Source organism: Mobula birostris, chromosome 4, assembly GCF_030028105.1.
Source record: "Mobula birostris isolate sMobBir1 chromosome 4, sMobBir1.hap1, whole genome shotgun sequence".
Classification (NCBI taxonomy): domain Eukaryota; kingdom Metazoa; phylum Chordata; class Chondrichthyes; order Myliobatiformes; family Myliobatidae; genus Mobula; species Mobula birostris.
The window spans coordinates 65017079-65305436 of NC_092373.1; the positions used below are offsets into that span (position 1 = coordinate 65017079).

General features: G+C 41.3%; 3 protein-coding genes across 9 annotated transcripts; 2 read left to right on the forward strand and 1 right to left on the reverse strand.

The window, feature by feature from the left end:
• Positions 1–7141: 7141 nt before the first annotated feature.
• wdfy1 (WD repeat and FYVE domain containing 1) lies at positions 7142–62153 on the forward strand. Of its 4 annotated transcripts, XM_072255480.1 has the most exons (13): positions 7231–7315; positions 13690–13856; positions 17538–17605; positions 26157–26230; positions 30930–30984; positions 40940–41090; positions 42808–42920; positions 50263–50389; positions 51521–51626; positions 53507–53608; positions 56992–57122; positions 58596–58704; positions 59889–62153. In XM_072255480.1, exons 2-13 carry the CDS (start codon positions 13729–13731, stop codon positions 59946–59948), a joined length of 1224 nt encoding a protein of 407 aa, XP_072111581.1. In that variant the 5' UTR covers positions 7231–7315; positions 13690–13728; the 3' UTR covers positions 59949–62153. The 4 variants fall into 4 exon arrangements, with proteins under 4 accessions (XP_072111580.1, XP_072111581.1, XP_072111583.1 ...); XM_072255479.1 differs by lacking the exon at positions 13690–13856 and having other exon boundaries at positions 7142–7315; XM_072255482.1 differs by lacking the exons at positions 13690–13856; positions 17538–17605 and adding an exon at positions 26604–26718 and having other exon boundaries at positions 7232–7315.
• A 21787-nt stretch (positions 62154–83940) lies between these two features.
• Positions 83941–134467, forward strand: ap1s3a (adaptor related protein complex 1 subunit sigma 3a). 3 transcript variants are annotated; one of them, XM_072254608.1, is made up of 5 exons: positions 83941–84034; positions 103647–103825; positions 119096–119204; positions 123942–124079; positions 132830–134467. In XM_072254608.1, the coding sequence occupies exons 1-5, from the start codon at positions 84032–84034 to the stop codon at positions 132863–132865; spliced, it is 465 nt and encodes a 154-aa protein (XP_072110709.1). In that variant the 5' UTR covers positions 83941–84031; the 3' UTR covers positions 132866–134467. The 3 variants fall into 3 exon arrangements, with proteins under 3 accessions (XP_072110709.1, XP_072110708.1, XP_072110707.1); XM_072254607.1 differs by lacking the exon at positions 132830–134467 and adding an exon at positions 101860–101966 and having other exon boundaries at positions 123942–124133; XM_072254606.1 differs by lacking the exon at positions 132830–134467 and having other exon boundaries at positions 123942–124133.
• Positions 134468–137503: 3036 nt separating this feature from the next.
• On the reverse strand, positions 137504–210057 carry scg2a (secretogranin II a). Of its 2 annotated transcripts, XM_072254609.1 has the most exons (3): positions 140742–140823; positions 140465–140533; positions 137504–139853 (listed from the first exon to the last, which is right to left on the reverse strand). In XM_072254609.1, exon 3 carries the CDS (start codon positions 139833–139835, stop codon positions 137889–137891), a length of 1947 nt encoding a protein of 648 aa, XP_072110710.1. In that variant the 5' UTR covers positions 139836–139853; positions 140465–140533; positions 140742–140823; the 3' UTR covers positions 137504–137888. The 2 variants fall into 2 exon arrangements, with proteins under 2 accessions (XP_072110710.1, XP_072110711.1); XM_072254610.1 differs by lacking the exons at positions 140465–140533; positions 140742–140823 and adding an exon at positions 209994–210057.
• Between the last annotated feature and the right edge of the window lie 78301 nt (positions 210058–288358).

The window sequence follows — 288358 nt, forward strand, 5'->3', positions numbered from 1 at the left end:
GCTGAACATCTACGCTCTGTCCGCCAGAGAAAGCAGGATCTCCCAGTGGCCACACATTTTAATTCCACATCCCATTCCCATTCTGACATGTCTATCCATGGCCTCCTCTACTGTAAAGATGAAGCCACACTCAGGTTGGAGGAACAACACCTTATATTCCGTCTGGGTAGCCTCCAACCTGATGGCATGAACATCGACTTCTCTAACTTCCGCTAAGGCCCCACCTCCCCCTCGTACCCCATCTGTTACTTATTTTTATGCACACATTCTTTCTCTCACTCTCCTTTTTCTCCCTCTGTCCCTCTGAATATACCTCTTGCCCATCCTCTGGGTCCACCCCCCCCTTGTCTTTCTTCCCGGACCTCCTGTCCCATGAGCCTCTCGTATCCCCTTTTGCCAATCACCTGTCCAGCTCTTGGCTCTATCCCTCCCCCTCCTGTCTTCTCTTATCATTTTGGATCTCCCCCTCCCCCTCCAACTTTCAAATCCCTTACTCACTCTTCCTTCAGTTAGTCCTGACGAAGGGTCTCGGCCTGAAACATTGACTGCAGCTCTTCCTACAGATGCTGCCTGGCCTGCTGCGTTCACCAGCAACTTTGATGTGTGTTGCTTGAATTTCCAGCATCTGCAGAATTCCTGTTGTGTGCAGGTTAACTGTGTGGTTAAGAAAGCATACAGTGCATTGGCCTTCATCAACCATTGGATTGAGTTGAAGAGCTAAGAGGTAATGTTACAGCAGTGTAGGACCCTGGTCAGACACCACCTGGAGTACTGTGCTCAGTTCTGGTCACCTCACTACAAGGAGGATGTGGAAACTATAGAAAGGGTGCAAAGGAGATTTCCAAGGATGTTGCCCGGATTGGGGAGCATGCCTTGTGAGAATAGGTTGAGTGAGCTTGGCCTTTTCTCCTTGGAGCGCCCGAGGATGAGAGGTGACCTGATAGAGGTGTATAAGATGATGAGAGACATTGATTGTGTGGATAGTCAGAGGCTTTTTCCTAGGGCTGAAATGGCTTACACTCGAGGGCACAGTTTTAAGGTGCATGGAAATAGGTACAGAGGAAATGTCAGGGGTAAGTTTTTTACACAGAGAGTGGTGAGTGTGTGGAATGGGCTGCCGGCGACGGTAGTGGAGGTAGATACCACAGAGTCTTTTAAGAGACTCCTGAATAGGTACATGGAGTTTAGAAAGAGAGAGGGCTAGGGGTAACCCAGGGTAATTTCTAAAGTAAGTACATGTTCAGCACAGCATTGTGGGCTGAAGGGGCTGTACTGTGCTGTAGGTTTTCCATGTTTCTAAATGGTAGAGCAGACTCAATGACCTGAATGGCCTAATTCTGCTCTGTATCTTATGGTCTTATAAAATGACAATTTAAATTCTAAGTTAAATTGTACTACTGACTGGAGATCAATTGTTCATTTTTCTTCTTTCCTCTATGCAGCCCTTGAGATTGATGATGATTGCTTCCATTCCAGTTCTATGAGTTCTCGTCACTGATGAGGTTAATGGGGTACCTGAAATTTCTACCATCATGAGGGGTAGAGTTATGCAATGATAATCATAGAGTGGTTGAGGTGCTGCTGTAGGTGATTTATGTTTGGGTGTGGGGTGATTTTTGTGAAATGGTGGATTCCCACTAATTTCTTTTGGCTTACTGAGTGTCTTTAGCTCAAGGTTCTCAATACAATGCCAAATGCTCCTTCATTGCCCATAGATTAACGTGAGTTAATCTTTAAAGGAGGTTTTGAATACTTCTCTGAATCTTTGCCTTTGCCCATTTCACAATTTCATGTCATGATGTAGCTCATAATGGAGTGTTTATTTCAGGAGTTTGGTTTTGCGTATCTGAACAACATATCTAGCACAAAGGAGCTTATCGAAGCTCAAGACAAGGGCTATTGATTTGGGATGTTTGTCAGCATTAATTCATTGAATCTGGTAATGGACTCAGAGAATTTTGCAGAGACTGCATTGGTGATATCTCTCCAACATTTTCAGGTGCTGCTGTAGGTAGTCCATGTCTTGTTAGCACACAGTAGGGCAAAGATCAAAACTGACCAAAACGTTTCCATGGAGGGCTTCCAGACCGTTTGGGCTGACCGGAAGTGCCCTGAGAGCAGTAAGCGTAAAGGAAGGGAGCTTGCTGTTCTGGTTAACAACAGATGGTGCAATCTTGGTCATATTACGATCAAGGAATGTGTTTGCAGCCCGGATATTGAAGTTTTTGCTGTTGGACTCCGGCCATTTTCCACCGAGATGCAACTATGGCCATCGAACTTTGCAGCTCCTCCCGTGGAGGGTCAGACACTCTGAGTCAATAGGCTGGTCCTAGACTTACCTCCATCTGGCATAGTTTGCATTTTGTTGTTTGATTGTTGGGGGTTTTGTATTGCTATATTTATGCTCTATTCTTGGTTGGTGCAGCTGTAAAAAACACAATTTCCCTCGGGATCAATAAAGTATGTCTATCTATCTATCTATCCATCTATCTATCTATCTATCTATCACTGATGCCTGGCATAGAATGAGGTTTGTGTCTGTTTTTAGGACTTGATCTTCAAATATTTCTTTGGCATCCAGAAGCTGGATTGATACACTTAAGGTGATGGTCATCATCAATATCTGTCTTCAATCAGTGGTGGCTCCCAAGAAATAGGAGACGATCCACATTTTCCAGGATTTCACTGTGAGCCTTTATTTTTGGAGGTGGTGTTGTACACCAAAGGTAGAAGACCTTCGCTTTGTGGCTCTTGAATATAAAGGCCCATTCTCTTGAATTTGGTGAATGAGCTGGCAAAGACTTAGAACTTGGACCTTAGAACATCAATTGTCAAATTGATAATGTAAACACACAGACAATATGATCTGATGTATTCCAGGCTGGTTGCTGGATGTGAATCACAAGATTCTTGCCATATATATAGATTCTGTAAACATTTAGTAATTGTTCTGAAACTATTCCCATTAGATGCTTTATAATAAATAATACACTGAAGCAAATAAAATGCATTTTTTTACAATGGTTAATTATTTTCCAAGAGAGAAAGTGAGGATCATGGTGAACTGAGCTCCTTGGAAATTTTGACCTTTTGCTACACTTTGGAAGTATATTAAAGCATATTGTCATTTTGAATTTGAAGCTAAAAATAACTGAGTGTTTCTTTTTATTATTGAGGGATGACTTTAATTTTAGTTTGACTCACATTTAAAGATCAGCGAAGACATAATAAAATGATATATATGTACTGATCAAGAGGACATATTAATTACTTTACTTTATACTTTATTGTCGCCAAACAATTGGTACTTGAACATACAATCATCACAGTGATATTTGATTCTGCGCTTCCTGCTCCCTGGAGTACAAATCGATAGTAAATATTAAAAATTTAAATTATAAATCATAAATAGAAAATAGAAAATGGAAAGTAAGGTAGTGCAAAAAAAACAAGAGGCAGGTCCAGATATTTGGAGGGTATGGCCCAGATCCGGGGCAGGATCCATTCAGCAGTCTTATCACAGTTGGAAAGAAGCTGTTCCCAAATCTGGCCGTAGAAGTCTTCAAGCTCCTGAGCCTTCTCCCAGAGGGAAGAGGGATGAAAAGTGTGTTGGCTGGATGGGTCGTGTCCTTGATTATCCTGGCAGCACTGCTCCGACAGCGTGCGGTGTAAAGTGAGTCCAAGGACAGAAGATTGGTTTGTGCGATGTGCTGCGCTGTGTTCACGATCTTCTGCAGCTCCTTCTGGTCTTGGACAGGACAACTTCCATACCAGGTTGTGATGCACCCAAGAAGAATGCTTTCTATGGTGCATCTATAAAAATTAGTGAGGGTTTTAGGGTTTTAGGGGACAGGCCAAATTTCTTTAGCTTTCTCAGGAAGTAAAGGTGCTGGTATTGCATACTCTAAATTGAGAAAGATGTCTTATCTGTCCTTGAGAGTAATGGTAGCAATCATGCATATGCATTGATGAAGGGGTTTGAGAGGCTGGTGTTGAAGCATTTCAGCTCCTGACTGAATGGTGACTTGGATCCGCTCCAATTCACCTACTGAAGCAACAAGTCTACAGCAGATACCATCCCATTGTCTCTTCACACAACCCTGGAACATCTGGACAGCAAAGATACATATATCAGGATGTTCTTTATCGATTACAGCTCATCATTTAACACCATCTTCCCCTAAAAACTAATCATTAAACTCCAAGACCTGGGCCTCAATACCCCTTTGTGCGATTGGATCCTGGATTTCCTCACTTATAGGCCCCAGTCAGTTTGGATTGGCAAAAACATATCCTCCACAATCTCCATCAGGACAGGAACACCACAGGGATGTGTACTTAGCCCCCTGCTCTACTCCTTTTACATCTATCACTGTGGCTAAGTACAGCTCCAACACCATATACAAGTTTGCCGATGACACCACTGTTGTATCAAAGGGGATGATGAATCAGCATACAGGAAGGAAATTGAATACTTGGCTGAATGGTGAAATAACAACAACCTCTCACTCAATGTCAATAAGACCAAGGAATTGATAGTAGAATTCAGGAGAGGGAAACCCAAGGTCCATGAGCCAGTAATCATCAGAGCACCAGAATGGAGAGGGTCAGTAACTTTAAATTCCTGGGTGTCACTATCTCAGAGGACCTGTCCTTGACCCATCATATAAACGTTATTGCGAAGAAGGCACAACAGTGTCTCTACTTCCTCAGGAGTCAGTGGAGGTTCACTTGCCATCGAAAACCTTGGCAAACTTCAAGAGATGTGTGGTGGAAAGCATGCTGACTGGCCGCATTACGGTCTGGCATGGGAACACCAGTGCCTTTGAGTGGAAAATCCCACAAAAAGTAATGGATACTGGCTCCCGACCATTGAAACACATCTACATGAAACATTGCTATAGAAAAGCAGTGTCCATCATCAGAGATCGTCACCACACAGGCCATGCTCTTTGCTTGCTGCTGCCATCAGGTAGAAGGTACAGGTGCCTCAGGACTTGTAGCACTGGTTTCAAGAACAGTTACTACTACTACTACGTCGACTCAGCCCTAGGGGTCTGGCGTCGGGCACGATGATGGACTCTCCACTTCTCCCTCTCCCTCATCAGTGTGTTCAGTTCATCTACATTAGCCGCGCCACTGTCTTCTAGGAGCGTGTTAACCATAGTCTTGGGAGGGTGCCCAGGGTTCATCCTCCCATGCTTGGGCTCCCATATGATGACTAGGCTGGCAGGTAGCCCGGGGTGGCGTAGACAGTGTCCCACTAGTTGCAGTCTTCTCGCCTGAACAAGAACAGTTACTACCCCTCAGCCATCAGGCTCTTGAACAAAAGAGGACAGCTACACTCATTTAAGGACTGTTACATTGTTAGCTCACGCTTGTTATTGATTGCTATTTATTTATATCTGCATTTGCACAGTTTGTTTACAGTTTCTGTGCTATAGATGTGCTAAATATGCCAGCAGGAACAGAAACTCTGGGTTGAATGTGGCAACGTGCATGTACTCAGATAATAAATTTTACTTTGAACATCCAGCCATCAATGATGCATGGAGTGTTTCCCTTTTATACGTGTAATAATTCTTACTTCTTTCCTTACTTTCCATGTGTTTCCTTGAAAAGTTTTTAAAATCAAACACCATTGATCTGTAACATCCATTGGACAGTCTTCTGATTTGTCCAAAGGCACTGGCTGGAACAGTTTTCACAATATTTCCTGTTGGGGAATGTTACCAAATACCAAAGTTCATTTATTGTGAACTGGGGATATGTCTTTATAGGGTATTTATGAGTATGTTTCCTTTTGCTGTCAGAATAACATGATGACGTAACTGTAAAGTGTCACAACTTGATAAGAAAACACAATTACTGTATATGTCAGTCCAACAGTTAATCATTCATGACTCTGATGAAACAGCCAGTTGGGAGAAAAATAGTTAAGCAATATATGACCATAAGACATAAAAGTATAATTAGTCCATTTGGCCCATCGAGTCTGCTCTGCCGTTCAAACACGGCAGATCCTTTTTTTTGTAGTTACATATTACAATATATGTAATATGCTACATTATATTCCGTGGCAGTTTCTGAATTTTATTAGCATTTTTAATATTTTAGTTCTTTCATATATTGAAATTGTGCAAGGCATTGGTAAGGACAAATTTGGAGAATTGTGTACAGTTCTGGTCACCAAATTATGGGAAAGATGTCAACAAAATATAGAGAGTACAGAGAAGATTTACTGTAATGTCACCTGGTTTCATCTCCCAAGTTACAGAGAAAGGTTGAACAAGTTAGGTCTTTATTCTTTGGAGCGTAGGAGGTTGAGGGGGGACTTGATAGAGGTATTTAAAATTATGAGGGGGATAGATATAGTTGACGTGGATAGGCTTTTTCCATTGAGAGTGGGGGAGATTCAAACAATAGGACATGAGTTGAAAGTTTAAGGGCAAAAGTTTAGGGGTAACACGAGGGGGAACTTCTTTACTCAGAGAATGTTAGCTGTGTGGAACCAGCTTCCAGCAGAAGTGGTTGAGGCAGGTTCAATGTTGTCGTTTAAAGTTAAACTGGACAGCTATATGGACAGGAAAGGAATAGAGGATATGGGCTGAGTGCAGGTCGGTGGGACTTGGTGAGAGTAAGAGCTTGGCATGGACTAGAAGGGCCGAGATGGCTTGTTTCCGTGCTGTAATTGTTATATGGTTATATACACAGTACGTCATTATTTCCTCCAAATCATGTGTAAAACATAAATATTTATTGTTCAATTTCAAGCAATGGGATTGACAGGTAGATTTATAAAGTGGGGAGAAAATGGTATATTAACAAATGTTGGAAACTTTTTCATAATAGTTGAAGTATGATTATGAGAAGCTTGAAGACACGAGAGACTGCAGGCACTGAAACTGGGGCACAAAAATAAACTGCTGGAGGAACTCAGCGGGTCGAGTAGCGTCTGTGGAGGAAAAAGAAAGTGTCAAACACCTGCATCAGGACTGGTGAATTTATAACACGCTTTTTATGCCCCGGTATCTCGATCAAACCAATTGCATTTGTAACCCGAAGCTGGATGCCAATCATTTGCTAATGACAGCTTGTTTCGGCCTCCTCTATTGGAGTGAATACGGTAAACAGAAAGAAAAAGCCTGTCAGCTGATCACTGTCTAAAAGGCAGTAAGATGGCGGCAGAAATCCATTCCAGGATGCAAAGTAGTCGGCCGGTGCTGCTGAACAAAATCGAGGGGCACCAGGACACGGTAAATGGGGCGATCCTTATCCCGAAGGAGGACGGGGTGATCACAGTGAGCGAGGACAGGTATGGAGAAGCCTCTGGGTATCAACATCTGGGGCTGTAGATTTGGGGTCGGGAACTCTTCCGTAAAAAAAAACGGTAAATGTTGGAAAGACAAGAAATTCTGCAGATGCTGGAAATCCAACACACACAAAATGCTGGAGGAACTCAGCAGGTCAGGCAGTATCTATGGAAATGAATAAACAGTCGACTTTTAGGGCCGAGACCCTAGTCAGACTCAGAAGCCTTATAGAAGGACTGTGTGCGGATTTTGTGTGTGTCCGTGCGCATCACTGTCGTCCCGAGCAGACGTCGGTTTCTTTGTGAAACTAACGAGTTCGCGGGTGGTTTCTCCACCGGTACATTTGTTTACATCTTGTTCGATCTCTGGTTCGGTGGCACAGCAGTCACTCAACTCACCGCCTCTCCCGGCTTCTGGTGTGTGTAAGCAACGATGCAGTTTCTCCCACCCTCGGTATTTTTGGAAGAAGTCGGTTTCGGTTGTAAAAGAAATCGTCATTTTTCTGGCTTCGCCTGTTTCTTTTTCAACTGGAAAAATTTTTACGACCTGAGGGATGTTTTACGAGGTTTGAACATGTACATTAAACAATTCAAGATGGGAGGTAGACTGAGCTAACTTTATTAAAGTCTTAAAAAGAAAGCACTGTCTATCAAGCTCCTCGTTTTTATGTAAGAAAGAATTGTCATTCTGAAACGTTAATTGGCGCTGCAGATATTGACAGCTGCAACTATTGTATCTCTTTTGAAATTTTCATGACTTGCGCAAGGAAAGTAAATTTGTTTTTCAACAAAAACTTTTTTTCAGGTTGTATTGTGGGCGCAATCTCTTTATAATTGATAAAGTTAACATTACATTGAAAATTTTATGGATGAATGGAATGAGATTTTATATAGATGGCTCAAGTTTATTTTTTTCTCTGGTACGTTAAAGGTTTCTGCCTTCATTGAAAATATTCTGACAATTTAACCTAATCCCTACAACAAAATTTGTGTAAAAACGTGTTAATAGCTGTTCATTGTTACCTTATATGGCTTCAATGATAAATTCAGTTTTGATTTAAACAAAATATTTAGTTTTGCATGTTGAATGAGCTATTACCTTTACCTGTATCCTTATATGTTACGTACCCCATAACTAGGTTGCCAAACCAGCAGAAATGGATCACTCAGTTGGAGTCTGGATTACTAGAACTAAGAAAGTTTTATTAAAGAAACAAGCAACACAGTACTCTAATCAAAAAAGGATAATAAATGCAACAGTTCAGCAATGATAAACACACATGTACACAGAATTAAGATAACAAGATTAATCAAGCTCTATCGTTGTCTAGGGGTAAATGACCAATTTCAAAGTGATGCAAAGTTCAGTCCAATTTAGTTCAGTTCGCAGTAATCGTTGCCGTGGTGATGGACAATGTGGGGGGAAGGAGAGAGAGAACAAGAACGAATGATCATCCAAAACGGCTTCCACACACAGACCTGCAATATTGCTCACAAGCAGCTTTCAGGCGAGTCCTTTGTGATGTCACCTGAGGTCACCGACTGTGACCCCTCCTCCAGATGCGGTCGATCCTCTGCAGTGAACCTGGCACCCAAGCAAGGGTGAACACACACCGGGTTCCCGCTGATTGTACCTTTCCACCCTGTGCGTCTATGGCTTGGTTCCGCAACCAGCCTGCCAAATGACTCCCGCCGACTTGCGGGGGGGGGCCCCGCTTCCAGGGTCTGGTTACCTCGCGGTGTCGTGTGTGTCTTGCCTTAGCGAACCTGTCCCTTTTTATCCCCCTGCTGGGGTATCGCCTGTCCATCACACTTCAAACAGTTCAGAGTTCAAAGGGGGAGCCGATCTTGACAATACCCAGACTGATGGCTCCTTCATTAACATCTGCAAATGCTGCTTCATTGTGTTCCTTATCTCTCCCTCCCCTGAGGACAGGTGGCAGACCAACTGCTGATGCCACTGGTGCTAGCCCAGGCCAGCAAACATCTTAATTTATGTGTATTCTCGTCACACTTCCCCCCTTTAAGGATTTTTACTGGGGTAAAAATTACAAACATGAGTACATTATTTGATACACACAAATATACATCTTTATCAGCTATTTGGCTAATACAGAGAATTTGAAGTTGTCAACACCTGACAGACAGTCAGCCATCACATTTTCTGTTCCTTTTATATGTGCTATTAATAATCCCTTAGACCAAGCTCCAATTTAGCAAACTTCATAGTGACCAAAAACACTGATGAATTGCGATCAATGTAACCTCTCATTTGGTTTTGTCCCGGACCACAATAACAAGGGTCGTCCCATTCCGACTAAGTTTTCTCTCGCAAGGGCTTAGTAGGAGGGGGAGGGGTAGTGACTGCAGAGTTATTGCAAAACTTCCTACAGTACCCCACCATCTCCAAGAGCCTTCTGAGGGCCCTCTTGTCTGTTGGGGTTGGGAGGTCAGCGATAGCCTGCACTGTAGCTTGCATCGCTGCCAGCTGCCCCTGTGTCACCACAATTCCCAGGTAAGTGACCTTAGTGTGGCCGAACTCATTTTTTTCAAGGTTCACTATCAAGCTGGCTTCAGACAGCCATATTAAATTGCCAATACACACCTCTGTGTTCGTCAGCCCTTTAGTCACTGAATTACTCATTCTATATGGATGTTGCTTACTAGGCTGACCTATTATAACAGACACCACCCAACGTCCCAGTTCTTTGCATCGCCTCGGGACAATCAAACACACGGGTGCGAGTCGTTTAATTACTTCTCCTAAAGAGTCGCTTTGTTCGGGGATTAAGGGAGAGACCTTATCAGCAGACCTGGCCAAAACAATAGCCTTCTCCCATCTGATCGATACCATACTAATCTTTTCAAAATGTTTTTTTTCTCTTATCAGGGGGCTCCTAGCTTCATTGATTTCCGCGCTAACCCCAACTAGGTTTGTTAGCATATCAAAAGCCTGTGACCGTCCCAGTTCGCGTCGGCCATAATCAATAACATCCTTCCCCCTGTGCAGCCGGTAAATCTCTTTCATGATTCCACCAACTGTTTCCTCCAGCACCGCAAAATGTCCACCGGGGGGTACCTTGTGGGCCAGGTTAAAAACCTCATCCCCATAACTCTTTTGCACCACCCCCCATTCCTCATCTGTTAGCACGGCACTTGGTCTCCCTTGCTTCCTTAGCACTTCCTCCTCCACACAATAGCCTACTAGTTCCCTTGTCAAGTCTGTGTCAGAGAGAGCTGTCTCTGCCAAAACCATCAGCCCCTCGTCTCGCTCCCGCGCCTGCACAAATTCTTTCCTGGCTAATGCTACGTCTATCCCAGCTCCCTCACTACCTCTTGTCTCACTACACTCCTTCTTTTCATTTTCTACCCCCATCTCGTACAAGACTGGCAAAAACGTTTCAGCTAAATTCACTACCGCAGCCCCATGATGAACCTGTGAGTCCATGGGCGGGGCCTCACTGCTGGCAGGCTGACCTGTCAATCTCACTGCTGGGAACACGATTCCCCCGGCGAGGTCATTACCGAGCAAGAATTCCACGCCTTTCATCGGTAATTCGGACCTCACCCCGATCGTGACTAGTCCAGAGACCAGGTTGCTTTGTAAGTGTATCTGGTGCAAAGGGACTGACTGTATCCCTTCCCCAACACCTTTGACCTTTACCTCCCCAGTCTGGGTCTCTGAGCTAAACTCTAATACAGTCTTCAGTATTAGTGACTGACGTGCTCCCGTGTCTCTCCAGATCCGCACTGGAACTGGTTTTAACCCCTCCTTCACTGACACCAATCCGGCCGAGATAAACCTCTGGCGCCCTTCCTGAACTTTGGCAGATCTGTCCTTCCCTAGCGGTTCGTTTACCAGCTCGATACAGCCAGTCAAAATAGCTGTCTTCCCTTTTCCCGTCTCCTTCTTTGGGGCAAAGCACCTGGACGCAAAGTGTCCGACTTTCCTGCAATTATAACAGACGACCCCAGGAGACTTCCTACCAGACTGCTCCCGGTCTACCTTATCCTTCTCACTAGTCCCTGGCTTACTTTCTGACTTTTCCAGCGGACTCTCCCCGCCGTCCTGACTACCCTTCTGGTCGCCTTTACTCGGGGCAAACTTCATTTTATGCATCAACGCATACTCATCCGCTAACTTAGCAGTTGCGGCTAACGTGGCTGCCTCTTTCTCATCTAGGTAGGGTCTCATACCCTCAGGGACACAACCTTTAAACTGCTCACTCAGGATCAGCTGCAGCAGTCAGTCATAATCCCCCTCTACCCTCTTCGAGGTGCACCAACGCTCACAATATGTCTGCATCTCACGGGCAAACTCCAAATACGTGCGGTCCCACTGCTTCCTCGCATTCCGGAACCTCTGCCGGTATGCCTCCGGGACCAACTCATAAATCCTGAGGATGGCCTCTTTCACCACCTCATACCTCTGGGCATCTTCCGCGGACAAAGCAGAGTAAGCTTGTTGGGCTTTCCCTTTCAGTACAATCTGAAGCAAAACAGCCCACTTATCCCTCGGCCAGTCCTGACTTGTAGCCACTTTTTCAAAATGGAGAAAGTACCGATCCACGTCGGTATCATCAAATGGGGGAACCAGCCTAACCTCCTGGGTCGCCCGGAACCCTCCACCTTGGTTCGGCACGAGCCCCTGCTCTGCCCTTATCTTTAACTTCTCCAGCTGGAATTCCCTTTCCCTCTGTTTCTCCTCTCGCTCCAGCTGTCTCTCTCTCTCTCTCCTGCCTTTCTAACTCTCTCTCCTTCTCCCGCCTTTCTAACTCTTTCTCTTTCTCCCGCCTTTCTAACTGCTTCTCTTCATGTTCTAACTGCCGTACCTGGAACTCGTGCTCGAGTCTCAGTTTTTCAAGCTGTACCTGTACCACGTCTCCAGCAGGTTTTTCAATAGACACCACCCCCAGCTCGCCTTGGGGAAACACACCTTTAGATGCATAGTGCTCTACGATAGCTCTGTCTATCTCCTCTCTCCTCATTGTCAACTTCCCCTTAGCAAGATTCAACAGTTTGGCCACAGCTACCAATTCCGATTTCCGGGCATCCTCTAATGCCTCCAAGGTCGGCGCCTTTATAAATTCCTCAGCCTCCATTTCTGCTGTTTGTCTTTTCTTTCTTTCAGGAATTTTGACCCAATCAATTAACTCCGTCCCAAATTTAGCGTTCAAAATCGCGGGCGAGAACCCCACTTATGTTACGTACCCCGTAACTGGGTTGCCAAACCAGCAGAAATGGATCACTCAGTTGGAGTCTGGATTACTAGAACTAAGAAAGTTTTATTAAAGAAACAAGCAACACAGTACTCTAATCAAAAAAGGATAATAAATGCAACAGTTCAGCAATGATAAACACACATGTACACAGAATTAAGATAACAAGATTAATCAAACTCTATCGTTGTCTAGGGGTAAATGACCAATTTCAAAGTGATGCAAAGTTCAGTCCAATTTAGTTCAGTTCGCAGTAATCGTTGCCGTGGTGATGGACAATGTGGGGGAAGGAGAGAGAGAACAAGAACGACTGATCATTCAGAACGGCTTCCACTCACAGACCTGCGATATTGCTCACAAGCAGCTTTCGGGCGAGTCCTTTGTGATGTCACCTGAGGTCACCGACTGTGACCCCTCCTCCAGATGCGGTCGATCCTCTGCAGTGAACCTGGCACCCAAGCAAGTGTGGACACACACCGGGTTCCCGCTGATTGTACCTTTCCACCCTGTGCGTCTATGGCTTGGTTCCGCAACCAGCCTTCCGAACGACTCCCGCCGACTTGTGGGGCAGCCCCGCTTCCAGGGTCTCGTTACCTCGCGGTGTGTGTGTCTTGCCTTAGCGAACCTGTCCCTTTTTATCCCCCTGCTGGGGTATCGCCTGTCCATCACTTCAAACAGTTCAGGGTTCAAAGGGGGAGCCGATCTTGACAATACCCAGACTGATGGCTCCTTCATTAACATCTCCAATTACTGCTTCATTGTGTTCCTTATCTCTCCCTCCCCTGAGGACAGGTGGCAGACCAACTGCTGATGCCACTGGTGCTAGCCCAGGCCAGCAAACATCTTAATTTATGTGTATTCTCGTCACATACGAAAGTCAAAAGCATGTAACGTTTATAAATCCTGCTGTATTATTTATTTCAAGATCAAAGATTTATTTCAACCGGATATCCTGATTATAAATATTAGACTAGTTTCATATTTTTGAGAAAAAAGTCGGTGAGCTACCATTACTCAATTATTTTGAATTAGAAAATATACTAAAGTTTCCATATTGGTTCTTAATCATTGCCTATACTACTTACTTCTTCATTAAAACAGCGAGAATAATCAAAGACCGCACCCATCCTGGACATTCTCTCTTCGCTCTCCCAACAGGTAAAGAAGACTGAAAACAGGTACCACCAGGTCGAATGAATGACAGCTTCTGTCCCACTATTTTCAGACACTTCAATGGGTCTCTTGTATGATAAGATGGACTCTTGGCCTCACAATCTACCTCCTTGTGATCTTGCACTTTATCTTTACCTGCACTCACTTTTTAGGTATCTATTACACATTTAATTGCATTGTTATTGTTTTACCTTTTTCTAGCTCAATGCACTGTGTCACTGTATAATAGCTAGATAGTTACTTTATTGATAGAACCATAGAACACTACAGCACAGAAAACAGGCCATTCGGCCCTTCTAGTCTGTGCCGAAACATTCCGCTAGTCCCATTGACCTGCATCCAGTCCATAACCCTCGAGACCTCTCCCATCCATGTACCTATCCAATTTATTCTTAAAACTTAAGAGTGAGTCCGCATTTACCATGTCAGATGGCAGCTGTCCCACCACTCCCTGAGTGAAGAAGCTCCCCCTAATGTTCCCCCTAAACCTTTCCCCTTTCACCCTAAAGCTGTGTCCTCTGGTATTTATCTTTCCTAATCTAAGTGGAAAGAGCCTATTCAGATTTACTCTGTCCATACCCCTCATAATTTTGTAAACCTCTATCAAATCTCCCTTCATTCTTCTATGCTGCAAGGAATAAAGTCCTAACCTGTTCAATCTTTCCCTGTAACTCAACTCCTGAAGACCCAGCAACATCTTAGTAAATCTTCTCTGCACTCTTTTAATCTTACTGATATCCTTCCTATAATTAGGGACCAGAACTGTACACAATACTCCAAATTTGGCCTCACCAATGTCTTATACAACCTCCCCATAACATCCCAACTCCTATACCCAACACTTTGATTTATGAATGCCAGGATGCCAAAAGCCCTGTGACGCCACTTTCAGGGAATTATGTATCTGAACTCCCAGATCTCTTTGTTCCTCTGCACTCCTCAGTGCCCTACCATTTACTGTGTATGCCCTACCTTGATTTGTCCTTCCAAAATGTAACACCTCACACTTGTCTGCATTAAATTCCATCTGCCACTTTCTGGCCCATTCTTCCAGTTGGTCCAGATCCCTCTGCAAGCTTTGAAAGCCTTCCTCGCTGTCCACAATGCCTCCTATCTTAGTGTCATCAGCAAACTTGCTGATCTAATTTACCACATTATTATCTAGATCATTGATATAGACAACAAACAACAATGGTCCCAGCACCAAAGAAAATCACAGTGTCACAGTAGCATAACAAATGCACAGTTATATAAATATTAGAAGAGAACAGAAAGAATAAGAAATAAGGTACCTCAAACAGTCTTAACGGAAGGGCGGGGGGGGGGTGTGGGGGGGAGGATGGTCATCACGTTCCTGGCTATAGGTTGACTCATTTTTGAGCCTGATGGCCGAGAGTAAGAATGGCCTCATATAGCACTCTTTGGAGCAGCGCTGTTGTCTTAGTCTATTACTAAAAGTGCTCCTCTGTTCAGCCGAGGTGGCATGCAGAGGGTGGGAAACATTATCTAGAATTGCCAGGATTATCTGTAGGGTCCTTTATTCTACCACATCCTCCAGTGTGTCCAGTCGGACTCCAATAACAGAGCCACTATTTCTAATCAGCTTATTGTGCCTGTTGGCATCACCCATGTTGATGCCTTTGCCCCAGCACACCACCGCAAAGAAGGTTATACTGGTGACAACAGACTGGTAGAGCATGTGGTGGAGAGGCTTGCATCCTGCGTCTCCTCACGAGGTAGAGGCAACTCTGGTCCTTCTGGTTCACAGTCTCTGTGTTGGTGGTCCACTCAAGTCCGTCATGCAGGTACACCCCCTGGTACTTGTAGGTTCGATTTGGTCTGTGGAGACAGTATGTATGACAAGTTTTTCATGTACCCTTGGTACATGTGACAATAATAAACCAATTACCATACAATGAATTAATATACCTATCAGGTAATAACTGAATGATTTTCACGCACGCACACACACGCAAAGCATCACTTATCTTGTGGCTGGAAGTGTTTGGGATTTTGGATTTTGGAATATTTGCATCTATATGAAGAGATAGCCTGGGGACGGAACCCAAGTCTAAACACAGAATCTATTTACATCACCTGTGCAGCTTCTGTACAGTCTGATGTGATGGACCCAGGTCCTCCGCACACTGTCGGCGTTGAATGACCACTCCTGACCGTGTCGTTCCAGCGCTGTGATTGGCTTCACATTTACATCAGCTTCAAACAGCTGCCTGTTCCACAGCAACTACAATGGGAGGGGGGGTTAGTTTGCTAGAATATTTTAAATGATTTTGTGCATAAAACTATAACCATCAGAAGGGTATGGTATTGCAACTTTGGCATCAAGGTGGAGTCGGTGGTTGTTTGCTGTCACCGTCATTTCCGACTGAGTTTATGTGCTCACCAGTAAGCAGTCTTTGTCTTACACTTGTTCATCACACACACTGTTGCAGCCATTCAGCATGTTCGATTTTTATCCGCAATGATCTTGGCAAACTCATCAATGAATTTCTCTGCAGGCCCTTTATCATGACAAATCTTTAGAAATTTAATACTGTGCATTTTAAACTTCTGCAACCAGTCTGCTGAATATTCACAAATGCCTTCAATTTTCAGTTCATCGTGACAGATCTTTGTTTATTTCATGATGAGCATACTGCTGAGCGGCATATGTTTACTCCAGCACTGATGAATCCACTCTTTCAATACACAGTCAAGATCTTCATTTTTCACTTTCTGCACTAACTTCTGTTCATTACATATGTGCTGTCACATCTCAAAACTGTCTGTGGGGCACAGAGACCTGCGCATCGCCTGGGAACCTTCCCAGCACCTTGTAGAATTTCCTATTTGTGACGTAATGTCAGTGCCCAAACCACTCCCAGATTTTGGAGGTTTTTGAATTTTTGAATTTTGGATAATGGTGCTTGACCTGTGTGTGTGTGTATTATACATACATACATATATACACACATATGTCAAACACCCTTATCCATATAAATTTTCTGTCCTACAATAGACATTTTCCATTTTAAAATATTTTAAGAAAATTAAAACAAATATTTCGGTAGTCAAATTGACTTTGCTCGCTATTTACTTTGAAAACTAGACTTTTAATGATGAGAATTGCTTTTGCCAACAAAATAGATGTGTTTTTTTGATTTGAATATTTTACTGTTCATGTGGTCATTACATAGTCATGCCGGTCATGATATGACTATTGAATTAAACAACAGTAAAGTTAGTTTGTCTCATGACTATTTTATCTCATAATTAACCATCAAAGTTATTCTGGAGAAAAATTTTAATCTTAACTAGTAGCAGCAACTGGGAGATTTCATTAATGCTTCCTTCATTCTGCTTGGGATGCTGTATTTATGAAATCTTAACTCATATTTCTGAATCATTTTGTTTATGTTCTCTTACACTCACTATGCTCGTATGAGACTTCTGAAATATTTGTACTGTCTTGAACTGTTTTTTAACGAAAATGTATTTGTTTTAATTAAGTTTGATGCAGAAAGTTAGTCTCCTTTTGCAATTATACTAGCACTCCTATATCCTGCACAGCAAGTAATACAGTTCCCTTCTTAAAGGGAGTTCAGTATTGCCCTTGTTCAAGATCCTAAATATATGAATTTGAAATTAAGGAAAACTATATTGCTAAATAGATATAAATGTGTAGGTTTCATTTTCCGTATGAGAGAGAGGAAGTATATGCAATTTGCTGTGACTGAAGCAATTATTTTGGGGCAAAGACATCCATTCCAATCGGAATATTTGCAAGAATTTTTCATGCACTATTTATAAGTATTTTCATGTACTTTCTGCAGAACAATGCGTGTGTGGTTGAAACGAGACAGTGGTCAGTACTGGCCAAGCATCTTTCACACATTATCAGGTGAGAAGAGTGTTTAAAAGTGTATTTTCTAATTGCCTTCAATAGAGCTTTTTACCAGGTGTGACCCTTTTCCCTTCCTTGGTTGATCGGAGGAGCTTGTTTTGCAGCAAAATACTGCAATGCCAGATCAGCTTCTGTTGTGGCTTTAAGGATTCTCCTTCATTAATCTGATGTGCAAGAAGGAAGCATCAACCGTGTCTATGATTCATTGATAAACTTTTCCTCCACATTGTGGTGATTGAGAAGTATGAATGATGCAGGTGGATTTTTACAGAATACACTGCATTCTGATGCACAATGTTGGCGTAAAAGTTCAACATCATTTGATGAAGCAGGTTTTTATGTGTATTGATGACAACTGACCAGAGTTACAAAGTAAAACCTACAGGGTACAACGAGTAATGAGGAAGGTGATAAATCTGATTGTAATATCAATTATTTGAAATTGTGGATTCAGGAGATGCCTCATTACAACCCTTGATCTATGGTCAAGTAAGGAGAACAACTGATAAAGTATAAATGTGAACTTGAAACATTTAGTTATTAGGCGCGTTGACTTCCGTTTTTCCCAACCAATCCCTCGACAATGACCCAACTCCACCCCGCCCCCCTCCCAAGCAATCTATGCAGTTGATTTGGAGCTCCCTATTCTTTTGTTGCCTGCCTGCCCATCCCAACATTTGGAGATTTTTATATCATTGCAATAAAATCAGAACTAGTAGGCGTAATCCAAAGCGGACCTGTAGAGGGAGAAACCAAATGAGAATCAGGTTTAATATCACTGACGTATGACGTGAAAATTGCTGTTTTGTGGCAACCGTACATTGAAATACATAATGATTTAAAAATAACTATAAATTACAATAAGGAATATACATAAAATTTTAAATTAACATGTGCAAGAAGAGAGCAAAACAAAATAGTGAGGTTGTTTTCATGGGCTCATTGTCCATTCAGAAATCTGATGAGGGGAAGAAGCTGTTCTTAAAATGTTGAATGTATGTTTTCAGGCTCCTGCACCTGCTCCCTGATGGTAGCAATGAGAAGAAGACATGTCCCGGGTGATGGGAGTCCTTAATGATGGATGCTGCTTCTTGAGGCTTTGCCTTTAGAAGGTGGCCTCAGTGCTGGCGAGGCTAGTGTCCATGATGAAACGGGCTTAGGTTTAAACTTTCTGCATCTTTTTCCAATCCTGAGGGGTGGCTGCTCCATACCAGGTGTTGATGTAACCAGTTAGAATGCTCTCCATGGTACAACTGTAGAAATTTGCGAGACTTTGGTGACATACCAAGTCTCCTTAAACTCCTAATGAAATAATGCCACTGTCGTGTCTTCTTTGTAATTGCATCAGTACGTTGGACCCAGGATAGATCTTCAGAGATGTTGATACCCAGGGACTTTTTCCACTGCTGATCTCTGGATGAGAACTGGTGTGTGTTCTCATGAGTTCCCCTTCCTGAAGTCCGCAATCATTTCCTTGGTTGTATTGATACTAAGTGCGAGGTTGTTTCTGCGACACCACTCTTTCTTTTCTGATCTTTTTATTATTATATTATTCAAAAAAATAACATGAGTACGTTGAAGTAACAACACTTGCAATGTCTCAAGGAAAAAAAGCATTATCTTAAAGATGGAAAAATTTTTTGATAACAAAAAAACCCTACTAAGCAGAAAAAGTGGGGGGAAAACCCCATTAGGTGTACAACCCCAGAGCCATGCGTCATACAAAAAGCTTCTAAAAATAAACATCAAACCACCAGCAAGAAAGAAAAATATACCAAAAAATTTACAATTAGATCGTTGAGAAAATCTTATCAATTATCTCAAATGATAATAACGAGCAATTGAGCCCCATCTTTTCTCAAAATCAAATAAAGGTTCAAAGGTTCGACTTCTAATTTTCTCCGAACTAAGACATAGTATCACTTGAGAGAACTATTGTGACAAAGTAGGAGCTGATGTATCTTTCCACTTCAACAAAATGGCCCTCCCAGCTATCAATGTAACAAATGCAATAACATGTTGGTCAGACACAGAAATGCCATGGATATTTTGAGGAATTATTCCAAAAAGCACAGTTAATTTGTTAGGTTGTAGATTAATTTTCAGTGCTTTAGAAATTGTGGAAAAAACTGACTTCCAAAACTGTTCCAGTATAGAACAAGAGCAAAACATGTGTCAGTGTAGCTATCTCAGTTTTACATCTATCATAATAACTATCAACATTAGGAAATATTTTAGAGAGTCTCTCCTTCGTCAAATGGTAACAATGTACAATTTTAAATTGAATCAGTGAATAACCAGCACAGGTTGAAGAAGAGTTAATCAGCTTCAGAATCTGCGTCCAATTCTCCATCATAAAAGTCAAATTGAGTTCCTTTCCCCAATCCTGTTTAATCTTAAATAAGGGACACTTATCCCATTGTAATAATAAATTATAAATTCTTCCAATAGAACCCTTCGTCGAAGGGTTTATACTCATAATAGTATCTAACAGGTCAGCCTCCAATATGTAAGGAAAATTACTGAACTATTTTTGTAAGAAATGTCTAACTTGAAGGTAATGCATTCAACCAGCTAATCTGTCTCACTCCTGTACGTTTGCTTGTCACCATCAGAAATTCTGCCAACAATGGTTGTGTCATTCTCAAATTCGTAGGTGGCATTTGAGCTGTGCCTAGCCACACAGTCATGGGTGTTGAGAAATTAGAGCAGTGGGCTGAGTTTGCATCCTTCAATTGCGACAGTATTGATTGTTATTTCTGATCCACACTGACTGTGGTCTCCTGGTGAGGTAATCAAGGATCCAGTTGCAGTGGGAGGTATAGCCACCCAGATTCTGAGCTTATTGATTAGAACTGAGGGTATGATTGTGTTGAACGTTTAGCTATTATCAATAAATAGCAGCCTGACATAGATATTACAATTGTCCAGGTGATCCAAAACCTAGTGGACAGCCAGTGTGAGCGTATCTGCTGTAGACCTATTGTGGCGATTGGCAAATTGTAGTACGTTCAGGTCCTTTCTTAGGCAGGAGTTGATTTATGGCCATGACCAGCCTCTCAAAGCATTTCATCACCGTAGATGTGAGCACAGTTGGGGGATAGTTGTTGAGGTAGCTCGCCTTGCTTTTTTTGGGCACTGGTATGATTGTCACCCCTTTGAAGCAAGTTGGAGCCTCTAACTGCAACAGTCAGAGATTGAAGATGTCATTAAACATTCCCAACAGTTGGTAGGCACAGATTTTCAATGTCCTACCAGGTGCACCATCAGTGCTTGACACCTTGCTAGGATTCACACTCCTGAAAGATGTTCTGGCGTCAGCCTCTGAGACAACGATCACAGGATCGCTAGATGCTGCAGGAATTCTCAAAATGTAGGTTTATTCTCCCTTTCAAAGCATGCAGGAAAGCATTAAGCCCGTCTGGGAGTGCAGCATCACAGCTATTCTTGATGTTAGGTCTCGCCTTGTAGGAAGTAATGGCCTGCAAACCTTGACAGAGCAGGCGAGCATCCAATTCTGTTTCCACCTTCAATAGGGATTATATTTTTGCCCTTAAAATAGTCTTCTGTAGGTCATACCAGGACTCCTTGAGTAGTTCTGGATCAACCAGTCTACTGATACCCTTGTCTGTGTCTCTGGATTTCAGCTGTAAAAGTCCTAGATGGGAATATTTGATTATTACCATCAGAGATGCATGCAAAGAGTTGTGACTTATCAGCACAGTCTTGTAAGTGTTCTGGATGAATGATGTTTCTGATTAACCTAAAACAAATTCTTTCTCCATGGTGTTTGTTGTCCATTTATTTCCATAATATTTTTATATTCTTGTACTCATTGAGCTTGGCTTTCTGATAGCTTCCATTTAGACTGCCTGATTTGTCTGGCACTGATCCCTTCACTTTTTAGAAAATGACAATCGAGAAACTGCAGATGCTGGAAACCTGAAACAGAAACAGGAAAGGTTGGGCAGCATCTCTAGAAAGAGAGGTAGAGTTAACGTTTCAGGTTGTAAATCTTCCCCGTCACAGGCCCAGCACAGAATTTGTAGGTTGTTCTTGAAACGTGTTGCTGTCCCAGTCACTTATCAGTCATGTGTCCCCTATCCCCACACAATCGATGGCTTTATTCTTTCGTTGTTGCTCTATTTAGATCAGCTTGATGGCAATTTTCTGCCCCGCTGAGCTGCTGAGTTTGTTTATATCATTGTGCTGCACTTCTGTCCCATTTTCTTTTGACATTATTCCTGTCCCTTCCTGCACCCAGGTATTCTTATTACTGGAAAGCTTGGAGTCTGAGACTGGCATGCTACTCCTCTAACAGAGCCTCACAAGAAGCCCTGGAACTTTTCCTATCTGCACCTCCTCCTGTTTTCCTCCTTTCTATTGTGTTAAGTGTTAAAAAGAGCATGTTGTAAATATATTGCAGGCTTCTACCTCAACCATGCTTTTAGACCGTGACTTTAGGCCTTTGCTATTCTCTGGGGTGAGATAATTTTCCTCAACTGTTCTGTAACCATTCTGCCAATTGCATTAAATCTATGCTTCCTAATCATTTACCTCACAGTGGGGGGGAGGTTGGGGGGAGGTATTTTAGGCCTCTCAGCTTTATGCATACTTTTTTTGCTCTTCTGTCTTTTGGAAAGAATTGAGGAATTTCATTAATTTCTTCTGTTACTGTAGCATCTTTCCTGTAATGAGGCAATTCCATGTTGTACTGTAGCTGTGCTTGATCCTCTGGTTCCTGAATATATACAGGTTACAGAAGTCATGATGTTGCACAAATTCTCTGAATTTTTTTTCAAGATAGTTATGATATTAATAAAATGTTTCATGGTATTTTTAACAACTGGATATAGTACCTATTCCATGGACGCCTTCAAAGCGATTGCGCAACCACCAACTGCGACTCCAGCCTTGAACTCCAGGCCGGGTCTTTATGTGCTGTTATTGTGACTCCCGTCTCCCCTTCCCCCACCACCAGTCTGCAACCCCGTCTCCCTCAGATCCCACTGTCAGCTCCTGGGCCCTCAGAGGCTCCATCTTCCTCTCACCCCAACCTTCCTCTCTCCACTGACTCCCCCAGCCTCCCCACTCCCCCCTCTGATCCTAGCTCTCATCCATGCCGGGTCTTTACCATCCCCTCTGACCTTCAGCTGTCTGAGGCCTAACGCTCTGTCCTCAGTAAGGGCCTCACCTTTGTCCCCCTTCGCCCACACCTCAGCGAGTTCCGCGTTCGCCATGGTGCGGAACTCTTCTTCTGCTGTCTCTGTCCTCGAGCCTACTTCTTCGGCAACGACTCTTCCACCCCCACCGATGACCCCTTCTCCCGTCTTCAACCCTCCTCCTCTTCATGGACACCCCGCTCTTGTCTTCTGCTTGCTCTGGATCTCTTTATCGCTAACTGCCGACGGGACATCAACGGTCTTGACTTCACCGCACCTTGTCCCCATTCCAACCTCACTCCTTCGGAACGCTCTGCTCTCCACTCCATCCGCACTAATCCTAACCTTATTATTAAACCCGCCGATAAGGGGGGTGCTGTTGTAGTCTGGCGTACTGACCTCTACCTTGCCGAGGCACAGCGACAACTCGTGGATACCTCCTCTTATTTACCCCTCGATTGTGACCCCACTAAGGAGCACCAGGCCATTGTCTCCCACACCATCACTGACTTTATCCGCTCAGGGAATCTCCCATCCACTGCTACCAACCTTATAGTTCCCACACCCCACACTTCCCATTTCTACCTCCTACCCAAGATCCACAAGCCTGCCTGTCCCGGTAGACCTATTGTCTCAGCTTGCTCCTGCCCCACCGAACTCGTTTCTGCATACCTCAACACGGTTTTATCTCCCCTTGTTCAATCCCTTCCTGCCTATGTTCGTGACACTTCTCACGCTCTTAAACTTTTCGATGATTTTAAGTTCCCTGGCCCCCACTGCTTTATTTTCACCATGGATGTCCAGTCCCTATATACTTCCATCCCGCATCAGGAAGGTCTCAAAGCTATCCGCTTCTTTTTAGATTCCAGACCTAATCAGTTCCCCTCTATCACCACTCTGCTCCATCTAGCGGAATTAGTCCTTACTCTTAATAATTCCTCCTTTGGCTCCTCCCACTTCCTCCAAACTAAAGGTGTAGCTATGGGCACCTGTATGGGTCCTAGCTATGCCTGTCGTTTTGTTGGCTTTGTGGAACAATCTATGTTCCAAACCTGTTCTGGTATCCGTCCCCCACTTTTCCTTCGCTACATCGACGACTGCATTGGCGCTGCTTCCTGCACGCATGCTGAGCTCGTTGACTTCATTAACTTTGCCTCCAACTTTCATCCTGCCCTCAAGTTTACCTGGTCCATTTCCGACACCTCCCTCACCTTTCTAGATCTTTCTGTCTCTATCTCTGGAGACAGCTTATGTACTGATGTCTACTATAAGCCTACTGACTCTCACAGCTATCTGGACTATTCTTCTTCTCACCCTGTCTCTTGCAAAAATGCCATCCCCTTCTCGCAATTCCTTCGTCTCCGCCGCATCTGCTCTCAGGATGAGGCTTTTCATTCCAGGATGAGGAAGATGTCCTTTTTTAAAGAAAGGGGCTTCCCTTCCTCCACCATCAACTCTGCTGTCAAACGTGTCTCCCCCATTTCACGCACATCTGCTCTCACTCCATCCTCCCGTCACTCCACTAGGAATAGGGTTCCCCTGGTCCTCACCTACCACCCCACCAGCCTCCGGGTCCAACATATTATTCTCCGTAACTTCCGCCACATCCAATGGGATCCCACCACTAAGCACATCTTTCCCTCCCCCACCCTGCTTTCCGCAGGGATCACTCCCTACGCGACTCCCTTGTCCATTCGTCCACCCCATCTCTCCCCACTGATCTCCCTCCTGGCACTTATCCTTGTAAGCGGAACAAGTGCTACACATGCCCTTACACTCCCTCCCTTACCACCATTCAGGGCCCCAGACAGTCCTTCCAGGTGAGGCAACACTTCACCTGTGAGTTGGCTGGGGTGATATACTGCATCCGGTGCTCTCGATGTGGCCTTCTATATATTGGCGAGACCCAACGCAGACTGGGAGATCATTTTGCTGAGCACCTACGCTCTGTCTGCAGAGAAAGCAAGATCTCCCAGTGGCCACACATTTTAATTCCACATCCCATTCCCATTCTGATATGTCTATCCACGGCCTCCTCTACTGTAAAGATGAAGCCACACTCAGGTTGGAGGAACAATACCTTATATTCCGTCTGGGTAGCCTCCAACCTGATGGCATGAACATCGACTTCTCAAACTTCCGCTAAGGCCCCACCTCCCCCTCGTACCCCATCGTTATTTATTTTTATACACACATTCTTTCTCTCTCTCTCCTTTTTCTCCCTCTGTCCCTCTCACTATACCCTTTGCCCATCCTCTGGGTTTTCCCCCTCCCCCTTTTCCTTCTCCCTGGGCCTCCTGTCCCATGATCCTCTCATATCCCTTTTGCCAATCACCTGTCCAGCTCTTGGCTCCATCCCTCCCCCTCCTGTCTTCTCCTATCATTTTGGATCTCCCCCTCCCCCTCCCACTTTCAAATCTCTTATTAGCTCTTCCTTCGGTTAGTCCTGACGAAGGGTCTCGGCCGGAAACGTGGACTGTACCTCTTCCTAGAGATGCTGCCTGGCCTGCTGCGTTCACCAGCATCTTTGATGATAATATCTGTTCCATTAGTTTACTTATGGGTAGCATTGTGATGAATGTTCAATGTAAGTAAAAGAATCAAAGTGTATGCAGAGTGATATAAAGTGGATTAACTATGGAAAACAGACATTCCTGACTTACAGAAAATGCAGATTCTTTGGAAGGGAACCTGCGAACTGCTTGTATTTTAGATTTTCATTACCACAAACTATCAAGGGAGTGTTGTAGTATCACAGGTTGTGGCTTTCAGAGTACATGTAATAGTTCATCACAAACTATGTGAACAACACCAAAGCTAGTCTTGTTCCTCTTTCTAACAAACAAAAAGAAAAGTGGGAACTTGTGTATAAATTGCTGAACTTGTTTCTGCAGTTTGAATGGAAGTAACTTCTGTACAATGAAGAATTTGGGATGTCCTAGGGCCATGACAGATCCCACTCAAGTACTCTTTTGTTCTTTTTATATAAACAGGGATATTTTTTTGTTTACAATGTTCTTTGATTTAAGGGATATTACATGAGCTAAGGCTGCTGCTAATCCTTCTGCACTAACAGCATAATCAATGTAAGGAGCTCTCGCATCTTCAGTTCAGAATAAGAGTGTCATTAGCCTGTTATTGAAAGGTTTGAGTTAGGATTATTACTGGAAATTATTCAAGTGCCACGGATTATCTTTGTGGATAGATCAAAAAAAGGAAAATCTAAAATATTGAAGTAACCCTGTTTGAAGGGGAGAAACCAATCTAACAGGTATGAATTTCACAGTTACAGAAGTTTGTGAATCTCCTGTGTATTTTTCTTCAAAGAGTAATATCTTGTGATGTGATCAGATGACATTAATAACTCAATTTCATTTTTTTTAAAGCACCCTGTTCTGCCATTGCCTACAATCCCGATCACAAACGGATTTTTATCGGACAAGATAATGGAGCAATTGTGGTATGTTTGCCTGTCTGCATTATGTTCTATTTCTCTTCTGGACATACTGGTTAAGATTAAAATAGATTAAGTTTTTTTTTATTGCCAGAGCAGGAATAAAACTGATCTAAGTTCAGTGTTAGATGTAAAGTCTGTTTACTTTCATTCTTTTGTATCTTTGCTAAGTCCTAAATGCATACATTCAAATGTTGTTTCACTTGGGTATTTACATATTTAGACCTTTACGGCTTCCTGCTCCCTACACACCCCCTCCTCATTCTACAATTATTTTGCTGTTGTTGGTGATTAACTGTTTTGGAAGATTTTATTAATGCTCCACTTAAAATAACTGTTAGCCTTAAAGAATGTGACCTGAAGTCATTTTCTCCCGAAGGAGGAACTGCTTCGAATTCCAATTATTATTTACAACTTCCAGAATCCATCAGGGCATGGCAGATTTGGCATTTGCCCCAAGATCTTCGTGTGCCAAGCTGTTGCTGCTGCACCTGGTACAGTATAACGTTCAGCTTCTATCCTAAACCACTAGGACTTCCAAATGAATGGGTTGCACAGTGAATTCATGAAGTGGGTTAGTCATGGAAAAGTGACAGCACAGAAAGGGGTAATTCACCCTATTGTGTCCATGCTAGCCAAAACTATAGACTATGTCAGCTGCTTTGGCTTTCCAATTTGGCCTTTTATATTCCAGCATTTCAAGTACTCGCCCAGGATTTTGTTTGCTTTTGGCTCTGTTGCTCTTTTAAGTGGCAAGTTCAAGAACCCCACTTCTCTCTGGGGCAAAGATTTTGGATGATTTTATATTTCTTCCCTCAATTCATTCTGCTTTTTTAAAAATCTGTATTTCAATGAATCAGAGTCATACTCTGTGGAAATAGGCCCTGAAGCCCAGCAAGTCCATGCCTACCATCATGTATCCATTTACAGCGTTCACCTTTTATTGTTCCCACAATGCCATCCACTCTCCACAGATACTGCAATTTACTTGTACACTAGTTTACAGTGGTCACTTAAATAATCAACCTGCATATCGTTATGAAACGGGAAGAGACCCGTGTTATTACAGGAAGAACATGCAAACCCCACATAGGCAGCAGCCGAGTTCAGGATTGAACCAGGGATGCTGAGGCTGTGAGGTAGCAGAGCTATTAAAAGCATCACTTCATTCCCTGGTTATTGACCTATTTTCTAAAAAAAATGATTAGTCCTTCTTAATTATTCTTTCTAGACCTTCTAGTTTCAGACTCTTGATTAAAGCTCATTCTGGAAAATGGGATTAAGCTGCTACAGTCCTGGCAACATTCTCCTAAAAATCTTTCTGGTGCTGTTGTGCCTTTCCTGTGGTGTGGTGAACTGAATTGTAGCCAGTCTTTCAGCTGTGGCCTAACTTGAGTAAAATATTCAGTTCTGACATGATCTGCCTATTCTTGTTTTCTGTGCTGAACAATGAGGACTTGAGTACCTGGTTAGCGCTCAGAATGCATACCCCGGAAAGAGCACCAATGGTACCAGAGCCTAAAGGAGTTTGTGTATTTGTATACGGACTGGTCTTTGGCTATTCATTACCTCTGGCTGGGAAAAGAAATGCAGCCAAACAAGGAGGGATGGGTGGAGATTGCATCCTGTAGGAGATCCCAGGTAAATTGTCAATATGTGAGAGGCTGCTGTTGGTTCTCAGCAATCACCCACACTAAACAGGATGCAGCCTTGGGCAAAGCTGAGGAGCAAGCCACTTCCTCTAGCCAGCCCAACAACAGCCCTCCCTTCTCGGAGCACGCCATGGATCATTCATTCTGTGGGAAAACCATTGGAGGGAGGGAGGGCGGGCAGGCATTCACAGCAGGGAGTTGAACAGAGGTTCACAAGTTTCCAGCGCAGCCTTGCTGCCCCAGTCATCTTGGTTCACTCCTGACCTTTGGTGCTGTGTGTGTGGATTTTGCATATTCTTCCTGTGACTGCCGGCATTTTCGTTCAGTCCCCCAGATTCCCCCCAAATCTTAAGGTTTTAAAATGTAATTAAGGCTGTTGCCATTTGACCCTAGCATGCAGCTGAATGGTTACATCTCGGAGGAGTTGAGAGGAGTGTGGGGAAAATGAAGTGGAATTAGTGTAAATAGGTATTTAATAGTAGGTGTGGTCTCAGTAGGTGGGCTGAAGGTCCTGTTTTTGTACTCTGATTCCATGATAGATGTTGTTTTGTTTAAGTTCATTGAGGTATGATATTGTGAATACTCAGACTCTCAGAGTAATTGCCTGGTAACTAATCAGCATTCTCTGGGATGGTACATTTTGTACTAATTATTCATAAAATGCGCTCTGATCTTCATCTAAGTCACAATGATAGACAAACACATTCTGCTTAAACTAATAACACACAAACAATTGTACTTTTTCTCTAATCAACACTGAGTACACCATTAAAACAATCACAGTCCAGGTTCAAAAGAAGTGTGTGAACCTCTGGGGTAATGCCTTTTACAAAAGTTATTTGGAGTCAAGTGTTCCAATCAATGAGATGAGATTGGAGGTGGGGGTTGCAGAGGTGCCCTCCCTATGCAAAAAAGACACACAGTTAGGTTCCTGACAGAGCCTGCTCTTCTCAAGAAAGATTTGTTTATGTGCACCATGCCTCAATTAAAACAATTTTTAGAGGTTCTTAGAAGAAGAATTGTAGAGGTGCATGAACCTGGAAAAGACAACAAAAGCATTTCTAAAGACCTGAGAGTTCATCAGTCCACAGTTGGAGAAAGTGTCTACAAATAGAAGAAATTCAGTCCTGTTGCTACTCTTCCTAGGAGTGGGTGTCCTGCGAAGATTGCACCAAGAGCACAACGTGCAGTGCTGAAGGAGGTGAAAAAGAACCCAAGGGTAACAGCAAAAGACCTGCAGAAATCTCTAGAACTTGTTAAAGTCTCTGTTCATGTGTCCACAATTAGAAAAACACTGATCAACAATGGTGTTCATTGCTCTCCAAGAAAAAATTGCTGCACATCTCAAGTTTGCAAAAGACCACTTGGATGTTCCACAACACTTCTGGGACAATGTTCTGTGGACAGATGACACAAAGTTCAACTTTTTGGAAGAAATGTTTTGAGGAACAAGGGTGCTACACACCAACACCAAAATCTCATCCCAGCTGTGAAGAATGGTGGAAGGAGCATCATGGTTTGGGACTGCTTTGCTGCCTCAGGGCCAGGGCAGCTTGCAATCGTGAGCAAACAATGAACTTAAAATGTTGGGGTAGCAGTCCATTCCCTGAAGCTTAATGGAAGTTGGTTGATGCAATAAGACAATGACCCAAAACGCAAGACACACAGAATGGTTTAAAAAGAAGAACATTTGTGTTTTGGAAATGGCCAAGTCACAATCCAGACCTTAACCCAATTGAGATGTTGTGGCATGACCTGAAGAGGGCTGTTCATGCAATTATCCGAGAAATATTGATGAACTGAAACAGTTTTGTATGGAGGAATGGTTTAAAATTTCTCCTTGCCATTATGCAAGGCTGATCAGCAGCTACAGGGAACTGCTTGGTGGAGATTATGTCTACTAAACGAGTTTCTACCAGTTATTAAATATGAGGGTTCACATACTTTTTCCAGCCTGGACTGTGAATGGTTAAACAATGTGTTCAATAAAGACATGAAAAGTACAATTGTTTGTTTGTTACTAGTTTAGGCAGATTCTGTATGTCTATTATTGTGACTTAGATGAAGATCAGACCATATTTTAAGTGTAATTAATGCAGAAAACCAAGTAATTGCAAAGGATTCACAAACTTTTTCTTGCAACTGTAGGTCCAATTCCATAAACAATCAGCCAGCCAAATTGCAATCTCTATCCATACGGCAGTGACAAAGCCGAATTTGGTTGTTTCCTTCTACAATACTTTATTAAAAGAATCCAGCTTCCCCCCCCCCCCCCTTTTGATATTGAAGGGTTTTTAATAAATTGGACCAAAAGGAACCACCTAAATTGTGTAGACTGCTCAGGTTAAATGGCATCTTTACCTGGGTCCCACAGTGCAGTTACTAGTTAAGGGCTGTGACGGTGCATTTGCCAGAAAGGACTTTGGTATACAAAAATTGCCAAGGTTGTGTGTGTTTGTGTGAGTGGAAGAGAGAGACCAACCTAAAAATCTTGATTATGACTTCTTTTTGAAAATACAGTTATGAACTCTTAACTAACTCGAGAGTGTCGAAGAACAATAAACTTCATCTCGCCCACGAAGATGGATTATGACTGTACCGTGTGCAGAGCACTAGTTGACAACTGTACATTATTCATAGAATGCAGTCCAGAATCCATTCTTCTGACAATCAATATTGGCAGTTCCCGACTGAGTCAACTGGAGCAAGGTTCAAGGTCCAGTCACAGTCAGAGCTCTTGCTAGCTATCAGCATGGTGCTTTCCCTGCTGGTTGTGGTTGCTCCTCCCCGTCGTTATTATGGGAACCCATAAATTCACTGGTAGTTTAGAAATGATATCCTGTAAACTGGTATAATATCTTTGCAGATAATTTTACCATTTCACACTAATCTCACAAGGCAGGCCTGGGCATGAAAACAATAAGATGGCATATTGTGCTACCCTTTTTTCACCAACACTACATAGCCTCTAGGCTTTGGTAATTATACTTTTGTAATCATTTTGTCTAAATTATTGAATAAGTGTTGATTACAAATATTTACATATATTTTAGGAGTTCCTCATGGCTGAAGATTTCAATAAAATGACTTACATAAAGACTTACCCAGGTATGTTGCCTTAATTATTTCGTATTGGTCATCACTATTTGACAAACAGCAGTATCAAATGTTATGTCTTCTGAGCTGGCAGTTTATTGGTAAATATGTTAGTGGTTCTTGACTATAGCTGAGGAATATTTGGTGTAAGAAAATCTTGGTACTATTTACTACTGATCTGACCTTTATTATTTGTCAGACTGGTGGCGACTGAGGTCCTAAATGTGTTTTTTTTTAAACTGGCATGATGATGATGTTGGAAGGATATGATTACAAGAAATAATGAACAATTTTGGTTTTGCCTTGGTTGGTCAGACTTCCCATCGTTTTTTCTTTAATCCTGCTGAAGGGTCTGGTCCAAAACGTCGACTATTTACTCTTTTCCATAGATGCTGCCTGGCTTGCTGAGTTCCTCCAGCATTTTGTGTGTGTTGCTCGAATTTCCAGCATCTGCAGATTTTCTCTTGCTTGTGTCTTGAGAAGGATGTTTGGTATTTTGCTTTGATTAATTTTGTTTTGAACCCATTGATTTCTCAGCAGAGGGGTTTGAGATGTGATTGTTTTTTCAGAGGAATGGTTTTAAATTTGAATTGATTTTATGGCAATAATTGAAATTCTAATTTCAGATTTAAAACCTCTGGTTCACTGTTTCACTATAGGCTGACTAAATATGCATTTGAACCTGTTACTTTAGAGCTGGAGTTTATTAGAGAAGCAAACATCTGTTTCTCATTGTAATCTGCATTGTGCTGACTTTAATGACTATTATTAAACTAGTGGTATGTAGAATAATATAGAATAAGTTCATATGTACTTTTTAAACTGTACAATATCTTAACTAGATTGATCTGCATGCATGGTAGAGTTATGAATTCAGTGTATCCTTTTGCTGATTATACTTGGATGTTTTACATGTTGACACACAATATCTTTTTGAGGTAATTGGTGATGTTTTAAATTTGAACCTCCTGGTTATATCTTGGAAATAATAAATCAATAATAAAACAATATCTTGAAATAATAAAGCTTTATTGAAAGGCGACATTCAGTAAGCTTCAGAACAGTGGCTTCTCCAAGGCCACATAAAATTGCAATTAAAAGTTAAAGTATAAACAACCGATATCTGACAACGTGCATTGGCAGTGGGGCGGGGGTGGAAAGGTGAATGATTCAAGCTGAGACTTTTCATTGGAAATGTTAAAAATTGAACCTTTTTAAGAGGAGGAGGGGAGCAGAAAACAAAGGGATCACCAGGATTTCGAGACTAATGAAAACCATTAAGCTGCCCCACCAGCCTCCGGGTCCAACATATAACTCTTCGTAACTTCCGCCACCTCCAACGGGATCCCACCACTAAGCACATCTTTCCCTCCCCCCGCTCTCTCTGCTTTCCGCAGGGATCACTCCCTACATGACTGCCTTGTCCATTCGTTCCCCCCCCCCCCCACATCCTTCCCCACCGATCTCCCTCCTGGCACTTATCCTTGTAAGCGGAACAAGTGCTACACATGCCCTTACACTTCCTCCTTCACTTCCATTCAGGGCCCCAGACAGTCCTTCCAGGTGAGGCGACACTTCACCTGTGAGTCGGCTGGGGTGATATACTGCGTCCGGTGCTCCCGATGTGGCCTTCTATATTTTGACGAGACCCAATGCAGACTGGGAGACCATATCGCTGAATACCTATGCTCTGTCTGCCAGAGAAAGCAAGATCTCCCAGTGGCCACACATTTTAATTCCACGTCCCATTCCCATTCTGATATGTCTATCCACGGCCTCCTCTACTGTAAAGATGAAGCCACACTCAGGTTGGAGGAACAACACCTTATATTCCGTCTGGGTAGCCTCCAACCTGATGGCATGAACATTGACTTCTCAAACTTCCGCTAATGCCCCACCTCCCCCTCGTACCCCATCCATTATTTATTTATATACACACATTCTTTCTCTCTCTCTCTCTCTCCTTTTTTTCTCTCTGTCCCTCTGACTATACCCCTTGCCCATCCTCTGGGTTTTCCCCCTCCCCCTTTTCCTTCTCCCTGGGCCTCCTGTCCCATGATCCTCTCGTATCCCTTTTGCCAATCAACTGTCCAGCTCTTGGCTCCATCCCTCCCCCTCCTGTCTTCTCCTATCATTTTGGATCTCCCCCTCCCCCTCCCTCTTTCAAATCTCTTACTAGCTCTTCTTTCAGTTAGTCCTGACGAAGGGTCTCGCCCCAAAATGTCGACTGTACCTCTTCCTAGAGATGCTGCCTGGCCTGCTGCGTTCACCAGCAACTTTTATGTGAGCTGCGTTAATTCTTCCTCTTTCTCCACAAGGGTTGTCTAACCTGCTGCATATTCCCAACATTAATTTCTTATTTTGAATTTCTAGCATCTGTAATACTTTCCTTTCTCTTGCAATTCAGCAACTTTTTCCTCTATCCATGTTTTTATTTGCCTTCTTTAATCCGCATGCCACCCCCCCCCCGCAAAGATTCGCCTGTTTCCTGGGAAGAGTGTTGGAGAAGACTCAGAATATATTTTCTAGAATTTAGAAGAATGAGAAGCAATTCCTTGAAGTTTGTAAAGGACTAGATGCAGAGAGAATGTTCCCCAGAATGAGACTAGGAGCTGGGTGGTTAGGAGTGAGATGAATTCAGTTGTCAAAGCCATTGCTTCAATACACCCTCTCAGCCAGTACCACCATGACTTGTATTATTCCAACTCTCTCTTGGTTTTCCCAAAAGAAACTCCACAAGAGAAATTTCTCCAACCTGTCCCATTCTCTGCAACTTGAAGCATGCTTGTGTTTTGAATTTTACTGGTACTCAGGAATCAGTAACCTGAAAAGGTAACTTGTGAGTTTTTCTAGCATTTTCACATTTGGGTTTCAAGAGTGTTTTTGTTTACATAGTTTTTAAAGGTTGATGGTTTTGGCAGAGAGAACTTAAACTATGATTACTGATTTATTTGGAAATTAAAATACGGATAAAACATTAATTTCAAGATTGTTTATTGTCATTTGTCAGTACACAAGTGTAATGGAGAACAGAATGATTATTACTTTAGATCCGATGCAGCATAGAAAACACAAGGCATAAAGAATGCAATAAGTATAAATGCACAAAATTAGTGTATATACATGTGCTGATTGCTTGTACATAAAGTGATGCTAGGTACAGGAGTGTGTGTACGTAAGGCGACTCTAACAGGAAATGATAGTGATGGTAGGGGATGTAGTGGGCTGGGTTAATGGATGTTTAACGTTCAAAAGTTCAAAATACACTCACTTATTGTCAAAGTATGTATACATTACACAGCCTTGAGATACATCTCCGTAAAGGCAGCCACAAAACAAAGAAAACTTAAAGAACCTACTAAAAAGGGTGGAGGGGTTTATCAGCATGATGTCTTGGGGGAAGTAACTGGTTTTGCTTCTGGTGGCCCTGATCTATAGAGAATGTGTTCTGGGACCATGAGAGGCTATGCAAGATGTGATCCCAGGAGCTTGAAACTGCTCGCAGTTTCCACTGCTGTACTGTCAATGTTAAGAGTGAGTTTTCTTGAAGTCGATAACCATCTCCTTTGCTTGTTGACATTGAGGAGGAGGTTACTTTCCTGGCACCAAACCTCAAGCTCTTCCAGCTCCTCTCTGTAGGCTGTGTCATCATTGCTGACGATGAGTCCCACCGCTGCCTTGCCTTCAGCAAACTTAACAATGAGATTGCTGGCATGTTTGGCCATGCAGTCATGTGTGAGTAGAGTGCAAGACAATGGGCTCAGCAGACAGCCCTGGGGTGCACCTGTGTTGAGGATGATGGGGAAGGAGGAGCTGTTGTGCATCCTGGTCATCTGAGGTCTGTTGGTTAGAACTTTTGAATAAGTACTTTGCCTGCTATGACTAAAAGATACTTCGAGATTTCTTTTGGAGTGACCAGTCCGATTTTTCTCTTTCTCTTAGCAGTCAATACCTATTTATGTTTGAACTTATTTTAATTGCAGAAGTGAATGTTTTATATATGATGCTGACCAGCATTTCCTAGTCTACTTTGCTTTGGATCGATGAATGAAAATCTCAAATTTCATAATTTGCACTATTGAAGTATTCTTTTTGAAAAGCCTAGGTTGTTTTGGGGAAAGGAAGCAGGAAGCATACAAGATAAATTGCTTTTTGTATCAAATGTCTAGCTATATATTGCTGGAGTAATTAGTTTACAGTGTTTTGTGATAGTTAACTTGCACTCATATTAATGCTTCTGCCTAGTATTCATTTTTTATAGATGAGCACCACAGGCCCTGGCTTAAAGCTTGATAACATGATGGTGTTCAGTTACTCTCTGTAACTTGAGTACATCTGTCTGTGGATGCAGCACGTTTAACTTTAGCATGGTGTCTAACAAAAATGCTCAAAATGAACAACTCACAGCTGACTGTGCAATGATTCCGGGTGTTAGCTTGCATGCCTTTTTTTTTACTTTGCATTGTAGTTGCTACTTTTTGTCCTTTCTTGATTGTTTGGAGTAGAACATCTTGCTGCAAATGTATAGTACCTTGGTGAGACTGCATCTGGAACATTATCTGTGGCGTTGGACTCTTTACTCAAGAAAGGATGCTTTTGCCTCTAGAGGGAGTGCAAAGAATCTACGATGTTTCCAGGGATAATTAGAGAGGTTGGGGAAAAAAAATGGCACTATATTTTCCAGAGATTAGAAGAATGAGAGGCAATTTCACTGAATTTTCTAAAATTCTTAAGGGGCCTGACTGTCTAGAAGCAGGGAGGATATTTTCCCTGATCGAGGGTACAGTTTGAGAATAAAGAACAGGTTGTTTAGAGTCACAGAGCACGGAAACAGACCCCTAGTCCCAACTGGTCCACACCAGCATTCCAAATTTGTCCCTCAGGTTTCAATTAAATTTCTCCCCTTGCACTATAAACCTATGCACTCTAATTCTTGATTTCCCCCAACTCTCAGGTAAAGATTGTTCACCCAATCTATCCCCTTTAAAAATGTATACACTTCTGTAAGATCTCCATGCTTCTTTATACTTACAACTTAAAAATGTATACACTTCTGTAAGACATCCATGCTTTTTTATACTTACAACTTAAAAAAAGACCCAAGCCACTCAACCTCACTCCGTTACTCAGTCCCTCAAGTCCCAGCAATGTCCTCTGCACGCTTTACCAGCTTAATGTCATCTTTGCTATAGCAGAGTGACTGAAATTCAATGCAATATTCCAAATGCAGCCTCACCAACACTTTGTAACGCACTATACCAACTTCTGTACTCTCTGTCCTGACTGAAGAAATCCAGCTTCCAAAATCATCTTCACCACCACGTCTACCTGTAATGCCAATTTCAGGGAACCATGTTCCCCTAGGGATATCTGTTCTACAACACTCACTCGGGCCCTAGAGCTCATGGTGAAACTCCTCATTTGTTTTTCCAAAATACAACACCTTACATTTGTCTGAATTAAACTCATTTGCATTCCTCGACCCACTTATCCAGCTGATTAAGTTCCCTTGTAAAGCTGAAAGCCATCTTGATTGTTAATGACATCACCTATTTCTGTCATTTGTAAATCTGCCTTGAAATTTTTCAACTCAGTCTTACCCCAGATTGCTATGGTGTTGCAATTATTGCCTTTGTTCAAAACTAAGATTGATAGGTTTCTAGATATTAAGGGAATCGAGGGATTGAGTGCTGAGGCAGAAATTCAATCGTGATGAATGTCCAAGCAAGTTTCAAGGACTGGGCAGCCCCTTTTGTTCTAGGCAAGTATGCATCTTCCTTCAAGACTTGTCCGCAATGCATATGGCTTAGCTTGTCATGAAACAAGCAACACACATCAAAGTTGCTGGTGAAAGCAGCAGGCCAGGCAGCATCTCTAGGAAGAGGTACAGTCGACGTTTCGGGCCGAGACCCTTCGCCAGGACTAACTGAAGGAAGAGCTAGTAAGAGATTTGAAAGTGGGAAGGGGTACGAGGGGGAGGTGGGGCCTTAGCGGAAGTTAGAGAAGTCGATGTTCATGCCATCAGGTTGGAGGCTACCCAGACGGAATATAAGGTGTTGTTCCTGCAACCTAAGTGTGGTTTCATCTTTACAGTAGAGGAGGCCATGGATAGACATATCAGAATGGGAATGGGATGTGGGATTAGAATGTGTGGCCACTGGGAGATCCTGCTTTCTCTGGCGGACAGAGCGTAGGTGTTCAGCGAAACGATCTCCCAGTCTGCGACGGGTCTCGCCAATACATTGAATTCTCTCACTTCCGCTAATGCCCCACCTCCCCCTCGTACCCCATCCGTTATTTATTTATATACACACACATTCTTTCTCTCTCTCTCTTTTTTTCTCCCTCTGTCCCTCTGACTATACCCCTTGCCCATCCTCTGGGTTTTTCCCCCCTCCCCCTTTTCCTTCTCCCTGGGCCTCCTGTCCCATGATCCTCTCATATCCCTTTTGCCAATCACCTGTCCAGCTCTTGGCTCCATCCCACCCCCTCCTGTCTTCTCCTATCATTTTGGATCTCCCCTGGTTTATGATCTTAAAACTCCGCTTTGTTGCTTTTTTCGAGGTCTGTGTCCGAAGATCGCAAAGACCTCGGGTCTTCGGGCCCACAGCAAAAGTTTTTTCTGCCTCCCTGACGACATGTGAGTCTCCTGCCCTGACGCCAATCCTCGATCCACCAGTCTCCAGAGACCTGAGATCTTAGGCTTCCAAACACGATTGAGATTCTCAGGCTAAACCCTTGGCATGTCGAATAACGGCCAGTTGTGGAACCCCGAGAACAGATCCCATTCCCGCAAAGAACCGAAGCCTGTGTGTAACTCCAGGTCAGGGTCTTCAAAAGAACCCTGAAAGGGAAAAATAAAGATATTAAAGGTAGAAATAGAGCTGTTTCCGAAGATGCAAGCAAAGGAGTTGCTGTTAGGCGCCATTAACCCTCCTAAGCTCTACCCCTACTTGATCTGGTATTGGGAAATGAACCTGGTCAGGTGTCAGATCTCTCAGTGGGAGAGCATTTTGGAGACAGTGATCACAATTCTATCTCCTTTACCATAGCATTGGAGAGGGATAGGAACAGACAAGTTAGGAAAGCGTTTAATTGGAGTAAGGGGAAATATGAGGCTATTAGGCAGGAATTTGGAAGCATAAATTGCAAACAGATGTCCTCAGGGAAACGTATGGAAGAAATGTGGCAAAAGTTCAAGGGTATTTGCGTGGAATTCTGCACAGGTACGTTCCAGTGAGACAGGGAAACGATGGTAGGGTACAGGAACCATGCTGTACAAAGGCTGTTGTAAATCTAGTCAAGAAGAAAAGAAGAGCTTACGAAAGGTTCAAAAACTAGGTAATGATAGAGATCTTGAAGATTATAAGGCTAGCAGAAAGGAGTTTAAGAATGAAATCAGGAGGGCCAGAAGGGGTCATGGGAAGGTCTTGGTGGACAGGACTAAGGAAAACCCCAAGGCATTCTACAAGTATGTGAAGAGCAAGAGGATAAGGCGTGAGAGAATGGGACCAGTCAAGTGTGACAGTGGAAAAGTGTGTATGGAACCGGCAGAGATAGCAGAGGTACTTAATGAATACTTTGCTTCTATATTCACTATGGAAAAGGATCTTGGTGATTGTAGGGATAACTTACAGTGGACTGAAAAGCTTGAGCCTGTAGATATTAAGGAAAAGCATGTGCTGGAGCTTTTGGAAAGTATCAAGTTGGATAAGTCACCGGGACCAGACCAGATGTACCCCAGGCTACTGTGGGAAGCGAGTGAAGAGATTGCTGAGCCTCTAGCGATGATCTTTACATCATCAGTGGGGACAGGAGAGGTTCTGGAGGATTGGAGGGTTGTGGATGTTGTTCCCTTATTCAAGAAAGGGAGTAGAGATAGTCTAGGGAATTAAAGACCAGTGAGTCTTTCCTCAGTGGTTGGTAAGATGATGGAGAAGATACTGAGAGGCAGGATTTAAGAACACTTGGAGAGGCATAATATGATTAGGAATAGTCAGCATGGCTTTGTCAAAGGTAGGTCGTGCCTTACGAACCTGATTGGATTTTTTGAGGATGTGACTAAACACATTGTTGAAGGTAGAGCAATAGATGTAGTGTACAGTATATGGATTTCAGCAAGGCATTTGATAAGGTACCCCATGCAAGGCTTATTGAAGAAGTAAGGAGGCATGGGATCCTAGGGGAAATTGCTTTGTGGATCTAGAACTGGCTTGCCCACAGAAGGCAAAGAGTGGTTGTAGGCGGGTCATATTCTGCATGGAGGTCAGTGACCAGTGGTGTGCCTCAGTGATCTATTCGAGGACCCCTACTCTTCATAATTTTTATAAATGACCTGGATGAGGAAGTGGAGGGATGGGTTAGTAAATTTGCTGATGACACAAAGGTTGGAGGTGTTGTGGATAGTGTGGAGGGCTGCCAGAGATTACAGCAGGACATTGATAGAATGCAAAACTGGACTGAGAAGTGGCAGATGGAGTTCAACCCAGATAAGTGTGAGGTGGTTCATTTTGGTTGGTCAAATATGATGGCAGGGTATAGTATTAATGGTAAGACTCTTGGCAGTGTGGAGGATCAGAGGGATTTTGAGGTTCGAGTCCATAGGACACTCAAAGCTGCTGCGCAGGTTGACTCTATAGTTAAGAAGGCATACGCTGCATTGGCCTTCATCAATCGTGAGATTAAGTTTAAGAGCCGAGAGGTAATGTTGCAGCTGTTTGGACCCTGGTCAGAACCCACTTGGAGTACTGTGCTCAGTTCTGGTCACCTCACTACAGGAAGGATGTGGAAACCATAGAAACGGTGCAGAGGAGATTTACAAGGATGTTGCCTGGATTGGAGAGCATGCCTTACGAAAACAGGTTGAGTGAACTTGGCCTTTTCTCATTGGAGCAATGGAGGATGAGAGGTGACCTGATAGAGATGTATAAGATGATGAGAGGCATTGATCGTGTGGATAGTCAGAGACCTTTTCCTAGGGCTGAAATTGCTAGCACGAGGTGGCATAGTTTTAAAGTGCTTGGAAGTGGTTACAGGGGAATGTCAGAGGTAGGATTTTTACACAGAGAGTGGTGGGTGTGTGGAATGCACTGCCAGCAACAGTGGTAGGGGCAGACACAATAGGGTCTTTTCAGAGGTTCTTAGACAGGTACATGAAACTTAGAAAAATAGAGGTTTATGCAGTATGGAAATTCTAGGCAGTTTCTAGAGTAGGTCATAGTCGGCACTACCTTGTGGGCCAAAGGGCCTGTAATGTGCTGTAGATTTCTATGTTCTAATATTTTCTATAAGGTAGCTGACAGACCCATTATGCCTTAATTTTTCTGGTTTTAATCTATTCTTTGGTAACTGTAATATTTTACAATAATGCTTTTTTTTTTACAATAATAAGAATCAGGTCAGTTTATCTCCGATTTGCTGAGGCCCCCTGAGCACCACCCCACACCCCCACCGAAGCACTTGAGATCACTATCTAGACTGAAGTTTAATGTAGAGGGGTTGGGTGCATGGTAAGACCAGCAGAACTCTCTCAGTCTCTCTAAGCATCAATTTTCTCCAAAATCAGAAATATAATGTTAGCATATTGTATGATTCCAATGACTAATTATCAAGGTTGTTATGCTGGCACTAAACCACATTGGGAAGGTCTGAATTTTTGAAAGATTAAATGAAATGGAAGCTCTTTAGTTTATAATGTTCAGCGAGCACTATCCCTTTGAGTTGAAGGGGATACTTTGTAATTCTGACAGATTGCTTTCATTGCCGCAGGTGGAGTTCATCCTTGCACTCCACATAATTGCTCACTAAATTTGATTCCATAAGATAAAAATTTGCTCTCGGTTTAACAAAGCTGCATTTGGATATTTGGTTCGAGAGATTTTCAACATGCCCTCAGTGTTTTAATTGGCTTTATAATTAGTAAAATGTTATAATTGTGTTTTTTTTCCCCTCTCCTCTGCCCTTCCAGCACATCAACATCGTGTTTCTGCAATCATATTTTCTCCAGAGAGTGAATGGGTTATAAGCACAGGGCACGACAAATACCTCAGTTGGATGTGTACCAGAAGTGGATGTCTGCAGGGAAGACACTGCTTTAGTGCATGGACTTCATGTTTACAGTATCCTTAACATTTTGTCTGGTTTGAGAATGTAATTACTCAATATCAAGATGGGTTACTGCAGGGGTTGCCAATCCTTCTTTATCCCTTCGAGCCTTACCATTCACTAAGGGGTCCATGGAACACAGGTTGGAACCCCCAGGTAACTGACGGTCCCTTGACGGGTGGGAGTAAAGTAAGAGATGCAACAGTAGTTACACCCCAGGAGCGTGCATTTTTTTATCCCAGCAATGTTTTGTGTATCCCTCTGGTTCATCATTTTAAATTACATGTCATGATTTACAAGCCAGACCATAATAATTGAAGCAGCAGAAATCTAAAGAGCTAATATCTTTTGAGTGACAAGTAATCTGTTTTGATTGTTCACTTTTATGACACTTTGGAAATGATAGTAGAATTTCAGCATATAATTAACATTTAACTGTATATTTTAAAGGCGTCACACAAAATAATAAATATATCTTTTGTTACTTGAATTCCTACTGTGAGCCTTTGAGCTGTAAGGAAAAAGTGACCTTTCAAACCATGCCTCGGCCCAGAGTATGTTAGTTCCTTTCCTTTTTGCCAATCTGATAGGAGATGTTGAAAAGTGTTTTCAGAAGAGTTATCCAGACCACTATTTGAACCACTTCAGAGCTTTGGCCTTTGGCACATCTATTTCTGTTAGACACTGAGAGCCTACCTTTACATGGTAGGTTTTTCTAATTGTGTGTCCATTTGCTGTATTTCCGAGAGTCAATCTAATTTCCCACAGGAGTCTAACCAAAATAACTAATTGTCCTTTTTAAAAAAAATTACCAACTGGTGATTCCAGAAAGGGAGAAGGAATTCATTTCCATGTAAACTGATTAACAGTTAACTGGGTTCAATGGAATAGCGGTTAGACTGCTGGACTAATGTCCCGAAACTTGGGTTCTCATTAGAGATTTAATTCTGGACCTCAACAAGGCAAGTGGGGAGTTCCAATTTGGATATTTAAGGAAAGCTACTTATGAAGCTAGTGACTACAGCTGGCACCTCAAAACCACAGCACAACCAGGGAAACACCTGGTTTAATGATTTCCTCAAATTTTCTTTCACTGCCTCGTACATGACCTCTTAACCACCATGCAGAGGAGGAGCCCTTAACTGCTTTCTGAAATGGCATACAGACCACCTAATTCAGGGAAGGTCAAGAGATGGTCAATAACTGCTGACCAGGCAGCCACTTCCCATCTGATGAGAATTTGCTGTTGCCTCCAGTAATGCTTGTTGGTCCAGTAGGACCTGGTATGGATTTGGGCTCCAAGCCAAATACTTCAGACGAGGACCCACAATATTGTAGAGAAGGGGAGAAACTCTGCTCCCTTCATACTACTTAACAACAATTTTAGTTGGGTGAGAATTTATAGTCGAAGTATTTCTGAAAGTAATTTGATTTTTTTTCGTCTTTTGAAAATGAGAACTGGGCTATGTGTTATCTGCTGGCTGCTATGTTAGTATCAAGGGAAGGCTGCCTGTTTCTGTGCATCATTGCCGTAAGCATTATCAGTATTTTGTTTTTAAAACATACTTTAATGTAAATCCACTTTTTGGCATTGGATTCAGCAGTCACATTACACACTGGCCAGTTTTTAATTGCTCTTTGAAAATCATACTTTAACCGTGTAGCTAGCGATGCCAGCTGGAGGACACTACTTACTTTCATCTGATTTTTTTTGACTACTAATTTATTAAGATACGATACGGAAACCAGCTATGCATTTGTTGGTGATGCCTCTGGACAGATCACATTATTGAAGCTCGAACAGAACTCTTGCAGTACCATTTCAACGTTAAAAGGACATGAAGGTAAAGTGTTTCTCTTTCTCTGCATTTTATATTGGCCCCCCCCCACCCAGAACCTTACACCAAGCAAACACTGGGGGGGGCAGCACTGAGCAAACACGGGGTGGGGGGCAGCAGTGAGCAAACACTAATGGGCAGCAGTGAACAAACACTGGTGGACAGCAGTGAGTGAACACTGGGGGGCAGCAGTGAGCAAACACTGGGAACACTGGAGGACAGCAGTGAGTGAATACTGGGGGGCAGCACTGACAAAAGGGACCAATCCCCAACCCAGTGCAGATTCTAGCAGAGGCCTCTGCTGTCTCCCACACTGCCTCTGGTATCTCCTCGCCTGGGCAGCTGCAACAGGTGGCACCATGGTATGAATGCCTGGTCCATGCAACAACCGAGGCAATGCAGCTCCCCCGCCGTTGGTCTCACCAATAAACCAGTGAACTGGACTTGCAGTATTTTACATTACCAATGTCCAACAGAGTCCTGTGATCACAGTAAAAATGTCCAAGTCAACCATTTGCACCATTTGTTGGACTGCAAGTACAGAAGACAACACAGTGGTATGCAACAAGTCCAGCTCCATCACTGTTAAGCTACTCGCTGATGGGTTAGCTCTGCAGCTCTTGATGTTTTCAATATCCTGCAGTGTACTGCAGTTGAAAAAAAGACATAAAAGATGAGCAATTACACCTTTGGTTGGTCCAGAGAGGCCTCTGTGATTGTGTGTGCTGATATCTTCCTGGGAGGTCCATCTCTGCAGATGCTGCCTGACCTGCTGTCTGACCTGCTGTCTTTCTCCAGCATTCCATGTTGCTTCAGATTCCAGGGTCTGCAGTCTCTTGTGTGTCCACTAGGTGGTACATTGATCAGTGATGCTAACAGAAGCTGAATGCCTTGATCCATTTCAGGGCGGAGAATAATGCTCCCTCTACTTTATAGTGACCAGTGTGCACAAAAATCTTGTGTTGAGCAATTTTTTGACCAGCGACAACAGCCTGTGTGCACTGAATTTCGTAGAAAGAGGTATTCATTTTAACAGCTAGCTGTCATTAAGAACTTTGGTCTCTGAGTTTGACCATTTTCGCTGTCATTCATCTGCACTTTCACAAAACATACGTAGCGGGCAATGAAGGATTTTGGCGCCAGAGCTTTTGCACACTGTCCATACGTGATATGCTTACTAAATGACTCTTGGAAAAGTCAAGTTTCCATATGTCCACCTGCAAATACTCCAGCAACATTTGCATCACAACAATACTCGAAGGTAAGACCAGTTTTTGTATTGTATATAAATATTTCTCAGAGCTGCACATTCCTGACTTCATGAGCTTTCAGTGTGGCAGTTTCTACTGTTTCATTTTGCTTTAAATGAACTTGCAGTTCTATCGCACTTCATGCCCTTTGCTTCTTTGGAATTCAGCATAGTGAATCAATAACTTCTTTAACTAAAGCAGTGTAACGGAGCCAGTTCTAAAATTTGCAGACAAATTATTGCAAACTCCACATGGTCAACACCGTCCTCATCAGAAACGGGAAAAGGGATTGTGATTGTGTACAGTCGTGAAGCATACCTAACATGCCAGGTGTATTACAGGGTGACAACCTTTTGTGCATAGTTTAAATTCCTTTGTCCACGAGTAGCAAAAGATGTGTGCGCGCACATGTGCACACCTTAGATGGGACATTGCTGCAGAAAAAGCTAATACATTTCAAGAAAGGTGATGGAAAAAACCCTGGGAATTATAGACCAGTGAGTCTTAGATCAGTGATGGGCAAACTCTGGGAGAGAATTCTTAGAGACAGGATTTATGAGCATTTAGCGAAGTAAATCTGATTAGGAATAGTAGGCGGGTGGGGAGGGGGTATGAAAAGAAGCTGGAAGGTGATAGACAGAGGAGGTAAGAGGCTGGAGAAGAAGCAATCTGGTAGGAGAGGACCACGGACCATGGGAGAAAAAGGAGGAGGAGGAGCACCAGAGAGAAAGGATCACAGGTAAAGAGAGGAGAAGATCAAACTTCTAAAGAGGAGAGAAGATAAAGAGAGGAGAAGATCAAACTTGAAGGCAGAATCCAGGATTAATGCCAGGATTCTTAACAGTCTGGTGGAAGAGAGAGATCTTCGGGCCATTGTGCAGAGATTCCTCAAAGTTGCAGCACAAGCTGATCAGGTGATTAAGAATGTGTATGCTGTGTTGGCCTTTATTAATCGGGGGATTAAGTTCAGGACCTGCGAGGTAATGTTGTATCTCTATAAAACCCTGTTTAGAGCAGTATGGAAAACTGTTCAATTCTGGTCAGCTCATTATATGAAGGATGTAGCAGGATTAGAGAGGTTATAGAGGAGATTTAGGAGAAGGTAGCCTGGATTAGCAAGCATGTCTTATGAGGAGAGGTTAAGCAAGCTAGGGCTTTTCTCTTTGTTGAGATGAAGGATGAGTGGTGACTTGATAGAAGTGTATGAGATCAGAAGAAGTGTAGATAGAGTGGACAGCCAGAGATCCTCTTCCTAGGGTGGATTTGGCTAGTACAAAGGGGCATAACTTGAAGGTGTTTGAAGGATCGTATGGGGGGGGCAGGATGGCAGAGGTAGTGTTTTTTTAACAGAGTGGTAGATGCATGGAATTTGCTGCTGGGGTGATGGTAGAGGCAGATAGATTAGAGACATTTAAGGGATTTTTTAATAGGCACATAGATGAAAGAAAACTGGAGAGACTATATAGGAGGAAAGGGTTAGATTGATCATGGAGTAGTTAAGGTGTTAGCACAACATCATGGACTGTAGGGCCTGTACTGTGCTGCACTGTTCTGTGTTCTAAACTCCTTAATGTTTCCGCTGGGAACTGGATTTGATTTCGGGTAAGTGATGGAAATGTAGCTTCAGTAAATATTTTTTGTGAATGGTCTTCATTTTGTAATGTTGTCGATCAAATATGAGTTGTTTTGAAGCCAGGGATGCCTTGAATGGGAAACTTATGAAATTTTAGACTGGAAAAGGATAGTACTGCACAGCTGGAGGCCACTCAGTCCATTGTGGCTGTGCCAGCTTGTTTGAAAGCACTGTGGAATTAATCTCATTAAGCTTCCCTTCCTTTAATTCTGAAATAATTTTCACTTCAGGTACTTGTTGAAACTTGTTTGCAAGTTATTACTAAATCTTATTTCCCCACCCTAACAGGCAGAGCATTTCACAACTACCCTACATATTCTATACAGGTTTATCATCTCTTTTTCATCAGCCTATTTATTGCCTTTATATTTGTCCACTGGTTCCTGAGCATTCTGCTGCCAGATGCAGTATCTCTCTGTTTGCTCTATCAACACCCTTTGTGATCTTAAACATTTCAAAGAAATAATTTAACTTTCTCAGCTTTAGTGGGAAGCAGCCTAAATTTGCTGGTTTCTCCACGTAACTGAGACAGCCATCCAGTACCGTTGTAGAAAGTTACACGTTACTGTTGGACTGTGAAATATACTTTCCTAATTTTGGTGCCTAGAATTGGACACACAGTTTCATCTGGGTGTCCATGGGTGGAGATCAGGATTGCAAATGCGTTTAAGGAAACGTGGTTTTAAACTCCCAATACCGATGATCTTGCTAGCGAATGTGCAGTCTCCAGTGAATAAAATCGATGATCTCAGAGCCAGGGTGCTGCATCAGAGGGACATTAGGACCGCGTGTGTCCTTTGTTTCACGGATTCCTGGTTAACCCCTTCCATACAGCGATTCAGATCGATGGGTTTACTATACACCGTCAGGATAGATCGATAGAGTCTCTCAAAAGCAGAGGTGGAGGAGTATGCCTCATGATCAACTCTTCTTGGTGCACGTTGTATCAGTGCTGTCCCAATTCTGCTCACCAGATCTGGAATATTTAGCAGTAAAGTGTCGTCCTTTTTACTTACTGCAGGAATTCTCTGGGGTAATCCTGGTAGCAGTCTACATTCCGCCTCAGGCCAATGTCAGGCATGCTTTAGATGATCTGAGTAATGGGATCAACATGCACGAAACAGCGCACCCTAACACCCTCACCATCTTTTTGGGAGATTTTAACAAGGCTAGTCTGAAAAAATCACCAAGCAATTACCGTCAACAGATTCCTTGCAATACCAGAGGAAACAACACACTGGACCATTGTTACACCACCATCAAGAATGCCTACCGTGCTATCCCACGCCTTCAAGTTTGATCATCTAGCTGGTCTCCTACTCCCTGAGTATAGGCAGAGGCTGAAGACTGCAGCACCAGTAGTGAGGACCGAGAACGTTTGGACAAGGAGCGCCTACAGGACTGCTTTGAATTGGTGGACTGGACTGGACTGGACTGTGTTCAGGGATTCATCTTCGATCCTGGATGCGTATGTTGCAGTAATTTCCGACTCATTAAAACCTGTGTGGATGAGTGTGTGCCCACAAAGACTTACTGTACATTCCCAAACCAAAAGCCGTGGATGAACCAGGAGGTACGTTGTCTGCTGAAGGCTAGATCTGTGGCATTCAAGTCTGGCAACCTAGGCCTGTACCAGAAAACCAGGTATGATTTGTGGAGGGCTAGTTCAAGGGTGAAGGGACAATTTCGAATGAGGTTGGAAGCGATATCAGATGCATGGTAACTCTGGCAGGGTCTGCAAGACATTACGTCCTGCAAAGTGAAACCCAATAGTATGAATGTCAGCGATGCATCTCTACCAGATGAACTCAACACCTTCTATACACGTTTTGAAAGGGAGAACACAGCTACAGCTGTGAAGATCCCTGCTGCACCTGATGAGCCTGTGATCTCTCTCAGAGGTTGATATTAGACTGTCTTCAAAGAGAGTGAACCCTCGCAAGGCAGGAGGTCCCAATGGAGTACCTGGTATGGCTTTGAAAACCTGTGCCAACCAACTAGTGGGAGTATTCAAGGACATTTTCAACCTCTCACTACTATGGGCAGAAGTTCCCACTTGCTTTAAAACAGCGACAATTAGACCACTGCCAAAGAAGAATAATGTGGGCTGTCTTAATGACTATCGCCCGGTAGCACTCACATCGACAGTGATGAAATGCTTTGAGAGGTTGGTCATGACTAGACTGAACTCCTGCCTCAGCAAGGACCTGGACCCATTGCAATTTGCCTATCACCACAATAGGTCAACAGCAGACGCAATCTCCATGGCTCTTCACATGGCTTTAGACCACCTGGACAACACAAACACCTATGTCAGGATGCTGTTCATAGACTATAACTCAACATTTAATACCATCATTCCCACAATCCTTATTGAGAAGTTGCAGAACCTGGGCCTCTGTACCTCCCTCTGCAATTGTATCCTCGATTTCCTAACCGGAAGACCACAATCTGTGCAGATTGGTGATAACATCTCCTCCTCGCTGACGATCAACACTGATGCACCTCAGGGTTGTGTGCTTAGCCCACTGCTCTACTCTCTATATACACATGACTGTGTGGCTAGGCAGGCTCAAACACCATCTACAAATTTGCTGACAATACAACCATTGTTGGTAGAATCTCAGGTGGTGGCGAGAGGGCGTACAGGAGTGAGGTATGCCAACTAGTGGAATGGTGCCACAGCAACAACCTGGCACTCAATTTCAGTAAGACAAAAGAGCTGATTGTGGACTTCAGGAAGGGTAAGACGAGAGAACACATACCAATCCTCATAGAGGGATCAGAAGTGGAGAGAGTGAGCAGCTTCAAGTTCCTGGGTGTCAAGATTTCTAAGGATCTAACCTGGTCCCACCATATTGGTGTAGTCATGAAGAAGGCAAGACAGTGGTTATACTTTATTAGGAGTTTGAAGAGATTTGGCATGTCAACAAATACACTCAAAAACTTCTATAATTGCACTGTGGAGATCATTCTGACAGGCTGCATCACTGTCTGGTATGGGGGGGGGGGTGCTACTGCACAGGACTGAAAGAAGCTGCAGAAGGTTGTAAATCTAGTCAGCTCCATCTTGGGTACTACCCTACAAAGTATCCAGGACATCTTTAGGAAGCGGTGTCTCAGAAAGGCAGCGTCCATTATTAAGGACCTCCAGCACCCAGGGCATGCACTTTTCTCACTGTTACCATCAGGTAGGAGGTACAGAAGTCTGAAGGCCCACACTCAGTGATTCAGGAACAGCTTCTTCCCCTCTGCCATCCGATTCCTAAATGGACTTTGAAGCTTCGGACACTACCTCTCTTTTTTTGATATACAGTATTTCTGTTTTTGCACATTTATTTTAAATAATCTATTCAATATACATAACTGATTTATTTGTTTATTTATTATGTTTTATTTTATTTTTCTCTCTCTCTCTCTCTACTAGATTATGTATTGCATTGAATTGCTAAGCTAATAAATTTCACGTCACATGCCGGTGATAATAAACCTGATTCTGATTCTGATGAAGGCTTGAATTAACTTCTCTGCCTTTGCATTCTTCCTTCATTGATGGTAGCAAAGGATCCGTGTGCTTTAATATCCTTTTCAATTTGTCATGACTCCCTGCCTCAGCTCTCCCTCTGCAAATGTATAGACATACCTTTGTTACTTCTGCACTCAGTGTCCATTCTTTCATCCTCTGTAAATGTAAAGTCGTCCAAGATTGCTGCCTGCTTTTTAATTTGCATATCTCACTTCTGCCCTGTGCATGTTAACTTACAACAACTCTCTGCATCTCACCTACATCATCTGAAGTCTCAGTTTCAGATTTCTCATACTCATTTCCAAATCTCTAAAAAGTTTCATCCCCTTTCTTTCTCTTTAACATCTCCCCACTTCTACAGTTATGTGCTCCACAAATTCTCTCTCTTTTCCAGTCTTTTTATTGATATCAAAATGTTAAACATAATATTAATACAAAGCTATTGGGATTACATTATTAATAATTGGCATATAGAAATATAAATTCAGTTAGCACACAGATATTAAACCTCCCAAGGTCTTGCAAAATACGAATACGAAAATAAGAGGCTCCTCAAATTCTCGTATCTGCTTCTTGTCACACCAGCTTTGCAGCCTTCCATTTGGACAGTACAGATCTTAACATTTCTATGTTAATGTCGTCTTTCTTTCAAGACAAATCCTTTTAAAATCTATTCTTGCAACACAATCTTTGCTATCTGCCCTAATATCAATTTGGGGCTCTATTTAAATTTCTTGTCTTCTGTGAAATTTCTTAATATGTTTAAGTCAAATATCTTTCACTTCCATACACTAATATGCCAGTGCTACCCACAATCACTAATCCCAGGCTGTTCGAAAATTGCAGTTAAGATGTGTATAATGTTATAGTAAAATGTTTTACTGTTTCAAGGAAGATTGGATTTGTGGGTCCAATGATCCTTTGCTTTTGTTGTAACAGGTGGCATTGGTGCCCTTTGGTGGGATCCTCTCCAACGGCTACTGTTCTCTGGGGCATCTGACAACAGTGTTATTATGTGGGACATTGGTGGGAGAAAAGGCAGGACTTTACTACTTCAAGGTCATCAGTAAGTGACGAACTATACCTGAATGTCACAATGGTTATATGCTACTGAAACCCAAGGCACCTTTTGCTAATTAAATATTCAGAAGTCCATCTCACCTAAAAATGTTAGGTTAGCTTTGCTGGTTTGATAAGTTTTTTTTGTTTATTGTAGGCTTCAGTTTGTTTTAAGAAATTCCATTGAAAAATTTGGGGAAATTTTTTGTTTAGTAATGGAATGCTTACGAGGGAAACTAACCAATTTCATCTGATATGTATTATAATGTTGTTTATTTGAATTATTTAAATAGTTCATGTTCACTGCACTGTGTATTGCAAAATCCTCTTTGTACTAAAGGCTATAGAGGATATGTTTAGTGTGAGTTTACACCCATGTAGATAATGTAAACTATAGAGACATATGCTGGAACTTGTATACTATGAAAGAGGTGGAAGTGAAATCATATCACTAAATTCAAACTGAGTTAGATTGACATTTGAGGGAAATGAAATACACAGGACTGCAGCAATAGGATGGTATTGTGACTGTACTGCTCTGTGGAAAACTGGCGAAGGCTTGATGGACCAAATAACCTCTAAGTTATAACACTGATTATACTGTATATTTCTTAAATAAGGGGCCCTAAATTGCTCACAATACTTGAAATGAAGTCTCACCAATGCCTTATAAAGCCTCAGCATTACATCCTTGTTTTTATATTCTAATCCTCTTGAAATGAATGCTAACATTACATTTGCCTTCCTCACCACCTCCTCTACCTGCAAATTAACCTTCAGGGAATCCTGCACAAGGTCTTTCCAAGTCCCTTTGTACTTCAGGTTTTTGAATTTTCTCTCCATTTTGAAAACAGTCTACACTTTTATTTCTACTACCAAAGTGCATGACTGTACATTTCCTGATATTGTATTCCATCTGCCACTTGTTTGCCTGTTATCCTGTTCTGTGTAAGTCCTTCTGTAGCTTCTCTGCTTCCTCAACACTCCCTGCCCCTCCACCTATCTTCGTATCATCCTCAAACTTGGCCACAAAGCCATCAAATGCTTTCTGCAAGTAGATGTTCTGTTAGAATTCAGTGGCCATATATTTTGGTGTCAGAGGCCTCCATTTTTTAACAGACTTCTGATTTATTCACAGTGACAAAGTACAATCTCTATGCTACTTGCAGCTAACACGACAGCTGATCTCCTGTGCAGCTGATGGGGGAATTGTGGTTTGGAACATGGATGTCCACAGAGAAGAGGTAATCAACTTCACTCTTTCTTCAAACATGAACATGCAATTTTATTAAATTTCCTGCTGCAACTCTTCAAGTTCTGTAAGCTAACTTGCAATGCACAGATATTTGATGGTGATTCGCAGATTGATTGAAAGTAACTAGATTGTTCAATTATCCAGTTAAATCGGTGTAGTTGCTAAATGGTCCCAAAAGTATCCCTGCTGCATCTTCTGTATTTGAAATTAACAGCTGTGACTCAAAGGGGGTTATTTATAGTTTGTTATCTGTATCGTCATATTATTTCCATCCTTTCATTAGTATCACCTGCCCTATCTACAAAAATGAGAAGATTAAATGATATCTACTGAAGTATTCAAGGAAGCTTAGTGATGTCAATGATGATGTGATGGTATATTGACAACAAATCTGTTTTCTGAGTTTTAACAGCTTTGGAATGGTAGGCAGTTGCCTGTTTAATTTCAGCTCTTGACAACAAGGAGCAATAAATATCTTGTGCTAACAGTTACCTTTAATCAACCTGTGTGCTTCTGCACTCTATTTAGAAATGAGGAACATCGAGCAAACAAAAGTTAATAAATAAGATAATTGTTGTCACATGTACCAAGATACAGTGAAAGCTTTATTTTGATGTCATCAATGCAGATCATTTCACCACATCAGGACACCAAGGTAGTACGAGGGAAAACAATAATACAATGCATAATAGTGTTCCAGTTAGAGAAAATGCAGTGCAGGCAGGCAGTAAGGTGCAAGACCACAAAACGGTTAATTGTGAGGTGATGGGATCATCTTATTGTGCTAGTACCTGTTGGATAATTCTATAACAGCAGGATAGAAGCTGCTTTGAGCCTGGTGGTGTGTGCTTTCAGGCATTTGAATCTTCTGCCTGGTAAGAGAGAGGCAAAGGGGGAATGTCTGGAATGAGTGGGATCTTTGATTAAGTTGACTGATTTACTGGCAGAACGAGAAGTATATTTGGAGTCCATGGAGAGGAGGCTAGTTTCTGTGATGTGCTGAGCTCTGACCAATGACAATCTATTTTATTCTGCTGAGGGAAACGGTGTAAAAATATATTGGGTGGGTTTCACAACATGGCAGCTAAACTTCCATCCTTCATAGCACAATAAGTCATGTTGAAGGAATCATTAAAAAGCTTCTACCAAATTCAAGGCATCTATTTTAAAGAAAGGCAGTCGGATCTGATCTAGGCCCGATAAAATAAGTTCAGTGTCAGGTTATAAAATAGATGTTTTGTATAATTATTTTACATCCACAGTGCTTACCTATGGAGCAAGATTGTTAATGGAGTGAGAAGGAGAAGATAATGCTTAGCAATCAGCTTTGCCTTTGTTTTGGGTGGTATAGATGAAACTAAGCCATTGAAACATTCAGTCAAGTGCTCATTTTCTGCTTTAGCAAAACCCGATCACCATATATCCTTTCTGATTCCATATCCTTCATATCTTTTCCTTTAGCTACCCACTAAACTTGTTTGTAAGTGATAATTCATTTGTTTTAATCATCAACTCTGACAGAGGGATTTAAAAAGAAAGTGAAAATTAAAATAAGCACAATGTAAAGGATACAAAATAATCCATACTGAATGGATGCACAGACTCAAAGATGAATAAAAAGTCATTGACTGCAGTATTGTCACCATAAATTGGGGAATGTGTATTTGATTGCAATGCACTACAAATTTTGTATTGTAAGATGTTCTCCTTTTTATCTTATCAATGGCTTTATTCCTGTTGACCATGTCATTAATCACAGATTTTTATTGCACTATTGGAAAATTATTCTGGACTGATCATTATTATTATAATGACACTAGCATTCATTTGCGTGGTCTAGTTTTTTTTTAATTCTTTGTTGCTTCATAGGCTCCTCTATGGCAAGAAAGTGATTCTTGCCAAAACTGCAAACAGCCATTCTTCTGGAATTTGAAACAGATGTGGGATACAAAGTGCCTTGGTCTGCGGCAGGTGGGTGCTGTGTAACCCTTCGTAAATCTGAACTACTTAATAGCTTTCTCAGATGACCAATTCCACGCCAAATGCCACGTCAGCCTATTTCAGTTTTCTGTTTTAGGGCTAGATTGCGCAGATCACTTCGCGTTTTTCACTTGGTCTTTTTGTTTAAAGATAATAAGGGCGACTGGGTCTGCAGTTTAGAGTTTGGGAGTCCATCATTTACCGCTGATGACTTTTGCCTGTCTTCTCCAGAGAGTGAGGTAGAGAATTAAGAACTTGGTCTAAGTCAGACAAGGCAACATGAAGTTCAGTACTTTTAGGTGGAAGGCTTCTTTTGGTTCAGCATAACATTAGGGTGTTGTAACAGAATTGGACTGATTCATTTTCAAGATACTTAAACATTATGTAAAAAGTAAAATCTGAGCATCAAGTGTATTTTATATGCTACACTAATCTAAAATACTAGCAAGTTCCATAACCTTGGTTAGCCCAGCACTTCTATTAAACTTGTTCTAATGTAAAAATATTATACATTCTGGGCTGCTTGTGGACTACAAAGGTAATCTCTGTTAAATAAAGGTCTATTGGCTTGCCTCAGTAGCAGGGAAGCAGTAAATAAATTTACTCCCTCCCAAAGATTCTCTTTTACATTTTAAAAACTTAATTATTTTCCATATTTGAACAAACTCAATTTGTGCCATTTTTTCACAAGTTACTGCAGACCCTTTCCTGGATTGGTAGACAGTCCCTAACCTCTCCCACATGAACACATGCTCCACAGCACACAAGCTCTGTTTTCTGCCTGAAGCTCACTTGTAGTGTAACTGTATAGATCATGGAGATTTACGCAAATGGTGTATGAACATTATGACATAGAAGTTGACCTTTCGGCCCATTGATTTTGTGCAATCCCATTAGCTTCATTCCCCTTATGCATATTTCTCTGTAGACCTGCAGTTTGTTCTCCATCACATGCCCTCCAGCTTCTTTGATTCTTTTGCTACCTACCTACACTAATGGGCTATTTTTTTACATTTTTACAGACCTCTTACCTCTTCTCACCTGCCTATCACCTCCCTCTGGTGCCCGTCCTCCTTTCTCCCATGGTCCACTCTCCTCTCCTAATAGATTCCTTCCTCTCCAGCCCTCTACCTTTCCCCCCCATCTGGTTTCACCTATCACCTTCCAGTTATCCTTATTCCCCTCTCCCACCTTTTGATTCTGGCACCCTCCCTCTTTCTGTCCAGTCCTCATGAAGAGTCTTGGCCTGAAACACTGACTATTTATTAATTTCCAGAGATGCTGCATGACCTGCTGAGTTCCTCCAGCATTTTGTGTGCATTGCTTTGGATTTCCAGCATCTTCAGAATTTCTTGTGTTTGTAATGTTTTTAAGGTGGCCAGTTCACCTGCTGGTGTATTTGTGAGATGTAGGAAGAAACCAGAGTTCCTGGTGTAAATCTATGCAGTCATGTGTGGACCATGTAAACTCCAGTGTCTGATGTCAGGGTTTAATTGTTGCCTTTTTCTGGCACTGTGAAATCACCATCTAAATCTTGCACAGAATAATAACTGTGGCTTAATCTTTAACAGCACAGTGTCAGCAGTTACTGATTAGCTGCCTGTTGGGATTCCCTTTGCTTTAATACAACAGATCTGGCAGATTCCCTACCATAGTGCTGGATGGAAAGGCAGAGATTGTACAATGCAAAAGTCATTTTCCTGATGAAACGGTGCCAGAATTAACCAGGTTAAAGGGCTCGGAGCCACCATGAGAGACACCCAAGGTAGAATGAGAAAGGAATGGAATTCCCAGAAACTTTCTCTCAGAAAATTAAATTTGATCTGCAAGCACTTTTTATAACATTGCACAGATGAATTTTAGCAGTTGTCTGAACCAGTTTGTATCTGAATCAAAAATAGAAGGCCAGTGTCAGGATTATCAAGATGATGCTGAAAATCCGATGTATTATTGAAATGTAACTTGTGATACAATGTCTTTTGCATTGATTGAATTCCAAACACTTGCACCAAGTCATCAAAGTCAATCATTATCAGCTGATGACTTTGTTCTTATGGCAAAACACAGGGTAGTTGTCCATTTCAATGTCGAAGTGTCAGATGATGAGCTAGTGTTGACTACAAGGCTTTCGAATATGCTTTCTTCTTCTGTATCTTCCCACCATCATCCCCATAACAAAAACCAGCCTTCCCATCTTGAACATAGCTGGACATCTCAATGTGTATGAGCCAAAGACCTGTAGTCTCAATAAAGATTCAAAGTACATTTATTATGGAAGTATGTATGCAGAATATAATTCTGAGATTTGTCCTCCTGCAGCTGGCCATGAAACAAAGAAACACCATGTAGCCCATTCAAACAAAAACATCAAACACCCAACATATGGAAAAAAAAACAAATTGGGCAAATGACAAAAAGCAAGCGGACAGCATATAGAATATAAAATATCAAACCAGGAGTTCAGGAGTATTCAGTCTAATTCAGTTCAGCACTGCACCAGTAACCAACTGCAGGACAGAGCTAGCCTTCTCTGTAGTACCCCAGTCTGCGTCAATCAAACCGCTCAAAGACAGCAAAAAAAATCAGAATCCAGAATATGCAACATGGAGCTCAAAGTTGCCCCAGAGTGAGTCCTCAGCCACAAGCATCGCTGATCAATCCTTGCAATGTGGATCCCAAGACTCCTGCTCTTTCCTCCGACAACAGCCAGCAAGAGGGAAAGGAAGGCTGGTCAAACGCTGACAGGTGGCGGCGAACACCTGCCTGTCCTCTACTTTTGTCTTTGTCAACATCAACCTTGCAAACCCTCAATCACAGAGAAGCAATGGAGTTGATCATGGGCTCATACCCCACACCCAAGCTTCCAGGTCGCACACTCGCTCCCAACCTCACCGAACTTTCTCAGAGACAGCAAAGTGCCAGATTGTTCAATTGGTCCAAAAAACACACCACCAAAATGTAAATCACAGGTTCCAATCACACACAGCTTTGTAGTAGAATCATATTTCAAAGAAGTAAAAGAAATGAACTGTCTGGAAGATGTCGCTGTTAGTACATAGTTCACTGGTGCTATCTTGAACATCCATCCATCTATCCTACATTTTGTAGCAGAAAGATTTGTTTGAAAAAGCACGTTTGTTTGAAAAGCACAATTGCTACTGTAAGTGTTATATTTCAATAAGGATTGGTATCATATTTTCCTGCATATAATTAAATAGAAATTCATTGAAAAGAATCTGAAGAACTTTCTTAAGTCTGACACAGACTACTTTAGAAATCCATGCCCTATTTGAAGAGTGTTTTTGCTTTGCATAGGGAGTAGAGTGAAATGTTAACATTTTCTACAAATCTCTCCTTTCCATTTTTCTATTTAGCATCATTGTAGAAAATGTGGTAAAGCAATATGTGGGAAATGCAGCACAAAACGTTCCACCTACCCGGTGATGGGCTTTGAGTTTCAGGTACGAGTGTGCGATGACTGCTTCAGCACTGTCAAGGATGAAGAGTGAGTACATTTTAACTTCTGCCTGGTCTTTAGAGTTAAAATTTTCCATTTGGAATAGAGAATACTCTTCAAATCAATCTAGAATTTGGAGAGAACACATTCCCAAATCTAAAGTCCTTTAATTTTTTTTTGGAAGTGGGTTATTTGGAATGAGTCCTCGTGGTTTGTTTTCCATCTTGGTGATTGTGTTTTGATTCAATGCATCTTAAATGGAAGAAGAAAGATGCCATCATATCCATGGTACACATGGCTTTTAAAGGAAAGGCAAAAGTGAGATGAAATACCACATGGCTTTTGCTCTAAATCAGTAAGCCATATTAAAATACTTTTTCCCCTTCTCCCTCTTCTTTATTATTGATTTTGCCAGCAGAATCCTGTTTTGTAAAGAATGGAACGTTTTTGAGAGTTGAGACATGCATTTCTGTTAAAGGTTGTTGCCGAAATGAACAAGTGTAGACTTCAATTCTCTGTACCATTCCTACTCTGATCTCTGTATTTGCCCATTAGCGAAGCCCAAATAAAGCCCAGGAAACAGTTTCTCATCTTTCAGCGTGGCGCATTATAGACCTAAGGATACAGCATTTAATTTAATCCTCTCAGATATCCAGCACTTTTCAGAACTGACCAATCTTGATGACAGATTATCAACCTGAGATTTGCTCTCTCATTCTAAATAGGGCTGCCTGACAAGCTGAGTATTTCCAACATTTTGTGTTTACTGAATTTTGCTGGTTCTTTAAAAGGTGATTTTGGAGTCAAGCCATAAAGAATGCTTTGAATAAAGTTCAAAAGGTAGTGGCTGTGGAGGACTGCTTGCAAATCATTAGCCAGGTTAGCAAAGTTGTACATACTGCAAACTCTCTATATTTGCATTTAAACCCAGAAATGGAGGTAGGACAATATTTTCATTGAAAATTTGACTGGAGGAAAGAATTTGCATGTTGTGACAGGATAAAGACTGGATTTATCCGAAGTGCAGGAACAGGACTAAGCTGTTAGATTGTGTGAGATTCATGTCATGAGACCAGTGACTTAGTTCACCTTCCATTAATAAACTGATATACTCATGTCTATCAATACTAGTTTTGGAATTTGAGTCAACATAGTTTCATGGAGTTAACAGTTTCTTTATTTCTGAAACTTGCATAAAGAAGTACCTCCTGACTTTACATTTGTATGCCAAGTTACAATTATTCTGGACCAAAGAAAATAGTTTATGCCTATCTCTAGAAATATCTGCTATACCTCTGTCACTTAAAATATTGGGCTTGGTGCATGCTTATTCTCAGCAGTTGCTAAGGCAGTCTGCTATTTAAAAGTATGTGGACCAAATGTGTCCCGCAGTTAATTAATCTCAAAGAATGTTAGTGAAATGATGACATTCTAGTAAGAAGATTTCACTGCTAGAATGTTTTGTTGCTGACTTTGAAGACTTCTTATATTATAATCTTCTTCTGATTGTTGTTATTATAGTCGAACTTCCTTGGCAACATTTCATGAAGGCAAACATAATATTGTACATATGAATTTGGACAGTGGAAGAGGATTAATGGTAACCTGTGGAAATGATCGCATTGTGAAGGTAATACGGTTTCTTGGTTGGATGCTTGTTTGATTTTTTTTTTTGAATCTCTTAAGACTTTTAATGCTCACGTTCTGTGCATTACTTGGGAAGTAGGCGAGAGACTAGGATAATGTATTGATATCTCCATGAGAATGTGAGACACGTGAGTGAGTACATAGGTATGATTTTGCTGCACTGTGCCTTCCATCTCCCACAGGTGGGACGTTCATGTGCACCATTACCTCATGAAAGAGAATGAGTATTCCTAGTAGGTTAGTGGAGTTGGTAATTGTGTGTGAGAAATGATACCTGTGGACCCGAGGAGGCAGGCTATCCAACATAATTCTCGCTAACTGAGGAGACACTATGAATTGGGAAGTAAACAGCAAAACTGATAAGCAAAGAGAAATAGAGTGGGTGAATTGAATATCAAAGTAGAAAAGTTTAGAAAAACTCGCTGAACAATTCACAAGACAAAATAGTAAGATTTCACTGCTATAATAAATAACTTTCAGTGCCTAAGAGTTTAACTGGTAATAATTTAAATTGTTATTTATAAAAGGTTGCGTGCAGTGTGCATTGGTTTACAAGTTCGTGCAAGTACACCAAATTTACATTATTTGCTTAATTCCTGTTTTTAGGTTTAGAACCTGGGTGGATAGAGGATTAGCAACATTCAAGTGCGGAGTAGCCCTGGGGAGGAAAAGCATGCAAATTAAGGAAATTGCTTCAGTACAATTGAACAAATTCAGTTTGTTGTTATTACTTTGTATACTAAGCTGTGCCTGGCTGGGGGACTCCCATTACAGATCTCAGTGATCAGTGGAACAACAGTCACAATCCCCAAGTACCAGAAGAGTTAAACTGCTCAGCAAAAATTTACCAGGGCCAAGAAAGCAAGTACATGGATAGGTGGGGTTTAAGAGGACACGGGCCAAATGCAGGCAAGTGGGAATAGCTTGGTGGGTGGTAAGGATAGCAGAGCTGATGGGCCTGTTGCCCTGTTTTATTACCCTGACCTTTTGAAGCATAACCACTAAAAATGCTAACTGTGTCAGAGAATGAACTGGAGATTAATATGTTAGCTGACCACTTTTCTTTCATGAAATATACAGTAACTGTATCTCTGGATGGAACACTGCATCTAAAACGGAAATTGCTCTTTCTCCCTGAAATCTATTATCTTTTCATTTTTCTTATAGATCTGGGATATGACACCTGTTATTGGCTGCAGTCTGGCAACAGGTTTTTCTTCCCATTGACTTCCAACCTCCGTAACAATGCACTTTTCACCTACCCAGCTCAGCTGGCCCTGTCTACTTGTTACAAGGGGATAGTGCTATAACAGCTGACGAGAAGTTCGGCTGACAATCTGCTCTGCGTATGGGACCAGACATCCACTTAGCAAATATTGTATCCAACTCCATAAGCACAGGAAAACTCTACAAATGGAAATTTAAAACTTTTCTGATTAAAGAATTGTAACATAGTACTGATAATACATATAGTATATTCTATATTCTGTGCAAAAGCTAAACAGATTTAATAGATGTCTATAATGAAGCAAAACTGTGGAAGACAATTTTTAGATACAAAATGTGAGATATATCCTGGTCAGAATGCAATTTTGAAATTGATTATTGTAGTGATACTCAGTCTGTTTACAATATAATCATTTTCAATGTTGTCTTATTATTCCGACACAGATTCCTGTCATATGCAATTTATTACCAGGCATGAATAAACAGGAGGCACTTTATAGGGAATTCAGGCTGCAATTTTATATCAAAGGTGGAAATGTGTGGGTATACAGGGAAAAAATGGTCCATCAATCCATTTCTTTCAAATGGTGGCAAGCCAGAAGACCTGGTTTTTCTTCCGTGCTTACAAAGTAGGTACATTTTTTAACAGCAGCTCATAATCTGATAGAAGCATGAAATAATTCTTTTGAATGTGCTGTAGAGACAGGTTCCTAGGCATTTTCATGAACTTTGAGGATTTTTTTTTCATTTTGCAGATGAAATTTTGAAATTAAGTCCTTTCACATGGTTTGTAGTAATTAATTATATCTTTAGCTGGGTTTGACTTGTTAAAGTAGCAGTTGGGCTAATTGTATGCAGATAATAGTTTCAGTAAAAGTACATCCTGTTATTTTTGATGGCACCTGTTCTGTGATTTCACATGTTTGCTTAACAGTCTTAGTTAATGTTCCTGAAGTCGGGCTGCACACCTGCAGTGAGCAGTTTGCAGAAAACTGAAGAATGGTGATTGAAGTACTACCTCCACTTTTAGTTTAAACTAATTGTTCACTTTAAATGATAGGGTATTTTAACTGTGTGGTTCCAACAGTCATTCAACCAAGAAGTTAACTTACACTTCTAGTTTTGTTCTTTTTTTTAAAAAAAATATGCAAACCTCTGCTACAATTTTTCATGAGATTAGTTTCAAGAAACAGGAAATCAAAGGGTGCTCATGACATGAAAATACAATGGCATTGTAATAAATTCACGCCTGGCAAGGGAGAGTACTGCTGCTGTAGCTAAACCACTTTTTAAAAGAAATGACCGACATAATTTTTTCCACTGTAATAAATAACAGCATTTGATGATTTACATGTGCACAATTATCTTATGAGACTTTGCATTATCTTTCTCTCAGTTATTTAACATTCCACTTGTTTGGTTAAGGAGTGTATACATTTTGAAATGTTTTCTTATTTTCACTACTGTTTTACCTTGGGGAGAAATTTGTCCTTGTTAGCTGGCATTAATCACTAGCAAGCATATTGATCACTGGTTGGAATTATTATCTGACTTTTCCAATGAAGTTCAGGGATAAGTACAGTCAGAGGACAATAATCTTGCTGGTGTTTAACATTAACAACCAAGACTTGTTTCTCCCTTTCCCTATGTATTATTTATTTCTCTTCCATTTCAAATGGTGTACTGGGTGAAGAGAGCAAAATGGGTAAGTGGACCCATTTAACTAGTCTTGTTAAAGGACAGACTAGTTCATTCGGCATATTTGTATTTACAATACGTGTGGTGGGTCTGAAGCAGTCAATAACAAAATTTGGTCCAGTTTTCCATCTCCTTACCTTTGCAAAACAAAATACATAGTTTGTCTATCTTGGTGAAGCTTGTTGAAAATAAGTCTGTCTGAAGCTGCAAAATGTATTCTGCTCAGTTTTCAACATAGTACAGAGACAACTAACAGCAGTTCTTTGTGGAAAGGTGGCATCAGTGAATACGTAAGCATCTTTCAAAACGGTTTATTTTGAGGTAGTCCATTTGAATGGACTCAACTCCCTACAAGTATTCCTATATACAAATGGAAAAATGCCAAGCATGTCCTTGGAGTTTCACATAGAATTCACCCTTTGCTTATGCTACTGAATTTCACAAGGTTCATGCTGTCATCAAAATTACAATTGCTGCCATAAAATAAACTAGCTTCCTAAACATCAATTTTGTGCGTCTCTTCCTGTTCTGAATAGCACATATTCACAGCATTCACTCTGGATATCATTTTGTCTCATGATATATTAAATATTTTATAAAGGAGTTTGTTGAAATCTCAGTTTAACAGTGCAACGTGTATTCATATTGTAGCGTAAAGCCATTTTTACCTGCATATTGCTTCCTGCAATTTACCTGCAAATTGGACAAAGATTGTTTATTAATAAGTACAGTTACAGATTAAAATCAAAACCTATTGTATGCTTGGCACTGAGCCACAAATGAAAGCCACAAGCTTCATTGAAAAGGATTTTTAAGGTTTGATTTAGAGGAAGAAAGAGGGAAAATATAGTTAATTTATAAAGGAGAACTTGAGGATTACCTTAATTTCATTACTCCGGAGCGATGTTGAAAGCTATCAAGCAAAAGCTGGAGGTGATGGACCTTTTGTGGTTCGACCAGATGTGACAATGAATAGTCACATACTGGAGCTGCAACACTTTGTCCCTGGGGTCTGTGACAGCAGTGATAATGATTTTACTTGAAGGACAATTTCAGGGTGGATGTTTGAGTGGGACACTGGAAAATGAAGGACCAAGGACCAGACTATTAGTTCTGTACTTCCAAAAACACAAATGAATCGACAGTAATTCTGAGGTGCAAACATGGGGATGTAAGGTAAGATAATCACACTACACAGGAACAACCCCTTGGGCCCACCATGTACATTCCTATCATTCAATCTCATTTACCTGCACCTGATCTGTTGCCTTCTATGTATTAACAATTTAAATACTTGTCTAGATACTTAAATGCTGTGAGAGTTCCTGCCTCCATTACCTCATGACTAATGCATTTCAGAATTCCCCTTTTGATTTCCTATAAATTAACTAACTCCACCTTGCCTTCCACATAGGTAGTTTTGTTTTCAAGACATCTCTCCAAGGGGAAAATGATTCTTGTAGTCTAGACTATATGGACTTAAAGGCCTTTGTTGCAGGCTGATGTTGAAGGTTAGGTCACATGGGAGTCAGGAGGGGATGGTGAGCTGGATTCAGAATTGGCTCAATAAGATCAGAGGATGATGGCTGAAGATCAGTGCCTTGGCTGGAGGCCTGTGATGAGTGGGGTGTCCCAGCGGTCAATATTGTGACTTCTGTAACTCAGTATTTATGTAAGAGATTTGGTTATGAATATACATGGCATGATTAGCAGGTTTGCCAAGATACTAATTGAGGAGTCTTGGTACTGGTGAAGCAAGTTACACTGAATTGCGAAGAGATTATGATCAGTAGAGAAATGAGCTGAAGAATGGTAAATGGATTTCAACTTGGATAAGAGTAAGGTGATGCATTTCGGATGTTCAAACCACAGATCACTGACTAGTGTTGTGGAACAGAGGGTCCTGGGAGTACAAGTCCACATTTTGTTGAAAGCAGCTGCACATTTAGCCAGTGTGGTGAAGAAGATGTTTAGCATGCTGGTCTTCCTCTGGGCTAGAGGGCCTGAGTTATTGGCAGAGGATGGCCATGCTGAATCTTTTTTCCTTGGAGTGCAGGAGAATGAGGTGTGACCCACAACATGAGAAGTTTATACAATCATGAAGGGTATGGATAAGGTTGAATGTCATAATCTTTTCCCCAAGGCTGGGGAGTCCAAAGCTAGCGGGAACAGATGCAAGGGGGGGACATTTAAAAGAGACCTGAGAGATAGCTTTCTACAGAGAGTAGTGAGTACATGGAATGAGGTGGCAGAAGAACTGTTCAAGACAGGTACAATTGCAACACTTAAGATGCATTTGGATCGGTACATGGAGGGAGAGGCTTGGAGGATTATGGGTCAAATACAGTCAATTGGGTCTAGCAGCGAGTATGTTGTGGTCAGGTTGGACTAGTTGGGCTGAAAGGCCAATTTCCATGCTCCAATCTAGGCAACGCCCTCGTGAATCTCTTCTGCAACTTTTCCAGCACAATCCCATCCCTCCTATAGTGAAGTAACCAGACCTGCTCACAACACTCCAGTTGTGGACTAGCTAAGGTTTTATAAATTTATTATATGACGATCTGGCACAGACAGACTGGAAGCCCCTTTCTCAGGTACAGAGGCGAGGGTTGGGCTGATTTTGCTTACTCTTCCACAAATCTTTATTCCTTTCTCCGTGACACTGAGGCTGTCAACTGATCCGGTTGCTGTGCGTTTCTGCCCTGCTGGTGCGATGAACTGGGGACTGAGGCTTGGGCCTACTTCGGCCACTCTGGGAGTAGATCGAGTACTCGGTTGGTTTCGGATGCTGTTGACTTGCTTCTATTGTTTGAGTGATGTGTTTTTTTTCTCTCTCTCTCTACGCAGTGGTTTTTGAATTTGATTTGCATTTATTTAAATCTTACTTCTGACCCACAACATGAGAGAGTAAAAGTCTTTGCGTTATGACTCTGTCACAATGTACAGACTTGTGAATTTATAAGTCTAATGGTTTGTAGAAAGAAGCTGTCCTGTAGCCTGTTAGTCCTGGCTTTGAAGTTGTGGTACCATTTGCCGGACAGAAGCAACTGAATCAGTTTATGGTTGGGGTGACTGGTGTCCCTGATGATCTTCCACGCTTTCTTTCTGTACCTGCTGCTATAAATGTCTTCAGTGGAGGGAAGTTCACTTCCACAGATGCGCTGGCTGTGTCTACCACTCTCTACAGTGCCCAGCGATCAAAGTTGGTGCAGTTACTGTACCAGGTGGTAACGCAGCCAGTCAGTATGCTCTCAATGGTGCTCCTGTAGAAGGTCTTGAAGATCTGGGAGCTCATGCCAAAATTCTTAAGTTACCTGAGGTGGAAGAGACACTATTATGCATTTTTTTTTGCCACAAAGCTGATGTGTACAGTCTGGTGAGATCTTTGGTGTTGTGTATACTGAGGAACTTGAAACTACTCACCCTCTCAACTGCAGTTCCATTGATGTTGACCGGGCCAAGCCTCTCTCCATTCCTCCTGTAATCCACCATCAGGTCTTTTGTTTTTTGGACATTGAGGGGGAGATTGTTATCCTGGCACCAATGTGTCAGGGTGTTAACCTCTCCTCTGTAGGCTGTCTCGTCACCACTAGAAATAAGATGGTCTACCTGGGGGAAGCAACAGTGGCCATGCCTCTGGCATGGAGTCTGGCCCTGTGGCTCAGAAGGGTAGGGAAAGGAAGAGGATGGCAGTAGTGATAGGGGACTCTATAGTCGGGGGGCAGACAGGCGATCCTGTGGACGCAGGAAAGAAACGTGGATGGTAGTTTGCCTCTCAGGTGCCAGGGTCCAGGATGTTTCTGATCGCGTCCGTGATATCTTGAAGTAGGAAGGAGAACAGCCAGGGGTCGTGGTACATATTGGTACCAACGACATAGGTAGGAAAAGGGAGGAGGTTCTGAGAACAGACTACAGGGAGTTTGGAAAGTTGAGAGGCAGGACCTCAAATGTAGTAATCTCGGGATTACTGCCTGTGCCATGTGACAGTGAGTATAGGAAAAGAATGAGGTGGAGGATAAATGCATACCTGAGGGATTGGAGCAGGGAGCAGGAATTCAGATTTCTGGATCATTGGGACCTCTTTTGGGGCAGGTATGACCTGTACATAAAGGACAGGTTGCACTTGAATCCGAGGGGGACCAATATCCTGGCAGGAAGGTTTGCTAAGGCTGTTGGGGAGAGTTTAAACTAGAATTGCTGGGGGGTGTGGGAACTGAACTGAAGTGACGGAAGAAAATGAGGTTGGCTCACAAATAGAGAAAGCTTAGAGACAGTGCAAAAGGGAGGATAGGCAGGTGATAGAGAAAGGACGTGCTCAGACCAATGGTTTGAGATGTGTCTATGTTAATGCGAGGAGTATTATGAATAAAGCAGATGAGCTTAGAGCGTGGATCAGTACTTGGAGCTATGATGTTATGGCCATTACAGACACTTGGATGGTGCAGGGGTAGGAATGGCTACTTCAAGTGCCAGTGTTTGGATGTTTCAGAAAGGACAGGGAGGGAGGCAAAAGAGGTGGGACGTGGCACTGTTGATCAGAGATAGTGTCACGGCTGCAGAAAAGGAGGAAGTCATGGAGGGGTTGTCTACAGAGTCTCTGTGGGTGGAAGTTAGGAATAGGAAGGGGTCAATAACTCTACTCAGTGTTTTTTATAGACCACCCAATAGTAACAGGGACTTTGAGGAGCAGATAGGGAGACAGATTCTAGAAAGGAGTAATAATAACAGGGCTGTTGTGGTGAGAGATCTTATTTTCCCAAATATTGATTGGCATCTTCCTAGAGTGAGGGGTTTAGGTGGGGTGGAATTTGTTAGGTGTGGTCAGGAAGGTTTCTTGACACAATATGTAGATAAACCTACAAGAGGAGAGGTTGTACTTGATCTGGTATTGGGAAATGAACCTGGTCAGGTGTCAGATATCTCAGTGGGAGACCATTTTAGAGATTGTGATCACAATTCTATCTCCTTTACCATAGCATTGGAGAGGGATAGGAACAGACAAGTTAGGGAAATGTTTAATTGGAGTAAGGGGAAATATGCTGCTAGCAGGCAGGAACTTGGAAGCATAAATTGAAAACACGTGTTCTCAGGGAAACGTATGGAAGAAATGTGGCAAATGTTCAGGGGATATTTGCATGGAGTTCTGCACAGGTACGTTCCAATGAGACAGGGAAAGGATGGTAGGGTACAGGAACCGTGGTGTACAAAACCTGTAGTAAATCTAGTCAAGAAGAAAGGAAGAGCTTACGAAAGGTTCAATAAACTAGGTAATGATAGGAATCCAGAAGGTTATAAGACTAGCAGGAAGGAGCTTAAGAATGAAATTAGGAGAGTCAGAAGGGAACATGAGAAGGCCTTGGCGGACAGGATTAAGGAAAACCCCACGGCACTCTACAAGTATGTGAAGAGCAAGAGGATAAGACGTGAGAGAATAGGACCAATCAAGTGTGACAGTGAAAAGTGTGCATGGAACCAGGAAATAGCGGAGGTACTTAATGAATACTTTGCTTCAGTATTCACTATGGAAAAGGATCTTGGCAATTGTAGGGATGACTTGCAGTGGACTGAAAAGCTTGAGCATATAGATCTTAAGGAGGAGGATGTGCTGGAGCTTTTGGAAAGCATCAAGTTGGATAAGTCGCTGTGACCGGATGGGATGTACCCCAGGCTACTGTGGGAAGCAAGGGAGGAGATTGCTGAGCCTCTGGCAATGATCTTTGCATCATCAATGAGGACGGGAGAGATTCCAGAGGATTGGAGGGTTGCAGTTGTTGTTCCCTTATTCAACAAAGGGAGTAGAGATAGCCCAGGAAATTATAGGCCAGTGAGTCTTAATTCAGTAGTTGGTAAATTGATGGAGAAGATCCTGAGAGGAAGGATTTATGAACATTTGGAGAGGCATAATATGATTAGGAATAGTCAGCATAGCTTTGTCAAAGGCAGGTCGTACCTTACAAGCCTGATCGATGTTTTTGAGGATGTGACTAAACACATTGATGAAGTTAGAGCCGTAGATGTAGTCTATATGGATTTTAGCAAGGCATTTGATAAGGTACCCCATGCAAGGCTTATTGAAAAAGTAAGGAGGCGTGGGATCCAAGGGGACATTGCTTTGTGGATCCAGAACTAGCTTGCCCACAGAAGGCAAAGAGTGGTTGTAGACGGGTCATATTCTGCATGGAGGTCGGTGATCAGTGGTGTGCCTCAGTGATCTGTTCTGGGACCCCTACTCTTCATGATTTTTATAAATGACCTGGATGAGGAAATGGAGGGATGGGTTAGTAAATTTGCTAATGACACGAAGGTTGGGGTGTTGTGGATAGTGTGGAGGGCTGTCAGAGGTTACAACAGGACATTGATATGATGCAAAACTGGACTGAGAAGTGGCAGATGGAGTTCAACCCAGATAAGTGTGAGGTGGTTTATTTTAATAGGTCAAATATGATGACAGAATATAGCATTAATGATAAGACTCTTGGCAGTGTGGAGGATCAGAGGGATCTTGGGGTCCAAGTCCATAAGGCACTCAAAGCTGCTGAGCAGGTTGACTCTGTGGTTAAGAAGGCATGCAGTGCATTGGGCTTCATCAATTGTGGGATTGAGTTTAAGAGCTATTTGGACCCTGGTCAGACTTCACTTGGAGTACTGTGCTCAATTCTGGTTGCCTCACTACAGGAAGGACATGGAAACCATAGAAAGGGTGCAGAGGAGATCTACAAGGATGTCACCTGGATTGGGGAGCATGCCTTATGAGAATAGGTTGAGTGAACTCGGGCTTTTCTCCTTGGAGCGACGAAGGATGTGAGGTGACCTGATAGAGGTGTACAAGATAATGAGAGGCATTGATCATGTGGATAGTCAGAGACTTCTCCCCAGGGCTGAAATGGCTAGCACGAGAGGGCATAGTTTAAGGTGCTTGGAAGAAGATACAGAGGAGATGTCAGGGATAAGTTTTTTACGCAGAGAGTGGTGAGTGCGTGGAATGGGCTGCTGGCGGCGGTGGTGGAGGCAGAAACGATAGGGTCTTTTAAGAGACTCCTGGATGGATACATGGAGCTCAGAAAAATAGAGGGCTATGGGTAAAGCCTAGGTAGTTCTAAGGTAGGGACATGTTTGGCACAGCTTTGTAGGCTGAAGGGCCTGTATTGTGCTGTAGGTTTTCTACGTTTCTATGTTTCTATGTCATGTCATATGCAAATATGATCAGTGGATTGGAGCTATGTGAGGCAGTAAAGTCGTGAGTGTAAAGGGAGAAGAGAAGGGGACTCAGAACACAATCTTATCGGTACCTATGTTGAGGGGCAGAGGTGAGGGAGCCCATCCTTACCACCTGTTGGCAGTCTGATAGGAAGTCTAGGATCTAGCTGCACAAGGCGGGGTGCAGTTCATGGTCTCTGAGCTTCCTGTTAAGTGTGGAGGGAATCACAGTATTAAATCCTGCTCTGTAATCCAGGAACAGCATTCTAACATATGCATCCCTCCAGGTGAGTGAGGACGGTGTGTAGTGCTGTGGCTATGGTGTCATCAGTAGACCGGTTCCTTTGGTAGGTGAATTATAGCAGGTCCAGTGTGGGTGGTAGCATGCAGCAGATGTCGTCCGTGACCAGCCTTCAAATCATTTGCTTATAGTTGAGGTGAGTATGACAGTGCACCAACCGTTTAGGCATGCTAACTGGTCTTTTGGTCTTTATAAATTTGGTTGGTTGGGTTTCTTGCTTTGTGGCTTCCTGTAAGCAGACAAATTTCAAGGTGTATAATTTATACATTCCTTGATAGTAAATGTGCTTTAAAGCTTTGAACCCTGCACCTGAATTTTATTCCATTACTGAGGATGCAAGCATACCACATGTTAACTTCACCATTCTATTGCAGAGTGAGTTGGAGACAGTTCCTTGTGGACTTTATGCGCCTGGTTTAAAAAGAGTATGGGGCCTTTTGGAAACTTTCAGTGGGCTGCAATCATAACAATCTCTTAGGCGCTCGGCAGAGGCCAACAAAAAGAAGCAGGGTGTAAGAACTTAACGTATTCTCCACAAGATTCGAACGGAAGAGGAGCGTCCCGCTCCCTCCAGATGAACCGGACCTGGTGGCATCGAGATTCATCGTCACCGAGGAGGACGTTAGAAGGGCCTTCCTGAAGATAAATCCAAGGAAGGCGACGGGCCCAGATGGCATTCCGGGACGGGTTCTCTGGGCCTGTGCAAGCGAGCTAGCTGGAGTGTTTGCTGACATCTTCAACTGCTCCTTGCTTCAGTCTAAGATCCCCTCGTGTTTTAAGAAGGTAACAATAATCCCAGTGCCGAAGAAGAGCAAGGTGGCATGCCTGAATGACTATTGACCTGTGGCTCTGACATCAATTGCTATGAAGTGCTTTGAGAGATTGGTTATGGCACACATCAACCACAGCCTACCGGACAACCTCGACGCTTTGCAATTCACCTACCAGAGCAACAGGTCAAAGGCAGATGCCATCTTTCTGGCCCTGCATTCCTCCTTAGAACACCTGGAGAATAAAGACGCATATATAAGGCTCCTTTTCATTGACTACAGCTCTGCCTTTAATACCATCATTCCAAATAAACTGATTCCTAAGCTCCGGAACCTGGGCCTTAGCACTCAGATCTGCAGCTGGATTTTCAACTTCCTCACAAACAGGAGCCAGGCTGTAAAAGTAGGGGACAAGCTCTCCTCTACAATCACTCTGAGCACCAGTGCCCCACAAGGCTGTGTACTCAGCCCCTGCTGTACTCACTGTACACCCATGATTGTGTAGCCAAGTTGCCATCGAACTCAATATATAAGTTTGCTGATGACACAACAATTGTAGGCCATATCTTGGGTAATGATGAGTTTGGGTACAGAGAAGAAATTAAGAACCTGGTGGCATGGTGCGAAGACAATAACCTATCTCCCCACGTCAGCAAGACGAAGGAATTGGTTGTTGACTTCAGAAGGAGTAGCAGACCGCACGACCCAATTTACATCAGTGGTGCGCAAGTGGAACAGGTCAAAAGCTTTAAGTTCCTCGGGGTCAATACCACAAATGACCTGACTTGGTCCAACCAAGCAGAGTTCACTGCCAAGAAGATGCACCAACGCCTTTACTTCCTGAGAAAACTAAAGAAATTTGGCCTGTCCCCTAAAACCCTCACTAATTTTTATAGATGCACTGTAGAAAGCATTCTTCTAGGGTGCATCACAACCTGGTATGGAAGTTGTCCTGTCCAAGACCAGAAGAAGCTGCAGAAGATCGTGAACACGGAGCAGCACATCACACAAACCAATCTTCCGTCCTTGGACTCAATTTACACTGCACACCGTCGGAGCAGTGCTGCCAGGATAATCAAGGACACGACCCACCCAGCCAACACACTTTTCCTCCCTCTTCCCTCTGGGAGGAGGTTCAGGAGCTTGAAGATTCGTACGGCCAGATTTGGGCACAGCTTCTTTCCAACTGTGATAAGACTGCTGAACGGATCCTGACCCAGATCCGGGCCGTACCCTCCAAATATCCGGACCTGCATCTCAGTTTTTTTGCAATACCTTACTTTCCATTTTTCTATTTTCTATTTATGATTTATAAATTAAATTTTTAATATTTACTATTGATTTGTAATCCAGGGAGCTGGAAGCGCAGAATCAAATGTTGCTATGATGATTGTACATTCTAGTATCAATTGTTTGGCGACAGTAAAGTATAAAGAGGAGCAGCCATTGTTAGTGTGGATGGTGTTAGAGTGGTCGGTCTTTGGTTCAACAGGCTTAGGTGAGAACAGGCAGAGGCTAGAACTTAAGCTTGAGAAATTAGAGATATAGCAAGTGTAGCGGGATGGTAGTTCAGGCAGTGGAATGCTCCTTCCGTGAGATGTGGGATTTCAGGGTACCTAACAATCTCCCCGATGACTACATCTGCAGGGAGTGCATCGGACTGCAGCTCCTGACTAACCAGGTCAAGGAAGGGGAGCTGGAGCTGGATGTACTCAGGACCACCTGGGGGCTGAAAACCTCACAGTTGAGACAGGTAATTGGGACTGGCACTGAGGTGGTCACACCCAGAGTGCAGGCTTCTGGTGACCACTAGGGGGAATCAAGGGAGTAAGCAGTCAGTATAGGGTTCCTCTGTGGCCGTTCCCCTTAGCAACAAGTAGGCCCCTTTGGATACTGCTGGGGAGGGGGGGGACAGCAGCAGAAGCCAGGCCAGTAGCACTGAGGATCAGCAGGGAAGGGAAAGGTCAAGCAGAGCAATTGTGATAGGAGACTCGACAGGAGATCCTGTGTCCACAAAAGAGAAGACGGCTTCCAGGTGCTAGGGTCCAGGCAGTCTTGGAGCAGAGCTGCAGAGGATTCTTAAGAGAGAGGGTTATTTTCATGTAAATGTCTGCAAGAAAATGAATCTCAAGTTAGTTTATGGCAACATTTCCATACTTGGATAATAAACTTACTTTGAACTTGTACTTCAAACCTGTGCTCTAACTTTTAAGGAACTGTGGAAATCTATCTCAAGGTTCCTCTGTTCATCAATCCTCCCCCGGTGCCCTTCCCTTGACTGTAGTTTTAAATAAAGGGAATGTAGTCTGAGAGCAATATTAGAAAGTGACCCTTTCTGGAATTTGAACAAGTAGCAGCTGGCCAATGAGATGGAGTTTATTTGAAGAAGAAGCCAATGCACTAGGTATGATAAATCTTGGAGGATGAGAGGTCACTTGGTGTGGAGATTTGAGGGAAGCAGTGATATACTTACGCTGTTAGGTGCGCAATGTAAAGTGAATGGGATTTAAATGACATTGAATAAGTTAAACTCATATAAGGACAAAGTGTCTGGAATGCCTGACAGATTGAGGTATGATTTGGAGAAAAGAATCTCAGCTAAAGTATGACTGTGTAGCAAAGACAGTTAGGAATATATATCATCATCCCTCAGTCAAATTTCTGCTGTGGGTGTGCAATCGTTTCATAAGCTTACGAATAGCACTGGAGCGATATAATCATACAGACAGAGAACACTGCAACACAGAAAAAGGCCCTTAGTCCAGGCCAAACTATTCCTCTGCTTAGTTGCATCGATCTGCGCCCAGACCGTGGTTCTCTGTGCTCCTCTCACCCACGTACTTATCCAAATTTACCTGAAATGTTCAAATTGAACCGGCATCCACCTCTTCCACTGGCAGCTCGTTTCATACTCTCACCACCCTCTGAGGGAAGAAATTTCCCCTCACGTTCACCTGAAACATTTCTCCTTTCACCCTTAAACCATGACTTCTATTTGTGGTCTCAAGCAGCCTCCCCAATGGAAAAAGCCTGCTACATTTACCCTGTCTATACCGCTCATAATTTTGTGTATTTTCATCAAATCTCCCCTCATTCTTCTGCGCTGTAGGGAATGAAGAGCTAACCAATTCTGCCTTTCCCTATAACTCAGGTCCTATAGTCCTGCCAACATTTTTGTAAATTTTCTCTGCACTTTTTCAGTCTTTTTGACATCTTTCCTGTAGGTAGGTGATTAAAACTGCACACAGTATTCCAAATTAGGTTATAATAACATTGTCGTATACAACTTCAACATAACATCCCATCTCCTGTACTCAATACTTTGATTTATGAAAGCCAATGTGGCAAGATCTTTCTTTATCACCTTAACTTCCTGTGGTGCCACTTTCGAGGAAAGTTGATGAGAGGAAAGATACTTGCTGCGTCACTGAGTGCACTGACAGACAACTGGACTCAGGTGCAGAGGAACGAACACCCATGTTGCGACAGAAACAAGAGTTTATTCATCAGAACTCCAGTGAAGTCCGGTGGCACCACCAGACAAATCATTCTTGAAACACACACAAGAGTCCGCTTTAAATAATCACAGTAGGCTGAAAATCCATGCCAGTCAAAATAAACTCGACAAGATTCAAGCCAGCTGTATTTTCAGTGGCTCGACCAAGCGACACGGCAAGATGAATCATTCTCAAAACATACACAAGGCCCCGTGGTAAGTGCTAATTGAGAGTCTGCTTTAAATAATCACAGTAGTCTGAAAACCCATGCCAGTCAAATAAACTTGACAAGATTAAGCAGAAATCACACAGGATTAATGATTCTACCCAAGACGACAATTAACAAATACAGGTGCAAGGCCGGCAGGGCTCATGCCAGTATTGTATCAGGGCAGCGTGGGAGGATGATAGTAACCCAAAAAAGGTGAAATTTGTCAATAAGCAGCCTCAGATCTATGGCCTTATATTGTTGGACAATACAGCAAGGATTCTCAACAGCAAGAATATGTACTTAAAAAACAAGCAGGAATATTTTATATACTTCATATAATTTAGTACCTGGACCATGGAATGATTGCTCTTTATATGATCCCCCAGCAAAGAGAATTTTCTAACTTGAAGCAACAGTTTTATTTTTAGCAGCGCAGGCAGCATCTATGGAAGTGAAGGAATAATCAATATTTCGGTCTGAGACCCTTCATCGGTAATGAGAAGGAAGGGGGGAAGATGTCAGAACAAAAAGGTGGGGGAGAAGAGGGGAGGGGAGGGGAAGGAGGCTAGCTGGAAGGTGATAGGTGAAGCCAGGTCGGTAGGAAAGATAAAGGGCAGGAGAAGAAGGAATCTGATAGGAGAGGTGAGTGGACCAGAGAAGAAAGGGAAGGAGGAGGCAACCCAGGGTTTATATTTAAAAGTGCAGGCTACTTGAGATAAAAGTACATATTGTCTTCCAGTCTCTCAATCATTAAATGCATTAGCTGGCTTTGTGCTAATTAATTCCATAGGAGCCACAAACAATAGCTAGTTCATCCTCTTATCTGTTGTACATTACAACGTGTTCCCCTTAGGAATGTGCCTACAAATAATTTATGATACTCGCGTCTGTTAAGTGGATGGCATTGGATACACAGGTCTCCAAGAAACCAGTTTTATGCATCATCTCTTGACCTAAGAATAATAAAGTTCAGAGGTTAAAGTACATTTATTAGCAAAGTAAATATACTACATATCATGAGCTTCATGTCCTTACAGGCAGCCACAAAGCAAAGAAAACCTATAAAACCCATTAAAAAGAAGACAGTCAAACATCCAATGTGCAGTAAAACAAACCATGCAAACAGTAAAAGTAAGCAAATAGCATTCAGAACTGAAGTTCACAAAATTGAACAGCCAAAAGCCAGCCACAGGAGTCCATTAGTTGCTGGCCACTGTCTCAGTTCAGCGATAATGTCAATATAACAATTCTAAATTTATTTTGCTTGTAAGAAAATATTCAATCTCACTTCACTATCTTCACTCATATTGCTTGCTTTGTAAAACAATAAATTGCAAATCTTACTGGGGTATTTGACTACTCAACAGAGTTCAAAGTAAATTTATTACAAAGTACATATACGTCACCATTTTCCACCCAGAGGTTCATTTTCTTGTAGCCATTCCCAATGAAGAGAAAGAAACACAAGAGAACCAATGAAAAAATGCACACGACAGACGGACAAACAACCAACGTGCAAAAGACAACAAACTGTGCAAATATAGAAAGAAATAACAATAATAAACATGCAAAAAATATTGAGAACACAAGTTGTAGTCATTAAAAAAGACCATAGGTTGTGGAATCAATTCAGCGTTGGGGGTGATTGAATTTAATCCCCGTCCCACACGCTCTTCAAGAGTCTGATAATTGAGGGGTAATAACTGTTCCTGAACCTGATAGTGTGAAACTTGAGTCTCCTGTACCTCCCTTCTAATGGCAGCAGCAAGAAGAGAGCATGGACTGAATGGTGGGAGTTCCCGATGACGGATGCTGCTTTCTGGCAACCGTGCTCCATGCTCAGTGGTGGAGAGGGCATTACCCATGATGGACTGCGCTATAACCATTACTTTCTGTAGTTTTTCCCATTCAAGGGTGTTGGTTTCCATACCAGGCCATGGAGCAACCAATCAATATACTCTCCATAGTGCATCTATAGAGGTTTGTCAAAGTTTTAGCTGACATGCCAAATCTGCACAAACTTCTAAGAAAGTAGGAGTGCTGCTGTGTCTTCTTTGCAATGACAGCTACATGCTGGACCCAGGACAGATCCTCTGAAATTATAACGCCAAGGAATTTAAAGTTGTTGACTCTCTCCACCTCTGATCCCCTGGTGAGGATTGGCTTATGGAGCTCCAGTTTCCTGTAGTCAATAATCAGCCCTTTGGTTTTGCTGACATTGAGTGAAAGGTTGTTGTTGCACTATTCAGCCAGATTCTCAACCTCCTTTTAATATGCTGATTCATCGCCAACTTTGATTTGGCCCACAACAATGGTGTGATCAGCAAACTTAAATATGGCATTGGTGCTGTGCTTAGCCTTGGTCATAAGTATAAAGCAAGTAGAGCAGGGGGCTAAGTGCGCAGCCTTGTACACCGGTGCTGATGGAGATTGTGGAGGCCTACATCAACGGAGCTGCACTGGAGCGGGTATCAAGCTTCAAGTTCCTTGGTGTCCACATTTCCGAGGATCTCACCTGGTCCTTTATTTCCTGCGGAGCACCAAGAAAGCTCACCTCTGTCCCAGGATACTGACGGACTTTTACCGCTGTACCATTGAGAGCATACTCACCAACTGCATCTCAGTGTGGTATGGTGATTGTCCCATATCGGACCGCAAAGCACTCCAGCGTGTGGTGAAAACTGCCCAGCGGATTATCAGCACCCAATTGTCCACCATTGAGAACATCTACCATAAACGCTGCCTGGGCAGGGCGAAAAGCATTATCAAGGATGCATCTCACCCTAACCATAGACTTTTTACTCTCCTCCCATCTGGTAGGCACTACAGGAGCCTCCACTCCTGTACCAGCAGGCACAGGAAGAGCTTCTTCCCTGAGGCTGTGACCCTGCTGAACCTCATATCACAGCGCTAAGCAGTATTGCACACATATTGTACTGTCTCAGTACTTTTATATTTGTGTGCTGTAGCACTTACTTTTTACTTGCAGTTATTTTGTAAATAACACTCTTCTTTGCAATTCTGGTCAGATGCTAACTGCATTTCATTGGCTTTGTATCTGTACTCAGCACAATGACAATAAAGTTGAATCTAATCTAATCTAATCTAATCTAATATATTGTTGCCAATCTGAAATGATAATGTTCTAATCATCTGATAGGTTATTTATCGCTGCACATGTAAAGAAGGAATCCAGATAAACAACACTAATTGCGTGGGATTTGTATTACTACTTTGTAGTTCAACGAGTTAGAAATTAGTTTGGAATAATCCTGGGACCATATCAGATGCATGAATGCAATAATGATTTTAGTGATCAGCATCTCACGTCAACAAAGCTTGAGAGGTCACTAAACCTTTTGCAGCAATGTTCCATGGTCCTGGGATTGTCAAGCCTGCAAGAGAAAACTCTTAACTACCGACTTCTAATGGTAGTCTCGGCTGCCCTCCCACACACCTCCTTCCTCTCTTCACCTCTCTCTCCTACTGCACACCATCATCATTTTGGCATTTATCTCCTTGACCACTATATCTATATCCTTCTCAGGACCTCTGGGATCTCTTTATCTCCCTTGTCGTCTCTCTCCTTCATGGCAGCTATACCATTCACTGCTGACGTCTCAGAGAGTTCTCCATGAAGGATTGCTCTTCTGAGCTGCCTACAACATTTCCCCACATTGATCTGATCCTGGGGGGAAACTCATAGGTCCCATTTTACTGTAAGATATTTTTGTTTAAAGCGGGATTGTGACTTTTGAGTAGGATACATCATCTTGCCAACATTGAATGCATCAATGTTTTAGCATATCAAAGACAGGTAAAATCCACTTTCAAGGCAAAAATGCTTCAGTAAACTCTGTCCTCAGGGTGAACACTGAAAAAATGATCCAGAGGGTTGGTTGAAATTACCTTTGAGCGAGAGATGAAGAGCTGCAGACTGCACGTGACTCCAGGAGAGCCATTAAACAGAACAAAAATGTAGTAATTGGTGACCTGCAATAAAACCAGAAAGTGCTCAGGATCATGAAGGAGAGAAAATCTGCAGATGCTGGAAATCCAACCAATAAACACAGAATGCTGGAGGAACTCGGCAGGCCAGGCAGCATCTGTGGAAAAGAGTGCAGTCAACATTTCGGGCTGAGACCTCGATTGTACTTTTTTCCACAGATGCTGCCTGTCCTGCTGAGTTCATCCAGCAGTTTGTGTGAAGTGCTCAGCATACTCAGTAATCAGGCAATGTTTGGAGAGAATTAATTGTTTATGACAATGATTGTTAGACACTCATATTACACATCTCTATCTGGTTGTTTCTATTGTTAGTGAGCCCTCAGCAGGCCATTTTCAACTACGGGCCAGAAAGTAAAGAAGACATTAATGGAATTTGATCACAGGATAAAAATCTGTTACATAGTAAATTAAATCCTTCATCATGAGAAATGACCAGTTTAAAATATGAATCAAACCTGTGAAAATATTTAAAATCAGAAACAGAGTAAGGTACATCAGAATCAGAAACTGGAAAAGAGAGCTTAATATTCAAGTGGGAATTAATGGATTGGGAAAATTCAAATTTCTGTCCTAATCACAGAGGAATTTTATTCTACATTTTGTTTTATATTTTTGCTCAAGTTTTCATTAAACCAAGTAGTATATAAAAGTAATAAACATGAGAGTTTCTGCAGATGCTGGAAATCCAGAGTAGCGCACACAAAATACTGGAGGAAATCAGATGGTTAGGCAGCATCTATTGAAATGAATAAATAGTTGGGCTGAGGCACTTCTTCAGGACTAGAAAGGAAATGAGAAGGTGTCAGAATATGAAGGTGGGGAGAGGGGAGCAAGGATAGCTAGCATCTGGTAGATGAAGCCAGGTGGGTGGGACAGGTAAAGAGCTGGAGAGAAAGGAATCTGATAGGAGAGGAGGGTGGACCAGAGGAGAAAGGGAAGGGGGAGGAGACGCACGAGGAGGTGATAGGCAGGACAGAAGAGGTAAGAGGCCAGAGTGGAAATAGAAGAAGAGGGGGAGGGGGAGGGGAAATTATGGGAAGGAGAAATTGATATTCATGCCATCAGGTTGGAGGCACAAGATTTCAAGAGGCTGCAGAGGGATATAGACTCATCTAGAGTCAGAGAGTCAGAGAACACTACAGCACAGAAACAGGCCATTCAGCCTAACTAGCCCGTGCTGAATTATTATGCTGCCTACTCCCATCGACCTGTACCTGGACCATACCCTCCATACCCCTCCCATCTATGTACCTATCCAAATTTCTCTTAAATGTTAGAATCAAGTCTGCAGCCCTCCACTTCCACTGGTTGTTCATTCCATACCCTCACCACTCTCTGATTGAAGAGGTACCCCCTAATGTTCCCCTTAAACATTTCACCCTTCACCCTTAACCCATGACCTCTAGTTTTAGTCTCATCTAACCTCCTCAATGGAAAAAGCCTGCTTGCATTTACCCGATCTATACCCCTCATAATTTTGTATATCTCTTATCAATTCTCCCCTCATTCTCCTATACTCCAAGGAATAAAGTCTGAACCTATTCAATCTTTCCCTCTAACTCAGGTCCTCAAGTCCCCGCAATATCTTTGTAAAATTTCTCTGCATTCTTTCAATCTTATTGTTATCTTTCCTGTAGGTAGGTGACAAGAACTGCGTACAATACTCCAAATTTGTCCTCACCAACATCTCCTATATTCAGTACTTTAATTTATGAAGGCCAACACACCGTAAGCTCTCTTTATGCCCCTTTCAAGGAATTATGGGTCTGTATTCTGTTACGTACCCTGTAACTGGGTTGCCAAACCTGCAGAAATGGACCACTTAGTTGGAGTCTGGTTTAACAGAAACTAATAAAGCTTTATTAAAGAAATAAGTAACACAGTACTCTGATCGTAAGGATATAAATGCAACAGGTTAGCAATGATAAAACACATATGTACACAGAACTAGGGTAATAGGAATCAATCAAGCTCTATCGCAGTCTAAGCGTAAAATGATCAGTCTCAAGTGACGCAGAGTTCAGCTCAGCTTAGTACGGTTCGCAGTAATCACTGTTGTGCCGTTGGAGAGAGAGAGAGAGAGAGAGAATGCAAATTTTGATTCAAACAGACCTTTGATGTTCTTCGCAGTTAGCTTTTGGGCGGACCTTTTTTTATGTCTTCTGTGGTTACCAACTGTGATCCCTCCGTTCCGGATACGACTGTTCTTCCGCGGTGAACCTGGCACTCAGGCAAGGGCGGACACACACACCAGGTTCCCGCCGATCGTACCTTTTCACCCTGTGCGTCTATGGTCAGTTCCCATGACCAGACCTCCAAACTCCCACTAACTTGTAGGGGGCACACCGCTCTTCCAGAGTCTCGTTATCTCGTGATCTCGTGGTGTGTGTCGTGCCTTAGCGAACCTGTTCTTTTTATCCCCCTGCTGGGGTATCGCCTGTCCATCAAACTTCAAACAGTTCAGGTTCAAAGCAATCGGTCTGTTAATATCTGAAATGTGTTTCTTTCTCGTTAAACTCTCTCTTCTCTCTTATTAGCATTTTGAATGTTTCTCCATTGTCTCCCTTATCTCTCTCATCAGCATCAATCTTCTGATAACTTGGTTTGTTGTCACAATTCCTAGATCCCTTCGTTCTATCATACTTCATGGTGCCTTAGCAGACTCTGTGTAATTCCTACCATGGTTTGTCCTCCCAAAGTGCACTCTGCTGATCACAGGCCTCCATCAGGAGAAGCAAATATGCATTACCTCCCTCTGGCTTCTCCTGCAAAGCCAACTTCTAATCCAATTTACTACCTCATCCCGAATGCCAAGTGACTTAACCTTCTTGACCAATCTCCCATGCAGGACCTTGTCAAAGGTTTTGCCAATGTCCATGTAGACAACATCCACTGCCTTTCCTTCATTAACCTTCCTGATAATTTCCTTGAAAAACTCTATAAGATCAGTTAGACATAACCTACCACGCACAAAGTCATGTTGACAATCCCTCACCAGTCCCCGTCTATCCAAATACTTATATATCCAGTCCCTCAGAATACTTTCCAATAACTTACCCACTTCTGATGTCAGACACCCAGGCCTATAGTTTCTGGCTTATTCTTAAAGCCTTCCTTAAACAGTGGAACAACATTAGCTATCCTCTAATCTTCCAGTCCCTCACCTGTTGCTAAAGACATTTTAAATACTTCTGCTAGGGCCCTTGTAATTTCTTCACTCACCTCCTATAAGGTAAGGAACACATTGTCAGGTCTTAGGGACTTTTGCACTCTAATTTCTCTCAAGAGCACCTCCTCCCTTGTAATCATACTATATAACTAGTTCCCTCACAGGCACAAACCCTCTCACCATTAAGGACTTCTTCAAGTGTAGGTGCCTCAAGAAGCTGGCACCCTCACCATCCAGGACCCTCACCATCCAGCACCCTCACCATCCAGGACCCTCACCATCCAGCACCCTCACCATCAAGAACCCTCACCATCCAGGACCATCACCATCCAGGACCAACACCATCAAGGACCCTCACCATCCAGCACCCTCACCATCCAGGACCCTCACCATCCAGCACCCTCACCATCCAGGACCCTCACCATTAAAGACCGTCACCATCCAGCACCCTCACCATTAAGGACCTTCACTATCCAGGACCCTCACCATCCAGGACATGCCGTCTTCTCGTTAACACCATCGGTGAGGTAGTACAGGAGTCTGAACACCCACACTCAACATTTGAATTATAACTTCTTCCACTCTGCCATTAGATTTCTGAATGGTCCATGAACCCATGAACGCCACCTCATTATTCATCCTTTGCACTGTTTATTTTTGTAACTTAGACTAATTTTTATATCTTACCCTCCACTGCTGCTACAAAACAACAAATGTCACCACATTCGTCAGTGATAATAAACCTGATCGTGACTATTTTTCTTCTTATTATTTTCAGCTAATTTCTCCCTGATAAGCACTTGTATTCATTAGCATTCCCTTTCAGGATGACGCTACTAGAATTGTGTGTGTGTACTGTAAACCTCTGATGATTTGCCACCCTCAACACAGCAGTGCAGAATTAGCAAACTGAGTACACTATTAAATATTAGTCCTATCTCCAGAGGGGAAGGCCCCAAATCCTTGGCTTTGCTTGTTGCTCTGCGGCCGGGGCGGGGTAGAAGCACTCGGCAGAGATGGTGCTCGGTGCTCTGTGTCGGAGGGCTGATCAGAGGCTTGAAGTTTTCGGACGGACTCAGAGTCGGCTGTGCTCAGGTGCCTCCAGGGTGCTGCATCAGCAAGTTTGCGGCGCTGGAGGTTCATGGCAGGGAGAGTTTCTTCCTTCTACCGTCTGCGTGAGATGATGGGCTATCGGGACTTTGAGACTTTTTGTTTACCGAGCCCATGGTCTGCTCTTTATCAAATTACGGTGTTGCTTTGCACTGTTGTAACTATATGTTATAATTATGTGGTTTTTGTCAGTTTTAGTCTTGGTCTGTCCTGCGTTTCTGTGATATCATACTGGAGGAACATTGTATCATTTCTTAATGCATGCATTTCTAAATGACAATAAACGAGGACTGAGTGTCCTCATAATCTAATCTAATAGACAATACATCTTCAATTCACATCGTTTAAATATATTACAAGTAGCATAAAAAATAGATATTATACATCTGTATGTTAAGGATTTTGGTGAACCAAATGTATTTAATGGGAGGATGGGAATCAGAGCAGTGCATTTAAAGGAAGACAAGGAAACTGAGCCTTGACAAACGCAATACCAAACCATAGGGAATTCTGAACAATGGGTAGCAGATTATTAGAGAGTGTTACAATAGATCTCAGCTAGTAACACTTGGTGTTGAACATATAAATGTTGGTGAAACTGTGTAAATCCACTCAGGTTTTGAACAAGGTTGACATAATAGAAACTTCTTTTAAAACCGGTATTCTAATAGTGTTATTTATAGGATAATGTTTGTGTGATCACTGAGTAGTTTGGTGTTTTGAGTAAGGGACATACTGAGGATTCAATTTTTTTTTAAATTCAGACTGCAGCACTGTTTAAATGAAACGTTGGACTCTACAGACTTTGACCATAGACTCTATCTTTGGAAATAGTAGCTTCTAGCTGCTGGTGTGATAAAACATGTCTCTAATCTGAGCTAATAAAATTAGGTCATTAAATTGTGTCAAGACGTTGAACTTCTTGTGTGCGAGACAACATGCATACTTCTCATAAGAGGCCATGAGATTAACTTCAGGAAATTCAGTTGGTATGGCATCATCACAGCAAACCAACTGGTGCCTGTCATGATCAAATCATACACAGAGAGTACATTTATTTGGCAGTAACTGAGATATTCCCAGTTATGGAACACTGGAAAATGTATTGGAGCATAGCCAATGTACCTCCGAAATTCCTATTCATGGTGAATCACTAGGTGAGTTGGAAATGTAGCAAAGTGCACTCTGGAATGGACACGTTTGATAACTAAATGAGAAGCACTATTCCCAAAATAAGTTTTGAAGGATTTCTTTTATGTTGCTACTGGATTTTAAAATCCTAAAGCAGCATGCAACTTCCTTGTACTTCCACTTGGAGGTAACACTGTTGCCAAGAGAATAGTTTCTGCTTTAACATGAAGCTGAGCACTTGAATCCCGTTTTGCCATTTTACCGCTTGACATTTCCATTGGTGAAAAATCTTGTCCTGGGGATTCACAATTCACGGCAACACGAGAAGCAAAAACAGTCAGTATTTTTCATTTCCTATGGACACATGTTAACCTGCACAAAAGGTGGTAAGATTTGATAGGTGACTCTGTCCCCACTTTCAGAGAAGGTATCAACATATATTATTGAGATTTAGTTGTGATAATATTCCTGCACTATATGAAAAAATACATAAGCTATCAAATAGAAATTGAGACAGAGAGGCTAAACATTTACAAAAACATTATTCAAAGGAGGTAAAATTAAAATTATTACTCTCATTTATGATGCACTATGAAATAATTTATTTTTCATTTACCAGTCAACAAAAACTAGTAACAAACATAAAATTCAAAACCCTGCCATTCTCACAATTGCAGATTTAGAGTTAGATTAAGTCTTTGCACGTTTTTTAACTTGTTCACAAACATTTCTCATTCCTATCTGTAAAACACCAAAACTGCAAAGCACCAGATTAATGATATCCAAAAGATAAGCAAATGAACCAAAGACAAAGTAGGAAGGGTTTCTCCACCCAGCTGCTTAATAGGTAAACCACAAACTGGGAGGAGCTTTAAACTCAAAGAATTCTGGGATAACTACTATGGGTTTCTGAATAGCAGCTTCACAGGAAATGTTTTGTATTCAGATTTTGATAGAGTTTAAAAAAGTGCATCTTTCACCATAAAACAGAATGGTAAGTTTTTTTTGGGGTATTTCTTTGCTTAGAAATCCCTCAATTCTTCCAAGATCTAAGTAGAATGTTATAACCATTTGAGTTTCTTAGTTGCTTTACCTGCTTGTGCAGGTGAAAAAAATGAGTTCACACCCAGTTTACAGTGGGGGGGAGAGCTCAGCTCACATTTTAAGTCACTGTTTCTGTAACAGTTGTTAATATATTGTAATAAAATAAGTTAGAATGAATAGTAGAGCAAACATTAATGATTTCCAGGTGAATGTACTAAAATCAATTGTACAGGCAGTACTCTAGTATCTTCACCTGATACCTAACTGATCAGGTTTGGTGACATTGTTGAGGTTAAAGGAACATGCATTCCTGAATTTATCTGAACAGGTATAGTTACTTGTAAATATAGGAGTACATATAGGTTTTACAATATCTACTAATTTACTCAAAAGTGCTATTGGAGAAAATAGTTCAAAGCTGAGTTTGCATTTTGTTTTTATGGTAGATAATCCCGTGACTCAGCTGCTTTTGTCTTTTAAATACAGAGCACAACCAAAACTGAAAATCCGAAACAAAAAAAGGAGAAAATGTGCAGCAGGTTCCCTTGCAGCTTTTATTTAGATTTAAAAATTGAAGAGGAATTCCAGAAACAAAGAAGCCAAGAGCAAATATAAGAGTTGGTTCTGCATTAATTATAGAGTAATTCAGAATGTAATTAATTTCAAACTGATCTAACATCAGTTAAAATTGTTAACCCTTTTAGCACCAGACATCCATAGAATTTGAGTTAGTGTTTTTATATTTATTAATTTAGTAGCAACTATACAAACACTATCTCATTGAAGTCATGGGCTCAAAACTGAGGTAGACTTTAAATAACAAGCAACACACACAAAGTACTGGTGAACGCAGCAGGCCAGGCAGCATTCATAGGAAGAGGTACCGTCGACATTTCAGGCCGAGACCCTTCATCAGGACTAACTGAAAGAAGAGATAGTAAGAGATTTGAAAGTGGGAGGTGGAGGGGGAGATACAAAATGATAGGAGAAGACAAGAGGGGGAGGGATGGAGCCAAGAGCTGGGAAGTTAATTGGCAAAAGGGATACAAGGCTGGAGAAGGGAGAGGATCATGGGACGGGAGGCCTGGGGAGAAAGAAAGGGGGAGGAGAGCACCAGAGGAAGATGGAGAGCAGGCAAGGAGTTATTGTGAGAGGGACAGAGAGATAAAAAAGAGAGAGAGAGAAAAAGGAATAAATAAATAAGGGATGGGGTAAGAACGGGAGGAGAGGCATTAACAGAAGTTAGAGAAATCAATGTTCATGCCATCAGATTGGAGGCTACCCAGACGGAATATAAGGTGTTGTTCCTTCAACCTGAGTGTGGCTTCATCTTGACAGTAGAGGAGGCCATGGACAGACATATCAGAATGGGAATGGGACGTGAATTAAAATGTGTGGCCACTGGGAGATCCTGCTTTCTCTGGAGGACAGAGCGTAGGTGTTCAGCGAAACAGTCTCCCAGTCTGCGTCGGGTCTCACCAATATGTAGAAGGCCGCACTGGGAGCACCAGGCGCAGTATATCACACCAGCCGACTCACAGGTGAAGTGTCACCTCACCTGGAAGGACTGTCTGGGGCCCTGAATGGTGGTAAGGGAGGAAGCGTAAGGGCACGTGTAGCACTTGTTCCGCTTACAAGGATAAGTGCCAGGAGGGAGATCAGTGGGAAGGGATGGGGGGACGAATGGACAAGGAAGTCGCGTAGGGAGTGATCCCTGCAGAAAGCAGAAGGTGGGGGGGAGGGAAAGATGTGCTTGGTGGTGGGATCCCATTCTAGGTGGCGGAAGTTACAGAGAATAATATGTTGGACCTGGAGGCTGGTGGGGTGGTAGGTGAGGACCAGGGGAACCCTATCCCTGGTGGGGTGGCGGGAGGATGGGGTGAGAGCAGATGTACGTGAAATGGGAGAGATGTGTTTGAGAGCAGAGTTGATGGTGGAGGAAGGTAAGCCTGAAACGTCGACTGTACTTCTTCCTATAGATTCTGTGTGTGTTGCTTGAGTTTCCAGTATCTGCAGATTTCCTCGTGTTTGCAAACTTTAGATATGTGACTTTGTAGGCTCATGGGTTGAACGTTCAGCACACTTACTACTTTGCTTGCTCCTTCTGCCTCTGTTTACTTTTACCAAGGAGGTGGTTTATTTGTTCTTATGGATAGCATGCTTGCTTTTGATTCACAAGGGTGGAAGGCTCGCGTGTCTGCAGAATGAGAAGTGCAATTGAAGTTGATTCTCAAGTGCGGGACCAAAGGCAGGATACCATTGTCAGAGCAGTTGTCTTTAAACTGAGATATTCGCCTGGATTTTACTAAGTGAACTCCTTTGCCCGTCTTTAATCTGGAAAGATAATTTTGTTGAGAACACTCCAGGAACAGCAGCAACGCTGCCAACAAAACTCTTCTGAAGAAAACAGATAATGGCAAAAACCAGCTTAGTTGCTAAAGTTTCAATTGTTCTTCAGTGCCTTTGCCAGAAACATTTAACAACTATTATAATTAAAATATTAGACAATAAATAAAAGCATAAAAATATGCAATCTTTAGAATCAGACACAGTACAAAACTTAAATCTATAAATTACAAAAATTTTAAAAAGAGCAAAAAAATAGTTAATTTTTACAAGCCATTTAGAAATCTGTTGGCAGAGGCGAAGAAGTTGTTTCTAAATAGTTGAGTATGAGTCTTCAGGCTCCTGTACCACCTCCTTGATGGTAGTAGTGAGAAGAGAGCATGTCTTGGGCGGTGAAGGTCCTTAATGATGGATGTCACCTGAAGACACCGCCTTTGAAGATCTCCTTAATGGTGGGAGATGTTTGCGCCCATGATGGAGCTGGTTGACTCTATAACCCTCTGCAGCCTCTTGTGATTCTGTGTAGTGGAGGCTTTGTACTAGGCTGGGATGCAACCAATCAGAATGTTCTCCACCAAATATCTAGTATTTAAATTTGTAAGACATAGCAAAACTCCTCAAACTCCAATGCAGTCATGGAGAAGGCATGCTAGTGGCTTGACTGGATTCGATGTGTTGGGCCCATTAGAGGCTCTCTGAGAGGTTGATGTCCAGGAACTTGAAGCTGCTCATCTTGTGTGTGTTACTCAACTTCCCCTTCATGAAGTCCATAATCAGTTTCTTGGTCTTGATGTTGAGGACAAGGTTGTCATTGCAACAACTGTCAACCAGTCTATCTCATTCCTGTAAGCCTCTCCTTGCCATCTGAGATTCTACCAACAAGTATAGATGGTGTTTGATCTGTGCTGAGCCATACAGACATGAGTGTTGAGAGAGAATAATATGTTAAGCATGCATCCTTGAGGCCATTGCCTTAGTTTCTTTACACCCATGACTGCATGGCTAAGCACTGAAAGTTCTGAATACAATGTAGTAAAAGTATAACTTGTCTTTTTAATCATTCCATATTGCCCATAGAAATCTCCATCCAGGTGAGTGGGCTCGTGGATCTCACATACTTCAAGGATCGGAGCAAATTCTGTGTATGCAGACCAAAGGTTCAGTGCAGCCAGAAATTCAATGGTGGAGCTTAGCCAGTAAGCTCAGGGCCACTATTAACAAAGGAAAGCTAAACTCGCTGGCATAAATGAAGTAGAGATCAGCAAAACTCGCAGATAGATTCAGCCAATTTTCTCATGTGGAAGTAAAAGGACATGGCAAACATTGCTCCCTCAACTAGTATCACTTCCACAGGTTATGCTGCATTAATGTTTGTAGAAATGAGCCATGGATAAATTCCCACCTGACAGTACTGACTACACTTCATTTGGGGATCTTGAAATTACAAATAAAATTAGAAAATTCTGGAATACCCAGGGACTGGTGGTGATACAGCATTAACTCTGTTGTTCTTTGTTGGAGAGAACAACAGAGTTAATACTGTCACACCACCAATTCAGTCTTTTTGCTGCTCACCAGTCGCAGACAGCAGACATACGAGATTCTGGCTTTCATTAGATGAGCCGTGGAGCAAAAGAGTACTGAGATTATGAAACAATTTTACAGTAACTCTGTTTAAACTACGACTGGAATTTTGTTTGCACTTCAGTCACTGCCGATTAAGAAGAACTTAATTGTATTGGAGCGGTTACAGAGGAGATTTATCAGGGTGTTGCCTAGGTTGGAATGTTTCAGGAGAGCCCGCATGGATCAAGTTTGTTTACCTTGGATTGGAGGTGACAATGATGGGACCAAATAGTGGTGTACAAAACTATGACATAAATGGGGAGGATAGTGAGAAGCCTTTCCCCATAACAGAAATACTTAAGATCAGAGGGCATACATTTAAGGAAAGGATTTAGAGAGTTAAAAGAGATCTGAGGAAAATTGTCTCTACCCAAAGATTCTTGATGCATATGAAGTTGGTGGGGCAGATACTTCCTCAATATTTAGAAAGTGTCTGGGTACAACTTGAATTGCAAGTCATAGGTTGGTTAAAATGGGTAGTGGTGATCTGCATCGATGTTGTAGGCCAAAGGGCCTGTTGTGCTGTATGACTCCAACTCGATGACAGGTTTTTAGTTTCCTTCCCTCCGACTGCCCATCTCCACTCTTCTCTGCAACTTAAAAGACATTTGTTTTCCAACTTTTTCAATCTAATGAAAATTCATTAACCTGAAATATTAACTCCACAGATTACGCTAGGCCTGCTGAGTAACTCTGGCATTTTCTACTTTTATACCAGATGTCCAGTATCAGCAGTTCTTTTTTTTTTGCCTTTTTAAATCCTGAACTTGTGAAACATACATATAAATAGAAGTCTTTTGAACATATTAATTAGTCATCCTTTTCCATTACCTTTGAAATATCATCAGGTTTGTAAAAATAAAAGAAAATTCTCTCTGTGTGTTACATATTCCAATATGTGAAAAGTATATTTCATTAATTGGAACAAGCTCCTCACCAATATATTGGAATTGTCCTATTCATCTACACAAAATAAGCCCTTTTATTTTTAACATTCTCCAAAAGAAACATTTAATCTGATTTTAAAAATTTAAATCTAGTTAGTCATCATGAAATATCACAGTAGATGGGCCAGAAATGGTTGAAGAAAGGTGAGCAAGAGAACTGGGCTAAAATTAATTTATTATATTGATAGCACAGTTGAGTGGAGTAACAGTGATTTATTTTCCCAACGTGGTTATACAATACTGTGCAAAAGTCTTGGGGGGGGGGGAGTGTGTGTGTGTATATATATAATTTTCTTTTTAAAGATAGGATGCCTAAGAATCTTGAACAGTATTGTAGTAATTTTATGCATTGCATTGCACTGTGCTGCTGCAAAAAAACAAATTTTATAATGTATGTGAGTGATGATAAACCTGATTCTAATATGGGTCTCTATTGTGGACTGAGAGTGGGAGGAGGCGAGGGAGTGGGAAGCACCAGAGGGACATTCTGTAATGATCCGTAATCCAAATGATCTTGCCTGGTGTCTCAGTGAGTATGCCCCGGCACTCCTTCTCTGCCACCTGCCCACAGCCCTCCACAGTGTTCCACCCTTGCTGTTCCCAACATTCCTTGTTATTGTCAGATTTCTGAACTCACTCTCCGGTCTATGTTGACAAATACAGTACCTTGCTGAAGTCCTAGGTGCCCTTGCTGTATGTATGTGCTTAAGACTTTTGCACAGTACTGTGTGCTTTGATGTTGGGGATATTATTGTTGTTTCGCTGTTCAGTTCATATGTTAGTCCTGTCTGATTCATTTGTCCCAAATTTTATTTGGGGGTGGGGAAGAGAGAAACAATTTTAAATTAGACATGAGTCTTAAAATACAAACTAATTCTGAATATCTCACAAAATGACATCAATTCATGGAAATGACACCAAAAACTCCAGCATTTAATTCAGAAACTTTAAGACATTTATGCAATCATCTCTGAAGGTTACAAATATTGTAATCTTTAGGAATGTGCATGGAGTCACTGGAGAGGATGTTTTCCCATTTAGTAAAAAAACTAAAGCATAACCTTTTTTCCCTATCTCTTATCCAAGGAGTTAGAATTAGAATTTAGAACTTATTTAAATCGTACATCATTCCCACTACGTGAGGGAGTAAAACTTGATGGTATGACTCCACTGCAATGTACAAACACATGGATTTAGAAGTCTAATGGCTTGTAGAAATAAGCTGTCCCATAGCTCTTGGTCCTGGCTTTAATGCTGCAGTACAGTTTGACAGATGGAAGCAGCTGAAACAGTTTATGGTTGGGATGACTGGTGTCCCCGATGGTCTTCCAGGCCTTCTTTCTGTACCTGCTGCTGTAAATGTCCTCAATGGAGGGAAGTTCACATCCACTGATGTGCTGGGCTGTCCATACCACTCTCTGCAGTGCCCAGCGATCAAGGTTGGTGCAGTTCCCGTACCGGGCAGTGATACAGCCAGTCAGGGTGCTCTCAATGGTGCCCCTGTAGAAGGTCTTGAGGATTTGGGGGCCCATGCCAAACTTTTTCAGTTGCCTGTGGTGGAAGAGATGCTGTTGTGCTTATTTTGCCACAAAGCTGGTGGTACAGTCCAGCTGAGATCATCAGTGATCTGTATACTGAGGAACTTGAAACTACTCACCCTCTCAACTGCAGTCCCATTGATGTTGATCGGGGCAAGCCTGTCTCCGTTCCTCCTGTAATCCACGAGCAGCTCTTTTGTTTTTTTTTTGGACATTGGGGGAGAGGTTGTTATCCTAGCACCGCTGTGTGGGGTGAGCTGTTTTGTCACCACTAGAAATAAGACTAATCAAAGTTGTCATCTGCAAATTTGATTGGCACATTGGAGCTGTGTGTGGCAGTACAGTCGTGGGTGTAAAGGGAGTAAAGAAGGGGACTCAGAACACCACCCTGGGGGGCACCTGTGCTGAGGGGCAGAGGAGAAGGAGCCCATCTTTACCACCTGTCAGCAATCCAATAGGATCCAGCTGCACGAAATGGGGTGCAGGCAGAATTAACAGTACAAATTGTATTTCAGGTACTTTTGCAAATCCAGGAAGATCCAATGTGATCTCTCATCCTGCACATTTCCAAAATACTAGTAAAGGTCTTCTATTTAAGCAATAATCCGGTTGCACTAAGCGTATGTTACAGAGCACATTCTAACAGCAGGGCTGCTGATGAATGCCTGTAAGTTGCATTTTTTTTAAACTTTTGGTTTGTTAAGATGTTTGATTGTTATAGGTTGACAGAATTGTGTGTTTTTAGTGTATATAAAACAGACAAGATGAGGAAAATGTTTCAAGTTTTAAATTCTTTAATAAATTGTAGCTAGTGTTGTAATGATAATATTTGTATATTTGCATCCACACTTTTACTATTCCAAGGTTTTTGCTGATACCCACTGATTAACAACTTGTGATTAGTCAGTAGTTCATGTACAATTTTGAAGAATGCATGCCTAATGCCAATCATGCAAATTGTTTTATAAAGTGTGACAAATGTAGTTTAGACCAGGGGTTTCCAAATTGGGATCCACAGACTCCTTGCTTAATGGTGTTGAAACACCTGGTTTAGAATATAGAAATATTTTTTTCTAAGCAAGTCTTTGTTTTTCTATTATCTGTTAAAAGTAAGATCTTATAAATGTTCCATCAATGAAGTTACATGGTGTAATCAACTCCTGTATATGGTCTCAATGCCTTGTATTTTAACCCATGTTGTTTAATTGTACTGTAGAAACTCGTTTGATCTGTGCAGGCCAGCATACATTTGAAAATACTTTTGTATTCAATTGGTTACATATGGTAACCTGAGATCAAAGATAAAGTTTAACATTCCAAGCAGGCTCTACTTGCTACATTCCAACAGTAACAATCTCACTGGGTTTGAAACACTTTGAAACAATTAGAGATGTCAGCATCCTTGTATTTCCTCTTCACTTTGCATCTCTCCTTGAAAAGATGGGTGGGAGAAGTAGTAAATATTAAAACGCAAACAACTCTACTGTAAAGATGAAGCCACACTCAGGTTGGAGGAACGACACCTTATATTCTGTCTGGGTAGCCTCCAACCTGATGGCATGAACATTGACTTCTCTAACTTCCGCTAATGCCCCACCTCCCCCTCGTACCCCATCTGTTATTTATTTTTACACACACATTCTTTCTCTCACTCATCTTTTTCTTCCTCTGTCCCTCTGACTATACCCCTTGCTCATCCTCTGGGTCCCCCCCCCCGCCCCCCGTCTTTCTCCCGGGACCTCCTGTCCCATGATCCTCTCATATCCCCTTTGCCAATCACCTGTCCAGCTCTTGGCTCCATCCCTCCCCCTCCTGTCTTCTCCTATCATTTTGTATCGCCCTTCCCCCTCCCACTTTTAAATCTCTTACTATCTCTTCCTTCAGTTAGTCCTGACGAAGGGTTTCGGCCTGAAACGTCGACTGTACCTCTTCCTAGAGATGCTGCCTGGCCTGCTGCATTCACCAGCAACTTTGATGTGTGTTGTAGTAAATATTAAATTGTCTCTTGTATGTCCAGTCCTTGTAGAAGACTTTTAAAAAGACTGCTTCTTAAAGAAATTAACCTGGTGAACTTTTGGCCTCCAGGTTTTGGCAAAACCTGCTGTTTTGCCTTGCAGATCTCTGCTTAATATAACACTGCCCTGTGTCCTCTTTTATCTGTGTACGTGAATTCTGTTTTGTGGAGGCAAATAACCGCCGTGCCAGGCACTTTCCCAGATAGTGAATCATTGACTGGACTGTCGAACAACTACCCCTCTCCTTCTGTAAACCATCATTGTGCGCATTGAGTACATGCAAAAGAAAATTAGTTCTCGGTTATTAAAGAGTACAGTACTAGAATATAAAAGCAAGGATGTAATGTTGAGACTTTATAAAACATTGGTGAGGCCTCTCTTTGAATGTTGTGAGCAGTTTTGAGCCTCTTGTTTTAGAAAGGATGTGCTGAAACTAGAGAGTGTTCAAAGGAGGTTCGCAAAAATGATTCCAGGATTGAATGACTTGTCCTATGAAGAGCGTCTCATTGCTCTGGGCATGTATTCACTGGATTTCAGAAGCATGAGGGGTAACCTTATTGAAACCTATCAAATGGTGAAGGGCCTTGATAGAGTGGATGTGGAGAGTATGTTCCCTTTGGTGGGAGAGTCTAAGACCAGAGAACGCAGCCTCAGAAAAGAAAGATGTCCTTTTATAATGGAGATGAGAAAGAATTTCTTTAGCCAGAGTGTGGTGAATCTGTGGAATTCTTAGCCACAGGCAGCTGTGGAGGCCAAGTCTTCATGTATGTTTAAGGCAGAGATTGATAGATTTTAGATTGATCAGGGCCTGTAGGGGTACAGGGAAAAGGCAGGAGATTGGGGCTGAGAGGAAAATTGGACCAGCTGTGATGAAATGGCAGAGTAGACTTGATGGGCCAAGTAGCCTAATTCTGCTCCTATATCTTTTGTACTGAGATACAGTGAAAAGCTTGTCTTGCATACTGTCCTTACAGATCAAATCTAGAGGAAATATTGTATCATTTAATGCATGCATTACTAAATGACAATAAAAGAGGACTGCATGTTCTCATAATCTAAAAAAGATCATTGCACAGTGCATTGAGGTAGAATAAGTTGAAGCAATAACAATGCAGAATAAAGTGTAAAGCTATTGAAGAAGTGCTACGCAGGTAAATGATAAAGTGCAAAATCATAAGAAAGTAGATAGGGAAGCTGAGAGTCCATCATGTTGTACAAGAAGTCTGCTCAAGAGTCTGATAACAGTGGGGTAGAAGCTGCCCTTGAGCCTGGTGTAATGTGTTTTCAGGCTTTGTATCTTCTGCCCAATGACAGAGAGAAGACAATGTCAGAGATGGGTGGAGTCTTTGATAATGATGACTGCTTTACCGAGGCAGCATGAAGTATAGACAGTCCTAGAGGGAAGGCTGGTTCCTGTGACGTACTGGGAGGTGTCCCCAATTCTCTAAAGTTTCTTGCAGTCAGAGGAATTGCCATAGCAAGCCAATATGCATCCAGACAGAATACTTTCAATGGTGCATTAATAAAAATTGATAAGGTCAATGGAGAACATGCTAAGTTTCTTTAACCTCCTGAGGAAGTAGAGGTGTTGGTGAGCTTTCTGAGCTATTACATCAACATGGCTACACAAGCATGGGCTATTGCTACTTTTCATACCTCGGATATTGACACTCAGGAATTTAAAGGTGTTGACTCTTTCCGCTTCTAATCCCTCTATGAGGACTAGTGTGTGTACCCTTTCTTACCCTATGATCAGTTCTTTGGTCTTACTGACGTTGAATGCAAGACTGTTACTATGACACCATTCAGCTAGCTGTAAATCTCACTCCTATATGCCCTCTCATCACCATCTGAAATACTGCCAACAATAGTTGTATTGTTAGCAAATGTAGATGGTACTTGAGCTGTGCCGAGCCACACAGTCATGGGTGTAGAGAGAGTAGAGCTGTAGACTAAGCACACATCCTTGAGGTACGCTGGTGTTGATTGTCAGCAAGCTGGAAATGTTATTTTCTAACCACACACACTGTGGTCTTCTGGTTAGGAAGTCAAGGACACAATTGCAGAGGGAGGTACAGCAGCCCAGGTACTACAATCAGAATTGTAGGAATGATGGTGCTAACTGCTGAGTTGGAATCACTAAGCAGCATGCTGACACAGGTACTCGTATTGTCCAGGTGATCCAAGGCTGTGTGAGGAGCCAATGAGATCGCATCTGTAGTAGACCTATTGTGGCAATAGGCAAATTATGGTGGGTCCAGGTCTTCGCTGAGACAGGAGTTAATTCTAGCCATATCCAACCTCTCAAAGCGCTTCCTCACTGTAGATGGTGAATGCTACTGATGTTAGTCATCAATAGCTACACACAATTTATTACTATTATTTTCCATCAAGGAAAAAATACTGTGCAGGCACATGATTCAATAGCCTGCACATTAATTCATGAATATCTGTTGGACTTCCAGTTTCCTGCATGATAATTAAGTACTCGGCACCATGTTTAAGGTCGAGCGATAATACAATAGAATCTGAAAGGATCTAAGGTTGTGGCCAGAGACACCATATGGGCCTGAAGTTTTCTGTGGATTCACCCTCTGGTAGACTGATCTTGCACCTGTGATGGTAACTGTAAATTTGGGTGCACCAGACACTAGAGTCTTTCGGGGTGAATGGCATAGAATGTTTTAAGCTCATCAGTAATGCTGCCCGATTTTGACCCCTCCACCTTTAACTCTGCCTGAGAACACCATATGGTCCATTGGGTGAATTGAGGAGCCCTCGGGTTGAATGTTGCAGTTAGGTGAGTCAGGCACAAGTCACATTTCAGTGAGACAGAACACACGGCATCCCTCAGTTCTCTTTGGTAGGTTAGTCTTGTCCTTAGTTCATTAACTAATCCTCAATAAAAATGATTTATTTCATCTCCTTGAACAGTCTGGCTTATGAAAATTTATAAATTAATGATTTTAAAATATTTTGTATATGACTTTGTTTTAATTAAAAATCTTTCAAACATAATTACAAAATCTATCTGTGGAAGAAAAACAAACTATAACAAGACAAAGTAGTGCTAGAGATACAAACTGTATTGTATTACATTTGGTGCACTGTCAATTGTACATACTGTATAGTCACTGAATTAGAGGTGTCCTTCAGCAACAAATATCCACTCCATTACTGCTGGACCTTAAACTTGGTGCTGAGTATTTAATTATCATGCAGTAAACTAGAAGTCCAACAGATAATTGTGAAATGACGCGCAGGCTATTGCAATATCTGCCTACACCAGATTTTTTTCTCTCGATGCAGCATAATAACATAATGCAGTAATAGCTTGTGTGTAGCTAGTCAGAATCAGAATCTGAGTCCAGGGGAAGTCATGTGTGTTGTTGAATAGAAGAGTCTTGCACCATCTAGTGAGTTAGGTGGTGAAAACATCCTTCATAAATTTGACTGTGGTTTAGAAGAATTTTGGTTCTTTTTCTTTTTATTGGTCTATGAGATTGAATTGGGCAGGCTCTGAAGCTGGGCATAGATTATTGCAGGGCAACACAGGCAGCGCTGCCTTGTGACACCAGAGACGTGGATTCAATCCTGATCTCGGGTGTTGTCCTTTTGGATTTTGCACACTTTGCTTTTGACTGTGTGGGCCACCCCTGGGTGCTCCAGTTTCTTCCGCATGCCAAAGATGGGTGGCTTGTTACGATAATTGGCACTGGCGTGTATTGGAATGGTGGAATCTGAAGGAGTTGATGAGAATGTGGGAGGAATAAAAAACGGGATTAGTAGGGGCGTGCTAATATCGATGTTCAGTACAGACTCGGTGAACTCAACAGCCAGTTTTCATATGGTATCTCTCTCTGATTCGCTATTATCCATGACAACCCCGGGCCCCATAGTTTTGCCCCATTTTCCACAATATGGATGGGAACTTTATTCTTTTAAAAAAATAGGATGAAATGAAGATACATTGTCCAAATTTAATTAGATTCAAAGCTTGTGTGTGTTTTAAATTACTCCAATACACCTGTAACCTCATTTCTTCTGCCATCAGATCTCTACTTCTTGGATAAAATGACAAGCTGCTGATAGTTTCCCTGTGTCATTTGCTCTCTGGTTGTTGTCCTATACTTTCTGGATAATGAAATCTGACTTTTTGTCATTACAGGTATTGAGGTGTTTGCCAAGACTAAAGTCATTCTTGAATGTATCATGGATGTGTCATAGTAATACCTACCTTGCCGACTCCTTTCTCAACTTGCATAAACCCCCATCAGCAATGTTGGAACCTAACTCATGATAATGCGAACTATTGAAGCTTGTTTAATCTATTTTTTTGTATTGGAAGGCATGTTTTGCTTTGCAATGTGTCATGATATGCTGACTGCCAGAAAACTCCAACCTATCTGATGCTCAACATCCTTTGCAGCATATTATGGAGGATTATGAAATAGTAGTTAAAGACGAACCCTGAACCTTTATTGTTTCTGATATTTATTCTAGAATTCAAATTTTCCAACATTCTTAATGAAAAATAATTGTACGTATCTATGCATTAACTGAAACTAATTTGCATGTCAAACTAATATAAAATTCTCTCTGAAAATGACTAGAAATAATTTTACTAAGAACTATATAAAAATGATTTCTTCCTTGGGGCAAAAAAATTGTAAGAAGTGGTTCCTGAAAGCCGATTTATCTGGTTCAGTCATCCTGATAACCCTTTATGATTACCAAAGGAACACTACAGAATTTTCATAGTGCTATATTTGCCACATAATAATCTGTAATAGTTCGGCTTCCTGAATTTCATTGTTTTAGTAACATTTTCATAACAAAATTAGGCAAATTTTAAAGTAACTGCAGATGCTAGAAATCTGAAATTAAAATTGAAACTGCTAGCAACGTTCACGAGTTCAAGCAACGTCTGTAGAGAGAGAAACTTGCGAAGACTTTTCATCAGAAGTGTTGAACTATTGCAAAGTCATCAATCTTGAGCATTAGCTGTGTTTCTGCCTCAAAAGATGTTGACTGACCTGCTGAGCATTTCCAGAAATTAATTAAAGGTCCCCATTGCAATATTTTTGTGATTAAAACTTGATTTTATAGAGCCTAGTTCATGAATTGTAGTCTGATCTTCTCAATTTTCATTTCACTTTGTGAGAATCATTGAACTCTGCTTGGTTTGCCAGAATCTTTCTAAATAATAAATTAGCGTCTGTACGGGATATGAATTAATTAACTGATCTCAGAATCAAGCTGACAGAAGTGTGCATTTCACCTCAGTTGGGACCATTTAGAAATTGTGCAGAGATGTAACAGATGTGAGGTCTGGTAACTAGACTTGAGATAACAGATTGCAAGGCACAGTCCTAGATGTGCAATGGCCTTTTGACAGCCCATGCTCTCATGTCCACGTAACTGTCTCAAAATATCTCTCAGCGAGACATCTTAAAAGCAGAAGTGAAATGGATATCAAATGTATATTTAAGAATAGATTTAAATGATGCAAGTTTACTAAATGCATCAATATAAATTAGAAACATAGAAAACCTACAGTACAATATAGGCACTTTGGTTCATGATGCTGTGCTGAACATGTACTTGCATCTAAGTTAATAAAAAGACAAATTTTCACATTTGATGATGCTGCCTTATTCAAATGAATAGGGTCTCTGTACATCAACATATGGGGGGAGAGGTAGAGTAGAAAAATAGAGCTGAGGTTGAGATCAGCCTTGATTCTTATTCTTGTATTGAGGCTAAAATATGTGAACAAGTTTATAAGGTGAAAATTAGCATTTTCTAAAACCCCTTGCTGTGCAAGACAGAAAGTAATAAAAGTTGATGTGAAAACATTTGTCAAAAATAACTGCTGTGCCACCACATTAATCACATGTAAGTTTGAAGAGGCACTAGAACACATTACACTAAAACTAACAGTAAGCTTGCCCATTGTGTAGCTGGAAACGACCAATTGAGAGTGGCTTAAAATGAAATTCACTTGAGGTCCATGGGAGATTTCTCAACATTGTGGGAGTGTGTAATTCACTGATTTGAAATTTTAGCTCCTCAATGCGTTCCCTGCCCACTGTGTGACAAAATGACCAACAATATTGCAATGTGTGTCACTCTCAGCTGAGTAAACCACATTAATTACTAGCCCCCAGTGATGTTCAACAACAGGTCAAGTTCTCTCTTTCAGAAGGAAGTCCATTTTGTGCTAAGATCAGCTATGTTGTGAGGTGCTACTCATCAGGAGATGTACATATATTGAAGTAGGGCGTTTAAGTGGCTAGATAAGGAATTCATTGACAGAACTAACATTGAGGAGAGATCTACAAGGCAAGTGTGAGCAGAGTTTAAGTATGTTTTTAATATTTTTCTAGCTGATCATTACAAGTGTCACACAGTTTGCAATGGGGACGATGATGTTGTAGACTCTTTAGAAGGAAGGCTGGTGGTGCTGGTCAGGGATATCAACTTTCTGCTCATTTTGTTCATGCTCGTCTGGCTTTATGGTCCCTCGAGCTCCAGAACCCTCCATAACTCCCAGGGAACAGGCTGTTCGCTTTGCTTTGTATGGCGTGCAAGCATGCAGTTCGCCTCAACGATCGAACTGCATCTAGAGTGATTTTAGTTGATTAACCCACACAAGTAAAGGTACCCCTTGTTCCTCAGATCCATCTCTCAGTGCTGACATCTACAAGTATCCTGCAATTTGGACTCTGGCAACTTGAAGCATTTGTGTGAGCTGCCAGAAAGGAAAGGAAGTCTCTTCACGACCTACAATGTGCTGGATATATGGAGGACTGAAATTCTTCAAGGATTTATGTTATTCAAGGGTGCTTTTAGGGGTACATTCTTGGGAAACCAGTAAAACTGGCAAATCCCAATGCTTGATATGCCACTTTTTCTTTACTGAAACTGAAAATGGATAACATCTTCCCTCTTGAGTCAAGAGCCTCAGTTAACCTCTCAGATATACCAAGGCCAACAAGAATGATTCAGAGACCAACATCAACGGAAGAAGTGGTCCAGGCCAGAACTTGTTCTCTGTGATTACAGAATTTGAAAACATAAAGCAGTGAGTGCAATACACCTCAGGTAGGTTCAGGCTAAACACAGTGTTTCAGAAGACCCTCTAGGAATTGGTTCCATGCAGATGATCATGTTTGCTCCTGCCACAAGATCCCTAAGTGGCCAGGCTTGCCCAACCCTAAGACTCCAGTTGTGGAGTGCTGCTAGTGGCATCAGCACCTAAGAAAGAAATCAGCAGTTAAGTGCTGAACAGAAGTGTTAGATTTGGGAAGCATGTCTCATAGTTAGTTCCAAGGCTTTCCAGTCAGGTCTCTTGTCATCAGCAGAACTTGCCTTTTAAATGTTGCGTAAAATAGAACTTAGCATGCAGTGGTTCTACTGCAGCTGTTGCATGCTGGTCATTAGCTGGAATTTTGAACATGGGTTAATGTCACCACAGGTTAAAACGTATGAAACAGGTACTGATTGTGGATGATCAGCCATGATCACAGTGAATGGTGGTGCTGGCTCGAAGGGCTGAATGGCCTACTCCTGCACCTATTGTCTATTGCATGATAACTGATGCTATGAGGTGCGTGCCTGGTGCCAGAGAAATTTTAGATGCATTAAAATGAATAGTGCAACCCTGATATCACCCTGAAATGATGGGTACCATGTTTTACTCTGGGCAACCTCTACCTTAATACATGTAATCTAATTCCTCAGCAAATGCTCCTTCTGGATTTCTCTACAGCCTTTGACAGAGCTGACCACATCATCTTCTCCAAAGCCTCTCTGCCATTATCCAGCTGTGTGGGATTTGTCAAACTGCCCTAGCTCTTATTCCTCTCCATCCATCCACAAATTCATAATTTCTCACCATCCTCAGCCATATTCTTGGTCCCCTAGTCACTAGCTCTTATCATTTTCACTAGTGTCTGTTTCTGATGTACATGGATGCTTGGTTAAAAACTTCACTACACTCACCCTACATTTCAAATTTCTCCATGGGTTCTCCTCAGGTTCTGTAACCTCATCTAGTTTTACTTTTCTCTGATTGTGTTGTGCTGCATAAGCTCTAGCTTAATTGTTCCCCATTGCAATTGCTCCACCACTGGCAGTAGATCCTTCAGCTGTCAATGTCCTAGAGTTGGGAATTTGTGAATGCCTTTCCTGTTAATTTCTTCTTAAAATACACTACAAAGGCAAGGCCTGGATAAGTTGAACCTTGGCTGTACTCCTTCAGTGGAAAGAAAAACAAAGGATATACTTGCAATGAGGGTATGCAGTGAGGTTTCACCTGATTGATTCCCAAGTTTGTCATGTGAGAATAAATCAAGTCAACTGGTCTAGTGAAATGCAATATGGTAGATACAGAGTAGAGGTTTCCCTGATCGATATGTTTTGAACTAATGGTCACTGTCTCAAAATAAGGAGTAGGCAATTCAGGGTGCAAATGCGAAAAGAAAATTCTTCCCTACTTCACATAAAATGGTGAATTTTTTCAAATCATTACCACAGAGCACTGTAGGGGCTAGGTCATTGAGAACATGGACCAAACAGATCAAAAAAACATGTAGATATTACTGAAATAGAATCAACAGGTTTGTTTACCAGGAGACTCATCTTTTGGTTAGAGCTCCAATCACTGCAGTACTGGGCTTTGAATTATATCAGTGAAAATTCTCATCTTCAACGGATAGATAAAAGAAGAACTTCATTCATTGACAACTTTAGAGTAATTCAATAAAAGTTGTTCTGAAGAGTGCATGTTGTTCTAATTTAGAGATATTAAAGACTGGGACAAAATGAAAATTCCTTATTTATAAATGAAAATTATTTATCTTGGAATTACTGCAAAGTATTGTGCATTCAAAAAGCTTTCTTGCAATTTATATTCTCCTTGGGTTTTGGTATTCTGATGGGTTTACTGGTAAGTTGAATTGAAGGGACTGTAAAATTTAGTTGTTTGTGATTTTATGAAACTCTTGGGTGGTGAGAAAGAATTTCTGCAAAATATTTCTAATTCAATCGTAACTATAACCTGTGTTGTTATTGAGTGGTGAGCAGTAATCAGTCATTATTCTCAATGGAGTTAATTATTTCACTCCAGACATTGAAATTGTCACCAACACCTGCAAAATAAATTGTGCTTCATAAAGAAAGCAATAGAAGGGAAAGGAATGGAATATGAGAAGAGTAAATATGAAAGTAAATAGAATATATTTTTAAAATCCTCAGTACCAGAAATCAAATGACATAATTTGTGCTTCGATTCTGAAGGTGGTGTTGCTGATAGGGAGGAGATTTTACCTTGAAGATTTATGAGAAAGCAGACGCTGTCTCCTGAATTGCAAAGCTGTAGTTATCTCTAATCTACAATAAGAATGGTAGATATACTGCAATTTCATGTTGGTTTTAGAAACATCTCTTTAAAAAAAAAACAAAACTAATTTAGTCTGAACTTATTTACCACACCTGGAGGGGTGACTTTTCAGCTTTCTCTCTTGCCCCCCATTTTACTTGTTGATCCTTTTCTTTCTCCCCTTCTGTGTCTGAGCTATAGAAGTGTGTATTTCCAAATCCCTGGTAAGTAAATTTTATAATCCCATATTGCACAACTTTCTAAAGCAATTAATACAGGGCAGGGCAGCACCTGGGAAGAAACTGAGCATTTTAGCAATAGGTATAAGATACTTAAATGTTTGTGAAATTAATAAATATGTGCATTTGCAGAACTAAATTGCTCAAATGTAGTAAGTATCCAATATAATGTAGTAGAGAAATTTAGTGCAAAATCCCAACTTGTAAAATATTTCAGTAGCCCGAACTGATTTTCTGTACTTCAAATGATCTTTACTATGTAAAAATACTTATTATATCCAGAAACTAATACTATTTATATTCATAAAGAAGTTACAAAATGAGTAGTGTTCATTCAGGTCATCTTATCTGTGCTGGCCCGAAAAAGAACTATACAGTCTAATCTAACTTTCTAGCTCTTGGTCCAGGATGTGGTGACAAAAGGCAATTTAAATGCATATCTAGGTCATTTCTAAATATACAGAGTATTTCTGAATGATATGTCAGAGTGCTTAAGAACTTAATAATGCTCCAAGTGATAAACAAATTGCCTCATCCCCCCTCTAAACCCCCCATCAATTATCTCCCATGATATTTGCCATTTGTTTAAGGGATTTGTTCATTTTATCTATTATATATCAGTGCTCCCCATATTGCTTAAGAATTAACTTATTTTTGAAATTAAGTGTTTTGTTGTACTTATTCTATTAAACCCTGTTGGTTCTTATTATTAGCAGAGCATTGCTGATTTTTGTCCCAAGGCAAGTTACCAACTGAAGAGTTTTGTTCTCTAATTTGAATAGATTCATTTTCTGATTTATTAAAGGCCAACATGCATTTAAGCCCATAACCTTCACCATTACTCCTGAATTAAAAGATGTCTTGATGTTAGGGTATCTATTCTTCCCTATCTCTTCATCCAATTAGCTGGGGGATCTTTTGTACACACCTGTGAAAATAACCACCTGAGGTGTGGCATTTCTGCTGAAAGTCTGCACCTTAAATAGTGTGGACTTTATTGTTCAGGTCTTCAAACTGAAGAGGTGAACTAACAACTTTCTGATTTTGAGGTGAGTATGACACATGGTATTGGCTAATTCCTAACTTAAGCAATGCATGTTTCAGAGGCTTCATTTCAAACTTGATGCCTGTGTAGATATTATCTAAACATCTGGATTCTATTCTTCAATCTCTTGAGGTCAATTAACACATCAGATCACAGGACCAGTTCTAACTTCAATGGTTTTGTGCCTGTTCCTGTTGCTTTCTGTTTTCGTTTTCCAATATTTGCAAAGTATCATTTTTGCTTATTTATTTTAGTGTGTACCCAGTAATCATTTCTAATGTCATACTGGGCTACTCAGCATGCTCTTTTGTAACACATTAATTGTCAGGTGATCCAATGCCACTACTACCAGTAAGAAAGGGTAAGGAAGCATACAGAGAAGCTGCACTGAATTCTTAAAGATGACTCTTTCTCTTCACAGATGCGCTTTATGCTGCTTTTTAGCCGTCAAGGCAAATTGAGACTCCAGAAGTGGTACACTGTAATGGTTGATAAGGAGAAGAAAAAGATTACAAGGGAACTTGTTCAAATTGTGCTAAGTCGACAAGGCAAAATGTGTAGCTTTGTGGAATGGCGGGATCTCAAAGTTATTTATAAAAGGTTTGAATTATCTTCTTTATTAGTGCATACTTTCTGCAACATTTTTACTTCTAAATGGAATTTAAATTATTGATTGAACTTTTATTGTAGGTTTAGATTCTGGAGTATTATAGTCAGCAACAGCCTAACACTTTAAAAGCAGAGGCTTGCTCAATAGCTGACATCTGCTGTCTCTGTCCCCTGAAACTTACCATGTTTGATTTTTTAAAATATTCAGCCATAATCATCATCACCATCAGGTGCCATGCCCAGTTTGAGCTTTGACTGCCATGGCCCACACACTCCTGTTTCGGGTCAAGTGGATCAGTTCATTGGTATTTTTTTCCAGTTCTCTGGCTGCTGTCTCCATCATCATTTGTCTTTGTCTTCCTCTTGTTTTCTTCCCTTCAATCTTTCCCATAATTACCGTGCATTCTAACTGCTCTTTTATAACCACATGTCCAATGAAGTTACGTTGCCTTTTCATGATCTCATACATTATTTCTTTTTTTGTGATTGCTCTGTTCATGACATCCTCGTTAGATATTCGTTTCGTCCATGAAGAGGAATACTTGCATTTTAATTTACTAGCAGTCATTTTTAGTTTAGAACCTCCATTCCACATCAGTTTATATTAATTTAAATTTTCATACAATATACGAAACTCTTATTCTATGTCACTCCTCTATTGCTCTGTGTTACCAGGATTTATGGTTTAATGTCACTCTTTCATCTTCTCTTATTCAGTTAATCCAGAATTAATTGAACCGTAGCTTACTCCAGTTGACTGTTACTTTAATTCCTCACCCCACTTCCTGCCCTACCTATTAAATGGTCCCGGTGGTGTGCCTATCAAATAGCTTCTGGCAACCATGTCCAGCTCTTGGCCTTCACTACCAACCCCGGTGGAACTGTTCCTACTGGCAGGAGAAGGGGCAAAGGTGGGTTACTGACTCCTGAAAACAAGTTGCTTTGGGCAGATGGGGCTCATCAGCTGTGGTTGGCAGCTCATCTAGGAGAAGGAAAAGTCTGATCTCAAACCTCCACTGCCTTGCGGCTGTACCCGCTGATGGGGAAGGCTTTGGGTCATTAAGTCAATGCTGACTGGCCATTCCTGGGACGCAGCTGGTGCCAAACTGTATCGGTCGCAGCCGTTCCTTTGGATTCATCAGCTGCATGGAGAGGGTGAGCCTGCTGCATGGGCGACAGCTTGCTCATCATATTGTATTGCCCTGGCTTGCATATCACGTTTGCAGCTGGGACAAGATGTCCATGATTGACTACGGCCAATGGAGGGAATCAGCTCCTCCTCTGACCTCTTGTGGCCATTTAACCATTTCAGTGAAATCCCCCCTTAAAGCTCAAAGAACAGCTTCTTCTCGTTTTCTGTCTAGCCACTTTACACCAGTGGTCCCCAACCACCGGGCCGTAAAGCATGTGCTACCGGGCCGCGAGGAAACGATACGATTTGTCGATATGAAACGATATGAGTCAACTGCACCTTTCCTCATTCCCTGTCACGCCCACTGTTGAACTTGAAGGCACACGCGGTCATTACGTACACGTCATCCATGTCAGCACGGGAAGAAGATCAACTTCTCGAGCTTGCAAATGATGGTGGGCTGAAGAGTATGTTTGACATAAACACAAGGAATTCTGCAGATGCTTGAAATTCAAGCAACACACATCGAAGTTGCTGGTGAACGCAGCAGGCCAGGCAGCATCTCTAGGAAGAGGTACATAACATCTCTGCCAGCATTCTGGATCAAAGTCAAGGCTAAATATCCTGAGATAGCCACAAAAGCACTGAAAACATTGCTTCCATTTCCAACATATCTCTATGAAGCGGGATTTTCTGCAGTGAATGCAGTGAAAATTAAATTGTGGAATAGACTGGACATAAGGAACCCCCTTTGAGTATCGCTGTCTCCCATCACCCCTTGATGAAGGGAAACAATCCCAGGGTTCCCACTGATTCAGCGATATTGGTGTGTTGCAATGATTTTATATGTTCGTACGAGGAAAATATGCGCTGTGTGTTTAATATCCAAACATTACTTAACATGTTATGATGCTATTGACTTATAAGTGACTTATAATTGACTTATCACTATATTCATGTGAGGAAAATATGCGCCGTGTGTTTAATGTTAAATTCATTAGGTAAACACTTTTAGAAACGATATTGAGTGTATTAGCCACTTATAAGTGACTTATAGTTGACATTACCTATATTCCAGGCATGGTTAACACCCTCCCCCCCCCCCCCCCCCCCCCCCAGGGTTGCCAACTGTCCTGTATTAGTTGGGCCATCCTGTATATTGGGCTAAATTGGTTTGTCCCATACCGGACCACCCTTGTCCCGTATTTCCCCCGCTAAGGTAGAGCGTTCCTATGAAACCTTTCATGCCGAAATGGCGTAAAGTGAAGAAGCAATTACCATTAATTTATATGGGAAAAATGTTTGAGCATTCCCAGACCCAAAAAACTAACCTACCAAATCATATCAAATAACACATAAAACCTGAAATAACACTAGCATATAGTAAAAGCAGGAATGATATGATAAACACACAGCCTATATAAAGTAGAAATAATGAATGTACAGTGTAGTTTCACTGAACAGAATCACCAAAAACAATTTGTAGAAAAAAATTGGCACGTACGTGCATGCACACACAGGTGCCCGCGCAGGGCTTCATGGTCATGGTAGTCTTTCTCGGGGTAAACACAACGTATTTGACTGCTACGCTTGTCCGTTGGCAACCCTACCTCCCCCACCCACCGGGTCGGCCGGTCCGCAAGAATATTCTCAATATTAAACTGGTCTGCGGTGCAGGAAAGGTTGGAGACCCCTGCTTTACACCCTTGGTATCTGATGTATGTAACCATCCTGTAAAATTTAACTTGGCTTTTCTGTCTCCACAAATGCTGCCTGACCAACTGAAATTTTACAGCCAACTTTGTTTTGTTAGAAAAATCTACCCTATCTTCTACAAATGCTGCGTCACACTGAATATCCAACATAAAGAGCAGCTGTTCAGTCCAACCAGGCTGTGTTAGCACCATAGGTCTGTCTCCAGATTTTATGTCTAGAATTCTTTTGTGCTTCTCTGGTAAATCATCAATATAATTTACATTAGAACTGTCAGGAAGTGACTTGGCTGAGTTTTATATAGTCCCCTCCTGCTTTAGCATTGTTTCCAATCTCTTTAGGAAGTGGATCTGGTCTACCTGCTTTCTGCCTTTTTAAAAAGTTCAATTAATATTGTTAGAGTTGTGAGAGTCATGCCCCTTCAGTCCTTGGATATTAATTGCCACACGATATTTATAGTCTCAAAGGAAATGAGGATTAGCAGAGGTGGAAAATGGAAAATGAGCTGTTGATTGCACAAAAGCTCATTGCCATGTTCAAACACTGCCTTTTGCTATTCTGTTTGCCATGTCACCTTTGTCTCCGATGGTAATACAAGCATTGAGAACCAAAAGAGTGTTGCACTCATTTTTGCCTGATAATATTTGAGTAAGTTATCTGTCAATACCTGTTAGAAAAATTCTCCTCTTCAAGTCAAGTTTAATTGTCATTCAACCACACATGAATACCCATGGATTCAGCCAAATGAAAAGGCATTACTCTGGGGCCAAGGTGCAAAGCACAGTACCAGCAATCACACACAGCACAAGGCACATATAAACTAGCAAGCACATATTAGATATCCGTAAAATACAGTCACACAAAAAATTATAATCCAAGATCCTGAGTGCATGGATGTTGTGGGAGTCTGCAGTCGAATGCAATACAGCTTGTGGTTTGCTAAGTGAACACGAGATGGCAGCACTGGCTGCAGCTTGGGTGCCATGCCACGCTGCCTGCAGTGGAGCACAATGATTCCAATGCCTCTGTCCTGGCTGGCTGTGAACAGGCGACACTGCGGCTTGAAGCCTCGTCCTTGCAGCAACTGAGGTCATGCAGCTCCACCGCCGGTCCGCCAATAAATCAGTGACTTGGACTTGCAGCATTCCACATTAACGATATCCAGCAGAGCCTTGCGATCACAAGAAAAGCAACTAAGGTGATCACTTGCTGTTAGAGTGCACGCCACCTTCACGTACTAACTCCTCCGATACCTCTCTGATGTAAACAGCAGCGTGATTCACACCAAGTCCAGCTCCTTCACTTCCTCCGCTAGTCAGCAATTTGCTGATGAGGTAGACCTGCAGTACTTCAGGTTCTTAATGTTTGACAGGGTCTTGTGATTGTAAAAAAAATGTTTAAAAAGGACAATAACATCTTTTGATGGCCCCGTAGAAGCCGCTGTGATCTACCAGAGGTTGTATTACATAGAATATACATCAGAGAGGTAGGAATGCGAAGTCTCTAGTTGTGAAACAATGAAATTCAACATTTATTATTGGAAATCATTATTGGTTTTAGATGGAGCACTTTCTGTCTGGAGGTCAGTGACCAGTCTGTTCTGAGACCCTGCTGTTTGCTATTTTTATAAATGACTTGGATGAGGAAGTAGAAGGCTGCATTACTATGTTTACAGTTGACACATAGGATGGCGATGTTATGGATAGTGCACTGGGTTGTTGTAGTTGCAACAGGATACTGACAATATGCAGAGCAGCACTGAGAAGTGCGATGGAGTTCCATCTGGAAAAGTGTGAAATGATTCATTTTTGAAGGTCGAATTTTAAGGCAAGATATGGGGTTAATGGCAGGACATTTGGAAGTGTGGAGGGACAGAGAAATATTGGGGTCCAAGTCCAGATCCCTCAGAGTTGCTGCTGGTAGTCTTAAGAAGGCATATGATGTGTTGGCCTTGGAATATTGTGTTTAGTTCTGGTCAACTCATTATAAGAAGAATGTGGAAGCTTTAGAGAGGATGCACAGGACATTTATGAGGATGTTGCCTGGATTAAGGAGCATGTCTCATGAGGATAGGTTGAGTGAGCTGGGTTTTTTTTCTCTCTGCAGTGAAGGAGGATATGAGGTAACTTCTTAAAAAATATATTTTATTTAATTTTAAAGAAGAAATATAAGGACTCAATTCACACAACAATTAATACATATTGGAAAAAAATTAATTCAAATACTTTAAGTCTGAGAGAAAAAAAACATAAAAGACAGAGGAAAGAAAGGAGAGAAGAAAAAAGAAAAGAGGAAAAAAAAGAAGAGTAGGCATCCAGCTCTCAGAGTCAGTTTAAAATACAAATTAAAGAAACTAGTTTATAATAAGGGATATAGTAATTTAAAAAAATTAAAATAAATAAATTAAACAATCTGGGTGTTTAGGTAATCCAAATATGGTTGCCAAATCTCAATGAACATAGTGTATCCATTCCTAAGGGTATAACTAATCTTCTCAAGGGGTATACAACTTTGCATTTCTTTATTCCAATGATCACGTAGGTGGATAAAGGTGGATCACACTGATGGCCAGGGTAAACTGTATAAAAATGAAGATAATGCCAAGATTTCAGTACTTTTTTCAGTCTTTACCTATCCCATTATCCAATAATTTTTTTAAGATTCTCAAAGGATATGAGGTAACTTGATAAAGGTGTCCAACATTGATAAGAAGCATAGACAGAATTGCCGGCTAGAAACTTTTTCCAAGGGCAAAAATGGCTAATACCAGGGAGAATAATTTTAAGGTGATTGGAGGAAAATGCAGGGACGATATCAAAGGTAAGTTTATTTACACAGTGTGATGGGTGTGTAGAATACCCTGCCAGTGGTGGTGGTGGTTAGATATATTAAGGACATTTTTAGGAGACTCTTAGATGGGCAAGTGGATGATAGAGAAAATGGAAGGCTACGTAGGAGGAAAGGTTTAGATTAATTTTGAGTAGATCAAATGTATTGTAGATTATTGTGGGCTAAAGACCTGTACTGGGCTGTATGTATGATGAAACACCATTATGGAAAGGTCTAGAAAATATTTCAGTTCTACATTGCTATATCTTTTGTTCATTACTTGTATTTCATTATGTAAATGCATTATCATTTTTACAGAATCCAAGCATATTCCATTTATATTTATTTTTAATTGTATTCAGTGCATAGTTTATTAAACACTTCAGCCATATGGTATCAGAACAGATTTTAATGGCCTGATAAAAATAATGTGCTGCAACTTGAGTCTGATGGAAGACTGTCAGACATCATCTGAGAATACCATAATCAGAAGGGAAGGTTTTGATTGCATGTTAGAAGCACTGTGATTTGAAGAATAAGACTTTTGTCTTTAGTGGGAGTGGAAATATGGAAAGTCCTCTTGTTGATGAATTCTTGACCAAGGCCTTTCTCTTAAGAAGGATATCTGATACCAAACCAGGTTACAGACTTGTTGGACTGCATTTGTGACCACCTTTTCAATGAGAGTGTTATTCTTTGGGAGATGTTAGTGCTGACTTCCTGCCAGGATGTTAGTTTGCTGAAGGTCCATAAAGAGAAGCCAGTTTATAATATGCAGAGTGGAGCCTGATGCTGGTCAGGATGTAACACAGGTTAATCATAGTGCAGGATCCCAGCACAGTTCTGACATGGGACACGCGCTGCAAATGTACCTGGTTTCTGAGTGATCAGATTTTTGCTCAGCTGTCTCACTCTCTTGCTCTCTTTCTGCACTGTACTGCTGCCACAAAACAACAAATTTTACAACATATGCAATGCTTTGAAAAAGTGTTCATCCACCACAATTATTTTCACATTTTACCATCTCATTTTCTAAATTTAAAATATTGAACTAGGAGTTTTGAGCTAATCTACAAAACATTGCTCATCTCAAACTGAAATTCCCAAATCTGTCAGGTTTACTAAAATTTAAAAAAAAAACACCAAAATTGAGGCTGAAAAAGTAGCCATTCCCCTTTGTAATTGCTGGGTTAACTTCGCTCGGGTGCAATACACAGTATTTACCTTACCAACTCATCTAATCCGTTGATGTAGAAAACTGGAGAATCATCTTTTTTTCCAATGAATTCCTAAAAATAAATGCCCCCTCTCTCTGTCAGATCCAACAGTATGGTAGATTTTCAACAGGTCAGAACAAAATGGAGACAAAAGAGCATTCAAGACAAGTCAGGGAAATGATAATAGAGAAGCACAAATCTGGGGAAGGGTACTAGACCATCTCAAAGGCCCTGAACATATCTCAGAGCTGAGTGCAGTCCATCGAGGGGGAAAAAGTGGAAAGATATGAAATCAGAACCACATTGCCTCTAAACTTTAGTTGCCAGAGAAGTATGACACTTGTGACAGCTACTGTGATGCCAGCTGTCACTCTGAGGGAGCTGCAGAAGTCAATGTTGTAACTGGAGATGAAGTCCATGGCTTCATGATCTCTATGGCTTTGCACTGAAAGGGAAATTATGGAAGAGTGGCAAGGAAGAAGCCCAGGCTTTTTATATTAAAAAAAAAGCATATCCTTGCCTGCAAAGACTTTACAAAGCAACACTTAGAAGATAGTGTAAGCATGTGGAAGAAGGTTTGGTGGTTGGATGAGACTAAAGTTGAACCTTTTGGCCTCAAGTGGAATGTGTGGTATAAATCTAATACTGCGCATCAGCCAGGTAACACTATTGCTGCTGTGAAGTATGGTGGAGCTAGCATCATGGTATGGGGATGCTTTTCAGCAGCAGGGTCTGGAAATCTCAGGATTTATGGGAAAATGAAGACTGTTAAATACAGAGAGATCCTGGATAAAAACCTGCTAGCCTCTACCAGGAAGCTTGAACTGAAGAAGAAGTTCATCTTTCAGCAGGACAATGACCCCAACACACTGCCAATAGCTTCAAATGAAGAAAATTGATGTCCTTGAGTGGCAGAGCCCTGAACTCAACACATGATTGCTGTCCACCTCTGCTCCCAACTAACCTGGCACAGCTTGAGCAATTTTACAAGGAGGAATGGGCAAATCTTGTTTCATCATGTTGTGCAAAGCTGATAAAGACTTATCCAAAAAGACTCTAATAGCTGAGAGAGGCGGTTCAAAATCAGAATAACGTTTATTATCACCAGCATGTATCGTGAAATTTGTTAACTTAGCAGCAGCAGTTCAATGCCATACATAATACAGAAGTAGAAAAAAATAAAAAGAATAGTAAGTAAATCAATTACAGTATACGTATATTGAATGGATTAAAAATCATGCAAAAACAGAAATAATCTATATTAAAAAAGTAAGGTAGTGTCCAAGGGTTCAATGTCCATTTAGGAATCAGATGGCAGAGGGGAAGAAGCTGTTCCTGAATCGCTGAGTGTGTGCCTTCAGGCTTCTGTACCTCCTACCTGATGTTAACAGTGAGAAAAGGGCATGCCCTAGATGCTGGAGATCCTTAATAATGGACGCTGCCTTTCTGAGACACCACTCCTTGAAGATGCCCTGGGTACTTTGTAGGCCAGTACCCAAGATGGAGCTGACTAAATTTATAACCCTCTGCAGCTTCTTTCGGTCCTGTGCAGTAGCCCTCCACGGTACATCTATAGAAGTTTTTGAGTGTATTTCTTGACTTACCAAATCTCTTCAAACTCCAAATGAAGTATAGTTGCTGTCTCGTGTTCTTTATAACTGCATTTATATATTGGGACCAGGTTAGGTCCTCAGAGATCTTGACACCCAGGAACTTGAAACTGCTCACTCTCTCCACTTCTGATCCTTCTGTGAGGATTGGTATGTGTTCCTTCATCTTCTCCTTCCTGAAGTTCACAATCAACTCTTTCATCTTACTGACATTGAGTGCAAGATTGTTACTGCGACACCACTCCACCAGTTGGCATATCTCACTCCTGCACACCCTCTCGTCATCACCTGAGATTCTACTAACAATGGTTGTATCATCAGCAAATTTATAGATGGTACTTGAGTTATGCCTAGCCACACAGTCATGGGTATAGACAGAATAGAGCAGTGGGCTAAACACACACGCCTGAGGTGCATCAGTGTTGATCGTCAGCGAGGAAGAGACGTTATTGCCAGTCCCCACAGATTATGGTCTTCTGGTTAGAACATCGAGGATCCAATTGCAGAGGGAGGAGCAGAGGCCCAGGTTCTGCAGCTTCTCAATCAGGATCGTGGGAATGATGGTATTAAATGCTGAGCTATAGTCAATGAACAGCATCCTGACTTAGGTGTTTGTGTTGTCCAGTTGGTTTAAAGCCGTGTGGAGAGCCATTGAGATTGCATCTGCCGTGACCTATTGTGGCAACAGACAAATTGCAATGGGTCCAGGTCCTCGCTGAGGCAGGAGTTCAGTCTAGTCATGACCAGCCTCTCAAAGCATTTCATCACTGTCGATGTGAGTGCTACCGGGTGATAGTCATAAAGGCAACTCCCATTATTCTTCTTAGGCACTGGTATAACTGTTGCCTTTTTGAAGCAAGTGGGAACTTCCGCCCATAGTAGTGAGAGGTTGAAAATGTCTTTGAATACTCCCAGCAGCCTCTGAGACAGAGATCACAGGGTCATCAGGTGCAGCAGGGATCTTCACAGTTGAAGTTATACTCTCCCTTTCAAAGCGGGCATAGAAGGTGTTGAGTTCATGTGGTAGTGAAACATCGCTACCATTCCTCTTCCTAGAGATGCTGCCTGGCCTGCTGCGCTCACCAGCAACTTTGATGTGTGTGGCTTGAATTTCCAGCATCTGCAGATTTCCTCGTGTCTGCCATTCATGCTATTGGGTTTCGCTTCATAAGAAGTAATGTCTTATAAACCTTGCCAGAGTTGTTGTGCATCTGATGTCGCTTTCAACCTTGTTCAAAATTCTCACTTTGCCCTTCAAATAGCCCTCTGCTAACCATAAGCAACACACATCAAAGTTGCTGGTGAACGCAGCAGGCCAGGCAGCATCTCTAGGAAGAGGTACAGTCAACGTTTCGGCCCGAGACCCTTCGTCAGGACTAACTGAAACAAGAGCTTGTAAGAGATTTGAAAGTGGGAGGGGGAGGGAGAGATCCAAAATGATAGGAGAAGACAGGAGGGGGAGAGATGGAGCCAAGAGCTGGACAGGTGATTGTTAAAAGGGATATGAGGGGATCATGGGACAGGAGGCCTAAGGAGAAAGAAAGGGGGAGGGGGGAAGCCCAGAGGATGGGCAAGGGGTATAGTGAGAGGGACAGAGGGAGAAAAAGGAGAGAGGGAGAAAGAATGTATATAAATAAATAACGGATGGGGTACGAGGGGGAGGTGGGGCATTAGCGGAAGTTTGAAAAGTCAATGTTCATGCCATCAGGTTGAAGGCTACCCAGACAGAATATAAGGTGTTTGCGCTCTGCTAATCATCCCTGGTTTTTTGGTACAGGCCTGGGTTGCCAGACTTGAATGCCACAGATCTAGCCTTCAGCAGACAACGTAAAGGTTGGGAATCCCTGGTTTAGAGGGATATTGTCCAAATGCTGGCTAATGGGACTAACTGAGACAGGTATCTTGGTCCTCATGGATCAGTTGGGCCAAAGAGCTTGTTTGCATGTTGTTCAATTTTATGAATCTGGGACATGGTTGTGAGATCAGGCACCCTCGCTCCAGAAACATCAGTACAGGAATTCCTCCGGGAGTGTCCAACTACCTTCAGCTGCTTCTTCAAAGACATTCCTTCCACCAGAAGTTGAGAAGCAGTGATGTTTACTGACAATTACACAACATACAGTGCTGGTCGTAACTCCTGAGAAACTCTTTCTCATTTAGTTGAAGGTAAACAGAACTATCGTATATTTGTTTTGCATAGATTATTCATTAATCTGCCAGAGTTGTACATCCATTGTCGCCTGCAACCTCGTTTGAAATTGTCTCTTTATTTTTTGAATTAACCCTCCACAAATCATACCTTGTTTTCTGATACAGGCCTGGGTCGCCAGACTTGAATGCCACAGATCTACAGTAGCTTTCAGCAAGCGACGTACCTCCTGGTTCATCCACGGCTTTTGGTTTGGGAATGTACAGTAAGATTTTATCTAGGCACACACTCATCCACACAGGTTTTAAAGAAGCTGGTAACAACTGCAGCATACTCATCCAGCTTTGAAGATGAATCCCTGAGTACAGTCCAGTCCAGTCCAGTCCACCGATTCAAAGCAGTCCTGTAAGTGCTCCTGTGCTTCCCTTGTCCATACCTTCTTGGTCCTCATTACTGGTGCTGCAGTCTTCAGTCTCTGCCTATATTCAGGGAATAGAAGTGCAGCCAGGTGATCAGACTTCCCGAAGTGAGGTCATGAAATAGCACAGTAGGCATTCTTGATGGTAGTGTAATAGTGGTCTAGTGTGTTGTTTCCTCTGGTATTGCAAGTGACTTGTTGATGGTAATTGCTTAGTGATTTTTTTCAGACTGGCCTGGTTAAAATCCCCCAAATCGATGGTGAAGGCGTTATGATCCGTTGCTTTGTGCACGTTAATCCCGTTGCTCAAATCAGCTGAAACCTGATTGTCATTGGCCTGAGGTGGAATGTATAACGCTACCAAAATGATCCTGAAAATCTCCCATGGCAGGTGAAAAGGACAGCACTTAACTGCTATATATTCCAGGTCTGGTGAGCAGAATTGAAACAGCACTGATGTATTTGTGCACCAATAAGAATTGATCATTAGGCATACTCTTCCACCTAAGTACTGAGCAAAAGGGGGAGGAATCCTTTTGAAATGCTGACACGTTGAATTTTTAGTTTTTCATGCTTTACAATTTTCCCTGTTTTGGGGCTCTGAGGAAAAAACAAACGTGATTCACACATGAAAATTCTCGGTTAAATTGATTAAAATTCATGGTTTTAATATTTATTTATGTTAAAAAAAGGATTGGTGGCTGAATACATTTACAAGGCACTATATCGGTGATGATAAATCTGATTATGAAGCAAGGGCAGAAATACAGTGATTGCACTTAGGAATGAGAGAATTGCTGGTAACTCTCACACTAGTATGTCAGTATTGTGACTGTGAACGAAATGACGTGAAGCTGGTGATATCGAAGTCTTTATTTCAGACAAGCAGGCATCATACTAGAGACACTCTTGGAAGAAGAAGTCTCCTGACCTAATATTACATCACACTACATTCAATGTCAGTAGGACCATAGAGCTGATTGTGGATTTCAGAATGGGTAAGACAAGGGCACACAAACCAGTCCTCCAGAGGGATCAGAAGTGAAGAGAGTGAGCAATTTCAAGTTTCTGGGAGTCATTATCTCTGAGGACCTAACTTGGACACAAAGTACTGATGCAGCTGTAAAGAAGGCAAGCCAGCAGTTATTTCATTAGGAGTTTGAGGAGATTTGATTTGTCATCTAGAACACCCAAACTTCTATAAATATATCATGGAAAGCATTCTGTCTGGCTGAATCACTGTCTGGTAGGAGGTGGGTGGGGGGTGGTAGGCTACTGCACAAGATTGAAGTAAGTTGCAGGAACTTGTAAAATTAGCTCCATCATGGGTACTGTTACATACCTCGTGGGTATCTTGTGACTGTCTTATGACTATGATGTAATTGAGTATCTTGTGAGCATGATGTAATGGTCTTGTGATGGTGGGGTGATGTAATTTTCCCGCCAGTGTGAGATCACGTGATGACATGTTCCCTACAGGTATATAACGGGAAGCCCCTGTTGTTACGCAGTTTAGTTCATTGTTTAATTCGTCAGATACTCTGGTATGCTGCGTATTCGTCTCATGACGCAGTTTTGTTTTAAAGTGGAGTTTTAATTTCTATTGTAAGGTAAAATCGTTGTGCCGGCAGTTTCGCCAATCGCTGCCAGTTTTGTTTCGGGTACTTTAGATTTACCTGTACAGTCTAGTATTGGAGAGTGAAGACCTTACCAAAGTATGGGAACCTGAAGGATTGAGTAAAGTTGGTGTCGTTCGGTGGTTTCATAAAGGATCGACCTTATTGAATCTTCATTCAGGAATAATGGCCTGCATCTGAGATAGCCCCTGCAAGATCAGGAAGGTTTGTGCGGTGTTCACCATCCAGGAAAAAGGTCAGTTCCTTTAAGCCACTTTATTTCCTTTGTCGTGAATCCTTTGGATGGGATCAGCAGTAACGTCACACCTTCGAAGAAATCCGTTTCCAGAGAAGTCTCTCCTTATTGACTGTGTAAGTCACTTGGACTTTGAAATTTACCACTTTAAGAACTGTTCCAGAGTTAGCGTATCGCAGTTAACTTCCAGTTAAGTTAGTCATTTGAATACTTTTCGCTATTGTTGAGCAGAGTTTAATAAATGTTTGTTTATAAAACCTGACTCAATTCTATATTCATTGTTGCTGATGATGTAACAGTACTATCCTCCATAGTATCCAAGACATTTTCAAGGTGTGGTGGTTTAGGAAGACCACCATGTCCATCATTAAGGATCCTCAGCACCCAGGACATGTTTTCTCATTGTTTCTGTCAGGAAGGAGGTACAGAAGCCTGAAGGCACACATTTGTTGATTCAGGAACAGCTTCTTCCCCTCTGCCATCCAATTTCTAAATGGACATTGGACCCATGAACCCTACCCCATTACTTTTACATTTGTTTTTTGTTGCACTATTTACTTTAATGTTATATATTATTTAGTGTAATTCAATTTCTCTATATTTATTTCTCATGAATTAAATTGTACTGCTGCCATAAAGTTAACAGATTTCACGACATATGCTGGTGATCTTAAACCTGATTCTGATTCTAACATTTTATATGTTAAAGAACAAAGGAAACAACAGGACAATTTCTATAGTTACAATGTATTCATTATGCTCCCTTTGAGTTGCACATAATTTCAAACATCTCCAGGTCTTCACACCAACACACCCAAAATGAGTGTTAATCGAGTCTGTCTCTTTAGCAGCATTCATGCATATGCAGACATCACAGATGAATGGGAGTTTCCTGGTTTGCACTCAATCCCAGTCTGCAGCTCCAGGAAGAACAATGTTCTGAGCTGCATTTTAAACACTATCTGTGACTCACATTCAGATCTGAAGACTGATTGCTGTTGAAATTAATATTTGCTATATTGCATAACGCAAGGATATGCCCTAATGAATATTCCTTATTACATTAACGCTTTGCACCCCCCCCAATCCCACAACTTTGCTAGTTAGATATTTGTGATGATTTCCTGACTTGGTTTTGATGCTAAACTCAGATTCCAGTGGTCAAATGCCCACTCCCTGCACCCAGCAACAGTTAACTTTAGGAATTTGCCTACTGAACCTGTGCAGGTTAGACCTGATGCAGATTCATCCTCAAGGTAAATGGCTAGGAGGTACAGGGATAAGTTTCAAGAAATTTATACTTTAATTGATGTAGTATACGTTTCTAGTGTTGAAAATGGATTTGTGATCAATGTACAGTATAAGTTGTCGAAATGTCTTAAGAAATCGCTAAAATGTTTAGCAGCTTCACAGGAACCATGACTTGCCCTTGTCAAACAACTTCTTTGGGTAGGGCTTCTTTGATTTCACCACCTGTTGCTGTGTACGACCAAAGGGAATGAGTTGAACAATCTCTCATTGACTACCTTTGTAAGCAACTGGCTCTGTCTGACAGCAGATTCCAGGGCATTTTGGCACATCAAATTCTAATCATAGCTTCTTCTGTTCTTTAGACACAATGATTACAATCTTTTAAAATAGTCTTTAAATGACTTCCTGATATGTAAGAGGTATTATTTTTATAGGCACCAAATTTTGTTACTCAGTTAAATAAAGCTGTTGCTTAGTTAAATAAAGATGTGCTGGATGGGTTTTTCTCATTTGTGATAGGGTATTCCAGAGGACTATTCTGAATTGTGGGATAATGGTGCTATTTTTCTTTATGAATGTAAGGACTCTAATTCACTGACAATAACGGTCCCAAATAGGAAAATCAACTACTCATTCTAAGATCTCTAAAATGATGTGACTTGCACAACTGAACCACCATGGTAGTGTATGCTTAGCGCATCGTTTTACGCTGCCAGTGATCACCGATGAATAGTTCAGTCCCTGCTGCTGTTTGTAGGTATTTTGGTTCTCTCCATGATGAATGTGTTTTCTCCTGCTGCTCTAGTTTCTGCCCACATTCCAAAGACGTACAGTTAGGGTAAGTGAGTTGTGGGCATGCCAGAAGCATGGCAACACTAGAGGGCTGCCCAGTGCTGATTTTGATTTGACTCAAACAACATCTTTCACTATATGTTTCAATATTTAGGTGTACATGTGCAAATAAAACTAATCTTTCTTTCTTTTTTTTTGGACATTGCCAAGCTAATGTGTCTAAACTGACGATCACTTCACTGCTGAATACGAATCTATATTTCTTTTCTGTACCCTAGGTTTGCCAGCTTGTATTTTTGTTGTGCAATAGAGGAACAAGATAATGAACTTCTGGCTCTGGAAATCATCCATCGTTATGTGGAATTGCTGGATAAGTATTTTGGCAATGTGCGTTTTCTGTGGTAAATGCATTTACACTTTCAGTAATTGAGTTTTCCCAGGATTCTCTTTTATTTCAAATTTCCAAAACTGCTCTGTGCTATATTTGACATCTCCAATATTTTCCCCCCGCTCCTGTCCTGAATCATTTCCCTGTCTTCGCACTTCCACTAAACACTATCAGCTGCAATTTACAAGACTTTGCCTTTCTCTCATCTGGCATCAACACCATCTACATAGTTCATACACTCTTGTTTCCACACTATCACAAACATTTCCATTGTCCTCTTCCTTCACTCCATCTATAAATATGCTCATTTCTCTAACTGCCTCACTTCTGATGAAAGATCATTGACTTGATTTGCTTCACTCTACACAGATGCTGACTGATTGCTGAGCACTTTCAGCATTTTCTGTTTTTAATTTAGATTTTCATAAACAAGTTAGTTGTTTAATTTACTACTTTACAATATTGAGGCTTTTCCCCCCTCTGTACTTTGAATGCGATTTCTGCTTAAGTGAAGGGTGTGCATGCTGTGGAGTAGAAAACTTCACTTTTAGCTCAGTACAGCTCATTTTGTTATGTTTGTAGAAACTATTTTAGCATGAGCTTCAAAGATTACACGGTCTGACTAGTGTGATAGTTTCACAGCAACTAGGAAGAGCTGTTCAATACTGAAACAAATGTATGTCGATGAAGGAAACTGGAAGTATTGGTAGTACTCAGCAGGTCAGGGAGCATTCTATGGAGAAGGAACTAGAACTGATACGTTGGGTCAGTTGCCTTTCTTCAGCCATGGAAGCTTTAGAGAAGGTGCAGAGGAGATTTATCAGGATGCTCCCTGGATTAGAGAAAATGTCTTATGAGGAAAGGTTGAGTGAGCTTTGGCTTTTCTCTTTGGGGTGAGAGAATATGACAGGTGACGTGATGGTGGTCTATAAAGTTATGAAAGATGTACGTTGAGTGTATAACCATCACCTTTTTCCCAGGTGGCATGCATTTAAGGTGAATGGTGAAATGTTTAGGGGAGATTTCTGATGTAGCAATTTTTTTTTACGGAGCGTGGCAGGTGTCAAAAGTGCACTGCAGGGGGTGGTGGTGGAGACTGATACAGTAGGGACACTTGCAGACTCTTAGGCACATGGAAGTAAGGAAAATGCCGTGTTATGTACTAGGTAGGAGGGAAGGGTTAGGGTACAACGTTATGGGATGAACTGTGTTGCACTGTTCTATTTAACTGGAAAAAATGTGCATCTTTTAATCTGCAAATAAGAGAGGAAGTGGAGAAAGGTTCTCTGAAGGGATAAAGAGAATTCAGAAGAGAGACATGTTGTGGCTATCTAAGAAGGGGTAGTGAATGGCTATTACTGATAACAGAATGTATGGAGAAGTTTAATCTTCAGGACTTGAATGAGCAGAGTTGAGGTTAAAAAGCAAACAAGCAGTGTTAGAACTTTGAGATGTGAAACAGCAGCAATTCAAAATTTGAAATAAAGAATGCTGGAAACACTCAACTATGGAGAGAGAAAATCTGAGTTATTGTTACGGGTTGACTATATTGGATCAGAAATGGCCATTTCTGACACAGACAGGAATATATAGTTATCTGAAATTATTAAAATTAACATCAAGTTGTAAAGACTGCTCAGACTGAAGATAAGGTGGTGTCTTCTGTCTGCAAGAGTGACTTGGAGCTTCCATTTCGCTCTCAATTTGATTGTCCAACACACTCCCACTCTGACCTTTGTCCTTGACCTCCTACACTGTTCCAACAAAGCCCAATATAAGTCCAAGAAACAACTCTCTGACATCCAGCCAAGAATGATGTAACCCCTTAATACTGCATTCCAGATAATCAATCATTCCCCTGCGTCAAAACTGGCCATTTCTGAAGTAATGCTGCCACAGACCGAAAAACCAAGTGCAGGTAGGTAGTTTGGTTTATTGCTCTTCACCTGTTTTCAAACGTAACTTTCTAAAATAAATTTCGCCTGCTTTTTTACTCAATCTGAATATCAGATACATTATAAGCAGTTTAAAAGATCCTTAGATAACAATTAATTGTCAGGTGGCCATGTGTAAGTTGGCAGTTTAGGAGTAAGGAGGCCCATTTGTCACTTGTGTAATAGTCAGCCATACAGTATCCGGGCCTGGAGGACATTTGGATCTATGGGGGTACAAAAAAGTAGATCTACAATGGGGTTAGTATAGGGCTAGAAAACAAGGAATAGGCATGAACCAGACCACTGTTTATAATATGCTAGTTGTGGCATTCTCACCCAAGTTCCAGAGGGGAAAGCTCAGAATCAAATTCATTAACTTATCCCATGTTCATAGAAACATACAGAGAAATGCGTAATTTGCTTTAACAACCAACACAAATGTAGGGTGTGTTGGGGCAGCCTCCAAGTGTTCCTGCACATTGTGATGCTAACATAGCATGCCCACTCATAATGTTCAGCAGAACACAACCAGCAAGAACAAGCAAAACAAGCCCCTTTCTTCCCTCCCACTCCTCCATACAGACACATAGTCTTCCAACCCCAGGACAGGCCTCTGGGCCTCCAGTCTCCAGCCTTTGGCCATTGGGCTTCAACTTCTAATCGGCATTTAAGCTTCAATCTTCAGTATCGATCCATGTTACTAGCCAATGATAGGACCCCAAACTGCAAACTCGGACTCCAAACTCTTACTCCAGGATCACCGACTCACTAGCCCTCCAGCCTCCTCACGCGGACATCTGATCCTGTGACCCACGGACCCGGGACAGCCAGATACATGAATATCCTTTGACGTGTGTCCGCATTGCTGACCATTGAGCACGGAGCAGAGGCCTGGACCCTGGATGTCCTTTCTCGCCTGTCCACGTCGTTCGTCCTCAAATGCGGAGCAGAGGCCTACACTCTAACTCCTCCACATGCCTGTCCCTAATCTCCACTCTGACTTCTCAACTCCCCTCATTCTTGTCTCTAAACCACAATCTAACTCTCTTTTCTGTCCGTGGGGAGATGTGTTTGATGTCCTTGTTGCCTTTTGAGTGGGGGAGGGGTGGGGGGTCATATTTTTCTTTGAATGGCTTCCATGGTTTTCTTTGTTTTGTGGCTGTCTGCAGAAGATGAATCTCAGAGTTATACATACTGTACTTCGATAATGTAAATTGAACCTTGATAACCTCTCCAAACTTCAGAAATAACTATGAGCATTTTAACAACATTTATCGTACGGAAACACTGGAAGCCACTGTTTTAAAAATAGAAAAAATCATGGTAATCAGGCAAAATCAACATGGTGTTTTCAAAAGGAAATGAGGCATTGGTGAGCCCAGATCTGGATTTCTGTGTACAGTATTGATACCTATATTTAAGGGTTTATTAATATTTTGGAAATAATTTGGAAAGTTATTAGACATGCTTGGAATAAGTGGGTTGTTGTGAGGTAATATTGGACAGGTTAGACTTGTATTTATTGTAGACAGAGACTGCAGATACTGGAATCTGAAGCAACAAGCTGCTGGAATGACTCGGCATTCAAGTAGTATCTGTTGGGGTGGAGGGCGGGGAGCAGCAGGAACTGTTGACATCTCAGATTAAAATTCTGCATCCGGAGGGAGAGCCTGATTGAAACACAAGATCTAGAGATGCCTTGACAAGGTTGATGTGAAGAGGTTGGTGCCCTCTTGTGGGAGAATCTAGAACAGGTTTGCCCATCTAAGCCAGAGATGAGGCAAAATTTCTTTTTTGGGTTTTTGGGACTCTCTTTCTCGAAGGGCAATGGACTCAGTCTTTGAGTAATTTTAAGACAGAGGAAAACATCTGATAAGCGAGTGAATGAAAAGTTACCATAGGAATATGGGAATGCAGAAGTGAGATCACAGTCAATTCAGCCACGATTTTAAATGAATGGTGGGGCAGTTCAGAAAGGGCAAGAAACCTACTCCATGCTCCCAGTTGTACATTTGTCAGAGGCTTTAGGGTTCAATTCCCCCTTCAGAGTCCTGGGCACAAAACCTTTAATGATCTGAACTCTAATGCAGCTCTTAATCTGTAATCAACGGAGGAGACTGCAAACAGAAGTTTTATCTGCCCTTACAAGTAGGCAAAAATTTTTTGAATTTCTGAATATTTTGAAGAAGAGATGTTATCATTGACTTGGTCAATACATGCCTCAATGAAGATTTTCTAAATCAGATTTTGTAGAAAATATCACATTGACCTTCGAGATTTTGACTTGCATATGTTGGATATTGCACTTAGTGTATTAACACACAAGCCACACATCAATAAGTACTTAATTAGGTAAATAGGTGTTTCAGGTGTTTAAAAAGGTATTATGTGAATACAACTCTTTCATCTAAAATTGAACTTAATCATAAGATAAATGTTTAATTTGTCCTGGTCATTCAAACATTTGAGGATATGGTACACTGCATTAACACTAACTCCATAGATCTATAGTATCTAGAAAATTTCTCACTTAGATACACAATTCATAATTTGAATAAAAATATAGTTGTAATACTGATCAGGTCAGGTATTATCTGAATTTAGGTTCAGCACATTTTCACCATTATGAGAATGAGTATTTTCAGGATCCTCTGTTTCTGTTTTAAATTTCCAGTATTTGCACTTGCATGTTTTTCAACATAATTTGATTAATTTTATGGATCATATGTCAATGTCATTATTTCTGTACAACTGATTAAAGCAATTCCTGTGGATTTTGGAAATCTGGTTGGACTTTTCCAGGTTTGTGAACTAGACATCATCTTTAATTTTGAGAAGGCCTACTTCATACTGGATGAATTTCTAATCGGAGGGGAGTTGCAGGACACCTCAAAGCACAGTATACCCAAAGCAGTGGAGGAGGCAGATATGTTACAAGAGGTAAGGCAAAGAAAAAAACAACTGAATATCTGCTGTCATAAAGGCAACAATTAATATACCATGAGGTTTGGATTTGAGGTTTTGTGGAAAGTGCAGCAAGGCAAGGGTTATCATGATGTCCAGGCAAGGATACATTGTAGATAGAGTGCAGACAGTCCAGGCAAGAAAGGTCTTAAAAGAGCATAGCTTCCCTTTGCATAGCAGGTAACTAGGGCTATTTAGTCTTACTGAGACAAGATAAGAATACAACGGAAGGATACATGGGTCACACATGCCAACTAAAGGAGAATTACTTTACTAACTTCAAAATATCATCAGTTAGTTTGCAGTTTTTATTGGCTTTTAACACCTGTATTGCCAATGGTGGTTGATCTTGCAAGTAAGGCAGTCAAACATAAACAATTTTTAGCAAATGGTCAATATCTGTAACTATTAGTTAATTCTGTACAAAAACAGCATTTCTTTGAATTTAGAACAATGTGGTGCGAGGGACTATGCTGTTCTTCTTGTGCACAAGTAAAGGATGATTGAGGAATGAGTGTGAGTTTTCAGACTCCAGTTCATTGGCAACAACAGTTTGAACTCTGAATATTTGTTGTTAAGGTGCGAGAAAGCGGTTTCACCATTAGAATATTCATGAAATGGGTAGTTTGTGCCATCTTGTATTCTAATATGTTCAGCTTTCTGGTTTCGTGCATCTTCTGTAAACTTTATAGGAAACTGTGTCCCAAGTTAGAATCATTGATGAAAGTCCCGTGTAATTTCTGCAGCAGATACATATTAAATGACAGCACAATTCCCTTACAACATTCCTTTGGTTTTCATAGAACAGCAGCAAATGGAACCTCCTTCATGTCAGTCTCTCAACTATGTTCTATCCTTAGAAAACCCAACCCTCCACTTCAATCACCAACCCTCCTACCCCATCTGTCATTGTACTTGCTATGTTTTGTAACTCCAGAAACTAATTGAAAGAAAAAGATATGAGCTGGGATAATGGTCTACTTAGTATTTCGTTTGTTTTTGGGGAGGCACTTGTATATAACTCATAATGAATTATGGAAGTGGTTCTGACAGCTCTGGATACTTGACTCTGTTCTCCTCAACTGATCAACATGTTGTCTCCAGAAGAGTTCGGATGCAATCTCCACTGTGTAGGAGAATGGTTCACTACTGAAAAGGGGCAGTACAACGAGACCTAGGTGTCCTTGTTCATCAGTCACTGAAAGCAAGCATGCAGGTACAGCAGGCAGTGAAGAAAGCTAATGGCATGCTGGCCTTTATAACAAGGGGAACTGAGTATAGGAGCAAAGAGATCCTTCTGCAGTTGTACAGGGCCCTGGTGAGACCACACCTGGAATATTGTGTACAGTTTTGGTCTCCAAATTTGAGGAAGGACATTCTAGCTATTGAGGGAGTGCAGCGTAGGTTCACGAGGTTAATTCCCGGGATGGCGGGACTGTCATATGTTGAAAGATTGGAGCAACTGGGCTTGTATACATTGGAATTTAGAAGGATGAGAGGGGACCTGATTGAAACACATAAGATTATTAAGGGATTGGACACGCTAGAGGCAGGAAACATGTTCCCGATTTTGGGGGAGTCCAGAACCAGAGGCCACAGTTTAAGAATAAGCAGTAGACAATTTAGAACGAAGTTGAGGAAAAACTTTTTCACACAGAGGGTTGTGGTTCTGTGGAATGCTCTGCCTCAGAAAGCAGTGGAGGCCAATTCTCTTGATTCTTTCAAAAAAAAGAGTTAAATAGAGCTCTTAAAGATAGCGGAGTGAAGGGATACGGGGAGAAGGCAGGAAAAGGGTACTGATTGTGGATGATCAGCCATGATCACAGTGAATGGTGGTGCTGGCTCGAAGGGCTGAATGGCCTCCTCCTGCACCTATTGTCCTTAATCTTTCCAATACCCAATTTTGATCATTTTTTTAGTTCCTTGCAAGGACTGCTTGTCCAGAAGGGAAACTTCGAACCTCCTTGATTGAGGAGCTCTCAAAGTGCCTCTGCTGTTTGTCCTTCTGAGATTGGGTTGAGGAGAACCAAGCATGAGCACAAGGGCCAACCCAGGAACAGCATAGTCGGTGTTTGTTGGTTGTGGAGAGAGCTGCAGTTGCAATATGCAAGGAGGAAATTGGTGAGTTTCTGATTTAGTGTAGTGTATTCTGCTGACATTACTCACAGTGTGTTCTTTAGATCCTGGATAAATATTTCCACAAAGCCATTTGTAGCTGGGTGGGATGGTTTAGATGTAATATGTCTTATTCCATTCATTTCCAAGAATGACTCAAACCGTTCTGCAACAAACTCTGATCCATTGTCATTGACTAAGTGTTCTGGAACACTAGTCCTTGAGAAGAAGATTCTCAACACGTCGACAGTGTGTAAGGCTGTAGTGAAGGCTATTGGAAACACTTCTGACCACTATGTAGCTGTATCCACTATTACTAAGAAATTTGTGCCCATGAATGGTCCAGCAAAATCCACATGAATCCTCTGTACAACGCAGGCCATCCCCAGGATGGAGGGGTTCTGCTCTCGAAATCTTCTGGAGCTTGAAGGCAAGACTTTCATTTTGACCATGACTAGATGATCAGCATATTGCTCTTCCAACACTTTAGCACTCTGCTTGGATGTTACAACAACTCTCAATACCCACATAGGGAAACCTCCACCAAGGATAAGTTCATTCTAATGCTGGTAAAAATGGGGGAATGGAAATTTCTTTTGCATATTCCAGTCAATATGGGTTGTCATGAAGACCTGAGACAGTGTGTGGTCTTTCCTGGTTTCCCATTGGATCATCTGTGCCCTAATAGGGACATTATTGATTTGTATTAGGGAGAATACATCAAGAGGAATGTTCTCTTTTGTCAATTTTTTAGGTATTTCCTTCTCCAAGGGTAAACTGAACAAATCATCAGCATTTCCATGATTAGTTTCCCTATTGAATTTGATCTTGTACTTGTGTCCTCCAAGAAACAGAGCCCATCTCTGCATTTGTGCTGATGCTGTCAGCGGAATATGCTTCTAAGGATTGAAAATGGACATCAGTAGTTGATGATCAGTAATGAGGTTAAACTGTCTCCCACATTGATTAAAACATTTTATAACCCCAAACCAGACTCAATGCCTCTCTATCAATCTGTATGTAATTTTTCTCTTCAGTGGTAAGGGAACGTGATGCAAAGCTATGGGATGTTCACTTCCATCACTCATGTGACACGACTGCACCCATAGCATAAGGCAATGTGTAGGCAAGGCTCACTGGATGATGTGGATCATAATGTTGTGAGTACAGTGTCTGGTGTTTCCTTTTGGAAAACCACCTCACAACGCTTTGTCTGTTTCTTCTTGATCATATTAATAAGTTCAAGGGGTGGACTACAGTAGCCAGATTTGGCAGGGAACTGTTATATAATTGACAGATCCTAAACGAGGATCGCAACTGTGACACATCCTTTGGCTTTGGGGTTTCCACCACTGTTTGAATTTTCTTAGCACACTTGTATAAATCTTGTGCATCAGTGGTGTGACCACAATAGGTGATGCTTAGATAAAAGACTTGTTGCATTGTGCTCTGAGCCCAGAATCTTATCTTTTTAACACAGTCTTGAGATTTTGGAGATGTTCCTTGTCATCTTCCCTGGTAACAATGATGTTATCCAGCTAACACTGAATGCCTGGACTACCTTGCAGCAACTAATCCATAGCTTTCTGCCCAAATACAAGTGCAGATGCTACTCCAAAAGAAGCCTATTTTAGCAATAATGCACTTTTTAAGTGTTAGTAGTGAGAAACACTTTAGACGACACTTCCATCTCCATTTATAGTTAGGCTTCAGCTGTCCATTTTACTTCCAGAAAGGGTTGCAAAGATGTCCTCTATCCAGGACAGAGAGCAGTGGTGGACCCAACCTTCTTGACTACTGGGACCATTGCATTGCACATTGGCTCCACTCAAACTTGGAAAGAATTCCTTCAGCCTCCATACGACCAAGCTCACTGGCTACTTTATTATGGATGGTATAAGGATCCAGACGGACTTTGTATAACTTGGGTGTGGCATTTTCATCTAACACTGTCTTGCCCTTGATATGTTTGAGATTTCCAATGCCATCCTTGAACACTGCTGTGGCATCGTCCAGTGCCTTTCTTACTTTGCTTTCAGTTGACACCATTCCAGGGGATGTGGCATGGAAATTGTGGATGGATCACCAATCAAGTTGTATTCGTCTCAGCCAATACAATGCTGACCCTTCTGTTTTTACAACAAACAAGTCCAATGTGGCTTGTTGGTTGTTGTATTTCACTGTTATGAATGTCATTTCCACAGGAATTATCTTTTCTCTGATATAAATTGTTAGTTTGTACATCTGTAAGCTTCAGTTCAGTATCTTTGAAATGTCATCCAAACTTATTTTGTGAAATGACTGAAACAACCGAACTGGTGTTCAATTCCATTTTAATTAATTTGCTGTTCTCTTTTGGCGTAAGCCATATTGCTTGATTCCTGTTAGTTCTCACATTGTAATTCTCATATCTACTCAATCCAGTGTCATACTCATCATTATCAGTTTTTTCATCAACAGTATGTAAATTAGTGCTCTTTTTGAAATTGCAACTTGACTTTATCTTTTACTCTTCCCTGTGCAGTTCATTTATTTTTCTCTGGCTAACATGCTCTTTGTATGCATTCTACTTTGCTGCATTTTCTGCAAGTTTTGCCTTTAAACCTGCATTGAGCCCCTGCCACAATGGTAACTCAATCAGGCAAGTTTCTGATTAAACTTTGCAAATTTGTTCATGCACACATTCACTCCTAACTGCAACTCCATTGCATCTCTGGCTGCTGTTTCCATTGATTCAGTTCTTTCAACTGTTACTTTAAATGAATGGTGTGCTTTAGTTGGGTGCCTTTTTTGAATTTTTTTTGTCAGATTTCTCTAACTAAATGATCTCTCAGTGCATCATTAAATCCATCACTGAACTGACAAGGCTTGGACAATTTCTTCAATTCAGCCACATGGGCTGAAATGGGCTCCCCTTCCTTTTGATTCTGCTAATGAAACCTAAAGTGTTTTGCTATCAACAATGGTTTCAGCTCTAAATGTTCCTGCATTATGTTTACAATATCAGTGACAGTCATTTCAGCTGGTTTATTTAGAGCAGTTAAACTTCAAAGCAAACTGTTTGCTTTTCTCACCCATTGCACTCAGCAACACTGGCACTCATTTTTCATTGGCTATTTCATTTGCATCAAAATACTGCTCAATTCATTCAGTATATGTCATCCAGTTATCTGTTGTGCAATCCAACACATCTATCTTTCAGATGCAGCCAGTCATTTTGACTTTTTTTATTATTTAGTATAATCACCTAGTACTCCCTGCTTGAGAATCTATGGCCAAACTTGTTGCTTGTTAATTTTGTCCATTTTCTGCCTTTTTCATCCTGCTCCCATCCCCTGCTTTCCAGGTTCTCTTACTATTTCTCAGGCAGCTTGGGACAACTGCTCAGCCAGAGTTTTCCTTGGTTTGACCACGCTAATGGACATTCCTCTGTTGTTCATGTCTGTAGTTGTTACAGCCGCATCCCTTCTTGGTAAAATACCCTCAGCTTAGCAGGGTACGGGGTTTGGAATTTAATCTTTTCTTGCTTTAATATTCGTTTCGCTTCGGAATATTCCTTCCATTTCTGTAGGACCGCTAGGGCGGTAATCATGATCAAAGTATATTAACCTCCTGTTCCAAAACACCCTCTTCTTACCTCAGGCCCTTCGTAGAATCTTCACCTTGCTCTTGAGTCAAAGGAACCTAAGTACTATGGAGCGCAGTTTATCTTCTCTGTCTCCGGGAGGCTGATGGACGAGCGAACGATGCGCCCTTTTAATTTCAATCTCCATTGTCTGAGGAATCTCCAGCGCTTCCCGCAGCAGCTTGTCTACAAAGTCCATCATCGACAATCCCTCCGCTCCTTCAGGAACATTGTAAATCGTGATATTTTTCCATCACGATCTTCCCTCCTGGTCAAGCAATTTACTTTCCTGTTGATTTAATATTTTTATTGTCTTTCTCAGTATCCTTTCCCCGTTTCGCACGTGATCTTCCATCTTCTCAATTCGAGTCTCTGCCACCGCTATTTTCTCAATGACGTTGGCAAGCTCTGACTTTACATCATTGAGTTGCTACTTTATATATTTTTGGACTTCCCTTATCTTTTCCAGAATCCTTATCATATTTGCTGCTTCACCTGCACGAGGCCCAGCGTTAGCCTCGCCGCCACGCGCACGTGTAGGAGAGTCGCGTGCTGTGCCTCTCTCTTCCATAGGCTCTGCATTGGTGCTTTTTTTAATCTCCATTCTTTCTCCCCATTCTCCTTATCAATTCAGATATTTTCGAAAGATCTTATACTTGATGGATTAACAGGGCAAAGTATGCGTTTTTCCCGAGGAGCTGTTGATCTAAACTGCCATTCTGAACAATGATGTCACCAGAACCTCAGGATCCAATTCTCTGACTCTGCTGAACCTATAGTCTATCAGACCCAAAATTCTAACCCAGAATCTCTTAGTTGACCATCCAGAATACCGTGTTGATCACTGATATGACCCATTCTCAACCCTGAGCCAGAATGTCAATCATATCTTTGGCTGTATACTGTCCTGGCATTCTCACCTCCAAATACAGACAAGGGATTTAGGATATTATATGGCTGATCTAATTGCTGGTTAAAGTTGCTGAGTCTTTGATATTTAATGAATCAGAATCTGGTTTAATATCACTGGGATATATCGTGAAATGTTTTGCACAGCAACTATAAATTACAGTAAGAAAATATTTCAAAAAATCAAATTAAGTAAGTAGTGCAAAATGGGGGGGGGGGGGAATACTGGAATAGCATTCATAGGTCTATTGTCCATTCAGAAATCTGATGGCGGTGGGGAAGAAGCTGTTCCTGAAATGTTGAATGTGTGTCTTTAGGCTCCTGTATCTCCTTCATGGAATGAAAAGAGGGCATGTCCTGGGTGATGGGGTCTTTCAAGATGGATGCTCCCTTTTTTTTTGAGGCATTGCCCTTTATAGGTGTCCTGGATGCTGGGGAGACTAGTGCCCACGATGGAGCTGGCTGAGTTTGCAACTTTCTGCAGCTTTTACAGATCCTGTGCAGTGGCCCCTCCATAGCAGATGGTGATACAACCAGTTAGATTCATACACCTGAAATTTACAAGTGTCTTCTGTGACATACAAATTCTCCTCAAACTCGTAATGAAATATAGTTGTTGCTAAGCCTTCTTTGTAGTTGTGTCAACATGTTGAGCTCAAGATAGATCCTCAGTGATGCTGTCACCCAGGAATGTGAAACTACTCACCCTTTCCACTTCTGATTCCTTGACGAGGACTGGGGAGTGTTCCCTTGACTTGCCCTTCCTGAAGGCCACAATCAATTCCTTGGTCTTTCTGACATTTGAGTGCAAAGTTATTGTTGCAACGCCACTTAACCAGCTGATCTATCTCACTCCTGTACACTACCTTATTGCCACCTGAAATTCTGCCAACAATAGTTGTGTCATTGGCAAATTTATACGTAGATGGTGTTTGGGTTGTACCTAGCCACACATCTGAGAGTGTAGGGAGAGTAGAGCAGTGGGCTAAGCATGCATCCTTGTGCTCAGGTGTTGATTGTCAGTGAGGATGGAAGTGGGTTAAGGTAAAAGTAAACATATAATGTGATTTTTAAAAATTATCAATTCATCTTGCAGTATATTTAAATAAATAGACATATAACTATTAAGAGGGCACTAAAGGAACGAGCATCATAAAGAAAGGTACAAGATAAAATAATTAAAGTGACATTGGTGAAAATGAGCAACTGGTGAGTAGCTATGTTTTTAAATGCAGATCAAGTCCAAGAAGTGTTGTTTCCGAGTCTAAGTAGCAGCACAAATAATATTATTTATGGCCAGACACTTCAGTCCCAATTACCAACAGTCCATATCATGCTTCGCATAATGTAGATACCTACATTTGCAAGAATTCCATCAGCCGGGGAACTCGCACTTTGGCTGTTCAATCTTGAACAGCAACTGTTCACGCAGCAGGGCATCCAAGAAACAGGCAACTCCAGTGTTTCTCTAGTCCTCTGGGCAGCATGGACACAGTGGGTGTCTCAACTGTATAATGGTAGAGGAAAAATGCAATAGAGATAGGGGGTTAAATAATTAGTAGTTAGATATGTAATTAAGGATTTGGGTGTCACTTGCTTTGTTATAGTCCTGGTGCCAGGATTGAGTGTGTCACTGAGTGCCATGTAATTTCTGTGTGGATTAGGAACAGTGATCATGACCAATATTTGTACCTATGATTGTCAATAGTAAGGGTGTCAGACAATCAAAATAAGTAAAGTTTCTAGGCACTAAAGATGCTGGTGATTCCAAGTCTATGTTCCTAAAATAAAAATCCTAATCAACTGTACAAAAGTTATTTTTATTGAAAGTATTTAATTGTAAAGCATTATTAAGCGTTGCTTAGTTAAATCTACTGATTTTAATTATACACTTTGCTGCAGAATCACTTGATTTAAGGATAATTGATTAAATTCCAGGCTTTAATTTGTAAGTCATTTTCAGGTGAATAAGCAGGATATTGGGGTGGGGTGTTACGCATGAGTTTAAGATTACAATTTTCATGAGAAACATCAGCATTGAGTTCTGTGAACTAATACTGTAGTATGTTTGTTACAGACTATGGAAGAATATTTAGCAAAACCAACATTTTGATGGACTCTAGAAGGCCTGAAAGATGGACTCCTAATTTATGAAATGTATACATGGATTATTGTGTGTTTACAATGGTCTAAAATTTAGAAGAATATATTTTGCTATTGCTTCACTTTATGGAAAAATGTACAATTTCAACAAAAATGCAGTTAGCAAGTTGGCACTATGCAATGTTCAGGCATAATATTTTTTTTGTATTCATAGTTATTTGTGTGCTTCTTGTTTAAAGTTTTCCATTGTTAATGAGGTGGAGGTATGTTGCTTCATTGCATTTAAAACAAAATTCATTCCTACAAATCTTCAACTAGTATAGATGGATGCTACCGAATTATTTTTAATTATAACTAAAATAAAAATCATCAACCCTGTAATTTACCTAATTTTGGTATAGAATTGAAATTGTCAATTAATCTAATGGCATGTTGAAAGTTATTACCTCCAAGTCAGTTTTTATCATGCGAGAGTATCCTGCAAAATGAGAAATTGTTTTAATATGTTACAGCTTGCCTGAAAGACTTAAGAACACTAAATTGGCTAATTGTACTTCAGAATAACTGATTTTAAAAGATGCAGGTTATTTGAGCTGATGAAAGTACCCAAGTTTGAGTGAGACATAAATATATTTGTAGTGACCTACTGCACGTTATAAATTCTAGATCACATATGGGAAAGGATTCAATGTAGCACTCCTGTCAACAAATCAGGTCAAACCCCACTCCAGCATTAACACAAAATGATACTTTCATACAATACAGATATAAAAACTGCCTTAGTCAGAGATGCCCCCTTCAAACTATGGATCCATCTGTTGCAAACTAATAAAAAAATTACAACACTGTCAAAAAAAGAACAAGTTTACTTGAACGAAAGCCAATACAAAAGTTGCTGATTGCTTTCCCCTTTGCAAATTTGCAATTAAATATAACCAAAACTGTTTAAGATGCAAATCCCTTCTAAACTATGGAAATCCATTGGAGACTATTGTTGGAAAACCAGTGTAAAATCCTTGACAGATACCTGAATTGTACCTACTGCTCAATAGGGGATTCTTTATTGCAAGCATTTTGGTTCTTTACCTATGGAATTTAAATGTGAAGCTGATGTTCACCAATACTATCCAATATCAGTTGGTAGTACAAAAAAGGGTAATCTCTTTCACAAGCTTGTGTATATACTTGGTACATGTGATAAATTCCACTGTTTTATTTATTGTTTGGTAAATTAGTAATTTGGAAGATTGTCATGTGCTTATTTGTGCCCTATGGTTTTTCAGTAAAATTGGATTCTGTATGTACTATTTTGTTATGCTGTTGTGCAGCTCCATATTAATTATTGATATATTTAATGTTAATTTTTTTTTACATTTTTAAGATTAACCTGACAAATACTACTTCAGCAAAATATTATTTCAAGAAGTAAGCAGTTATGTGCACCCTTCCACTAAATTCTCGTGTTTTTGTTAAGAAGCTTAGGTACTTCAATCATGAACTAGAAAATGTATTTGAGGCCAAATTTTAAAATTGGAAGAATTTAACAAATCTGTTGTGAAAAACAGAATTGTAACTGAAACCTTAAATATAGAAATGGAAATAAAATTGTCATTAAACCTGCTGAATAGTATACTATCAATCTTTTTTTAAACCATATTTTATCTGAGCTGTGTTTAAGTGAACTAAGGTAATCTTTAAGATTAGCTTTATTTAACATTCAAATGTATAGTGAAATGCGCCATTTTGCATCAAAGTGGTGGTTTGTGTAGTAAGATGTGTTTCAGGGTGAAAGCGTTTATGATCTTGCCTCACGCCAGCCCAGAATGCTGTTACTCACGTCAAGGCATCATTGCTCATGGCTTGGCACCTACCCCTGAGCTACCAAAAGCTGCCCTGCAAGGCTTTCTCCAGCAAGTCAACAGCCTTCCACTCACCATCCACTGCCAATGAGGGAGCATGGAAACCGGCACCATAATGTCAAACTGGTAATTCTTTCATATTTTTATAGCAGTTGACGTAGTTTGCTGAATCAGGATGATTTGGGTTTGGCCGATGACTGCCTCACATCACACTCCCCTTTCTCTCCCCCCCCCCCCCATTGCTTCATCTGTTTTATTTCCTTTCTCTTCTTTGAACCCCTCATTTTATAATTCACCTATTGCAATCTCCCAACTCCACCCCTCCCCTCCCCCCAGCTCCCCTACCTGGCGCTACCTCCTCTGTCACCCATCATTTCAGAATCCTTTCTTGCTATTCCTCTCTGCACCGGCCAGCTCATCTCTGCAATCAGTCCTGATGCAGGGGTCCAACCCAAAATGTCAACAGTCTCTTTCTTCCTACCTTTGGTGTTTGACTTGCTGAGTTCCTCCAGCATCTAGATTATGTGTTGCTCCGCCTTCAGAATCTGCACTCTCTTGTGTCTCCATTACACTACTAGCCATTGACAGAGGGTGTAGTTATAATATGTTTTTTTGAGCAAGTGCCATAGGTCAGTGACGATGGTCTATCTGCAAGATGCATTTTGGTTCCCATCCCTCTTCATCCTTCATGTAGAGCAGATTGGTCTACTTCCTTCACCCTTCGCTCATTTCTCTTAGCACTTGCCCTCAGGGTGTTAAAAGTCATGTCTATGGCGACCTGGCAGTGCAAAAGACTTCAACTCAGCAAAAACTCCTCAGCTTCCAGTACACAACCCACTCTACATTTTACAAGTCTGGAAGCAACCCTGTCTACCCCAATGAAATCAATCACCAACTAACCTGTAATTAAATGATACTCCTTTTGAAAATCATTGGAGGAGTTCCATCTACAAAAGTGATTTCACAGTTGCTTGAAATCTTTAGCAACACACTCGCCAGAGGATCTCAGCAAGCCGGGCAAAATCCATGGAGGGGAATAAACAGTCAGTGTCTTGGGCCGAATGTCGGCTGCTTATTCCCATCTATAAATGTTGTCTGACTTCAAGTTCTTCCTGTATTTTTGTTGGAAGGAGGTCCTTCCTGTGGTCGCAGACGTGCTCAGCTGCATGAGGTTCATGTAGCAACGCTATAGTTCAGGTTCGGTTCAGCAGTGCTAAATCGAATAAGCAATTGAAGACAGCTGCTGCGGCCTGTCCATTAAACATACCGTTGTTCACAGCAAAATTCGTGCACTCCTTCCAAAACGGTGAATGAACACCAAATGCTACTGTTTACCCATGTAGGCCAATTGGCTCCCAGAACAGCAAAGGAAGGGTTTCATACAACCGAACTTGGCAATATTTGATAAATCTAGCTTTGCTTTAAACTACTTTCTCGTTCTATCTTAAGGCGAAGGTAGATTGAACTGAATGCTCCTCTGTAACTTGTCTTATTTCTCCCTCTCTGGTTACATCTTTTCATTCTGCTTAAAACATTTCAATCACTCGATGTTGCAGCCCGCTGGAGTCCACTCTAGACCCTCTCTCACCTGCTTCTTCCTTTTCCTCTAGGTCTTATTTAAGGCATTTATTATTTATATTTAGAGATCTAGCATTCCGGCCCAGTAAGCTGGCATCACCCAATTCCATCCACCCTTATCACCAATTAACCTACTAACCCACAAGTCTTTGGAATGTGAGAGCAAACCGGGAGAAAATTCGCCCATTCACAGATTCCCCACAGTTGGCGGCGGGAATCGAACCCTGTTCTATAATAATAGGATTATGCTAACCGCCACGCCATCTCTTTCCTCCGTTTCTGTCTTGGCCTGGATACTACATTTTTGAGGCTGCTTGGTGGTAAGGCACCTTAACGTTCGAGAATTTAAGGGAGCAAACTATGTAACTTGCAGAGCCCCAGGTTCAAGATCACATCAGACCTAATTTCCCTTACATCGATCAAGGCTGTCCTCCGTAGTCTCCATACAGCTGGTTCCACTTTTACGTTTGTGGAATTCACCACCTTCGGCAACATGGCGGTCTGTGTAAAGCCACCAACACCAGTCAGAACTGAATTCCTTCCTGTAGTCACCCTTTAGGCCTAGCCTAGTGGGTGAGTGGTCTGAAGAATCTGGTGTACCCTGATGTTAGTTATCTTCAATATCAAATTCAGCATCTGTACCCAGTGCAGTATGTCTACTTTGTTCGCTGTATATCCCCTACCGCTCCGCCACTCAGGCATATCCGTGTCATTATATCGTTTGGCATGCGTTTTATAATTCGAATAAATATTGGACAAATTAATAAAACATTTAGCTCCTGAGGTCTGTTTCACGACGTAGCGAAATCCTGGCTGCTCTGTAACCTACGCCCGAATCCTTTGCCCCCTATTACTGATGCCTTTGGCTAACGAATGATATGTCGCTGGCAAATGCTCTTTTGCCATAAACTTGTGCGTTAAGAAAACTGTGTTTAAAAATAATACTTCCATAGAAAAGGCTGCTTTAAACGCTGATCCGTGGCACATGAGAGAATGTAGTTCATACATTACATTCTAATTGATGTGTATTTCTAGATTTTATAACAAAAGTATCATGCACGTAGGACAGCGAGTCTCAGTTTTGCTTTAGAACGACGAAGGGGTGGGGTGAGAGCCAGCGATAGGTTTGGTAATTTAAATTATACACCAATACAGAACAGTACGTGCAAAATGTGCAAGAATTAATGCTGCTTTATTTTCTTAATGCCACTTTATTTTCTTCTCAGCTTTTCACAGAAATCATAGACAATACCGAGTTCATTTTGATTAATTGGAAATAAAATACTTTTATTAAATAAAATCAATCACGGACGTGTTGCTACCAATGCTTAACCATGCATGATGGGGATAGTTTCAGCCAAGAACAAGTTTGTCAACATGACTTCTAAAACTGCCTCATCATGAAAAGTAAGAAGTAATTTTAACAACCAAAAAAATTACCGTGAAACCCGTGACAACGACCTATTCTCCACAAGAAGCTGGTTATTCATGTCATTGTCCATGGATCTTTACGATAGAAATCTTAACTGCGTATGTATTAAATCTAATCACCAGTAAACAATCTGCCATTTTTCTATTTACAAACTATTCTCTTCGTTAATACAGCTCATGACCCAGGATTTCTCTGTTTGGTTCCTTCATGGCACGATCCAAGTCGCCATTCTGTTGATTTACCAGTTCCTTTAATTTGAGAATTATAGCCGCAGCATCTTCAGCTTTCTGTAGCCTTCGAGGGGCGTGGTAACCGTTCCCCGTAAAACTCGAAAGGCCGTTTATGATTGACATAACCTCGACAGCTTCCTGGGGGCTGATACCGCGCAGCAACTCTTTGACGGGATTTTGATAGATGTCTGCCTCCTCCTGTTCGTCAGCCGGTGAAGGCATTCTAGTCCGCGGGATGTCAGCTGCATTCAGCAGATCGGGGTACTTGACCAGCAGCCTCTCCAGATACCTGGCGAGTTCGTCGTCGTCGATGTCGATGGCTCGGTCGTCCGTTTCTTGGTCCAAGCCTTTCCCGTTCCGTAACGAATCGGGAATGCGATACCCTTGAAAATTCGGGAATGGGACATAGAGTGCGGACGGGCGGTTTGTCAACTGATCTGCTTTACGGAAATATTCAGGCTTCTCATATACCCTATCACCCGTCCCCAGGATGTTTAGGATGTCCTCTGCGGTGAGATCTCCATCCTCGTTGTTTTGAGCGAAGTTGTTGTAACCTTCTCTGAATCTTTTGCTTTCCCGACGCGCGTCCATTTCCGAGCTTTCGCGAAGGCTGTCCGGGAACTCAGAGTCGATCTCCGCCAGGGAGGGTCCAGGCGCTTGTTTCTTTTGTTCCGCGTCCTTCAGGATTTTGAGAATGTCATCCGGTGGTATTTGAAGTCTGCCGGACAGTTCAACGAACTGGTTCAGGAGACCCGGCTCAATTTCATCTTCCGATGCCTTGATCACCTTTTCAATTTCTACATTCCTGTCTTCGCCTGCGTTCCTAACAGCCATTTCGGGCTGCCCTTCGTACATTCTGTCTTGCAGCCGTTTATAATACTGTAGCATCAAGTCCATCGCAGCGTCTGCCTTCTCGCCTCCACCGTCTTTCTCACTTGTTACTTTCTCCCGGGAATCCGGATGATCCAAGTCGACCTCATCCACAGCGGCCGAAGACTTCTTAATGTTATAAGCTGCTCCCTCTGGCTCTGTGTTGGTATCGGCTTCCTCATCCTGAAATTGTATCTCTTTATGGCGGTGCCTGTTCTTCATTTCTACTGAATTCCAGTCTTCTCCGTCCGCCACGTCTTCATAAGCAAAATCACTGGCCCGGGAAATATCATCCTCCTCTTCCTTACGAAAATGCTCTTCCTCTAATCTTTCCTGTTCCTTGCGTGGGGCCGTGTATTTGCCTAGTTCGCGGAAGGCGGACTCCAGGGTTGCAAGGCTTTGTGGTGTGTACTGCTCTTCTACTATTTCATTGGTGCGTTTATAGGGATTGACATTGTAGCCGCCCTCCGGAAAGGCAATATGGTGTTTCCTCGACAGTCTATCATTTATATCACGTGCAAATAATTCATCATTGTCGCCTTGTTGGTTACCTCCATCCTCCGTTGCATCCTCATCCTGGTTATGAAACCGAGCTCCTGCTCTATACGGCTTGCCGCTCGCCCTAGATTCGCTTTCTGCTTGCATCATAGCTTGCAGTAAAAGCCTGGCCCATTCAGCCTTGCCTTCGTCTGAGGATTCCCTGCTGTTTTCCAGCTGTTGATCCTCTTGATCGTTTCCCTCCAACTTTTTAAAGAGTGGTTCTTGAAATTGACGGAATGCTCCATTTGCTTCATTGTCTGGCACCGGCATGCCTTCGTTATTTTGTCGCAAATTTTCGATGAATTCCAGGGCTTTAATCATTTTGGGATCAGGATAGTTGTATGCGTTTTCTTTATACGCGCTCGGTTCATATCTGTATGGTCCTAATGACGCCGCGTGAAAAGTATCGGAGTAAAACAGAATGGCGAGGGTTAACATGATTTCGCTTGTAAAGGTCTTAATCATCGCCATCTTTACCGTTGTTTTCAGCTGGAAGAAATAAACAAAAAAAAATTACAACTAAATTTTACATTTTAATTTCGAAAATCAAATACTAAGGTATATATAAAGATATCCGCGCAACTAACTCTCCTTCACTCTTGATATTTATGACATCATTCATTAAGTGTCCCAGGCTTTGCCAGTGCATTATCCTCTCCATTTCATCTGTAAATGTTTTATGGAGAAGAAATGACCGAAGCACAACTGCAATTATTTTCAGTCGAAATTTCACCGGTTCTCTCTCAATTTGCCAATAATCCCATTACAATAATCGCGCTGTCCTGAATGCATTTGCGAAAATGGATACACTCTATTAAAGTTTTTGCACGACATTTGCTATCTGCTTTGTGCTAATTCTATTTAGGTTAACGCCAATCCTAGAGCTTTCGGGTCCGCCTGGTCTGGAAATGCTGCAGTATGTGTTGCCACGGTAACATGCAATTTATTTATGTGTTATCACTGGAAACCAGAGAAGGTTTTTAATGCAGAACGATCATAATGATGTCAAAGCAATTACTGAAATTAAATTATTATGTTAAAGCATATCAATTCTAATCTAGTTTTCCTTGCACTTCACTCTGTTCATTATAAAACCTTACTTAATCAACTTTGATTCAGAGGTATCGGTCCCCACCGTCTGTTAGTTAACTGGAGTTCTTCAGGAATTGCTTAAAATAAAGCAAAAATAGTTCAATTTAGTTTGTGAATACAGAAACGTTACAAATTTTACCCGTGAATCCGGCATCCAATAAAATTTCAGGAGCGCAACAGGTTGTTATTAACAAGCCAAGCGTTTGTAAAGGATGAGCAGGCTGTAACCGGATTATATCTCCTTCATCATTACATTTGATTCCTTAAATATATTGTAAAACTTGCCTGCGATTTAATATGAAGCCGGTTCGAGCGAGAGCATCTTTCGCAACAGAGAGTGGCTGGAGCAAGTTGGGTTGAAATTTCCAGCACCAGGACAGCTCCCTATTTATAAAGCAGCCCCGCGACAAGGCACAAACCACCTGACCCTGCGTCACCCAGCTCTGACGGCAGTCAGGTCTTATCACGGAATGCAATCAGAAATGAGAGATTTAAACAACTGCAGCCGTCAACCTGGGGCGACCACAGCGAGGAAGGATAACGGCAAGTATGTTCCCGCAAAATATACACAAGAAGCAGCAGAAAAATAGAAAAAAAAATGGACAAATTAACTTAAACCCTACCTTATGTTGCACAAAGCTGAACGGACCTATTCGCGGCTTACTGGAATTACTAGAAAGTTAATGCATTTATTATGTAAAATCCGAAAAAAATAACCGAAACCACTAGTTTGATGAAATTTCAATTTATTTACGTGTTCCACGATCCACCACCGATTGCTTTTCGTTTTCCGAGTTATATTTTCTCATTTTTAACCGAAGTAGTCAGAAATTAGCGTCGGTGGTACTGAAATAATGCTACCAATCGAAACAAAATCGAGCAGTCGAGTGAACTGGTGGCGGTGTGATTGGGCGCTTCAATAGTTTTTTCAATCTTCAAATATTTCCAGCCATCTCGACTGTTGGGTCGAGTGCGACTCAGCTCCATGCTGGGGAATATGGACCATGGTGGTGCTAGATCGATTTTGGGTGCATGGATCGCAACATAAGCAAGACAGGATAATGGAGAGCAAGTTAACAAAGACTGCCCTTAGTTTAGTGATGCTCTGTAAAAGCCGGCAAAGGCAGCTTCCTTACTGACCGGCAGAGCAGCCTTGGCGGATACAGAATGAGGTATGAGTTCAGCTTGCCACAGACAGGGCTGGGAGAAGTATCGAGCCCTACATCTAAACCCAGTACAACAAATGAACTCACTATGCGAAGAAAGATAAATACATGATAAAACTTACCTTCTTATGTGTACTATCCTTACACTACACCATTCCTCAAACCAGTTATATGTATACGTACGCACATTCTTCCTAACCTGGATTTCTCATTCGCCCACCTGTCTGTCTATCAATACTATTGAATCTTGTCTTAATGAAATAGAGTATTGTATTGCGGCTACATCGTTATTAAACAAATGCTCGTCAATCACCAGTTCAATATTTCCGTTTGCACTCACACGAAAGCTTCATCTCTTGGAAAAAAAAAGCGGACACAATATATAGTGATAGAGTGGGTAATCTACCAGACATGATGTAGAGATTTGGTCTGTTGATCCACTGACGTGACTTGGTACTTATGCAAGTGGAGAATTCCCAGTCTGGTCATTTGATGTATACGGAGTAAAAGCTGTTGGCAGTAATAGTGACAGTGAAAGTAGTCAAAACATATCTTTTTGACCAATGTCAACCACGTTGAAATCTTGCATCCAGACAGAATTTGGTGATGTGAGATTCTAGACCAGGGGCTCTGAATCTATGTTATGCCATGGACCAATACCTTTAAGCAAGTAGTGCATGAACCCCAGGTTGGGAACCCCTGCTCTGGACCCACTAACATGTTTGATTTTGGCCATTTCAAAGAACAGTTATCCTTTGAAATGACTGGTTAATGGGCAGTGACACACAATAATAAAAGAAAAATGCCACAGCAGGAGTAAAAATGGTAGCTATAGTGTCCTCCACAAATGAGGTTAGTAGGAGCAAAAATAAATGAGAGGGGTGGTTCCTGTGAGGACAGCAAGCCAGCATATGCTAGCATTGTGATTAGACAAGATAGGAAAGCTAGAGAAAAAACTAAGATATAGAATCACATGTACAATGTTGGTTTGCTGGTGATTCTATGGAAAACCACAAGCCAACTCCAGTACAAAATTGACACCTACTAGACTCTGGCAGTGGACATAGGGGCAGGGAAGGTCCTCTACTCCTGGTTTCAACATTGAGCCCAGTATTTTTAAATCGTAATGTTCTGGGCTGAGGATACTCATCACTGCTGACCTCTCAGCTGTACTCTGGCCATCGCTGGCACATCTAGTGTAGTCCCACTCATTTACAGGGGATTGCTAATCTGCACTCAGGCATCATGTGGAGGAAATGTATTTTATTTTCCCAAAATTAACACATCATATTTGTTTAATTTTATTTATTTCATTGATGCTGTTTTCAAAATGTATTTACATCTGTTTTCTAATGTTTCTAGATCTCTCTGATGATCAGAAGCATTCAGAAACAGCAGGAAAAAGTTTTCTGACAAAACTAGCTATCAATAGTCATGTCCAGAGTGCTGAAGCCTTAGTTATACCCAGATGACTATAAAGGGCAAGCCACATCATTCATATATTCAACTCTAAGCTCCTGAAATAGTCACTCTATTCCAAGCTCTCTCATGGGAAGAGATTTCCAGAAGAATGGAGAAAAAAGATCCAAGGATATGCTCAAAGCCACCTTGAAGAAGTACAACACCCTACTGATACTGAGAGTCTTTGGCCAATGATTGCTCAAGTGGGGATGGAACATTCAGATGGCATTGCAAGTTCAAATCTATGCATGGTGAAAACACCGAAGAATGATGAGGGATTTCTTTGAAACCTACCACATATAGAAAGGCCTGGATATAGTGGATATGGAGAGATGTTTTCAATAGTGGGACAATCTAGGACCAGAGTCTCAGAAGAGAAGAATATCTCTTTAGGACAGAGATAAGGAGGAATTTCTTTGGCCAGAGGTTGATGAATCTGTGGAATTCACTGCCAGAGATGACTGTGGAAGCTAAGTCATTGGGTATACTTAAAGCAGAGATTGATAATTTCTTGATTAGTAAGAGTGTCAAAGATTACAGGGAGAAGGAAGGAGATATCAATACTATGCAACATCAAGTGATTCTAAAGGCACCTCTGATAATTACATAGCAATAGGCCCAGCTTCTAGTTTCAAGTGAGATATGGATGAAATTGTGCCTGTGTTATGATGAATTTTGAAATTTCAGCGACTGAAATTTCATAAGTTCCTATAGTCAGTGATGCTTTATGTGTCATCACAAGCCTGCATAATGAACCCCAAGTCACGTTACAAAGTGGAAACACCTGTTTAGTTAATTCAAGTTGTACAAATAGCCCTACAATATAAATTTAGTGGTTTCAGTAATGCAGCTGGTCTGGATCAATGTTAATGCAAGCCTCTGTGCTCATATATGTAATGTCATAATTAGTTCATCTTTCAAACTTGCACAATGGCCTTGAATTAACCTTAATTGTTATTTTACAAGGTAATGAAGGGAAGTAGAGAATATGTGTTATTTAAGATAATGATATAATAATAGCTTCAGTCCTGTAGTTTATGAAGATGAATTCCAAACATTCATTGGTCAAATTGGGGAAATGGTGTACTGCCCCCATTAAAAGTAGCAAAATTATGTCATCATGACCTATAATCATGTTACATTTAATAGAGGAATTCACCATTTTTCCAATCCATCTAATAATTGCCAAATTATTCTCAATTATGATGTTTCCATCAGTAACTAATAGAATGCTTTTTGGGTATGAAATCATAATGCTTCAAGCATGACTCCTATTGATGAAACCCTAACTGGATGATAATGTATTGGATTGAATATAGAATATTCTCCACTAAACTAGAAAGTATTAAAGTTTTCAAAGCAAGTGTAAAACCTGCTGGAAGTAACATTAACATTAGTTGTACATATTTACCTGTCTTGTCCTCCAGGCAAACAAAGAAATAAATCTTACTACATGTTTGCTTTAATTTGTATCCTAGCAATGCTGAACGGAATGGATGCGTCACCAGCATTTATCATCACTATCGATTTTTGGAGGAGTAAAGTGATTAACTGTTTGATCAAAACAGGCATGCGTGAAACCAGCCATTACAACAATGGTTATTATCTGTTCCTGACCAGCGGCAAAGCCACTTATACTTCGGCAAGCTACTGTGAAAAAGATCATGAATCCTCATCTGAGGCAGAGAGTAGACAATAAAAATTTAAGCAGAATAATCTGTAGAGCTCAGAATTACAACTAAGCAGTAGCTTGAAATCCCCTTTAAGAAACCACAAATAATTTACCCTCCTTATGTGTATATGGAAGCACTATAATTTGAACTTTAAGACAACTAGGTGAATTAGCCAGAACATTCTCAAATAAAAATAACAGAGACTGTTTCTAATACTGTAATAGAATGTAGGCCAGGGTAACCTATGCATCATCGTGAAAATGGTTTTATAACTTGCAAGTATTTCATAGTCATACACTGAAATGTGTTAAAATTAAATGGTTTGCTAGGTCATTAAGAGTTTCTCACAAGAGTTCCACAGAGTTTGCAATATGATATAATTTAATGTGGCTAGAGTCCTTGTGGATGACTTAAACACATTTCAAGCCTTGAATGAAATACTTTTAACTTAACCTCAGCTCTTGGCTTGACACGTTTATTATCAGAGTTCTACAAGGATGCCAAAGAATATGGCCAGAGGACCCCAAGACCTCTGTCACTGTAGCTTGGTGCCAGTTAGACTTGGCCAATGTGCATTGAGACCAGTGGATGTCATAATCAGTAGAATTAATCCATTATCGTACCATTCGTTCATGATTAACTCCACATACACAGTTCACACATATTCTGATAAATGGTCACCAATCTCCACACAATAATGCTGTTTATCTTGCCCAACATTTACGACCATTTTCTTTCTTGTGTCATAAGCTTGGATTTAAAAAAATATAATGGCAGAATGAATGGTTTGGGAGTAAGAAATGCTACTGGTCATACAAAAAAAGAATAATATTAAGACAGAATTTGTTGCATATACTGTAGATTTAGCGCATTTAATGTCTCAAAAGAATTATAGCAAGTCCTGATAACATTTACAAATTTGGAAAATAAGTGCAGTATTCTGTAGTCACCGGGAAACACATACTTTGTTAAGACTATTGTTCAGAAGTACATGGTATTACTATGCTGCTAAGCCTGGGGGCTTGAGGAACACTGATGGCAAATGATCCCCATGTATAGTGCTGGTTATGATTCACTTCCTCACACTCCCCATTTGTAGCAGACTGTCCTTTTTGTCATCAGGGTGACGTGGAAAAAAGCAGTACCCTGGCAGAAAGCCCGGAAATGGAAAGTCGCATGGTGATCACAAAATATATAAACGTTTCAATTAAAAATATTGTTGAAAGTCTGAAAACATATTAGCATATTTTTTATAGACATAACACTAAAACAATTGCGTTATTTCTTAAGTAAAAGACAAATTTGCTGCAGATCAGTTTGATGTTAAAAACATAATGTGGCACAAGGTTGATTCCCAGGGGTTCATAAGCAGCAGATAAGATAAAGTTCTGGTTTAGAAAAAATCAGAAGGAGAGAATACAGGGGTAATAGAAAGCACATTATTTTTGATATTCTGTATACCTTAGCTATCTTCTTGGGGTACCATGGTAACAGAGGTTAGCGCAACACCATTACAGCTGGGGGTGTTGGAGTTCAAAGTTCAATTCTGGCTTTGTCTGTAAGGACTCTATGTGTCCTCCCTGTGGAATATGTGGGCTTTCTCCAGATGCTCCAGTTTCCTCCCGAGGTCCAAAGAAGCATCAGGTAGGTTAATTGGTTATTGTAAATTGTCCCGTGACTGGGGTTGTCAGGGGTTGCTGGTATGGCGTGGCACCAGGGCAGGAAAGGCGTACTCTCCACTGCATCGCCAAATAAATAAATAAATAAACAAACAAACAAACAAACCTCTCGCTGATATGAGGAATATGGTTTAAATGTCAAATTGAAAGAAATGTAATGAATACACACTCAGTGGCCATTTCAGTAGGTACCTCCTGTACCACCAAATGAAACAATATTGCTTCGGCCAACCTGCCCAACACATTACATGTAACGAATAAAGTAACATTACCACAAATAAAGTAAAAAGGTGGATTTGCAACTCAAGTTAAGTAAATAGGGTAACACCACTGATGCTTCATAACTTGATGAAACCTGGGTGGTGGCAAAGAGTTCACCTGGGAGATGAACCTGTATCCCATTCTAACAGTTCTTAGCCTAAAGCTATGGTACCTCCTACCTGAGGGTAGGGGGTGAAAGAGATTGTTGAAAGGATAGGAGGGATCATCAGCAATGCTAAGGCCTTGCAAATGCAGTGCTCCTGATAAATACCCTGATGGGTGGAAGAGAGACCCCAGTGGTCCTCTCAGCGGCTCTCGCAGTCCTTTGTATGCCACTGTTGTATCATCAGCAAACTTAATGATTCAGTTTGAACTGGATCTAGCAGTGCAGCCATGCATCAGCAGCAGGCTGAGCATGTAGCTTGGAGAGCACCAGAGCTCAGTGTGATGGAGCTAGAGATGATTCTCTGGTCTTTCTGTCATGAAGTCCAGGATCCAGTTACAGGGAGAGATGTTAAGACTCAAGGATAACTGTTCACTCACCGTCTTCTGCGGGGCGATTGTATTAAGCGCCAGGCTGAAGTTGGTAAACAGCATCCTAGCATATGAGACACCGTTTTCCAGGTGGGACAGAACAAAGTGGAGTGCAGAAGCTATGACATCATCAGTGGACCAATCTGAATGATAGACAAAATGGAAAGTGTTCAATGTAGCGGGAAGATGGATTTAATGCGATGCATAACCATCCGCTCAAAGTACTTCATTATTGTTGAGGTAAGTGCCACTGGACGGTCGTCGTTGAAGCAGGTTACTATTGCGCTCTTGGGCGCTGGGATGATGGTCGCCACCTTAAAAGCCTGAGGGGTCAGTGAACTGTTCCAGAGAGATACTAAAGATATGTGTTAGATCTCTGTTAAACTGGGCTGCATCATCCCTCAGCATCTGACTAGGTGTGTTATCAGTCCCAGTGGCTTTAGCTGGGTTGACCCTATCTAGGATCTTTCTTACATTAGTGTGGCCAGACAAAGTACCTGTTCCCTGGGGGCGAAGGTGGGGTAGGGCCTTCCTCGTCGGCACATCATTCCGTGCATCAAGTTGAGTGTAAAAGGCATTCAGATTATCAGGAAGAGATGCGTCAATGTCATTGATGTGCAGGGTGGGCTTGTAGTCCATTATGGATTGAATGCTCTGTCACACTTGTCTCATATCTCTGGTGTCACAGAAATGGCTGTACATTCTCTGTGAATAATACTGTTTTGTCTTCCAGATGGTGCGGGAAAGCACAGCTCTTACTGTCCTGAGAGCCGACTTACTCCCGATCTGAAGACAGAATCACGATCTGTCATCCACGCCTGGACCTCTGCGGTCATCCATATCCTGTGATCTTCTCTCCCACAGATGTGTTTAATAATGGCGACATCCTCAATGCGCTTCTTTCAGTATCCAGTCACAGATATTGCATATTCATCAACATTAATGTGATAGTCATAGCAGCTGCCTCTCTGAACATGTTCCACTCCGTGTCTTCGAACAGTCCCGTGAGGCTAACTTGCTCCTTCTGGCCAGGTCTTGAACTGGTTTGACATGTTTAATCAGTGGATCAGTGGGTGGTATGCAGGAATTAGTATAACAAATAAGTGGTCAGGAAATTCAATGTGAGGGTGGGGAGCAGCTTTGTGTGCATCAGGGATGTTGGTATAAATCAGGTCTAGTGTGTTCTCACCTCCGGTAGCATGCTGATAGAATTTAGGCAGGACTGTTTTTAAGTTAGCAGGTTGATGTCACCAGCAATAATAAAGAAACCATCCGGCGGGGGGGGTGGGGGCGGTTTGCAGATCACTGATGGCGTTGTAGAGCTCACGCAGCCCTTCCCCAGCTTGAGCATGGGGGGCGGGGAGCAGGGTGAGTTGTATACAGCCAGAATCACGATGGCACTGAACTCTCTCAGTAAATAGAAGGGCCTACCCTTCATCCTTTAGAATTCTACCCCAGACGAACAGTGGACCATCACATCTGAAGCATTCACACACCAGTTCTTACTAATAGAGATACGTACACCTCCACCTCAGGTCTTACCAGAGATTGTGGGAATTCTATAGACTGGAAAAGAGATGAAATCCGTGAGCTGGATGACCGCTTCAGGGGTGGTATCCTGGAGCCATGTTTCCATCAGGATCAGCACACAGCTGGCCTTCATCTTACGCAGTCTCTTACGCAGGTAATCTAGTTTGTTCTCCAGTGATCGAATGTTGAAAAGCAGAATCAATGGGAGAGCTGCCTCGCTGCGTTTCACCTCTAGTCTCACATGAATACCAGCACACTTTCTGTGCTTCTGTTTCCTTATGCACCACTTCTGTCGCCATCTCACCTGGGTGGCTCTAGCAGGCAACAAGATGGTGTACAATTAACCCATGCTGTGGAGCTCATCTGCTATTCAACAGCTCGCTTGTGAGGTAGCCCTGCAGTACTTCATAATATTATACTTCATAATATTTTACTTCATAGTTCTTAATATTCAGCAGTGTCTCGCGATTATAACAAAGGCATAATGGATGAACAATAACACCATTAGTTGGAGCTGGAGTAGCCACTGTGACTGGGCGTGCCACCATCTTGATCTTTGGTCAAGGTCTACCTAATAAAGTGGCTATTGAGCATATAAATGATTGCCAAAACAGAAAATATTCTGAAACCCCAGCAACCACTCATTATCTGTAAAAAGAAAAAAAAGCAAGTCAGTGTTTTGGGTAGAAATTTTCAAAATTGATGAAACCAAGTTTCTTCCCAACACTGATGTAAAAAGAAGGATGACAATGGGCAAAAGATACTAGTTAACTATACCACCCTATAGAAGAAAGAACTACAAGGAACAAATGTTTCCTTCTAAAACGTTCAAGTCCCTTCCTCTGTAAAGTATTACAGGTGAACAGAATTTAAAAGTGAAGAGAAGATGGGAAAAGTAGAAGGGAAATGAAAGAGCACAGGAAATTAATTTACCGTTGAGCTTGAGAAAATGGTTGAACTGCATAACGATAGGCAGGAGATAAAAGGAAGCATAATATAATAAATCAATGAAATAGGGACTGTGGAAAATCAGGTGAAAATTACAAGGACAGAACTGAAAGTATGAAAAAGTTGATGACTGACTGTTTAGACATAGGGCTAAGTTGTGTAAATTGTTTCATCAAGAACTTCACAAGGTCTAATAGCTTCCTCCAACTTAGGATAGCTCCCTATGTGATCATAGATGGAACCAAGAGAATAGGAGATGACAAGATCAGAGGAAGTTTGATTAAAGTGAGTAAGGGATCGTGAATAGCACATGAAATATCTCCGCCTTTCATTTAGATCATAGTTGATTAAATATTGGTATATGATTATGAAGACACGTAGTCCTCTTTTATTGTCATTTAGTAATGCATGCATTAAGAAGTGATACATTATTTCCTCCGGTGTGATATCACAAAACACAGGACAAACCAAGACTGAAAAAAACTGACAAAACCACATAATTATAACATATAGTTACAAACAGTGTGACAATACCATAACTTGATGAAGAAGTCCATGAGCACAGTAAAGTTCAAAGCTTCTCAAATGTCCCACATCTCACGCAGATGGGAGAAGGAAGAAAAACTCTCCCTGCCATGCCGACCACAATCTGACTCTGAGTCATCCGAAAACTTCGAGCTCTGATCAGCTCTCCGACACCGAGTACTGAGCACCATCTCTGTCCAAGCGATTCGACCTCCTTCTCGGTTGCCAAAAACAGGCAAGGCCAGGGATCTTGAGGCCTTCCCTCCGAAAGATTCATGACCACACAGTAACGACGGCTGCGAACGGGCATTTCAGAAATTTCTCCAGATGTTCCTCTGTGCTTTCACGTCCATTCTCCATCAAATCAGAATTGTCCACGGCCCCCATTTAACAGATACAATATCATTTTCACTGGAGAGCTGCGTATGCGCAGCGCACCGCCATCTTCGCCTCCCTCCTTGTATGAACATTGCTTTCCTGCTCCCTCCTCATATCTCTTGACTCTCTTGTAATTCAGCTGTTGTCATTCTCCAACATGAATATATTCAATGATTTGCTGCCATAGTTCTCTGAAGTAGAGAGTTTCAAAGAACCTCAGTCCTCTGAGAGAGAAATTCCTTCTCGTCTCCAATGTTACTGACCCTTACCTCGGTCAGGTATTTAGACTGGGTAAATAACCACACAACTCATAATTCAAAATGCTCACTTAATTGTATCTACACAATCATACACTGGTCAACTGACTTAAGTTCCTGAATGCTGTTGTGCACTCTGTACTAGTACTCACCCAGGCCATGACTCCAACATATTACATTGAAATAGGGGATCTCTGGAGGACCAAATGATTTATCCTTCTTCTCCCTGCCTCTGGCGTGGGGGTCTTCCTTGTGATAGTCTCTGGAGTTTTCACTCAGTACATCTGGAATCCTTCATTGCTATGATCTTTACTTAACTACCTCTATACTTCAATTCTATTGGTTCTGCCTTATCTGGCTAGTTTTGTCCATTTTTCATTGGCATTGGCCAAGGCATCATCTCATTATGTTTCTCTCAAATGAGGATATGACTGATGTCACTGCCTTGATTTTAGCTAAATCATGCTATTTCAAACCAGATACACCCAGTTCAAGTCAAACATTAGGCTCAGGTTACTGAAAATTGAAGTTCAAGTTTAATTATCATTCCATGAATACAGCCAAATGATGAAGTATTCCTTCGGGGCCAAGGTGCAAAATGCAGTACTAACAGTCATACACAGCACAAGGTACATATAGCACATATAAGATAGCAAGTAAAAATACAGTCATGCAAAAATATAATAACATAGCCCGAGTCCCTGAGTGACATGTCCTGTAGATTGATGGTGCATGGAATGTTGTCAGCAAGAACAAGCCTGCAGCAGTCGAATCATCATATGCTAAAAAGATCTGCAGCTTCAGATGAGTGCAATCCAGCTTGTCTTCTGCTGAGTGAAACTGGAGGGCAGCACCAATGGGAGGGCCAGCACTCCACCCAGCATTGTTGCCAAGTCACACTGCCTCTGGCATCTCCTCCCCAGGTGACCCTGCAGCATGAGGCCCTGACCTGTGCTACAACCGAGGCCACGAAGCTACTCCGCCAATGAACCGGTGAACTGAACTTGCAGTATTCCACATTCCCAATGTCTAAGAAGGTCTAGCGATCGCAATGGAAAAGTCGAAGGCAGTCACACACACCTTTTTTTGGATCGTGCACTGCCTCTGCGCTCTGCTTCTGACACTACCTTCTCTGGGTGGCTGAAGCGGACTGCATCACGGTGTGCAACAATTCAATTCCACCGCCATCGAGTAGCAGTGTAGACCCGCAGTACTTGGTGTTCTTGGTAGCCAGCAGTGTTTTGCAATCGTAAAAAAGATGTAAAAGATGAACAATTACACCTTTGGTTGGACCTAGAGAGGCAGCTGCATCCGAGTGCACCACCATCTACCAGAAGATCAGTGATACAGTCACGTCTGTTACTTCGTCACTTCAGTTCAATGACACAGACTGTTGTAAGGCATTGATCCTTCTACATTATCAAAGAACATCCCGCTAATTACTTCTTCTCTGGAAATTATCTCTGATTTAGCTGATTATCGATAGAGATGTCAACTTTCTATTTATTTAATCCAGCAAGAGTTACTTCAGAAAAGCAGTTCACAAATTGGCAATTTCAAGAACAGTCTCACAAATAGTGGCCTCCATTTCTTCCACTGCATGGCACCAACTACGTCATTTGTTTTGTCTGTTTCCACTGTAGAGCTCTCACTAACTGGAAAGTCCCAATGAGGAAGCCAAGAATCCAATTTCAGAGAAGGTACAGGTTTTGAATGTTATTGATAAGTACTGAATGCTGAGTTGTAATTGATAGACAGCAGCCTTACATGGGTGTTACTGTTGTCCAGGTGGTCCAAAGCCCAGTAGAGAGCCTGTGCGAATGCATCTGCTGTAGACCTATTATGGTGGTACGTATGTCAATTGCAGTGTGTCCAGCTCCTCGCTGAGTTAAATCTCTAGCAAATTTCTACAGATATACTGTAGAGTGTATCCTTACTGGCTGTATCACTACCTGGTATGGAAGCATCAATGCACAGGATGGTTAGATGCTTCGGGGTCGTAGACTCAGCCAGATCCATCATGAGCATAAGCCTCCCCACCACTGAGGACATCTCAAAGAAGACCGTATCCATCATTAAGGACCTTCACCATCTGGGGACATTACCACAATCAGTGAGGAGGTACAGGTACAGGGGCCTGAAGACCCACACTCAGAGTTTTAGGAGCAGCTTCTTCCCCTCAACCATCAGATTACTAAACAGTCCATGGACACTACCTCACTGTATTGCTTTTGCATTATTTTTAAGATTTTTTAAATTGTATATTATAATAACTTATTAGGCCAACACTGTACTGCTGCCACAAAACAACAAATTTCATGACTAATGTCAGTGACAATAAACCTTTTTCTGATTCTGATTCTGGTTCAGTTTTACATATTTTTAATTCCTATGTGGCCAACAGCTGAAGTAAGTGACTCATAACTATGCCCTCTTGTTCATGTACCATCACTAAAGGAAGTGTCCTTTAAGCATCCACGTCATCAATACCTCCAGGATATTCAAATTTGCAATGGATCATCTTTCATTTCTCTGAACGTCAGAGAGCTGCATCTGTTCAATCTTTCTTCTGTTTTTTATTTCTCTCAGGAATCAAAGTGGTGAATCTTCTCTGCATCGCTTCCATTGCATGTACACGGTTCTTGTGTGGCCTGCTGTGGCCACACAGCTTCAGTGACGAGTTCGATGCTGAGCTGGGGTACCGACAGTGCAGAAATTGCACTTCCTCCTGTGATAGCACGGGTTTCCTTCAGTTTCTTTCGCTTCCTATACATCCCAAAGACATACAGGCTGGTAAGATAATTGGCCAATGTAAAATTAATTCTAATAGAGATAATTGGCAAGTGGAGTATGTAAGGGAGAGTAGATTACAGTGAAATAAGGAGAGAATGAAAGGCATTGATTTTATGGGCAATTTTCTCTTTCTTTATCTATTAGTACATAGCTAATGCACTATTAATGGATCCAGAGTTAGTGGTACGTTCTTTGTAGACATGTGGGAACTCTGGGAGACCACCAGTCTCCTTGATAATTACATTTGCACAAAGTGCATCGAGGTGCAACTCCTTAAAGATTCTTAAGGATCTAGAGCTGGAGCTAGATGACCTTCAGCTCATACAGGAGAATGAGGAGCTACAGGGAGGTAGTCGCCCATACCTGTGTGGCTCTCTGGGAAAGGGAATAGGCAGCCAGTGCAGAGTACTCCTGTGCCTGCTCTGCCCAATAATATAAATGCTGTTATGTATACTGTTGGGGTCGGGGGGTAAATAGCCTACCAAGGAGAAACCTCAGCGAGCAGGTCTCTGGCTCTGTGCCTCAGAAGGGAAGGGGGAGAAGAGGAGGGCAGTAGTGATCGGGGATTTTAGTTAGAGGAGCAGGCAAGAGATTCTGTGGACATGACAAAGAAACCTGGATGGTATTTTGCCTCCAGGTTGCCAGGGTCAAGGATATCTCAGATCAGGTCCACAGTATTCTAAAGAGGGAGGGTGAGCAGCCAGAAGTCATGGTACATATTGGTATGAATGACATAGGTAGGAAAAAGCAGGAGGTCCTGATGAGAGAATATAGGGAGTTGGGTAGAAAGCTGAAAAGCCGTCCTTCAGGGTAGTAATCACTGGATTGCTGACTGTACCACATGCCAGTGAGAGTAAGTTAGCAGGTTGGAAGCTGAGTTAGCAGGTGAATGCATGGCTGAGGAATTGGTGCGGGGGTGGAGTTTCAGATTTCTGGATCAATTGGATCTCTTCTGGGGAAGGTATGACCTGCAGAAAAAGGAAGGGGTGAATTGAAGTGTAACATGTTGGGAAAATTGAAAAGGATGATGAATTCAGGATTGAATGTGTTATATTTGAATGCACCAAGTATATAGAATAAGGCAGATGATCTTGTAGCACAATTAGAGATTGCCAGGTTCTACATCATGCGCACCATTGAGTGTGGCTGAAAGAAAATCATAGTTGGGAGCTTAACCTCCATGGGCACACCTTGTATTGAGAAGACAGGCAGGTTTAGGCAGAGGGGTTGGGGTGGTTTCGTTGGTGAAAAATTGAAATCAAATCCTTTGAAAGAGATGATATAAGATTGGAAGATGTAGAATCCTTGTGGATAAAGTTAAGAAACTGCAAGGGTCAGAAGACCCTAATGTCAGTTAAATACAGGATTCCAAATAGTATCCAGGTTGTGGTATACAAATTACAATGGGAGATAGGAAAGGCTTGTAAAAAGAAATGTTATGATTGTCATAGTAGATTTCAATATGTGGATAAACTTAGAGAATCGGGTAGGTGCTTGATCCAAAGAGAATGAATTTGTAGAATGCCAATGAGATGGCTATACAGAGCAGCCTGTGGTTGAGACCACTGAGGGAAAGGCAACTCCCAAATCTAATGAACCAGATTTTATTGGGGAGATTAAGGTAAAGGAACCTCAAAGAGCCAGTGATCATAATATAATAGAATTCACCCTGCATTTTGAGAGGATTAGTATTATATTAGAGTGGAGGGAATTACAGAGCCATGAGAGAGGACCTGGCCAAAGTTAATTGAAGGAGGACACCAGCAGGGACGCTGGCAGAACAGCAATGGTTGCAGTTTCTGGGAGCAATTCGGAAGGCACAGGATAGATACAGATAGGAAAGATGAAGGACTATTCTAAAAGGAAAATGAGGCAAACATGGCTGACAGGGGAGTCAAAGACAGCATAAAAGCAAAAGAGAGGGCATATAATATGGCCAAAATTAGTAAGAAGTTCAAGGATTGGGAAGCTTTTGAAAACCAACAGAAGCCATAAGGAGAGAAAAGATGAAATATGAAGGTAAAAGTTTTTTCAAATATATGAGGAGTTAAAGGGAGCTGAAAGTAAACATCAGGCCACTGGAAAATAACACTAGAGAGGTAGTAAATGGGAACAAAAGAATCGTCAGATGAACTTAATAAGTACTTAGGTCCACCTTCACTGTGGAAGATGTCAGCTGTATGCCAGAAATTTGAGAGTGTCACAGGACAGAAGTTAGCTTTGATGCTATTACTAAGGAGAAGGCACATGGGAAGCTGAAAGGTCTGAAGGTAGATAAGTTATTTGGACCAGATGGACTACATTCCAGGGTCCTGAAAGAAGTAGCTGAAGAGATTGTGGAGGCATTAGTAATGATTTTCAAGAATCACTGGATTCTGGAATAGTTCCAGAGGGCTGGAAAATTGCAAATGTCACTCCACTCTTTAAGAAGGGAGGAAGGCAGAAGAAATGATATTATAGGGCAGTTAACCTGACATCAGTGGTTGGGAGGATATTGGAGTCCATTATTACGGATGAGATTTTGAGGTACTTACAGTCATAGAGTTATGGAGTCATTGAAAAGTACAGCACAGAAACAGGCCCTTTAGCCCATCTATTCCATGCCAAACCACCTTAACTGCTTAGTTCCATCGACCTGCATGGGACCATAGTCTTGTCTGCCCCTTCCATCCACGCACCTATCCAAACTTCTCTTAAACATTGAAATTGAGCTCACATGCATTATTTATGCTGGCAGCTCATTCCACACTCTCACAGCCCTCTGTGAAGAAGTTTCTCCTCATGTTTCCTTTAAACATTTCACCTTTCATCCTTAACCCATGACCTCTCGTTGTAGTCCCACCCAACCTCAGTGGAAAAGGCCTGCTGGCATTTACCCTATCTATACCCCTCATAATTTTGTATATGTCTATAAAATCTCCTCGCAATATTCGACATTCCAAGGAATAAAGTCTTAACCTATTCAATCTTTCCTGAGGTCCTCCAGTCCTGGCAACATCCTTGTAAATTTTCTCTGCACTCTTTCAAACTTATTTACATCTTTCTTGTAAGTAAGTAACCAAAACTGCACACAATACTCCAAATTAGGCCTCACCAACATCTTGTACAATTTCAACAAATCATCCCATCTCCTGTACTCAAAACTTTGACTTATGAAGGCCAATGTGCTAAAAGCTTGCTTTACGAGCCTGTCTACCTGTGACACCACTTTCAATGAATTATGGACCTGTATTCCCAGATCCCTTTGTTCTACTGCACTCCTCAGTCCTGTACTGTTCACTGTGTAAGACCTTCCCTGATTGGTCCTACCGAAGTGCAACAACTCACACTTGTCTGTATTAAATTCCATCTATTTTCAGCCCATTTTTCTACAAGTCTAGAACCCGCTGCAAGCTCTGAGCATCTTCCTCACTGTCTACCACAGCCCCCACTCTTGGTGTCATTCACAAATTTGCAGATCCAGTTAACTGCATTATTATCCAGATTATTGATATAGATGACAAACAACAACATACCCAACACCAATCCCTGTGGCACTCCAGTAGGCAGAGGCCTCCAATCAGAAAGGAAACCACCTACTATCAGTCTGTGACTTCTCCCGTAAAGCCAATGTCTAGTCCAATTTACTACCACATCTTGAATGCCAGGTCTGTTGTAAACCCACAGACTCTCACAGCTACCTGGACTATACCTCTTCCCACCCTGTTACTAGTAAAAATGCCATCTGCTTCTCTCAATTCCTCCGTCTCCGCCGCATCTGCTCTTTGGTTGAGGCTTTTCATGCTAAACTGAAGGAGGTGTCCTCCTTCTTCAAAGAAAGGGGGTCCCCTTCCTCCATCATCAACACTGCCCTTAATAACATCTCTTCCATTTCACACACACCTGCTCTTACCCCATTGTCCCGCCACGCTACCTGGTATAGGGTTCCTCTTGTTCTCACCTAACACCCCACCTGTGTCCGTGTCCAGCACATAATTCTTCGCAACTTCCGTCATCTCCAACGTGATCCCTCCCCCCTCCCCCCACATCCAGCTTTCCACAGGGATCACTCCATACGTGACTTCCTTGTCCATTCATCCCTCCCCACTGATCTCCCTCCTGGCCCTTATTCTTGCAAGTGGAACAAGTGCTACACCTGCCCCTACATCTCCTCCCTCACCACCATTTAGGGCCCCAAACGGTCCTTCCAGGTGGGGTGGACCTTCTCCTGTGAGTCTGTTGGAGTCAAACACTGTGTATGATGCTCCCAGTGTGACCTCCTGTATATCGGCGAGACCTGCTGGAGATTAGGAGACTGTTTCGCTGAGCATCTGCTCTCCACCCGCCAGAAGAAGTGGGATCTCCCAGTGGCCAGTCATTTTAATTCCACTTCCCAGTCCCATTCTGATACTGTATGTCAATCCATGGCCTCCTCTACTGTCGTGATGAGGCCACACTCAGGTTGGAGGAACAACACCTTTTATTCCATCTGGTTAACCTACAACCTGATGGCATGAACATCAACTTCTCGGACTTCTGGTAATGCCTCCCAACTTTACCATTCTCCATCCCCTTTTCCTTCTCTCACCTTATCTGCTTGCCAGCCCATCAGCTCCCTCAGGTGCGCTTTCCCCTTTTTCTTCCTTCCATGTCCTTCTGTTCTCTCCTGTCAGACTCCCCCATCTCCAGCCCCGCATCTCTTTGCCTAATCAACTTCCCACCTCTTTACTTCATCCCTCCCCCTCCCTGTTTCACCTCTCACCTTGTGTTTCTCTTTCCCTTCTCCCATCTTTTAAATCTACATTTCAGCTTTTTCTCTCTCCAGTCCTGCCAAAGGGCCTCAGCTCGAAATGTCAGCCGTACTTTTTTCCATAGATGCTGAGTTCCTCCAGCATTTAGTGTGTGCTGCTTGGATTTCCAGCATTTGCAGATTTTCTCTTGTTTGGGAAAATGGCCTAATTCTGCTCCTATGTCTTATGGTCTTATAAAATTGCCTCCTCCTATATACGGCTATAAAGGCCAACATTCCTAAATACTCGCTGTACCTGTCTGCTAACTTTGTACTAAAACTCTCAGATTCCTGTGCACTGCAATTGTTTGTAGTCTCCCTCCATTTAAGTAATACTTTGGTTTTTCATTCCATGATAGGTAATCTGATGTTTTCCCATATCATGCTTCATTCCTTAGCACTACATAGAACCTTAGCAGGATTCTTAGTAGTGTGAAGGAACAGAGGGATCTTGAGGTCAAAATCCATAGCTTCCTCAAAGTTGCCAAAGTTGATTGGAGACCATATCTTATGAGGAAAAGTTAATGAGCTGATGCCTTAGGAACGAAGGAGGATGAGAGGCCACTTGATAGAGATGTATAAAACTATGAGAGGCACAGACAGAGTGGAGAGCCAGGGTCTTTTTTTTCAGAGCAGTAATGACCAACAGCAGAGAATAATAGTTTAAGGTGTAGAGGAAGTTTTGGAAAGATGTCAGAGGTAGTTTTATTTTACTACAGAGTAGTAGGTGTCTGAAAAGCACTGTCAGGAGTAATGGTAGAGACATTGCTGTTGTGTATTTAATATTTGAGTATTAATGTAAGAATCTATTGTTTGATTAAACAGTCTTTGTTGTTTACATACTTCATTACAGGTTATATGTAAAAGCATGTGAATGGCATACATCATTACGCCACCACATTATGAGAGCAGAGCTCACTACAAGTAAAAAAGAACTGAATGTACATGTGTTATCCTTATGTTTTGGAGATTTAAAAATATAACTGTGGCAATGAGTACATTTAAAATGAACCCGAGACAACTGCCTACCTGTTGAAGTGCTGCAAGATGTTTGAGTTTTAAAAATAAAGCACAGCACACTTTCTTCACAATAGGAGAGAAATGGTCAAGTAAAATATAAGCACAGTACGTCTTTTCGCAAGATGGGGAGAGACAGTTGAGTTAAAAAAATGGCAGAAAATGGACAAAATCCACGGGTTCATAAACAGTGAAAACTGTGTGATAACTGTAATAAATTTTAAAAAAGCAGAAATGGCTGGCGACATTGGAAAAATACACACTTTTGATTGCACAGAAGATATCTGGATCATGTATACTGAGTGAATTGAGCAGCATTTTGATGCAAATGAAATAACCAATGGGAAATGAGTGTTGAGTTTGCTGAGTGTAATTGGCAGAGAGCAAGTCAGATGCTGAAGTCAGTTATATCCGTATTCCAGTGGAGTAAAGGGAATGACAGAGGCATGATTGGAAAAGTACACTGGCATGGATGACAGAAGGACAGACAGATTAGGGAAAAGGCAAAGAAGTAGCAGATGGAATATAGTTTTGGCAAGTGTATGGCCATACACTTTGATAGAAGAAATAAAAGGGTTGATGATTTTCTAAATGGAGAGAAAATACAAAAAACTAAGATGCAAAGGGATTTGGGAGTCCTTGTGCAGGATTCCCTAAAGGTTAATTTGCAAGTTGAGTCTGTGGTGAGGAAGACAACTGCGCCGTTAGCAATTGTTTCAAGAAGACTAGAATATAAAGCAAGGATGTAATGTTGAGACTTTATAAAGCACTGGTGAGGCCTCACTTGTAGTATTGTGTGCAATTTTGGGCCCCTTATCTTAGAAAGGATATGTTGAAACTGGAAAGGGTCCAAAGGAGGTTCACGAAAGATTCCAGGATTGAATGGCTTGCCATATGAAGAGTGTTTGATGACTCTGAGCTTGTATTTGCTGGAATTCAGAAGAAAGCGGTTGTATTATATAGTATACTGTGTATGTATATTATATATGTATCTAAGTGCCTATAATATGCATTCATCCCCTGCCCACAGAAGTTTTTATGTTTTATTGTTTTACAACATTGTATCACAATGGATTAAATTAGCTTTATTGACACTGATCAACAGATAAGACTCTTTCATATTAGAGTGAAAATAGATTTTTACAAAGTGATCTAAATTAATTACAAATATAAAACACAAAATAATTGGTTGCAAAATTATTCAGCCCCTTCAAGTCAGTAATTAGTAGATGCACCTTTGGCAGCAATTGCAGCCTTGAGTCTGTGTGGATAGGTGCCTATCAGCTTTACACATCTGGATACTGTAATATTTACCCCCAACCCCCTTTCTTCTTTACAAAACTGCTCAAGCCCTGTCTGGTTGTATGGGGATTGTGAGTGAACAGCACCTTTCAGATACAGCACAATTTCTCAATTGGATTGAAGTCTGGCCTCTGACTTAGCCAGTCCAGGACATTAACTTTGTTGTTCTTAAGCCAGTCTTGTATGGCTTTGGCTTTATGCTTGGGGGTCATTGTCTTGATGAAAAATAACTCTTCGCCGAAGTTGAAATTCGCTTGCAGACTGCATCAGGTTTTCCTCCAGGATTTCCCTGTATTTTGCTGCATTCATTTTACCCTCTAGATTCACAAGCCTTCCAGGGCCTGCTGCAGTGAAGCATCCCCACAGCATGATGCACAGTAGGGATGGTGCGCTTTTGATGATGTGCAGTGTTTGGCTTACACCAAACATAGCATTTAGTATGATGGCCAAAAAGCCCAATTTTGGTTTCATCAGACCATAGAAGTTTCTTCCAGCTGACTTCAGAGTTCCCACATGCCTTCTAGAAAAATCTAGCCAAGATTTAATGTGAGTTTTTTTCAACAGTGGCTTTCTCGTTGCCACTCTCCCATAAAGCTGCGACTGGTGAAGCACACAGGCAGCAGTTGTATGCACAGTCTCTCTCATCTCAGCTGCTGAAGCGTGTATCCTCCAGAGTTGTCATAGGTCTCTTGGTGGCCTCTGTCACAAGCCCTCCTCTTGCATGGTCACCCAGTTTTCAAAGATGGCAGATTTACAGCTGTGCCATATTCTTTCCATTTCTTGATGATTGACTTATCTGTACTCCAAGGGATATTCAGTGACTTGGAAATTTTCTTGTATCCACCTCCTGATGTATGCTTTTCAATAACCCTTTTGTGGAGTTGCTTGGAATGTTCTTTTGACATCATGGTGTAGTTTTTGCCAGGATACTGACTTAACAGCAGTTGGACCTTTCAGATACAGGTGTATTTTTACTAGAATCAATTCAAACACTTTGACTCTCCATTTGGAGATGTGGAAGTGATCTCCATTTAACTAATTAATGTGACTTCTAAAACCATTTAGCTGCACCAGTGATGATTTGGTATGTCATATTAAAGTGGGGGATGGGGGTGGGGAATACTTACACAATCGATTATTTTGCCTTTTATATTTGTAATTTATTTAGATCACTTTGTAGAGATGTTTTCACTTTGACACGAAATAGCCTTTTTCTGTTGATGTGTCAAAAAAAAAACAAATTAAATCCATATAACCATATAACAATTACAGCACAGAAACAGGCCATCTCGGCCCTTCTAGTCCGTGCCAAACTCTTACTCTCACCTAGTCCCACCAGTCTGCACTCAGCCCATAACCCTCCATTTCTTTCCTGTCCATATAGCTGTCCAATTTAACTTTAAATGAAAACATCGATCCTACCGCAATCACTTCTGTTGGAAGCTCGTTCCACACAGCTACCACTCTCTGAGTAAAGAAGTTCCCCCTCGTTACCGCTAAACTTTTGCCCTTTAACTCTCAATTCATGTCCTCTTGTTTGAGTCTCCCCCACTCTCAGTAGAAAAAGCCTATCCACATCAACTCTAACTATCCCCTTCATAATTTTAAATACCTCTATCAAGTCCCCCCTCAACCTTCTACGGCCCAAAGAATAAAGACCCAATTTGTTCAACCTTTCTCTGTAACTTAGGTGATGAAACCCAGGTAACATTCTAGTAAATCTTCTCTGTACTTTCTCAATTTTGTTGACATCTTTCCTATAATTCGGTGACCAGAACTGTACACAATATTCCAAATTTGGCCTCACCAATGCCTTGTACAATTTCAACATTACATCCCAACTCCTATACTCAATGCTCTGATTTATAAAGGCCGTCATACCAAAAGCTTTCTTCACCACCCTATCCACATGAGATTCCACCTTCAGTGAACTATGCACCATTATTCCTAGATCCCTCTGCTCTACTGCATTCTTCAATGTCCTACCATTTACCATGTATGTCCTATTTTGATTAGTCCTACCAAAATGTAGCACCTCACATTTATCAGCATTAGACTCCATCTGCCATCTTTCAGCCCACTCTTCTAACTGGCTTAAATCTCTCTGCAAGCTTTGAAAACCTACTTCACTATCCACAACTCCACCTATCTTAGTATCATCTGCATACTTACTAATCCAATTTACCACCCCATCAGCCAGATCATTAATGTATATGACAAACAACATTGGACCCAGCACAGATCCCTGAGGCACACCATTACTTACCAGCCTCCAACCTGACAAACAGTTATCCACGACTACTCTGTGCCGTCTCCCATCCAGCCACGGCTGAATCCACTTTACTATTTCAATATTAATACCTAATGATTGAACCTTCCTAACCAACCTTCCGTGTGGGACCTTGTCAAAGGCCTTACTGAAGTCCATATAGACAACATCCACTGCTTTGCCCTCGTCAACTTTCCTAGTAACCTCTTCAAAAAATTCAATAAGATTTGTCAAACATGACCTTTCACACACAAATCCATGTTGACCATTCCTAATCAGACCATGTCTATCCAGATAATTATATATACCATCTCTAAGAATACCTACCATCAATTTACCCACCACTGACGTCAAACTCACAGGCCGATAATTGCTAGGTTTACTCTTGGAACCCTTTTTAAACAATGGAACAACATGAGCAATACACCAATCCTCCGGCACCATCCCCGTTTCTAATGACATTTGAAATATTTCTGTCAAAGCCCCTGCTATTTCCACACTAAATTCCCACAAGGTCCTAGGGAATATCCTGTCAGGACCGGGAATTTATCCACTTTTATATTCCTTAAAAGCATCAGTACTTCCTCTTCTCTAATCATCATAGTTTCCATAACTTCCCTACCTGTTTCCCTCATCTTACACACTTCAATATCCTTCTCCTTAGGGAATACCGAAGAAAAGAAATTGTTCAGAATCTCCCCCATCTCTTTTGGCTCCACACATAGCTGTCCACTCTGATTCTCTAAGGGACCAATTTTATTCCTCACTGTCCTCTTGCTATTAATATAACGGTAGAAACCCTTGGCATTTATTTTCACCTTACTTGCCAAAACAACCTCATATCTTCTTTTAGCTTTTCTAATTTCTTTCTTAAGATTCTTTTTACATTCTTTATATTCCTCGAGCACCTCATTTACTCCATGCTGCCTATATTTATTGTAGATATCTCTCTTTTTCCAAACCAAGTTTCCAATATCCCTTGAAAACCACGGCTCTCAAACTTATAACCTTTCCTTTCAACCTAACAGGAACATAAAAATTCTGTACTCTCAAAATTTCACCTTTAAATGACCTCCATTTCTCTATTACATTCTTCCCACAAAACAAATTGTCCCAATCCATTCCTTCTAAATCCTTTCGCATCTCCTCAGTTAGCCTTTCTCCAGTCAAAAATCTCAACCCTGGGTCCAGACCTATCCTTCTTCATAATTATAATCAAACTAATAGCATTGTGATCACTGGACCTGAAATGCTCCCCAACACAAACCTCCATCACCTGACCTATCTCATTCTCTAACAGGAGATCCAACACTGCCCCTTCTCTAGTTGGTACCCCTATGTATTGCTGCAAAAAACTATCCTGCACACATTTTACAAACTCCAAAGCATCCAGCCCTTTTACAGTATGGGTTTCCCAGTCTATGTGTGGAAAATTAAAATCTCCCACAATCACAACCTTGTGCTTACTACAAATATCTGCTATCTCCTTACAAATTTGCTCCTCCAATTCTCGCTCCCCATTTGGTGGTCTATAATACACCCCCAGAAGAGTTACTACACCTTTCCCATTCCCCAATTCCACCCAAATAGCCTCCATAGAGGAGCCCTCTAATCTATCCTGCTAGAGCACCGCTGTAATATTCTCTCTGACAAGCAATGCAACACCTCCCCCTCTTGTCCCTCCAATTCTATCACACCTGAAGCATTTAAATCCAGGAATATTTAGTTGCCAATCACACCCCTCCTGTAACCATGTTTCACTAATAGCTACCACATCATACTTACAGGTATCAATCCATGCTTTAAGCTCATCCACCATTCTTATAATGCTCCTAGCATTAAAATAAATGCATTTAAGAAATTTTCCACCTCTTATTCTCTTTTTATCACTAACAGTGCAAGCAACTTTACTATTTTCTTTTTCTTCCTTCTTCCCTACACCTGTTCCTACATTCTGGTTCCCCTCCCCCCTCATATCTAGTTTAAATCCACTGGAGCCTCTCTAGCAAACCTACCTGCAAGAATATATGTTCCCCTCTAGTTCAGATGTAGACTGTCCCGTTGGAACAGTTCCCACCTTGCCTGGAGAACTGCCCAATTATCTATAAATCTGAAGCCCTCCCTCCTGTACCATGTCTTCAGCCACGTGTTGATCTGTGCTATCTTACTATGACAAAGGCTCGTCGCTGATTATGGACGGCACATGGTGCACTCGGTAAAACTCTCATCCCCAGCAGCAATAGTGACTGGGTCTGAACCAGAGCTGCTGCATGGAGCTGTCTCGTATAGAGGCAGCAGCAACCTGCACAGGTGTGCTGATGGTGGAGGATACCATCTTTAATTGGATAATTGAGTTAATTAGCTTTTGGTTGGTCTAGTGGGAGGAGCTTAGCAGTTATAAGCCTCAGGTTATGAAGGCTTTGGGGTTAGTTTTCTTTTGTGTTTAGTCTGAGGGTAGCTATATAGTTTTTTTTTCCAGTTTTTGTCTTGTTTTGAGGTAGATAAAAGCACCTCAATCTAGTTTTGCGACTCAAGCCATCTTGTTATCTTTCTTAAACAATTGACCCACAGTTTTTTGTGACACTTACTATTTCTAAACCCGCCTGCACGCGGCACTGGTAGCAATCCTGAGATTGCTCTCCTGGAGGTCCTGTCCTTTAACTTGTTGCCTAACTCCCTAAACTCTCCTTTCAGGACCTCCTCACTCTTCCTACCCACGTCATTGGTCCCTACATGGACCACGACATCCGGCTGCTCACTCTCCCTCTTGAAATCCACTATGATTCCATGTTGTGAAATAGTAAAACATGACACTCTCTGTGGGGGAGAGGAGAGTACTTTTTAAAGGCACTGTTTATATCTTTAGATGATTAGATAGTAACATGTTATATCTGAGTTGAGCTGTGTTCTGTATTGAGTTGGAGTTTACAGCTAAGCAGGAAGGAGTGTTGTGTATTTAATATTTAATTAATATTTGAAGAGTATTGTAAATATATGGTGTGATTAAGCATTCTTTGTTGTTTACATAATTCATTAAGGGTTACATGTAAAATTACGTCATTACATCATAAGCATGCCTCACCAAAAGTAATTAAAACTAAATGTACATGTGTTATTATTGGCTCTGTGTTTTTCTTTCAATTGGTTTTATATTTTGAAGTTATAAAACATAACAGATACAATAGGGACATTTAAGATACTCCTAGACAGGCACATGGATGAGAAAAAAATGGAGTGTTATGGGATTGTATGAGGGAGAAATTGATTCATGAATTAGGTTCATATAAGTTGGTACAACATTCTGGGCTGAATGGCTTATGTGGTGCACTGGTCTATGTTCTATATCCTAAATCCCTTTGCAACCTCAAACTATCCTTCTCACAACTTGGTAATTCACTTTATTTCTATGATTAGCAGATGTGGCCACAGTATATTCAATTCCTTCATCAAAACCATTAATATAGATTGCTAATAATTGAGGTATCAGCACTGATTTCTGTGCCATCCAGCTGGTTACAGGTTCCTATCCAATTATACATCCAAGACAGGGCTATCAGTTCAAGCCCTGTCAAAAAAAAAACCTGATTTGTCTGCCAAATCAGAGAGGTCCTTCTTTTGAAACTACCTCTGGATTGCATGATACTGTAATTTCATTCACCTCAGCGTTGAACTGACTCCACAACCTCTAGACTCACTTCCAAGGACTAACTCAGTACTAATTATTTACTTTATTTTATTATTATTTGCATGATTTGTCTTCTTTTGCCTGTTTGTTGTTTGTCAGTCTTTGTTATTTATAACTTTAATAATACAATTGTATTTCTTTATTTTCCTTGTAAGTGTCTGCAAGAAAACAAATCTCAGGGTAGTATATGGTGGCATACAATGTACATTCTACGTTTGTATGATAATAAATTTAATTTCAACTTTGAACATTGGCCCTGGACCAATCCTGATCTTCACTTTGTGTGCTTTGCAGTGCTGCAGTATTTGAAGGAAAATATGTAAGGGACATTTAGTGAAATTTAATGCCTTGAATTTTGCTGCATTCATTTAAGAGAAAAATGATCACTGTTTGCACTGTGCAATGATTCTAAAGCAAGCCTGCTACGGTGACAATGAGCTTCCAGATCAATGATTAAAACTTAGAGTGGAATAGAGAAGCAACATTTACCTTTAACTCCCACTTCCATACCTACTGATGAACTATAGCACATAAACAGTGTATCTTTAATTTCTATCCAATTTTTAGACTTTTATAACCATTTTCATTATCTAGTTTAGGCAAGAAAGCTGTATACTTTGCTGTTGGAGCAATCAATTAATTCAACAGTGGTTTTATGAGGTAATTTTTATCAAGAAAATTACAGGCCTAAGATATAAATAAAAGTAAATAAAAGATGATCGAACTATTTTTCATTTTTAGTGCCAAGATTTTTTGCTTGTGCTACAGAAAACAATAAATTGTTTTTTGAATAACACTGGGGAGAAAAACATAGTAGATTTAAATTTCAGCAGTCACCTCACTTTAACTTACCAAACTGCACCAACAAGGAATAATTTTGTGCAAATTATTTCCTCTTTCCCTTCCCTTCAGAAGTAAATGAGCAGAGAGAAAAAGAAAGCCTTGGGCTCTGCCTTTCCAATGTTCTGAATCTAAATGTGATGAGGAGACTGTTCTGCATTTAATATATCAGAAATATTTGAGTAATATTGTAAACATATTGCTTGATTAAGCATACTTTGATGTTTGTCTAATGCATTGTGGGTTATATGTAAAAGTACGTAAATGGCATACATCATCACGCTGCCACTTCACGTGTGCTTGCGTCGTCCCCCTGCTTTAAGTAAAAACGAACATACACCAGTCATCTCCCGACTCCCTTGTCTTTGTTTCAATTAGTTTTTAGGTTTTGGAGTTAGCGCTCAGTTTGTAAGGTTCATTTAAGTTATGATTGTTCGACATCATTTCAGCTTTACTTTCATTCGGACCCTCATTTTCTTCCTTTCACCAACACACACAACTTTGTTTAAGATTCTATTTTTTTTCTACTTTGACTTTTGATTGAACTTATTTTTGATGTTTACCTGGCATATCTTCATAGTAAGTTTGATTCATATGGAAAGAGTTGTAATACAACTAACAATTTTTTATTCCACAAATTATATCTGACACTCAACCTGAATTTGTTCTTCAATGGCTATTGATCTAGACTCTTAATCCTTGAAAGCAACGCTCAATGTGCACACAAAAAAACTATTCAGTTTCGATTGCAGCTGAAAGTCTAGCAGACATGAGTACAGCATCAATTATCTGGCAGCAACACTACAAATAATGTTGTTTTCTCTCTCTACAGATTTCTTGATATGAGGAAAATGCTCCAAACCAGTACATTAGTTTGCTCAATTTTATATAAAAGTTGCTACATGTTTTGCTACATAAGAATTTGTCTTGAAGATCATAATAGATGGAACTTCATTAGGTTTCTGTATTGTTGGTGGCACACGGGCAATGTATCTGGCCAACTCTGAATATTTTAAATTCGTACTGACCTGACGTACTAAATTACACAAACTTCTTACGTTCATCCATTTATTCTGACTCTCTGGAGAGATCAGGTGTAAAGTAAAATTTATACTATCCACAGCATAAAGGCATCTCTCGCAACCAGTTCACTGAATGCACAGCAAGTGATTAGCATGCTCTATCAGTTGTAGCACTTGCATCCATTGTGATGAAGTGTTTTGAGAGGTTGTGATGAAACATATCAACTCCATCCTAAGAAGCAACATGGACCCGCTCCAATTTGCCTACCGAAACAACAGGTCCACAGCAGTTGCCATCTCATTGGCTCTTTACTCAACCCTGGAACATCTGGACAGCAAAGATGCATACATCAGGATGCTCATTATGACTAGAGCTCAGCATTCATTATCAACACCCCCTCAAAAATGATCAATAAACTTCAAGACCTTGGCCTCAGTACCTCCTTGTGTAATTGGATCCTCGATTTTCTCACCTGTAGGCCCTTGTCAGTTTGGATTGGCAACGTCCCCTCCATGATCTCCATCAGCAGAGGTGCACCACAAGGATGTGTGCTTAGCCCCCTGCTCTACTTGCTTTACACTTATGACTGTGTAGCTAAGCACAGCTCCAATCCCATATTCAAGTTTGCTGATGATGCCACTATCCTAGACCGAATCAAAGGTGGTAACGAATCAGCATATAGGAGGGAGATTGATAATCTGGCTAGATGATGCCACAACAGTAACCTCTTACTCAATGACAGCAAGACCAAGGAGCATCATGAGGAGGAAACCAGAGGTCAATGAGTCAGTCCACATTGAGGCATCAGAGGAAGAGAGAGCAGAAACTTTAAATTCCTCAGTGTTATCATTTCAGAGGACCTATCCTGGGCCAAGCATGTAAGTGCAATTATGAAAAAGCACGGAAGCATCTCTACTTCTTTAAGGGTATGCAAAGATTCAGAATGACATCTAAAACTTTGACAAACTTCTTTACGTGTGCAATAGAGATTATATTGACTGGCTGCATCATAGCCTGGTAAGGAAACACCAATACCCTTGAATGGAAAATCCTACAAAAAGTAGTGGATACAGCCTAGTCTATCATAGGTAAAGCCCTCCCCACCATTGAGAACATCTACATGAAACTTTGTCACAGGAAAGCAGCATCCATCATCAGAGACCCAGAGAACCCTACCACCCAGGTCCCACTATCACTTTTGTTGCGGCCATCAGGAAGAAGGTACAGGAGACTCAAGACTCATAACATTAAGTTCAGGAGTAGTTACTACTCCTCAACCATCAGGCCCTTGAACTAAAGGGGATAACTTCACTCAACTTCACTAGACCCATTGTTGAAATGTTCCCGCAACCAATGGACTCACTTTCAAGGACTTTTCATCTCATTTTCTCAATATTTACTGCTTATATATTTATTATTACTATTTATTTCTTTTTATATTTGCATAATTTGTGTCTTTTGTACACTGGCAGAAAAGTGAAAGAAAATCCCATGGACTTTTACAGCTCTATAAAGAGCAAATGGATGGCAAGAAGCAAAATCACTGTGATCATCCATACATGGGGCTAAATGGAGGAGATCTTAAATGATTTTTTGTGTCTCTATTTACTCAGGAAATAGACACAGAGAATATAGACTGAGCAAAAGAGAGGTGAGGTCATGGACTTTAACCAGTGTACAGAAAAAGAGATGCTTGCTGTCTTTAGCCAAATTATGGTGAATTAATTCTCATACACTGCTGAGATGGCCCCTCAGACCTTGTGTGAGAATAATGCATAAACTGGAGACTGAGTATTGGAGGAGAAAATTTGTAAAGAGATAGCATATATTTGTGGTAAGCATAAGGTTGTGATTGTGGGAGATTTAAATTTTCCACACATAGACTGGGAAACCCATTCTGTAAAAGGGCTGGATGGTTTGGAGTTTGTAAAATGTGTTCAAGATAGCTTTTTGCAGCAATACATAGAGGTACCAACTAGAGAAGGGGCAGTGTTGGATCTCCTGTTAGGGAATGAGATAGGTCAGGTGACAGAGGTATGTGTTGGAGAGCACTTTGGGTTCAGTGATCACAATGCCAATAGTTTCAATATAATTATGGAGAAGGATAGGACTGGACCCAGGGTTGAGATTTTTGATTGGGGAAAGGCTAACTGAGGAGATGCGAAAGGATTTAGAAGGAATGGATTGGGACAATTTGTTTTATGGGAAGGATGTAATAGAGAAATGGAGGTCATTTAAAGGTGAAATTTTGAGGGTACAGAATCTTTATATTCCTGTTAGGTTGAAAGGAAAGGTTAAAAGTTTGAGAGAGCCATGGTTTTCAAGGGATATTGGAAACTGGGTTCAGAAAAAGAGAGAGATCTACAATAAATATGGCAGCATGGAGTAAATGAGGTGCTTGTGGAATATAAAGAATGTAAAAAGAATCTTAAGAAAGAAATTATAAAAGCTAAGAGAAACATAGAAACATAGAAACATAGAAAATAGGTGCAGGAGTAGACCATTCGGCCCTTTGAGCCTGCACCGCCATTTATTATGATCATGGCTGATCATCCAACTCAGAACCCCGCCCCAGCCTTCCCTCCATACCCCCTGACCCCCGTAGCCACAAGGGCCATATCTAACTCCCTCTTAAATATAGCCAATGAACTGGCCTCAACTGTTTCCTGTGGCAGAGAATTCCACAGATTCACCACTCTCTGTGTGAAGAAGTTTTTCCTAATCTCGGTCCTAAAAGGCTTCCCCTCTATCCTCAAACTGTGACCCCTCGTTCTGGACTTCCCCAACATCAGGAACAATCTTCCTGCATCTAGCCTGTCCAATCCCTTTAGGATCTTATACGTTTCAATCAGATCCCCCCTCAATCTTCTAAATTCCAACGAGTACAAGCCCAGTTCATCCAGTCTTTCTTCATATGAAAGTCCTGCCATCCCAGGAATCAATCTGGTGAACCTTCTTTGTACTCCCTCTATGGCAAGGATGTCTTTCCTCAGATTAGGGGAGCAAAACTGCACACAATGCTCCAGGTGTGGTCTCACCAAGGCCTTGTACAACTGCAGTAGTACCTCCCTGCTCCTGTACTCAAATCCTCTCGCTATAAATGCCAGCATACCATTCACCTTTTTCACCGCCTGCTGTACCTGCATGCCCACTTTCAATGACTGGTGTATAATGACACCCAGGTCTCGTTGCACCTCCCCTTTTCCTAATCGGCCACCATTCAGATAATAATCTGTTTTCCTATTTTTGCCACCAAAGTGGATAACTTCACATTTATCCACATTAAATTGCATCTGCCATGAATTTGCTCACTCACCCAACCTATCCAAGTCACCCTGCATCCTCTTAGCATCCTCCTCACAGCTAACACTGCCACCCAGCTTCGTGTCATCCGCAAACTTGGAGATGCTGCATTTAATTCCCTCATCCAAGTCATTAATATATATTGTAAACAACTGGGGTCCCAGCACTGAGCCTTGCGGTACCCCACTAGTCACCGCCTGCCATTCTGAAAAGGTCCCGTTTATTCCCACTCTTTGCTTCCTGTCTGCTAACCAACTCTCCACCCACACCAATACCTTACCCCCAATACCGTGTGCTTTAAGTTTGCACACTAATCTCCTGTGTGGGACCTTGTCAAAAGCCTTCTGAAAATCCAAATATACCACATCCACTGGTTCTCCCCTATCCACTCTACTAGTTACATCCTCAAAAAATTCTCTGAGATTCGTCAGACATGATTTTCCTTTCACAAATCCATGCTGACTTTGTCCGATCATTTCACCACTTTCCAAATGTGCTGTTATCACATCCTTGATAACTGACTCCAGCAGTTTCCCCACCACCGACGTTAGGCTAACCGGTCTATAATTCCCCGGTTTCTCTCTCCCTCCTTTTTTAAAAAGTGGAGTTACATTAGCCACCCTCCAATCCTCAGGAACTAGTCCAGAATCTAACGAGTTTTGAAAAATTATCACTAATGCATCCACTATTTCTTGGGCTACTTCCTTAAGCACTCTGGGATGCAGACCATCTGGCCCTGGGGATTTATCTGCCTTCGATCCCTTCAATTTACCTAACACCACTTCCCTACTAACGTGTATTTCGCTCAGTTCCTCCATCTCACTGGACCCTCTGTCCCCTACTATTGCTGGAAGATTATTTATGTCCTCCTTAGTGAAGACAGAACCAAAGTAATTATTCAATTGGTCTGCCATGTCCTTGCTCCCCATAATCAATTCACCTGTTTCTGTCTGCAGGGGACCTACATTTGTCTTTACCAGTCTTTTCCTTTTTACATATCTATAAAAGCTTTTACAGTCCGTTTTTAAGTTGCCTGCCAGTTTTCTCTCATAATCTTTTTTCCCCTTCCTAATTAAGCCCTTTGTCCTCCTCTGCTGAACTCTGAATTTCTCCCAGTCCTCAGGTGAGCCACTTTCTCTGGCTAATTTGTATGCTTCTTCTTTGGAATTGATACTATCCCTAATTTCTCTTGTCAGCCACGGGTGCACTACCTTCCTTGATTTATTCTTTTGCCAAACTGGAATGAACATTTGTTGCAGTTCATCCATGCAACCTTTAAATGCTTGCCATTGCATATCCACCGTCAATCCTTTAAGTGTCATTTGCCAGTCTATCTTAGCTAATTCACGTCTCATACCTTCAAAGTTACCCCTCTTTAAGTTCAGAACCTTTGTTTCTGAATTAACTATGTCACTCTCCATCTTAATGAAGAACTCCACCATATTATGGTCACTCTTACCCAAGGGGCCTCTCATGACAAGATTGCTAATTAACCCTTCCTCATTGCTCAAAACCCAGTCCAGAATAGCCTGCTCTCTAGTCGGTTCCTCGACATGTTGGTTCAAAAAACCATCCCACATACATTCTAAGAAATCCTCTTCCTCAGCACCTTTACCAATTTGGTTCACCCAATCTACATGTAGATTGAAGTCACCCATTATAACTGCTGTTCCTTTATTGCACACATTTCTAATTTCCTGTTTAATACCATCTCCGACCTCACTACTACTATTAGGTGGCCTGTACACAACTCCCACCAGCATCTTCTGCCCCTTAGTGCTACGCAGCTCTACCCATATCGATTCCACATCTTCCCGGCTTATGTCCTTCCTTTCTATTGCGTTAATCCCTTCTTTAACCAGCAACGCCACCCCACCTCCCCTTCCTTCATGTCTATCCCTCCTGAATATTGAATATCCCTGAACGTTGAGCTCCCATCCCTGGTCACCCTGGAGCCATATCTCTGTGATCCCAACTATATCATAATCATTAATAACAATCTGCACTTTCAATTCATCCACCTTATTAGAAGATATGAGGTTGTTTTGGCAAGTAAGGTGAAAATAAATCCAGAGGGTTTCTACAGTTATATTAATAGCAAAAGGATAGTGAGGGATAAAATTGGTCCCTTAGAGAATCAGAGTGGACGGCTATGTGCGGAGCTAACACAGATGGGGGAGATTTTGAACAATTTCTTTTCTCTGGTATTCACTAAGGAGAAGGATATTGAATTGTGTAAGGTAAGGGAAACAAGTAGGGTAGTTATGGAAACTATGATGATTAAAGAAGAGGAAGTACTGACGCTTTTAAGGAATATAAAACTGGATAAGTCTCTGGGTCCTGACAGGATGTTCCCTAGGACCTTGAGGGAAGTTAGTGTGGAACTATCAGGGGCTCTGACAGAAATATTTCAAATGTCATTAGAAAAAGGAATGGTGCCAGAGGATTGGCATATTGCTTATGTTGTTCCATTGTTTAAAAAGGCTTCTAAGATTAAACCTAGCAATTATCGGCCTATGAGTTTGACGACAGTGGTGGGTAAATTGATGGAAAGTATTCTTAGAGATGGTATGTATAATTATCTGGATAGATAGGGTCTGATTAGGAACAGTCAACATGGATTTGTGCGTGGAAGATCATGTTTGACAAATCTTATTGAATTTTTTGATGAGGTTACTAGGAAAGTTGACGAGGGTAAAGCAGTGGATGTTGTCTACATGGACTTCAGTAAGGCCTTTGACAAGGTCCCACACGGAAGGTTGGTTAGGAAGGTTCAATCATTAGGTATTAATATTGAAGTAGTAAAATGGATTCAGCAGTGGCTGGATGGGAGACGCCAGAGAGTAGTAGTGGATAACTGTTTGTCAGATTGGAGGCCGGTGACTAGTGGTGTGCCTCAGGGATCTGTACTGGGTCCAATGTTGTTTGTCATATACATTAATGATCTGGATGATGAGGTGGTAAATTGGATTAGTAAGTATGCAGATGATACTAAGATAGTTGGAGTTGTGGATAAGGAAGTAGGTCTACAAAGCTTGCAGAGAGATTTAGGCCAGTTAGAAGAGTGGGCTGAAAGATGGCAGATGGAGTTTAATACTGATAAATGTGAGGTGCTACATTTTGGTAGGACTAATCAAAATAAGACATATATGGTAAATGGTAGGACATTGAAGAATGCAGTAGAACAGAGGGATCTAGGAATAATGGTGCATAGTTCCCTGAAGGTGGAATCTCATGTGGATAGGGTGGTGAAGAAAACTTTTGGTATGCTGGCCTTTAAACAAGAGGACCTGAGTTGAGAGTTAAAGGGCAAAAGTTTAGGGGTAACATGAGGGGAAACTTCTTTACTCAGAGAGTGGTAGCTGTGTGGAATGGGCTTCCAGCAGAAGTGGTTGAGGCAGGTTCAATGCTGTCATTTAAAGTTAAATTGGATAGCTATATGAACAGGAAAGGAATGGAGGGTTATGGGCTGAGTGCTGGTCGGTGGGACTAAATGAGAGTAAGAGTTCGGCACAGACTATAAGGGCCAAGATGGCCTGGTTCCATGCTGTAATTGCTATGTGGTTATATATGGTTATATTATATATTGCAGGGGTCCTGGCAGAGATATTCAAAATCATGGGCAAGATGCACGGGAACTGGTGGATAGTTAGTTGTATTCTGTCATTTAAGAAACACCCTAAGAATAGGCTGGGAAATTATAGACCAGTGAGCCTGATGTTTCCCCCAAGAGGACGATAACCTCATCATTGGGTTTGTAGGTTTGCGTGCCTCAGTGACCCAGAGAGTTATGTTAGCTGGAGTCAGGGCCTTATGCTTTGGCTTTTGGTAGGGTCATCCATGCCAAACAGGTCAAAAGGTAAAGGCCAGACTATGAGTGGTCCATCGGTGCTACAGATTAGGGAGTTCAGCTCAGGGCTAACCACCCTGACTGGTAAAACAAAACTGTTACGGAAACAACCGTGATGAATCTTTCTACATCTGAGTGTGGCAGTATCCCTGAGTCTCCACATGGGACTTGCATGATTGACAATAGTGAAAACGAAGAGGAAGCTACAGACTCAAAGGAAGCCCTGAGCACAACTAGAGATGGAGGACCTTACAGTGATGTAAAGGGCAATAAGTAGGAACCTAAAGATAGTCATGGATAAATTATTGGAAGTAATTCTAAGAGAGGGGAAATATAAGTATTTGGATAAACAGGGCCTGATTAGGGATAGTTAACGTGGCTTTGTGCATGGAAGTTCATGCCAAACTAATCCTATAGAGTTTTTCTGAGGAAGTTACCAAGAAGGTTGATTATGAAAAGGTGGTAGATGTTGTCTACATGGACTTCAACAAGGTCTTTGACAAAGGTCCCTCATAGGAATTTGTTCAGAATTTAAAGTCACTCAGCATTCAGGATGAAGTAGACAATTAGATTTAATACTGGCTCATGGAGGCCTATTTCTATTGGTGTGCCACAGGGATTGGCACTGGGTCAGTTGTTGTTTATCATCTTCATTAATGAGTTAGATGAAAGTCTGGTAAACTGGAGCAGCTGTTGTATTAGACTTTGGTGAGGCCAAATTTGGAATATTGTGTGCAGTGTGCCACCTACCTACAGAAAAGATATCAATAAGTTTGAAAGAGTGCAGAGAAAATTTACAAGGATGTTGCTGGTAATTGAGTACCTGAGTTATGGGGAAAAGTTGAATAGGTTAGGACGTTGAGGAGAATGAGAGGAGATCTCACAGACATATACAAAATTATGAGGTATATGCAGGGTGAATGCATGCAGGTATTTTTCCCTCAGGTTGAGTGAGACCTAAACTAGAGGTCATAAGTTTAGGGTGAAAGATGAAGTATTTAAGGGGAATCTGAGTGAGACCTTCTTAACACAGAGGGTGTTGCAAGTGTGGACTGAGCAGCCCGCAGAAGTGTTAGATGCAAGTTCAATCGTAACATTTAAGAAAATGTTGGATACGTACATGGATGAGAGATGTGGAGAGGTATGGTCCAGGTGCACATGGGTGGGACTAGGCAAAATATTAGGTTGGCACAGACTAGACGGGCAGAAGGGCCTGTACTCTGTGAGACTCTGACAGACTGCAGGAGCTGAAATTCTGGGGTTTACTAGATGGAACACTTTGTTGAGCCTAGACAAAGTATTCCTGCATTGTTAGCTCCACAAAGACACATGACTCATTGATTCATCCTTAATCTTCATGAGCTTGGCAAATTCAGAATGCCTGTTAAATGAAGGCAGATAGTTACATTTATTTAAATATGCTACCCCAATTCCACAGCCAGATTGGCTACCTACCTTTACTCACATCTCTGTTGAAACCTCTGTTGTAAGCAGTTTCAAGACAGTTCTTCATTTTGGTTGCAGATTGCTTTTTTAAAATATTTTGATATCTGACACTATTACAAGCTATCGACTTTTGAGAGTTGTAATTAAGACCAGTATTTCACCACCAGGAGCAATGAATTTACATCTATTGAATATCAAATCACAAGACACTCCACATCAATCCAATTATTCCAACATCATCACTTCATATTTTTTAAAAAATATCTCCATCCTATAGTTGGCATTACAGATTTGACAACTTATTAGACAGCTAGAACATTTGAATGATCATCCTTTTGGTCATCCACTGAAAAAAAAATCCCATGCTTTGCTAATTTAATTTACAAACACCTCATTCTTGAGGTGAGGAAAATAAAGTATTTGAATTTTTCCCCAAGTGGTATAAATTCTGGTGATTTATAGTACTCTGTTTTTATGTTTTCTGCAAACCTTATATCTTTAAAAAGGAGAAAAGAATTAAAAAGTTGTAATTCCTTCAAATTTAGTGACATAGATTCTTTAAAATCATTCCTGATATGAAGAAATTGCTTTTTGAGGAAGATTTGTCTTTTTCAATTCAAAGATTAATAGAAACATAGAAACAGAAAACCTACAGCACAATACAGGCCCTTCGGCCAACAAAGTTGAGCTGAACATGTCCCTACCTTAGAAATTACTAGGGTAATTTCATAGCCCTCTATCTTTCTAAGCTCCATGTACCTATCCAAAAGTCTCTTAAAAGACCCTATCGTATCCACCTCCACCACCGTTGCCGGCAGCTCATTCTGCACACTCACCACTCTCTGCATAAAAAACTTACCCCTGACATTTCCTCTGTACCTACTCCCCAGCACCTTAAACCTGTGACCAATTGTGGCAACCATTTCAGCCCTGGGAAAGAACCCCTGACTATCCACACGATCAATGCCTCTCATCATCTTATACACATCATCAGTTAATCATTGAGACATACAAGATTCTGGGAAAGGTTACTGGGTAGATCCTTGTGCCTATTTTCTTTAGACCAGGTGTTCCCACCCTTTTTATGCCATGGACCCTTAACCATTAACTGAGTGGTTTGTGGACCCCAGGCGGGGAAACCCTGATTTAGACATAAGACCTTAACACGTAGAAGCAGAATTAGGCCATTTGGCCCATTGAGTCTTTTCCACTGTTCCATCATGGCTCATCTATTATCCCTCTCCATTCTCCTGCTTTCTCCCCATAACCTTTGACACCGAGACTGATCAAGAACTTAATCAACCTCCTCTTTAAATATACTTTGACAGGGCCTCCACAGCCATCTGTTGCAATGAATTCTACAGATTCATCATCTTCTGCCTAAAGAAATTTCTCCCATTCTAAATGGACATCCCTCTATTCTGAGGCTGTGCCTCTAGTCCCAGCCTCCCCCACTATAGGAAATGTCCTCTCCACGTCCACTCTGTCCAGGTCTTTCAAGAGCTGGAAGGTGCAGTGCAAGGAAGGTCTCAGGTTATGAGGTCAGATATTTAGCATTGAAATGATGAAAAAATTCTTTACACAGAGGATTGTAAAACTTTAAAATTCACTAAAGCATCAAGCCATGGACGCTCACTTGCTGAATACATTCATGAGTAAGACTGATCAATATTTAGTCCTCTCTGCAATCAGGAGATACTTTCTTTTCAGCCAGTTTTCTTCAGTGACAAAACGACATCTGTATTGACAGTTCCTGTTTCTAATTCTTATTTCCTTAAATTCAAAAACTCAGTGAAAGCAAGTGGGTTGCATTGAGCAGTGACCACAATGTGACAGGTCAACAGAATAAATTAAAATGAGAAGAGTTACGAAAGATGGATAAAGATTGTGAAAGTGATAAAATTAAGAATAAGGGAAGAAAGGTCAGATAAAGAAAAGATCCATAAGCTGCAAAAGCTGCATCACTACAGGGATTTCAGTGATTCACAGACAATGATCACAGCCTTCTCAGAGCAACTCAGGATTGGCAATAAATGGAGTCTTGCCAGCGTCAGCCTCACAGATTAAAGAAAAAATTGTTACCAGAAAATGTAGAACAAAATGCATCGCATTAATAAATTGCAGGATCAAAACATCATTTGCTTTATTTCCTTGCTCTCTGCTGCAACCTTTCATTAAATGCTGTTTACTTTGGCACAAGAACACTCTTTGGTTTTACCTCTGTCACAAGAGAAGAAGAAAAAAATGGAATTGCTATGGCAACCAGGCTCACTTGATAACAGATGCTTAGTTCCTGAGCAATCTCTTGTAAAGTATGCTGAAGGTCAGCTTTTTAAAGCATTTTTCCTATGGAAACAAGCAATGACAAATATACTGCTTCATATATGCCTTTATTAACGTGCATATCTAGTTATTAGCAAAGTCTAGCAGATACAATCATCAATTAATCTTAAGAGGCTATGGTATGCCTTTTTCAAGTATCTCTCATGATTTTCACATTTAGTACTGCAGGTTGATTCAATCGAATGTACTTTTCATATATGGATGGGATTGGATTTTCTACCATGTGCTGGAAATGGTACATTTGCTGTTTGCTGGACAAAACCTTTCAAGATCATGGATCATTTTCTTGAGTTAGGCACAATAATATAAGATAAGCAATCTTCCAGAATATTTTCTTAAAATTATAAAACAGGAGAATCTTTTATTGAAGCAGTAGAAGTAGACAGAGCAACATTTAAGCAGGAAGAATGCCCAAAACAATGTGACAATAAAGAGTAAGGATTTGGATTTCTTGAATTAATGTTTCTGAGTTTTTCACAGTGCAGCCATTATGGCAAGGTTCTGTGTTATGAAGAGTATATGGAACCCAAAATCCAAAAGTAGTCATGGAAATGATTCACTGCTCCCCTGGGATAACCCTGAAAATAATGCAGAATTACAATCTGTTCTTGCAGTAAAACATCTCCCTAATGATATGCTTTCCTATTTCAATGGTTTACCAAACACAAGTTATTGGTTAGCAATTCAGCTTGTGGTGGATATTCACTATCCAGGGCCAAGGGGGCCTTCCTTTTTTGCCAAGCTCAGCTTTCTATCACAGCAGTTGAAACTTCTAGAGATCATTGTTTTTGAGTTGTTTTTGAATAAGTTAAACTTCCAACAACTATTCTTTCTTTAGCTTCTTGTCGTAAGTGGGAGACATTCTTCAGTTCTTAATGTAAACGCTGGCTAAGTTATTTAGTTCAGGAAACTTGTATACCTGATTGATACTAACACTTAGCACATCAAATGGCTGATCTAATAATAGTTGGAAGGTTTGTGTGTCCAAAGAATCAGGGCAGCCAAGCGGCAGAAAAAAACAATATAAAAGTAGAGAGTAGTCAGGATCGTTAGGAATGGTAAAGAAGAATGACAGAAAGACGAAGAGATTTGAATTCATTCCTCTGCCCTCGATTTTTGTGGAGGATGCATTCGTCTGCAACTCATCAGGGCAATCCTTTTAGCATATAGGAATTGTATCTGTGCTTTGGAAATCCTTTGTGTTTCAGAAATCATTTGTAATTTGGAAATATTTTATAAGATAGAAATCCTTTGTGAGACTTAAATGTGCTTTAAAAATTTTGTCAGGATTTAAGCGCATATCACTAAAAATAAATGAACTGAGTTTAACTTACTTTGTTAGCTGGCAGTATCTCCCCTTGGTAGGATGGGCACTACTCAAATAATGGGTGTAGGCAGCTAAACTCACCATGGAGGATTAGCAGGGATGTGAACTAGTCTTTGAAGAGTAGGTAGCTGCAGTATAACCTCCCTTTACTGAGGCTCCCCGTAGCTATCTATATCGGATAGGGCTTAAGATCTTCATCTGAGTTTAATTTCCCAGTCAGCAAACCCAATATCATCAGAAGCTTTTACGTATGTGGACTGTGATTACCTCAGATAACACATCAAACTATTATGGATTTGAACATAATTTACTTTTATATTTTACATACTGTTAAGACACACACCCATCCACGCCAGCTTCCGAGGCTTAGATGCTCTAACTCCCAGGAATATGGATAGCTGGTGCGGCCTCCTTAAAGAATCAGGGCAATCCCATTAACTGGCAATCATGGTTTGGGTGCAAAGGATAGCGTATTTAACGACCACATGAACTGAGTTTCAGTGCTCAGTTGTAAGCCTACTTGTGATTTTGCCTGGTGTTTATTTTGTACTCAGAGTCTCGATCCTAGCCTCAGATACTCCAGCATTTGGGTCCAACCATTCTTGTCAAGGACACTCATCACAGCATGGCTGAGCCAGTAGGGATCCAGTGGGGTAAGAGAATCTTTCGTCTGCTGTGACCAGCCACAGTGAAGATATTTCCTAACAGAGCCTGGAGATGCATGACATCCAGGTAGCCATGGGTCAACATTTGCAAGGAGGAGACCAGAGTCACTTGGGAGGACCATTTGGTCCTGCTCCGGAGTCAGTACATCTTCCAGCCGCAGAGAGATTTGACGGTGACCCAGGTCCTCGCTGTGGCTTCCTCAGTGCTTGTTAGTGTTTGAGCCCCAGCCATCCCAGTTCCCTCCAGAGCGTGGAAAGGCAGCCTTCAATATCTCTCTTCTGACTAGAAGCACCCTGGCCAGGGCCACTGTGCATTGGGATCGCAGGTCAGAGATTTGTTTGGACTCGGAGGAATTCATGGCCGCCATGAGGGAGTTGTTTCATCCCCCTGCCAGAGCAAGCTGAACCTCAGACTGCCTGGTGAAGGTTCGACAGGGCGGATGGTCAGTGGCTGACCACACGATCAAACTTCTGACCTTGGCCCAGGAGAATAGTTGGAACAGGGAGGATTTGGCCATGTTATACCACCACAGACTGAGATGAACAGAAGGATGCCCTCACCTTGGGAGAGCCACCACGGAACTTAAAGGTTCTCATCAACCAGTCCATACATCTTGATAATTGTCTGACAGAGCGTAAGTGGGACTACATTATGAGGTTGAGGAGGGCTAGCTTGAGCCTGGACTCAATGCATCGTTGTTCTATTCCCCAGCCTCAGTCCATGACCAGCCCATCGCCTGTTCACAATCCAGTTGAATCCATGCTGATCGGTTGTTCTAGACTCTCCGCTGATGAGAGGTCCTGGCATTGGAGTCAAGGTTGCTGCTTTTACTGTGGAGAAGCAGGTCACCTGCAGGCTGAATATCCAAAGCTGCAGCCACCTGGGGAACTGCTAAGACTGCCCAATGTTGGGAGAACTGTGGCGGTAGCAGCCACTACGCCCAACCTCACTGATTCTGGATTTGTGCTGAAGGCAGAGTTTACCTGGGTCAGAGCCTGAGGCAGCCAAAAGCTTTTGTGGACTCTGGGGAAGTGGGTAATTTTCCAGATAAGGGAAATGCCTGATTGTTCAATATACCACTGAGAGTTGAGTCAGTTCTTGCCTGCAACTGTCTTGGACAGCTGCCCGCTAGGTTCCGGGCAGATCCAGCAACAGTCTGTGGTGTTGCAGATGAGGACAGGAGACCATGTGGAAGACGTTAGTTTCTACCTTATTGACTCTCCACTCATACCGCAGATCCTCAGGTACCTTTGGCTGTCTCAGCATGACCCATCTCTGGCCTGGAGGGAGGGGAGAACCACTGTTTGGTCCAGCCATTGTAGGAGGGTTTGTTTTCCGCTTGGTGTTCTGATCCTCAGATTCTCCTGAGACCAGCAGCCAACGAGGGGACACACTTCAGCTCAGGGTAACCTGGAGGCCTCAGGAAATCCAGTCCTACCTTCAAGGAAAGACAAGCTGACTATAGCCAATAGGCCTGTACAAGTCCTGACCCAGTCCAGTCAGGAACATTCTGGAATGAGATCTCAAGTTCAAGAGCAAACCAAGGAGGTTCCCAAGTAGTATAGAACTCTAATAGCTAAGCCAAAGGGTTCCAGTTGCCAGGTAACGTCTAAGGGGAATGCTCCAAAATGGAGATCCTTGGAACCTAATCCCTCGAGCACAGGAACCATTTCTCTCACCGCACTGCTGATTTCTGAAGAGGCGGACGAGGAGTTGGACTGTGGTTTGGCTTCTGTTTTCACTGAGGACTCTTGTGGACCTATGGGGGAGGTTCTGGGATCAGTTGAAGCACCTCTGCTACCGACAGAGTCTCAAGAGTCATCCTCGGAAAGTTGTCCTCGGAGGATGGTTCGGGGGTAATTACAGTACCCATCGGTAGAAATCCCTTCCATCTACAAGGACTTGGAAGAGGTCTTCAGTAAGGGATAGTCTTTGACTCCTCCACCGCACCAGCCCTACAACTGTACAATACATCTTCTGCTAGGTGTGTGTCCTCCTCGGGGTCAATTACACACTCTCAGGCCTGGAGGGAAGCACTATGGAGGAGTATATAAAGGAGGCTTTTGCCCTGGGATTCATTCGGACCACCACCTTTCCAGCCAGCCTTCTTCATTGTACAGAAAAAGAATGGGAGTCTGCAGCTTTCCATTGATTATCAAGGGCTGAATTACATAACGGTCAAGAAACATTACCCCCTTCAACTCATTAACACTGCTTTTGAGATTCTTCAGGGGCAAGAGTATCCTTGAATCTGGACTTGCAGAGTGCGTACAACCTGTTTCGCATAAAGGAGGGTGACGAGTGGAAGACAGCATTCAACACACCAACTGGGCATTATGAGTATCTGGTTATGCCCTTTGGTCTTGTCAACACGCCAGCAGTTTCCCAGGCCTTTATAAATGACATGCTCCAGGTTGCTCTCCGTAAGTGCGCCTTCGTCAAGCTAGAGAAGTCTGAATTTCACTTAACCACCTATTACTTTTTTGGGTTTCATCATCTTTAATGGCAATCTCAAGATGGAGCCTAGTAAGATGCAGGCTGTCAGAGATTGGCCACCTGCGCCCAGTGTGAAGAAAGTCCAATGATTCCTGGGATTTTTCAACTTTTATCAAAAACTTATCAGAAACTTCAGGTCAGTGGCGGCTCCACTGATGACACAAACCAAGAGATCCATGGGCCCTTTTGTTTGGACTACTGAGGCACAGGCTGCTTTCACAGATTCCAACAGCGGTTCATGACAGCTCCCATCTTGGTCGCATCTAACCTGGGCCTTCCCTTCACTGTGGGAGTGGACATCTCGGGCGTTGAACAGAGTGCAGTGTTGCCTCAACGGATAATAATGAACTGCACCCGTGTGCATTCTTGTCCACGTGACTATCCCCTACAGAGGTGAATTAAGACATTGGGAAGAGACATGGTCAAGTTGACTCTGGAAGAATGGAATCACTGGCTTAAGGGGACAAAGAACCCTTTTATCATATGGATGGACCACAAGAACCTGGCTTATATTCAGAAGGCAAAAAGGCTGAATTCCAGGCAGGCCAGGTGGCCTCTTTTCCTTAACCGTTTTAATTTCATCCTGACCTATCAACCAGGATCTAAGAACAAGAAGCCAGATGCCTTGTCCCTTCAACTCAATGAACCAAAACAAGAAAAGCAGCCTCCTACCATTTTGCCCCAAGCCAAGGTAATAGCACCAATTCATTGGGAGATTAACAGAATTGTTCACAAGGGGGAGATTCCTCAGAATGGGCCTTCGGATCAGCTGTCCATTCCTAGTCCCATCTGGTCTCTCGTTGTTCAATGGGGACATGCATCGAAATTGACATCTCACCTAGAGATTGCCAGGACGCTCGAGTTCATTCAGAGAAGATATTGGTGGCCTAGAATGGTGAGCACAGTCCGTCAATATGTGTTGGCTGGCGAGTGGTACACCCGGAACAAAGATCCCCACACCCATCCTCAAGGGCTCCTTCACCCTCTGTCTGTTCTGGAAAGACCATGGGCTCACATCTCCATGGAACTTGTCACGAGTCTTCCTCCTTCCAAATGACTGTTATCATTGTAATTGTGGATCGTTTCTCGAAGGCCTGCAAATTCATCGCCTTGGACAGTCTTAAGGAAGCACTGTTTTCCGGTGGACATTGTGTTGAATTGTGGTCCTCAACTCGCATTACATTTCTGGAAAGTGTTTTGCAAACTGATGGGGCAACAGCAAATCTTTCCTCTGAGTTTCACCCACAGTCCAACAGCCAGAAGGAGTGGGGGAAGCAAGGTATGGAATGTACGCTAAGATGCCTGGCCTCTGTTATTATGCCATTCGACACATGGGATGTCTCCTTTTGAATGCCAATTTGGGTATTCTCTGCTACTCTTCCTTGAGCAGGAGGCAGAGGTTGGGGTTGGGTTCCAGCAGCTGAAGATCTTGTCCGTTGTTGCAAGGAAAGATGGAGAGATGGACTAGGGCAAGGGAGATTTTAAGCAACACGCACAAAATGCTGGAGGAATGCGGCAGGCCAGGCAGCATCTATAGGAAGAAGTACAGTTGACGTTTTGGGTCGAGACCCTTCGTCAGGATTAACGGAAAAAAAGAGATAGTAAGAGATTTGAAAGTGGGAGGGGGAGGGGGAGATCCAAAATGATAGGAGAAGACAAGAGGGGGAGGGATGAAGCCAAGAGCTTGGAAGTTGATTGGCAAAAGGGATACAAGGCTGGAGAAAGGGAGTATCATGGGACGGGAGGCCTAGGGAAAAAGAAAGGGAGAAGGGAGCCCAGAGGAAGGTGGAGAGCAGGCAAGGAGTTATTGTGAGAGGGACAGAGAAAAAATAATAAAAATAAATAAATAGGGATGGGGTAAGAAGGGGAGGAGGGGCATTAACGGAAGTTAGGGAAATCAATGTTCATGCCATCAGGTTGGAGGCGACCCAGACGGAATATAAGGTGTTGTTCCTCCAACCTGAGTGTGGCTTCATCTTGACAGTAGAGGAGGCCATGGCTTGACATATCGGAATGGGAATGGGACGTGGAATTAAAATGTGTGGCCACTGGGAGATCCTGCTTCCTCTGGCGGACAGATCGTAGGTGTTCAGCGAAGCGGTCTCCCAATCTGCGTCAGGTCTCACCAATATACAGAAGGCCACACTGGGAGCACCGGACACAGTATATCACACCAGCAGACTCACAGGTGAAGTGTCGCCTCACCTGGAAGGACAGTCTGGGGCCCTGAATATTCCCTCTCACAATAACTCCTTGCCTGTTCTCCATCTTCCTCTAGTGCTCCCCTCCCCCTTTCTTTCTTCCCAGGCCTTCCGTCCCAGGATACTCCCCCTTCTCCAAATTTTGTTAGCTTCTACCCAGAAGACCGAAGTAAATAAGGACAAGTTTTGCAGCCTGGGCAAGAGGTCTAGGAGTCAGGATTTGCCTCTCCGAGTGGAGTCCAGAAAATTGGCGCCCAAATTCATCGGACTCTTCAGGATTTTCAGGAAAGTAAGCCCAGTGCCCTACACCTTGCAGCTCCTGAACCCCTCAAGGTCAATCCTACTTTCCATGTTTCCAAGTTAAAGCTTGTGAACACCAGCCCATTAGCCCCACCACCGTCAGCACTACTGCCACCCAGTTTTGTTGATGGGGAGCAGGTTTTCACTGTAAGAAGAATTTTCGACTTGCGTTTGGCAATATCTCCTGGATTCAGACCAGAGGAGAAGTGCTGGGTGCCTGAAAGGGACATCTTGGGTCGGCTCTCATCCATGACTACCATCACCGTCTCTCTGAGCAGCCAGGGCCACCAGGAGTCCGCAATAAGGGTGGGGGTCCCCCTCTCCCCTATTGCTCTCATCCACGCCAGCTTCCGAGGTTCAGATGCTCGCACTCCCTGGAGTACGGATAGGTGACGTGGCCCCTTTAAAGAATCAGGACCGTCCCGCTAATTGGCAATCATGTTTTGGACACCAAGGATTGAGCATTTAAGGAACACCTAAACTGAAGTTTGATGCTCAATCATAATCCTACTTGTGATTTTGTCTAGTGGTTGTTTTGTGCTCAGATTCTCGATCCAGTTTGAAGCCATGTCTCAATCCTTGTGGTGGATAACCTGGATTTTGTGATTTAGAGTTAATCCTGACGAAGGGTCTCGGCCTGAAACGTCGACTGTACCTCTTCCTATAGATGCTGCCTGGCCTGCTGCGTTCACCAGCAACTTTGATGTGTGTTGCTTGAATTTCCAGCATCTGCGAATTCCTCGTGTTTGTGTCCTCTCCACAGAGTCTGATTCCAGCAATGTCTTGGTCATCACTGATCACTACACCAGATATGCTCAGGCCTTCCCCAAAAAGAAACAGAGGTCATCCACAGCCACCAAGGTGCTTATGGGGAAGTATTTCATTCACTATGGCCTCGCAAGAAGAATACATAGTGATCAGGGAAGGGATTGTGAGAGTTGGCTCATACATGAGTTACTGAGCATGCTCGGAGTTGAGAAGCCGAGGACCAGGCCCCATCACCCTCAGAGTGATCCCCAGCTTGAAAGGTTGAACTGGACATTGTCAGACATGCTTGGAAGCCTGGATATCAGCAAAAGTAACAAATGGAGTCAGCCTATTGGCATTTGGTCCATTGCTACAACGGTACTCGGAATGAAACTACCGGATACTCGCCATACTATTTGATGTTTGCAGCTGGCAGTGAAGACTGGGCACAGAAGATGAATCTCAAGTTTGTGTCTGACATGAGGAAAGAACTGCAAAAGGCTTATGAGCTAGCAGCGGTCTCTGCTACCAAACAAAATCAAGAAAACAAGAGGAGATATGATCAAAAGTTTAGGTTCTGTCAACTGTTGCCTGAAGATAGAGTTCTAATAAGGAACTTGGGGCTACCAGGGAGCATAAGTTGGCTGTCTATGCCTTATGTAGTGGAGAGCCAGATGCCAAATATGCCAATTTTTGGGTGAAGCCAGAAGCTGGGAATGGCCCTGTCAAAATTCTCCATCAGAATCACTTTTTACCCTTGGGGTATGAGGTACGTGTTGACCCAGATCCTAACTTGGAAACTACACCTAGTGGGAGAACTCTGCACAGAAGGAGGAGAACAGGAGGGAAATCAGTCAAAAGACCTGGAAAGGACCCAACCACTGAATGCTCCAACCTGAGGACATGAACATTGACTTCTTTAACTTCCGCTAATGCCCCACCTCCCCTTCGTACCCTATCCGTTATTTATTTTTATACACACATTCTTTCTCTCTCTCTCTCCTTTTTCTCGCTCTGTCCCTCTGACTATACCCCTTGCCCATCCTCTGGGTTTCTCGCCCCCCCCCCCGTCTTTCTCCCCGGACCTCCTGTCCCATGATCCTCTCATATCCCCATTGCCAATCAACTGTCCAGCTCTTGGCTCCATCCCTCCCCCTCCTGTCTTCTCCTATCATTTTGGATCTCCCCCTCCCCCTCCCACTTTCAAATCTCTTACTAGCTCTTCCTTCAGTTAGTCCTGATGAAGGGTCTCAGCCTGAAACGTTGACTGTACCTCTTCCTAGAGATGCTGCCTGGCCTGCTGCGTTCACCAGGGATTACATTAATAATGGTTAGTCATAGTCATAGTCATAGTCATACTTTATCGATCCCGGGGGAAATTGGTTTTCATTACAGTTGCACCATAAATAATAATATTACTATTAGTAAATAGTAAATAGTAATAGTCATAGAAATAATAAATAGTAATAGAATAGTAATAGAAAATAGTAATAAATAGTTAAATAGTAGTACGTAAATTATGCCAGTAAATTATGAAATAAGTCCAGGACCAGCCTATCGGCTCAGGGTGTCTGACCCTCCAAGGGAGGAGTTGTAAAGTTTGATGGCCACAGGCAGGAATGACTTCCTATGACGCTCTGTCCTGCATCTCGGAGGAATGAGCCTCTGGCTGAATGTACTCCTGTGCCCACCCAGTACGTTATGTAGTGGATGGGAGACATTGACCAAGATGGCATGCAACTTAGACAGCATCCTCTTTTCAGACACCACCGTGAGAGAGTCCAGTTCCATCCCCACAACATCACTGACCTTACGAATGAGTTTGTTGATTCTGTTGGTGTCTGCTACCCTCAGCCTGCTGCCCCAGCACACAACAGCAAACATGATAGCACAGGCCACCACAGACTCGTAGAACATCTTCAGCATCGTCCGACAGATGTTAAAGGACCTCAGTCTCCTCAGGAAATAGAGACGGCTCTGACCCTTCTTGTAGACAGCCTCAGTGTTCTTTGACCAGTCCAGTTTATTGTCAATTCGTATCCCCAGGTATTTGTAATCCTCCACCATGTCCACACTGACCCCCTGGATGGAAACAGGGGTCACTGGTACCTTAGCTCTCTTCAGGTCTACCACCAGCTCCTTAGTCTTTTTCACATTAAGCTGCAGATAATTCTGCTCACACCATGTGACAAAGTTTCCTACCGTAGCCCTGTACTCAACCTCATCTCCCTTGCTGATGCATCCAACTATGGCAGAGTCATCCGAAAACTTCTGAAGATGACAAGACTCTGTGCAGTAGTTGAAGTCCGAGGTGTAAATGGTGAAGAGAAAGGGAGACAAGACAGTCCCCTGTGAAGCCCCAGTGCTGCTGATCACTCTGTTGGACACACAGTGTTGCAAGCACATGTACTGTGGTCTGCCAGTCAGGTAATCAAGAATCCATGATACCAGGGAAGCATTCACCTGCATCGCTGTCAGCTTCGCCCCCAGCAGGGCAAAGCACAGATTCCAAGTAACAAATATAGTTTATCCTCCCAATCTCATAGTAACTAACCATGAAAAAGATATTTTATAAAGAGAAAAAAAACCCTTAATTAAAAAAACAACTAAACTTAAAAAAAAACAAAGATTGGGCTGTCATATTACATCGGCTAAAATTATTATTTGTTGTTAACTCCACTCTATACATGAACAAAAAATTACTACAAAGGATTCAGAAAGGGTCAACTTACATCATTTGAAAATATTGAATAAATGACCTCCAAGTTTCTTCAAGTTTAACTGAAGGATCCATAGTACCACTCCTAATTTTTTCCAAGTTTAGGCATGTCATCATTTGGGAAAACCATTGAAATGTAGTAGGGGGATTAGAATCTTTCCATTTAAGTAAAATGGATCTGATGGCTATTAATGTAACAAATGCAATTAGACGACAAGCTGACAAGGATAAACGACTAGAATCTATCACTGGTAGTCCAAAAATTGCACTAATTGGATTAGGTTGTAAATCAATATGCAGAACTAGTGAAATAATATCAAAAATATCTTTCCAATATTTTTCTAGAAGAGGACAAGACCAGAACATATGTGTCAAGGAAGCCACCTCAGAATCATTTAGTAGTTTGCTGTAGAAGCAGTGCATCCTGCTAAGGCATGTTTGCGTTTTGGGTAAAGATGAGGGGCTGTGATGTTCAATTTAGGAATGTTGTGTCAGCCAATCAGAATGGTGGAATTGAGAGAAGGTTCTAGAGAACCCTGGGCAGAGAAAGATTTGTGACAGACTCTGGTGGGATTTGTGGTCTTTTTGTTGGGTGATGGACAGAGGAGAAGATTGGGAGAGATGGTCAGGGGATTTGATCGGACAGGAAGATATAATTGCAACGAGTGCTCTTGCGAGTCAAAGGAGTCCAAGATGGAAAGCTCTACCGAAGACTGGCGATGAGAATTCAGCACTGTGAGTAACGTTTATACCCAGCTTTTGGACAATATGAGCTCCAACAATGAGCACATTAAGACTGGTTTAATTGTAATGGGGCTTTTTTTTTCCCTTTTCTTTTCCTTTTAATAACTGGTTGATAAAGCTGAAATTAGTAGATGTACTTTCCTTATAATTGTATGGGGTGTATGATCTGTTATTTCCTGCCAACTGGTAATTGTGTATGGACAGCATTTACACAGCATTCACTCAAATCAGGGTTCTGTTAATTGAAACATCCCAACTTTCCTGTTTGGTTGGGCCCAAATCATACTGACTCAAGACAGATATTGTTTAAAAAAGGTCCCACTGCTGAGTCCAGTGGCTGTTTGCAGAACTGGCTAATGAACCAAATTTCCATACAAGCCCAGTGAGGGGCTTCATATAACTTCAGCTTTGCTTAAAGAATGGAACAACTATTTTTGATTATTCCATTTCTGAATAATATTGCAAATATTAGGTAGCATTATGCTTTATTTCTCTGTTCACTGCTTGTGGTTTCTCCAGTGATTAACTGTTCAGTGCATGTGATATAATTGATGCTAGAAATCAGCACTACTGTTGGATTGATGCTTGATAGCACATGGCTTTAGAAAGGAGGAGGTTCAAGCCACAAAGAGCACTTTTTCTATTGTGGGTGGCCTTCTTTGAGGTAAATTGAGATGCTTTGATACTTGGCATCAGATCTGAGCTGTTCAAGCAAAATGTTTCAGGATATATTGCAAGTAATTCATTTCTTTGGGAATAAGGTAATCAATGGATGATTGTAGATTCAATGCATCTCTGCAAGGCACAGGCAATAAGAAATTTCAGAAACTAGTGCACTGTCTCTGTTGGCAATTAATAGTCTGCCCTTTTTCGTGCAATTACTCATAGTGACCAAAGATGTTCAAGATGTTTTCTTCATCTTAAAATTTTTATGCCTAGGAGTTTGCATTGCGTCAGACAATTTACTTTAAAGTCAAGGCACATTTAGCAATAAATGATAAGACAATCTAACAATCTGAGTCATCTTGATCACATATTAAATAAGACAGCAATGCTGAATTTAATGGAATACCTTCTTTGTATAAGCTGTGCTTTTTTGCTGTTGTTTTTGATGATAGTTTGAAATATTTTACTGAGTTCGAGTTAAGGGGAGGAAATACTGTGCAACTAAAGCTAATGGTGAAAAGATGATCAATCTATTTTTCAGAAACGAGAAAATCTGCTGATTCTATGAATCCAAGCAACACACACAATCTGATGGAGGAGCTGAGCAGGCCAGGCAACATCAATGGAGAAGTGCACAGTTATCATTTTGAGCCAAGACTCTTTGGTAGGACTGGAGAAAAAAAGACGAGGAGTCAGAGTTCGAAGGTGGGGGAGGGGAGGAAGAAACTGATCGGTGAAACTGGGATGGGTGAAATTTCTATGCTACATCAACGACAGCATTGATGTCCCAGCACCAATGCCGAGCTCATTGACTGCATCAACGTTGCCTCCAACCTCCACCCTGCCCTCAAATTTTCCTGGTCTATTTCTGACACCTCCCTCCCCTTTCTCGATCTCTCTGTCTCTGTCTCTGGAGACAGCTTATCCAGTGGAGGACCAACAGCTTATACTCCATCTGGGTGGCCTCCAACCTGAAGGCATGAACATCGATTTCTCAAACTTCTGGTAATGCCCCACCCCCACTCCTCACCATTCCCCATCCCCTTTTTCCTCTCTCATCTTAACTCCTTGCCTGCCGATTGCCTCCCACTGGTGCTCCTCCCCCTTTTTCTTTCTTCCATGGCTTTCTGTCCTCTCCTATTAGATTCTTTCTCCAGCCCTGTATCTCTTTTTTCAAACAACTTCCCAGCTTTTTACTTCGCCCCTCATCCCCTCAGGGTTTCACCTATCAGCATGTGTTTCTTCCCCCCCTCCCCCACCTACTAACTCTGACTTATCATCTTTTCTCCTCCAGTCCTGCTGAAGGGTCTCGGCCTGAAACGTCGACTGTGCCCTTTTCCATAGATGCTGCCTGGCCTGCTGAGTTCCTTCTGCATTTTATGCGTGTTGTTTCAATCTATCTTTCAGATGTTGATACCTTGGGATGAAAAGAACTTACTTTTAGCCTACGTCCACATGTTGAATTGCAAAATAATACCTTGTTATTGTTTTATTTAGATTGTCAAGCAAATATTGGTATTTTATTAGTTGAATTAGCAAAAGACAGTTAATCTGAAATCTGTTTATTCTTTATTGAGACCTGCTGGAAAATTTTCTGTGCATAGCTTGAGTGCCCTTTTGATTTTCAAACCAATTTGGAAGATAGCACAACTGGTAAAGTGAGTACAGACAGCAAGGCAAGCTGATAGAAGAGAGAGAAGAAGTTTATTAGGAGGTCATATGTGACATCTTACTCAGGGATCAATTCTTCCCTCTAACTCTTGGTGAGCCAATGTGTGAGATATCTACAATTCAGTGAAGATGACCTCAGTGAAGTTTACCAAGCAGACCCAGCTCTCGCTTCAGAACAGGGAATCAAGAAGACCATGTTAATTGATCTTTATGTGCCTGGCTCCTTCCGGAATAAAATGTGGAGATAGTTACAATATCTTACAGTTTGTCATTGCCTGTTGCATGAGGGAGGTAACCAAGGCTCTCTGTTCATAACGGGTAGTCAACATTCTATTCAACGACTAAAGTTATAGGGTCAGAAGATTAGCTCAGATTCAGATACCACTATTGACTGCCCACACATCCAGTCAGCCCCTCGTTGTCCAGATGAAAGTGGCCAAAGAAAGCAAGTAATGCAAATCAATAGCAAATGTCTTGGCCACGATCTTATCTTAGCAGCAGTCTGCTGAGCCAAATGACATGGCTCATGACAGTGGCTGACGGTGTATGCAGACATGTGCAGTGTGAAAACAGCGAGGGCCATGCTAACACAGAAATGTGACAGAGAACCCTTTCCTGAGCTGGAATAACATCATGGGGTCTGGATTTCTACCAAAAAACCTTCAGTACTCTGCTGAACACGTCTTGATATATTTATGGTAAATGTGCGTCTGCCATGTATAGATCTATATCATCAAAGTTCAAAGAAAATTTATTATCAAAGTATTTGTCTTCATATACTACCTTGAGATTCATTTTCTTGCAAGCATTTACAAGAAAATAAAGAAATACAATAGAACTTATGAAAAACTATACATAACAAACATCCAATGTGCAAATGAAGACAAATTTTACAAATGATAAAAAAGTAAATAAATAATACTGAGAACATAAGTTGAGGAGTCCTTGAAAGTGAGTCTATAGGTTGTGGAATCAGTTCAGTATTGATGTGAGTGAAGTTATCCACACTAGTAGTTCAGAAGCCTAATGGTTGAAGGGTTAAATCTGTTCCTGAACCTGGTGGTGTGTGATCTAAGGCTCCTGTACCTCCTGCCTGATAATAGTAGTGAGAAGAGAACATGGCCTGGATGACGGGGGTTCTTGATGATGGATGCTAGCTTCTTGTGGCAATGCTCCTGGTAAATATGCTCAAAGATGGGCAGGAATTTGCCTGTGATGGACTGGGCTGTATCCACTATCTTTTTTTGCAGACTTTTCTGTTCCTGGGCATTGGTATTTCCATACAGGCTGTGATACATCCAGTCTCTACTGTGCATCTATAGACGTTTGTCAGAGTTTTAGATGACACGCTGAATCCACGCAAACTTCTAAGAAAGTAGAGGCGCGATCATGCCTTCTTTATGATGGCACTTAGCTGCTGATCCCAAGACAGATCGTCTGCCAAAGAATTTAAAGTTACTGATCCTTTTCAGTCTCCCCGCATGTGCCGATTCGTCACCACCTTTGATTCGGCCAACGACAGTGGTGTCATCAGCAAACTTCCGTACAGCATTAGAGTTGTACTTAGCCACAAATAGGTATGGACCAAGCAGAGGGACTTGTGGTACTGATGATAATGATTGTGGAAGAGATGTTGCTGCCAATCCATACTCACTGGGGTTTTCAAGTGAGGAAATTGAGGATCAATTTGCATGGGGAGGTATCAAGGCTTAGGTCTTGGAGTTTAGTGCTAAGTTTCAAGGGGAAAATAGTGTTGAATGCTGAGGCGTAGTCAATGAAGAGCATCATGATGTATGCATCTTCATTGTACAGATGCTCCAGAGCTGAGTGAAGAGCCAATAAAATGGCATCTGCTGTTGACCTGATGTGATAGTAGGCAAATTGGAGAAGATCCAAGTCTCTCCTCAGGCAGCATGAGTGACCAACCTCTCAAAGTACTTCATCGCAGTGGATGTAAGTGCTACTAGATCAGGGGTGCCATACTCATTTTAGGTCACGGGCCAGATTGGGCAAAATGCGACTTCATGCAGACCGGATCAGTTGTGCACGTGTGCATTCTCCCACAGCTTTCGTTGCCTTTGTTTTTTCAACCTGCTCTCATGTGTCTCAGTCTCTGCTATAACTACAAAGTGTTTCACTTTACGGATTTCGTTTCTTATGAAGAAGATTGCCTAGCAAGCATTATTTTTATGATATTAACTTACAGTCGTAGGCTACAAGAAAGTTGTGATGAGAGAGAGAAAAAATGATGGTATTTTGGCTAAGATTGTTTTGGGAGCCACACCCTTTCCATTAATAAACCTTTTGAAATCGAACATTAGCAGACACAAATGTAGACCTAACGAAACAAATTGTAAATGTAGGCTACACAACTGCACCTAATTTTTATTAGCCTGCTTCCAGCAATCAGACTCAGACAATGAACACAGTTAGCCTCTAATTTTTATTGAAGTGATCACATTTACATAATAGAATAGTCAGAAAATGAATGAATCACAATATTATGACACTCAATATTTCATAATGCATTTTGCTTACATGTCGTAGTGCATCAAACAGTATCACTCATTTTTCACTTGCTGCTTCCAGACACCTAACATCTCTTGGCTTTAACCAGCCTGTCAACATCAGAGACCAGTTTCTGGGCAGTTGTGGTTTTCATAATGTCATTTAGATGTCTGTGTGTCAGCTGCGAGCGCAGTTTGGATTTGTTAATGTTCATTACGGAGAACACCTGCTCACAGGATCTTTGAGGCAAAGTCTGTCATCTTGGGTACATCGGTCTCAGGTATTGATAGAATGAGTCCAGACCCACAGTCTCAAATTTATATCTCAAAGCTGAGTTACACTGAATTTCAATTAGTTCCATTTGGAAATTCCTCCGGCACATCTGATGCTGCATTGATGGCAAACTGCGAGCAAAATACTGAGAATTCCTTCTCGAGCTGAGTGAAGACTTGGAAATGATTCTGAAACTCACTTTTCAGCCATGATATTTTGTCCTTGTACCTGTCCATGTTGTCACTATTCCCATGAGCGACACGCACAGACTGCAAAGAGGGGAAATGAGCTGGGTTGCTCCGGGATAGTTGCACCTCCCACAGGCCTAATTTAATTTGAAAGGCACGAATGCTGTCGTAGTATTCCGTAACAAGTTTGTTGCGGCCTTGCATGTTAATATTAAGCACATTTAAGTGCTCTGTTATATCCACCAAAAATGCAAGATCATGAAGCCAGTCTGGGTCATCCAACTCTGCCACTGGCTTCCCTTTCTCGTTCATGAGTAGTCCAATTTCCACATGTAATTGAAAAAAACATTTGAGCACAACCCCTCTGCTCAATCAGCGGACTTCAGTGTGGTAGGGTAGGCCGTGTCCAATATTACTTTCGGACAAAAGAGTGTCAAATTGTCGATGGTTGAGTCCCGTGGCTCCGATAAAATTAACCGTTTTGATTACTACATCCATGACATTGTCCATTTTCAGGCTCCTGCTATATAATGCCTCTTGGTGTGCAATACGATGAAAATTCCAGAATTCCTGCTCTGGATTCCCTGTCTGAACTTTCTCTCTGAGTTTCATAACAACATCTGCCTTTTTCCCGACCACGGACGGTGCGCCATCTGCTGCCACTCTGACAGCGTGACTCCAGTCAACCCCCAGTCTGTCCAAGGCCTCGACGAAGCTGGAGAAAACGTCGTTCGCCATTGTGGTGTTTGTCATGGACACCATCTCCACAAATTCCTCAGTGACGGATAAAGATGCATCAAAACCACAAACAAATATTCCCATTTGAGCTACATCGGTCACGTCAGTGCTCTCATCAATTGCAATAGAGAAGGCAATAAATGACTTCACTTTGTCCACACTGCACACAGTTCTCTCGCACTTGGACAACAAAGACACTTATGCCAGAATCCTGTACATTGATTTCAGTTCAGCATTCAATACCATCATCCCGCAGAGACTAGTTGAGAAATTGTCGCTGCTTACCTTAACACTGCCATGTGTCACTGGATTCTGGATTTCTTGACAGAGCGACCACAGTCAGTCCGTGTTGGCAGGAACATCTCTGACTCCATCACACTGAGCACTGGATCCCCACAAGGCTGTGTGCTTAGCCCATTGCTGTTTACACTGCTAACACATGACTGTGCAGCCAGATTCAAGGAGAACCTGATCATTAAATTTGCTGATGATACCACAGTGGTGGGGCTCATCAGCAAAAATGATGAAACAATGTACAGGGAGGAGGTCAAACACCTAGAGAGCTGGTGGAGTGATAACAACTTGATGCTTAATGTCACCAAAACCAAGGAGATGATCATCGATTTCAGACAGTCTCAGCCTGAGCACACACACCTCAGCATCAGCAGCTCCACAGTGGAGAGAGTGGAAAACATCAAGTTCCTTGGGGTGCAGATCTCGGACAATCTCACCTGATCCAGGACCACCACTGGGATTGTGAAACAGGCCCAGCAGAGAATGCACTTTCTACGGAAGCTTAAACAAGCACCACTCCCCACTAACATCTTAACTACATTCTACAGAGGCGTGGTTGAGAGTGTGCTGACCTTTTGCATCACAACCTGGTACTCCAGCTGCAGTGCTGTTGACAAAAAAGCCTTGCAGAGGGTGTTTAGGGGAGCAGAGAAGGTTATTGTGGTCTCCCTACCTTCTGTCCAAGACCTCTTTCAGAGTCAATTCCTCCAGAAGACACGGTACATCATTAAAGACCCCTCAGACCCTCTCCATGAACCGTTTGTTCTTCTGCCATCAGGCAAACGTTACAGGAGCATCAAAACTAAAGCCACAAGGCTACTAAACAGCTTCCACCCACAGGCAGTCAGACTGCTAAATAGCTGCTCTACCCGACTCTGCTTTGGACACTTTTAACCTGCACTGGACACTTATAACTTGATTTTAACTGACATGTGGCTGTTGTGTTTTACTATTTATTGTTATGTTTATTATTTAGTGTTGCATTTGTTATGTTATGATTGCACAGCTCCTGGGAAACGTTGTCTCATTCTGTCCTGCAGAGCTGATGTACGGTTAGAATGACAATAAAGTTTTTTGAATCTTGAATCTTGAGTCTTTAGTTGACTGTTCAAATCTCCTGCAAGGTCCCCGATTCTCTCTGCCACAGTATATCTTGACAAGGTGATATTACCAAAAGCCTGTCTCTTCTCAGGGCACACCAGCTCAGCCGCCGTTAGCATGCATGCTTTGATGAATTCCCCCTCTGAGTATGGCTTCAACGCAGCAGCTATTTTGTTGGCAGTAATATACCTGGACCTGACAGCTCCATCATGAGTCTCTCGACTTTTGGTGAACACTGATTACTGTTTTTCTCAGAGCTGCTTTAAACTCGTTTACCTTTTGTGTTCTGAGTTGTCCTGCATACTTGTCATGTTTTTCTCTGTGTGACGTCTCACAGTGTCATTTGATATTGTACCCTTTTGCCACAGCCACTTGTTGCGAGCATATCAGACACACATGTTTGCCGTTGACCTCACAGAAGAAAAAGCGATCTTTCCAATTATCGTTGAATATCCGACCTTCCATGTCAACTTTTCTTTTCTTGGAAAACATTTTGAACCACAGCAGCAAACAGTCTCAGCCTTGCTACAGTTGTTACTTACCTGAGTACTCTGTGTGTTTATACTGTGTCTGACAACGTAAGTGGGGCCCTCAGTGCAGAGTGGTAGGTGCTTATGCACGGCGGGTGGTTAACAGCCGCCTGTTGTTTTCTAAGTACACACAGCAAGCTGCCGGTGCAGCAGGCGGCACAGACAGCGGTGGGGGAGAGAGAGAGCGGCTGCCATACAGATACATAATAAATGGTCATGAATATACTTTTTCTCCCTCAAATCATCCCGCGGGCTGGATTGGACCCCTTCACAGGCCGGATGCGGCCTGTGGGCCGGTAGTTTGACACCTTGTACTAGATGACAGTCATTGAGGCAGGTTATCATGTTCTTCTTGGGCACCCGTATGATCAAAGCCTGCTTAAAGCAGATGGGTACCTCAATCTGCTGAAGCAAGAGGTTGAAATGTAAGTAAACACTCCAGGTAGTTGATTAGCACAGGTCTTCAGTACTTGGCCAAGTATACCATCTAGGCCAGGTGCTTTCCAGGGGTTCACCCTCCTGAAGGATGCTTTCACGTCAGCCTTAGAGACTGAAATCACAGGGTTGTTCTGTAGGTCAAAACAAGCATGAAGGGCATTAAGCTCATCTGGGAGTAAAACCTTGTTGTTAATTATGCTGCTTCGTTTGGTTTTGTAGGAGAGATAGCATTCAAGCACCAGCACAGCTGTCAAGCATCTTTTTCTGATTCAAGTTTAATCCAGAAATGCCATTTTGCATGTGACATGGCTTTCTGGAAGTCCTAGCTGGACCTCTTGTACTTTCCTGAGATGCCAGTCCTGATAGCCATTGACCTAGCCCTCAGCAGATTGTAGATCTCTTGTTTCATCCAGGGCTTCTGACTGGGGAAGGCTCTGAAAGATATTTTGGGCCTACACTCGTCCACAAGTGTCTTTAAAAAGTCTGTGACAATTGTGGCATATTCATTCAGGTCCTCTGAGACCTTGAACATAGCCCAGTCCACTGATTTGAAATAACCCCTCTGCCTTTCATGGCCACCTCTTTGTTGTGCTTACCTCCAGTGACTTGCTCTTTAGCCTCTGCTTATGTGCAGGTAGAAAGAGGTTCAAAGGTTCATATATTATCAAAGTTTTCAACTCTGAAATTCTCCTCCTCCAGATAGCCACAAAACCAAAAAAGAAAAGAATAGGAAAGAACAGCAACGCAATCATCAGCCCCCAAATCCCAAAAGTAGAGGGCAGCCAGATAATCAGATTTTCTGAAATCAATTTGAGGGATGGAACGATAGGCATTTTTGATGGCAGTGTAGCAGTGGTTGAGTAGTGTTGGTATAGGGTCCTCTGGTGCTGCATTCGATGTACTGATGGTAGTTGCAAAACATGTCTGATGCTTCATGTAGAACACCATGAGCAGACTCCACTTGGCACCAGGGCAGTAAATATGGAGCAGGAGTGAATATGGAATTTGAAGACAGTATCAAAAACTGTAACCCAAATTCCCCATTCATCCACATCCCCACACTCCTGATCCCCCTTCTCTGACTGACCATCAGATGTCTTCTTGCAAATATAAATGTCAATGTAACATATCATTCTGGTGACAATTATAATTATAAATGAGTTCTTTTCATACTGCATGAAAACCCTTTCCGTTCCCTTCGTCCCTGCCTTCCATGTGACTTTGATTGCCCTAATGCTTGGAAGTCCTGGAAGGCTTCAATGAAGAATGCAAATGACCTTGGAGGACAACCTCAAGGAGCACTAGATTTGGCAGATGGGCTTCATATCATGCCTACATGACGTGACTTGGGGCAAACTTGCCGGCAGGTATCAGCAAGGAAAATAGCAGTGTACCAGTAGTAAGATCACCATGAATGTTCATCTGAGAGAGGACAAGAACTTTACATGCAATGGAGCCTCTGCCACCAACACAATACAGAGCCCAATTCAGCCCTCATTACTTTAAGGATAGGCTGCTAGGCTGCTATGATACCCTGCATGCTACTTTGAACACTTGCTGCAGAATTGTGCAGCCCAGAAATAGTGCATCATGTTCAGAGAAGGTTTTCTAGACTGATACCTGGAATAGGCAGATGGTCTTACATTGAGAGGTTATGTACAGAGCATTGGTGAGCTCGCTTTTGGAACACTGTGTGCAATATCCGTCTGCTTCTCTGAGGACCCAAAGTGGCTTCAACATATGGGCCCACCCGCTTCCACGTGGTGTCATTCTTCATCATTTTTCACGGCAAATTCAATTTCTCCACACCTCCTGCCAGAGTGCATCTACTGAGTGAGGTGAACCTCGAGTCAACCTTCAGGTGAGGTCAGGTGATGCAGCTGGTCAGGACTTTCCCAATGGTACACTTGTAAAACTTGGTTAGAATGGAATGGGGGCAGGGAGCCTCAATCGTTTCAATCTCCTCAGGAATTGGAGACTACGCTGTGCGTTTGTGACAAAAGAAGTGGTGAGATCATCAGTTAAGTCTATATTCCTCCATTCTCTGCATGTTCATATGCCTATCTAAAAGCCTTTTAAAAGCCCCTATCATTTTTTCTCCACTACTGAGGCCATGCATTTTAGGTACCCTCTCTGTGTAAAAAAAAACTTGTCTTATGCATCTCCATTGTACTTAACCCCTCTCACCTTAAATGCATGCCCTTTAGCATTAGCCATTTCAACCCTGGGAAAAATATACCACCTGCTTATTTTCACATAATCCCCTCTCATTGCCAGCTGCTCCAGAGAAAACAACCCAACTTTGTCCAATCTCTCTTGATTGTACATGCCCTAATATCAGGCAGCATTCTAGTAAATGTTTTTTGAACCCTATCCAAACCCTTCACATCCTTGCTATAATGGGGTGATTAGAACTGAATGCAAGAACCAGACTTTATAAAGCTGCAATATAATTTCTTGACCATGAACTCAGTGTCTCATCTAATAAAGGTATTATCATTGTTTTTTGGCTTTGCTAATAAATTTACCTTGAATTTTGCCTTCTTTACCACCTTTATCAACTTGTGCAGCCAGTTTCAGGGTGCTATACAGGAGCTCCCTAGGAGAGGTGCAGTATAGAAGTTCTCCTCTTCCTCTTGCTGACCAAAAACACCCCCAATCTCTTCCCACCCTTTCCTTCAACCATCACTCCCCTGCCCACAGTACTGATGCATGGAACCAATGAATGGTTCAGTTTCAACATCCATATAAACTGTACTAACGGGGTGCAGTGAGATGGCCAGTTAATTGTCAAAGCTTAATGGCAATTCCAATCTCAGTTTTCAGAGACTATCCAATTTAGCCTCACAAGTATCCTCAAAATTATAGTTTCAGGCTAGTGGATTGAAACTACCAGAGAAATCTGAGAATCCTGTGAATAAAACTTTTCAAGCAATGACTTATCTATGTATAACTGATCCTTCTGAGTCTAACATCCACCACCTGTAACATAGTGTCTCTTACTGTTACTCTCAGATTTATTTTCCTATAGGACAATGTTGAGATATTCGTCACTAGCTTCCAAGAAGAACAGTATTATGAAGCACAGTCTTATCAATATGCATCACTAGTCTAAGAAATACTGTAAGTTCAATTAAGCTGTTAGACTGAGTGCAGATGTTGCATTAATTAGATGCCTATCAGATTGTTTAATGGAGAAATGGATAGGAAAATAACTAGTCGACCTAGCCTATAAAATACAAGGCAAACCAATTTTCTCAGAGCCTAAATGAAATAAGATGTCCTACTTTGTTTATACACTGATGTTTTACCATTCCATCTAATCGAAATTTGTTTATTTAGTCATAGATACATTGTGAACTACAATTTACCAAGCCCAAATGTTTGACTTGCAGTTATGCTGCTGCAAGAAGCATCCATTAAGTGCAGCCTTATCTCAGCTTTTATTATATTTGACATGCAGATTTCAGTCCCAGCTGGTGTGTGCATAAATCAAAGGGCTTTGAGATGAGCCAAAACATAGAACAAATAACTGAGGTATTAAGTATGGATCTCTGGGAAATAGAGCCATCAAAAGATACAGCAAGGAAACAAGCTGCTTGGTCTATTGAGTCTGAGCAACCAACCACACTAATCCTATATTCCTATTTAAGGAGCATTTCTCATGGGAAGTACCAGTGGTGAAATGAAGGACTCGTACTGCTTGAATTTCCATCAGTTTTCTGTCTTCATTTTTATTTGAACAACTATAGCACATGTGACATTTGGCTATCTGAAGCTTGGACCTGTTTGTAACAAGGACTGTACCATGTTGGACTGGTGTCTTCCTCTGTTCATAATAGACCTGTGGTTTAAATTACTTCCGGTTAAACAAAAATCCTTACTTAGTAAATGATGGCAAACCAAGCCAAAGGCAAGGCTGAAACATTTGCAGTTATCTCCAACGGAAGTGTTAAACTGTGTGATTTATCTTGGCTTCTTCCTGTGGTCCGGGCTACTGCAGAAGCTGGGTCATTTAATTGCATACAGTAAGCCAAAATCCCAGGATACTGCAAAGTAGTTGGGCTAAAAAAAATCTTACCTGCGATGCTGAAGATTTACAACCAGAAATGGCTCTGCATCATTGTACCAGTACAGTTACAATGCTGGCATAATAAGACTGGAGCACTTCTTGTACAACACAAAATGAGCAACAAATGTGCAAAAGATTGAGAGTTTATTTATGACCATCTCTCCCCCTCCTGTCTTCTCCTATCATTTTGGATCTCCCCCTCCCCCTCCCACTTTTAAATCTCTTACTAGCTCTTTCTTCAGTTAATCCTGATGAAGGGTCTCGGCCTGAAACGTCGACTGTACCTCTTCCTAGAGATGCTGCCTGGCCTTCTGCGTTCACCAGCAACTTTGATGTGTGTTGTAGCATCTGCAGAATTCCTCGTGTTTGCGACTTTGATCGTTATCCTGCTCCCCTATTAAGTTCCCCACAACAACTCTGTCAAGTGAGTTTACTTGACTGCTGGGTAAATTCCCAAACCTCAACAAGCCCACATTCTCCACTACAGTCACAAAACTTGGGGTTGAACACCACATCCCCACAACTGGCCTTCCAGTCCGTGCTCATGCGTGTAGACTGGACCCAGAAAAGCTGACAATGCAAAAGCTGAGTTTGCCAACATGGACAGGCTTGGCATTGTACGCCAGTCGAATAGCCCCTGGGCTTCAGCACTCCACATGGTCCCCAAGTCTGATGGTGTTTGCCGCCTATGTGGTGATTACTGACACCTTAACGAGGCCACTACCCCCCCCCCCCACCCACCCTTTTCCCACACAACAGGGCTTTTCGGCACACTTAGCCAGAAAGTTAATTTTTTTCAAAGTCGATCCAGTTAGGGCTACCATCAGGTGCCTGTCTGTGTGGAGGACATTCCCAAAATGGTTGTGATAATCCCTTTTGGCCTTCTTGAATTTCTGCACATGCTGTTTGTATTAAAAATTACAGCACAGACTTTCCAATGGCTGATGGACTCTGTATTAAAAGACCTGGATTTTCTTTTTGCTTAGCTGAATGACATACTTGTCACCAGTGCGTCCAAATCCAAACACGTATCTCATGTCCACACACTTTTCAACTGCTTAAGCCAACACTGGTTAATTATTAACCCTGCTAAATGCCAGGTTGGGTTGTCAGCCAGTGATCTTCTCGGCCATTGCATCTCTGCAGAAGGTGCAAACCCCTCACGTCAAAGGTAGATGCTATTATGGATTTTCCACCACCCCGCACTACAAAAAAACTACAGGAGTTTTTAGGTATGGTAGATTTCTATCAACACTTTATTTCGCAAGCTGCTGAACTTATGCTCCCCCTGTGTAGTGCGCTTAAAGGCAATACCTGTAATTATGTGCTTGACTGGCCAGTGGACATGACCAGGGCAACTGATGTTACCAAAGGAGCTCTTTTTAACCTAATCTTACTGGCGTACCCACTCCTGGACTATTACTACTGACGCTTCAGACTTTGCTGTGGGTGCTGTGCACGAACAGTTGATCGGAGGTGTGTGCCAGTCACTCACTTTCTTCAGCTGCCAGCTCCATCCCTCTGAAAAGAAGTACAGCACGTTTGACCATTTCACCACCAACATCCTCGTCCGACCCCTTGCGATGGCCCATTCCACATTTTTGAATGGGGAGAAAAGACTTTTATCATTGCTAAGAGGGCTAAACCTGAATGTTTTGCTGTAGACCATGTTAAACTTAGCCCAACAGGATTTGGAGTATTCCACTGTCATGCCTCTGGCATCACAACATGACCATGAGCGTGTCAATGCACCTCTGGATGAGCAAGAGGCTCCTGCTGTTCTTCCACTCATGGAACACAGGACAGAGCCAGACAGCTCATCTGAGCTCCAGACAGGCTCACAATGTGGGTTTAGCGAATTCTGGGGTGGGGGGGCTATGGAGAGAAATGTACATAGCTCAGAAACATTGACATTGAGTCGAGGTTTCACTTTCAGAGGCTGGCCTGACATGATAACGTAATTATGTACAGATTTTTACGCGCTTTTGTGTTCAGGTTTTGGAGTTCAATAAAATGGGTTACGGGTTTCATTAAACACAATACACCTCATTTCACTCTATTTGCGAAAACCTATGCTAGCAAGTTGCTGAAATCATCTTGCTGTAGTCATAGCACAGATTTTGTTCATGGTATGCAATAATCAAACAGGTTAATTGACATTATAATCTCAGAATTTAGTTATCTGTGATGGCAATTTGGTCTGCCTGTTTTATAAGCTTGACCATATATTTTTATTTCAGAAACAGATTCCCTTTGATTTAAAGTCAATCATTTTAGCTATATTCTAAAATACTGTAATTTCTGTTTATCTCTGAAAGTTCTCAGTTTTCGAAGAGGTGTTTGTTTTTTGTTACGAAGTGATCAGTTCGCTCGGTGCCTGAGCCCATAGAACATGGACCAAATTTCCCTAATGTACGTACATTGGACTGGATTACATTGATCTGTACTTGTCCTCATGTTCACCTCTCTGTGCAGATGCTATTAATTAGTTAGAAATATATATACATTATATAAAGAAAGTTAAAAGAATCTTAAGTTTGTTTTAAGAAAGGATGAAGAAAATATTCAATAGAATAGAGCCACACTAAGTGCACCAGCTTTGGTTGGCGTTGAGCTGATGGGGTATTTGCAAAGAGTATCTACCCCCCCTTACTTCAGAAAGTGACTGGAGTTGATGACAAGCCCTTTGGACTTTGGTCACATGAGCCTGTATTTGACCTCAACAACATTCTCAACTTCTGTGAAGCAGAGCTCAGAAACATAAATCTAAAATATTCTCCCACGCACTCTACATACAGCTGCCAGTCCTCTCTTGACCTGCCATCTAACCATCAGCAATTTCAAGACTACTTTGTCACATCATTTCTGTGCTGGAAAGTTGCATTTCACCAGCAGATGGTGTTACTGGGAATTTCCTGCGTAGGAATCACTTTGTTTTTCTAGTCTGTCCAGATTTCTTTATGGCCTGCTAAGGTTCAAAAAGTTTTTATATTAGATTACGTAGAGTTTGCAGCACAAATATTACCATTACAAGGCTCCTTGATCCATATTAGCCTCCTTCCACTCTAATTAATCTCAACCTGTTACAAATGCTTTCCTTCTCATGTAATTACGTAACTTTTGCTTAACAGCTGTTGTACACCTCACATTCAAAATGTGGTGGGCGTCTTCACAGCACCTTCAGCAAAATGCAAAAATCAGTAAAAGACCTGGAAGAGAATAATGAAAATTTGGTGGAACCAGTTTCATTAGAGATACCCAGAAATGAATTCAGTATAGTCATTAAGAATTGCAAACATCTCCATCAGTCCACCATGCCTCCTGCTTCTGTGAAGAGGTTTGAACTCATTGTACCAGAAGAAGGAGATTGGGCTGGATACAGAAGAACTGCTGAACTAGGAATCTACTTTCAAGCCAGAAGGGAAGGTCAAGGTTGGACAACAAAGCTTCCAGTGTGAAATCTTGCAAAGTCATTGATCTAACAAGTATCCAAGAAAATGTTAATGTGATGTTTACTGATTATATCTTCTAAATCTCTGAAGTAAAAGAAAGCAAAATGTGGTAACATACAAGTATCTTCCAATTTTCTCTAGGTTTTAGCACTGGATATAGGAATCCAAAAGTTTCATCCTATCTGATTGCTCCATCCACACCACAAACAGTCCACTTTCCATTTAGCCTTCTGGGGTTGAAGTACCTTCCTTTAAGAATTCTGTATATTGTGTGCATTCAGATATGACACCTTCAGTCTGATATTCAACACCCTTTTTGATTTTGTCCCCAAATTACTCTTTAAGTCATCACACCAACTAATCTATTTTCACATGAATGTTAGGGTCTACACAATTGAAATCTTGGGGACTGAAGTAATTTGTGGTAACCAAACTGAACACAATAAGAAAAGGAACAATTAATATTGCTTCCTCACATTTACATGTTTTACTCACCACATCCAACCCTTCCAAAGGATTGTCAGAAAGCAAGCTGTTGCTCACAGCTACTGAAGACACCTCCTTCTCAGCACGTCAATCATTAATACTCAGAAGTTTCTCACCACTTCAGATCCATTTCAGAACTTTGATTGTGGAAGGGAAGAAGCTCTTACCCAGTATTCACATCTTTATGTCCACATTGTCCTTTATTAAACTTAGGTAACGCTTTGCTTTTACTATCTGTTTTTTTCCCCCAGTCGTGTCATTGGAAAAGAAAACAGAGTAAAATGCCCAGACTTTGTTAAATCAAAATGCAAGACGCTTAGCATAAATTGTCTTTAACAGGAATATTTGGTGCCCCATATACTTAGCATAGAAATCACATTTTTTAGTAGTATCCTTTTCTTCAACAAACTGTATTACCACAATATTTGCAGCAGGCAGCTGCTAGTGAATCACATTGGTGGCAAATTGTGGGATGCTTACCCACTAACCTCAACTCAAAATCAATAAAACAAGCTAATACTTGTATAATAAGCACTAATTTTTTCAACAGCAAAAAAACGATAATTATTAATGAATGGCCTCTCTGCCCTCAAAAAATTAGGACCATTGAGTAACAGCTTTTTGTTAAAAATTAGAATTGTAAATTTTTAGAAAGTAAAAATCAAAATATTGTTAGCGCAACACTATTAAAGATCGGGCATCAGAGTTTGGAGTTTAATTCTGACAGCGCCTTTAAAGAGACTGTACATCCTCCTGTGAATGCGTGGGTTTCCTCCAGGTGCTCTGGTTTCCTCCCACATTGCAAAGATGTACAGATTAGTAGGTTAATTGGCCATTGTAAATTGTCCTGTGATTAGGCTGGAATTAAATAGGGAGCTTGCTGGGTGACATGGCTCATTGGACTGAAAGGGCCTGTTCCACGCTCTATCTCTGAATAAAATAAAATAAGTAAAATCATTTCAACACCTCGTTTGCCTCATTGAACCTGCTTTGTCCCCTGTATGTTTTTCTGCTCAAACTCACCACAGATGCTTGGTCTAAGATTCTCCAATCCATCTAGATACTGTGTGTTGTGTTCGTCCATCGTCAACGTCAATGGGGACCTTGACACCCATTATGATGGTGTCGAGACTAGCGCATGATTTGGATTTAAGTGAGGGAGAGTTACGCAGCGTCAGCCTCACTCTCTCTTCCCAATTCCCATCTGGATCCAGTGGCAAGACAAGAGTCGAGACAGCTGGAGATGGAACGTCTTCTGTGTCTTGTCCCGCTCTACACGTTCCACAACGCTTGCAGAGACCGCCTTCTTGACTGTTGGACCTTCCATTGGTCTCATCCACTCAATCCACCGGAGCCTGTCTTCACACGCTGCAATAGACAACTCCCTATCTCACCGAAGGTTTGAGACCCGTCAGCTACCCTCACCTGCTTTAGCCGGCTTGTCGAAGCCATTGCCCGGGGTGTGGCCACTGTCGCATGCAAACAGCTACAGGGAGCCACAGGTGAGAGTTGAGTACCAGGTGGGGACCAAAGGTGGACTAACCACCTTGAAAAGGACGCGACATGTTCCCCCACCAGAGGTGCTACCCCTCCCTGATACCCCATCTAGATACTAATTCTTAGAAATCACAGAAACAGGCTGGACAACTATCAACAGGATGAATTATGAACTTCAGAGCCCATAGCAAAATTCAGGCCATTATTTCAAATCAATGACCTTATATCAGTCCATTTTCCAGCTCCTTTTGTCTGCATTTTCTGCGTTTTTTAAAGTTCTAAACCCTAACAGAGTTAATTATTTTTTCACAGGGAATTTGACTCACTGTGGAAACAGAATAACAATCATTTCAATACTTATGATAAATCACTCAATAAATGAAATTAAAATGGAGGAGGCACATAAAACTTCAGAAGTGATCAATTCATGTTACAAGAGCAGTGACCTTTCTTTTCAAAGTGATTCATTAAAATTTTTTAGAAGCACTTTCAAGAACCAGCCTTTGATGCATTGTCATTAGGATAACCACATCCTTTAATCTGCTGTCATCAGACAGAAATATTAAACTATTCCAGGTAATTCATTAATAACGAAATGAGGTTACAGAATCACAGAGGTACAGAAGAGGCCATTCTGCCCATTAGGTCCATGCTGTCTCCTTTTAGAGCAATCTTTTCAGTACCAATTTGTTTTTACTCTGTATTCTTCTAAATTGTCCATCTCAATACAATTTCATCTTGAAGGCTCTGATTTTCTCTGTCCCAACACCCTAAGGGCAGTGAATCCAAGTCCATAAACACCTTTGGCACAAAATTGATTTTGTTCACGTCCGTCGAGTGCTCCAAAACTTTGAATTTGTGTCGCTTAGTCCTCAAAAAGTTTTTTTCATGCAGTCTCTTTATATTTGCCATTTCTAAAACAGTTATTATCTTGTGCATGCTTTCCTATCAAACATCTTTGCTCATTGTAGAACAACCCCATCTTCCTACAATTTAAACCTACAAGCAAAGATTGTTATTCAGTAAACTGACCTCTGTCTTAAACATGCTGAATGCCAGTTCTCAATACCTCTGTACAACCTCCCTCTGGGCAAAGTCCTGCCAATGAATCTCCCAGACATATAAAAAAATACATTGGGTTCCTGCGAAGTGGAGACTAGCATATGTACACTCACTATGTAAAGGAGGAGGGATGAAGAGAGCAGGAACTGCAGACTTATTAACCTAACATCAGTAATAGGGAAAATACTGTATACAATGGAAGTTGTAATGTCAGAACACTGTGATATGCATGACAAGATTACACAGAATGCATAGATTTATAAAATGTAAATCATGATTTATTAATCTATTAGATTTTAAACATACTAACCTGATCGTAAGCAGCACAGACTTCACCAAATATGAGAAAGTTCTTGCATAATCACGTTCATTCCTTATTTTACAGCTGCCAGTAGAACATGTTGAATGTTGCCAATGATATTGGATATCATGCAAACCCAATCAATTCTGCTCTGTGTGGAGATCTGTCCTTGTAACTGTAGTACTTGCAACTGCCTACAGAGAAGAAGTCACCACCCTGTCACAGTGGTGTCAAGAAAACAACCTCTCCCTCAATATTGCAAAAACAAAGGAGCTGGTTATAGACTACAGGAGGAATGAAGACAGGCTAGCCCCTATTGACGTCAATGGATCTGGCATCGAGAGGGTGAACAGCTTTAAGTTCCTTGGCGTAAACTTCACCGAGGATCTCACGTGGTCTGTACATACCAGCTGTGTGGTGAAAAAGGCACAACAGCACCTCTTTCACCTCAGGCAGTTGAGGAAGTTTGGTGTGGGCCCCCCAAATCCTTTCTACAGGGGCTCAGTTGAGAGCATCCTGACTGGCTGCATCACTGCCTGGTATGGGAACTGTACTTCCTTTAACTGAAGGCTCTGCAGAGAGTGGTGAGGACAGCCCAGCACATCTGTAGTCGTGAACTTCCCATGATTCAGGACATTTACAAAGACAGGTGTGTAAAAAGGGCCCAAAGGATCATTGGGGACCTGAGTCACCCCAACCACAAACTTCCAGCTGCTACCATCCGGGAAACAGTACCGCAGCATAAAAGCCAGGATCACAGGCTCCAGGACAGCTTCTTCCACCAGGCCATCAGACTGATTAATTCATGCTGACACAACCGTATTTCTATGTTATATTGACTGTCCTGTTGTACATACTACTCATTATAAATTACCATAAATTGCACATTGCACATTTAGACGGAAATGTAACGTAAAGATTTTTACTCCTCATGTATATGAAGGATGAAAGTAATAAAGTCAATTCAATTCAAAGGCTCAAAGTTACATTTATTATCAAAGTATGTATGCAGTATAGAATTCTGAGATCCTTCCGTCCATTCACAGCTGATGAAGCATTAACTGTGTCCTGGGAAAAGGTGCCTGTTAAATGAGTCTGTTCTGAGAAAAGAAGAATAAGTCAGCATGAAGTAATAACATCAAGTTTATACAGTAAATACAGCAAAACAGATCAAACGTATTCAGACATGCCACGTTGCACCCTGAAGGAAATGAAATTTAATTGCAAGGTTTTGTAGAATAGAAGCAGAAATAAGACGATTGTCCTCAACCATTTTTGACCATTTGATAATAGTTGATCTTCTACCCCAAACATCTCTTTCCTGCCCTTTTTCTAACTTTGATTAAGTGATTTATCTTCAATTATTTTCTGTAGTAGAGAATTCTACAGACACACTGGGTGGAGTAATGTCTCCTCATTTGTCTTAGGTAAGCAGTTGGGGTGGGAGTGGGTTGGGGGGTAACTTCAGTGATATGATTTGGAAACTGGTAGTTCATTTTTTTTGATTGAGGTACAATGTGGAACAAACAGGCCTTCCAGCCCCTCAGGCTGTGCTGCCCAGCAACCCCCAATTTAACCCTAGCCTAATCACGGGTCAACTTACAATAACCAATTAACCTACCAACCAGGACCTCTTGTGAGGAAACCAGAGCACCCAGAGGAAACCCACGCAATGACGGAGAGAATGTACAAACTCCTTACAGACAGCGACGGCAAGACAATCTCTTAAGCAGTAAACAGCTGGGGTTGGAGAGATAAATGATTGCAGATGTTTACCACATTCCCATCTTCAGTTTGAGACATAAATGCTTAAATATATAGTGAATTTATCTAAGTTTAATGATATAACTCACAACAAATAATAGTGGTTGTTTAGATTTACAACTTGCACTTAAACATTCTGGCTCTGTTTCAGACTTCTTGATGGTAAATAACATGAAAAACTCTGGGGAATAAAAAAACCTGCTAGACGGCAAATGAACCTACTTCATCAAAAGCACACATTATCTGTGCCTGTGTCAAGAAATGGGAGTTGGACAAAATAAAATTTATTGTATCTTTCACAGTTTATATTCATGTATGTAATATTTTCCCCTCATAGATTCCATAAGAGTGATTTTTCTCTTGCATCTCCGGTACTTAGGCACTGATTATGAATTTGATAGGAGCAAATATCTCTGATCGGAATGGCCACAACACAGGGATTACCTGTATTGCCAATTCCATGTACTTTTGCTTGCTAATCTCTTAAAAACTTTCTGAAACTCCAAATTTGTTACACAGTTATGCTTTATGTCCCAGGATACAAGAGTACTGGAAGCTAATATTGAGGTCCTATTGAAGGTACTAAAGGTTCAGATAATACCAGACCTTATTTTAATAATTTTTGGAACTTCTGTGAGGTCAAATAAATTCCAGGCTACCCAGCAAAAACTCCTGACCTATAGCATACTTAATGGAAAGAAACTCATACTGATGTTCTGGAAAAAGGAGGAAACTCCATCACTCAGACAATGGCTGGCTGCATTAATGGATACTCTGCATGTAGAGAGGATAAGATACGTTATCAAGGACAGACTCAAGGAATCTGAAAAAATCTGACAATCAGTACTGTTGCATTTAGAAGAGACCGACAGCTGAACTAAGTGTGGGGGGATGTAGGACCTAAACAGCACATACGGGGGGGTAGAGCTGGGAAGGGGAAAGGAAACGGGGTGGTAGGGTTTCCTTTGCTTTTTGCTTGTTTACTAGACATACATTCATTTGACTTTCATTATGTTGTTATAAGAAAGAAAAGGAAAAAGAAGCATTGCACTTTAGGACATTGTCGGTTGTGGTTAAGCTGATGTTGCTTCACAATAAAAACACCTGAAAACAAAACAAAATATTTCTGAAACTCCAAAGCCCAAATCTACTAGTTCCCGCTCATCTCTTCTGCACTACCTTCTCAAATCATTCTGGTGAATTTGTCAAGTGTAATTTCCCTTTCACAAATCCCTGTTGACTTGTCCAATCCAGTCACCCTTCTCCATGTGTCCTACCAACTTTTATGATGAACTCAGGCATTTTTCCCACCTCCAATGTCAGATTAACCTGTTCCCACTGACTCTCTGCCTCTTTTTTTAAACATTATTGTTATGTTGGCTGCCATACAATCCACTGGAACTGTTCCCAGAGTCTAAACATGAACACCAATGCATCTACTATTTGAGGGGCTGCTTCTTTAAATCCTCTGAGATGCAGACTATCAGGGCTTTGCAATTATTAGTGTTTATTTCAGTTTCCTCAATATTCCTTGCTTACTAGTACTGATTTCATTTAGTTCTTCTCTCTGGCTCGACCCTTTGTTCCCCAGCATTTTGAGGGAGATTATTTGGTTCCTACTTTGTGAAGACAGAACTGAATGTTGAAATGATTGTTCCAATATTGCCTTGGCTCCATGCTTTTGAATTTCTTCTCTAAACCTCATGATGGTATATGTGAAATTTTTTGTTGGAAATGTTGGGCATTATACTTAACTATAAGTTTGATAGACCCAAAAATCTTTTAATCATGTACTTCGATTTTTAGGACATAGAACATAGAACAGTACCACACAGAAACAGCCCATTTGGCCCACAGCATTGTGCCAAAGCAGCTAAAAAGCAAATCAAAACCACTCAGACTCTAATCCCTCCTCCTGCAGCATGCCCATATCTCTCCATCTTCCTGACATTCATGTGCCTGTCCAAGTGTCTCTTAAAAGCCTCTAATGTATTTGCCTCTATCACCATAGCAGCCTGTGCATACCAGACATCCATAACACTCTGAGCAAAAAAACTTACCCCTCACATCCTTTTTGAACCTACCCCCTCCCACCTTCAATGCATGTCCTCGGGTATTAGACATTTTGACAATGGTGAACAGATACTCTCTGTCCACTCTCTCTATGCCTCTCTTAATCTTGTGAACCTCTATCAGATCTTCCATCAGCCTCTGACACTCCAGAGAAAACAACCCAAATTCATCCAGCCTCCCAAGATAGCACAAGTCCTCTAAAGCAGGCAGCATCCTGATAAACCTCTTCTGCACCCTCTCCAAAGTCTCAACATCCTTCCTATAGTGGGGTGACCAGAACTATATGCAATACTCCAGATGTAGCCTAACCAGAGTTTTATAAAGTTGCAACATAACCTCCTGAATTTTGAACTCAATGCTTTGACTAATAAAAGCAAGTAGTCCATAAGCCTTCTTAACCACCTTATCGACCTGTATAGCTACTTTCAATGAACTATACACTTGAGAGATCTCAAGGTCTCTCTGCTCAGCAACACTGTTAAGGATTTTGCCCTTAACAGTGTATGGTCTCCTTGCATTTGTCCTGCCGAGGTGCAGCACCTCACATTTATCTGGGTTAAACTCCATCCGCCATTTCTTAGCCCATATCTGCAACTGATCTATATCATGTTATATTGTTTGCAGACTTCTACACTATCCATAACTCCACCAATCTTGGTATCATCCAGAAATTTACTACCTTTTCCTCCAGGTCGTTTATATACATCACAAACAGCAGAAGTTCCAGCACAGATCCTTGTGAAACTCCACTAATTACAGGCCTCCAGCTCGAATAAGTCCCTTTAACCACTACTCTCGACCTTATATGCACAAGCCAGTTCTGAATTCACTGACCCCAAGCATTTTAATCTTCTGGATTAGCCTCCCATGAGGGACTTTGTCAAACGCCTTACTAAAATCCATGTAGACAACATTCACTGCCCTACCCTCATCAATCTCTCTCATCACCTTATTAAAAAACTCAATCAAGCTGGTAAGGCACGACCTGCCATGCATGAGGCCATGCTGGCTCTCCCCAGTTAGGCCATGGGATTCCAAATACTCATATATCCTATCACTAAGAATTTTCTCCAGCAATTTGCCTACAACTGACTTGAGACTCACCAGTGTATAGTTCCCAGGATTTTCCCTTGTTCCCTTCTTAAGTAGAGGTACAACATTAGCCTCTTGCTTGTCTTCCTGGAACTCACCTGTGGCTAGAGCGGACATGAAGATACCGGTCAAGGGCCCAGAAATCTCGTTCCTTGACTCCTTCAATAACTTGGGGTAAATCCCATCAGGCCTTGGGGATTTATCCACCTTAGTACTCATCAGGAGGCCCAACACTTCCTCTTCCTTGGTCTCTAAATGCCCTAACATACTTATACACTCAGCACTGATCTCCTGGTCCTCTATATCCTTGTTCCTTGATAAATACCGAAGCTAAGTTTTCATTAAGTACCTCACTTACATTCTCTTCATCCAAGCAAATGTTCCTCCTTTATCCATGAACGGTCCCACCCTCCCCCTAATTGTCCTCTTGCTCTTGATGTATGCATAGCATGCCTTGGAATTCACCTTAATCCTACTTGCCAAGGACTTATCATGGCCCCTCCTGACTTTCATAGTTCCCTTCTTTAGTTCTTTTCTGGCTTCTTTACACTCTTCACGAGTTTCATTTGATCTTAACTCTCCTAAGCTTTACTTACTTTTCCTTTTCCTTCTTGACTAAACTCATCACCTCTTTGGATATCCAAGGCTCTCTTATCTTTCCATCACCGTCTTTCCTTCTAACAGGACCATACCTTTCCTGTACTCTGTGCAATTGATCTTTAAACAACCTCCACATGTCTGATGTGGACTTGCCAGAGAAAAGGTGTTCCCAATTAATGCTTCGTAGTTCCTGCCTAATGCCCTCGTAATTTGCCCTACAACAATTTAAAAGTCTCCCACAAGGACCATACCTATCCTTATCTATAGTTATCCTGAAAGTAAAAGATTTGTGGTCACTGTTCCCTAACTGTTCACTCATTGAAAGGTCAGTCACCTGGCCAAACTCATTAACCAACACCAGGTCCAGTATGGCCCCTCCTCTCATTGGACCGTCTACATGTTCATTTCAGGAACCTTCCTGGATACATTTAAATACATTCTGCCTCATCTACACTAAGACAGTCCCAGTTTATATTAGGAATGTTGAAATCCCCTTTAACAACAACCCTATTATTTTTATACATTTCCTTAATCTGAATGTATATCTGTTCCTCAATGTCCCTGTGGGCTATTAGGCAGTCTGTATTTCAATCCCATCAGAGTGATTGCACCCTTCCTGTACCTGAGTTCTATCCCAATGGACTCAGTGTCTGACCACTTCATTATGTTTCCCCTGAGTGCAGCTATGATATTGTCCCTGATTAGCAGTGCAACTCTTCACCCTCTTTTACCTCCGTCTTTATCTTTTCAAAAACTTCAAAAAAACCTGGTACATTAATCACCCATTCCTTCCCCTCTCTCAACCAAGGTTCAGAAACGGCAAGAACATTGTGGTTCCATGTATTCATCCATGATTCATCACCCTTACCCATAATACTCCTAGCATTAAAATATACACACTTCAAACAATCGGATCCATCATTCCTGTTAGTTTGGTTTTGCCTTTCCATACTTTACCGGATATCTACCTTCTGGTCCAATCCTTCACTTACTGACCAGGGCCTCTGGTTCCCAACCCCCTGCAAAACTAGTTTAAACCCTTGAAAGTAGCAACAGCAAGCCTACTGGCCAGGATATTAGTTTCCCTCCAGTTCAGGTGCCACCCATCCCTCTTGGACCCCTTCCCCAGAAAAGGTTACAATGATTCGAGAACTTGAAACCCTGTCCCCTTCACCATCTCCGCTGCCACTCATTCATTAGTGCTATTGCCCCATTCCTACCTGCACTAGCCAGTGGCACAGGGAGTAATCCTGAGACTACAACCTTGCAGGGTCCTTCCCTTCAGCCTCTTTCCTAACTCTGTATACTCACTATGTAGGACCTCTTCCCCTTTTCTGCCTATTTCACTGGTGCCAATATGCACCACTTTCCTCTGGTTGTACCCCTTCCCCCGGCAGCCGCTCAAAACATCATTGTCCCTAGCACCCGGGAGGCAATGCACCATCCTGACGTATCTTTTGCCACCACAGAATCACCTTTCACTCACGCTAACCATCGAGTCCCCTATAACGACTGCACTGCCGGACTTTACTCTCCTCTGTTGAGCCTCAGAGCCAGCCGCAGTCCACCAGCCTGGCCACTGCTGCCGTGATCTGATGGGTCATTCCCCCCGCCCCCAACAGTATCCAAACAGGCATACGCGTTGCTGAGGGGGAATGGCCACAAGAGAGCCCTGCACAGACTTCATAACCCCCTTACCTCTTCTGGTGGTCACCCATCCATTGTCTGAAGCCTGAACTCTGGGCGTGACCACCCCTTTAAAAGTCTCGTCTCTCATATCTTCAGCCTCCCAAGTAATCCTGAGTGCATCCAACTCCGGCTCCAACTCTTCGACCTGGTCAGTTTGGTGCACTTTCTGCAGATGGTCATGGATCTGCACTTGCTGTCATTGTTTTGACGTCACTGTTCTAATCTATTTAATCCCAGAAATGTTAACTTTCAAATATCATATTAGAGCGATTTGATGCACAAAAATACTCCCATTGTACATCTTAGAGAATTACACTGTGGAAGGTTTATTTTCTACTGTGGTTATAATCCATTTTAAAACCCCAATGGTAATGGCTGATGTGCTAAGGCACATTATTTACGCCACAGTGCAACTAATGTTGGTTGGTTGCAGAAGTGACAAATTTATAATTCTGAACAGCACTCTTTATAACATTATCCTTATTGTACAAAAGGTCATTGCTATAAACCATTTCTATAATATGAAGATTCTGCTTGCTGTGTTGTAGATATTTGTGATTGTCAGTGTTTAAATTTTCATTATTATCTAGGGTGATGTTTAATTATGAATAAACTGCAAAAAACATCTTATATTCAGATTAAGTAGTTTGTCCTAATGTAGCATAGAATCCATATATATTTGAAATAAGCCATAAGACATAGGAAAAATGTTAGGCCATTTGGCCCATTGAGCCTGTGCCAGCATTTAATCATGACTGATTTATTAACCCTCTCAATCCCATTTTCCTGCCTTCTTCCCATTGCCTTTGAAGCCCTTACTGATCAAGAAACTATCAACTACCACAGCCAGTTGTGGCAAAGAATTCTACAGATTCACTGCCCTCTTGCTAAAGACACTCCTCCTTATCTTTGTTCTAAAGGAACATCCTGATTTATATCCTAAAGGAATGTCCTTTTATTGTGAGGCTGTGCCCTCTGGTCCTTGACTCCCCTACTATTGGAAACATCCCTTCCATGTCCACTCTATCTAGCCCTTTCAATATCCAATAGGTTTCAATAAAATACCATCTCAATATTTAAATTCCAGCAAGTACAGGCCCAGAGCAATCAAATGCTCCTCATATATTAACCCTGTCATTTCCATGATCATTCTCATGAACCTCCTCTGGACCATCTCCAATGCCAGCATAACTTTTTTTACATAAGAGTCCCAAAATTGCTCAAAATATTTCAGATGCAGTCTGACCAATTTCTCATAAAGCTTCAGCATTACATCCATGCTTTTTAAAAATTCAAATCCTCTTGAAATGAATGCTAAAATTGCATTTGGCTTTCTAACTAGCAACTCAACCTGTAAATTAACCTTTAGGGAATTCTGCACTAAGGGTCGCTTTGCACCTCTGATTTCTGAATTGGCTCCCTGTTTAGAAAAGAGTCTATGCCTTTATTCTTTCTCCCAAAGTTCGTGACCATACACTTGGGGTTACGACACTATTACAACCCAGGGTGTGGAAATTTGGAGTTTAATTCTGGCACTGTCTGTAAGAAGTTTTTACATTCTCCCTATGAACACGTAGGTTTCCTCCAGGTGCTCCATTTTCCTCCCACATTCCAAAGACATACCAGTTAGTAGGTTAATTGGTCATTGTAAATTGTCCTGTGATTAGGCTAGAATTAAATCAGTGGGTTGCTGGGCAGTGCAAGTTGTTTTGCTGGAAGGACCTGTAATTCTAAATAAATAAAATTCCCTACATTGTATTCCATTCTTTGCCCATTCTCCCAAGCCCTTCTACAGACTCCCTGCTTCCAAAACACTACCTGCCCTCCACCTGTCTTTGTATCATTCACAAGCCACAATGCTATTAATTCTGTCATCAGATCTCTAACATGCTGTATAATGTGAAAAGAAGCGGTCTCAACTCTGACCCTGCAGAATAATTGCACTGGTCACCGGCAGCCTACCTGAAAACGTCCCCATTATTAAATATTATGATAATTGATAAGAACATAATAATTTGCAAATTGCATTGACTAGAGTCTCCAGACTTGCTGTCAAAATTTGTTTTGTGTAACCTTAATTTTAATCTTGACTAGGAAAGAAATATTTTTGACTGCCAGAACTACAGATTAAAAGAGTGAGTTGAGAGAGTAGGAGTAGGGGTTGTAAATGATCAATCCAAAGTGTTCAGGAGTACCTGAGTATACAACTAACATTTTATCAAAGCTCTATCAAATTACTATTTGCCCAGTGATGTATTATTGGAGATCTGCTGACTGGGGTTCAAAGTTACAGAGATTTTGCAACCAGAACAATTGATTGATGCAGATTGGAATCAGCAGAGAAACAAAACATTAGCTGTTGCAGCTGTTTTCTGTAACAAGCATCTGCTCTTAATGACTCACTGAATGAAGATTTACATTCAGGCAGATGGTCAGAAAATCCTGTGGAGATGGTGTTTTCAAAGAGAAGCTTGTTAGTTCACTATTCCTAAAGATCTCAGGCATTTGAAACGCCATCACAATGATTATTTTTTTCCCCATTTAACTCTAAAATACCTGCATTGGTGATTAACTAAGTAGCTACATGTTTTGCACCAACATTCTGACGTTTTTCCTGATAAAGAAGGGGTTTCAGATGATGTGAAATATTATAAACCTGTCTGGAGGAAATCTACTTTAGATTTTTGGATTTTTCTTAAGGCAGCACATGTTTCTACCTCAGACACTACCCTCAATGTGTTTTGACCTCTACGTAGCCGGGTTTGGAAGTTACACTGTAGAAAAGGGATACATGAAATTGCTTATATTCAGGAGTCGTAGGTTGGAAATGGTTGGTGTTTTTGTTCACAGGATGTGAACTTCATTGTGCTACTGATATTTATTTTCCATGCCAAATTGCTCCTGAACTGAGGAGGTGGTTAAGAAACAATTGCAATGATGGATCTACACCCATATATACATCAAAATAGGTTCGAAGAGGTCTGACCTCAGGCACGGCACGGAGCTCACCCACCCCATCCCCTACATTCTGCACCAATGCCAGGTCTAGGACAGAGCAGACACACTGTGTGGGAGCAGGATGGGGGTGCAGTCTGTTGAGGGGGGGGCGATGGTGTGCGGGAGCTCACGGTTTAAGGGGTGGTGGGGGTCAGTCGGTTACAGAGGGATGTGTACGTTGATACGTGGGAGGTCGAAGGAGTTGAGGAGGGTGTCCATGGAGTGTGGGAGGTCACGGGTGATTGCCAGTGTGTGGGACCTTGCAGAGTAAGAGAGTAAGTGGGGGAAAGGGTGTCAGTGATGTACAGGTGGTAGTGGGGAGAAGAGGAACCATTGTACTGTTCTGACTGCCACACTCTCTCCACAGGGGGAAGACTTTTACCGCCCGATAATAAACCTGGTGGCCACGGATGGGTGGGGAGAGCCCAAAAGCCTCCCCAATCCATCCCCTACAAACACACATAAAGAATCATCGCTGTGGTCAGCGGGACCTTCCCAGTGTACTCCCAGAAATATTCCCACCTGCTTCCCTTGTGTCGAATTCCTACTTCCTGGGGACCATCCCAGTGGAAGCCCTTTCACCTCTCCGATCCCTGTCCTTAACATTTCGCTGTTGCTTTCTATGGCCTGTAATACATCGATTCAGTATGTTACTCCCAATCCCTGCCCTCAAACTGTGCCGCAGCGCTGTTGGAGACAGTAGCGCTTCCAGAAAAATAAAGTTTTTATATGTCAAAAAAAAGGTTCAACGAGCACATTTCCTGTCCTGAAGGATTTGGCAAGCTGGCTGTCAGTTACAATAATTTAGAATTTTCATGCTTGTGTAATTGAGAGTAAATTACCTTTTTAGATAAAATATATTCCACTGAATTTGAGCTGTCTATGATGTAATTGAAATTCATAACTCTTGTTCCAAAACTATGACTGCTAGCCCTGTAACACAATTATCTGAATGGCTATCAAATCATTTAACACTGTGAGGATTGTAAGCACAGTCAAATTAGTCACTGAGATAAAAACAGAAAATACTGGAAATACTCAACAGCTCGGGCAGCATCTGTGGAGAGCGAAATAGAATTAATGTTTTAGGGCTAAGTACTGCCATTTGGTTATTTAATTACACAATTTCAAAATTATTTGTACAAATTACAAGGAAGTTAGTGATTTCTCACTACTATGAGCCTATGCTGTTCAATGTCAGATTGCAGGTTGACTGGACAATTAGCAATAGCATTCTAGAATACTGCTGAGACTTAAACACCATAAATTTAAGATTGATTTAATTTCAACTTCGCAACATATGCAAGATGCGACTAAGTCATAAAGATATCCTCTTTAACTCTTCACATGATGAGGATTACACTGATTGATTGATTATTAGACAACTAATAGTTTTGTGTTAAAAATAAACTAGGTGGACTGCAGGAGCCAGGAACTCCTTGTCAGTGGTTTCTTAGAGATCACAATACACAGTAAACTGGATGAGCACACTAAGAATTACTGTCTTTATGATTACAAATTATTTCAAATTGCAGTACAAGATCTGGAATTGGAATTTGTTTTTATTGTGACATGTGCCCTTTTACAGTGACCAGGACAGAAACAGGCCCTTTGGAACATCTAGTCTGTGCATGTCTTCTTTTCTGCTTTGTCTCATCAACCTGTAACAAAGCCCTCCGTACCTCTCACATCCATGTACCTATCCAAATTTCTCTTAAATTTTATAATTGAAATTGGATCTTATCATTTCAGCTGGCAGCTTGTTCCACACTGCACCAGGTTCTGAGAAAAAATATTCCCTCTTAAATCCTCCTTAAATATTTCACCTTTCACAATAAACACCTCCTTAAATATTTCACCTTTCACGCCTTGTTCTAGTCTACAAAATCTGAGGGAAAAAAACTGAATGCGTTCACCTTATTTATACCCCTCACAATTTTCTATACCTTTTAAAGATCTCCCTTCAGTCTCCGGTGCTCCAGGGAATGAAGTCCTTACCTGGATGCGTTGCAGTTTGCCTTCCGCTGCAATAGATCTGCAGTGAATGCAATCTCATTGACCTTCCATTTGACCTTGGACCACCTGGACAGCAGCAATACCTACTTCAGGCTGCTGCTTATTGAGTACAGCTGAATGTTCAACACTGTCATCCCCTCAGTACTAATCAACAAGGTTCAAAACCTGCACCACTGGGCCTCCTTCTGCAACTGGATCCATGACTTCCTCATTGGGAGACCATAGTCAGTACAGATCAGAAATGACACCTCCTTCTTGATGGCAATCAATACCAGCACACCTCAAAGATGTGTGCTCAGCCCACTACTCTACTTTCTTTATACCCATGACTGTATAGCTAGGCACAGCTCAAATCCTATCTATAAATTTGCTGATGAAACAGCTGTCGTTGGCAGAATCTCAGATGTTGACGAGAAGGCATAAAGGAGAGAGATCGTTCAGCTGTTTGACTGGTGCTGCAACAACTTTGCACTCAATGTCAGTAAGGCCAAGGAATTGATAGTGGACTTCAGGAAGGAGAAGACGAGGAAACACGCAGCAGCCCTCATTGACGGATCAGCAGTTCCAAGGGTGAAACAGCAGAGAGGGTGAGCAGTTTCAAGTTCCTGGGTGTCAACATCTCTGAAGGTCTAGACCCAAGATATTGATGCAATTACAAAGTAGGCATACCAGTGGCGATATTTCACTAGGGGTTTGAGGACATTCAGTATGTCACCAAAGATACTATCAAATTTCTACAGATGTACCATGGGGAGCAATCTAGCTGACTGCATTACCCTCTGCTATGGAGAGTTCACTGCATTGGATCAGACAAAGTTACAGAATGTTGTAAACTCAGCCAGCTCCATCATGGGATTAGCCTCCTCAGCAGTGAGGACATCTTCAAAAAGCAATGCCTCAAAAAGGCAGCATCCATTGCGAAGGAACCCCACCACACATGACATGCCCTCACCTCATCAAGGAGGAGGTATGGGAGCTTGAACACAGATGCTCAACATTTCAGGAACAGCTTCTTCCCCTCCACCATCGGATCTCTGACTGGGCAATGAACCAACCCATGAACATTAATGTTATCTTTTGTATCTCCAGGAACTAACTGAAAGAAAAACATGGGAGCCCGGGTGTATGTCTGCTTAGGTTTTACTTTCCTTTTCTTTACTGAGGTGTTCACATATGTCGTGATGGCGTAATGATGTATGCCATTCATGTATTTTACATATAACCCGTAATGAATTATGTAAACAAAGAACGCTTATTCAAGCATTGTATTTACAATTTTAGTCAAACATTACTGAGATATTAAATACACTGCACTGCTTCCTGTTTAGCTATAAGTTCTAACTATATAAAGACTGCATTTCGACTCCATATATGTCGTATTGCTCTCTAGTCATGTTGTGCCACCCAAACTGAACCCCTTACAATTCGCCTACCGACACAACAGATCGGCAGATGACGCAATAGCCACAACTCTACACACCATCTTTACACATCTGGAGAAGAGGGATGCTTACATGAGCATGTTGTTCTGGACTACAGTTCAGCATTCAACACCATTATTCCCTCTAGGCTTGACAAGAAGCTCAGAGACCTCAGCCTTCACCCTGCCTGTGTAGCTGGATCCCAGACTTCCTCTCAGATCGCCGGCAGGAGGTAAGAGTGGGCTCCCTCACCTCTGCCCCTCTGACCCTCAGGGCTTTGTCCTAAGCCGTCTCCTTTACTCTCTGGATTCCCATGATGGTATTGCTATCCAAAGCTCCAATCCACTAATTAAATTTGCTGACAATACTGCATTGAATGCCCTAATCTCAATTAATAATGAGGCAGCCTACAGAGAAGAAGTCATCACTCTGACACAGTGGTGTCAAGAAAACAGCCTCTCCCTTAATGTTGCAAAAACAAAGGAGCTGGTTGTGGACTACAGGAGGAATGGAGACAGGCTAACTCTGATAGACATCAATGTATCTGGGGTTGAGAGGGTGAACAGCTTTAAGTTCCTCGGCATACACAATACCGAGGATTTCACGTGGTCTATACATATTGGCTGTGTGGTGAAAGAGGCACAACAGTGTCTGCTTCACCTCAGGTGGTTGAAGAAGTTTGGTATGGACCCCCAAATCCTAAGAACTTTCTACAGGGGCACAATTGAGAGCATCCTGACTGGCTGTGTCACTGCCTGGTATGGGAACTGTACTTCCCTCAATCACAGGACTCTGCAGAATGTGGTGTGGACAGTCCAGCGTATCTGTAGATATTTATTTCCCACTATTCAGGACATTTAGAGAGACAGGTGTGTAAAAAGGGCCCGAAGGATCATTGGGGACCCGATGTCACCCCAATCACAAACTGTTCCAGCTGCTACCATCCAGGAAATGGTACCGCAGAATAAAAACCAGGGCCAACAGGCTCCGGGACAGGTTCTTCCACCAGGCCATCAGACTGATTAATTCATGTTGATACAATTGTATTTCTATGTTATATTGACAGTCCTGTTGAACATACTATTTATTACAAATTAATATAAATTGTACATTGCACATTCAGACAGAGACATACGGTAAAGATTTTTACTCCTCATGTATGTGAAGGATGTAAGTAAAGAAGCCAATTTAATTCAATTCAATTGTATTATATGGTATACATAGCATACTATATAATACAACTACTATATGGACATCCACAGCAGAGTAGATTTTAAATTGTCCCACTCAGGCCTAAAGATTTAATCGGTCGGGTGGAGTTCTTACTCTTGTGAGATGACGTCTTTCCTGGCAGGTGTGGGGGGTTGGAGGGGTCACTCTGATTGGCAGGTGGGACTTATGGCTGTGAAACAATCTCAGGTTCTGGGGCCTCCTCCTTGGTGATTATAGGAGTTGACTCTGGTTCTGACAGCTATGGACACCTTTCTTCTCTATCAATTGACTCCTTTGTCCTCAATTAATCATTGTGTCATCTCCAGAAGACATCAAATGCAATCTCCACAAGAATTGTCAGGCAGGTCAATGAAGACCATTCCCAGGGATGGAGAGGCACTGCACTTGACATCTTCTGGATGTGCTGGCATCCAGAACAGGCATGGCAAGTTGCTTGAGCTGCTGATCTATCCCAGGCCACCAGACAAAGCTTCGAGCCAACACTTTCATTTTAAACATACCGAGAAAAGATCATAAATCATAGGAGCAGAATTAGGCCATTCAGCCCTTCAAGTCTACTCCGCCGTTTTATCATGGCTGATCCATTTCCCACTTAACCTCATTCTCCTGTCTTCTCCCTTTCACGCCCAGACTAGGCAAGAACCTGTCAACCTCCATCCTAAATGCACCCAATTACCCAATAACATTCCATAGATTTCAATGAGATCCTCCCTCATTCTTCTAAATTCCAGTGAGTAAAGGCCCAGAGCCATCGATATCTCTTGAAATGATAAGGTTTTTATTTCCAGAATCATTCTCATCTGACCCCTCTCCAATGTCAGCGCATCCTTTCTTAAATAAAGTCGCCAAAGTGTCTCACATTACTCCAGGTGAGGCCTTACCATTGCCTTATAAAGCCTCAGCATTACACACTTACATACATTCTAATCCTCTTGAAATGAATGCTAACATTGCATTTCCCTTCCACACCACTTACTTAACCTGCAAATTAATCTTTGGGGAATCCTGCACAAGGAAGCTCAACTTATTTCAAGCTCAGATTTTTGAATTTTCTCCCTGTTTAGAAAATAGACTTTTTTTTCTTCCTTCTACCAAAGTGCATGACCATACACTTCATAACACCACATTTGTTGCTGTTTCCAAAATCTGTTCAATTCCTTCTGCAGCCTCACTGCTTCCTTAACACTACCTGCCCCTCCACCTACCTTGGCATTGTCCACAAACTTGACTTCGAAGCCATTAATTCCATCATCCGAATCATTGACATACAATGTAAAAAGAAGTGGTCCCAATACCAGCCACTACAGAACGCCACTAGTCACCAGCCGCCAATCAGAAAAGGCTCCCTTTATTTTCAGTCTTTGCTTCCTGCCAATCAGCCAATGCTCTATCCTTGCTAGTATCTTTTCTGTAATACCAGGAGCGCTTATCTTGTTAAGCAGCCTCATGTTTAGCACATTGTCAAAGGCTTTGTGAAAATTCAAGTTCACAAAATCTTTTGACTATCTTGCATGTTATTTCTTTAAAGAATTCCAACAGGTTTATCAGGCAAGATTTCCCCTTAAAGAAACCATGCTGACTTTGGCCTATTTATCATGTGCCTTTAAGCACACCAAAACCACATCTTTAAAATTCAACTCCAACATCTTCCCAACCATTTAGTTCAGGCAAACCAGCTTATAATTTCCTTTATTGTGGGCCAAAGAGCCTGTAATGTGCTATGTTTCTATGTTTCTTCTGCCTCCCTTCCTTTTTGGAGAGTGGAGTGATGTTTGCAATTCTCCAATCCTCCAGAACCATGCCAGAATCAATTAATTCTTGAAAGGTCATTACTAATACTTCCACAATCTCTTCAGCCACCTCTTTCAATACCCTCAGGTGTAGTCCATCCAGACCAGGTTGCTCAACTACCTTCCGACCTTTCAGTTTCCCAAGAACCTTCTCCCTAGTAATAACAACTGCACTTACTTCTGCCTCCTGACACTCTCAAATTTCTGGCGTACTGTACGTGTCCTCCACAGAGAAGACTGATGAAAACTACTTATTCAGTTTGCCCACCATTTCTTTGTTCCTCATTACTACCTCTCAAGCTTGCCTCTCTTTTACTCTTTGTACATCTGAAAAAAACCTTCTGGTACAGTATTCTCTTTGATAGTATTGACTAGCTTACCTTCATATTTAATCTTTTCCCCCATTAAGGCCCTTTTAGTTGCTGTCTATTGGTTTTTAAATGTCTCCCAATCCTCTAGCTTCCCACAAATTTTTGTACTATTATATGGCCTCTCTTTTGCTTTTATGTTGGCTTTGACTTCCCTTGTCAGCCAATATTGCATTATCCTGCCTTTAGAAAGCTTCTTCTTCTTTGGGATGTATCTATCCTGTGCCTTCGAAATTGGTCCTAGAAACTCCAGCCTTTGCTGCACTGCTATCACCCCTTCTAATCAAATTTGGCCAGCTCCTCTCTCATGCCTTTGTAGTTCATTTTACTCCATTGTAATACTGATATATCTGACTTTATCTCTCTTAATTTGCTGGGTGGATTCTATCATATTAGGACCACTGCCTCTTACGTGTTCCTTTACCTTAAGCTATCTCATCAAATCCGATTAAATACACAACGCCCAATCCAGAATAGCTCATCCCCGAATGGGCTCAACCGTAAGCTGTTCTAAAAAGCTATCTCATAAGTATTATACACATTCTCTCTTGGGATCTAGCAGCAACTTAAGTTTTCCAGTCTACCTGCCTTTTGAAAGCACCCATGGTTATCATAACATGCCTTTTCTATCTCCCGTTGTAAGTTGTAGATGATCAGCATGTAGCTCCTCTAACACTTTAAATCACAGCTTGTTGGTACAATTCTCATCCCCACACAAGGCAACTTCCATCAAGGACAAGATCATCCCTGGTAAAAATGGGGAGGGGGAACTGGAATTTCAGCTGCACATTCCATCCATTTCAAATGGCCATGTAGACCTGAGACAGCTTGGAGTCGTTTCTGATTTCCTTTCACATCATCTCTGCCATAATAGGGAGACTTTCGATTTGCATTAGGGAGAATATTGTACGCCAAGATGAGGGTCCTCTTTGTAAATTTTTCAGCTATTTCCTTTTCCAAGGGTAAATGTGTCAATCCAGCAGCATTTCCACGATTTTTCATCCTCCTGAATTCAATCTTGTAACTGTGTCCTCCAAGAAACAAAGCCCATCTCTACATTCCTGCTGCTGCTGTGAGTGGAACACCTTTCTGTGGACAGAAAATGGACAGCAGTGGTTAATGATCAGTAATGAGGGTAAACTCTCTCTCATATGAGTAATAGTTGAAATGTTTTACACCCCAAACTAGACTCCAGGCCATTCTCAATCTGTGTGTAATTTTTCTCTACAGCAGCAGTAAGAGAACATGATGCAAAGGCTATGGGGCAATCGTTTTGGTCGTTCCTAATAGGTAGCATAACTGCAACTATACCATAAGGTGAGGCATCACAGGCAAGCTTCACTGGATGGCGTGGATCATAATGTCTGAGAATATTGTCTGATGCCACCATTGCCTTTGTCTTTTGGAAAGCCACATCATATTGCTTTGTCCATTGCCTTTTCTTCCTGATCTGCAGCAAAGAGATCGATCTTTCTTTCTTTCTTTCTTTATTTCTTTCTTTATTAATCTTTTTATTGATTTAGAAAGAGCATATATAAAAACAAGGGGAGAATTATCTCAAATATATATATATCAATAACAATACAAACAGAAAGTGGAATAGACATTATTAAAATCATACATAGTATTAAGCAAATATGTAATATATAATAAAAAGAAAGACAACTAATTCTCCTCTTATCAATTTGTAGAGGGAGAAAAAAAACATTGAATTTTTTAAATGAGGAGGGAAAAAACCACTACGCTATAAGAGAAAAAGGGTACTGGGCAGTCCATTCTGAGGATACGAATTTCTGATCAAATCTAAATCTTCAAAAAGGAATAATTGGAAGAGTAATAAATTAAATCAAATGAAAATATTGAATAAAAGGTTGCCAGATTTGCTCAAGTTTAAAGGATGTATCAAATGTTTATCTTCTTATTTTCTCTAAAGTTAAACAGGATGTAATGTAGGAAAGCCAAAAAAAGGCCGTAGGCGGATTAGAATCCTTCCACTTTAATAAAATGGCTCTCCTAGCCAATAAAGTTGAAAAGGCTATCATACATTGAGCGGAAACAGGAATGTTCCTGAGCAGCAAAGAGATGAAGGAGTGGAGCTCAGTAGCCAGGCTTGGCGGGAACCTATTATAGTCATTGACAAATCCTAAAAAGGACTATAACTGTGACACATCCTTTGTCCTTAGGGCATCTACCTCTGCTTGAATTTTCTCAGCACACTTGTGTAAATTTTGGGCGTCAATGATGTGATCACAGTAAGTGATGCTTGGTTTAAAGAATTCACCCTTATTGAGCGAAACCCATTATCCTCTAATCTTTTTATACTGTTGAGAGTTTTGAGATGTTTCTTGACAATGTTCAAAGTTCAATGCAAAATTTATTATCAAAGTACATACATGTCACCACATACAAAGATTCTTCCTGTGGGCATACTTAACAAATCTATAAGACAGTAACTGTAAACAGGATCAATGAACAACAAACTGCAAATGCAAATATAAATAAATAGCAATAAATAGTGCAAGCATGAAATAGCAAGGTAAAGAGTCCTTAAAGTGAGATAATTGGTTGTGGAAACCACCAGAAATAGAATGAATGTAGTTCAATCTCTTTTGTTCAAGAGCCTGACGTCTGAGGGATTGTAACTGTTCTTGAACCAGGAGGTGCAAGGCCTGAAGCATTTGTACCTTCTACCTGATGGCAGCAGTGAGAAAAGACATTCTCATCAGTAACAAAGATGTCATTCAGGTAACGCTGAGTACCTGGGCTACCTTGCAGCACCTGATCAATTGCTTTCTGCCAGAGTGCACGTGCAGATGCTACTCCAGAAATGAGCCTATTGGAGTGATAAAGAGCTTTGTGAGTCTTTATGGTGGAAAACACTTTCGACTCTTCTTCTACCTGCATCTGTAGGAAGGCTTCAGCTTTATCCACTTTGCTGAAGCGTTTTCCTCCAGAAAGGCTTGCAAAGATATTTGCTATTCTGAGCAGAGTGTATTGATTGACTTTCCGTATCACAAAATCACTGCAGGTCCTGACAGACTCATTCTTCATGGCTACTTGGACCATTGGCATCCCCTATAGGCTCCTCTCAACCTTGGAATGAATTCCTTCAGCCTCCTTGCAATCGAACTCACTGGCTAATTTATTCTGGATGGTGCAAGGAACTAGAGGGACTCCATAAAACTTCAGTGTGGCATTTTCATTTAACACTATTTTTACTGTTGATGGGACTAAACAATAGATTTTCCAATAGTTGGAGTGATTTAGAGGGCCAAATTTGTAGATAGAAAGCAGACAGTCCCAGGAAATTGTTCCTTTACAACCAAGGAAAGGCTATTTTAAGAGCAAAAAACAACTCTGATTGAAATTCGAGATGGAATTAGATACATGTCTGGCAGTGTTTGCATTACTTCCTACAAGGTGAAACCTAATATCATGAATGACTGTGATACTCTTCTCCTAGATGAGCTCAACACCTTGAATGTACACTTTGAAAGAGAGAATAAAACTATACCTGTGGAAATCCATGCAGCCTCTGGTGACCCTGTAGATCTCTGCCTTGGAGATGTCAGAACATCCTTCTAGAGGGTGAATCCTCACAAGGCCTCCCAATGGTGCACCTGGTCATACACTGAAAATGTGTGCCAAGCAAATGGCGAGAGTGCTCAAGCACCTCTTCAATCCCTCACTGCTGCAGCTGGAGACTTCTTCCTGCTCCAAAAGAGTGACAATCACATCAGTTCCCAAGAAGAGCAGGGTAAGATGCCTCCACGACTATTGCCCAGATGGACTCGCATCTACCGTGATGAAGTGCTTTAAGAGGTTTGTCATGTCCAGAGTCAACTCCTGCCTGAGCAAGGACCTGGTTGTGCTGCAGTTTGCCCATCACCACATTAGGTCTACAGATGACACAATCTCACTGTGTCTCCGCTTGGTCTTAGACCAGATGGACAATAGCAATACCTCTGTCAGACTTCTGTTTATTGATTACAGCACTTGTTCAATACCATCATCCCCTCTTCAGAAATAACATCTCCTCCTCACTGACAATCAACACCAGTGCACCTCAAGGATGCATTCTTAGCCAACTGCTCTGCTCTCTCTCCACTCATGAATAAGTTGCTAGGCACAGCTCAAACACCATCTCTAAATTTGCCGATGATACTACTATTGTTGGCAGGATTTCAGACAGTGATGAGGAGGCATACAGGAGCGAGATAGATCAGCTGGTTGAGTGATGTCACAACAACAACCTTACACTCAACATCAGTAAGTACTTATTTAATTTATTTATATATATAATTAGCTTAGACCAAGTCCTGGTTATGCTACCGTTGATGTCAAGCAGACAATCACATCATATGCCAGTGATATTAAACCTGATTCTGATTCCGAAATATAGATTTGTAAAATATTAGGTGACTTTATCTTCAAAATATGACTGGGATTCCCATATTGTAAAAGGACTGTTAAGAATAGAGTTCATCAAATGTATTTGAGCACGTTTCCTTAATCAGTATGTAGAGGTTCCAAATAGAAGGAGCACGCTACAAGATCTTCTCTTAGGGAATGGACAGGGCAGGTGATGGAATAAGTGTAAGGAATCCTTTGGATCTAGTGATCATAATTCCATCAGTTTTAAGGTGTTATGGAGAAGGATAGAACTGGAGCTTGGGTTAAGAGTCTAAGTTAGAGAAATACCAATTTTGATGGCATCAGAAGGGAACTAGCAGGAATGAATTGGGATAGGTTGTTTTCTGGCAAAGAGATGCTTGATAAGTGGGAAGATTTAAAAGCAAATTATTAACAGTAGAGAATATGTATGTTTTGTTGGAATAAAAGACATTGGTAATGGTTTCAGAGAATTTTGATTATTGATAGCTATTGAGGATCTGGGGAGCAAAAGAAGAAGGTGCATGTCTGATATGGGCAGTTAATATTATATGACATTCTTGAGGAATATAACAAATATATAACTTGGAGGGAGGAGAAGATGGTGGCGCGACACAGTGTGCGTGGCCATTCCGAATGATATTAATATATGTTAACTAGGGGGCGTGCACAATCCTGATTTGATGGAGACAGCCGTAAGAAGCACGGAGGAACACCTAAACTTCTGAAATGCCCACTTCGCTGCCTCTGCTACTGTGCGATCGAGAATCTCCAGAGGGGAAGGACCTAAATCCTCGGCTTTGACTATTGCCTGTTGCCGGGGCCGGGGTGGAACCCATCGGCAGAGATGGTGCTCGGTGCTCAGTGCCGGACAGCTGGTCGGAGGCTCAGAGTTTTTGGACGGACTGTGGTCAGAAGCTTCCAGGATGCTGCATCGGCAAGTTGGCGGCGCTGGAGGTTCACCGTATGCATGAGATGATGGGACTTTCGAGAGACTTTGAGACTTTTACCATTTCCATGGTCTGTTCTTATAAAATTACGGTATTGCTTTGCACTGTTGTAACTATATGTTATAATTATATGGTTTTTGTCAGTTTTTAAGTCGATTTGTCATGTGTTTCTGTGATATCATTCTGGAAAAACATTGTATCATTTCTTAATGTATGTATTACTAAATGACAATAAAAGAGGACTGCGTGTCCTCATAATCTAATCTAATCTAATGCAAGAAAACACATAAAAAAGAAAATAGGACATGAGAAGCTAAAAGAGGACATGAGGCTGCTCTGGCAGAAAAGGTGAAAGAGAATCCCAAGGGTTTCTAAAGGTATATCAAAAGCAAATAGATAGCAAGAGACAAAATTGATCCCCTTGAGAAAAACATGGTCATCCATGCATGAGGCTGAAACAAATGGGGAAAATCTTTTCATACCTGTATTTGTTTGGTAAACAGGCACATGGAAAATAGAATTGAGGCAAAAGAAGGGTAGGATCATGGACCATATTTGGATTACAGAAGTGAAAGTACATGCTATCTGGAGACAAATTAGGGTGGATAAATCCTAATTTATTCTGAGGCAAGGTGTTACCTTGGACCTCAGAAGACAGTAGTGCAGAAATTGCAGGGGCCTTGCAGAAATATTTAAAATGTCCTTAGACATGAGTGAAGTTCCAGAGGACTGGAGTATAGCTAATGGTGTTCCATTGCTTAAGAAAGGCTCTAAGAATAAACAAGAAAGTTATAGGCTGGTGAGCTTAACATCAGTCATGCGCATGACAGGTTATGTCTAACTAACCTTCACAAACAAGAGAAAATCTGCAGATGCTGGAAATCCGAGGAACACGCACAAAAGGGTTTTGGCTCAAAACGTCGACTGTACTCTTTTCCACAGATGCTGCTTGGCCTGCTGACTTTCTCCAGCATTTTGTGTGTGTTGATCTAACTAACCTTATGGAGTTTTTTGATGAGGTTACCAAGAAGGTTGATCAAGTGAAGGCAGTAGACATTGTCAACATGGAGTCTAGCAAGGCCTTTGACAACGTCCCATATGGGAGGCTGATGCAGAAAGTTAAGTCACTTTGCATTCAGGAAGAAGTAGCCAATTGAATCCAACATTGACTTAGCGGGAGAAGCCAGAGTGGTAGTAGAAGGCTGCCTCTCTGATTGGAGGTCTGTTACTAATGGGGTACCATTGCAGTCAGTGCTGGGTTCATTGTATATAGTGAACAGTAGGGTACTGAGGAGTGTGGTAAAACAAAGGGATCTGGGAATACAGATCCATAATTCCTTAAAAGGGTGTCACAGGTAGATAGAGTGGTAAAGAGAGCTTTTAGCACATTGGTTTTCATAAATCAGGGCACTGAATACAGAAGTTGAGATGTTATGTTGAAGCTGTCTAAGATGCTGGTTGAGAGTATTGTGTGCAGTTCTGGTCATCCACCTACAAGACTGATATCAGTAAACTTGAAAGAATGTGGAGAAAATGTACATGAATGTTGCTGGAACTTGAGGGCCTGAGTTAAAGGGGTAGGTTGAATATGTCAGCATCTGAATACCAGAAGGCAATTCAATCAGTTTTACATCAGTCAAATTAATGCTTATGTGCTTTACTCTAGAGATAGAAATGAGATGGCATAGCTTGCTAACTGCCTCTCATTGTACAAGTCATGTTCAGTGTAAACAACTTTCACACAGTATCAAATAACGAAACTTGAACTCCAATCCAATATTTTCAATTTCATTACTGCTCCGCTGCCAATTGCTATTGTACTTAAATCAGCAGCAAGTTAGGTGTCAACAAATTCCAAATCTTTTCATATGTCAGAATTCTAGGAAGATAATTGTAAAGGAAATGTCAGAGAAATTGAAGACACGCATTTACTCTGCTGTTTGATATAAAATTTCTCTTTCAGCACACTTGTACAAAGTGTGCTGTATTATTGTTACAGTGGGAGCCAAAACAAATCCAGAGCAGGTCATTCTTCCACGAGTAGGTCAATAATTCTACTTTACAACCCTAACTTACCAGGAATTTATGGAAAATTAGTTTTGTATGAGTTATTGGTTTTGGATTTTGATCTTCATTGAAATTAACTTTAATGTCAGGCTAAACCAATAATGATTTCATACAAAGGAAACATACTGAAATTGCAATACGTGATTTACCTTTATTTTATGAGAATGATCTGAACACTTGATTATCACAAAATGCATATCAGAGACTTGGGCAAATGAGATACATAGAACATAGAACAGTACAGCTCTGAAACATGCTCTCTGGCTCACTATGTATGAGCGAACACGATGTCAAATTAAACTAATTCTCTTTTGCCTTCACTTGAACTATTTCCTTCCGTTCACTGCATATTCACAGGTCTATCTAAAAATCTCCTCAATGTTGCTGTTGTATCTGCTTCCACCACCACCCATGGCAGCTCGTGCCAGGCACTAACCACTCTGTATAAAAGAATTGCCCTACACATTACCTTTAAACTTTCTCATGCTCGTCCTCTAGTATTTGACATTTCTACCCTGGCAGAAAGATTCTGACTGTCTTTCCTGTGTATGATTCCCATAATTTTGTGAATTTCTATTAGGCTTTTGCTAAGCGCCCAGTGCTGCAGAGAAAATAACCCTGCTCTGTGCAACCTATCTTCATAGCTCACGCACTGCAATCCAGGCAACAATACTTCCGTACTTTTATACTCATTGTACATCAGAGAATAACATAGTCTTGACTGAATGCTGCAAACACTGTTATGAGGTGTGTGATGAATTTTAGCTGTGGCCCGTAATAGGCCAACTTGCCATGGGTTGCAATTCCAGCATTTTCCAGAGCAATCCAATTTCTTGCCCTGGGGTGTTATATACATTTATTCTGATAAATTATTAAACAAGTCTTAAAACCTTCTAGACACTTATGTGTTTTTATAATTATGTCCGACTTAGACAATGTAAGTGTAGAGTCTGCTGAGAGTGAAAGGCAATCAAGTCTTGATCTAAAATCCCACTGCTGCCAAACATACACATTTATATTCGGTACAGCATATATTCACTACCAATAATTGTCAGGGTCATGTAACTGTTTTCATAGTAATTGCATCGGTCTTGGTCCAGTATAGGAATGCTGAAACTAATGCACACACCTCATTACAACGAGTACAAAAGTAAGGATGTATATTGCAGCTGTATACAACCTCGGTAAGGATGTAATATTACAGCTGTGTACAACTTCAGTAAGGATGTAATATTACAGCTGTATGCAAGCTCAGTAAGGCTACACTTGGTATGCAACACTTCTCACTCCATTACAGGAAGGATTGGAGGCTTTTGAAAGAGTACAGAAGAGGTTTACTAGGTTGCAGTCTGGATGCGAGGGTATAAGCTACAAGGTGAGGTTGCACAAACCTGGGTTGTTTTCTCTGGAGTGCTGGGTGCTGAGCAGAGACCTGCTAGAAATGTATAAAATTATAAGCAATATACTTAGATGGAGTAAACAGTCAGAATCTTCCTTGTCAGTGTGGAAATGGCAATTACTAGAGGATTATGCATTTAAGGTGAGAGGAGGAAAGTTTAAAGGAAATATTTTTTATACAGAGTGGAGGATACCTGGAATGGGCTGCCAGGGGTTGAGGTGGAAGCAGAAACAATAGCGGTGTTTAAAAGACCATCAGACAGTTACAGGAAAAAGCAACGAATGGAGACTTACAGATTATGAAAAGCCAGAAGAGATTTAGATAATGTGGCGATGGCTTCGGTAGGGAAAGTTGTCAAATGTGATAGTGCTAATGAAGGCTGGAATTTGTACATCGAAAGGGTGGAACTGTATTGTAACGCGATCAATGTGGAGGAGCAAAAGAAAGTCCTTACGCTTCTTAGCTTAATGGGTGCAAGAACGTACAGTCTCTTATACAGCTTAGTAACCCCTGCAAAGCCAGCAAGTAAGCCATTTGATGAATTTGTTACAATTTTACAAAATCGCTTGAGTTCTAAAACACTGGTAATAACTGAAAGATTTAGACTTTACAAAAAGAACCAGTCAAAAGACAAAAGCATTTCTGAATACATTGCTGAACTGTGCAAACTTTCCCAGTGCTGTGATTTTAGAGATGGACTTTTTGATGCATTAAGGGACAGGGTTGTATATGGTATACATAGTCAAAACGCTCAAAAGAAGCTACTGTTTGGTAAGTTGATGGTGAAGATCCTGAGAGGCAGGATTTATGAACATTTGGAGAGGCATAATATGATGAAGAATAACATAGCATGGCTTTGTCAAAGGCAGGTTGTACCTTATAAACCTGTTTGAATTTTTTGAGGACGTTGCTAAACACATTGATGAAGGTAGAGCCATAGATGTAATGTATATGAATTTCAACAAGGCATTTGACAAGGTAGCTCATGCAAGGCTTATTGAGAAAGTAGGGAGGCATGGGATCCAAGGGGACCTTGCTTTGTGGATCCAGAACTGGCTTACCCACAGAAGGCAAAGAGTGGTTGTAGACAGGTCATATTCTGCATGGTGGTCACTGACCAGTGAAGTGCCTCAGGGATCTGTTCTGGGACTCCTACTCTTTGTGATTTTTATAAATGATCTGGATGAGGAAGTGGAAGGATGGGTTAGTAAATTTGCTGATGACACAAAGTTTGGGTGTGTTGTGGATAGTGTGGAGGGCTGTCAGAGGTTACAATGGGACATTGATAGGATGCAAAACTGCTGAGAAGTTGCAGATGGAGTTCTACTCAGATAAGTGTGAGGTGGTTCATTTTGGTAGATCAAATATGATGGCAGAATATAGTGTTAATGGTAAGACTCTTGGCAGTGTGGAGGATCAGAGGGATCTTGGGGTCCGAGTCCATAGGACGCTCAAAGCAGCTGCACAGGTTGACTCTGTGGTTAAGAAAGCATACAATGCACTGGCCTTCATCCATCATGGGATTGAATTTAGGAGGTAATGTTGCAGCTATATAGGACCTCGGTCAGACGCCACTAGGAGTACTGTGCTCAGTTCTGGTCGCCTCACTACAGGAAGGATATGGAAACCATAGAAAGGGTGCAGAGCAGATTTACAAGAATGTTGCCTGGATTGGGGAGCATGCCTTAATCAATTATGTATTTGTGCACAGACACAACAGTAACTTCAAAACATAAAAACTAATTGCAGTAAAATGACGTGAGTCCAAAATGCTGTGAGTCTTGGTTTGTTCTTTACTTCAAGTGAGGCGGCACGTATCATTGGTAGTGTCATGTCCTATGCAACTCACGTATTTTTACATATAACCATAATGAATCATACGAACAAAAAAGAATGCTTAATCAAACTATATACATTTATATATATATATATATATATATATATATACACACACACAAGCTTACACAAGTACTGTATTATTGAAAAATGAAATACAAAACACACCTTCCCGCTTCGCTATAAACTCCCAGTCAATAGAGAATGCATCTCAACTATATACACAGTATACTGTATAATACAATTTATTCTATACAGACATCCACAGCATAGTAAATTTTTAAATTGACCCATTCAGGCCTAAAGATTTAATTGCTATGGAGGATTTGTTATTCTTGTGGGATAACATCTTTCCTGATAAGGGGGATCCCGCTGCTTGGCGGGTGAGACTTGTGGTTGTGAAAACAATTTCGGGTTCCGGGACCAGCTCCATGGTGATTACAGGAGTTAAGTGGGATTGGAGGAAGTGTTTCTAGTGGCAGTAGCCATCTTTCTTCTCTCTTTTTTTGGATTTTACTCTGGATCTACCTTGATCCTTTCTTCTCTCGGTCCCAGCTTCTTTCTCTTTTTCTTTATCATGTTCCTTCTCTCTTGCACAACTTTCTCTTTCTCACTCATGTTGATTCTCTCTATCTCTTATCTCCTTTCCAACTTCTTGTCTTTCTTTTTCTCGCCATCTTTTTTCTTCTTTCTAAGATGTGCATCATGATTTTGAGAAGGTGTATTTAGTTCACTGGAGTATTCTCTCATTAATCCTTCTATTGCTCCCTTTATAATCTGATCTCTCCCCTTGATTTCCTCCTCCACAACTTCATCTGAGGAATCCTGTTTTCTTATCTCCACTGACTCCTTTCTTTTTGGCCTTCCATTCATCCAGCTGGGCTTTGGTCTTTGCATCTATTTTTACAAGCCGCTTTCTTTCTCCCAGTTGAAATTCACTTAATTACCTTAATGCACACAGGGTAGATTCTGCTTCTTTAAACTCACAAATGCCAAATGCTTGCAACTTTCCTGAAGCTCCTTGAACTCTCTTCCAGCTTAATTCCAATCCACATTTCACAAGTAACTGCCTGATTATCAAATCAGAAGCATTCTGAGATATGTTGTAGTTGGGCCACTGCATGGTCCTTCCTTGGTGCAATATGCTTTCTACCCAGAGTCACAGAGGTTGGCACCAACACATGTTTGCTCTTTGTTGGGCAACAGTTTATGGTGTACAGTGTGGAGACAGATGTGACATCATCCAGTACCCTTCTTAATTCACTTTCAGTTGATTCTATTGCAGAAGATGTAGCATGCAAATTGTGAATGGATCTCCAGTCGAGTTGTAGTTGTCTCAGCCAACGTTAGTTCTTCTGCTTTTACCACAATCCAGCCCAATGTGGCTTGTTTGTTGTTGTATTTCATTGTTATGAATGCCATTACCACAGGGGTTACCTTTTCTCCGGTATAAATTCGAAATTGGATATTTGCAGACTTCAGTTTGGTATTTTGAACAAATTTCCTTTCATGTCACATTGTTCTGATTTATTGCTAGATCAATTAAGGTCCCTCATCATCCTGGACATGCATCTTCTTTCACAATTAATGTCCGTGACAATAAACCTGATTCTGGTTCTGAAACATTTCTATGCTATACTGCACATAACATGAAAAAGAGGTAACTGCCATAATCAAGTAAATTAAATCAAGGAAAATTCCAGAACTAAATCGAAGTTTAAAATGCTAACCTTTGATTTACTCAGTTAGCAACCATGATCACATTAGTCTAAGTTGCTGTTCTGATTCTGAAATATACCTTGCCTATGGTCCAGCCTTTTCCTCCTCCTCCAACATGAGTGGCCTTCCTGTCTCCAGCAGCAAAATATAAAGCACAATTCATGGAGCAAAAGAAATTGCTGACGCAGCTCACCAGGGACCTTTCCGATGAAGATGAAATTATTTTTAAGAGAAATAAAATACCTTAATAAAATGTCTTTAGAATATCATGTACTCACACAATATTAGAAAATAAATATTCTCCTTTATGCTGTCATATCATATCAGTGCAATATGTGAGAGTCTTAAATTCTCATACATTCTTGTTATTTGTTTGCTGTCTCACCACCATCAATATCAACAGCAAACTGCGTCAGAACTTGTCAATGACCACAATTCCTTCTGCCAGACATGAATATAGTATCTTGGATGTATGTTAAAACAAAGTAAGTTAGAAGAATTTAAATATAATTAAGGTATGAAGGTATCAAGAAATAACTGTGAATATTTATCATGGTGGTTTTTTTTAAATGGATGAATTGGGTGTAAGATTAACCAAGCACTTACCAACTCAGATAGATTATTTTTCTCTCTTTTATCCCATTCGTTATTTTAATGACATTGTCCAAATTGGTAATGTATTCTTGCTGAGATGCTTAAACGTTTTAACCTGTTAAGTTATGGCAATTTATAAAGAGTACTTAATAAGCACATTGTAGACACCAGTTAAACACCCAGTTCCTGATGTAACTGCTATGTACTGTTCAATTGTGATTGCAGAACATGATGAACTATGAACTATAATTTTAATAAGAGGCCTTCACCTGACAAACAGCATTAAATGTTTTACAGCCAAAGTTTTCACTAAGTTCACTAATATCCTTTTTCCAGTGTTAGGTTTAGGTTTGATCTATAACTGAGATTGTTTCAACGACATACCAATACTGCAATGCATACCAATTCTGTTCTAAATTATACATGTCTGACTCATGGGAATCATTAACATTTGCACAGAATTATTAAAAACAGAATTCCTGACTAATCAATATTATATTTATTGTTGTGTCTCACAATGGGTCCAATGGGAATGCATCAAGCAGCAGACATTTCATTTACTGTAAATAAAAGCAAACCACTCAGGTGGTGGCGCTGATCATTATCCCAAATCATGGACATGGAACTCTTCTTTTTGAGATACAGAAGAACACTGTGAAAAGCAAACAAGGGATGCACATAGGGAAAATAATAGTACAGATATCCAGATATTTTTTGCAGTAAAAACCTAAGTACTTGAGTCATAATGTCACTCCACTCTTTAAGAAGAGAGGAAGGCAGAAGAAAGGAAATTATAGGCCGGTTAGCCTGACTTCTGTGGCTGGGAAGATGTTGGAATCCATTATTGAGGATGAGATTTCAGGGTACTTAAAGGCACGTGATAAATTAAGCAAAAGTCAGTACAGTTTCCTTAAGAGAAAATCTTGCCTGACTAATCCGTTGGAATTCTTTGAGGAAATAACAGGCAAGATTGACAAAGGAGAGTTAGTGGATGCTAGTTACTTGGATTTTAAGAAGGCCTTTAAGAGGATGCCATACATGAGGCTGCTGAACAAGATAAGAGCCCATGGTATTACAGGAAAGATACTAGCATGGATAGAAAGTTTGCTGACTTTCAGGAGACAAAGAGCGGGAATAAAGGTGGCCTTTTCTGGTCGTCTGCCAGTGATGAGTGATGTTTTGTAGGGGTTGGTGCTCAGACCACTATTTTCACATTATATGTCAATCATCTGGATGACAGAATTGATGGCTGTGTGGCCAGATTTATGGATGATAGGAAGATAACTAGAGAAGCAGGTAGTGCTGAGGAAGCAGGGGTCTGCAGAAGAACTGAGACAAATGTGAAAAATGGGCAAATATGTGGCAGATAGAATATAGTTTAGGGAGGTGTTTGGTCATGCGCTTTGGTAAAAGGAATAAAGGCGTAGACTATTTTATAAATGTGGAGAAAATTCAAAAATCAGAGGAGCAAAGGGATTTGGAGTCCTTGTACAGGGTTCATTAAAGATAACTTACAGGTTGAGTTGGTAGTAAGGAAGGCAAATGCAATGTTAACATTCATTTTGAGAGGACTAGAATACAGGAACAAGAATGCAATGCTGAGGCTTTATAAGGCATTGGCCAGACCACACTTGGAGTATTGTGAGCAGTTTTAGCCCCCTTATCTAAGAAATGATATGCTGGCATTGGAGATGGCACAGGGGAGGCTCACGAGAATTATTTCAGAAATGAATGTGTCAACATACGAGGAGCATTTGATGGTTCTGATGGCTGGAGTTTAGAAGAATGAGAGAGGATCTCACTGAAACCTATCGAATATTTAAAAGTCTGGATAGAGTGGATGTAGGGAGAATGTTTCCTGTAGTGTGTGAGTCTAGGACCAGAGCGTACAGCCTCAGAATAGAGGAATGTCCATTTAGGATGGAGAGGAGAAGGAATTTCTCTATCCAGAGATGCCGAATCTGTGAAGGCCAAGTCTTTGAGAATGTTTAAAGCAGAGGTTGATTGCTTCGTGATTAGTCAGGACATTGAAGATTGTGAGAAGAAAGGGGTTGAAAGGGGCAATAAATTAACCCTATAACGATTACAGCATGGAAACGGACCATCTCAGCCCTTCTAGAAACAGTCATGAAGGAATGGCACGGCAGTCCTGACAGACCAAATAGCCCAGTTCTGCTCCTATGTGTTAGGGTCCGATAAATTAGTAGGTGACAGCAGAGCAGTAAGTGTGACTTATGCATCTTACACAGCATTAGAAATAAGTTGAAGAGCAGATTACACGCATGAAATGTGGTCAATACACAAACGTGTTTAAAAATAGCTGTGTATGAGAACCATAACAGAAATTCAAAATGGAATTGCCAATTACCAGAAATGAAAAACCAGAGACAAGAAAAATAATAGTGCAGGATAATCCAAGGCTGAAGACAACAGTGAAGCCAACAGGTTAATTCAAGGAAGGAGGTCATAGGAATAACTAGTTTGTATTTAATAGAATGAAGTTTGTACAAGGAGGAGTTAAACTGAGGTGATGGTGATATAGAAAGCTTGTTTTCATAATATTGATGGTTCAAGGAACTGGCGTGGTGCTGAGGTAGACTTGTGGAACAGTATAGTTTCTCAGTTTTCAGAAGCCAAAGGAGATATTTCAGGAGAGCACTAAGAACCAGTATTGATAACTCAAAGAAATACTTTTAGTTAGATATAGAAACATAGAAAACCTACAGCACAATATAGGCCCTTCAGCCCACAAAGCTGTGCTGAACATGTCCTTACCTTAGAACTACCTAGGCTTACCCATAGCCCTCTATTTTTCTAAGCTCCATGTATCCATCCAGGAGTCTCTTAAAAGACCCTATCGTTTCTGCCTCCACCACCGCCGCCGGCAGCCCATTCCACGCACTCACCACTCTCTGCGTAAAAAACTTATCCCTGACAACTCCTCTGTACCTACTTCCAAGCACCTTGAAAATATGCCCGCTCATAAAAATATGTCCCATTATTGTCCTGCCATGTTGAATGATAAAAGAATACTTTGATAACATTGTACCGGGGAGGAGCAAACTTTCTATGCATTGAGGATATGTATGTTTGTAACTTGTTTCAGCTAGATGAATAAAAATGACCTGCCAAGAGCAAAATTAATGATAAACCATTGCTAACATAATAATTGAGGGATTTACACAGAGTATCTCAGCACATGTAAAACAAGCATTTTTAAAAAGGAAAACGTATACTAACCAGTTTTTAATAATGATCAATTTAAAGCTTTGTATGGGGTTATAATTTAAGCTTTGTATAATGACATAATGGAAAAACACATACGTTACCAAATATCTGTGGCAAGTAACATAATGAATATATAAAATGCCACAGATAAGGTTTTATGGATTGCTACTTCCAAGGATCAAGAATGAACATTCTGGCTATCCATACAGTATTATCAGCTTTATAGACAGTTAAGGAAGATTGCTCATGTATTGATAATGCATGGACTGAATAAAGGAATATATTCTGAATAAAATGATGTGATTGTTTGGTATTTTCTTTTAGGAAATTGATTTTAATTTGTAATCCAGCTTCTTTTTCATTCCTTTTCATTCTTTGTAAGCTACAATTGTGTAAGTTACAATTCACCAGAGTCTCAATAATATGGAAAACAAGGCTGTTTAATTTACAGTGAAAATAAAATGCTCTGGTATATGTAACCTTGGAAATCAAACATGTTGAACATAAACCGAAACTTAATTTCTCTTGTTATATTAGGAATCATAGTAGTAATTTTCAAATCATATTGCCTCATATTGGGGCAATCGTAATGTTCAAAGATCCAAAATGCCTGCACAAGGGATGAACACGGTAACAGACCCCTGATAGATATCTCCAGAATTTACTGATTTTATTTCAGATACTGTTAATATTGCTGAGTATTTTCAGCATATTTTATCTTTAAAGGATATTGTAATGGCTATTCACTCCCTAGGGCCATGGGGTCTTTGTTTTGTCAAGATTAGCTTTTGAATATAGCAGTTGATACTTGCAGATATCAAAAATTTGTTTCTGAATAAGTTAAGATTCTAACAAATCTACTTTTTTCATCTTCTTGTTGTAAACAAGAGCCAGTCTTCAGATCTTAATGTAAATGACAAGCAATAATCAGTCTGAAGTTAAAAGGATAGCTTTGCCAACAAACATCACTGTCTATAGAGCACAGAATGCTGGGCCACAGCACGGGGTTGGCTGCAGTGCCAGATAATGGGGTTATGCTAACTGGCCTGTTTCAAACCAGGCAATACTGACTAAGTTATTTAGTTCAAGGAAGCTTGCAGACCAAATTGATACCATCACTTAAGAAATCAAATAGCTGATCTGTTAATAGTTGGAAGGTTTGTGTGCTCAAAGATCCAGCTTCACTGCATTAATTGTGGGAATCTGAGAACTCTTTCTCCAGAAGCTTTTAGACCGTTTGTGTAAAAAGTTATCTGGAAAAAAAAATCACATGCATGTGAAGTCACACAAGAAGCAGAAAAACAGTTTGAATGTAGAGGGTAGATAGGCTTGTTAGCAATGGTATAGAACAGCAAGAAGAATGACAGAAAGATAGGATGACGAGAATCCATTCCCCTGCCTTCGATTTCAGTGATGGATGATTCATTCATCTGCAACACATTAGTTTGTCTTTTTAGCTTATAAGGATTGTACCTGTGTTTTGGAAATCCTTTGTGTTTTAGAAATTGTCTGCAATAGAAGACCTTTGAGGGTTCCAAATGTGTTTTAAGAATTTTATCTGTATTTAAATATATCTCACTAAAAATATATGAACTGCACTTGAAACACTTTCTTAGCTGGAAACATCTCCTCCTTAGTAGGGAGAGGGGTCCCACCGCAGTGGGTATTGGCAGTTAAACACTCTGTGGAGCTATCTATATCCAATAGGGTTTAAGATCTTTGTTTGAGTTTAAAACTTCATGGTCAACAAACCCAATACCGTCACAATATTTAGCAATTATGTTCCAACTGAAAAGGTTAAATTAATTAGGCTTGAAATGCCTTCAGCCTCACATTCGAAACTTATTCTTTAATTATCAACATTTCTTAAAATACTTATTTGAGTTTAACATAACTACTGTGTTATGCTGAATACAATAAACACAAGAGATTCTGTAGATGCTGGAAGCCCAGAGTAACAAATAGAAAATGCTGCAGGAACTCAGCAGGTCAGTCAGTATCTATGGAAAGGAATAAAGAGTCCATGTTTTGGGCAGAGGTACTTCATTAGGACTGGAAAGGAAGGGGACAGTTACCAGAATGAGAAGGTGGTGCGGGGATGCTGAAATCTGGAATATCAAAAGATAAATTGGGAAATTCAGGGTTAATATAATATTGTCTATATAGGAAAGGTATGTCGCATCTGGAATTTTCCAGTTATCGGGTGATTTCCTTCCACACTGCTCTGATGTCTTGGGAAATCATGTACGAGGCAAGTTACAGCAGTGGTTTGCCATTGCCTTCTGCTTTTTTTTTAAGAGATCACCAGCTCGTAACCCAGCATGGATGGAGCGCGTGCAAGGGTGCTGGCTGGATTCGAACTCTGGACCTCTCACCCCGAAGTCCAGCAATGATGCCACTACACCATCAGTCGGCTATTGTCCAGATATGTCTTTGATATTAACCATGTGGAGTGGGGGATGGAGGACAATGATGTCCTTCTTATTGCATCTGCATAAGCAGAAATTTTCATACCCGGTTTAAAGGCATGTAAATATCTGCAATGGAGAAGGGAATTAAGAGGAAATTAACTCCTGGGACTCTAATCATGCATCAGAAAATGCTAAAGAAGAGTAAACAATGGTAGCATTTACAATAGCAGAATAGAATGGGGCTGAGATTGCTGCCTGTGGACTAGAAAGCGATGGTTGCAACATCAGTTTTAAAGAAAGGGCAGAAACGTGACATTATACTCCTTGTTGTAGTTAAATTAATATCCATTGCAGAGGAAGTATTGGACACCAATGGTAAGTGATTCAATTCAAACACGTTCACTGCAATGGAACATGACGAAAGAGAGTTAGCACAGATTTGGAAGGATAACTCATTCCTGACAAATGTAATGGATTTTTTAAAAAATTGTCGTTCCTGTGGAATAGATAGATGCATTGAATGTTATGCATTCCATTCTCAAAGCAATTGTTTGATGAGGCATTTTACAAGAACTCTTATGGACTAGAATATGTTGCACTAGCCTTGCTCTCTGAAATCAGAGAATAGATGGCCTAATTTGCTGACACTCTGTACCCTTAAATCCAGCTATGATGTGGAAATGACAACAAAGCTGATGTCACTTCAGTGAGAGACCCCCATTGGCGAAACGCCACCAATCTCCCTGACAGGGAACAGCTTGTAACGCTTTCCAAATGTGAATGCTGTCATTAATTTTAACAATGTCTCTAACATTGAAAGAAATTCCACAATAATCTTGAAAAATGGTAAAACAATTTGTAATAATTAAAAGCAATGCATTATAGCAAGGTTATTAAGAAAGGAACTGACTTTACTCAGCTTCTTATCTGCAGCCCTTGAAATCAATAGAGTTTCAGATTCCACTGCAGGACAGAAAATTGAGTCACCATTATGCTGGTGAATCCTAGCAAAATTTGGCCCTGTAATTAGAGACAAATACCTGACAAATAATTGTCAGATGAGCTTAATAGAATTGTCGTCTAAATTTGCTAAAGTGTGTGCATGGAATTCTGGGATTGATTCCTGTTGATGATGGAGCAGATCATTGCTGTTGACACCATCGGCTTATTGCAGAATTGCAAGGAGAAAGTAAACTGGACAAGTAAAAGACAGAGAATTTGAATAGTGCGGTGACCATACATTTTTAGGGTGGTTGTCCATGGTACTTGCAGGTGAAGAATAACGACAGACAGCACCAATAATGTTGTAAGTGACCACATGTTGCAATCACTATGCTACACCTTTTTGGTAGTGTTTCTGTGCAAGTCCGGCAAAGAGCTTTAAAAAACAGAACGTTTTTTCAACGAGTCTTCGATTGGAGTTCTGCGTGGATGCAGTAGAAGCGTTCCTGTGCAAGTCCAATGAACAGCTTTAAAAACCCAGCTTCCCTAAAAGGGGGCTACCGTCTAGCGGAGTGGTCATCATGGGAGTGTCCTGAGACAGATTGGTAAGGCTTTGGTGAGAACTGGCCTGGTCCCTGAGTACTGGAAGATTGCAAATGTCACTCCACTCCTTAAGAAGGGAGGAAGGCAAAAGAGAGGAAATTATAGGCCAGTTCACCAAACCTCAGTGGTTGGGAAAATGTTGGAGTCTATTATTCAGGACAAGTATTCGGGATACTTGAGGACTAATGATAAAATAAGTCCAAGTCAGCATATTTTCTGTAAAGGGAAACTTGCCTGACAAATCTGTTGGAGTTCTTCGAGGAAGTAACAAGCAGGGTGGACAAAGGAGAGGCAGTATATGTGATTTACTTGGATTTTCAGAAGGCATTTGATAAGGTGCCACACATGAGGCTGCTTAAGAAGGTAAAATCCTATGGTGTTACAGGAGAGATACTGGCATGGATAGAAGAATGGCTGACAGGCAGGAGGCATTGAGTGGGATTAAAGGGGCCTTTTCTGGTTGGCTGCCAGAGACCAGTGGTGTTCCTCAGGGGTCAGTATTGGGACCGCTACTTTTCACATTGTTTGTCAGTGATTTAGATAATGGAATCGATAGCTTTGTGGGAAAGTTTGCGGATGATATGAGGATAAGTAAAGGGGTAGATAGTTCTGAGGAAGTAATGCAATTACAACAGGACTTAGACAAATTGGAAGAATGGAAAAAAAGTGGCAGATGGAATACAGTGTTGGAAAATGTATGAAAATGCATTTTGGTAAAAGGAACAATATTGCAGACTATTATCTAAATGGGGAGAAAATTCGAACATCAGAGGTGCAGAGGGACTTAGGAGTCCTCGTGCAAGACTCCCAGAAGGTTAATTTAAAGGTTGAGTCTGTGGTAAAGAAGGCAAATGCAATGTTGGCATTTATCTCAAGGGGAACAGAGTATAAAAGCATGGAGATAATGCTGAGGTTTTATAAGACACTTGGATGCACTTGGAGTATTGTCAACACTTTTGGGTGTGGATGTGTTGCCATTGGACAGAGTCCTGAGGAGGTTAACGAGGATGATTCCAGGAATGAAGGGGTTAACATATGAAGAGTGTTTGGCAGCTTTGTGCCTGTATTCACAGGAACTTAGAAGAATTCAGGGGGATCTCATTGAAACCTACTGAATGTTGAAAGGACTAGATAGATGGATGTGGAGAGGATGTTTCCTGCGGTGGGGGTACCCAGAGCCAGAGGGCACAGCCTCAAAATTGAGGGGCGACCTTTTAGAACAGGGGTAAGGAGGATTTTTTTTTATAGCCAGATGGTAGTGAATCTGTGGAATGCTCTGCCACAGACTGCAGTGGAGGCCAAGTCCGCAGGTATATTTAAAGTGGAAGTTGATAGTTTCCTGATTGGTCAGGGCATCAAAGGATATGGCAAGAAGGAAGGTGCATGGGGTTGAGTGGGATCAGGGATCAGCCATGATAGAATGGCAGAGCAGACTCGATGGGCTGAATGGCCTAATTCTGCTCCTGTATCTTATGATCTTATGGCAGACAGATGGAGGAATTCATTGCTGCTCTAAACACCAGCTGCGAATGGGCAGTAAGTAATTAAATAAGATCTCCTCTCTGGATTAAAGGCAAGTAGAGTGAAAGTCCAAGACTCTTCTTGTTCCTTAATGCTTGGTGTTTATTAGAATGAATATCCAAAGTTTCTTTTTCATACTAGAAACTGACTAATATAATCAAATCCCATGAGAAAGACTGAATATTTCATCCTTAAATGCTCACTGAACATAAAGTGAGATAATTGTTAAGCTGAATGTGATAACTGAGCAATTAGTTAACCAAAGCTTCAAAAAACATTTCAAAATGCTTATTATTCTCTTTTATCAAATGAAGAAATTGTTAACTTACAAGCCTGTTCATATACAGTATATCATTAAAGACAATAAGCCTCAAAATAATTTCCCCTAGAAACTCATATGTTGTATCACTGCAATGATATAATTAGTCATATTGCTTCCATATGATATTAACACAGTTGATAAAACTCTGATGCTCAACAGTACTCTTTATTCGAGAATTCTACATTTTCACTGTATGGAGAGAAGATATTCCTTCTAATTTCAGTTTTAAATGTGTGTTTAGTTTTCACAAAATTATGTCCCCTGGTTTAATAACCCAAAATAGGGGAAATATTTATTATGCAAAGCACTATCAAAATTATGTTTCAGTAATATTTCACATTCTTCTGAACTCTGGAGAAAGTAGGCCCATCCTATTCAACTCTCTTCATAAGGTAACTATGTCAACTCAGGATTCAATCTACTGTTTCCAATACCAGTGCCTTCTTCCCAAGATAAAGGGACCAAATTTTACACTGTATATCAGCTGTAGTTCCAACTATGCCTTCAGAATTCGAGTCAGCTTTCCCATAATTACCATTCCACCAACCTTGTAATTAGAGTCTACATCCTTTTGGCCTTCATAAAATTCTGCTCTGTCTTCTCTGCTAACAGAAAAAAAACATCCTTAGTCACACTATCTAGTTCGTTTCAATATATTTTATGAAAGGAAATAAGAAAAGTCTAACTGAATTGGAGCTCTCCTATCTGAGAGTGATATTTCTGCAGGTATATAGGTTATCATTAACCCACCTATTTTCACCAAGTATTATAATATTAGCTTAGGTAAAATAATGCTGTTAAAATTCTATGAGAAATGCTAGATATTAAACAAACAATTGTGCAAAACATATGCAATAATTATTTTTAAATGTTTATGTTATATTCTGTGCACAGTTTCTTATAACATGCAAAGTATTCACCCTTCAAATTTGAATCTGTATAGATTCACCCATATCTTTTAAAATCAGGAATTGACAATCTGTAGATCCTTTGAATTTTATTTGTTTAATGCAATAGCCAAATTCAGTTTAATTCTATTTTTTTGAGATCACATCTGCAAGATTTAGAAGACACTTTGCCGTTGAGATATACTATATCTTAATGGCAAACATCACAATTCACGTTTAGCTTTCAGCCGCAAGATTTATTAAAGATGGTGAACATAACTTTTTATTGAGCCATCTCATATTTTAGTCATAATTATGATCTCCCTTAGTATAAACTGATAAGTACTGGTTTAAAAGCTTTGTATTGCTGTAACATAGCTTTTGCCATCAGTTAAAGAGACGTTATTAAGCACATCCATAAAACATTGGAGCACAAGGAGTAAATATCAATAAATTTAAGAGTAAAATGTTTCTAGAAACAGTTCTTAATCTCCTTGAATCATGTCAGTGAACTCAATGATAGAATTTGTCAGCCCATTTTCAAAGGAGCAGCTGCCCTGTTTTGCAGGGAAGAGCTGACAGCTGAATGGAGAAAGAATGGTTAAGAATCTCTCAGGAATTTATACACTCATGCAAACTTACATGTGAGCCCGTAAACCCCTGATGTTTATCTGGAACTAATTAAATTTCTCAGGAGAATCTAGTCCATTAATAAATAAACATACTGGACTGAAAGAGATTGAACTGCAGGAAGCAGGAATTGGCAGTGAGTGGATAAAAAAAACAACTGTTCAAATTGATACAGCTTGGTAACAACTAGATGAATACCAGTCCTCAAAGATTCCACTACAGATAAATGAAATGCTGAATCCTAGATCCGGGAACAGCATATTGTTTGTTTCCATCTCTACCATCTAACAGCAGAAACAAAAAGACTATTAAATTTAGTCATCAGAATGTATGAATGTGCAGTTGTGTGCTTTTGTATGTGTACTTGTGTGTGTCCCCATGTCAGCTACCCCACAGAGTGTTATACAGACAGCTACATCATGGTCGACGCTCAGCTGGAGGGCCGAAGAAGCATTAGAAGGATCAGATGAAGAATGCTTTAAGGAAGTGCAAGATCAGACCCGAGGACTTGGAGGATGTTGCTTCTGACCGTAACACTTGGCAACAGCTGTGCAGGGACGGGGTTCGTATTCTGGAGATGGAAAGAACAACCAGAAGACAGCAGAAGAGAGCCAGGAGAAATGCAGCCATGGTTGCCACCACTACCACATATACATGTCCCACCTGCAATAGAGCTTGTGGGTCCAGGATAGGACTGTATAGTCATCAAAGATCTCACCATTAAAGGAGTGGACGTCATCATCGGATTTTGATGGACAACCGAAGAAGAGGTGACATGTGTGTGTACAGATGTGTGTATGTCAGTGTGTTTGTGTACGCATGGGCATGTATGCATACCTGTGCATTTGTCTTTGTGGACCTATGAATTTACAGATAATTGTAATGTTAAAAGGAAAAAAAAAAGATCATTTTTAGGCTCATTCAGTAAAATGCACAACTGTCCTATATGATTGAGTGACATCTTGGCATTTAATAACCTGATAGTGTCTCTAGATGAATTTCAAATAAAGTGCAAATGTCAAATAGTAAAAGGGCATGAATTGTCCTCTGAGGCATTCCCTCAGGGTCAAGGATGACTTGCTTCTTTTCTGATTTATGGGTTCTGAGGCGAGCAATGTGGTAACTACAGATAACTCCACGGATGGGTAAGGGGGTGGCTGAGTGAGAAGGTTGTGCGATGGTGTTATCCTTCCATTTTTTTCTGGGCTTCTGTGTGGTCTGCACAGTACCTGCCAATTCCTCCTTCTTCACTTTGAGCAGCTATGGGCCTGAATTTCCTAGATGTCAGTGGGGATGTGCATATTTTCCTTGTCCATCCAGTAATCTCCTCCCATGATACAGTTTGGAATAGACTCTTTGGTCCGAGAGTCCGGTCTAGGATATGTGAGCAATGTAGCCTTCCAAATTTTGTCAACTGAGAGTAATTAGGGCATCAATGCCTGGAACAATGACCTGGAAGAGTATTATTTCCAGCTACATCAGCTGCTGTGTGGACACTGTAACACCATTAAGGACTTTTCGCTGCTTCCCCAACAACAAACCATGGGTCACCAGTGATCTAAAAGCTCTTCTCAACCACAAAAAGAGAGCCCTTAGATCAGGAGACTGGGAGGAATTGAAACACGTGCTAAGGAAGCTAAAGGAGAAGATCAAGGTGGCTAAAGAGGAATACAGGGGAGAGCTGGAGAACAAGCCTGGGCAGAGTAACACACGGGATGTGTGGAGAGGCATGAAGATTATCACTGGCTTTAATCAGCCTAGCTGTAGAACCTCAGAATGCAGCCATGAACGGGTGAATGAGTTAAACCAATTCTTCAAAAGCTTTGACAATGCCCTCCTGTGCAAACCCCCCTCAGCGCACCAACTCAGGTGCCGAGACACCCATTGCTCCCTCAGCACCAATGCCTCCCCTCCTCCCTCCTCCCCACTCCAATTCAACATGTGGATGAACAACACTGGCTACCACTGTCGAGATCCCCTCCTTGCCCTGTTACTACCATCCACACCTCCACATACCAACTGTTATTGTCCTGATCTTCACCTCACCCAGCCACCACCTTCCACCAACTCCCTGGTTGTCATGGACTCACCTTCACTACTGAGCAGGTTGGAAGGACTCCGAGGAAACTCCGACATGGCAAAGCATTGGGACCGAATGATGTGAACCCCAGGGTCCAGAAGGAGTGTGCTGAGCAGCTGTGTGGAGTTCTTCCATGTAATTTCAGTCTGAGTCTCAGTCTGGAAAGGGTCCTGACTGTGTGGAAAACATCATGTGTGATCCCAGTCCCAAGAAGGGCCATCTGAAAGTCTTGAATGACTATCATCTAGTGGCCCTGACCTCACACATTATGAAGACCCTAGAGAGGCTGGTTCTGGCTCACCTCCGACCCCTGGTTAGATCAGCCCTTGATCCCCAGCAGTTTGCCTACCTGGAGCACATTGGAGTCGACGATGCTGTCATCTACTTGCAGAACAGAGCCTACTCTCATTTGGATAAGCAGGACAGTACTGTGAGGATCAGGTTTTTTGATTTACCATATAGCCCTCATTGCTGGGGGAAAACTTCATTCAATGTAGGCTGGCCCTTTCATCGTATCCTGGATAATGGACAACCTGAATGGCAGACCACAGTTTGTGCGGCTTCAGAGCTGTGTGTCAGACATGGCTATAAGCAGCACTGGGGCCCCACAGAGGGCTGTATTGGCTCCCTTCCTGTTTACCCGGTATACCTCAGACTTTAGATACAATACTGAGTCATGCCATCTGCAGAAATTCTCTGATGACTCAGCAATAGTTGGGTGTATAAAGGGAGGACAGGAGGATGAATACAGGGCCCTGGTGAAGAACTTTGTTAAATGGCGCAAGCTGAATCATCCACAGCTCAACATCAGTAAGACAAAGGAGATGGTGATGGACTTTAGGAAGACTAAGCCTGCACTGCTCCCTGTTACTATTGATGGTGAAGATGTTGATGTGGTGAGGACCTACAAGTACCTGGAGGTGCACCTGAATGACAGACTTTAGTGGAGCACCAACACAGAGGCTGTGTATAAGAAGGGCCAGAGTCACCTCTACTTCCAGAGGAGACTGAGGTCCTTTGGAGTATGCAGGCTTTTCCTTCCTTTGTTCTACCAGTCTGTTGTTGCCAGTACAATCTTCTATGCGGTGGTGTGCTGGGGCAATGGTATCAACACAGGTGATTCCTATGGGCTCAATAAACTGATTAGAAAGGTTGGCTCTGTTAGAAAGGAGTCAAACTGGACATACTGGAGGCTGTGGTGGAACAAAGGACCCTCCAGAAAATTCTGGCAATTCTGGACAATGTTTCTCACCCTCTGCATGCCACCTTGGCTGAACAGAGGAGCACTATCAGTAATAGATTAAGACAAGAGCGCTGTATGAGGTCATTCTTACCCTTGGCCATTAGGCTCTATAATGAGTCAACCTATAGCAGGGGAAGTGATGACCCCCCCCCCCTTCCTGTTAGACTGTTATTAACCTCTGTTTAGCAGAGCTCTGTTTATCTCTGTTTACCACTCCCTGCTATCACGGATATCCCATACAACACTACCATCACTTCTTATCTGGACAGTGTGAATGTGCAGCCATTACCATATAATATTATGGTAATTCTTGCACTATCCTCTTATCGGTGTGAACTTGGAAATCTTGTAATCATTGACTTGTAAATCTTGTACATCTTATTTTTAAGGTAACTTTTTTTAAATTCTTTCTTACTTCTCTTCTAATATTTATATCTGGGCACTTGTAATGCTATTATGACACTGTAATTTCCTTTGGGATCAATAAAGTATCTATCGATCTACTTATTACCCTTCCAATTTATTTGGGGGACTTGGCAGATGGCTCTGGTTTAATTTTTCTATGATCTAGAGGTGCCTTAAGTAGTCCATGTCCCAGAAGAATATAGGAGGGCAGAGATCACTGCAAATGGTAAACCAAATCTGAAGTCTTCAAACATCCTTTTCTTCAATTGACCAAAGTTTGTGCTGACACATTGAAGACAGCAGTGAATTTCATCATCGATGTCTGTCTTTGTTGAGAGGTAGCTCTCAAAATACATATTAGAGTTGGACTTGGTGCATGCAAAGAGACTCTTGGCTTCTTTACCTAGAAACTACCTACACCCAAGGTACCACCTCACTATAACCAAGAACAAGAGGAAACTCATCAAAGACTTCCAGTAAAATACAGTAAGCATCACCAGCTATTGAACAAGGCATTCAACATCACTAATTTATTTGACTCCATCAATCAAGCAGGACTGTGGATCACCTTCATCAAATTCTGCCTTTGTTTGTTCTTGGTAAAGAAGTGATTTTTCTGAGAAATGACAATGAACAAAACTTCATAGGAAGTCAACACCAGTAATTTGCTTCCAGTGCAAGGCATCAGACTATCATGATTAAAATTGCTACTTAATTGACTTAATTTTCAGTAGATTAGTCATTAGTTTTCTGGAATAACACATAAAATACTGTAGATGTGTGGGTGATGGGGAGACTGAGCCAGAGGAGGAGAAAGAGAAGGGGAGAGAGGACTGAAGGGGCAAGAGAAAACAAAGGGGAGACAGAGGGGAATGGTTAGCAGAAAACAGAGAAATCGAAGTTTATGCTATCAGGTTGGAGACCTACAAGGCAGATTATGAGGTACTATACTTTCTTTCCAGTCCTAATGAAGGGTTTTAAACCTAAATGACCCACTGAGTACCTCCAGCATTTGTGTGCATTGATCCAGATTTCCAGCACCTGCAGTCCTTCTTGTGTCTCATTAATTTTCTGGAGGAGTGATTCAGTTAACAAGATCACCACTGGAACATTGAGTACCAGGGCTAAGGCATGAAATTTCAGTTTGATGGATACCTTGAACTACATTGCGGTTGCCATTAATTTACATAGTATTAAACAGGATTGACAGTACTTTAAAGGTTTAAATTGTTGTCCATTAAAAGATAGAAACTTCCAAGACAGAAAAATGAAAAGTGGTCCCGAGGAAGGAGATCAGCATCCAATCATACAACAATATGGAAAAAGAATATAAACTGGCAATATAATTATTTTGAATACTTATAAAAAATAACTTATTTTACTACATTCAAAGTCATAGAGAAATATAGCATGAAACGGTCCACCTGGCCTATCAAACCAACAGCAACGATTAGGTACTCAACTTCACACTAATCACACTTTAAACCAGTTTATTGCCCTCATCACCTCTGCCCAGGTTCTACCATTCAGCTGCACACTTTGGCCTATTAACATACCAACCTGCTTGTCTTTAGCATGTTGAAGGCAACGAGACCACATGGGGGAAATCCACACAGCCACGGGAAGAATGTGAAAACTCCACACATACAGCAATACAGGTCAGAATTGAGACTGGGTCACCGGAGTTGTGAGGCAATAGCTCCACCAGCTAAATCATTCGACTGTAGAACTGAAAAATAATTACAATTGCCTTGCGGGATTCGAAGAAGGAAAAATGGTAAAGAAGTTGATTAACATGTTAAAATCACAGCAGCTTTCAGCTCCAGGTTTATATTTAATCTTCATCCATAACTTAATTGCACAATCATTTGAGACCAGAAATTTGTGGGGTGGGGGGAGAAATTTAATTTACACCCATTTGTCATAAGAACATTATCACATTAATCAAGAGTTCATGCTTGATGATTAGGCAGAGGGCCTGATTCAAACTTGGCACTAAATTTGGAAGGAAATTGATGAGTTCTCCCATGACTAGTCACCGAGCTCTATTGATCTACATTCCAAGTTATCCTATAGGTAGATTCTGGGCAAACAGGAGCAAAAGCGGCCAGCAGCGATCCACAGTAAATTTGGTGAGTCAGAAGGAACTACTCTTGGCCACATGAAAAGTTAACAGTGGTCCCTTTAAGAAAGATGGTTAGATCTCTCGATGCCGTCAGGCAGCCCTGGCATGAGGCAACCTCTGCTCGTTTGTACCCAATTTTCTTATTGCGATCCTACAACTGAAATCTGGGGCTTGAGTTCATTTGCAGTTTCAGGCATGTGCAATGACTTCATTTCTAGTGCCACGGGCAAATTACGTGCAAAAAGGTTGGATGTAAGAGGTCACCACGTAATTTATAGATCCAGCAACCAAGTAAAATTCCTCCCATTATTGTTTTAACAGCCAAGAATGCAATTTAAACTCAAGTACTCAACGAGGCCCATAAACCACACAGTGTTCACTGATGTGCTTTGCAATGCACATTGAAACCTTGATTAAAATATTGTCTCATCACACAAAACCATCCACACCTTGGTGTGTTTTAACTCACTGCCAATTTCTTTATACTTTATTGCATATGTACTTGCCTTTCTGACGGTTTTCCTTAAGCAAAACTGGGAGGCATGGTAAGTAATGGTTAATGCTGCTACCCAGCACAGCTCCAGAGTCTGGGGTTCAGTTATGACTTGGTGTGTTGATTTGTTGTCGGTACTTTCTCCGTGATGCTGCGGGTTTCCCCCACATATTGAAGACATGCCGGTTAGTAGTTTAGTGGTCTACTGTAAGCTGCCCTTAACTTAGATGGGTTGCAGGAGAGTCAGTGGAATGAGTGTAGAAAACTCCATGATAGTCAACACAAATGCAATGGGTTAACAAGCCTTCTCCTGTGCTGCACATTGCTAAAAGTGAACCAATCAGTGCAATCATATTCATCACTTTTAATATTCTGTTCCATATTTCAAAACATATAGAAATATTATACAGAAAATAGTGCTACTATATATATATACATTTTTTAGGTGGCGTCGTAGATAATAAATAGTATAAAAAGTATTTTGTGTACATGGAGACTACAAAACTTTGTCTTCAGAGAAGCAAATAAAGTACAAGCATGCCAGCAATTAAACATAACCATCAAGGAGAGATACTCACATAGTCATTTTAAAAGTGGTGAAGAATGTCAAAAATTATAAGTTAATTATTTGTAATTAGCTGAATAATTTTCATTGCCATCAGCTGTACTCTTGACCTAAATGCAGAATATCCTCAGGATAACGTCCTTACCCAAGCATCTTCAGTTGTTACATCACAAGATCAGTAGTAAGAATGTTCACTGACAATTGCACAGAATTAAGTTCCATGACTGACCAATTTTTCTTCTCAAAGATGAAGGAACAGGTTTCGTCATTCACTTCACTAATCTTTTTTTACAGGCTTTTTAGCCAAGAATTCTAGTAAACTACACTTAACACAGTGTTGCATCCTCTGCAGTAAGTTTGATGGGTTGATCGGCAGATAAAAAACTGCAAGACTCTTCAGCATATCAGATAAAGGATTTCTTGTTGACATCCACAGCAGCAGAAATTTGTATTCCAATATGCTATAGGATCAACTATTTCATTAGTTTGTTCAAATTAAGTCAATGAACCATAATATTTCTAACTCTACTGCCCTCACAGTGCCTATGTACAAAGCTATGCAACGAGTTAAACAACTTCTCAAAATCACTCAAGATGGAAGATTTTGTCAGAATTTTTAATGAGATCTTACTTGTGGAACTGCAGAAAGTTAAATAAAATATGCATTGAATTCAATACAGAATCATTGCACACCTGAATATACTAATACTCCCGCATACACAATACTCCCAAAGAATAAACCAGGGAAGGTAGTGCACCCGTGGCTGACAAGGGAAATTAAGGATAGTATCAATTCCAAAGAAGAAACATACAAATTAGCCAGAAAAAGTGGCACACCTGAGGACTGGGAGAAATTCAGAGTCCAGCAGAGGAGGACAAAGGGTTTAATTAGGAAAGGGGAAAAGATTATGAGAGAAAACTGGCAGGGAACATAAAACCTGACTGTAAAAGCTTTTATAGATATGTGAAAAGAAAAAGATTGGTTAAGACAAATGTAGGTCCCTTACAGTCAGAAACAGGTGAATTAATCATGGGGAACAAGGACATGGCAGACCAATTGAATAACTGCTTTGGTTCTGTCTTCACTAAGGAGGACATAAATAATCTTCTGAAAATAGTAGGGGACCGAGGGTCTAGTGAGATGGAGAAACTGAGGGAAATACGTGTTAGTAGGGAAGTGGTGTTAGGTAAATTGAAGGCATTGAAGGCAAATAAATCCCCAGGGCCAGATGGTCTGCATCCCAGAGTGCTTAAGGAAGTAGCCCAAGAAATAGTGGATGCATGAGTGATAATTTTTCAAAACTCTTTAGATTCTGGACTAGTTCCTGAGGATTGGAGGGTGGCTAATGTAACCCCACTTTTTAAAAAAGGAGGGAGAGAGAAACCGGGGAAATTATAGACCAGTTAGCCTAACATCGGTGGTGGGGAAAATGCTAAAGTCAGTTATCAAAGATGTGATAACAGCACATTTGGAAAGGGGCAATATCATCGGACAAAGTCAGCATGGATTTGTGAAAGGAAAATCACGTCTGACGAATCTCATAGAATTTTTTGAGGATGTAACTAGTAGAGTGGATAGGGCAGAACCAGTGGATGTGGTATATTTGGATTTTCAAAAGGCTTTTGACAAGGTCCCACACAGGAGATTAGTGTGCAAACTTAAAGCACATGATATTGGGGGTATGGTATTGATGTGGATAGAGAATTGGTTGGCAGACAGGAAGCAAAGAGTGGGAATAAATGGGACCTTTTCAGAATGGCAGGCAGTGACTAGTGGGGTACCGCAAGGCTCAGTGCTGGGACCCCAGTTGTTTACAATATATATTAATGACTTAGGCGAGGGAATTAAATGCAGCATCTCCAAGTTTGCAGATGACACGAAACTGGGCGGCAGTGTTAGCTGTGAGGAGGGTGCTAAGAGGATGCAGGGTGACTCAGATAGGTTAGATGAGTGGGCAAATTCATGGCAGATGCAATTTAATGTGGATAAATGTGAGGTTATCCGCTTTGGTGGCAAAAACGGGAAAACAGATTACCTGAATGGTGGCCGATTAGGAAAAGGGGAGGTGCAATGAGACCTGGGTGTCATTATACATCAGTCATTGTTAGTGGGCATGCAGGTACAGCAGGCCGTGAAAAAGGCGAATGGTATGCTGGCATTCATAGCAAGAAGATTCGAGTACAGGAACAGGAAGGTACTACTGCAGTTGTACAAGGCCTTGGTGAGACCACACCTGGAGTATTGTGTGCAGTTTTGGTCCCCTAATCTGAGGAAAGACATTCTTGCCATAGAGGGAGTACAAAGAAGGTTCACCAGATTTGATTCCTGGGATGGCAGGACTTTCATATGATGAAAGACTGGATCGACTAGGCTTATACTCTCTGGAATTTAGAAGATTGAGGGGGGATCTGATTGAAACGTATAAAATTCTAAAGGGATTGGACAGGCTAGATGCAGGAAGATTGTTGTCGATGTTGAGAAAGTCCAGAACGATGGGTCACAGTCTGAGGATAAAGGCGAAGCCTTTTAGGACCGAGATGAGGAAAAACTTCTTCACGCAAAGAGTGGTGAATCTGTGGAATTCTCTGCCACAGGAAACAGTTGAGGCCAGTTCATTGGCTATATTTAAGAGGGAGTTAGATATGGCCCTTGTGGCTAAAGGGATCAGTGGGGTATGGAGAGAAGGCAGGTACAGGGTCCTGAGTTGGATGATCAGCCACGATCGTACTGAATGGCGGTGCAGGCTCGAAGGGCTGAATGGCCTACTCCTGCACTTACTTTCTATGTTTCTATGTTTCTATAATTGTGCCGTGTAAACAAGAGTAAACTTGTGGTACAACAATATCTTCATAACAATAAACAATAATCAAATTTTTCCTTCAACATTGTACTTACTGAATGTTTACCAATATTAACAAAAACTTAAGACTCCCAGACATTGCGGTTTCAAGGGCAAATAAAGAAAGGATGGAGATATGTGTCTTTCCACGGTGTATATTTAATAGCTTATATTATCCATTTACCTCTAGATAGATAAAATTCTACTTCCCAGAGTCTAAACTAGATAATAAAAAGGCAATATTTTTACACTTAAATCATATAAGGCAAAATAAAGATCAGAATATATTGATGGGTTCAAGGATCAGTCACAAAGAATCACCTTACTTTGAACATTGTAGGTGTGGATGCATCAGGGGTGTTTTTGCATTTAAAGCTGTTGCAGGTTGTTACTTTCTGATTAGTGCTGGTATCAGTGTGTGCATCCTCAACTACGCATACATAGAAGCAGGAGCTGTCCTCAACACAGAGTATACTGAAATTTAACACTATCCTTTGCTTACATGCACAATTTGCATAAAGAGATATGGGCCCATTTCTAAGTGTACAATTCAACACTTTCTTCATAAAACACTGTCACAAACATGCCGCAAGATTCATTTCCTGCCAATAACGGAAGGTAGTGAAAGCTATTCAAAGCGGCCAGGGAGATTTATCTCTCCTTTTTTTTTCCTTGCAGGGTTGGTGATGAGATTCTCCTGAAGTGACTGTTGCCATGGTAAGACATTAGCTCAGATAGACATAAATAGTATTGTCTGCATATAACTGTGCCTTTTCTGTCAAAGGGTATCTGCTACCACTGATTCCAATGTTAAAAACAAATTCCATTTTCTCATTTAAAGTCTGTTCTGACAGGAACAGGAGGAGGTCCATGGTTTGAAGAGGATGTGGAAATACTTATTCAGCTTAAATTATTAATGAAGGAATAATGGGTGTAGTAGTGGTGTACAACAATCTGAAATACTAATCTGTTGTGTCAAGGTGCTCCTGTTAATTCCCATCCCTGCTGCATTCAAAAAGGGATTATTGACAGGAGCAGGAGAAATAGAACATTGCGTTTGTGAGCACCTGGTAGGGTTCTCCCACCTACAGAGCTGTGCAGAAAATTCCCATAAATATTGTATGCATCTTCTCTATGAGGAGTGCTCAAAACTATGGTGGAAGCCAGGTGAGAAGTCCTTGCGTGCCATGAAGTTGTGTGCATGTTACTAATACTGGGGCACAAAGTGACCAGAACATTCAGATTACAATGAAATTGTAGCAGATCAGTTGTTGCTGAGTCTGCAACATGGCAGCTTCCCCAATTATATTTGTCAGGAGTTATACTTTGTTCAAGAGCACAGCAGTACAAAGCTTAAAAATTTGCCATCGAGAGCTGAGTAGAAATTGTTGTATTCAAAACAAAATGAAAGGATTTTTTTAAATAACCTGATACACTGCAATAAATCTTACCAGCTGAATTGCAAGATCAACAGAGAAAGTACAGCTAGCAGCAGAAATCCCAGACTTCTAACAACCTCTGTTTTCTGGAACTCCTTAGGGTTTACATGTTAGTGCAATGTAATCGAGATGAATAAGACATGACTTGGAGAAGTAGATACCATCAGGAATATTGCCAGGTGTGCCCATCCCAAAGAGGATCCTTGAGATAATGTGCTCATCATGTGGGAAAAGAACAGTTTAATTAAAAGTTTAATCAGCTGTTGTCTAACTAACAGAAGGAATGGCACTACACCACCAGTAATTAGACATGCAAGAAGCTGTATCTGTTCATATTTTAATACTGGAATATTCATATAAGAATTCTGCAGGCATACTAAGCTGGAGGCACTGGCAAGGCAGAACCTTTAGATTTTAATTATAGCGACAGTTGCTGTATAGAAATCATTCAGCAGGAGATAACACAAAGGTTTAGGACTATTTGGACAATCAACTGGAAGTATCCAAAGTAAGCATGCCTACTCTATACCAGGCAATTGGAAAAATAAGTATGAAATAATGTTTCTATCGTGGATCGAGAACAACCATATGCAATTTGTCAAGAAGACCAAGACTTCTTGACATCACAAAAAAAAACATTTCAGGTACTGGTCCTGTTAGGATTGTACAAGCTGGAATAGAAATATTTCAATTGGCTATAAACCTGGTGGTCTCTCTGGAAGGAGATCTTACTCATGTACTGATTTAGAGGACTTTTATGAGTCTGTGATAGGGTAGTGCTCTCAGGAAAGCTTTTGAAATATTAAGCTCTTTTCCCAGTTTGCCTGACATCTCCTTACAGGTTCTACCAAGGAGAATGAGGGAGTGCTTCACCCTTTTGCTATAAAGATACAAATAAACAAAGAGATGTCTCAAACAACTCTCATGCTAATCATTTTAACTTCCATCTCATGGTTCTTAGCACCAGTTTTAGATTTCAAGATATAATAAAAGAAACACATTGGCACTAAGAAAGAACTTTTTTGAAAGTTAACTTTGAAATGCAGATCAAAGTAATGACCAGGTGGTAATTTGTGATTCAGAGATTGCGCTGATCTCCAAACTAAGTTTTAGTCTTTCTACAAATCATTTCACCAATGTTAATGAATCTAGATTCCACTGTTATTGTTATCTGAAGCATATCATTAAAGTTGATTTTTTTCCCTATTAATGTTGCTCAATTTGTCAGAAACTTTCTGAATTGCATAAGGTTCTTGTAACATGGCAACCTTCATTCTTAACTGTAAGTTTTGGTTCTTTATCATTTTTCTCAAATATATTGACCCATATAGGCCTACTGTTAGTGCACACTTGTCTGCATTTGTTTCCAGGCAAAGTTTCATTTGCATACTGAACTCAAGCAGTACATATCAAAGCCACCTTTCATCTTTCATTCATTATTACAGCTGTTACAAAATGAAAGGCATAATCACAAACACACTAATGACAGAGAAATAACACTACAACTTGTGCAAACTGCAGAGCTTTGCATTTCCTGGCAGACCATGAAGATCTTGATAAAGCATATCCAGTAGAAGGATACAGAGATAGCCAATGTCCTTGTTACAGCTGACTCAGTGATCTTCGAAAGAATTGATCCTTAAGAAATAATATGATCATTACTCAACTGTTTTAGAGCTAATACCACAAAATCTCACCCAGCCTGCAAAGAAAGTTGAAACTGGCGAAGATGGCAAATCTAAAAAAAACTGCTCTGGCTTCATAACAGAAATGCAATGCAACCTATGAGTGATATGTGCAGAAAGTTCATTTCCAAGATGTCCATAACACTGGCATTAGTTATCTCCTCTTAATTCTCTTGAACTAATCTTTCATCCATATATGAGAACATTAAGACTTTTGTATACTCAAGCCCACAATGGAAATTACAGCCAGCAAGATTTAGAGTAGAATGACTGCCATGTCATTGCACCAAGCATTACATTGAATTTGACTTTAATGAGCTCTGGTAAAATTGAAGACAATGGGAATTGGGGCAAACTCACTACTGGCTGGAGTCATAGCTAACACAAAGGAAGATGTACCTGCACACCACATATGCATGCACATGCACACACACACACACACACACACACACACACACACACACACACACACACAAACAGATGTGCATGCTCTGAAATAATATCAGATTTTTTTTCCTAACCCAAGGGCATTGGGCCCAACATTAAACGTCAGACCATCATCTTACGAGATCAGCAAAATCAGTACACCAGCAATAAACCATACAACATTCTCTCTTATTTGCCTGACTATAACTTATTTAGCAATCTTAAAAGCCTACTTCTAAAGCATTTAAGAGAAAGACATTTTCTGGTTTTGAAGCACATAACCAACTCAATCCATGATGGCAATATTTAAGAATTGTAGTATCAGTAATGAAAACCATAAATAACTGCAATGTCATAAAAGAGCATCTGTTACTCTGATTCATTGATGTCACTTGAGGAGAGAGGTCAGCTATACCTACCCAGTATAGTCTTTCTCTGATTCCAGGCTCTTGATTTTTAATTCTAAAATATCTGGGGAGATGATTTAGGATGGAGATGAGGAGAAACTATTTTTCCCAGAGAGTGGTGAATCTGTGGAATTCTCTGCCCAGGGAAGCAGTTGAGGCTTCCTCACTAAATATATTTAAGATACAGTTAGATAGGTTTTTACACAGTAAGGGAATTAAGTGTTATGGGGAAAAGGCAGGTAGATGGAGCTAAGTTTACAGACAGATCAGCAATGCTCTTATTGATTGGCAGGGGAGGCTCAATGGGCCGAATGGCCTGCTCCTGCTCCTATTTCTTATGTTCTTATGTATTCAGTTCGGAGGCTAATAGCAGATAGACAATGAGCATCTAATGTTTCTAATCTCCAAAATTCATTGTATTAAAGATAAAGACATTTTTCATTGGCTCAATTTTAGTTTATTTACTGAGAAACATCCTTATCTATAATATAAAATCATTTTCCTATCTGTAGTTAATTTATTAGACTTTAAATGGTTTGAGCAAGCCCACAAAAATGATCTCATACAGTATGACATTGTCTTGTTCACACAGTAAATACATTCATGCCATCTTATAGTTATTTAAACAAAAAACCAAGGCAGATCAGTGAACTGTTGTGAGAATCCATTATTCCTTCAAGAAGTAAAGGGACACTTTGATTAGCATCAGTGCAGGATGGACACCATGGTAACAAGAACTAGTGTGCATGCATGTATCCAAGCAACAGGAATGTGCAATGAATGTTATCCACTCAAGCTCTTTTATCTACTGTACGAAGCAACTTGTTTTGAAATGTGGCTTTGAATTCAACCTTAAACATTTGATTACTAATCATAATCTCAATCTTACTGCTAACAATCCTGAGAACTGTGATTAATTTCACCAGGATACTTGTCCATTTAAATAATAGTCTTATAGATGGTTATGAACAATGAACATTGAGATGGCTATGAAGAATGAACATTGAAAAACCTTGTAATATTTAGTGCTGGTCTTCTTTAAGTACAATTGTATACAAATCTATGGATATATGCATGATTGTAAGTTTGTAACTTATGGAATTAAACATGTACTGTAAGTTAGCTTTCATGAGCAACACTTTCCGTGCTTGGAGTTACCCAGTTAGACTGTCATGTGGTTACTTCTTAAAATAGAATACTACCCCAAAAGAGAGCTTCTGTTATATGATCAAGAGTCTCTAAAACAACCTTTCTCAACCTTTTTGCCTTGGGGGAACCCTTGGAATAATTTTCAGGTCTCAGGGAACTTCTGCATAAAAATTATTATATCTACAGCTTACAGTACATTAGCGTGATCAGTAAGTTGTACATATAATAATCCAAAAATAATTGTCAATGCTCACTTCACGTACATCTGCTCTCACTCCATCCTCCCGCCACCCCACTAGGAATAGGGTTCCCCTGGTCCTCACCTACCACCCCACCAGCCTCTGGGTCCAACATATTATTCTCCGTAACTTCCGCCACCTCCAGCGGGATCCCACCACTAAGCACATCTTTCCCTCCCCCCCTCTCTCTGCATTCCGCAGGGATCGCTCCCTACACAACTCCCTTGTCCATTCGTCCCCCCCATCCCTCCCCACTGATCTCCCTCCTGGCACTTATCCGTGTAAGCGGAACAAGTGCTACACATGCCCTTACACTTCCTCCCTTACCACCATTCAGGGCCCCAAACAGTCCTTCCAGGTGAGGCAACACTTCACCTGTAAGTTGACTGGGGTGATATACTGCGTCCAGTGCTCCCGATGTGGCCTTTTATATATTGGCGAGACCCGACGCAGACTGGGAGACCGCTTTGCTGAACATCTACGCTCTGTCCGCCAGAGAAAGCAGGATCTCCCAGTGGCCACACATTTTAATTCCACATCCCATTCCCATTCTGACATGTCTATCCACGGCCTCCTCTACTGTAAAGATGAAGCCACACTCAGGTTGGAGGAACAACACCTTATATTCTGTCTGGGTAGCCTCCAACCTGATGGCATGAACATCGACTTCTCTAACTTCCGCTAGGCCCCACCTCCCCCTCGTACCCCATCTGTTACTTATTTTTATGCACACATTCTTTCTCTCACTCTCCTTTTTCTCCCTCTGTCCCTCTGAATATACCTCTTGCCCATCCTCTGGGTCCCCCCCCCCTTGTCTTTCTTCCCGGACCTCCTGTCCCATGATCCTCCCTTACCACCATCCCCTTTTGCCCATCACCTGTCCAGCTCTTGGCTCTATCCCTCCCCCTCCTGTCTTCTCCTATCATTTTGGATCTCCCCCTCCCCCTCCAACTTTCAAATCCCTTACTCACTCGTCCTTCAGTTAGTCCTGACGAAGGGTCTCGGCTTGAAACATCAACTGCACCTCTTCCTAGAGATGCTGCTTGGCCTGCTGCGTTCACCAGCAACTTTGATGTGTGTTGCTTGAATTTCCAGCATCTGCAGAATTCCTGTTGTTTGGCTTAAGCCAAAATGGAATTTAATTTTTCTAATCGTAGACTCTGTAGCTTTAATTAAAGGTTGTAAATTGATGTTAATTAATGCTATTTACAATTTTAAAAATTATTGACAATGTTGAATAGTAAAGTTACTAAACACCATAAGCCAAAGCAATATGAAAAAATATAGCTTAAGACACAATTTTATACAAGACTTTGAAAAAACATTTTCCTACTAAGTGACATGATCAGGCGCAAATATAGGCCTAGCATATGAAACCTATGCTTTTTTTTACTCCACAAATATTCAATTCTGGGTCAAACTTGAGATAAACACACACAGGTTTCTCCTTCAACTGAAACTAGATGATTCTTATCCTTGTTCTCGGTGCTTGTTAAACAAGAAAAATCTGGTAAGAAGTTGAAAACTACAGTAAAGTGTTCATTGCTTTCCTATGAAAGACAGGATACAGTACGCTTCTTTCACAGAAATCCAGAACTTGTCCGGGGGCAGATCAGTAAATCTCATCTTGAGTGTACAATCAGACTGCAGCTCACAAAGTTCTTCCTCTTCTCTCAAAGTCAAGTTCTCAGGCTGAGCAGAAGATTCAGAGAAAGGGTCCTTCACCCAGTCATACACTTGTGTTGAAAGGGAGGAAAATACTGTTGAATTTTGTTCTGCAGAACTTCCAGGTAGTTTTCAATAAGACTTGAGACTTTCTGATATCCTACCTCACTCTCAAGCCCAAGCAGCAGTGGAAACATTTCAAGATTTCCTTTTGCAACATGATTTTTCCAAAATTCAGTTTCATTTTAAAAACAAGAACCTTGTCACTTGAAATCAAAACAATTTCTCCAGGGCCTCACAGAGACTTGTTCAACTGCTTTATATGATGAAAACTGTCTGCTAAGTAGGCTAGTTTCTGCAGCCATTCATCACCTTCAAAGGACTCAGGAAAATCCGGCCTACTGTTTTCTTGAAAGTACCCCTGCAATTCACCTTTCAGTTCAAACACCCTGTTGAGAATGTTTCCTCTGCTAAGACACTGGATTTCTGCATATAGCAGGAGATTGGTGCACTCTTTGTACAGGTTCTCACAGTTTTTTTAGACATTCTTGAGAGAACTGGTCTTTGTTTAATAAAGTTAACCATTTTGGTAGCATCATCCCAAACTTTTTTCATTTCATACCCAAGTGTTTGTGACATCAGCACCTTTCTGTGAAGAAAGTAGTGTGATGTTACAATGTCAGGATTTTCTTTTTTTTACAGCGTCAGTAAAGTGGCAGGCCAGCAACTGAGTCATGGCGTGTAAAAATTCCTTCTTTACAATGAAAACTTCCCTCCAATTCTCTGCTGCTCTGGTACATTTTGTTTACTCCCTTAAGTCAGTTGGCGGTGCATAGTGGGAAGTTGAGAGAGGTAATTCAAAAAGAAGAAGCTAACATTACAGCCCAATTTGGGCGAGTCCATTCAATGCTTGGAAAATGCACTTCACGCTCCTTATCAACCTACCATCCTCCCCTCCATGCAATACAGTGCTCACTATTTATCAACAAGCTCCCCTATGTCACTTCAAAAACTGAGAATAAACACAGTTCTACTGCACACTGCCATACTGGGCTGAGAGACCCCTACTGGGATTGCTAATGAGGCTGCCTGGTCACTGCCTACCACCACGAGCGCTAGCATCGCGCATCACAGGATGTTCAAAAAACGATGTTTAGTTTTTCAAATCACAATCTTTCGTGGAACTCCTAGCAACCTCTCACAGAACCCTGGCTGAGAAACCCTGCTGTAAAGTGAAATCCGCAGCTGGGATAAGAACCAGAGCAAGTCAGGCACAATGTATGTGAAGACACCTGGCAATTTAATATATTAGACAGGGTTATCTTTAGAACATTGACATCACTTCTCTCTGCAGACTGTGCCTGACAGACTGAATGCTTCCCGCATTTTCTCATTTGAATTTCCAACTTTCTCTCCCTATTTGTACTAGCCAAATCTTTTATGGAGAAATATCATTGATGCAGCAGAGAAATATATAGTAGAATCAAATTAAGACAGAATAAATTGCAAAAGCTAAAGCATTTAAAATTCTCATGTTTCCAAATCCCTTTGTGGTCTTGCCTCTTTCTATCTCAGTAGTTTACCTGTACCCCTGCAACCATCTAGAATGTCAATCCACTTCTAGTTCTGGCCTCTTGATTATGTTATATTATAGATGATGACCAAAAAGTGGTGGATACAGCCTAGTCCTTTGCAGGAAAAGCCCTCCCCACCATTAAGCATATCTACAAGGTGCATTGCCACAAGAAAGCACCATCCATCATCATCAAGGACCTCCACCATCCAGGTCACGCTCTCTTCTCACTGCTGCTGCAGGTCCCATGACATCAGGATCAGGAACAGTTATTACCCTTCAAACAACTGACTTCTGAACCAACATGGATAACTTCACTCACCTCAACACAGAACTGATTCCACAACCTATGGACTCACTTTCAAGGACTCTACAACGCATGTTCTTGGTGTTACTTATTTAGTTGTGCAGCTTGTCTTCCTCTGCACATCAGTTGTTTGTCAGCCTTTGTTTTGCATTGATTCCATTGTGTTTCTTTGTTCGACTGTGAATCCCTGTAAGAAAGTGAATCTCAGGGTAGTATATGTGACTCGTTCATACTTTGAAATATAGCTGGTCCACCACTGCTGTTACCAAGGCCCTAAGAGTTCTTAAGTTCCCTGCCCTAGATATTGCTACTTCTCTACCACTTACATCTTTTAAAGCCAGCTTGTTAACCAAACATTTACTTGTCTGTCTTATTATTATCTCATGTGGTTCAGTGTGAAACTTTAATTGAATTTAAATGGAGCACTTCAGAAAATTTTGATGCATTAAAAGAGACATAAAAATACATTTTATTGCTATTTGATGCCACCCAAACAAATTAATCAATAAGAAATATTCCTTGAGATCTATGTGATGGTCTACTAAAAGATGTTTAAAAGTACCCAGAAATATAGCAGAGAGAGAATATTTTTCTTAACTCAAGCTCAAACTCGGTTGTGCCACTGCAGTCCATCTTTATAATGTATTTTTTTATTTATTCCCAGAATTCAGGGATCTTTCACAGCCCAGATTTATTTCCCGTTTCTAATGGTGCTTTAGAAAGTCATATGGGCCCTTCTTCTTGAGGTGTCCCACTTCTTCTGGTAAACGCTATCGGTATTACCAGAATGGAAGTTCCAGGAGATCAACCCGGCAAGGATAATAAAATGAAAATGCAGGCCCATGCAGTGTGATGGGTGACTTGCAGGTATCACTTATGTGTGTTTTCATTTTGACGTCTGTGTGTGGATAGGTAGATAGATAGATACTCCATTGATCCCAAAGGAAATTACAGTGTCACAATAGCATTACAAGTGCACAGATATACAAGTATTAGAACAGAAGTAAGAAAGAATTTTTTTAAAATTTGCCTTAAAAATAAGATGTACATGATTTACAAGTCAAGGACCACAAGATTTCCAAGTTTTCACTACCACTGATGGTAGTGCAAGAATTACTGTAATATTATACAATAATGGCTGCACATTCACGCCATCCAGATAAGAAGTGATGGGTAGTATTGCACAATATTGCACAGGATGCCCATGATAGCACGGTGTGGCCCTTCCTAGCGTGTCGCACCAGACAGTCAGCCATTCTTGTCTGGCGCATAGTGTCAGGATTGGTCTCCTTTCAGATTAACCGGGTCACGATATGAAAGTTCCTGACTCGACCCTTGCTTTTTACAAGGCCGAGTGGCTGGCCCGACGCTCAACCTGGCACGGATGGAAAGCGTGCTCGGGGGGGTAGGCCAACTTGGATTTGAACTCGGAAACCTTCGCTCTGGAGTCCGGCACTGAAGCCACTGTGCCACCAGCTGGGTGTGGTAAACAGAGCTAAACAGAGCTTAAACAGAGCTCTGGTAAACAGAGGTTAATAACAGTCTAACAGGAATAGGTCATCACTTCCCCAGCTACAGGTTGAATAATTATAGAGCCTAAAGACTAAGGGTAATATTGACCTCATATAGTGCTTTTTGGAGCAGTGCAGTTGTCTTAGTCTATTACAGAAAGTGATCTTCTGTTGTTCAACCAAGGATGCATGCAGAGGGTGAGAAACATTATCCATGTTGCCAGAATTTTCCAGAGGGTCCCTTGTTCTACCACAGCCTATGATATGTCCAGTTTGATGCCTATATCTGCAGCTTGCTACCACACAAATTGGACCCCCTACAATTTGCCTACCAACACAACCAATTGACAGATGACGCAATAGCCACTGCTCTACATACCATCCTTACACATCTGGAGAAGAAGGATGCTTATGTGAGAATGCTGTTCTTGGACTACAGTTCAGCATTCAACACCATAATTCCATCCAGGCTCGACAAGAAGCTCAGAGACTTTGGCCTTGACCCTGCCTTGTGCAGCTGGATCCTCAACTTCTTGTCAGATTGCCAGCAGGTGGTAAGAGTGGGCTCCCTCACTTCCACCCTTCCGACTCTCAATACAGAAGCCCCTCGGGGCTGTGTGCTAAGTCCCCTCCTTTACTCCCTGTATACCCATGACTGTGTCACCACCTACAGCTCTAATCTGTTAATTAAATTTGCTGACGACATTACATTGATTGGCTTAATCTCAAACAATAACGAGGTGGCCTATAGGGAAGAATTCATCTCTCTGACACAGTGGTGTCAAGAAAACAACCTTTCCCTCAATGCTACAAAAACAAAGGAGCTGGTTGTGGACTACAGGAGGAATGGAGATGGGCTAACCCCTGTTGACATCAATGGATCTAGAGTTGAGAAGGTAAACAGCTTTAAGTTCCTTGGCATCCACATCACCGAGGACCTCACGTGGTCTGTACATACCAGCTGTGTGGTGAGAAAGGTACAACAGCAGCTCTTTCACCTCAGACGGTTGAGGAAGTTTGGTATAGGCCCCCAAATCCTTTCTAGAGGGGCACAACTGGGAGCATCCTGACTGGCTGCATCACTGCCTAGTATGGGAACTGTACTTCCTTTAATCACAGGATTCTGCAGAGAGTGGTGTGGACAGCCCAGCCCATCTGTAGATGTGAACTTCCCATGACCCAGGGCATTTACAAAGACAGGTGTGTATAAAGGCCCGTAGGATCATTGGGGACCCAAGTCACCCCAACTACTGTCTATTCCAGCTGTTACCATCCGGGAAACAGTACCGCAGCATAAAAGCCAGGACCAACAGACTCCGGGATAGTTTCTTCCACCAGGCTATCCGACTGATTAACTCACGCTGATTTGCTAGTTGAGTGTATTCTATGTTACATTGACTGTTCTATTTATTAGAAATTACTATTAATTACTATGATTGCACATTGCACATTTAGATGGAGACATAACACGAAGATTGTTACTCCTTATGTGTGTGAAGGATGTAAGAAACAAGGTCAATTCAATTCAATTCAATTATAACAGAGCCAGCCTTTCTAAAATGTGTGTGCTTATTTGAAGAGTGGGGGGTGGGGGGAGCTGGTAGAGTAGCTGTCACAGCATTAGGAGGTTTCATAATACCTATGCCATAGAGACCTCGGTACATTGCTTCAGTGCAGCTTCTAAATAAACAGGCTGTTGAACAGATAGGCTGCTTTGTACTAGAATGGGAATTGAAGTGGCACTCGTCCGGAAAATCAGAAAATGGAAAATGTATAATTACGCCTCCAAAATGTTTAGTTGATAGTGGAAAATGTTTGGGAGTCAGCTTGTGAGTTATTCATTGCAAAACGCATGGCCTCTGACCTGCTATTAGAGCTGTAATATTCACATGGATGTGACGGTTCCATTTTTTTAATCAATGATAATGGACTTGGCAGAGAAAGTATTTTTGAATGTCAAGGGAAGGTGGTTTGAGTTAGTCATTATCTAACAATGTTCAAACATCAACAAGCATATTCTCTTTATAATAAACGGAAATGCGTAAAAGGTGATGATTGGAAAATGTCCTGGTAAACTCTTCTAGTGATGAGTAGGTGCTGAAATGATTAAAAACTCACAATTGATGACCTCTTTCCTTTCCTTTGTAGTAGGCATGATCCCAGCCTGGTTGATTTGTTTTTCCCTAGGAGTCACTGGTACCACTCATAGATAAATCCTGCTTGATGCAATTCTCACTTCACCTCCGGAATTCACCCATCTTGATCACAAAGCAAGCACTGCCAGCTTATTTGTGAGTAAATATGCTTTAATACACTATTGTCAACATCTTCATATTTTGTTCCTGGCTGAGAGTAGAGCTGAATTGAATTTATCCGTTTTATTTTTGTGTGGAGAGGACATACAATGTGTGGAGAAGTTTCCAAACTGAATTACAGATACCAGTGGTATAGGTTGGTATGTAAGCTAGAAATAAGGATCTATGCCATTGTCAGTTCCCATAGACTTTGTCGTATCCAGTTTCCTCTGACACTTCTTAATATTGTATAAAGCTAGCTTCTGTGATGTTGGGGAAATCAGGAGAGTGTGAATGATAACTGATGCACTGTCTTTAGCTAAAGCTGCCTTCAATTTTATTCTATTCACTTTAGGATATGGGGACTGCAAGTTAATATGATACTGTACATTACAATTGCTCATGGACTAAATGGTTTCCTGATTAATTTCAGTGGCCATTTTTTGACGAAACCATACGTTTGGAATCACGTATGAGCTGGCTATGACAGATTTTTGTTACTATTGGTCATTTGTGGACTTCATTTTTCTCCTACCACCTCAATGATAAGAAAGATCTCAGACCTTGCTGCTCCTGCTGTTAGCTGCTTTATTTACCCCCCAGCACTCTCTCTGGATGCAGTGAGACCAATCCCTCGAATGTGAGATCACAGTGCAACCTACAACATGCAACTTTCACTCCTTCGAAAGCATGTAAAATCAGTTCGTGGAGCAGCCAATATACCATACATAAGCTGCTATTCTGGTATCACTAGTGACAGCTATTTCAGCAGAAATAATTATGTTAGTTGGGAAATCAACACAGAGCAAAATCAAATCAAAAATACACCATTGCATTTGGTCAATTCCATTCCAGAATGAGCACACACTTTTAAAAAAAGGACAGAGCTTGCTTATAGAACATCCAGAAGAATAGATATACTGTATAAGCCTCACAAATTTAAAATATAAGCATCCATATAGAATGTGGATACAGAACTGGCTTGCCCATATATGGCAGAGAGTGGTTTTAAACGAAGCACATACTGCCTGAAGGTCAGAGATCAGTGATGTCCACAGGGATCTGTTTTGGGATTCCCACACTTTGTGATTGTTATAACTGACTTGGATGAGGAATTAGAAGGGAAGGTTAGTACGTTTGCAGATGACACAAAGATTGGTAGTGTTGTGAATAATGTAGAAAGTGATTGTAGGTTCAAATGGGACATTGTCAGGATGCAGAGCTGGAAAGGATTGAAGTGATTCACTTTGAAGTTTGAATTCTAAGGTAGTAGCAGGATTCTTAGCAGTGTGGAGGAGGGCCCCCAGCAGAGGGATCTTGGGGTCCATGTCAATAGATCCCTCAAAGTGCTGAGCATGTTGATAGGGTTGTTAAGAAAGAATATGGTGTGTCGGTCCTAATTAGTCAGGACTGAGTTGAAGGACCTCAAGGTAATCTTGCAGCTCTATAGAATTCTTGTTAGACCACACTTGGAATAGTGTGTTACGTTCTGGTTGCCTCATTATCGGAAGAAAGTAGAAGCATTAGAGAAGGTGCAGAGGAGATTTACCAGGATTGTTGCTGAGTTAGAGAGCATGTCTTCTGGGATAGGTTGAGCAAGGTATGGCTTTTCTGTTTGGAGTGAAGAATAATGAAAGGTGACTAATAGAGGTGTGCAACATGATAAGAGGCATAGATTGAGTGGTAGCATAATACTCTTTTTATAGGACAGAAATATCTAATATGAGGGAAAATAATTTTAAGGTGATTACAGGAAAGTATACGGAGGGATGTCAGAGATCATTTTTTTACGCAGAGAGTGTTGGGTATGTGCAACGCCTTGCCAATGGTGGTGGTAGAGGCAGATACATTAGGGACATAAAAGAAATTTTTATGTACTCACATGAATGATTGAGACGTGGAGGGCTCTCCAGGAGGGAAGGGTTGGATTGGTTGTAAAGTGGGTTAAAAGGTCAGCACAACATTTGGGGCTGAAGAACCTGTAATATGCTATCCTATAAAGCCTGGCCTAGGTACTCAAAGGAGAGACTGTATGCGTGAGAACTAAACAATGGACAGGAAATCAAGGATGGATGAAAGAATGCTGGGAAAGTACAACTAAGAGAACTGCAAGGTCAAAATGACTTACTTTGACCTATTTGACTCATAGTCAAAAGACTGCTGCTGTCTAAATGTCATTTTCATGATTCATGAACAATTATTTTCATGCAGTCATATGTTGAAGAATTGACTTTTTTATTATTAAGCCATGATTCAGAGCAGCAGATTTTTAATTCTGGATGGATTTAAAACAGCTAATGGAACAGATCATCTCTTTCACATCATCTCTTTCCAAATGATTTCGCATTTTACCTTTGTTAGTATACCTATGAAAATGCACAGTTAGATACTGATTGCTGGTCACATTGAGTTATTCAAAGTTCAAAGTTCAAATTTATTTATTATGGTCAAAGTATACAACTTGAAATTCTTCTTCTCCAGGTAGCCATGAAACCAAGAAAGTAAAGACCGGCAGCATGATCATGAACCCCCAAACCCCCCGCCCACACAAAAAAAAAACAAAACCACAGCAGGCACATCAACCCCCAAATCCACATATTATTGATGTTGGCCCCATCCTTCACTGTTTTGCTCAGAAACTCTCACCACCATTAACACAATCAAACTTGGAACTGAAAGTCAGACTTCTTGAATGAAAGATTGCAAATCATATCAATGATTCAGAAAAACGACATAAGCAGGAAATATTGCCATGAACACAAATTAAATACACTGTCCTGTACAGATAATCATACAGGAAATAAATGATTGGTGATGTAACAAATGCAATGTTAAGTTAACTAACAGCTTTAAATGACAAACCAGTAACCTACCTGCATATTAAACAACTCTGCAAAAGATCATACGATTCATTTCCATCAAAGAGCTTTGTAGGATTCTTAATTAAATATTACAACAGCTTCTTAAATCATCCCAGCCACTCCTTAAATCTCTGTGAAGCAGCCCAATCAAGGTTGCCTTTTCAGCTTCTTTGTCAGATACTCAGATGGCCATTGTCCAACTGCAGAATGACTGTAACAGAGACTAAATGATGAGAAGGAACAACTGTGGTGTGCAATATAAGCATTTTTTTCTTTTTTTGAAGCATAATAAGGTCTCTTACAAATATGTAATGGATGCTATTAAATGAAAGAAAGCAGTTTTAAGATCCTAGACTTTCTCCAAAGCAAAACATAGTAGAACCAGTTCTTTAACCAAAAATGGAGAGGAAATGCTAGAAATGAATAAAAATTGTGTCTTGCATATTGTTTGAATTTGAAGGCTTCTCTGGAGACGAGCTTACAGCTCTCAGATTACTTATGTCAAATAATTAGGATTTACATATTCACATTGAAATACATTGGCTGCATTTTTCACTAAATATCGAATTACTACTGTTTAACACAGAATGCCGATTATCTTTACACTGTTTGAAAACTATCGAAACAGAACAATTTTAGAACTGTATAAGATGTACATTTTTTAAAAATTCTCAAACCCATACAATACTTTGAATAAATTTATATTATGTTGGAACTCAATATGCTGGAGCGGGTCAAAGGAATTATAGAAACATAGAAACATAGAAAACCTACAGCACAATACAGGCCCTTCAGCCCACAATGCTGTGCCAAACATGTACTTACTTTAGAAATTACCTAGCGTCACCCATAGCCCTCTATTTTTATAAGCTCAATGTACTTATCCAGGAGCCTCTTAAAAGACCCTATTGTATCCGCCTCCACCGCAGTCGCCGGCAGCCATACCACGCACTCACCACTCTCTGCATAAAAAATTTACCCCTGACATCCCCGCTGTACCTACTACCAGGCACCTTAAAACTATGCCCTCTCGTGTTAGCCATTTCAGCCCAGGGAAAAAGCCTCTGACTATCCACACGATCAATGCCTCTCGTCATCTTATACACCTCTGTCAGGTTACCTCTCATCCTCCGTCTCTCCAAGGAGAAAAGGCCAAGTTCACTCAACCTATTCTCATAAGGCATGCTCCCCAATCCAGAAAACATCCTTGTAAGTCTCCTCTGCACCCTTAGCCAGAGCTAATGGGAAGTGTTTAAACTAGATAAACAGGGGGATGGGAACCAGAGCAATGGTTGAGTTGGTATACAGGTAGGTGCAGTATTTAAAGAGACTGTGAAGAAGGATAGGCAGTGAATAGGGTATATTTGCAGTAGCTGGATTGTGTATATTTGTGTAAGAACTATCAGGAGCAAGTGTGATAAACCTGGAGTGTGCATCTATACATTGCGTCCATTACAGGCTGTCACAGGGGCAGGAGTGATGCTGGATATCTCAGGGTTTAGATGTTTGAAGGGTCAGGGAAGTGGGTAAAAAGAGGTGGGGGAGTTGCATTGCTAATCAGGGACAGTATCAGAGATGCAGAAAGGGAGGATATGATAGAGGGATTGTCTACTGAGAAAGTATGGGCGGAAGTCAGAAACAGGTAGGGAGAAATCATTTTATTAGGAGCATTCTAAAGAACCCCTGCCCAAGAGCAGCAGACACACTGAGGATCAGATCAGGAGGCAGATTTTGGAAAGGTACAAAAATAACAGGGCTGTTGTCATGAATGACTTCAACTTTCCTGCTATTAATTGGCATATCCTCTAGAAGTTCAAAAGATTTAGATGGGGCAGAATTTGTTTGGTGATTCCAGGAAGGATTTCTGACACAATATCTAAACAAGCCAACAAGAGGAGAGGCCATACCAAATCTGGTGCGAGGAAATGATCTCTCAGTAGATAAGCATTTTTGGAGATGATGACCACAACTTCCTGACATTTACCATAGCGTAAATGGTTAAGAGCAAATCGTTTGGGAAGATTTTAATTGCGGGGGGGGGGGGATGGTGAATTATGATGTTATTAGCCAGAAACGTGGGAGCATAGATTGGGAACAAATATACTCAGGGAAATGCACAATGGAAATGTGGAGGATGTTTAGGGAGCCTTTGCATGGGTTCTGGAGAGGTTTATCGTATTGAGGCAGGGAAAGGATGATAGGGTGAAGGAACCATAGTGGACAAGAGATGTGGAACACTTGGTCAAGAGGAAGAAAGAAGTTTACTTAATGTTTTGGAAACAAGGATCAGACAGAGCTCCAGAGAGTTACAAGGTAGCCAGGAAGGAGCTTAAAAGGCACTTCAGAGAGCTAGAAGGGAATATGAGAAAGCCTTGGTGAGTAGGACTAAGGAAAACCTCAAAGGATTGTACATGTATGTAAAGAACAGAAGGATGACTAGAGAAAGGGGAGAACTGATTATGAGTAGAAGGGCCAATATGTGTCTGGAGTCAGAAGAGGTAGAGAGGTCCTTATTCACCAGCGAGGGGGACCTTCACAAATGTGAGGACAGCATAAGACAAGTTGATATGCTTGAACATGTTTGGAGAAGCATAGTCTGATTAGGGATAATCAACATGGCTATGTGAGGGGCCTGAATTAATCTTTTGAGGAAGTGACAAAACAAATTAATGAAGGTAGAGCAGTGGATGTGGTGTACATGGATTTTAGCAAGGTATTTGACAGGGTCCCGCATGGTAGGGTTATTCAGAAAGTCAGGAGGTGTGGGACCCAGGGAAACTTGGCTAAGAAGATTCAGACACAAACAAGAGAAAATCTGCAAATGCTGAAAATCCAAACACCACACACAAAATGTAGAGGAACTCAGCAGGCCAGGCAGCATGTATGAAAAAGAATAAACAGTTGACGTTTCGGGCCAAGACCTTTCATCAGGACTGAGTCAATGAGATCACATGAAGGGTCATTGTGTTGTGGATCGTGTAGAAGGTTGTTGTAGGTTACAATGGAACATTGATGGGCTGCAGAGCTGGGCTGTGAAGCAGCAGATGGATTTCAATCCAGGGAAGTGTGAGGTGATTCTCTTTGGAAAGTTTAACTTGAAGGCACAGTACAGTGTTAATGGCAGGATTCTTAGCAGTATGAAGCAACAGAGGGATCTTTCTACCCTTCTTTCTGGCATTTCAGATTGAATGACATCCATGAGCAGATGTAGAAAGACATTGTAATTCACTACAGTATGTCAATTGACAAATCATGCACACAGCTCCAGGGTTTGTGTCCATTTTATCCTTTCAGAAAGTCTGAGTGATTCAGAGAGCTTTAAGAAGAGCATTATCAGAAAGAGGTGATTTATTGCCGATTTTCAATTGCTGTTCGTTTTCAGATCACAGATTTCCACAGCTATTACTTTGTCATTGTATGGACCAGTCACAAATCAAAATAAAAACTGCAGATGTTAGAAATCTGAAATAAAATAAAGGAAATGTTAAAATATTTATGGGAAAGACCGCATCTATGAAAAGAAAACAGAGTTCACGCTTCAAATTCAAGACCCTTCATCAGAGCTGATTCACAACACCACCATTACAATCCTTAAAACTAAAGGTCAATCCTGAGATGTTATGTCAGCATCAATGCAAAGATGCATTTAACAGACCTATCCTTCAGCACGCAGGGACAGTGTTTGCTAGGCTGGATTATTCTGACTGAGTTGTGTTTGCTTTTTGCCCTGCCTCTCTGGATCAATGATCAATTTTACAGACTATGGCATCCAAGTGTGGTGAGGACGTGATCTACGTGTTGATCCCTAGGGTCAGCTGAAGAGCGGACTGCTTCTCTGCATCATCAGCTACGCTGTGATATGCACACACATAAAAACAGCCCTCGTTAAAATGACAAAGATTTGCCTGATTAATATGCTTTATCTTTTATCAGCAGTTCACTGGAATTCAATAATATAATGTAAATCAATTCTTCCATCACAATCATAAATTTGAATACATTTTCTACTTTTGGAAATTATATAGGGTTTATTTGAAGAATTCAGAACAGTATTACTATGATCATGGCCTACCAATGCTGAATCTTGATCAACAAGCAACATAAATTTTAATCATGTTGTCTGAGGTAGGTACGTACGTCAGGAGATCAAGAGAGCTTCATAATACTTTTCAAGCAATCCCTTAGGATGCTTTACTTTCAGCTGAATTACCAGAAAAGGTAGTCAGGCAGAGCATCAGCCTGGTGTCTCATCCACAGGAAAACAGTGCTGACAGTACTGCATTAATGTAGCGTCTTAGATTGTAAATTTACCATGAACATGATTTGAATATTACACAAGAGATCATTGTTCTGCTGTCTGTTAGGATGAATATACAACAGCTTGGGTTGGAACTCTATTTTGTATTAGATTTTTTTTTGTAAAATCTTGCCCTATATTATGAAGGATATACTGTAAAAGGCCGGAGTTGCTTACTTATGGTTGACTTGAGTCTTATCTGATAGCTTTTTGTAGAAAGCTGGCAACCAGCATCCAGAGTGATGAATGTCAATGCCTTCCTAACTTAAATGAACCGTCCACACCCAAATAACCTTGTAATATATGCGCTACCAATGGTATTGTGCAGCAATTCTCTCTCAACTTATTGTACATACTCCACACTCATCGCCTCCAGTGATAATGGGAAATCAGGGAGGTTGTGGGGATTGCAAAGGGACAGGGAAAGTCCAGCAAAAATGAAGCCCTCCTTTGTTAATGGCAGAATTCCAGTTCAACTAACATACAATTGAGAGTCATTGGGTCCACATCTATAGATCCCTCAAAGTTGCTGTGAAAGTTGTTAGAGTGGGTAAGAAGGTTCATAGAGTGCTGGCCTTCATTAGTTGAGGGATTGAGTGTAGTTTTGTTCGATCACACTTGGAGTATGGTGTTCAGTTCTGGGTCGTCCTCATTATGGGCAGGATGTAGAAGCTTTGGAGAGGGTGCAGAGGAGATTTACAAAGATGCTTTCTGGATTGAGAGCATATTTCATGAAAATAGATTGAGCAAGCTAAGGCTTTTCTCTTTGGAGCAGGGGAGTATGAGAGGTGATTTGATAGAGGTATATAAGATGATAAGAGGCATAAAAAGAGACTAATATAAGGGGACGTAATTATAAGGTGATTGGAGGAAAGAATAGGGGAACATCAGAGGCAAGTTTTTTACATAAAGAGTGGCGGGTGCATGGAACAGACTGCCAAGGGTGGTGGTACAGGCAGATATATTAAGGATGCTTAAGAGATCCTTAGGCAGACACACCTCCAGGAGGACCACAGCCTTGTCATAGTTTGGAGGCTTTCGTGCCTCAAAGACCCAGAGAGCCATGTTGGCAGAAGTCAGGGGTTTATGCTTTGACTCTTGGTAGGGTCACCCATGCCAAATAGGTCAAAGGGTAGAGGCCAGACTAGGAGCAGTCAACTGGTCCTACAGCTTTGAGAGTTCTGCTCAGGGCTAACAACCCTGACTGGCAAAGCAAAATTGTTATGGAAACAGCAATGAAGAATCCTTCAACATTTGAGTGTGACAGTATTCCTGAGCCTCCACCCAGGGCTTGCATGCCTGACAGTAGTGAAAACCAAAAAGAAGCTACCGACTTGATAAAGGAAGCCCTGAACCCCACTAGAGATGGAGGACCTTCATTGTTGCCCAAAATGCCAGTGACATAATGGGCAGTAAGCAAGATAGGCACAGGGATGAAAGAAAAATGGAAGGCTATGTGGGAGGGAAGAGTTAAATTGATCCATCTGTTCAGATTTTAATCCACATGACCAATATTTAGTGCTCTGCATCCTTTCACAGGAGAAAAAGGTGAAAATTGTTCTCTAATTTAAACACAGTGTGTAATGAGACCAATTTTCTGTTAAGTATTATCTGCTTGGATAAGAACAAGTGAGCCAGCGATCTGCAACTTTCAATTTAATCACTACCTTACATTTTGGGAGGAAAGGTGCCTGTCAGGGAGATAATTGAAATATGTATATTCTCACAATGCAGGAGGCACTACCAACACTGCACATCCACCAGAGTATGTGCATCGCAGGAGGCTTAACTTTGAGATATTGTCGGAGGAAGTGTGCCTGAGAAACCTCAGAGGCACAAAGGAGGTAATTAGTCAGATGAGTGGCATGTCAATGATTTCAGCCAGACACACTGAAGGACAGCACAGATTGCATTATTCAAGCTGAAGTATGTTGTCATTCAACCACACGCACGTATACATCTAAATGAAGCATTGTTCCTCTGGGGCCAAGGTGAAAAGCACAGTACACATAGACACACACGGCACATATAGTTACAGTACAACACATGCAGTCATAGAATAATTTTAGCTCAAGTGCCTGAGTGGTTTACACTGAAGATTAACAGGTTGACATAATGTGTGGGGGGCATGTACAACAGTATAATGTTACTGGCAGTATTATAACTGTGCAGAGCGAAGTAAACGATCATGGATTGATTTTCTTTGTATCAGGCTCTGTCAAGTCTGGTTTTGGAAATAAGTGCAAGAGAAAATGATGTAGCAAGATCAGATCAGAGGGAAAGGGAGAGTCTGGGAGAATCCAAGAGAATTTCACTCCCCTGGCATGTTGCTTTATATTTCTCCAACACAGAGATAACAATTATCTACAGTTTCAATTCCTATAATCACCTACTTAAGTTTACCATCTTGAATATAGTCAGGTAAATTTATAGAATTACATAGTTTACAATGACAGTACATCCCAAATAGCAGAGCCCCTTTGAATATTCAATACTGTACTGGGATTTATTGCAAAAGCCAGACACCCAAAATATATCCTTTTGTCACAGAATTAGGGGATGGTCATTTTATTAGGTACATCTGTACACCTGCTTGTTAATACAAATCTCTAATGAGCCAATAATGTGGCAGCAACTCAATGCATAAAAACAAGAGGTTTAGTTGTTGTTCGGACCAAACATCAGAATTGGCAGAAATGTGACGTAAGTGACATTGGCCATTGAATGATTATTGGTGCCAGATGGGGTGGTTTGGGTATCTCAGAAAATGCTGATCTCCTAGGATTTTCATGCACAACGGTCTCTAGAGTTTACAGAAAATGGTGTGGAAAACAAAACAAAAATCCAGTAAGTGGTAGTTCTTTGTGAAAAACCTTGTTAATGAGACCAGTCTGAAGAGAATGGTTAGATTGGTTCAAGATGACAGGAGAGCAACACTAACTAAAAAAAAACATAACAACAGAGGCGTGCAGAAGAGCATCATCTCTGAACGTACAACACATCGGACCTTGAAGTCACAGCACAGAAGACCACGAACATACACTCACTGGCCACTTTATTAGGTATAGGAGGTACTTAATAAAATGGCCACTGAGTGTACAAACCAACCAGAAGCTTAAATGACAAAACAGGACTATCCTAAACTGTGTCTTGAATGGTGGGTGGTACGCCTCTAAAAAGGTGCTAAATGCATTTCTTGTCTTTCCCCTTGAAGTTTCCATGGGATAGAATCAGAATGAATCACTAGCCCCAAAGAATCAGTTGGAAGCAAAATTGTGTACAGGTCTTGTTTCCTGAGGAATGGTTTTCAATTTAGTTCATCCATAATTTTTCTATCCATAATATTTCCAACTGACAGTGAGAGCAACTGGAATGATGACATCGCTTTTCTATCTCCTGTAAAGCCTTCAGGCCTGTGGGGTTTCTGCAGTGCTTACTTGCAAATCTTTCCTGGCTCTCTGAATTGTATCAATCTGCACTGAATAAATAGAGAAGAAGTGTTGGAAAGGCTGACAGATTACTTTGAGCTCTAATGAACAGCAGGAAGCAGCAGAGGCAAGACCCACGGGTGCTTGAAACGATGAAGACCTTGTCTCACAATGAAGAACTGAACTTTTCTAACAATTACACACCAAGTTTTCAGACATCATTTCTAAAAATATTCCTCCGATGAACTTTTATCAGATCCTATGAAAAATTGAGCAATCGAAGTTGGCTCGAAAATTTTTTACACTTCATAATTTTACACTTATTTATCTGAGCTAATGATTGCTCTACGCTTTATTAGAAATGAAAATGAATAATTTAATTGCTGTTAATTCAGAATGATATGGAGCTAATTTAAGAAACTTCAGCTTATAACAAGTGGGTCTTAATAAGGATGGTAAACAAGCACAGTCCTATGCTGATATTGCAGTACTGCTTGCTAGTCTTTCATCTTCTATACCCCATTACAGTGCGCAGTGCTTATGTTGGCTCTGTGCTGTCCATGGCACTGATTAGGGAAGATTCCTGACACATCCATCCTGGATGGAGACAGTGTGCATTCATCAGTGGGATGTTGTCTTTTATTTTATTTACAGCATAGCTGGTGGAGATTAAATGAGCTCTCATTACACATACTTTATACATTATTGTCACCAAACAATTGATACTAGAACGTAAAATCATCATAGCGATATTTGATTCTGCGTATCCTGCTCCCTGGATTACAAATCGATAGTAAATATTAAAAATTTAAATTATAAATCATAAATAGAAAATATAAAAATGGAAAGTCAGGTAGTGCAAAAAAACTGAGATGCAGGTCTGGATATTTGGAGGGTACGGCACAGATCCGGGTATGTAAATCCTATAACATAGCTTCAAGGTTGAGAAAATGTAAAAAAAAATATGGTATATGCAATGTTTCACTTCAAATAAATTGGCAGATGAGGTAGAATGTGTAAAAACACTAGAGTTTGGACAGATTAGCTATCAGTGCCTGATATTGTGTTTCTTGAGAATGCTCCCTAGTTGCCATCTGAGACTGCAATAAATCAGTCTCACGTTCCAGGACTCACTCCAATGGAGGTGCAGCCAGCTATCTAGATCAAAGGAATGGTAATCAGGTAATTGTACTCTAAAGTGTATGAACAGGCATGGCGGTTTGTGGGAAATAATGGAGAGATCTGTTGAATGAAGCCCAAGATTGTCACAAATATCTTTTAAACAAACTATGGTGCCCTGACAAAGGGTCTTAGCACAAGACGTCAACTGTTTATTTCCCTCCATAGATGCTGTTGAACCTGCTGAAACCCTCCAGCATTTTGTGTGTATTGCTCAAGAATTACAGCATCTGCAGAATCTCTTTTGTCATGGTGCAGTCTATACATATTCAGACAAATTTAATTCCATAGGAGCTGTTTATCATCGTAAACCCTGTTGCAGCCTTAAAATTGTGGAAAGTAATGTTTTCAATGTATGTATTTTCGATTTTATCTTTTAGGAATTGATTTTAGCTGTTCATCCTTTTGGAAAGTATTACATTCATATCTAACTGGAATGATTTTATTCACAGTGGTACCTTGGGAACATTGCAAAAGTTAATCCACTTCAAAAAGGAGGCTACGGGGGAAAAAACTGCCAGCCATTCTCAAATAGATTTCAATGCAGCATTGTGAAATATGTTAAAGAAAGTAATTACACTTGAAGCAGGCAATTAAATGTCAAAACCCTTCTCTCATAGCAGGAGCTCTCCGACACCATCTTGCAATTCCTTGCCCATTATTCTCTTGGCAGTATCTGGAGAAAGCAGAGACAGCATTAATCAGCAGCCAGGCAAATAGTCCAGCTCATCCAAGTACTTGCTCAGTGATATTTTCACATGACAAAGGCATGAACATCAACCTGCAGCTACGTCAACCAGCAGGACAGCAGAATACTTGGTGCAATTACTGTTGCATTTTTAAAAAGAGAAGGCTCTGCTTGAAAATTCACCCTGTTTTAAAAGCTTATTTCACTCAGAAGCAGCAGAATCCTGTTCCTGTATTGATTTTACTTCAACTTATCACTAATAATATTCTTAATAATAAATTATAAGTTCCAACCAAATCAACCAAGTTCAGTTGTTAAATTTAGAATTAGATATTTTACTACCAAATTCCTCCACTTGTAATTACAGCACATTTTCCAAGGAAAGCTCCCTCGGAAAACAGACTTATAGTTTAAAATTACAGTATTCTAGTTCATTTAAGCACTGCTTTACTTCGTAAAGTACAAATTTTAATTTTAAAAGGTGAAAGAGTTTAATTTAATTTTGAGAAGAATTTAGAAGCTGTATCATTCCCTTCCATCCTTCTCCCTTCATGTTTAGTTGTCCTGTCCTCTCTCTCAATGCTTAGGCATAGAAATTAAATTGGAAAGCACAGGAAGTGGGCAAGAGGTTCATGGAACATAATTAACCTGTGCCTTTTCACTGCTTTGCAGACAACTTGTTAATATTGTGCTGACTGTGAATGACTGCTGAATGCAATGTGCTGCTTATTGCCCATACATCAGCAGAGGCTCCAATTCAGAGGGCCCATGAAGGATTGCTACCTTAAATACATTCAAAATCTCTTACAGGGAGATACATAGAGCTGCAAAGGTTTGTGACAGGTAGTTTTATATCTGTGCCATGATAGGGTGGGAGATGTCTGAACGTGTGAGGCAGCTTTGTTGTGATGTTTTTAAGCAGTGCACTCAATGTTCATGAGGTAAACTGAAGAAGAAAATTCCTGAGGGCAATATGGTCGTCAAACATGTGCTCATCAACAAACAGGATTCAACTCCAAGAACTTGGATAGAATACAAGAAAGGTATAGGTGCCATACAAGTAGTGAATTCAATCTTCATTTGGTATTCTCTGCCGTTTCCTATATTAGTTCTATCCACTTTGCTCAGTTTAGCATATCAATATCCTCTACCCATGAAAGATCTTCATCATTCAGTACTCAACTCTTCAGCGCATATGATTTACCTCAATTGTACCTGCTCAGCATAATCACAGAGAATCACAATTTTCTGTAGAATCCACTCCTCTTTCACATTAGCTACTAGTCAGCATGATGGTCACATAATCAACTCTATTTGAGCATTCTCATTGGAGAGAATGGCATCATGTTAGAAACTGGCACTGGGACCCAGCATAGGGAATTGGATAAAGAAGGGACCCATTTCCAGTAAGGCATTAGGCAGAAGAGGAGGATGAGATGGTGCAACACCTGTTTTCCAATATTCAAGGCTATATTTTTGTTTATTTAGAGATACAGTACGGTAACAGTCACCTCTGCCCCAATGAGTCTAGGCTGCCTATTTTCAGCCATATGATGAATCAACCTGCTAACCCGTACGTCTTCGGAATCTAGCGATGGGAAACAAACCCATGTTGCAGACAATGTTAATAGCGTTACGCTAACTGCTGCATGCTCGTGCCACTCCAAAGTGATGTCTGAAAGGCAAACTCAACCAATTACCTTGTGGACTAGAAACCCCCCACACAATCTCCATAGAATAGAGGAAGTGGCTCAGTTCTTTGTTACCTCCCATCCTGGCACAATTCCTGATAAGTAACCTGCCCTTCCTCTTCCTTCTTCATCTCCTTGCTAATTGCCCTGCTTTATATGTTCTAACTAATGCTCAAAGAGTGGGGAGATGCATGAACATTTATCCCTCAAGCAGCATTTATTTCAATACCTTGTGGAGCTTGTCATCAAAGTGGCTGCTATTTTTTCTGCACTTTCACCCCTGACCTTTATCTTACTGAGCTCTGGTCTTGCAGCTTCCCATCAGCAGAGTAACTACTCCACAAATGGTGTATCTTATCCATCAGCAATAACATAATTCTCTCTGGCTTTGTACAGGAGTCAAGTTTTGAGAAATGTAAACCAGGCACTGGATTTTAAATTCCTCCAGGCTTTCCTCTGCCCAAAAGTTCACCACCAGTTTCAGCTCTTTTAACTCTGCACTCCCCCCAACCTCAGTTCCCTAGAGCTAAACTTGGGTCCTGTTCTCATGCTGCAGAAAAGAACAAGCTTGCTTTCTGTGTTAAAACTATTGTACACACCAAGTGAAAATATTCAGTAGCTTACTTCTGCCACCCATCCAATGTAAACCAATACTTCATCGCTAAGGAAACCTAATTTTTAAAATTCATGGACTCCGCAGTGCAAACCAGCTAGGGTTGCTAGGGTTACAAGAAACATCATCAAATAAAGACAGAATATATAAAGTATCTAGCAGAGTGAATCAGAGCAGGAAACAAGAGATTGATCACTAATTCTGTTAGTTCTCTTCAATTTAAAAGAAGTCTATTATATTTATTAAACCATTTCCTCATAATTTATGAGACCATTTGCGAAATATTTTTACAGCTGAAGGATGTTATAAAGGGTAACGTATCATATGGATTAATTGGAAGACTATAACTCCAATATTTATTTTTCTGAATTCTCTAAATTTTATTTCTGTTACATTATTCAGCTACATTATATTCTTGTCAGTCATACATCGTATTCATGCTAATGGTTTCAGTGCATTCGCAAAGAAATACGCTGACATTGAATACCGTGGTGGCAGTTTTGAGAAAGCAATTCTTATTAAATGAAATGACTCGAAGTAAAGTGCTGCACCAGGTGACTGAAATAAAGCATTATTGTGTGTGCTGTGATTTTGTGAACTGCTCAAAAGATTACAAAATTTGATCAT

What these genes read in the sequence shown, in the direction of transcription:
- ap1s3a (XM_072254607.1), top strand. An exon ending in CTCAAAGTTATTTATAAAAG is followed by an intron (nt 103,826 to 119,095) that starts GTTTGAATTATC and finishes TCTGTACCCTAG; the next exon opens with GTTTGCCAGCTTGTATTTTT. An exon ending in TGGATAAGTATTTTGGCAAT is followed by an intron (nt 119,205 to 123,941) that starts GTGCGTTTTCTG and finishes GGACTTTTCCAG; the next exon opens with GTTTGTGAACTAGACATCAT.
- scg2a (XM_072254610.1), bottom strand. Translation starts at nt 139,835, where the DNA reads ATGGCGATGATTAAGACCTTTACAAGCGAAATCATGTTAACCCTCGCC.
- wdfy1 (XM_072255479.1), top strand. Translation starts at nt 7,179, where the DNA reads ATGGCGGCAGAAATCCATTCCAGGATGCAAAGTAGTCGGCCGGTGCTG. An exon ending in ATCACAGTGAGCGAGGACAG is followed by an intron (nt 7,316 to 17,537) that starts GTATGGAGAAGC and finishes TACTTTCTGCAG; the next exon opens with AACAATGCGTGTGTGGTTGA. An exon ending in AGCACTGTCAAGGATGAAGA is followed by an intron (nt 57,123 to 58,595) that starts GTGAGTACATTT and finishes TTGTTATTATAG; the next exon opens with TCGAACTTCCTTGGCAACAT.